The 288,358-nt window shown below is 44.5% G+C and overlaps 2 protein-coding genes and 1 pseudogene across 3 annotated transcripts; 1 reads left to right on the plus strand and 2 right to left on the minus strand.

Moving 5' to 3' along the window:
• Positions 1 to 10,735: 10,735 nt before the first annotated feature.
• Positions 10,736 to 203,831, plus strand: LOC147612182 (Thioredoxin superfamily protein). Of its 2 annotated transcripts, XM_086784060.1 has the most exons (10): positions 10,738 to 10,965; positions 37,299 to 37,343; positions 77,335 to 77,391; positions 77,559 to 77,628; positions 100,779 to 100,820; positions 117,858 to 117,931; positions 199,820 to 199,890; positions 199,983 to 200,068; positions 203,103 to 203,212; positions 203,328 to 203,831. In XM_086784060.1, the coding sequence occupies exons 1-10, from the start codon at positions 10,834 to 10,836 to the stop codon at positions 203,400 to 203,402; spliced, it is 762 nt and encodes a 253-aa protein (XP_086640186.1). In that variant the 5' UTR covers positions 10,738 to 10,833; the 3' UTR covers positions 203,403 to 203,831. The 2 variants fall into 2 exon arrangements, with proteins under 2 accessions (XP_086640187.1, XP_086640186.1); XM_086784061.1 differs by lacking the exon at positions 37,299 to 37,343 and having other exon boundaries at positions 10,736 to 10,965.
• On the minus strand, positions 148,732 to 168,415 carry LOC147612183 (uncharacterized; annotated as a pseudogene).
• Positions 203,832 to 238,687: 34,856 nt separating the features above from the next.
• On the minus strand, positions 238,688 to 241,641 carry LOC147612184 (uncharacterized). The gene has a single exon (XM_086784062.1). The coding sequence runs from the start codon at positions 241,098 to 241,100 to the stop codon at positions 239,193 to 239,195; it is 1,908 nt and encodes a 635-aa protein (XP_086640188.1). The 5' UTR covers positions 241,101 to 241,641; the 3' UTR covers positions 238,688 to 239,192.
• Between the last annotated feature and the right edge of the window lie 46,717 nt (positions 241,642 to 288,358).

A 288,358-nucleotide genomic window follows, 5' to 3' on the forward strand; every position in this document is an offset into this window, starting at 1 on the left:
AAATGCATTCGGGGTAATTTAAAATTTTAAAAAATTCTTGAAAATTAGTGGAAAATTAGACAAAGGTTATTTTAAATTTCGAAAAAATGTGGGGTTGGTGTTTGGCATGTGGTGTGTCCATTCGGGCGCCCGTGACCATTCAAATTCCTTTAAAAATATATTTTTTGACCCAAAAAATTAGAAAAATCCATAAAAATGGTAAATTTTCATTGGATTTGAGAATTGTCGGGCGGAATTGAAAATTTCGTGAACGATAGGATTCTCACGAAAATTGGGAATATTCTGAAATTATTTTTAGAAATCCTAAAAATTGATATTTTTTAAATATCAATGGTATTTTGGCAAATTTAATTGCTAAAAAATTTCTTAAAAAATATAGGTTTGGAATGCCATAGGATAGGTTTGGTGGAATTCAAAATTATTATATTTTGAGGCCCTAGAAAATTAGAAAAAATTAGGAAAAAATCATGATAATTCTTTTTCTCGAGAATTTAATATTTTCGAGGGTTATTTAATGCTGAAGTACGTTTTCGTGTGCTGACATTAGATAGATGCGGGTTATTCGCATATTTGTAATATGATTATATCTCGTATTAGTGGATATTTATGTTTGGATTAATTCTAAATGATGTATTCATAATTTTTTACCATTATTTAGCCATTCTTTTTGGATATGTTCCTTAATTTCTTTTGATGGCTATAATTTACGTTCAAAGTGTGTTTCACCTTTGCACTTTTCCATGATAATTTATTTTGCACTTATTTAAGTGTGGATTGTGCTTAATTTCTTAAGCCTAAGACAAATTCTATCATGGGTTAGTTGATTGGTTTATTTTCGTGGATTTTTATTGGATGTTTTCCAAGTTTTATATGGACTCATCAGGTTCTACCTAGATCACTTGTGTCTAGGGGTTTTTTCTTATTGAGTGCTACACACATGTGTTTCACTTTCTTACTTTGGAGTTTCATTTGAACAACACAACGTCATATACTCCGGATTGATGAGTTGGCCATCAATTTTAATGCTTCTTTTGGCATGATTAATGTCCATTAGATGCTATGCATTGATTTTTATGATCAACTATGGTTTTTATGGATTTAAGGAGCTTCTATGCTTTTATCCATGGTGTTATAAGGATCTTTTGAGCTTTGAAGGTAGCATTTGCCTTCGTTTTTGCACATAATTTTGGAGTATATATTTTTTTACTCTTGTTCATATTCCAACTCGGATACCTAATTGCTTATATATCTAGGTGAGTTATTTTTCTACCCTAACTTTATTGTGTTTTGGGTAGTTATCATTAGAAAGACGCCAATAATTCAATTTCTTTTCTAATGATGTACTCAGAAGGAGTTATTCCTTGATGTAGTCTCAAGTATATAGAGACAGGTTTAGTATGTGAAAGTCTGGATAAGGCCATCTTATTCCTTTTATATAGGATTTTATTCATATTTTCCTAGACAGCATACTAGGGAGTTTCAAATTGTTAAGGTATGTATGGGTGGTATCATGGTGGTATGGGACGCTAGTGATCCCTCACATATATTATCTTATGGGATAATTTGGGCTCAAGATTGTTGCTTTGCTTACATCACTTAGCATGTTAACCTCAACATTCAAAGACAATCTTATTTTCTAAATTCACTAGAAGTTATCGTGTGGGCATTCTTTAGATAAACTTCTTTTGTTTATAGCCTGCATGTTGTGATGAGGGTAATCTCATCGGCATTTTCACTTGTTGAAATCTCTTTCTTTAGAGTTCAAACAAGTTTATCTTGTTGTGTTCGGATAAGGAAATTTGGATTCTTCCTTTGTTGGCATTTCTTTCTCTAGTTCCGTACTTTAGGTGATTTATATAGTCAACCTGATTGTTTAACGGATGGACATATGTAACTCATCGAGACATTGATGACTCTCTATGTTGATATAGGTAACTTGAGACGTCGATTATTCCATATGCAGATGTGGGTATGTCGGGGATGAATCCCTGGTTTCTGCTATTATAATGCCATGCTTTCCTACTTTATTCCGAAAGGTTTACAACAAGGAAGTTACTTTGAATGTGAATTGCTCTGATCATCCGCAGTAGTCTGATGGGCAAACAGAGTGTATGAATTAGATTATAGTGTGTATGCTTCATGCATATGTCTCTAGAAAATCATCATATTGGAAAAAATATCTTCCAATGATGGAATATGCCTATAACAATTCTGAATTTATGACTATTATTTTTTAGTCCGTGCATACTTATGTATGGGTATCAACCCAGGGCACCTATTGATGTCGGTCTTAAGGACATCGAGCTTGATGCATCGAGGGATTTCTTGCGAGATATGTAGGAAATGCTGACCGAAGCTCGGGATTCTATCAGGAGTGCTCATGATAGGGCACAATTTTATGCTGATAGGGGACGCTCATCTCGGTCTTTTGAACGAGGAGCGTTGTTTTATTTTAATGTTCCTAAAGATTTTCAGACTTTGTCAATGGGAAAATGCTCGAATTTATCTCCTAGATATTGTGGTCCATTTCGAGTTATGCATCGGATTGGCACGGTTGCGTAAGAACTAAAACTATCTCCAATAGTTAGAGTTCATCTAGTCTTTCATATCAATAGATTGAAAGGGAAACTGGGAGGTGAGGATAACAGAGTTACTCCCCTCAAGAACTCGTTGAAGTCGAAGATTTATCCTATGTTCCACATGAACCTGATATGGTACATGAATTCAGGGAAAGGAAACTTTGTAGTTGACTTATCCTTGAGGTTAAAATTAGGTGGAAAGATAGGAAAATTGAGGATTTGACTTGGGAGTCAGTTGAGATTGTTCAGTGCAGTTCTCCTTCTTTTCATTGCAAGAGTGCAATGTTTTGAGAGAGGGGAAGTATGTTATATGTACATTATGTGTGCTATGTTATATACACATTATGTGTGCATATACTAGGAGGCTAACCCACATTAGGCTTGTGAGCATGGGAGCATGGGAGCATGGGAGCAAGCTCTAGTGGAGCATGGGTTAGGACTAACCTTAAGGGTTAAGGTTAGGATCAGGCATCCAAGGGTCACACATGAGGAATGGAAAGTCAAGAGTCACTTGAGGACCCTCCTATATAATAGGGACATGGGGCACACTCAAGGGAGCTTGGGGGCTTGGAGGCTTAGGCTTATGAGGCCAAGGCTATGTTATGCTCTCTTGTGTAGAGGTTCATATCTACTCATCTACCATTTCACACTTTAGCTACATGCTATTGGATTGGAGTTATACCTCTTGATGGTATGGGACATCAAGGTAGAGGTATGATGTATTTCAATATTATTCATGTGTGCATCCCTTGGGCTCAGGGGTGGTTGGGTGGTTGAGTTTATGCTTGATTTATGCATGTTTATGCATAACAATTATCTAGAGAGATCTTAGGGTTTTAACAAGATTGGGATGGTCATAGTGATTGCATTCAACACAAGGCATTTCGCTCGTCACTTTTATAGGCATTAAGGATGTTTGGTTTTGAAGGTTTTTATCCTCTCTTAGAGATGTTTGCTGTAAGGTTTTAAATAAGGTTGCATAAAATTTTAGGAATGCCATTGCTTTACTTGGTTTAGATGAGGAACATCTCGTAGAATGATCATCTTCTAGCATGTTGTCATCTAAATGTATTGCTTCTTTACAACATTGATCGAATGTTTCCGGATTGGATACAATGATCAAGTTGTGTAAGTTGTTATTCTTTAAGCCCATCATGAAACATCTCCTCAATTGAACATCGTTTAATTTTTTCCATGACTCACAACGTGAGTCCAAGAGTTTTATCCGAAGGATAAAATCTCTAATGGATTCATTTAGTTGACGCTCAATTAAATGTTCTGTTATTGCACTCCACCGATCACCTTATCTGGAAAAGCCATGTATAAAGACTGATTTCAAGGTTTTGAAGTTGGTCTTGATCACCAACATTAATGCGATGAACCATCGACTAGCTTTTCCCTCTCAGCATAAGTTCAACGCATGTATCTTAGTGGGGCAATTGGGATTTCCAAAGGCTTCATATCTCTATTCAAACATTTGAATGAATTGAATAGGGTTTATTGTTCCGTCATATTTGCCCATAATTTTGGAAATCTGTATGGCCGTATTTCTATATGAATCATTGAGGCCGTATGTGAGTGCTCTTGTTGGAAGAGACTCTAAGCATAAGTTCAACGCATGTATCTTAGTGGGGCAGTTGGGATTTCCAAAGGCTTCATATCTCTATTCAAACATTTGAATGAATTGAACAGGGTTTATTGTTCCGTCATATTTGCCCATAATTTTGGAAATCTGTATGGCCGTATTTCTATATGAATCATTGAGGCCGTATGTGAGTGCTCTTGTTGGAAGAGACTCAGTGAGTCCTTGGGCCACCCCCTTCCTAGACTAGATGTCCAAGGTGTGGGCATCTAGGAAAGGGTTAGTACTTGCAGGATTTGCGGGAATGTTAGGCAAGGGTCCAAATCCCGGTGGAATCGAAGTGACAGGGGGTGTAAAACCCGATCACATGCTTGTTATAGGCATCCAATGGCATTGGGAGGTGAATTTGCAACATAGATCTCAATGGCTCGAAGATGTCAGCCATTGGGTTCAGTCCTTGTGTAATCTCTGGCAATCTCTATTGTGGCCATGTTAGAGTACCTAAATGCTCCTTAATGAGCAATTCCAATTTTTTTTCCTTTTTTTTTTTGCTTTTTATACTTTCCCACCACCCGTTTACAGCCTCAAGAGGCTTGGCGTAATCTTCGTTGGATCAAACAGGTGTCCGTTTGCCCTAATTAGCTTAGGTACACACGTGAACGACCTTTATATTTTTTCAAAAAAAGCATATGCTAGGAACTTCCCAGATGGAAGAGGAGGTCCTAAAACCTATTTTCCATCACTGTCTCAAGATGAAAAATTTTCCCGAGAATTTTTTTCCTATTTCGCAGCATGTTTTTAAGGGTGTCCCAGAAGGAATTTTGAAAAACTCTGTATGGGGGAGTTGTAGTATTTTTGGAGTACTACAACTTTATTTCCCTGAGTCGTCCGTGATTTTGTCGTCTAGACCCTCAAAATGTAGCCCGAATATGGCTCGTCGTCGTTTTCGCACTGTTTTGTGATTTTCGTGGTTTTTGGACTGCTTTTTACCTCGATTTTTGGGTTGAATTTTGAGGCTGCAGGTTGGAGGCTAAAATGATCAATTTTGACTTCGGACGACCGGGTCCAAAGTCGCAGAACTTGATGTCAGCTTTTCAATGAGCCCCCTAGAGCGCTTTCATCGGATATATGGTTTAGGAGATACGAGCCTCCAAATAGGGGGTGTTTTCCAGAGTCCTTTTTTTTTGGCTGCGTGAAACTACCGTTTCACGTCGTGAAATGATTTTCACGCGTGAACCAGACTTCACGTGGAAATTAAATTTTGATTTTAATTAATTTATTATTATTTTTTTTATTACATGAAACTAGTGTTTCACGTCGTGAAATGGTTCACGGTGTTAACCGGACTTCACATGGAAATTAAATTTTGATTTTTTTATTTTTTACTGTGTGAACTGGTGTTTCACGCCATGAATCGGACTTCGCGTGGAAATAAAATTTTAATTTTATTTTGATTTTATATTTTTACCGCGTGAACTAGGTTTTCACGCCGTGAACCGGGCTTCACGTGGAAATAAAATTTTGAATTTTTTTTTTGACTGCGTGAAGTGGTGTTTCACGTTGTGAACCGGACTTCACATGGAAATTAAATTTTGATTTTTTAAGTTTTTTTTTTGTATCTAGTGAGAAATACGAATTTTCTTTTTTTGGGGGGGAATATTTTTTGAATTTAAAATGAGAGGGATATGGGCATTTTTCCAAAAAGGGTAAGTGAAATAAAAAAAGTCAACCTTTTAATGACACCCCTTACACCCTTCATAAATGACCCCCGAAATGGACAAATTGACAAGTCATGAGTATCTTCTCCTTGAATGCTTATTAGCCTTAATGAGTTATGTAAAAAAGTGATTAAAGATTAACCCTTTCACTAATCTTTCCCTCTTTTACACTAATCAAGGACTCTAATTAACCATTAATTCACACAATTGAGCACATCATTGGATAGAGTAAGGGAATGCTAATCTTTGTGTATCAACAATTGTGTAAATTAATCTAAATTAGAAGATTAATTAGACTCTTAATTATAATCTTCTCTTTTAAGGTAAAATTAAGCAGAGAGTCAAATTTCTCCAATTGATTAAAGAATTGATGTGATTAGGTGCTTTGATGCATCTTGATGCATCTAGATGCTCTTAAAACACTCAAAAATCCCAATTTTGACTACTCATATGATCCATTTAGACCCCAATTAACACATTTTCTAATTTTTTGGCCTCTTGGACAAGATTAATCACCCTTAATGACAAAAACCAGTCCATTAAGAGAAATTAGTCAAATTCAAGGATTTTTGGATGGTTTTAAGATTTTTTTTAAAAAGATTAAGCTACTCCTAATGCTTGCTGACACTCTAATCTAAACAATTTCAATAAAAAACACACAATTAAACTAGAATTAATGATCTTAGATCTATATTTAAACTAAAGAGAGCTAACATTCACTAAAAATTACATTCTATTGCATTGTTTGATGCAATGGATGCAAACTAAGCCTAATACAAACTATGTGCAAGCCCTAAGAACATGAAAACCCACAAAAACAACAATAAAAATAGTAAATTAATCTAAAATTAAGCAAAAAGTATTCTTTTCAAAAACAAAAAAGTGAGCTATTCTACACCAAACCTTACACAAATCACCATCAAATCCACATCTTTTTCATGGAAAACCATTAATCAAGATAATGGGCAATGGGTTATGCGTAGATTAAAAGCAAAATGATGGAAAAAGCCAAGGGATGGCTCTCCGACAACAGCGGCGCCAAAAATGTTATGGCTCACCCTAACCCTCCTTGAAACACATCCAAAAAGAGACTACCTGGTGAATCGTAACTGTCATGAGGATCTTTCCAATGGCCGAGCTCGTAACCCTTGAGGTCTCCAAGCTGCTCTATAACTCCTACACTGCGTCTCCCACAAGCGTTGTCACACCGTCGCGTTGCACTACGGGTCCTCGTCCCTCCTCTCACCTCACTTCACTCACACACACTCACTAGCATACATTAGGGAGAGAGATTAGCAAGAGCAAGACTCAATTGCACAATGGGAGAGTATCTTGTATTATGAGAGAAATTCACTTACATACATACATGGCCATAAGTGGCCAATCGGGCACTTTAGGCTCATAAGAGACTTAATGCTATTACAATGACTACTCTCATAATATATCCATGAAGTACATCACTTAGGACTTCATCCTAACTTGCTACCACACGCTCTTGAAGCGGGAATTGCCATAAATACTCCATCACACCATTACGAGTGCCCGTCCAAGTTGTAGCTTTGGATACTATTGCTTCATATCTTGAATGTATGACCCTTTGGTTTATCTACCATGACTCCTTGATGTAAGATAATGGCGGTAGCTCTTGGTAATCCTAGAATTGGATTAATAAACTCTTAATTAACGTCTCTTCTCTTCAAGCAAAAGAGAGGGAAATTCATCTAATTAATGTAATTAGGTGTTTTGATGTATCTAGATGCTCTCTAAACACTCAAAAACACTAATTTTGACCTTTTACATGATCAATTTGGACCCCATAAAAAACACATTTTTTAAAAAATTTACCTCTTGAAATGGATTGATCACTCTTAATGACAAAAACCAATCAATTAAGAAAGATTAATCGATTTCAAGGATTTTTATGGTTTTGAGAAATTTTTTCAATGATTAATCTACTCCTATTGCTTACTAACATTCTAATGCATACAATTCAAACAAAGAATACACAATTTAAGCAAAAATTAATGATTATACCTCTATGTTTAACCCTAAAAATCACTAAAAATTGCATTCTATTGCATTGTTTGATGCAATGGATGCAAACTAAGCCTAACACAATCTATGTAAAAGTCCTAGGAACGTTAAAAACCACATTAACAACAACAAAAAATAACAATTTAGGCTAAAAATCAAATAAAAAGCATTCTTTACAAAACAAAAATGAGAGCTATTCTACTCCAAAAATGAGAGCTATTCTACCCCAAATCACCATCAAATCCACATCTTTTTCATGGGAAACCACTAATCAAGACAATGAGCAATGGGTAATGCATAGATTAAAGAAAAATGATGGAAAAAGCCAAGGGATGGCTCCCCGGCAACTCTGCCAAAAATGTTATGGCTCACCTTAACCCTCCTTGAAACACATCCAACAAGAGATTACCTGGTGAACCGCAACTATAGTGAGGATATTTCCAATGGCCAAGCTCATGACCCTTGAGGTCTCTAAGCTCTACAAGTCCTTGAGAATCATTCCACCGCGTCTCGCACAAGCGTTGTTACACCGCCACGTTGCACTACGTGTGCTCGTCCCTCCTCTCACCTCACATCACTCACACACACTCACTAGAATACATTAGAGAGAGAGATTAGCAAGAGCAAGACTCTATTGCACAATGGGAGAGTATCCTTGTATTATAAGAGATATTCACTTATATACATGGCTAAGTGTTCATACTCAAACTGTGGCCGGTCGAGCACTTTAGGCTCATAAGAGGCCTAATGCTATTACAATATATCCATGAAGTACATCACTTGAGACTTCATCCTAACTCACTACCACACACTCTTAAAGCGGGAATTGCCATAGATATTCCGTCGGACCATTACGGGCGCCCGTCCAAGTTGTAGATTTGGATACCATTGCTTCAAATCTTGAATGTATGCTTCAAATCTAAGTGTTTTGTGATGATGCATATAATAACCTATCACGATAGATAGAAGGTAACAAATTGTAACATCGATATTGTTGTTTTTAAAATTTGAAAGGCATAAAGAGCATAGTTTAGTAGCTAGCCTTTTCGAGTCAACACAACTAAAATGCACGATGTTTTGCGTTATGCAACGGTGAAAGATGGAACCCATTTTCAACACTTTTTTTCTAAATGGGAAAAGGACATGTTTTCCTTGTTTATAGGTTTTGGGGAGACTTGTCCCACCTCCCCTGCCATACCATATTTTTCTTTTTGCACTCACATATATGTGCACTAAATAAATAGAGCCATAGTCAAAATGATCAACTCCACTTATGAGTGATGTTGGTTACCATGTTTATGTGAAAGGAGTCAATGAGAGGAGTCCTTTGTATTTAATAACAAATGGAGCATTACCTTGTTCATGACTCTTGGATTTATGACATGTTCACTTCTGATAATATCCTTGTTACTAGGTTTATTTATTCAATATGTGATTTTATTAACTTCAATAAACACTTAATGCACCATTCACCTACTAGAGAAAGTGTTCAAGTACTGATCCATTATACTGATCATCATCGATTTTGATCTAGCATTGGTGCATTCATGATGACTTAGAAAACACACCCACTAATGTTTGGGCAACTCTAAAAATAGAGCATGGAACTTTTGTATAAAATTTTGTATGTTGGTAATTATTAATGTGTGGTCCAAGGATTTGCTGACATCAAACTCATGGCACTATATATGATTGGAGGACCACCATTATCTTGCAAGGATAATGGTGGGCCTTATATAATCTTTGTAACACACATGCACGTAAACTCTTTCCTTAACTTGCATAAAATTCATCTAAGTGAAAAGATACCTTGCTCTAGTGCTTCCTTTAGGCTTTGAATTCTCATGGAATATATCACATATATTCAATTGAGGAAATAATAACATTTTTAAACAAAAAAAACATAGTAGTATAATCAAAATTCTTTATCATAGTAGCTCGACTAGAATGCTAGTTAGTGGTCTAGTAGATAGTATCCCTAGTTGGCCAATCAAAAATATAGTTAGCAGTCCAATTGCTATCTAGTAATTGGACTATATGTATACTCCTAACTCTCATGTTGAGGATAATTAGTTAGTGGCTATAAATGCTAGCTTAGTCTTTTAATCAAAATGATTATTGCTTGTTGCTACTAGTAATTAGCACTACTACATACATTGCTAGCTAGTGGCAGTTAGCATTGTTGAGTGTAATATCGTGCTTGGTTATAGATACACGTCACTAGGTAAACTAGTTAGCAATAGCACTACCAACTACAATACTTGTAGGTAGCAGTAAATTTGCTAGCTTTTACTATTAATAGCCAATTAAACTATGTTAACCAAGGCCAAACATGCACAAGCCATAGATCAATATCATTGAATGTATTTGACCTCATATTTTTATTATACAAGGAGTATCATGACTTTGTAGTCATGCACCATAGTCAACAAGTAAAAAATGATTATGAGATGCAAACTGTTTCTGATTGACCTCTTCACATGATGCACATTGCACTAGCAACAACTCCATATGTTTTGAACCTTGAGTTTCATGCTCGGATGTGAGAACCTTAGATATATATCTCTCTCTCTTACACACACTCTGTCTCTGTATCTCTCTCTCTCTCTCACACACACACACTTCTTGTTCTATCCCTCTTTCTCTCTCTCTCTCACACTTCTTGTTCTACCCTCTCTCTCTCTCACACACTTCTTGTTCTACCCCTCTCTCTCTCTCTCTCTCTCACACACACACACACACACACTTCTTGTTCTACCCCTCCCTCTCCCTCTCACACTTACACACACTCTTCTTGTTCTCTCTCACACAGCACTTTTCTTGTTCTCCCTCTAGATCAATAAAGTCTACGTTAATCGGCTCTCTCTCTCTCTCACACACACACCCGCTCGCCGACGTGGTGACGGAAAGCAACCAGGCTATGGAGGTGGTGCGTACTCTGTCGGAGCCCTTCTACGCGCTCCACGCCGTCACCTTCTTCTCCTACTTCATCGCTCGCCATGCGGCCACCACCTACTCCTCCGACCTCTTTCGCTACCATCTTCTCCGCCGGGTTCGCATCTCTTACCATGCGTTTTAGTGTGAACAAGCACAGATGATTATTTGATGTTTAATGCTCATCTTTTCTAACCAGCCTTTGAAGACTGACTTCAAGCAACCATGGGGGTCATCTGATACTATACATTGCTCTTATTTAAGTGATGGGTATGGTGTTTGTCTAGATGCAGCTAAGAGTCGGAAGGTTTTGTTGTGAGGACTCTTTGGGGCGTTTTCTCAAGGTGTGCTCTAGTTGGGTCCGTGATGCTAGGTGTATCGATGAAGACAAGCCCAACAATGTGAGCTGTTGTGTCTCCGAGTTGTCATACCCTCTGGTACACGATGATCGGAAACACTGCATCTATGTGTAGTGGTCAGGCTGCAAACTCTTCTAGGCTTGATGTGATGTGGGATGGAGGGTTTACTACAAAGAAGACAAGAAAGCATCATGACTTCTATCAAGCTTCAGTCAAGAGATGCGAGATTAACTGCCCAAAACGGTGATCCCTCTGACAAATGAGTTAAAAGCAAGGGACTGTCTTTACCTGCTGGAAATGTGCATGTAAGCATTGCCTCTCTAGGCATGTCAAAGATGCATTAACCCCTAGCCAATCTTGCCTGTGCTGCTGGTTTCATATGGAATTTTGGCCTTGAGAATACCACCCCCAACTATGCATAATTTCTCACCATCTCCACTGGCTGGCTGGCTGTCAAATGGAAAAGTATCTATATGCAGCCCCCGATAATTCGTGTGGGGAGGACCATAACCTTCGCCTTCTTGTTAGTTCATGTTTTCTATAGAAGTTATATATGCAGCCCCCATAACTCATGTGGAGGACCATAATCTTTGTCTTTTACGGTCCGGTCAGGTTCTTAACAGGAGGAGCGTAGCAGAGCTTTCACAGGGAAAGGTTCGTGTCTCATGGTGGAAAGGAGGAGGCACTAACTTCAGTGCAGAAGGAGGTGCGGAGTCGCTGTTACACTTGTGGCAAGCAAGGTCACTTGGCGAAGGACCACAAATCCGAAGGAAATGATAAGGTCAAGGTCAAGGGCAAGGGAAAGAGGGAGGATGATGATTCTTTGATCAACACTCCAAGTTCTCCAAAGGGTCTTCCAGACATGGAGGACCAACAGGGATTACTCTTATAGTTATAAGGATAGGTTTCCCCCACATGCAGCCAGCAAGAGGAGGCTTGTAGGCGGGAGAGGGGGCTGTTAACAGTTCCAATTTTGGTGCATGGGAATCGTAAGTCGGAGTTCCAAGCATGATAAAAATAAAAATCTGGCAGGACAAGGTCAGCTTTGGTAGCCATGGATTGAATGCGTTTCAAATTCATTGCTTGGTGTAGTAGAGATTATGGATTGGATATCTCCTCAAAATAGAATGCCACCCTAAATAACAAACTAATATGCTTGGCTCCGAATTCCCACACCAATGTGTAGTCAACTCCAAGTAAAGAATGATGAGTTGATGGACATAGCACGTCCATAATCTCCCAACAGTGGACTGTGAACACATCATGTCCCAAAACCTCGGACAATGAACTTGGAACACAGGTTGGCAGGTGCATCTTCCGCAGTGTATCTGGTCTGTGCAGAACTGGGATGTCCATGGTCGCGTCTTCATAAGCTTTTCTTCTTCAGATATTTGCTCACTAATGTGTGCATCGTGTAAACTAAAGATCATAAGTATGGAGAAATGAAATGATATATTAACGTCTTCAAATGGCCAAAATGACCTATGAGACCAAAAAGGTTACAACAATTGGTGGATTTGATACAATGTCTGTGTAAGCAAAGCTAAAAACAACTAAACAACTAACTGAAACTGAAACAACTATGAGGAAAAGTACGGTACTAGGAGCTCCTAATGGATAACATCTGGGAGGAAAACTCCAGCAACAAAGGTAAGCATCATACATATCACTATCCAAAGATGTCTCTCATCGGTCGATGGCGGATATCCTCAATGTCCTCCATGGTGAGTACTCTGACTGGACGTCTCCCATGCTGTGCTAGTATGGTCCTGATCCTCTGTTGTAGTCTCCGCCGGTGTCGAGATGGACCTCTCATCTTGGGGCGCCTGGACCGCCCCAGCTCTATAGCCCGATCAATCAGTGTACCTCTGGTGCGGCTGTACTCTGGGGCTAGCTGCAATGCCTGCTGACGTGACTGCTCAATCTGTGGTCGAAAGAAGTCTGTAATCTGCCTCTGTAGGTGTCTCTCCCTCTCTGATCCCCTCCCTCTCACAGGAGACCCTCTCTATGTCTACGCAGCTCCAGCAACATCTCTGATCCTGGTATCTCATAACTCTAGAAAGTGGTCCAAAGCCCTCTCTGAACAGGCAGTGAAAACGGCCTCGTACCTCATAATATACTGGACAGTGACATATGTAATGTAACTCTGTCTCTGGCTCCATCTGGCACAGCTGACAAATCCTGGCCTCAGTTGGTACTCCTCTGAATCTACCAGTCTCAATCTCTAGCTGGTGTGAGGATGTGCGCATCTGACCAATAGCACACCGTACCCCATGAGAAAGATGAGTATCCATGTAGCTGGGTCTAATCACAAACCCATCCTCCGTGAGCTGGAGAAGATGATCTCTATAGAAAGCCATCTTCGTACCAAGCTCGTGTGTCAGCTGTATCCATGTCCTCCTAGTGTCCAGCTGAGTCAAGTCTTGCCTGATAAGTCTGGTAATCTCTGCCCGTGTGAGAGAGAGGGAGGGTGCATCCAGGGAGTACTGAAATGGAGGTAGCCTGTCCATACTAAAGCCATGCAGCTTGGAACCAAGCTGTCATCTGTGCATACCAACATGATCCGTCTCCCTGTGATGCCAACTGTCGTGAAGACTCCAGGGCTAAGCGAGCATATCTGTCTCTAGGGAGAGCCCAAGTGCTATGTATAAAGGAGACTGATCGAGTGAGTGCCTCTACTACCAATGGGGGGGCAGCCATCTCTGCACGGATAATATTATGTGGTACGGAGGCCTTGGCCCTAATCATCCGGGAAATCATAGAAACCAAGGACCTCTCCATACATCTCCATCCATCAGTGCTACCAGCTCGGCTGTGGTGATCCACTGAGGGTCCCCATATCTCCACTCCATACAGCATGGCTGAAGTGACCAAAGTGTCAAAGAGCCAGAGCTTTGTTCGAGGTTCCTGAAACTGAACCTGCGAACACATCCTCTCTAGTCTCCCCAATGCTGCATAAGCTCAGTCAATCTGGTCTCCGTTGCTCTCCTCAAGGAAAATAGTGGGCCACTAAAAACCACACCAAGGTAAGTATATGCATCTGTATACTCCACTGTCTCCTGACCATATGTAAAGGTGGGCATTGACCTCCTAACCCACTGTGCTGTGGTGTTAAACACCATCACCTTGGTTTTACCAAGGTTAACAGACAATCCACTGTCCTCTACAAACATGTGCAATGCATCCAAATGACGCTGCAGCCCCTCTGGAGAATCTGAGATCAGCACAATATCATCAGCATACAATAACAGCGGAATCCATGTCCCTACTAGCTGTGCTCCTCTGTCACCCTCCTGCTCTACATAGTCCGAAACCTCATCCACACATACATCCCAAATAAGGTGGGGGAAAGGGGGCAGCCCTGTTTCACCCCAATAGTGGAGTGAACCATCTCAGATATACCCTGGGTAGTACGTAATTGCCCCACAACTGTCCTGTATAAAGCCATGATTCCCCAAATCAGCTCTGTGGACACTCCCATCTCCTGTAGTCTGCGCATCAGTCTGGCTCTCGGTACTGTGTCAAAAGCTTTGCGGAAATCCACAAAGCAACAATAAATCCTCATGCCATATAATCTGCCCTCCTCAATAATAGCTCTGAGTGTCAAGATATGGTCAAGAGTGGAGAAACCTCTCCTGAACCCTGCCTCTCTCTCTGCCCATCTACTCAACTCCTGCTCAAGAATAGATGCATATAATCTAGCCAATGTGTGACCAATCATGATGGTACAATAATTCCCAGGAAGCATGGGATCCCCTGACTTGAAGATAGGCACAATCGTGGACATATTCCAAGTCTCAGGAAAACCCTCACACATGGCTCGGTTAAACATCATAGCAATAAGCTCTGCAAGCATATCTCTGGCATGAATAAAGTGCTCTGTTACCAAACCATCATGATCATATGCTCTCCCAGTCCTCATCCTGTCAATAGCTTTCCTTACCATCTCAGCAGTAAAGAAAGCACACGTCTCTGGGCATTGCTCCGATGGGTCTGGTAGGGGCGGCTGTCCTGGTGCTGTGTAGAGGGAGAGAGAGAGAGAGAGAGAGAGAGAGAGAGAGAGAGAGAGAGACGAAGTCATTAGGAGGTTGCTTCTATTTTGCTACATTTATTGATAACTTCTCTCGTATATGTTGGGTCTATCCGTTGACACAGAAATCACAGGTATATGATGCATTTTTGGCCTTTGTAGCACTTGCTGAAACAGAGTCAGGATGCAAGGTCAAGACTCTCCGTTCTGACCGAGGGGGGAATATATGTCACACATGTTGAATTCCTTTCTTGAGAAGAGTAGAGGTATCAAACATCAGTATACTACTCCTTATACTCCACAGCAGAATGGGGTTGCAGAAAGGAAGAATCGGTCACTCATGGAGATGGCCTGATGTATGTTAAAGGCAAAGAAGCTACCACATATCTTTTGGGTGGAAGCTGTTATGTGTGTTTGTCATATTTTGAATCGATGTCCCACAAAGGCATTGGTTTCGATTACTCCTTTTGAGGCTTGGCATGGCCGCAAGCCTTCGGTATCACATTTTCATACTTTTGGGTGTCTTGCATATGCACACATACCCAAAGAGTTGAGGAGGAAGTTGGATGATAAAGCCACAAAATGCATTTTTGTTGGGTATAGCCGTGAGAGCAAGGGCTACTGGTTATATGACCCACTATCCAAGAAGATATTCACTAGTCGGGATGTGATTTTTGATGAAAAATCAGAAATATCCATGGCTGGTTATGATGCAAATCAGGCTGAAAATGATGTGTCTACTACCTATGGAGTTTCATTCCACAGTTGGTGATCCAACCCATGAGGGTACAGGACAGCCAGCCAATCATGAACGTGGTGCAGAAATTCAGCAGCAAATTGAGCCAGAAGTTGAACCAAATATGGGGCAGCGGGCACCACAGGTCAGACACATATACCTAGATGGTATTTGAGGACATTACAGGACAGCCATCTAGAGGGTCCTCTTGCTGGTCGTACTTGTAGGGAGACACGGTCCAATGAACATGCACACATCATGGATTTGAATATGGTTATGGCAGCCAGTTTGCGGAATGATGATGAGCTTGATTCATTTGAGGATGCACGAGACAATGTGCATTGGAACAAAGCCATGCAGGATGAGCTTGATTCTATTAAAAGGAATCAAACATGGGATTTGGTTGATCTGCCCAAAGGCAAGAAAGCAATTGGTACTAAGTGGGTCTATAAGTTGAAAAGACATGCAGATGGATCCATTGACAGGTACAAAGCCCGTATAGTCGCAAAGGGCTATGCACAGAAGAAGGGCATTGATTATGAGGAGACATTTGCTCCTACATCCCGTATGTCGACACTTAGGTGTGTCATTGCATTGGCTGCACATCGTGGTTGGGTTGTTCACCAGTTGGACATCAAGACTGCTTTCCTACATGGGGACCTCGAGGAGGAAGTTTATGTATATCAGCCCATAGGTTTTGCAGAACATGGTCATGAAGGGAAAGTATGCAGGTTGAAAAAGGCCTTGTATGGCTTGAAACAAGCTCCACGAGCTTGGTATGCAAAGATAGATGCTTTCCTACTCACTCAAGGCTTTGTGAACAGTCCATCAGAAGCCACTTTGTATGTAAAGAAAGAAGAGAAAGATCTGCTGGTCATCAGTCTTTATGTAGATGATCTTTTGCTCATGGGATCAAATGATGACAAAATTGCAGCTTTTAAAGAGACTGCAACAGACATTTGACATGTCTGATTTGGGGCTTGTACACTACTATTTGGGCATACAGTTTGTGCAGGATAACAGAGGCATTGGGTTGTTGCAATCTCGGTATGTTGCTAAACTTCTGGAGAAGTTTAAATTTCAGGGTTGCAAGCCTATCCGCACTCCTATGGAGCTTGGGATGAAACTGTCACTACAAGATGACAGTATTTCTTTTGATGCCACTACATATGCTCAGGCTTTTGGGTGTCTTATTTACTTGTGTACTACACGACCAGATATTCAGTATGCCGTATCTCAGTTGAGCAGATTCATGCACAGCCCGCGATTGTCACATTGGCAAGCTGTGAAGCGTGTATTTTAGTATTTGCAGGGTGCCTTGTCTCTTGGATTGCTTTATTTTGAGGGGGGTGACATGCAGTTATATGCTTACAGCGATTTAGATTGGGCTGGTGATTTTGATACCAGACATTCCACTAGTGGAAATTGTTTCTTTCTTGGCTCTTCATGCATGTATTTCTTGGGTAAGCAAGAAACAGACCACAGTGGCCACTTTGTTGGGGTAAAGGCATAATGCCCACCCTTATAGTGTGTACAAGCCCATAAGTTATAGTACATAGTACACTTAGTACTTTTAATGTACTAAGTGCACTATGTGTACTAGTGCAATATACATGTGTGATAGGGGAGTCACACACTCGCATATTATGAGTTGACTTATCCCCACAACTCTCTCTCTCTCTCTCCCTTGCTTCTCTGTGTATGTCTCCCACATGAACTCTAACCTAACCCTAATTAACTCTCCCATTCAACTGGTATCAGAGCTTGCAGGTCGACTAGGGGTTGACGCTGAGTTTCTTCAGAGACGCGTAGCTGAAGCTGAAGCTGGAGCAGGCCCGTCCTCTCTGTTTGATCGAGCAAAGAAAGCCCAAGACTCCCTTTCGTCTGTGTATACTCTGGAAAGGCAAGGTGTGTGAAGCGAAGGCTACAGAGGCGTGGTGCACATGGTAGAAGCGATGACCATAGCCGAATAGAGGCCTGATGGAAAGAGCAGGTGGCGGTGTCCATACGCAGGCGTGTAATCGTGAAGGCAAGCTCGTAGCGAAGCCCAGGCTGCAGCGCAGGTAGCCAGCAGCCAGGCAGACACGGAGTGCAGCGGCGTACAATAATTCGGTTGCTACGTGTAAAGTTGGGTAGCGCCACGCAGGCGAAGGCGGCAGCAACCGGCGTTGGAGTGTTGCGAGACGGCCACTAGGCGGAGGCGGCATTCAACTGCGGCGCTCAGTTCCAACTTCCCGTCACGTGTAACGCTGGCCAAAGCGTAACAACGCTTACACAGCAGGTGGTTGTATGGGCTGCGTAGCTCTCCTCGTGGGCAACAACGGGGACATGTTCTCTGCACGACTGTACCCGTCAACTGCAAGTACAGTCGCCCAGCCCGTACAGTACCTGCAGGTGACCTAAATCTGCAGCGCAGCCAGCTCCCAGCCTGCACACCTGAATCCGTACCTGCACAGTGACAGAAGCATCATCTCCTTCACGTGTAAATACGACTCCCCTCTTTCCTGCAACAGAAATCAAAAATCAGAGGTATTTTGCTTCAATTTTTTTGGAATTTGCATGTCCAATCATCAATTAAGCAGGTCAGGTGCCGAATTGCTCAATTTTTGAGCAAAATTGGCAAAATTGGGTGACACTGGTCACAATCAGGATTAATTTGCAGGAAATTGGATGTCGAAATTTGGGGCTTTTGATGTAATTGTGCAATTAAGCACTCATACATGCTGTATGATGTGAGAAATCGCACATTTGGGCAAAATTGCAGCAAATTGCAGTGCAAATCAAGGGGCTTTTGTGCCGATTGTATTGATTTGCAAAAATTGCAGCAAATTGCAGTGCAAATCAAGGGGCTTTTGTGCCGATTTGGTTGATTTGCATGCAGGCACTCGCAGTTGATGCTTTGGGCAATGTGTTGATGCCTGACAAGCACTCAATGTGCCTGTAAATCAAGGGGCTTTCATGTATTGGATGTATATGTGGCCAGGGGGAAGCACTGTGAACACTCTGGATGCCTTCATGTGCGTCAATGTACCATGTGTGATCAGAAATTGATCTCAAATCAAGGGGCTTTTCAAGATTTTATGCTTGTTGAGCTTGGCAAAGCAGCAGGCAAGACATTTATGCCTTGAATCCTCAGAAATCAGCTTGTAGTCAAGGGGCTTTTGCCCAATTTCTGTTCATAACTGTTGTATGCAGTGTTCGGGACTGTAAAAGTCTGATTTTCACTCATTTGGATAGCCAGGAGAGCATTTGTTGCTACTGTACCTGCTGGTACAGATTTGGCACAGCTTTGTGCAAGTTTTGGCATGGCTGTACACTGATTTGAGTGAGGAAAAGGTTCAATTTCAGCTGCTGTACTTGCTGGTACAGGCTTGGTACATCATTGGTGAGCACTTAGTACTGCTGTACAGTACTTTGGAAGGGCAACAGAGCACATTTAAGGTGCTGTCCTAAATCTGCAGCAACCAGATTTTGGTGATTTCATCACATAAAGTGGGAGAAAAGTTGCATTCTTGCTTCCGCAGTGGGAGATAAAGCTTGGGAGAACAACTGTGAGCACTTTGTGTGCTTTTGGTGCAGTGTTTGCACATTTTGCAGGGAGTCAGGCATTGACAGGTTGCATATTGCTATGGCAACCACAGGTGAGAGCTCTTCATTGCTTCACATCAAGAAGCTTGAAGGCTCACATAACTATGATATTTGGCAAACCCAGTGCTATAATGTGTTGCTCCAGAAAAAGCAGCACAAGCCTATCAAAGAAAGGGGTGTAATGCCCGCTTCTCTTACTGCTGAAGAGTGGGAAGATATGGATGAGCTGGCAAGATCTACTATCATGTTATCTGTGTTAGACTCTTTACTTTTCAGCATTCGTGAAGAGAAGACAGCTTGGGGAATGTGGCAGAGATTGCAGGACTTGTATGCCCAGCAAAGTGCCTCAAGCAAAGTGTATTGGTTGAAGAAACTCATAGGTCTTCAGATGAAGGAAGGGGCGTCTATGACAACCCATCTAAATGAGTTTAATGGTATAGTCAGCCAAGTTATAAATCAAAAATTGGCAATGGACGATGAGTTCAAAGCCACTTTTCTGTTATGCACTTTGCCAGAGAGTTGGGACACATTCAGGATAGCCACTAGCAATTCGAATACTATGCTGTCATATGCAGATGTTGAGGGTGCTCTTCTTCAAGAAGAGATGAACAGGAAAAACAACTCTGTTGGAAAGTCCAATGCAATGAATGCACGTGGGAGATCCCAGCAAAGGGGAAAAAGCCAAGAACGGGGAAGGAGCAAGTCTCGCTCCAAAAAGGACTTGGAATGCCATTATTGTGGCAAGAAGGGACACATTAAAAAGCAATGCTACAAATGGAAAAATGATCAAAAGGAAAAGGGAAAAGGCAAAGACAAAGACAAGGATGAAGCCAAAGATGTAAAGCCAAAGGGCAAAAGTGGAGTCAAGATTGAAGAAATCAATGTGTCACATGGAGGTGACAGTGAGGATGAGATCCTATTTACGTCTTCACTTGATGCCCATTCACTTCTTACAGGTGGTCATGGTATGCACTCATGGATCATTGATTCAGGTGCCTCCTTTCATGTCACAGGTTGCAGAGACTTGTTTGTCAGGTATACTGCTGGCAATGAAGGAGTGGTTTATTTGGGTGATAACCATGCATGCAAGATTCTTGGCAGAGGTGATGTGAGGCTTGTGTTTTCAGATGGCTCACAGCTTATGCTCCATGATGTCAGGCATGTGCCTGAGATCAAGAAGAATCTGCTTTCTACTGGACAGCTTGATGATGTTGATTATGTTACCACATTTGGTAGTGGAAAGTGGAAAATTAGTAAGGGCTCACTGGTTGTTGCCAGAGGCTCTAAGGTGGACACTCTTTACTTCATGCATGCAGGTGTTTGTCACCATGCTAATGTAAATGCAACCGAGCTGCCGGAAATTTCTATGTGGCATAGCCGGTTGGGACACATGAGTGTCAAGGGAATGGAGCAATTGTCTCGTTTGGGTTACTTGCCTTCTCTAAAGTTTTCAAGTTTTCAGTTTTGTGAGCATTGTATATATGGTAGGCAACTACAGTGCCCCCACAAGAAAGCTCTTGGACAGAAAGATGCTCAGTTAGAGCTTGTGCATACAGATGTATGTGAGATGCCTCAGCTTTCTTTGGGAGGGGCAAAATACTTTGTGTCTTTTATTGATGATGCCACACGCAAGGTGTGGGTTTATCCTCTTCGTTTGAAGAGTGATACATTCTCAGTGTTTCAGAAGTTTGTTGCTCATGTTGAGAATCAAACTGGTAAAACACTGAAGGCTTTGCGTTCCGACAATGGGGGAGAGTATATGTCCAAACAGTTTCAGGACTTTTGTGATGCTAAAGACATCAAGAGGGAGCTCACTACTCCTTATGATCCTCCACAAAACGGGACAGCAGAGAGGATGAACAGGACCATTCAGGAGAAGGTCCGTTCTATGTTGTCACATGCTGCGTTACCTCATGGTTTTTGGGCTGAAGCTGTTATGACAGCCGTTGTCATGTGCATCAGCAATGCCATGGACCTTCTCAAGACTAAATCCAGAAGGGGCAAGCAGATAAAGACCATGAACCAGAATGATCAGAGCTTCAGGTGCCTCATCTGAAGTGGACGTGGAGCAGGACAAGTGGGATCCAGATAAGTGCAGTAGGCTGGCTGCAGAATTGAGTCGGCTGCAGGACCAAAGGAGGTGTCGGCTGTCCATAACAGGGTCGGCTGAACCAGCAGATAAGAGGGCAGCAGCATGCGCAGGAGGATATCTAGTCGGCTGGCTTAAAAAAAGCATTTATGAAGTATGAACTGGCCGACCAGCAGTCGGCCAGTTCCCCATGTAGTCCAAGGGGCTATAAATAGCCCCCTTGCTCTTTGTATTGGTCATTCCACCCACTAGGGGTGAGAGTCATTAGGATCCTAGTCTAGGGCAAGATTTAGGTGTGTTATCACCTTTTCAAGAGGACAGCCAAGGGCTGCAAAGATCTGTACCTTTTTTGTACATAGTATATACTGAAATTCCAGCACTTCTCACTCTCTCTCTCTACTCTCTCTCTACCTGCGTTTTTGCATCATGGTGCGTTTTTGCATCAGAAAGTCTTCAAGAGTGTTTAGGGCTGAAAGAAGACTACCCAGAGCTTCCGCGTGTTACATTGGTATCAGAGCATCAGGCTCAGCCAAGCTAAACAATGATTCAGTCCCATATGATGGTGTACAGGTCCAAGGTACAGGAAAGTACACGGATTCGAAGCCCAAGGCAAGAACACAGATCGGGAAGAACTCCCAGGAGGTTTGTTGGTGGTGTTCCACAGTGCCAGATGGGGATGGCAGTTCCGTGAGCCAGATGGGTTCTAAGGGAACGGTCCCAAGGGAGGTTGATCCTCCAAGGGTGATGTGAGAGTGCCAGACTCAGTTCCAGGAACGAAGACCAAGACGGTGTTCAGAGCCAGGGCAGGAATGGATTGTGGACTAGAGGAAGACCAGATGCATAGATCTTCATCAGAGACAGAGTGGTTTGGAGAACAGACCGGATTTTCAGAGAAAAAAGGTTTGCCAGGGATGGATGATGACAGAGGGACTTCGGAACAGGATTGGGATGATGACAGTCATCCAAGAGCAGGTTGGATTCCCGTCATCAAGTTTAGCAGAGGGGGATGTCATGTGCATCAGCAATGCCATGGACCTTCTCAAGACTAAATCCAGAAGGGGCAAGCAGATAAAGACCATGAACCAGAATGATCAGAGCTTCAGGTGCCTCATCTGAAGTGGACGTGGAGCAGGACAAGTGGGATTCAGATAAGTGCAGTAGGCTGGCTGCAGAATTGAGTCGGCTGCAGGACCAAAGGAGGTGTCGGCTGTCCATAACAGGGTCGGCTGAACCAGCAGATAAGAGGGCAGCAGCATGCGCAGGAGGATATCTAGTCGGCTGGCTTAAAAAAAGCATTTATGAAGTATGAACTGGCCGACCAGCAGTCGGCCAGTTCCCCATGTAGTCCAAGGGGCTATAAATAGCCCCCTTGCTCTTTGTATTGGTCATTCCACCCACTAGGGGTGAGAGTCATTAGGATCCTAGTCTAGGGCAAGATTTAGGTGTGTTATCACCTTTTCAAGAGGACAGCCAAGGGCTGCAAAGATCTGTACCTTTTTTGTACATAGTATATACTGAAATTCCAGCACTTCTCACTCTCTCTCTCTACTCTCTCTCTACCTGCGTTTTTGCATCATGGTGCGTTTTTGCATCAGAAAGTCTTCAAGAGTGTTTAGGGCTGAAAGAAGACTACCCAGAGCTTCCGCATGTTACAGCCGTTCACCTTATAAACAGGTCACCTAACACGAGGCTTGGTGGGAAAGTGCCAGAAGAAGTATGGACAGGGAAGCCTCCATCATACAAGCACTTGAGAGTGTTTGGTTGCGTTGCGTACGTGCACATACGCAGGGAAATGCGCACCAAACTTGATCCTAAGTCTCACAAATGCATATTCCTAGGATATGGTGACAGAGGTGAAATGGGGTATAGACTTTGGGATCCCATGAATAGAAAGATCATACGCAGCAATGATGTCATTTTTGATGAAACATGCATGTATAAGGAGCCTGCAAGGCAACAGGAGCCTGGCAGAGTCATCTTTGATGATGATGGACATCATGGACAACAACAAAGGGCTGTAAATCAGCCATTACAGCAGGAAAACCAGCCCTTAAATGGTGCTGAAAATGGTCCAAATGGACAGCCAGAGATAGCAGAAGATATCCCTATGGATATACCACAGTTAGAGGAAATACCGGGCATGATTTTTCAGCCTTATGGCATGGAACAGGAGCCACCAATGGGTGATATGCAGGCTGGACAGCAACCTGCAAATGATGGTCATTGGGTACAGAGGTCCACAAGACCCTCCAGAGCCCCTGACAGGTTTGTTCCAGGGGTTGACTACTTGATGCTTACTGACTGTGGGGAGCCCTCATGTTACAAGGAGGCTTTACAGAGGGCCGACAAGGCTCTATGGGAGCGTGCCATGAAGTCAGAGATGGATTCTCTGCATAAAAATGGAACTTGGAGGTTGGTGCATTTGCCTGCAGGCAAGAAGGTTTTGCCTTGCAAGTGGGTATACAGGCTCAAAGTTACACATGATGCAAAGCCAAGATACAAAGCCAGGTTAGTGGCTAAGGGCTTCAAGCAGGAATATGGTGTGGACTTTGAGGAGATCTTCTCTCCAGTGGTCAAAATGACCACACTTAGAGCTGTGTTAGCTTTGGTTGCACATGATGATCTGGACTTGATTTAGATGGATGTGAAGACTGCTTTTCTTCACGGTGATCTCCATGAGGAGATATATATGCAGCAGCCAGAGGGTTATGCAGTGAGTGGAAAGGAGAAGCTTGTATGCAAGCTGAAAAAGAGTCTTTATGGGCTCAAACAAGCACCAAGGGAATGGTATCACAAATTTGATACATTCATGAAATCCCAGAAATTCAGGAGAAGTGACATAGATCACTGCTTATACACCAAGAAAGCTTTGGATGGCAGTCTATTGATCCTCATCCTGTATGTTGATGATATGTTGATTGCCGGGAAATCTCGTAAAGAGATGGATGCCTTGAAGCAGAGGCTGCATCAAACCTTTGATATGAAGGATTTGGGTGATGCAAATCACATCTTGGGTATGCGGATACTTCGGGACAGAAATCAGCATGTGTTGTATTTGTCTCAGAAGGAATACATTGGCAAAGTCTTGCAGAGGTTCAATATGGACGGGGGGAAGAAGACTAGTACTCCATATGTGAAACTCAGTGCTATGGACAGCCCACAGTCAGATAGAGATAGGGCTGATATGGCCAAGATTCCGTATGCTTCAGCTTGTGGCAGTCTCATGTATGCCATGGTTGCTACTAGGCCGGACATTGCATTTGCAGTGGGAGTGGTTTCTAGATACATGGCCAACCCTGGCAAGAAGCATTGGGAAGCAGTGAAAGGTGTCATGAGATACCTGAAGGGCACCCATGATATGTGCATTTGTTTTGGCAAACAGGATGCATTAGTGCATGGTTACACGGATTCAGATTATGCCGGTCATCCAGATAACCGGAAGTCTACTACCGGTTATGTGTTTACATTCACAGGAGGTGCTATGTCATGGATATCCAGGATGCAGAAGTGCACTGCCTTATCTACTACAGAGGCCGAGTATATTGCAGCCACAAAGGCTTGCAAGGAGGCATTATGGCTATCTCGGTTAGTGGTTGATTTGGGTTATACAGGGGATATTCCATTGTTGCATTGTGACAGTCAGAGTGCCATTCAGTTGGCAAAGAACCCTGTTTTTCATGCAAAGACGAAGCATGTGGATGTGAAGTATCACTTCATCAGAGAGGTGATAGAGAACAAGCAAATTCAGCTTGTTAAGATTCACACGGATGACAACCCGGCTGATCTGTTGACAAAGAGTTTGCCTCCGGAGCGGTTTGCTCATTGCAGACACTTGATGGGCATTGGATGAGGCCAGTTTCAGCCTTGATATGGCCTTGTATATTATCATGTACATGCTGATTTTTTTTTTCCTTTACTTAAGGGCACTTTGCCTTTAAGTGGGAGGTTGTTGGGGTAAAGGCATAATGCCCACCCTTATAGTGTGTACAAGCCCATAAGTTATAGTACATAGTACACTTAGTACTTTTAATGTACTAAGTGCACTATGTGTACTAGTGCAATATACATGTGTGATAGGGGAGTCACACACTCTCATATTATGAGTTGACTTATCCCCACAACTCTCTCTCTCTCTCTCCCTTGCTTCTCTGTGTATGTCTCCCACATGAACTCTAACCTAACCCTAATTAACTCTCCCATTCACACTTCGTCTTGTGAGGTAGAGTACAGAGCAGCTTACACTACTACCGTTGAGTGTGTCTGGCTGCGTCGTCTCATGACTGATATGGATATTTCAGTGGAGGAGCCTACACCTATCTATACTGATAGTCAGAGTGCCATTGCCGTGGCCAGGAATCCTGTGTTTCATGCTTGCACGAAACACATTGAGATTCACTATCATTTTGTTCGGGAGAGACTCCAGGCAGGTGATATCAGTCTGATCTACTGTCCTACAGATCAGAATGTGGCAGACATCTTCACCAAGGCATTACCACGTCCGAAATTCGAAGCATTCCGCACTGCTTTGAATTTGTTTCCTTTTGGTGGATGATGTACAGTGATCACATATCACTCCAGGGGGGTTTGTTGGGTTTTATGCTGTGTATGCACCCAGAGGAGTGCTAGTGATCATCAGTAGATTACTGGGGCACTTTTTACTTCATTTAGTGGAGGTTTTTTCCCCCAGTTTTAGCTTAGTTTCACTTATAATAGTTTATAAGTGATTTGGTCCACTTGGCACACTTTATGGTTGGACCATGTGAACACATCTATTAGGTCACTTCTTTATGTGGCTATTGTACTTCACTTTTATCACTACTGAATACAAGAGCAGTCGTGTTCCTCTCTCTGCCTCTCACGTTTTCTGTTTGAAGTACCTCCAAACCCTAACCCTAACTGCTGAGTTCCTTCAACCTGCCCTCCTCAATAATGGCCCGCAGAGTCAAGATGTGGTCAAGAGTAGAGAAAGCTCTCCTGAACCCTGCATGTCCCTCTGCTCGAATGCCCTCTCTCTCTGCCCATCTACTCAACTGCTGCTCAAGAATGGATGCATACAATCGTGCTACTGTGTGACCAATCATAATAGTGCGATAATTCCCTGGCTCCATAGGGTCCCCTGACTTGAAGATAGGCACGATGGTGGACCTACTCCAAGTCTCGGGTAAGCGTTCACACATAGCACGATTGAACATCACTGCTAGAAGCTCTGCCAGCATGTCTCTCGCATGAATAAAGTGCTCAGCAACCAATCCATCATGATCATATGCTCTCCCAGTCTTCATCCTATCAATGGCCTTCCTTACCATCTCTGCGGTAAAGAAAGTACATGTCTGTGGGCATGGTGCTGGCGGGTCAGGAAAAGGTGTCTGTCCAGGAACTGTATATAGAGATGCTGCATAGCTACCCCAGACCTCTATAGAAGTGATGGCCAAAGCAGGGGAGGACTCATGAAACAAACGCCAAGCCTCCCTCGAATCCTGGCTCAAGAACAGCTGGTATAATTCCTGCCCTAGCTGAGCAAGGAAGGCCCGCTTCTTCCTTCGCACAAGGCGCGAGAAGGCAATACGTGACTGTCGGTGAGTAGGGACTCCCAAAGCAACCTCCCGCTGCAGTCGGGCTCTTGTCTCTCTGCACTCCTCATCATACCAGCTGTTCTCGGGCATACACCGAGAATGCTGTCTCTGGCCAAGCTGAGTATGTGGATATGCCTCTCTCGCTGCATCCTGTAAAGTCTCTGCCAGTATATGGGTCAGCTCCTCCAAATGTCTCCCTGGCTCCTCTGTGTACAGAGTCTATAAATCCCATCTCTGTAGACAGCATCAGTCTTGGAAGTAAAAGTATATCGAGTGTGATCTGCCCCTCGTGTTCTCTGAGCTGTGGTAAAGTGAAAAGAGATGGTCAATGTCAACAATGCATGATCCACTACCCCAATGGGCCGAGATCCAACTGTGAAGTCCTCCTCAATGCATGAAACAAAGCTCAGCATAGCCATAACAGAATCCAGTGTGCTAGCACCATGTCTATGTGGAAAGCAAGTAAATCCAGCTGCTGATGGAAACCTCTGCAAGCCATTAAGTATGGCCAACCCATGTGCAGTCCCCATATCTACCAAATATCTCCCATACTTTGTGCACTCCACATCCTGTGAGCGTCTGTCTAATCCCATATCCAGAGTGTCCAGCTCTCTCAGCATCTCCTCTGAGGTATCATAAAAGGCTATCTGGCGGTTGCCCGTCCGGGCATTAAAGTCCCCTAACAGGATGATGTCTCCATCCCTAGAGAACTCCCATATGTCATCGTCTAGCACAGAGAAAGGAGACTGCCCTCTAGGTGCTGCATATGTCGATGTACTAGGAGCAAAATAGCATATGGCAATATACAGGAATCTGCCTGTGTCGGCCCTCAGTCTCACCCACATATATCTGGCCTGATCATCTCTCCGAACGATGTGTAGAAGTGGTTGCAGCTCCTCCCTGAAAAGAACTGCCACCCCCCTGATCCTGTACTGGTGTGTACCGATCTCGTCCCTACTCTGCGAGCTGTCTCCCATCTGTATCCTGTCACCTGTGGCATCATCTGACCAGGGGCTTGGTGAGTCTCCGAGTAGAAGGCTATATCTCTATCTCTAAAGCTGTCCTCAAAGGCACCTACATCAAGTCTGAGGGATCCATTGCAGTTCCAGGCTGCCAGCTTTAATTTGGTCCCATAGGTCTCGCACCGTCATGTAGAGCGTCGCTCCACGATGACCACCCTCCCTTCTCTATAAAATGCTATCTTTCCCTTTTCTCTTGCCGCCCTAATCTCTGGCATGACTTCCTTCATATGTGCAAGCTGTGAAAGAGTAAGATCGTCACCAAGAAAAATGCCTGTATTCTTTAAAGTGGGTCGCCTCTTCAAGAACTCATTCTTCCCCTCAATAGAGGGGAAGCGAAGTATGAGAGCTCTTTCCTTTGATGTTTCCCCGTTGCCTCCGCTTTTTTTGCCCACTCTCCAGGCTTTTGCATGTGCCGGATTGTCAATCCCCATCAACACCATAAGCTCTTTCACCTCCTCTTCAACTTTATCCCCGCCTTTAAGGCCGGTAATCCTCACATGCAAAGCACGTGTACGTCTTCGTTGTTCCTCTTCCAAAGTCATGTTAATGATTGTAGGTGTAGGGGTTGTTATCTCCTTACCTTTACCCTTCTTGGCGACCTCTATCCACTTCTCCGCTTCCTCCATCTTCCTTTGAGTCTTGGTGATGACTTCCACCCATGAGGAAGTCTTTGCTTCGTGTTGCTTCTCTTCTTCCTTAATTGCCCGTACTTGTTCCTTGATAACCTTGAGCTCTTCTATCATGGATGGCTGAATTTCACCTTCTTCAAGTCCACCATTTGCCTTAGCCTTTGCAAGCTCCCTCTGAAGAGCTGAAATTATGCCTTTGAGCGTGTTGACTTCCCCGTGAAGGTCTTTGACTTCTGCTATGAGGTCCTCCTCCTCCTCTTTCCACCGCTTACCCTCATTGAATACCATTTGGAGAAAGTTGGCTTTCTCCTTACACCATCCCTCCATCTCCATCTCCGCCTTCCATTCCTTCATCTCCTTTTCCACATTTGTTATCCTCTTGTTTGTGACCATAAAGGTCGCCTTCGTCGGGTCGCGCAAGGGGGAAGCCATGAAAGAAGAGAGAGAGAGAGTTATATTGCTGCCTTGGGGCCCCTAGTGGAGAGAGGCGGGCCAACATATTTGAGAAAGGGTGGGTGCCAGCAGAGAGGACGGCTACGAGAGAGAAAGCAGCGAACAGGGCAGCCGGCGGGAGGGAGGGCAGCAGGTTCGAAGAGAGATAAAGTTGGGAGGGAGACGGCAGGTTCGAAGAGAGAGAGGGAGGCGACAGGTCAGCAGGCTGGAGGGAGGACGGCCGAAGCGAACAGTGAGGGGGCGGCGAGCAGCGTGAACAGCAGGCGGGAGGGCGGCGGAAGCGAACAGGGAGGGAGGGCGGCGGAAGCGAAGAGAGAGAGAGAGAGAGAGAGAGAGAGAGAGAGAGAGAGAGAGAGAGAGAGAAAGAGTAATATTATGCACAGGTAATGTACACATGCCTCATTGCGAACAGCTAGGCTAGAACACAAACAAACTTGGAAAAAGGGGGGAGGAGGAACATAAATAGTAGACAGTCCAGACAACTGATACATTTTCCCGAGCCGTGACGATTAAAAAAGAAAAAAAGAAAAAGAGAGATGTCCTCAAAAAACCCAATGGTTCAATGAAACCAAAGGTACTGAGACAAATCCTTGAAAAATGCCAAGCCATGGAAAAGATTAGCTATCTATTTCTCAGCATCATAGTGATCATGTGGATATGTGAGAATACAATACAAGTTAGAGCTGATGTGAGTATGGGTACAAGAGACAAGATGATCTCAGACCGATGTCAGATAACAGTAGCATTAGGGGGGAAGGTATCCTTCTCAACCATTCAGAATATCCAAATTAGGGGACTCTACTAAAGACCCAATGTCTCTATGAGACCAAAAAGTGTTACAGAAGTTGCATGTGTAAACTAGAGATCATAAGTATGGAGAGAGAGAGAGAGAGAGAGAGAGAGAGAGAGAGAGAGAGCAAGATAAGCCCTCTTCTGCCGTCGCACTAGGCGTCGGAAGGTAATCCGTGAGTGTCTGTGAGTGGTAACACCCATGAGCACCTCTCTTTGTAATCTGATCCTCATCTCTCTGCACTCCTCATCATACCAGCTGTTCTGGGGCATGTTCCCAGATCATCTCCGTGTAGGCTGACTATGGGGATATGCCTCTGATGCTGCAGCATGAAGCGTCTCTATCAATATCTGAGTGAGCTCATCTAATGGCCGTCCCGGCTCCTCGGCACATAAGCGTCTGTATATCTCATCCGTGTACACGGTGTTAGTCTCCCTCGTAAAGGTATAACGAGTGTGTGTGGAGACCTGTCCCAATGGAGCTGTGCTGAACTGAAATGTGAGAGTGAAGGACAAGATAGCATGATCCACTGCTACTCCAACCGGCCTAGTGCCTACCATAAAATCATGAAAAGAGGGAATGAGACTGGGCTGAGCCATAACATAGTCCACTGTACTAGCACCATGCCGATGTGGAAAGCTAGTGAAACCGCCCGTTGTCGGGAATCTCTATAGGCCATTTAGGATGGCCAATCCATGTGCAGTCCCCATGTCTATCAAATACCGCCCATACTCAGTGTGTTCCTCATCCTGTGATAGTCTAGATAGGTCCATATCCCTAACATCAAGCTCCCTCAATATCTCATCTGAGGTATCATAAAATATTGTATGGTTATGGGCGGTCCTGGCATTGAAGTCCCCCAAGAGAATGATGTCACCATCCCTGGAGAACTCTCCATTTGTCATCGTCCAAAATAGAAAAGGGAGACTGCCCGCTAGGTGATGCATACACTGATGTACTAGGAGCAAAATAGCATATAGCAATGTAGAGATATTTGCCCGTCCTGCCCTTCTAACCCACATGTACCTAGCCTGCTCATCTCTGCGGACTATATGTATCAGTGGCTGCAGCTCCTCTCTAAACAATACTGCCACTCCTCCTTAGCCCTGTCCTCTATGCTCTGAACGAGTCTCCTGTCTACAAGCTGTCTCCCATCGGTATCCACTAACATGTGGCATGGACGGTCTAGGAGCCTGATGCGTCTCACAGTAGAAGATGATGTCCCTCCCAGTGAAACTATCCTCAAAAGCCCTACATCAAGGCGTAGAGAGCCATTACAATTCCAAGTAGCAACTTTGAGTGTAGTCCCATAGGTCTCGCGTCGTCATGAAGAGCACCTCTCCATAATCACCACTCTACCATCTCTATAGAAGGCCACTTTCCCTTTCTCTCGGGCTGCCCTTATCTCGGGCATAACTTCTTTCATGTGGGCAAAAGAGCCAGTGGAGGTTACAGTTTGCAGTGAGGGTTTCTGATACTGCCTTGGTTTCAGTTGTACAGAGGAAGAAAGTCCTCTTTGAGGTGCTGATTTAGGGTTTGCAGCTGCTGAATTAGGGTTTTCAGGTGCTGAATCAGTGTTTTCAGGTGCTGAATTAGGGTTTGAGAGAACGGGTTTTCTTTGCTTTTGTACATGGATTTGGATGACCCGGCTGCTGCTGTTGGTGGCATGGCTGCCAATAGCCTTAACATGGATCTTATTGAGGAGATGATTGAAAAGGATGTGGGTTATGCTTCAGATGCCTCGGAGCAACAAAAACGTCAAAGGCTTGATGTTGATGCAAGCTACACTCCGGTGAATGTTGGAGAGAATGCAGAGAAAAGTTCTCAGGTACCTTCTCTGGAGTTTGCACGTTTGCTGCAGATCACTGGTGAGCTTCTGCAAGAATATGTGAAGGCAAATAGCATGCAAATGGCTGCAGTAGATAATGGTGGTGTGGCTGATGTATGCATGGAGACTCCTTTGTTGCTACAACAGCTAGCAGATTTTCATGATCGTGCTGCTATCTTCTTCTTTACTGGGCGTATTCCGTTGTTGCCTCGTCTTAGAGCATGGTTGGGACGCTTGGTGTCGCTTGAGGCACTTGAGGAGATTTATGATGGTCCGAGAGGCTTTTATGAAATACTTTTTCGCACTTCAGAAGCCCGTAGGGCAGTCTTGGAGCAGGTGCCACTCTTTTTGGATGGGCAGTTGGTTCATGTGGTTCCGTGGAAGCCTATGGCATAGTACCAAGATATGTTGCGCCAGGCTTGCCCAGTTTGGGTTGAAGTGAAACAATTCCCACCAATGTTTTGGCGTGTTTTACCAGGTCTCATGCGAGGTATCGGTGATGTCTTGGTGGTGCCTTAAATGACATCTAGAGACCGAAATCGTCTATGCATGTTGTGGGATACTGGGAGACCTAGGCCGACACATTTGCGTGTCAATATGGCTGGGCTGCAACCTTTAATGTATGAATTGAGGTGGGATACATTTGTTGGCCAGTGTTTCAAATGTGGTGAGATGGGCCACTTTGTCTCCGAATGTTCTAAGAAAGAACAAGTTGTTGCTACCAAGGATATCGTTGATGGGCAGTTGCCCGTGGAAGATGAGCATGATGCTCCTTTACATGATGCCCAGCACATGGATGTACATGTGGATGTTCAGAATGAGGTTGAGCAGCCATGGGTGGAAGTATGTGGTAAAAAGACACGATTTGTTGCCCCGCGGGGGGATTTCTCAAATGCTGTTTGGCGGGGGCCTTTGCGTACTCATGAGGGGCCCTTACATACCTATGCTCGTCACCCTTTGGGTTCAGGTGCCCAGCAAAACAACAGACCAGGATTGAGAGGCCGGGAGGCCAACTTTCTCAGGGTACAGGGGCTCTTGGGGTGGATAGAGTAGAACGCTATCCTATTAGAAGTCGCCTAACAAAAGAAGCACAATAACAATTGCCTCTTGTGTTTGGTTCGAAGGGTGAGGTCATCTCGCCATGGGATGGTCATTACCCTTCGGCACGTACTCGGGAACTCCAAGGGCAGTCTGAGATCACAAATACCATGTCTAAAAATGCAATGCTTCAAAAGGTTCATGATTTGGCAGATTGTCCTGGGCCTAGTACACGGCCTTGTTGATTCCTTTTCTGGGAAGGCTTATGAAAATTGTACAATGGAATATAAAGGGTATTTCTTCGCGCCAAAAGCAGTTCAGGCTTTGGCGTACAACTTTTTGTCATGGTTGGGATGTTTTGTGTGCAGTTGAACATAAGCAGCATAAGTTGGCTGGCAAAGCCTATGTATATAAGGGGTTTCATGTTTTCTACAGCGGACATCCTGCTTCGCAGTCAGGTGTTATGTTTGCTGTTTGTTCGCAGTTTCAGCCTTCTCTTGTGATTCAAGATGTTCATGGAAGATTTCTAGTGATACAGATTGTTTGGGATGATACGCCTTTATGGTTGTTAGGGGTGTATGCTCCAAATAATGCTCGTGCACGCCGTTTGCTGTGGAATGACTTGTGTGCTCTTTCAATCTCTCATCCTGGCTTTGTGATGGGAGACTTTAATATGTGTGTCTCCAGGGAGCAAGCCACGTCGCCTCATTCTGTAATGGATGGCCCGGAGAGAATGGCGTGGGAAGCTTTTGCAGCAAGGTCGCTAAAACAAGACATGTGGTCTTGGTTGCATCCAGATGAAAGGGGTTACACTTATGCTCACAACAGTTTCGGGGCACTTATGCTAGATTGGATAGGATGTCTATTTTACATCAAGATCTCTTTTTGCTAGAGGTTCTTACTATGATAGTTGATCAGCAACAAGTTTTCTCGGATCATTGGCTGCTTGTGTTTGAAATGGTCTATCATCCTGTGGATGCATATAAAGGCTTGTTGGGACGTTTGCCTTTGCCCTTAAATCACACTTTTTTGGAGCATGAAGTTTTTGATGTTTATATGCGTCAGTTGATACGACATTTCTCCACAAGAGTGTCCATGGCTGATTATCATGCTTGGCCAGTGTTCTTTACCAACACTCGGAAATTAGCGCGGCATGATGGTCTTGCTAATGCCTTTATACAAAAACAGCATGTGGCTCTTCTTGAGTCGCTTTTAAAGGGCTTGCAGGCGTTCATGTTTATTGACTCTATGGATGCTAAAGTTGTGGATGCCATAGAATGGCTGAAAAAGGAGCTATCTAGGGTGCAAGAAGCACGATATGTTCGCTTTAAACTACTTGCACGTCTTGATGCTTTGCGGAATGCTATCTGTCAATCTCATCGCTTCTATGATAAGTTGCATCAAAAACATATGCGTGAGAATATTGTTAGGCTGATGGATGCTTAAGGCAACCTTGTTACTCAACCTTCTGAGGTTATTCAGCATTGCATAAGGTTTTATGAAGATTTGCTTGCCCCTCGAGAGGATGTCTCGTTGGCTGTCCTGGCTGCAAGGGAGTCATTGTTTGTTGAAGTACGATATCAAGTTGACCCTGATGTGGCGGTTCAGCTTGATGCTCCTGTTACTCAAGGGGAAGTGGAAGCTGTTCCCATGGGAAAGAGCCCTGGTTGGGATGGTTTGACAAATGAGTTTTTCCGAAAATATGCTGATCAGCTTGCAGATTCTTTGACGCTTATTTGTCAAAGGGTTTGGGATGAGGGACATATGCCTGCCGATTGGAAGTTAGGCATACTTCGTTTGTTGCCCAAAGTCCCTTCGCCTACTTCTTTGGCTCAATGGCGCCCGATCTCACTTATGGGTATTATGTATAAAATCTTTACAAAGATTTTTGCCAATCGCTTGCAGAAGGTGCTTCCTACTCTTATTCATCCATATCAATATGGATTTGTGCATGGCAGGAATATTTTGCATAATATTCTTAATGTTCAAATTGGAGTGGATTATGCCAAGGCAAAGAAGCAAGGGATTGTGATGGTGCAACTGGATCTTGAAAAAGCTTTTGATCATGTCAGCTGGTCTTTCCTTTCTCAGTTAATGACAGCCATGGGCTTTGGTCCCAAAATGGCTAATTTGGTGCATTTACTTGGCTCTGGCTCTATCACGCGGATTATGCTCAATGGAGGACTTTCGGATGGTATTTCTCTCCCCCGTTCTCTCCGGCAGGGCTGTCCTCTTAGCCCTCTTTTCTTTGCCATTGCCACTCATCCTATGTTCTCTCGCCTAAATGCTATGGCATCGCATGGTGAAGTGGTTGGTTTGCATCTCCCTCATGGCAAGCAATTGGTTGCTCAAGCCCTTGCGGATGACACTTTTATGTTTCTCAGGGCTGAAAAAGCCAATATAGATCGAGCACTGGAAGCTTGGAATAATTTTGCATTGGCTTTTGGGCTAAAAATAAATTCAACAAAATTAGCCCTCATTGTATGCATGGAATTTGGTCTTGAGGCATTAGGGTGGCAAGGCCGTGTGGTGCATACAGGAGACATTGTTCGTCATCTTGGGTATCTGGTGGGTGTGGATGTGGACCCCCAAGCGCTTCTTGCTTGGATTTTTGCTCGTATCTCGGATAAATTTGTGTATTGGAAAGCTCAAGGGTGCCCTATGCACGTGAGGGTTAAGGTAGCTCAGGTTATTATGCTTAGCATGATTTCCTATTTTTTGCGTTTGCTACCTTGGACGCACAAATCTCTTCTCTGTTTGGTTGCTTCCATTCGGTTTATGCTGTGGAAGAGGCAAGGAAATACTATGGGTCAAACATGGATAGCTTGGAATCACATTACGACGCCCAAAAGAATGGGTGGGGCTGCTTTGGATGTCCGCTTGCATATGGTGGCGCGTAGGTGGGCGCTTTTTCAGGATATGTGTTTGCAAGAGCAGCCTTGGGTATTGGCTTGTGACTTGATTGAGTTGGAGGGATTGTCACATGGACGGACACGTGTGCAGGCTTCATGGTGGGACATTGTGAATGCGGCTCATCCTGTCCGTATTCGCTTATCTCACATTTTATCGCATATTCTCCTTTCTTGGCATGAAGTTCTACTATTGGCTCGGTGGGATCCTGGTCATGAAAGACTACTTTTGAACTCTTTGCAGTTCAAAACATTTGTGGAGTTGCGTGTCATTGTTTGGCCAGACAGAGATGCTTCACGCATACGACTCAACCGCATGGTCAGGTTAGGCTTGGTTAGAATCCGAGACGCTGTGATACTTGGTCGTGACAGGCCATATTCGTTTCGTCATATTCGGCAGCACTTTAGGGTTCCTCGGACATTTCAGCCACTATGGGTTGACATCATGCATGCAGTTGAGCCTTTTACTCCATTGCCTCGGCCATTTGCGGATCAGCCTTGGCTTGATTGGGCACTATGTAAATGTGGTGACTTGATATCACTTTCAGCTAACCAGGTCTATCATAAGCTCGTATCAGAGGAAGATTGGGTTTCAGCCAAGGCCAATAAGGTGTGGGGATTGCACAAGTCTAAATCATGGTGGCAGAAAACTCTTATGCGTGGTTGGCAGTCTAAACTCCCTTACCAAGGTAAGGTTTTCATTTGGAGGATGTTGGTGGGAAGGTTACCTACACGGGATTAGCTCAGCCGTCGTAAAATTACATTGGCCTCTTGCTTCTTCCACACGACATGCACTGAAAGAGTTATGCATCTGTTCATGAGTTGTCCAGTGGCCCGTCAGATTTGGTCTTTTGTCTCTCGCGTTTGGGAGGCAGTAGAGAGGTCTACTGTTTTGGCTCATCAGTGGATATTTGGGATTTGTCCTCAAGTCATTACTTCGGACAGTCACCTTGTGATATTCCATTTCCTTAGATGGACAGGACTTTGGCATATTTGGACTACACGGAATGGGTTCATCTTTGATTCCTTGTCTGGAATACATGGGCACATTCTACGTATCCGCGGGTTGCTGCTTTGGTAGTTTTCTTCTCTTCTCTCAGCTCAGCTACTGGATGCAGACGTTATTTCGTTCTGGTCTACGGCGGCTCGGGTGGCTCATCTTTGATGCATTTATCTGGGATGCTTATTTGGCTAGGAGGCTTTCTTATTAGTGTACAGGTTTGCATGGTCATGATCCTTTAGAGGATCTTTTGTGGGGGTTTTTTTGGGGCCATAGGTTCTGTGTGAGCCATGTGGCTGATGTACATTTTTACATATAATATAAAACACCATTTCACGAAAAAGAGAGAGAGAGAAAGAGAGAGAGAGAGAGAGAGAGAGCTGAGGTAGCATTTGTCATTTGTGCAGGAGCTACAGACATGTTTGAGTCTAGGCGTGCTCCTTTGTTTGAAGGTCTTCTTTTATTCTTCTTATCTCAAGTGGACTCTATTGTGCTCGCTTCTTGACTTGTAAATGAATTGGGCTGTTTGGAAATTGCAGTCATTTGTTTTAGATATTCTGCCATGTGTGACTTATTTGTCAAACAAATGCATGTACTGCAATTATCAAGTGGATGTACTAGGTGCATGTGTTTTGAACAATTTTGCTTTTATAGTTGTGTATTAGTGTAGTTCGTGTATGATGGTAAACGGCTTCAGGTAAACAATTCGTGCTTTTCTTTTACAAGCTATATAGTTCCACTAATAGTGTGCAATACTGTATTTATGTTTACGTATATGTTGCAAATAGTTCTTATTCTGTACTGGACGTATCTACTGTACCTGCTGTACCTGTTTTTGGTGAAGCTTTGGATATTTTCTTGGGTTCTTATCTCTTGGTTTCCGTGCCCGTACCTCGACAACACCACATGAGAGAATTGGAGATATATTGGCTGCCTATCTCTTGGCCACCACTTCTATCTCGGCATTACCATGAGCTCCCATATTGGAGATTGAAGACAGGATCCTATGTTTTATGGATTACATGGGTTTACATGAGACCTGGATAAATTGGCCTGTCCCAAGTGTGGGAATTGAAGAGGCCCCCGAATCTTGTAATAGATAAATGCTCCTCGGTAATATGACATAAATTTGGGTGTGGGGGGTGGGGGGGCATTTCGGTCTCAGTGTCGTGTCCGGTATTTAAGTTGTGCCCTATTGGACACCACACTGAGACCGAAATGGCCCATCCCCCCTTGGAATTTATGTCATATAACCAAGGAGTATTTATCTATTACAAGCTTTGGGGGCCTCTTCAATTCCCACACTTGGCTGCCTATCTCTTGGCCACCACTCATACCTCCCATATTGCAGATTGAAGACAGGATCCTATGTTTTATGGATTACATGGGTTTACATGAGACGTGGATAATCTGGCCTGTCCAGAGTGTGGGAATTGAAGAGGCCCCCAAAACTTGTAATAGATAAATACTCCTTGGTAATATGACAAATTCCATAGAGTGGGGGGGGAATCTTGATCAAGTGTGGTGTCCTTTTAAGTTCTGCCCTAGGTTTTAAGTGGATAAGATGAGTGCCTTCATTTTAAGTGTTTAACCCTTGAATTATTTACAAACAACTTGGAAGTTCGGGTAGTGAATATTTATGAATGGCATACAACCAAACGGAGGAAAAAGCTGTGGGAATGGGCTGATAAGGTTGGGTCTCATCATCCTTATTAACAGCCATGGTTAACATTACCTACTCTTGGATGTAAGGCCATATTTTTGTAACTGCGGTGGCACAAATTTTGTGAATTCCCGCACCAAGTGCTTCATGACCAACTGATAATGGAGATTCAGACTCTATTGCATAAATCTATGAGCCGAAAAGGCCTTGTATATATTAGTTATGGACTACGGGCATCCTAGACACAGTCTTGGGCCACTTGTAAAAAAGTGGTTATGTATATAAGATATTTTTTGCTAATGAGGAAGACACAATCCCATTATTCAAAACTTGAGATCTCCCTTGCTTTCTTATGTGTGCTAAGTCTGGTTAAGTGCATAAAAGAGGGATTGTTTACATGCTTATGCCCGTAGGGTGCTTCTCTATCTCTTTTCTATCACGACATTGTGTGAGGTTAGCATGTTGTGTGATTGGAGGCACCCGCATAGCCCTTCATTCAAGCATTGCTTTCATACTGCTACGGCGTGGCAATGGAGTGGAGTGCAAGTATGTATAGCTTCCAGCACTAGGAGGTTGTGCAATCGGCACTAGAATAAGTCCACTAATGATCTGTATATCAATAAGGCTAGACATTTTTTGGTGCCATTGCCGGGGACTAGCTATATGCTTATGTTGTGCACTTGCATTATATCTTAATTCGTTTGAAATCAACGGTGTGGAGTTTTGAAACTCGCGGTTGATGGTGTTGTGTGGTGTTGAATTTGTGTGAGGAGTGCAAGGGAGGGACGCGTGCAAGGATTGGGAGTTGAAAATAACGTTAGACCCACAGGAGGAGCGCAAGAGAGGGATTTAGACCCAATCTAGTTAGACCCCAAGTGCCTATAGCTTGGGAGGAGCTCAAGGAGTGCCTCAAGTCTTATTGCTAGTGCCCAATGCTGCGGTCCATGGAATTCCAAGCCCAGTGAATCCACACTTGATCGCATACTACCCTAACTCATATGCTTATGCCCCACCATCACTAGCGTATATAACTGATATGCTAAGGATGGCACAAGCAATGGCAAGGGGGGTTGCTATACAAGTAGGAAGATCAGATTTGTGAGGCTCCATTTCTCTCAATGAAATATATTGCATTTTAATGCCACAGCTGAAAGTTGAGGAGGATCCAAGCAATGGGGTCAAACCATGGGCCAGGCTTTCCATGGCCCCCCCATCCAAAAATGTACCTAGACGGTTGTTGGTGATGAGGCTTAACGCTGGTTAAAGAGTTCTTGAAAGGGTGGTGCTTATGTGTCTATTACATGTAGAGCCGGTGTATATATTGCAGGTGTCGTGCTGAGGCTAAAGGTATGCCCGTGTAATAGTTCCTTGTGGTGAAAACTCCAACACATTGCTCTCTTAATTCTACTTTCTTCGACTCGCAACTAGAACTTCCGTAGAAATAACACATCGTAGTGACATGCTAGTAGGTCCCGCAGTCCTGGCGGTGTCTTCAGCTAGAGTCAGGATATGTCCCACTTGCACAGAGGTTGGACATGCTATAGTCAGGATACGTCCCACTTGCACAGAGGTTGGATTATTGCTAGCACTGTAGCCTGGCACATCTGGAAGGCTAGATGCAATGAGTCCATCGAGGCCACTTTAGTTTATGAGTCACTGCATTTGAAGATTTTGGCATCTTCTTTGTCACCATCCACTCCACTCTACCTTACTCTCCTACCCCATGATCAAGCTCTTTGGTCTCTAGATTCAGGGACCTAGGTGGCATGCTACAAGCCCTATACTTGAAGATGTTCGCCATGAACAACTTCATCATATGATCCACTTTGATCGTCTTACGCACGGGAATGAAATGAGCCTGCTTACTGAACCTGCATATGAGTCCAAATGCCATCATTGCCCGTTTGTGTCCGTGGAAGATCAAATATAAAATCCATGGCAAGGCTCTCCCAAGGTCTATCTGGAATAGGTAAAGGCTGTAATAACCCTGGTGTCTTTTGACGGTCAAACTTTACCTTCTGACATATGATGCATTGCCTCACAAAGGCATCAACATCTCTTCTCAAGGTTGGCCAATAAAAGAAAGTCTCCACTGCTTTTACTGTGGCGTCAATACGTCTATGACCTCCATACGGTGGAGCATGACTTTCAATCATAACCTTGAGGCGCAATGGCCTGGTAACACACAGTCTGCCATGCATCAATAAAAATCCATCTCTGAGAGTATAGTGCTCATGCCGCTGACCCTCAGACATCTGATCATATAATTTTTCAAAGTCCTCATCATGGGCATACTGCTCTTTCATTTCATCAAGCTCATGATGATAAACAAGTGAAACTGTAGAGACCTGTGGCTTGCGTGACAAAGCATCTGCCACTACATTCTTTTTGCCTTCCACATGCACAATCTGGAAGTGAAACATAGACAAAAAGTTTGCCCAACGCATATGCTTCTCTGAAAGCTTAGTCTGCGTGAGGACATATCGCAAGGTCTGATGATCTGTCTGCACAGTGAAATCAGTCCCAAGCAAGTAGTGTTTCCATGTAGAAAGAGCGTGAATTACAGCCAACATCTCTTTCTCATAAACTTGTAAATGCTTCTCGGCATCTTGCAATATTCTACTCTCATAGGCTATGACATGTCCCTCTTGCATGAGAACTACACCAATGCTACTTCCACCTGCATCACACTGGACAATAAAAGCCTTTCGGAGGTCCGGTAACACCAATACTGGATCCAAAGTAAGCTTTTGTTTGAGCTTTTTGAATGCTGTAATTTCTCGATCAGCCCATCTAAACGGAGTTGCCTTCTTTGTCAAGGCATGAAGAGGCGAAGCAATTTCAGGAAAGTACCGTATGTAACGCTTGTAATAGGAACAGCGTACATCATGCACGGTCCTTAAATCTGGCCAATTAAGAATCGCTTCCACCTTTGCTGGATCCATACGGACTCCTTGCTTAGACACAATATGCCCCACGAAATGTATCTCTTGCAAAAAGAACTCACTCTTCTTGCCATTAACAACCAGCCTATGGTTCCTGAGTTCTGCAAACACAATGGCCAAATGCCTTCTATGCTCTTCCTCAGTTTGTGAATGCACAATCATATCATCAAAGAATGTGCCCACAAACTCTCTATAAGGCCTGAAAATCCTGTCCATCATTCTGTTAAATGTGGCAGGTGCATTTGTTAAACCAAAGGGCATAACCAAAAACTCATACAACCCAAACGTGGTTCGGAATGTTGTCTTATGCACATCCTCGGGTCTAATTCGTATCTGATGATACTCGCTTTTCAAGTCAATACGACTAAAGACTGTGGAGCCTTGTAAGTGATCCAAAATGTCATCGATCCTCGGTATGGGGAATCGATTCTTGATGGTATTCTTGTTCAGCGCCCTGTAGTCAATACACATGCGCCAAGAACCATCCTTCTTTTGCACCAAGAGTACAGGTGAGCAAAAGGGTGATGAGCTAGGCTGTATCAACCCTTTATTCAAAAGCTCCTGCACCTGACTCATAATCTCTTCCTGTTGGGCTGCACTAACACGGTACGGCGGTCTATTCGGTGGAGTGCTACCAGGAATTAGATCAATGGCATGATCTTCTGGCCTCTCAGGAGGAAGTTCTCATGGCAATGACTCGGAAAAACAATCTTGAAACCCACATAAGAAATCAGTCTTGTCCTTATCTAACATAGACAAATTAGACTTAGACTCATCATCTTGTGCATCCTTTACATAAATCAAGTACGCGGAAAGATACTTTTTCATTACTGATGAAATCGCCGAAGCGGATACAATAGGAACAGATTCCCCTTTGAGTTTTACATCCAATACATGTTCTTTCCCTCTATGAGTCAGAGTGATTTTCCTATTGTAAGTATCCACCACCGCATGTACTCTGTGGCACCATGGCATCCCCAACAAAACATCACAGCCATCAAGTGGCATGATGAAGAACTCTTCGCTGTCCACATAACCCTGCAAATGAAGCCAAAGCTTCCCAATGATAGGAGTAACGGGTTCTGCATACCCTGGACAAGCCATATTAGCCTCATGTAACGGCCCCATCTCCTCTGCACGAATCCCCAATCGGCCAGCCAAATCTGGTGAAATGAAGTTGGCTCTAGCACCTGTGTCAAAGAATATCAAGGCATTTTGATCTCTTACTTTGCCCCATGCCCTGCACAACTCTGTCTCTTCACCACCTGGCTGTTCCCCCACAAGATCAGGAACTAACCCCACAGAAGGTTTTGGTTTCTTTGACTTGGGCTCTCCTTTATTGTCAGAGTCCTTTTGGGACTTTTCTTTTGGGACAATTAAATGACATATGTCCCTCTTCAGTACAGTAAAAACATTTCCGAGCATCTCTCAAAGCCTATCTTTCCTCAGAAGTCCTCTTGGGCATTGGCAACTTCTTATACTTCGTCTCTGAAGACCCTTTAGCATCACGAGAAGCATGCCCAGATTTTTCAGCTTTCTTGCTCATGTTCTTACTTCCTTTAAACCCAGATGATCCTCCAGTGAGTAATGCATTAGCTGTCATAGCATTTTCAATCATCTGTGACATGTTCGTTACTCTTGTCTTGATACAATAATCTCGCACCTCTTTGGGCAGCCCACAACAATACTTCTCTACCTGCAAAGGCACTGCACAGTAAGAAGTCACTAGGAGTAAAGCTTCCCAAAACTTCTTGTTATAATCCTCCAAATTCTCACACTTTGAAGCATCCAACTTGTGCCATGCGGTCATAACATCCACCTCAAATGTAGATGTGAGCCATAGGGAAGAGAAAACCTGTTTAAATTGTACCTTAGTAGTGGGTGCTATGCCCTGCAAAAGAAGAGTAGACCACCACTGCAAAGCATTGCCCTTGAGAAAAGTGGCAGCTTTCCTCACCTTAGAGGACTCTGTGTAATTCCCACCAGGAAAAGCAGCATCAAACTGCTGTAAAAAGGTGAGTGCTTTAAGTTTATCTTTGGCCCCACTGAATGTATCAAACTTCACTGCAGCTCCCCCTTCCTTGTAATCCTTCGCCTTTCCCATAGGCGTTAGATTATCATATGGAAGTGGCTTTGCAAGATTGCTGCCCCCAACATTCATGCCCACCATTGGGTCAACATTACCCATTCCCACACCTGGCATACCATACATTCCAGCCATGTTTCCAAACATTCCATTATGCATACCTGGCTGCATGCCACCATACATATTGCCTTGCATTCCAGGTTGCATGCCCCCAAACTTATTTCCTTGCATACCGGACTGCATACCACCATACATATTCCCCAGCATACCAGGCTGAAAATTTGCTCCAAAAGGCCCGTGCATACCCATGCCTCCCTGAGGGTAACCCCTAGTCATGGATTGGAACACCGAGCCACCACCAAAATAACCTGGATGCATATTCTGCTGAGGAATGGATGGCTGTCCAAAGAAGGAACTCTGAGAGTTTGCACCATAAGCATGCTGCATGTTCGGAAACTGGCCAAAAGATGGATCCTGTGGGAGGGCACCACTATGACCCTGTGGAAGATTCTTAGAACGAACCTTCTTCTTCTTCTTTTCGGGCTCTGTACGGGATCTCATAAATTCAGCAAATCTCTCACTCTGAGTGAGCTGCATAAATACATCCATAACACTAGCCAAACGATCTTTGAACCGAGCATCATCATCCTCTTTACCAAGTACATCTTCTGGCTGTGTTACATCCTCATAATGCTCAACATCTGCAGCCTGGTCTCCTGCAAGATTATCCTCAGATACATCTCTCTCAGGAGAAGTCTCTTGCTCTTCCTCTTCATGATAGAAGTACTCATCCTCTGTATCAGACATGTTTGCTGAATTTTTCAACGATAGCTTTCTTCGAGGCAACCACGAGCTCACCCCCTTCAGAAAATTGATGATTGGTCTCGGCAACGGAACCTTGAAACCGGCCTCTGATAGAAACCAGAGTGCAGTGGACTAGCAGTCACCCTTCCACTTGTAGTCTAGATATGAAAACAAAATAGATTGGAGCTAGAGTGCCCAAATCTGAAAACAAAGCGACACCTATTGGCTCCAAAGCTTGGCGTCCCTTGCGGTATTTCTTTATTCAATTTCAAAAGTATGAAAGGCTGAGTACAACAAAAATCAGCCAAGAGATTACACCTGTATGTCCAATCTGACAGCCCACAATACCTCTTAGCACAGAGGATTCACACACACAGATCTGTGTCTCAAAGCAACACACTGTGCCTCCCTCTGATCAGCCAAGACCACTAAGCAGGGCAGCCATGAGCATACATCTGGCATATCTCAAGCACATGATTCAACATCTCAGCTCATACATACATTCACTGTTCAACCTCTGTCTCCACCCTTTTCAATCTACCATACCCCTCCTCTCACAAGGGGTCAGATAGCTCAAATCTGCTACAGACATAAAGCAATAGAGAGAGAGATAGATGAACAAACTCAGAGCTTACCCAAAATCAGCTCATGGATCTGCACCGGAGGAAGTAACGGTACCAATCTGTACTTGCAGGCACTTGTTTCAACAACCCTGCTTCACACGTGTGAGTGTACTTGTCTGTACCTCCCTCTCTGCATCCACTACAATTCTGAACCTGACTGTTCAGACCATAGAAGCTGCACAGAACCAATCCGTATTGCCTCTGCACACGTGTCAGAATCTGTCCGTACAGAACTGTACGGCTAGTTCTGCTGTCGCCTGAGGATACTGGTGCGCCTGCTCCCAGTTGTACCCGACAGTACTTGCTGTACAGTCAGTCAACGCCGCCTGTACCAGGTCTATCCAGCACCTGCCCTGACCGTACAGTGTATCTGCAGAAGTACAGGACTGTACTTGCAATCTTACCTGCCTGTACTGCCTGAATTCTGCAGCTGCAGCCGCTTGTTGCAATCTGTAGCTGTTCCATAGCCGCCGCCTTTGCCTGCAGCAGTACCTGCTGTTGTACAGGACTGTACGGATGCTGTACGGCCTGTTCCAGCACACAGAAAATCAGCAGCAGCACACTATTCAGCAGTAGACTTCTTCCCTCTTGCTTTCCACGCTTCCCAATAGCACATATGCTTCACGTTTTCCAAAAAGAAGAGAGAGAGAAGAGAGAGAGGCATACACTCCAAAAGTGGAGGTACCCCCTCCCCATAATAATCCTAGGGCCCCAACTTTAATAAATATTAAAGTTCCCTAGGGGCCACTAAGGCCTAGGGGAAACCATTCATTAAACATTAAAATATTAATGTTCTAGTTCCCCCCTTCACACCTAGGGATGTCCACACATCATTAACTCTGTCCGGGCACCCCACATGTGAATCATTTGATATTTTGACTCAGCAACCACCATGCCCACACTTGTGCTGTTCCATTTTCACAAGGTCATGACAAGCTAGACCAACATCAGCACCACCACTACGTGTTGTACTCCTTGAACCACCTGTACGTGACGAGCCATGTGTATGAGAAGAACCAGTTGTTTCACCTAGACCTTGGTTTTCATCACCTATAACCTCATCTGGGTCAGTTGCTTGATCGCGACTAGGAGCTAGTTGCCCCTCTCGTCGAGCTTCACGGCCGCTAACTACATCCCATAAGCCTTTGGCAGCCAAAAAATGATGCATCATGTATGACCAAAGAGGGTATTTGGAACCATCTAACTTGTCCGGTGCTCCCAACCAATTCAATAACTTTGAGAGATGCCAAGTGACCCACTCATGGCAAAGACCTACAAATGTACTGAAATGACAAAGTGCAAGGATAGAAAAGTTATCTAAATAGAGGCTTGCAGTCAGGGTTGAAAGTTGTCCGGATGCCAAAGGTCGATGCCGATACCACCGAATGAGAGCTCAAAGAATGCTAGATACGCCTCTATGCTTGGTTCAACTCTGTTTTTGAGAAAGCTGAAAATTTGCATAGAGGTTTTGGAGGACTAAATGAGCTCCGATTTTGATGATCTTCGACTTGGGAGACTCGGGAGATGGTGAGGAACACAACAGTGTAAAAATTTTCAAGTTGAAAATCTGGCTTTGCAATGGTTGCGCCACCGGCTCAGCTAGGTGGCGGCAATGGAAGTGGGCTGAGCCACCACATCTCGGCGATAGTGGGTGGCTAATTGGATGCTAGGCGAGTTGTTTTGTGTACGTGGCTTGGTGGAGTGGTCCCAAAAACAGGTAAAAATCTGCTTCTGAAAATATAGCACACTGCCAATAGTGCCAATAGCCCGGCGTGTTCCACACGGCTATTGCCGAGGTAGGAGCTAGGCCTGCAACCGGGCCATAAGCCGGTCAATCATGGCTTGCCTACGTCTATCATTAGTGACCGTGATCCACGGATGACGAGTTTGTTCTGGAGAGGGTTGTTTGACAACATGGGTATAACTCTCAAGTTTTCATCGTCATTTCATCCGCAAACAGATGGTCAGTCAGAAGAGGCTAACTCTACAGTGTTGGATGTTCTTAAGTGTTATGTGTCAGAGCACAAGCAACAATGGGAAAAGTATCTTCCTTTGGTGGAGTTTGCATATAACAACACTGTTCATACCTCGACAGGCAAGGTGCCTTTTGAGATTGTGGAAGGAGGGAAGAAGGTACCACCCATTTTGCATACAAAGGATAAGATCTTTGAGGCTGATCAGTATGTGGAGAGTATGGATAAAGCTTATCGGAGAGTTAAGTTGGCAGTCCAGAAAACCCAGCAGAAGCAAAAGAAAGCCGCAAACCGACACAGACGTGCTTTGGAGTTTGCATTGGGTGATTGGGTTCTTTTGCGCTTTGAAAAGACTAGACTCAAGAAGATGAAGGGTAAAGAGCGCTTATTTCCTAAGTTGAGCATGCGTTATTATGGGCCTTTTCAGGTATTGGAAAAGATTGGTGAGGTAGCCTATCGCTTGAAGCTACTAGATCACTGGAGGATTCACAATGCTTTTCACGTGAGTCTCCTTAGACCTTTCCGTGGGGATGTGCCTGAGGATGTATCAGATGAGGCTCAGCCGGAAGTTGAGGAACTTGATGAGGTTCTGATTCCAGAGCAGATACTGGCACATAAGGAAAGAAAGGTACGAGGTAAAGTTTCCCGTCGCTATCTTGTGAAGTTCAAGAACTATTCACCGATGGATGTGAAGCGGATGGAGGAAGGTGACTTAACAAATTCACCTCAGGTTTTGCAGCTTTATCTCGATGCCTTTGAGTTAGAGCCGACTCTTGTTGTGGCTCATTCAGGTTCAGCAGAGCATGGGTCTGGAGCATTACCTGATGCTCAAGAGGGCGGTAGCACCTCCACTCCCTTGATATAGACAGGCTCAGATGACATCTAGAGGTCGCTTGGTGCAGTTTTTATCTCACCCGAAGGTACTGAGGCTGACAGTACATCTGTTGATAGGACTTCTATGATATATGTGTACTAGTCACATGGGATTTTCTGGATATGTATGGTTCACAGTGGTATACAACTTGGACTATTACTACGCCATTGGATAGCAGTGAATGTTGATACATGTGCATGGCTTAGAGAGATTGGGACGCTGATCTTGTCCTATTGTATATTTCACTTTGGATATTTTGCTGTATCACCAGAATGCAATCGAGGACGCTTGCCATCTTTCAAGAGGGGGGTATGTCATGGCCCTGTGAAAATGGAACAGCACAAGTGTGGGCATGGTGGTTGCTGAGTCAAAATATCAAATGATTCACATGTGGGGTGCCCGGACAGAGTTAATGATGTGTGGACATCCCTAGGTGTGAAGGGGGGAACTAGAACATTAATATTTTAATGTTTAATGAATGGTTTCCCCTAGGCCTTAGTGGCCCCTAGGGAACTTTAATATTTATTAAAGTTGGGACCCTAGGATTATTATGGGGAGGGGGCAACTCCACTTTTGGAGTGTATGCCTCTCTCTCTTCTCTCTCTCTCTCTCTCTTCTTTTTGGAAAACGTGAAGCATACGTGTTGTTGGGAAGCGTGGAAAGCAAGAGGGAAGAAGTCTACTGCTGAATAGTGTGCTGCTGCTGATTTTTTGTGTGCTGGAACAGGCCGTACAGCATCCGTACAGTCCTGTACGATAGCAGGTACTGCTGTAGGCAAAGGCGGCGGTTGTGGAACAGCTACAGATTGCAACAGGCGGCTGCAGTTGCAGAATTCAGGCAGTACAGGCTGGTACGACTGCAAGTACAGTCCTGTACTTTTGTAGGTACACTGTACGCTCAGGGCAGGTGCTGGACAGACCTGGTACAGGCGGCGTTGACTGACTGTACAACAGGTACAATCGGGTACAGCTGGGAGCAGGCGCACCAGTATCCTCAGGCGACAGCAGAACTGGCCGTACAGTTCTGTACGGACAGATTCTGACACGTGTGCAGAGGCAGTACGGACTGGTTCTGTGTAGCTTCTATGGTCTGAACAGTCAGGTTCAGAATTGTAGTGGATGTAGAGAGGAAGGTACAGACAAGTACACTCACACGTGTGAAGTAGGGTTGTTGAAACAAGTGCCTGCAAGTATAGATTGGTACCATTACTTCCTCCGGTGCAGATCCATGAGCTGATTTTGGGTAAGCTCTGAGTTTGTTCATCTATCTCTCTCTCTATTGCTTTATGTCTGTTGCAGATTTGAGCTATCTGACCCCTTGTGAGAGGAGGGGTATGGCAGATTGAAAAGGGTGGAGACAGAGGTTGAACAGTGAATGTATGTATGAGCTGAGATGTTGAATCATGTGCTTGAGATATGCCAGATGTATGCTCATGGCTGCCCTGCTTAGTGGTCTTGGCTAATCAGAGGGAGGCACAATGTGTTGCTTTGAGACACAGATCTGTGTGTGTGAATCCTCTGTGCTAAGAGGTATTGTGGGCTGTCAGATTGGACATACATGTGTAATCTCTTGGCTGATTTTTGTCGTACTCAGCCTTTCATACTTTCGAAATTGAATAAAGAAATACCGCAAGGGGCACCAAGCTTTGGGGCCAACAGGTGTCGCTTTGTTTTCAGATTTGGGCACTCTAGCTCCAATCTATTTTGTTTTCATATATAGACTACAAGTGGAAGGGTGACTGCTAGTCCACCACACTCTGGTTTCTATCAGAGGCCGGTTTCATAGCTCCTACTCTGGACCAAGCTAGATGGGATGGAAGAGATGCACAAGCACATGTAGTGATTGCTGTTTGTGTGAAGAAGTCCATTATCCCACATATTTGCTAGTGTGAGATTGCCAAGTAGGCATGATTTGCATCTTTGTACCATGTACGCAATGAGGCTAAGGTAGCCTATTTGAGAAGGCAACTAGAGTCGGAGCATATGAATGAGGGAGATTCAGTGGATGCTTACTTGACAAAGATCAAGTATTTAAGAGAGTAATTGGCCAGCCTTGATGAGGCTTATCTAGACAGTTCACTTGTGCCCACAGTCCTAAATGCATTGCTTGATTCCTATCAGAGTTAAGCCTCGACCATAAGGCTCTTGCAAGAAGAGCTATCAAGGCTGAATAGGAATGTCACGCGTATTGGGGATCAAGCTTATATCACGAATCAATGAGGTAAGGGTAAAGCCTCCTCATAGGAGGGAGGTTCTAAGCCCAAGGTTGATTCTACCCAATCCTTTGGCAAGGATTCCGCGAAGTGGGGCGAAAAGAAGAAGGGTAAGTGCAACTATTGTAGGAAGCCTGGGCACTACATCAATGAGTGCCAAAAGAGGCTGAAAAAGGAAAAGAAGAAGGATGCCGGAATGTCAGTGGGCTAATGCTTATGCAGCAGGTGCTGAAAGAAAGATGCTGCAAATTATGCACATGATGAGTGTTCTTTTGTGGTGTAGTGCAGCTATGATCCATCAGTGGATGTATGCACGTCAGTATCAGACTCTGATATCTGTTTTTTCGATAGTGGTGCTAGCAAGCACATCACGTCACAACATAAGCTGTTCAGTACACTTGGGATTGGTCCCCGAGGTGGTAGTGTGACATATGCGAATAACTCTTCATATCTAGTAAAAGGTGTTGGTTAGGTTGTACTTATTGCTGCCAACGGTGGTACAATTACACTCAAGGATGTACTTAATGTACCAGTTATCAAGAAGAACTTCTTGTCAGTTTTGGCCATTACTAAGGTAGGCCTAATGGTCGGATTTATTTATGACAGGTGCTCTGCATGACAGGAGTGATGGTGATGTTATTGTTGCTTTTGGCACACTATGCCATGGTTTGTACGGGCTTGATTCTTATGAAAGAGTTATGCATAATGCATATTCGGTGGTTGCTACTAAACCATGAGTGACAAGGAGTTTTGGCATGCCCACTTTGGTCTTAAATTTCAGCAGTTTGTATTGGCATATATGCTCACATATGCTATGAGTAGTGCCACATGTGAACATGGGCTAACCAAGGGCACTTTTCTCCCTTTGGGTTTTTCTCCTTGGACATTAGGTGTGAAAGGACACCACATATTTTGTATTTTGATATTGTGGAGTCAACTCAGTCACTCCACACATTGTATATCTTCATCTTTCTTTGAGCATCAATCACTCTCTCTCTCTCCACTATCTTGAGAGAGCTTGCTGTTGTGTACTTTGTGTGTGCATCATTCTGTGCAACCCTAACCCAATAGAGGTATCAGATTAGGGCAGGGTTCCCTCTTCCGTTGCCGGCGCTTCTTCCGTCCATTGCAGTTTTCGTCGACTACGCTGTTCCGCCCATTGGCCATTCCGCCGCCCATTTCAGCCACCACTTCGGGCGGCACTAGTGGGGAGGTCTCCTCCACCACCCCGCCCACGAGCTGAGCTCGCACCACAGTGGGCGGCACTCGGTTGAGCTCCGCCGCACTTGTGGCTGACATGGCACAGGCCACAATTTAGGACAAGCTTCCGTCAACGTCTTGCTCTTCGTCGCCGTTAATATTCACGCTGTTGCCATCTTCCACGCCGTCGCCGCCTCATGCAACTCTTGCAGCAGTCCGCTTGAGACGCCCACCTGAGGCACCGTCTGCAGCTCCTACATTAGCCCACCTGAGTCTTCTGGAGCTCGCCTGAGACGTCGTCTGCAGCTCCTACATGCGCCCACGTCACCCCTATTAGTGGCACGTCGACTCTTGTCGTCCACCACTGTGCCGTCTACACAGTCACCGGCAGTTCAACCCTTTTGCACAGTCCAACTTTGGAGTCATTTGAAACTCACTGTTTCGCTGGCAACAGCAGAAGCTCATGCCAGTTCTGTCTGCAGTGTCACAATACTAGGTAACTGATTTTTGGTTTGAATCATGGGGCTTTTTTGAATTTATTGCTTCATTGCAAAAATCAAGTGCAGGCAGCAGTGCACGGCAGCATTAAGGTGCGGGATTCAGGGAAAATTTGGGGATTTTTCAGATTTTGGGAAATATTTAGAACTTGCACAATTGCAATTACAGGACAGAGAATTTTGGGGCTTTTCTAAAATTAGTGCTTAATCGCACAATTAAAGCTCATCGGTACACATATTTTTGGGACTTTTGTCAATTATGTGCAATTGACACACAAATCAGCCCATTGGTGCTCAAAAATTTACGGATTTTCAGCATTGCTTATCTGCAGCCTTGTATTCGGGCAAAACATTTGCACAGGACTTTGTGGTTGCTTGGCATTGCACTCCGATGCGTTTGGGGTTTGGGATTTCGTCTGCAGGTGCTTTTTACAGCATATTTGGTTGCACGTGTTTACATCTGTCTTGCAAGAGATTTTAGCACATGGCTGGAAATACGACCGATATATTCGGGGTTTTGTCCCAAGAGGACAAATTGGATGGCAATTACTCCCTATGGAGGTTCATGGTCCAAAATCTTCTTGTGGCCAAAGGATTATGGGGTTATGTGTCAGGTGAAGATGTACGCCTGTTGACATAGCACCTAACACGCATGGCCGTGGTTCTCAACAAGCTACAACACCCACTCCTCCATCACAGGAGCATAAGAGATGGGATACTCGTGATGCCCAAGCGATGGCTTTGATTGCTTTGTCAGTAAAGCGATCAATAATATCGCATATTAAGTCCTTGCAGGACCTCACGACGAGCTTGGATGTACTTGAAACCATGTATCAGGCAAAGAATGAGGCTAGGGTTGCATTTGTCAAGAAAGAGTTTGAGAACTTGGACATGAATGAAGGTGATAGTAAGGCTGATCATCTTATGAAGATCCAAGATCTTCGGGAGCAGTTGCTTAATATTGATGAGGTCATTTCCGAAAATAGAGCTTGGAGCTGTGAGGAGAGCCTCCACGCACAGAGGCAACTGTTGCCTATAGAGGAGGTGCCGGGGGGTTTATATAGGGGCTGGTACAAGTACGGGTATGGGTAAGGAGAGAGCAAAGAGGAGTGGAAAGGACGGTGTACATGAAAAGCATGCCGGCTTGTGGCATGGGCCTGTAGAAAGAGTGGTGCCTGTAAGCGGGCCAAAGGTGGGATACGTATATAGCTTCTAGGGAAGTGGTCGCATGGGTGTCCACATGACGGCCAGTGGAGACCATATGCTAGGGCGGCCGGTTCTTGGTTTGTGTATGGACACCTTGGTATATGTACAGTCCAAGGTAAGGTCCTTTTGATGCACGTTTCACAAGGAGGCATCTTTTGGGGCAAGAATCCCTTGGGTAACCCTGAACCAGTCTTGTTTGAAGAGTTAGTTGGTTTGTTGCTACAAGAGGAGCAGAATTGGAAGAAAAAATCTTCCAACATGCGTGGTGATGGGGCTTTTGTTGCCCAAGACAAGGGCAAGGGAAAAGCCAAACATAGTTTTCAGCCAAAGGCTAATTGGGGACAGCCTTCACAAAAGGCTAAAAATGATGCAGGGCAAGCCCAAAAAGAAGGGCAAATGTCACTACTACAAGAAGCCAGGTCATTACTTGACTGAGTGCAGAAGAAAGAGGCTTGCAAAAAAAGAGAAGAAAAAGGAAAGTGGCATGGCTGTAGATTCTTCTTCATCACCTGCAGGGAAAGATGATGCATCAGTAAATCTTGTGCAGGATGAGTGGACTTTCCTTACTTGTAGTTATGATGCATCATTGGAGCATATGTCTCTTAATGTCAATGAAGACACGACACATGGTACTTTGATAGTGGTGCTTCTAAACACATTACCTCACGGAGGGATTTGTTTAAGAAGCTTATGGCTGCCCCTGAAGGCAAGCGGGTAATATGTGCAAACAATTCTTCTTATCTAGTTCAGGGTGTTGGTGAGGTGCTCTTCATAACAGCAGATGGTGCAGACTTATGTCTTCCAGATGTATTGTATGTGCCATGGATTAAGAAGAACTTGTTGTCCGTCTCCTCTTTTGCTAAAAAGGGATATGCAGTGAAATTTTAGGACGACAAACGCATAGTGAAAGACCGTGAAGGTGGCTATTCACATCTTTTGGAAAGCATCTATACTTTGTAACCTTTATCGATGACTACTACAGATTTGCTTGGGTGTATCCCTTGAAGGCGAAATCTGATATATTTGCATGTCTTCAGCATTTTGTGGCACAAGCTGAAAATCAAACAGGTTGCAAAGTGCAGACCCTCCGTACAGAGTGAGGGAGGGAATACATGTCCATTGCTTTCAAAGCATTTATGGCAGAAAAAGGCATAAAGCATCAATGCATGATGCCATATTCTCCTTACCAAAATGGTGTTGCTGAGAGAAAGAACAGGTCTTTGATGGAAATGGCTAAATGCATGGTTAAAGGCAAAGGCTTGTCTCACAAATTCTGGATGGAGGCAATAATGTGTGCTACATGTGTGTTGAATAGATGCCCTACCAAAGCATTGAAAACCATAATGCCATGTGAGGCCTAGCACGAAAGGAAACCTAAAGTTGATCACTTTAGAGTTTTTGGATGTATAGCATATGGACATGTACCTCAGTAGTTGAGAGGTAAGCTTGATGACAAAGCAACTAAGTGCATATTTGTGGGTTATAGCAGTGGCAGTAAAGACTACCATCTCTTTAATCCTTCCACACAAAGGATTTTGGATAGTAGAGATGTATTTGCTGAAAATTCAAACCAGCCATCGGCTGAATTTTTTGGACAGCCACCTTTGGGCCCACATAACATGTTTGAAGGACTTCTCCCGTTGGGAATTGATGGCTCAACAGATCAGCCATCAACTTTGCCTAATGGACATCGATTGAGTGCTCAAAATCAGCCCATGAATGAGCTCATTACACCTCAAAATGTGGAGGAAGCAGTGCAGCAAGAGCGGACAGCAACGGAAACGGCTAGAGTTGTGCCTCGTTGGCTGCTCCGTACTATACAAGAAAGCAAACTTTCAGCTCCACTTGGTAGTAGGACTCGGGTTGGTTCACGTAATGCAAGAGAACACGCAGATGTTGCTTGCATGAGTACATTTTGTGATGCAGATGAGCCAGATTCAGTTGAAGAGGCTCATGAGGCTGAGCATTGGATGCAAGCCATGCAAAATGAGATGGATTCTATCCATAAAAACAGCACTTGGGATTTGGCAGACTTGCGTGTTGGCAAGAAGTGTCAGAATGCGCAGCGGAGATGATTACCAGATTTGGGAACACAAGCAAAATGCAATGCAGAAAATAATAGCACAAGAGAGAGAGAGATAGAGGCGTGTAACTCTATATACACAAGGAAGATCCCGGAATGATACAATTTGTGGCAAGGCACTGGGGGCCATTTTATATGCCCCCCTACAGCAGTCGGCCTGCTGTAGGGCAGCCGACAGAGCCTGAACCTCCATGACCAGCCATGAGGACCAGTCGGCTAGTAGCAGGGTGTTGGCCAGCTCATCTAGGGGGGGGGTCGTGGACCTGAAGCAACACACACAGCCAGCAGTAGCATGTCCAGAGGCAGTCGGCCAGCGGCCAGCTTCAGAGGTCCTCCTTCCACCATGGGGCTGCCACCCAAGCCACACAAAAATAGGGAAAAAATACGGGGAGTGAGGAAAAATGAGAAAACACCTACAAGGGCGGGCACACCCACAACAAAGGCCCTGGGGTCTACAGAAAGAGAGGAGATGACTTCTAACACCCCCTCTCAGCTCCTGGCTGTGAAACCAACAACAGGGAGCTGGGGTGCCGCCTGAGCAAATCGTGAGATAGCGACTTCGTGAAGAGGTCCACCGTACTGTCCTCCGTCGAACAGAACTGTAGCAAGATGTCATCAGAAATGATCTGTTCACAAACAAAGTGTCTCTGGATGACCATGGGTTCCTCCAGTGGAAGCCCAATCTTGCAATGCAATCTCTGCACCCGCACCACCTTACAAGCAGTATCACAAGAAGCCCAGTACTCTGCCTCTGTCGACGACAAGGCAAAAGATGACTGCCTCTTACTACTCCATAAAACTGCTCTTGGGCCTGAAGTAGATCTCCTCGTGTTCGGATCTCCTCCCCAAACTGAGTCACTCCAACCGTGGAGTCGGACTCCATCAATCAACTCCCCTCCTGTGTAAAAGAGTCCATGATCCTTCGCATGCTGCAGAAACCACAAGATACGCAATCCTGCCTCCCAAAGAGTCATCTGCAACCATGAGCTCAATCGCCTCATCAAGAAGCTCCTGCCCATCAACCAAATCAATGAACCATTCTGCTTCCGAGTCAAAGAGGCATCACACTGCTCACAAGGATCAACACCTGTTACGGTGCAAAGCCTAGTCCTCGAAACCTGTTGAAGACCATGCAAGGCCTTCTGAAACCTATCAACCACCCCCTCTGAATCCGAAACCACAAAGCCTGGAGAATGCACGTCCTTCTGCAAGTAATCAACTGCCACCTGCCTGGCTTTTCGAAAGGTCCCCGTGGAAAGAACATCCTCATCTACAGGAGTTTCTTTGTCCCGAATACTACAAGACATCAGAGCATAAGTTACCTGTTCAGTTTCCTCTGACTGACGAACACAAGAACTACCAACATTAGTACTGGAAAGTTCCTGCCAATTGCTGCCATCAACTGGCAAGCTATCCACCGTTTGGTCCCGGAAAGCCTACACCTGCAGTGTATCCACACTTAAGTGGCCATTACCAGACTGCCACTCATCACAATCCTGAGGACCTGGGAGAGAGAGTGCTGAAAGCTTGTAAACTCCATTCTCCACTCCGCCTTCCCAAACCACCTGGTCTGTTGCTTTGTCCCGGAGAGCAACGAAATGCTCATCAAACTCTACGCATGCGCCAGTCTTGCAAACATGATGCACTGACAACAGATGAAAACCAAGTGACGGAACATACAACACCCGGGAGGAATGCTTCCCCTCTCTGCCATCGGGAACTATCTCCATCCTGCCCTCACTGTGAACTGGGATAGTGGATGTATCCCTAGTAAGAATGTGACCAGAATACCTGCAGAGATCCTGTAAATCTGAAGGGGAAGGAGTCATGTGACTGGAAGCACCACTGTCTAGAATCCACTCCCGAGTATCCGTTGCGGAGAATCCTCCAACCTCCTCCCTGCCTGAAGAAAATGAAACATCGATGTCCATCACCTCCAGGTGCACAAAAGCCGGAGTCTTCATGATTGCTGCTGAGGAATCTTCACCCTTCTCGGTCTTCCGCTTGGGACACTGCCTCCAATAGTGGTCTTTCTCGCCACAATCATTACAGGTCCTCTCTGCCTTTAGTTTCTCGTGGTTAGTGACAGACTTCTTCTCAGAAGACTTCTCCAATGAAGCCTTCCCTTTGCCCGTGTTACGGCCTTTCGACCGTTGGCCAGTTATGGCCTCCGAACCTCCACCCTGAGGAGGGTTTGTGAATTGTGCCTCCTGGTCCAAGACCATGGGCACAAGCTCCTCCCACGTGATGGTGCTGAGCCTGCCCCCCACTGGTAATCAAAGACGAGTAAAATGCGGAGTACTGAGAGGGCAAGTGTGACAGCAACGTTATGGCCATGTCCTCTGACGATATCTCCTTCCCAGCCTGAAGAACTTCCTGCTGAAGAGCCTGCAGCTTGTTAATATGCTCCCGCATCGTCAATGACTTTGCAGGGCTCATAACTTGCATCTGTACTTCCAAGGAAATCCTCTTCATGGGCGATACCCTGTTGTAAAGAGAAGCCAAATGCTGCCATATACCTCTGGCCAGCGTCATATGCTTTGCATGATTGATTATCTGCGGTGTGCAGTTGAGGAAGATAAACGAACGGACCCTGGCGTTGACACGATCCCACATCTGTGCCTGTGCCTCCCGGTCCTTTCGGATCAACGGTAACTCCCCTTCCTCTACTTCCGGCCGTGGAACCCCAACAACGACGAAATCAGCGAGGTCGTAATACTCCTGAACAGATTCCATCATAACCTTCCATATGCCGTAGTTGTTCCCGTCCAATTGACGGTCCACTGGGAACATGGGGAGTGTCGGGATCTTCACATGCCTCTCGGCCATCTCTAATAGATTTGCCATTGCGGGGATGTACTCTGAAAAAGTGTGGGTGGGTGGAACAAAGAAGAACTTACACCTGCAAGTGGCTGTCCAGCAAATCAGCCCGCCGTCCTCTTGCTTCTCCTCTTCCCAAACAGTCCCGAACTGTCCACCAATCAGCAACACAACAGTCCCGCTCTTGCTCACACAAATCCCAAGAACTATCAACAGCCTATGGCTCTGATACCATGTCAGAATGCGCAGCGGAGATGATGACCAGATTTGGGAACACAAGAGCAAAATGCAATGCAGAAAATAACAGCACAAGAGAGAGAGAGATATAGGCGTGTAACTCCGCTTTATATACACAAGGAAGATCCCGGAATGCTACAATATGTGGCAAGGGACTGCCCCCCCCCTCCCTACAGCAGTTGGCCTGCTGTAGGGCAGCCGACAGAGCTTGAACCTCCACGACCAGCCATGAGGACCAGTCGGCCAGCAGCAGGGTGTCGGCCAGCTCATCTGGGGGGGTCGTGAACCTGAAGCAACACACACAGCGAGCAGCAGCATGTCCAGATGCAGTCGGCCAGCTTCAGAGGTCCTCCTTCCACCACGTGGTTGCCACCCAAGCCACAGAAAAATAGGGAAAATATGGGGAAAAAATACGGGGAGTGAGGAAAAATGAGAAAACACCTACAAGGGCGGGCACACCCACAACAAAGGCCCTGGTGTCTACAGAAAGACAGGATATGACTTCTAACAAGAAGCCTACTGGCACAAAGTGGGTTTACAAGTTAAAAAGAAAGTTTGATGGTACCATTGACAGGTACAAGGTGAGGCTAGTGGCCAAAGGATATGGATTATGATGAGACTTTCACACCTACTTCTCGTATGGCCATAGTTAGATGTGTTGTTGCATTGGCTGCCCATCATGGATGGAAAGTGCATTAGTTGGACATAAAATCAGCTTTTCTCAATGGGGATTTGCAGGAAGAAGTGTATGTAAATCAGCCCATTGGTTTTGTGATGCATGGTCATGAAAACAAAGTATGCAAGCTTTGAAAAGCACTTTATGGTCTCAAACAAGCTCCTCGAGCTAGGTATGAGAAGATACATACTTATTTGACCACGCAGGGATTTCGCAATAGTCTAATGGAGAGCACCCTCTATGTGAAAGAGGATCATGGCACTTTGATTATGCTCATTCTTTATGTGGATGACGTGTTGCTAACTGGGAATGACATGGATAAAATTTCAGCATTCAAAGTTGAATTGCAAACGTCATTTGAGATGACAGATTTAGGATTGTTGCATTATTATTTGGGCATACAATTTATGCCGACAGATGAGGGGATTTATGTATACCAATCAAAGTACATTCAAAAGCTGTTGCACAAATTTGGCTTCCAAGGTTGTAAGCCCATCTCTACTTCCATGGAGCTAGGGCTAAAATTGAGCATATATGATGTTGGAGAGCCTTTTGATATGAGTGTTTACAGCCAAGTAGTGGGTTGCCTCATATACTTATGCAACACACGCTTGGATATTCAGTTTGGGGTTTCCTAGTGTAGCAAATTTATGCATAGCCCAAGTACAAAGCATTAGCAAGGAGTGAACCGGATCTTCCGCTATCTTGCGTTGGTATGTCCCAAGGGGTTAGCTTGCTGTTACATGCTTACAGTGATTCCGACTGGGCTTGTGACTATTATACACGGCAATCCACCAGTGGGAATTGTTTCTTTTTGGGGCATTCATGCATATCATGGCTGAGCAAAAAGCAGCCCACTGTTGCCATATCTACTTGTGAGGCTGAGTACAAGGCAACCTTTACAGCCACAGTAGATCGTGTATGGCTGAGGAGATTGATGACTGATCTTCGTGAGTGTCAGCAGACACCCACCACCATACTCGCTGATAGTCAGAGTGCTATAGCCGTGGCACGAAACCCAATGTTTCATGCATGTACTAAGCACATAGAGATTCATTATCACTCTGTCAGGAAGAGGATTCATGCAGGGGAGATCTCATTGTCTTACTGCTCTATAAAATGTTGCAAATCTATTTACGAAGGCGTTGCCTCGAGAGAAGTTTGTAGCTTTCCGCAAAGCTTTAGGCTTACTCTTCCATAGAAAGAAAGAAAGAAAGAAAGATTTTATTAACGTCTTCCAAAAGACCGAACTCGGCCTATGAGACAAATCAATGTACCTGTGTGGGGTATCCTCTGTCATCGCAACAAAATAAAAAAGTACTGAACTAAAAAGCCGACCTTGTACAGGTTCACATTGCCACTATGGGGGGATTTATTGGCATATATGCTCACATAATCTATGAGTAGTGCCACATGTGAGCATGGCCTAACCAAGGGTACTTTTCTCCCTTTGGGTTTTTCCCCTTGGATATTAGGTGTGAAAGGACACCACATATTTTGTATTTTGATATTGTGGAGTCAACTCACTCACTCCACACATTGTATCTCTTCATCTTTCTTTGAGCATCAATCACTCTCTCTCTCTCTCTCTCTCCACCCTCTTGAGAGAGCTTGCTATGTGTACTTCTCTGTGTGCATCATTTTGTGCAAGCGTAAGCCAACAGTTTGTTATGCCTTCAAGACATGATATGGTGTCAAAGTTGCCATAGCTTGAGGCCCCAGTTAAGCATGCATGTTTGGGGTGTATTCTTGGCAAGATACAATGGGCATCATTTCCCAAAGACGGATATGCAAGAGTTATGCATAGTGATATATGTGGTGCGATGAGGACACCGTCTATTGGTGGTTACCTTTACTTTGTTACTTTCATTGATAACTACTCTAGGCATACCTGGGTGTATCCATTGAAGGGTAGAGGTGAGGTATTTATGTGCTTCAGACACTTGTTGTCAATGGCTGAAAATGTGGTTGGTCAGAAGCTTGGTACATTATGTACAGACACAGGTGGAGAGTATATGTCAAAGAATTTTGCAACATTTATGGCTGAAAGAGGCATAAAACATCAATGCACAGTGTCTTCCACACCTCAACAAAACGGTGTGGCTGAGAGGAAGAATAGGACTCTCATGGAGATGGCATGATGCATGGTCAAGGGCCAGGATTTGCCTCATGGTTTTTGGTTGGAGGCTGTTATGTGTGCTACATATGTACTCAATATATGCCCAACAAAAGCCTTGCTGTCTATCGTGCTTTATAAGGCCCGGAATGGCTAGAAGCCCTCAGCGGCTCACATTTGAGTTTTTGGTTGTCTGGCTTATGCTCTTGTGCTTGAGCAAAGACGACATAAGGTCGACGATAAGGCCGTGAAGTGTATTTTAGTGGGATACAGGTGAGAGAGCAAGGGTCATAGACTCTACCATCCGGCGAGCAAGTGGATTTTGGTGAATAGAGATGTGGTTTTTGTGGAAAACTCAGTTCAGCCCATGCTCACATGTAAAAAACAGCAAGATGTAGGCTCACAAGATTTGTTTGATACACTCTTGCCTTAGTTTAGTCCATGACAACCTTTAGTGGAGCAATCAAATGCTCAGCAAAGAGCTGAAAATCAGCCCCCTATGGCTGATTTTCAGCATATGGATCAGCCCACAATGGCTGAAAATCAGAGCCCACAAATCAACCCATAGATGAGGGCATAGTGGATGATGCAATGGATGAGGAACGTACAGCCATACAAGAGTCAAGATGGGTGCCTAGATTGTTGTTGGACACATTACTTGATAGCAAATTGGATATTCCATTGTCTAGTTGGACACATGTAGATTCTCATCATGCATCTAGTTGATCCCTCTTATTGACAATACATGTAATGAAGAGGAACCTATTTCTTTTGAAGAAGCACATGAAAGTGATCATTGGTTGTAGGCTATGCAAGATGAGTATGATTCCATACTCAAGAATGACACTTGGCATTTGGCAGATTTGCCATATGGCAAGAAAGCAATGGGTTTACAAGCTTAAATGGAAAGCCGATGGTAGCATTGATCGCCACAAAGCGAGGCTTGTTGCAAAGGGTTATGCCCAACAGAAGGGGATTGATTTTGATGAGACCTTTGCACCCACGGCTCGTATGACTACCATCAAGTGTATTATTGCTGTTGTTGCACATTAAAAATGCCTTTTTACATGGTGATTTGCTTGAGGAGGTATATGTATCTTAGCCTCATGGTTTTGTAATAAAGGGACAGGAAAGCAAAGTATGCAAGCTTAAGAAATTCTTGTATGGTTTTAAGCAGGATGTCAAGGCATGGTACGAGAAGATATATAGATACTTGGTTGCACATGGATTTTGCAATAGTCCAACTAAGAGTACGCTCTATGTAAAGAGGAGTCGGGATTTACTCGTGGTCATCATCTTGTATGTTGATGACATGCTGCTCATAGGCCTTGATGTGGATCAGATTTCAGCCTTTTAGGCTGAGCTACATGGTACATTTGAGATGTTAAATCTGGGTCCGTTGCACTATTATTTGGCGGTTAGTTTATGTAGCATCATGATGGCATTGTTTTGTTGCAGTCTAAGTATATACAAAAGCTGCTAAGAAGGTTTCAACTTAAAGACTGTAAGCATGTGGCTATACGAGTTGAGACAAGTGCCAGGCTTAGTCTTCAAAAACATGGAGATCATTTGATGCCACATTGTATCACATGGCTGTTGGATGCTTGATTTATTTATGCAATAGGAGACGAGACATTCAGTTTGGGATCTCACAGTTGAGCAGATTTATGCATAGGCCAGGTTTTAGGCATTGGCAAGCTGCTAAGCGGCTTTTCCACCACTTACAACAGGGTACTTAGTCTCTTGGCTTATTCTATCTTTGGGGGGTGATTCACAGCTGCATGTCTTTTGTGATTTGGATTGGGCTGGTTGTTATGGCACTAGAGTGTCCACTAGTGGCTTTTGCTTTCGTCTTGGTGGATCATGTATATCATGGCTTAGGAAGTAGTAGCCAACAGTGGCCATTTCCAGCTGTGAAGCTGAGTACATGGTAGCTTTTACAGCTACAATTGAGTGTGTTTGGCTCTGATGCCTTATGGTTGATTTGGGTGTAGGACAACGATTCTCCACTGTTATCTTTATTGAGAGTCAGAGTGCATTTGCAGTTGTGATGAGGAACCCCGTGTTTCATGCTCGCACTAAGTATATTGAGGTGCATTATCACTGTGTCAGGGAAAGACTCTATGCAGAAGAGATCAGCTTGGTATATGTGCCTACACATGATAACTTGGTAGATTTGTTCACAAAGGCACCTCCTCGTGAAAAGTTCAAAGCTTTCCGCAAAGCTTTGGGCTTGTTGCCTTTCGAGGATTGATGAGCCATCCCTGTACTTGTTCACTTCATCACTTTGTAGCAGACTTTGTTGCTTGGCACAGTAGGGTTTGTGACACTGATTGCATCACGGGTTCACTCTATGGCAATATGCTTCCAGGAGTTGCTACTTGACTAGGGAGACGTGTGGCTACACTTCCTCGCTCCACTACGCACTCACACACACACACTCTGGGAAGACACTATGCTCAATGTGCACCCAGAGATAGTGACAAGAGGCAATTGGCAAGCCGACAAAGGAGAGACACATAGTTAGGGAACAATTGCATTCATTCATTCCATTTCATCCTCCCCCTTGGCAGTCCCAAGGTTTCTCATTTATACAAGTGGTTCAACCATTGTGCAGGTAGGTGCATGTTGGGTAGATGCACCATTTGTGCCAAGAAGTGCCCGCCAATGTGGAGCGGGATCCCTTGTGCAACCTACCAATATTAGAGACACACCGGTGCAGCCTGCCACTTGATTGCCAATATTAGGGATGCGCTGGTTTAACCTGCCACCGATTGCCAATGTTAGGAATACACCGCCCTCCCGTTGATGGTGTGCAAGTGGCAGCCCTCCAAGATAAGAGATGGACCTGGTAAATGCTATGGAGCGCACGTGGTCGATGCAGACATTGGATGTGGGTTGTACTTTCATCAATGAATCACCAGCTTGGAATGCCACTTGTCACTTGTCATGACAGCTGGACGGTTGGCACTTATCAGCTGGCACTTGTCAGTGGACATAGGCTGGGCAATCTCACGGGTTACAGGTCGCCCACCACTAATAGAATGAGCATGAGGACACATAGCTGGCCAACTGCTATCCTCATAGCATGTGACATGTGAACATCGAGGTAGCGTGCTCTTTGTATAAACCCATCACGTGTGAGCCTCAAAAAGTGATCTTTGTAGAACTCCATCTTCGTAGGTAACTCTGAAGGTGCAATCCATGTAGCATGAATGCGCAAACTGAGGATCTCTGTCCCGATCACCCGGTTTGTCTCCTCATGTGTGAGGCGGAATGTCGGTGCATCGAGACTGTACTGCAGTGGTGGGAGGTGCTCCATCTGAAGCCCATGTGCAGAGAACCAAACTCGGCTCTCCCCTGAGCTGCCAACTGCCTAGATGACTCCCATGCGAGTCTCGGTAGCCTGGATAATGGCATGTAGAACAGATGGCTTACTGTGGATCATACGTGAGAACATCACGTGGGGCCTCTCTAGTCCCTGCCAGTCATCTGCTGATAGGTTTGGTCCCCAAAAGGGTGCTCCATACATCTTGGCCGGTGTGACTACGGTGTCAAAAGCCAACCCTTCGACCTTGGCTCCTGGAAGTGAGCCTGGAAGCACTGTCTTTCTAGCATGGCTAAAGCTGCGTACCCCCATGTCAGCACTGTCTCTCTAGCATGGCCTCTGCTGCTGGACGCATGGTGAAGATTGGGCCAGTGAAAATAACCCCTAGGTAAGTGTAGGAAGAGACAATGTCCACTGGATCACCCATGTATGTGAAACTCTCTCTAGCAGCTGCAGGACGCGAGGTATTAAAGATCATGACCTTGGTTTTCCCAAGATTAACTGAGAGGCCTCACTGTAAACAGAACTGCTGTAATGCATTTAAGTGTCTCTGGAGTCCCTCTTCTGAGTCAGAGAGAAGAACACCTATCTATGCAATAAAATCCATGATCTCATCTATGTAAATGCCAAATAGAGTAGGAGAGAGTGGACAGCCCTGCTTCACCTCTAGGGTGCTGTAGGTCTCCTCTGACATACCTCCTGGAGCCCGTACCCGTCCAATGATGGACTTATAAAGAGCCATGATGCCCCAAATCATGTCTGCTGGTACCTCTAGAGTCTGGAGGTGGTGAAGAAGGCGGTCCCGAGGCACCGTGTCGAAGGCTTTCCGGAAGTCCACAAAGCAGCAGTAAACCCGATGGCGCCGTGCCTAAGCCTCCTCAATGATGGCCCGGAGAGTAAAGATGTGGTCAAGGGTGGAGAAAGTCCTCCGAAATCCTGCCTGACCTGGGCCTTTTATCCATGTCTCTCTGCTAATGTACTGAGTTCCATCTCCAATACTGCCTGACCTGGGGCTTTGTATCCATGTCTCTCTACTAATGTACTGAGTTCCATCTCCAATACTGATCCATAAAGCTTGGCCATTGTATGGCCAATCACGACAGTCCTGTAATTCCCTGGATCTAGGGGATCTCCGGCTTTTTTTTTTTTCAGAAAGGAGACTTCTATTAAGTATGAAAAAATTTTACAAAATGGAGATTTCACACCAAAAAAGGTGGTGGGTTAGTGATTCACCGAGAGTTGATTGGGGTGCATCTTCGTAGCCATGAGGAGTTGGTTGACTCTGAGTTAGCTGATGACACAGCCCTGTTTTTGGAGGCTTCACATATATGCTTATGTTCCTTCCGGGTAGCACTAGAGGAGTTCTGTTTGGCAGCAGGGGCACTCATTAATTGGCACAAATCTATTGGTTTTTGGGTTAGTGATTCACCGAGAGTTGATTGGGGTGCAGAGCTTGGTTTTACTTGGATCAACAGAGGATGTACTGCTAGATATTTGGGATGCCAATTTGGGATTGATATTTCTCCTGCACAACAGTTTGCTCCGGTACTTATGAGTATCCGGAAGAAGCTTCTCCATTGGAGCTCCAGGAGATTAGATTTAGTCTCCAGAGCTTTCGTGGCTAATCAGGTTTTGCTTGCCTCAGCTTGGTTTATTGCCTCTTGTTGGTGCTTCTCTCGTGCGTGCATTGGCCAATTGCGGAGATTGATCCGCAATTTTCTCTGGTCGGGCTTGGATGGCACCTCAGATACTCGTGCCAGGGTTGCTTGGCTCACAGTTATTCAGCCCAAAAGAGAGGGGGGCTTGAATATTATCGATCCGGATGTTCAATGCAGGGCGTTGCTTTGCAAACTTGTGGTTAGAGGTTTCCTACCAGGCACTGAGCCGTGGAAGGATTTTTTCTTGTCTCAGATTTCCAGATGTACACCCAGGGTCGGGAGAGACTGGATGCCCAACACACGTTTTTTGTTCACAGAGGCTGATATTAGGGCACCATCCTCCCCTCTTATTGCAACCATTGTCAGAGCATGGAGAAGCATGAGATATTTTTTGCGACAAAGGCTTCCTAGGTCTTTGGACGAGGCTGACCGACAACCTATTATGTGGAACGAGTTCATTAGGGATGAGGCTGGTCGGCCACTTGGTGCATCTCGTTATATGCAATGGTCAGGATGGGAGAGATGCGCATACACAGTTCTTGCTTGGAAGACCTTTAAGAGTCTTCCGGAGGATTGGAGAGTTGCATCCACTCAGCATCTTAGGGGCTCTCGCATTCGTATTGATCAGATTGATGCAGCTATTCCGCATGAGTGGCTTTCTGGGACCTTTCACGGAGACTATCATCCGAGTTGGTTGGGAGTTTTTTCGAGGATAGGCATACCTCTGCAGGTCATTGCTCTGCCAGGCCAGGAGGATACAGATTTCCTCATGTATTCTATCATGCGTGGTGGGAGGAGATCATACCAAACACTAGTAGGCTTAGTCCAGTGAGGATTGTTGGTCGCTCGGGGAAGCACTGGCTCATTGACCCTTCTCCTCAGATAGTGACTCATGGCTCTTGGTGTTTGTGGCTATATGGTGGCAGTCCTATTAGATATCTTCAGTGGGATCCAGAAGAGTGGGAGTGGATTGATGCCTTCGATCCTTTGAAAAGCCTTCCTTTCTTTAGTTTCACTGTTCAGAATGCCAGGCTTCTCCTCACTCGACAGATGCATAGGATCCCTACTCTCAGGCCTCATTGGGAGAGCTATGATATTTCTCCAGTGATACAGCGCAGATATTGGCATAGACTTTGGCACTCGTACAGAAGGAGCCAGATCTCTCATTTCTTTTGGTTATTCTTACATGGTGGTCTCCCCACCAATCAGTGGAGATCAGTTTTCGGTGTAGCACCTTCCTATCCTAGATGTGCGGCAGATTCTGAGTCCGTACAACATTGTCTATGGGGGTGCAGCATTGCACAACAGATTTGGGGTCCTGTAGCCCAACTTATGGGCAAATTGAGTGGCCGAGCCATGCATGTGACTTGGGGGGTAGTTGCTTGGCTCTCCCAGTCCGGTCCGCGACTTTTTTATGAGGGCAGTGGTACAGATTCTGTTTTTTTCATTCGTAGAGGTATTGCCCAGCATGGTTTATTGCAGGATGTTCCTCACTCTAATTATACACCCCCTAGACAGAGGATTGACACGAGTTGGGAGATTATTGCCAGTATTACAGCATGGCAGATTTGGAGAGCTAGATGCACGGAGGCTATTGAGGGTGTCCAGATTTTTGGGTCTCAGTGCATTAGTACTATATGGGGTGATATCATCCACACTCTCATGGCTACTTGGGCTCGCATTCAGGGGCCCTCTCGTTCTGCGCAAGCGAAGCGTGTGATATTTATGCGGGAATGGGACCATGGCATCTTCTTTTCCTCTAGTACCACAGGTCTTACATGGCATCATTATGCTCCTCAGTGGTTGAAATCACCTTACATATTGGGGTGATTCTATTCTATTTTTCCGGCTTATAGCTGTGATTGTTGTATGTTTTTCTCATACTTAATAGAAGTCTCTTTTTGGAAAAAAAAAAAAAGAACAGAAAACTCATGGGCCAACATAAGAGATGGGCTACGCAGTATTCTGGAAGAAATGAAGGCGGCGACGAGTTCAAGAGAAAAAAGAAGAGTTTTTTGAATATATGCAAGTGCGGTGGCTAGAGAGAGTGAAGAGGGACTATAGTAGAGTGGTCTCCTACAGGCTGATTTGTTTTTGCTGAAGGCTACAGGCTGGAGTTCCTGCAGTACTTAAAGGTTTGCAGACAGAAGGTTGAAGCAACGTGAGAAGGTTAGTTTGCGCCAGAGCGGAGGGAGAGATGAAGACCAGAGAATTGGCCAAGAGGTGTGTCCTTGGGTTCTTTGTGTAGCGCCTTCGTTAGAGACTTGGCCCAGACGAAATCTTGCTCAACTGTACCTGTTGTCAGACAATTGAATGTTGGTTTGTCGTGGATGAAGATGATGCAGTGGAGACTTGATGCTGTGGTCTATAAGTGGAAGACCTCGAAAGTTTTTTGTTTCTTCCTCTTTTTTTCTGTGTCCCAAGTCTCAGGGCTGTTGAGACTATGATATGTTTTTGTCTATCTAATGAAATCAGAGTGTTAGGTTCATGTCAGCAGTGAATGATTGCTAAGTCTCGTGTTTTAAGGATTCTGTTGTGGTAAATGAGTTGATTTGATAGAGTTTGAAGAGGTGAACCCTTGTGGGTGCCAGTCTGATGACCAGGGAGTTTCTACTGAGTCAGTGCTGAATCAGTCAGAATTAGTTGAGGAGGTACAGGGTCAGTTCTGTGTCAGCTGAGCATCAGAGTAGTCAACTGTTGGTGTAAGCTGCTTGATCTGACTTGTCTGAGGTTGAAGGAAGTATTTATGGGTCAGGTCTGACAGTCTGGGGATTGTCAGTAGGAGTCAGATTGGTAAGTGATCTAAAGAGTGTTTCAGAGTCAGCTGTGTATCAGCTAAGTGTTTGTAGTGCTCAATCCTGTTGAGCTTTGAATGTTTTGAGAGCTTTAGAGTGTTAGAGGACATAGAGGAGAGCAATTCTGGTTGAGTCAGTTTTGGTCAGTACAGTCAGAATGGAGTCATATGAAGTTAGCTGAGAGTTTAAGTGTGATATCTCCTAGAGTTTGAAGCAGCCTGAAAGCCAGGGAAGGTCAGAGGACACATGGGAAGAAGTTTTTGATTCTGTTGAGGTATCTAAATCAGTTTACTCTGTTTCTGACAGCTGGGTTTGTTTCAGCCAGTTCAGTGAGAAGGGTGTCAGTTGAGAGGTCAGCATAGGATCCAGGGAGGTCGTGGGGTTGTGGCAGTGAGATCAGCTGATGTTGGAGGACAATAGAGGAGCCTGGAGGAAAGGTTTCTGACTGGGAACAAGTGGAGGATTTGGGAGGCAGATTTTTGATAGTTCTGCATCAGCTAGAGAGGTTTCCGGTCAGTTGGGGTTATGAGAGGCTTTTAGGTGAAAGATCTGAGGTGTTGGAGGTGAGTGCTGACTGAGGAGGACAGGTTGAAGGAGGCAGCTAGATCAGATAGGGAGGTTGGGAGGGTGTTGAGGAGAGTTGAGGTGTCCCATTAAGTCAACTGGAGGGTTGGGGAGAGGAGCAGGTCTGAGCTGGGATTTCGGAGTCCCCCAGTTCTGATCCCATCGTGTCTTCTTCTTGTGTGCCTGTGCTGGTGTGGTAGTAGAGGCCATCACCCAGCCACCACACACCGTCTTGGAAGAAGTAGTGGAACCTCCCCCTGATCTCATAGTATAGTGGAGCACATTTGTCGAAGAGAGGGTGCTTGATGTCGAAGTGAGAGAGAGGGAGCAATGTGACAAAGAGAGAGAGAGTGTAGGGAAGCACTATGACGACAAAGAGAGTGGAGACAAAGTTGAAGAGCGAGTGAGGAGCGAAGTTGTGGAAAAGAGAGGGTAGGGAATACTTTTGTTGAGGAAAAGAAAAGATAATATTAATGTCTACGAAAGGCCACATTGGCCTATGAGACAAATCTGTATACAACAAGTCCATGTCCTGAGTATCATGGAAAGAAAAACTGAAATAAAAAGCTAATCCTAGTCATATGCAGCTCACTATGCAGTCACTGTCTAGCATGCTATATATGTATTTAGCATATATGTAGAGGAGAGAGAGACAAGTACACAGTCGTCGAAGAGAGAAAAGTGAGCACTTTTGTCAAAGAGAGAAAAGGGAGCGCTTGTGGTCGAAGAGAGAGAAAAAGGAGGGAACACTTTTGTCGAAGAGAGAGTGTAGCATGTCATGTTGTCGAAGGGAGAGAGTGGCTGTGTCGAGGAGAGAGAGTAGGGAAGCACATGTGTCGAAGAGAGAGGAGGGAACGCTCTTGGCAAAGAGAGTGTAGCAAGAGGCTACTGTTGGCAGAGGACAGCCACACGGTGGGTGTGTTGTGGGACATGGAAGGTGTCACCATTTGGCCAGCCAATTAGTCCACTCGTGCTTTATGTACATTGGACTGGTGTCCATGACAGTTGTATATGCCGGGGATTGATGCCACTCATGTGATACTGTGGACTTGGCTTTCCGTTGGGACTTGTGCCTCCGTGTACATGCATGGAAATGCTTGGTGGATTGGTGTTCCATTGGGTGTGGTATCTCGTGTACTTACCTGGAGCACGTCTATTTTGGTATAGTCTCATGAACGGGGATTGTCCATACCAATGCTGCATTGCATAGCATCTTTATGTACTTGCTTGCAATTGAAATTGCATGCTGTTTTCATGCTTGCTTGACCAATGTGTAGTTTCGGGTAAGGGGACGCCCGCCCGCGAACCGTGCGTGTGAAACTGGCTACTGACATGGTTATGTGGCATGTGACAGGTGGTAAGTATTGGTCATAAACCTAGCCTTAGGAGTTAGCATTAATTTATAAGTGAGTGTTTACACACTTCATTAAGTTTTGGGTGATCAAAACTCATAAATTATGACCAGCCCGGTGTTCACACACACTGAGTCCCGAGGTGGACATAACCCAATGTCCACCGCCCAGACCTTATCCCCTTTGTACAAAGGGGCTCCTCTTAATCAAAGAGGTATTGGGATTGCTAGATGGCTTTTACATTGTGGGTAGTAGATGTAAGAGCTCCGAGGAAAAACGATTCATTTTTAGGAAAATATTGAAGTGCATTTCATTAAGGAAGTTGGTAAAGATAATGTAATAAGCTTTGAGATTATTGATGGATATCTCTTCTCTCTCTCTCTCTTCCCCTCTCTATTTGTTTGTCTTTCTTTCTCTCTTTCTCTCTCTATTTGTTTGTCTTTCTTTCTCTCTTTCTTTCTTTCTCTCTCTATTTGTTTGTCTTTCTTTCTCTCTTTCTCTCTTCCCCTCTCTATTTGTTTGTCTTTCTTTCTCTCTTTCTCTCATATACACACATATAACACACAATCTAGATGACTTGGAAGATGAACCGCCTAGCATTAGGAGCAAGAATCTAAGGATGGATCCCTATACAGTGGTGGACAGTGATAAACTAACAACATATCTTATGGATGCTAGATACTCAGCACAAGAATCTAGTAGGGTGGCAACAAAGAGTCATAAGGTGCTTAATGATTCTTTGTTTCCATCACCTTTTGCACAGGGCACAATAGAAAAGGAAGTGAGTCCATCACCTAGTGCAAATAGTTTCTCTTATCTTTTATTGTGTATTTGTTGCGAAATGTAGCTAGGACTGGGTTAGAAAAATAGAGAGATCATAAGTTTATTATTCACTCCTCCTCTCTCTAGAGATTGGCGCCTCCTTCATGAGGGCTGTTGGGTTGCATTTTCTGCACTTTCTCCTTCCCAACTCCATTTCCAAGCTTGCTAAGGTGTTTCTCAAGCTTCCAAGAGTGATTCTGGATGCTAATCACTCCGACTTTTGTCGCGAAGAAATGCAACAAATCGAAGATCTCTTCAGTCCAAGGACTTCCATTACGAAGACTTCCGCTGTCATCGACTCTACTTGCAACTGGTAAGCTTTAATGCTTAAATATGGAAGCAAGTAGTAGCAGGAGGGAGGAATCGGATTACAAGATCACATACCCTGTGTAGTGTTCTCTTGTCCTACGTGCTCTCTTGCAGATTGTTGCTACCATGTGTTGGTGGAACAATAGAGAGCAGATGGTAGGGAACATGGGCACTTGAGAGGGTAGTGTGGATTGCAAGTCTACATCGACAACCGCTTGTTTGCAATACTGTATTCATATGCATTGGTATGGAAATCTGGTGAGAAATGCCCATGACACTATGTACTTGATTCTCCCAAGATCAATATGCTTTATTTGAGGGAGGGGTCGGCCGTTCCAGCTCATTGTGTGTCTCTTGTCAATTCAGCAATTTACTTCTTGTATTTGAGCAAGTGTCCATCAAATCTTAGTGTATTTAAGTGTATTGAGTAGCATTGTGGTCAACCAAGTTATAGAAGGAGCGCAAGTAGGACGGTTGGTCAGATGGGGCTACGAGAGCGAGGTGATGACGACAATTCGTGGTGCTAACGTCGATGGTGAGGGTACAGATTTAGGCGATGGTGAGGAGGGACAATGAGGGCACAATGAAAATTGATGGAGAGGGGATGGTGTGGTGGTGAACAGCCCAAAGAGGATTCCTATGGGCAGGCCATGGGAGGGCTGATGTCAAGGCTTTCTCTCTCTTCGACAAAAGCTATTGCACTTGTCAATATAGCAGTCCCCCATACTCTCTCTTCGACACCTTCCCTCTCTTCCTTTTCGGCATGGTGCTTCCTTCTCCCTCTTCGCCACAGTTTTGACTCTCTCTCTATGAGACATGCCATATACATCGCCTCTTCCCTCTCTCTTCAACACCCCCATCTTCTCCCTTGACCCTCATCCTCCCCTTCTCCAGCACCTCCAAAATAAGCGACTGCTTTTGCCAGGTGCCCGTGTCAACACAACCAAAACACCCATGTTTTCCTTCCCCAATCCCACGATGCTGTCCAATAGTTGTTGTCCATGAGAGAGAAAGTACATGTATTGACAAAGAGAGAAGGGGCACTTTGTTGGACATTTTTTGTCGAGGAGAAATGAAATGATATATTAATGTCTCTAAGAGGCCATAGTGGCCTATGAGACCAAAACTGAGAGTACATTTGAAGTTGGTGTCTCATCAAAGAGAACAACTAAATGAGACTAAAAAGTACAATAAACTGATTGTCCTACAGTTATAAGAACAGAACTGTAAGACTCCGAGATGATACTGAGTAGAAAATACTGAAAAATATTGAAAAATGTATATCAGGTAGATCCATGTATGGTGATCAGTTGAAGTGTTGCCCTCTCCTTAGATCAAGTATCTCCGCCATGGGGCTGTCTAGAATGGAGAGGTCGTAGAAGCGAGGTAGGCGCCTCGGATGCCGAGCAATAATGGCTCTGATCTAGCGATGGTGAGGATGCCGTGGTCGGGATCCTGGTGGGCGTGGCCGACGAGCACGACATAAGATAACTGCTCTATCAGTGGTGACTCCCTGGGAGCGTGGTCGGTGCCTTGATGGCCCAATGGAGGAGGTATCAAGAGGTGTGTGGGCTGGGTTGCTAGTGCTAGTGCCGAAGAAATCTGTCGAAGAGAGAGAAAGGGAACTTTATGTGTCGAAGAGAGAGAAAAAGGGACGCTATGGGGAGAGAGGAAAGGGGACACTTTTGTCAAAGAGAGAAAAGTGGACGATTATGATGAGGAGAGAGAAAGGGGAACACTGCTGGACACTTAGAGAGAAGGGGAACACCTTCATCGAAGTGAGAGATTGAAGCAGTGCCTTTGTGGAGAGAGAGTGAGGCGGACTTGTCAGCTATGCATGTGTCGAAGGGAACAATTGGTTGTAGAGTGGGAAGGGGAACAAGAGATGGATACCAAGGTGAGAGGTGTGCATATGTTGAAGAAAGAGCAGGAGGTGGCTGGTTATGCTGGGTGCTGAGCGCACCAAAGGGCGGGGAATGGTGTTGCTCTAGTGTGCCTGCCGCCGAGGCGGTTTTTTTTTTCTGACATTCATCAACAGCGTGCACAGAGGTGGTTTTCAGGCCTATGTTGGAGATAGAGCTTAAGGTCGGACCCATTCACCAGAGGAAGGCGTTCATCAGATAGGGTGCACAATTGGACTGCGCCTTGTGGTAGAATTTCTTGAACCTTGTAAGGTCCTGCCCATGCCAGTACCAGCTTCTTAGCGCGTTTAAGGTACCGAGCCTGGTAAAGGAGCACCAAGTCACCTTGAGAAAAACGAGGGCGACGTAAGGGCTGGTTGTGCCATGCCTTGCACCGGTGCTGCTCAGCTTCTAGGGCGAGGTTCGTGAGGGCACGGGTTTCTTCCAAGATAGACGGACGGTTGATGGAGGAGGAAGAGCAGGAGACGCGTGGAGTGCCCACCCAGTAGGAGCCATGCTTGAATTCAAAGGGGGAGATGGCTTCAAGCCCAAACGCAAACTGGAAGGGGCTATTTTGAGTAGTGACTTTGTAGGCAGCGTAATAGACCCAGACTGTGCTGAGAAGAACATCCAGCCATTGCTCGGGATGCTGATGACAAGACTTGCAGAGAAGGTGACATAGCACTTTGTTGGTGCTCTCGGCTTCGCCATTGGCCCAAGGGTTGTAGGCACAAGATTTGTTGTGAAATACTTGGTAATTGGCGAGGAGGTTCGCGATGATTTTATTAACAAAATGGGAGCCCTGATCACTGGTCAGCTCCAAGGAACAACCAAAGTGGGTGAGAATGTGCTCATAAAGGAATCGGGCAACTGTAAAGGCAGTTGTATCTTTGGTGGCTTGGGCCTCTGACCACAAGGTGGCAGAGTCAGTGGTGACAAGGATGTAGCAGCATCTGCGGGGATAAGCCTTGGGATCGGTGGGGCCCACAAAATCAATTCCCCTTCGCTCGAACGGAGACTAACCAAGGGAGACCTGTAGCGGACTGTTGGATTGTTGGGTGGGCTTGGGTCCACATCGCTGGCAAATATTGCAGCGCTGAGCGTGTGCTTTGCCTGTCTTTGAAAATGCCGGGCCACCAAAGTGAAATATGCGATCCGCCATGATGTGCCCTGGGTAGTGACCACGGGAAGGTCCAGCGTGAGCGTCCTCCACCAGGTGTTGGACCTCATGAGGACTGGCACATCGCCAGAGGATGCCATCGTGACCGGCTTTCTGCAAAGAAATGCCACTGGCTTAAGATCCTTAACCCTATGAAGGCAAAAAAATGGATTGCTCAAATAAAGATCTTTATTTCTAGGGACTATGGTGGCTTTCGTATTCTTGACCTGCAGGTACCTGCCAAGGCTAGAGTTGTCTCCTAGTTTGGTCTGGACGGATCTTTCTTAGACGGACAAGTTTTTTTCCGCGACCCCTGGTGTGTAAAGATGCTCCTTTCTATAAGTTTTTACCGAGCACTTGGAAGGCGGTGTCCCATCTGGTTCGTGGAAGCTTCACCTTGCATATATGGTGGTCTATGGTCTTCTCCCCCCTACTTGCTCTAGTTGATCTTAAAAGTGCTAGGAGACTCGACAATGAGCAGGTTGTGCATCTGGTTGACCTATGGAATGGTTCTCTTATGGGGTGGAGAGAGGCTCCGCAGGTCAGGATTATGTTCAACATTGAGAGTAGAGATATAGGGCTGCGGACATTGGTTCTTGAAAAAGCTGATGACTTGGAGGTTAACACAGCCTTGAGGACTGATAGATGGTACAAGAATTGGGTCTAGCTTGGAGATCCTCCCCTAGACAAGCCGAAAACCTCTAATATGTATATTAAGCTGGTTGGTACAGGAAACTTTGAAGTGCACCTAATAAACTATGGAATCTGAAGTGGCCTGTTGAGGTGTGGTCTGCAAGATGTAAAAGTTTGTGGGAGAGCAATTTACCTTTGAGAATGAAACTTTTTTGGGGCCCTTTCCATGGGATCCAAGCTGCTGCAAAGGAACATGGGGTGAGTTAAGTGCATGAGATGCAGGACTAGGTTGAGGATGCTTGGCACCTTGTTTGGACACAGCTAGGCAGATGGATTTTATAGCTGTTTGGAGAGAGAGTATATCTTGGAATCATTGGTTGTTGGGGAAAGATATCAATCCTGCTTGGAGTGTAATCTAATGTTTTGTGTTATCAGATATGCTTTCCTATGGGAAGCATGGTGCTCCAGGAATGAGATCTGTTTTGGTGGTTCTAATACTCCAGGGGTAGATATTAATCAACGAAAGCTGAGTTGTTGTAGATATAATATTCATTTATGAATTCAGGTTAATGGTTGGTATTCTTCTAGTTTTGGGAGGGCTTTGATCTCACTCTAGTTTTGGGAGGTAAACTGGTCTCATGTGTTAGTGTCCTTTTTTGTTGTACAGGTTCAGCCCTTTTAGTATGGAGGGAGAAGGGTTAGACTCTCACAAAATCTAGTCGGGGAAGTGGGTGTAATAGTCAGAGACTTTGCCAGGGGTTTTTTCCACAAGCCTCTGGAGGAAAGATGGATTGCTCACCCATCTTTGGAAGCAGTTTGCAGGATATTGGATCTTGAGATCTCATAGGAATTCTGATTGGTTCCTATGGTGCTGGGTTGATTAGTTACTCTTTCCAGTTAGCTTTCTGTTGGCTTTTCCTTTATTTTGCATTGTGTATATGTATGTGTCAAAGCTGTTAGCTGTGTCTTTGGGACTGCTATATCATCAGTATCTGGTTTCTTTTGTAAAAGATTTTACGCTGCTTCTGGCAGATATTTGACTAATACATTAAAATTCCCCCCCCCTAAAAAAAAAAGACTTGTTTAGGCCAAGCATTGCGAGCTCAGGGGGAGGGATGTAGACGTTTCTAGTCGGACCTTATTGCACTGTGAGTGCCAGCATGTGTAACAAAAGAGGTAACCATGGAGCAGCAAAAGAGCATGAAAGGAGGGCTTAAAAAGGTGGCAAAAGTAGTCACCAAAGGAGGTCCAAAACCCGAGTAAGTGCATGGCACATAGCAACCAACCCGAGGGTCTTTTTATTTATTTATGCTGTTTTGCATTATTCGCATCAATAGTTAACGGGCTACTGGAGGCCCCTTTCTGGCTGTTTGCCCACATGTATGCACGTGAAATGGGAATGTTTCTAGGCATCTTTTTGTTTCAAGCCTGATTGTGGTCTTAGTTTACCTCCCTCTTTACCCAGCCTCAGGGCCCCTCTTCTATTGCCTAAGGATTTTGCACCCTTGTGTAATTTTTGCCTTTTTCATTTCTCTGGCCATCTGTTCTCCCTTCTGTTAGGGCCCACAAATCAGGCCTTTTGATCTTGCCTACCTAGCCATAGCCCATAAATGCCGTCCTACATCTGTTATGTCTGTGGTAGGAATTATGCATGGGACATCTGCTCCTACTTATCTCCAAGCAAGGGTGGGGAACAATCCGATGCACCATATGGATCTAGATTTGGTTCTACTGGAGGAATATATTGGCTGTTCTTTCACATCATTTTCGTGCTTTACAAGGATCGAAACACTTTCTATGGTTGAATATGAGTGTGCTTCTGTGGTCTGTATTTCTTGAGGTAAGGTTAATTATTCAACAATTTTTTCAGATTGGATGATCTCAAGTGATTTTCCTTCTCTCTGCAGTGGAGAAAAAGTCTAAGCTTTGAAGCTTTTTTAAGAGATGTCCTGCTCTATGGAAAGGTATGCTAACAATCTGACCAGGTATACTATGGCTGGAAAGGAAATGCTGATTTTGCAAGAAAAGGAATTTTTTCTATTAGATGTAAAATCCTTTTTAGAAGTAGAGAGAAACTTCTCATGCAAATCAGGCAAGCTGTTCATAAAAGTGTGAACAACCTGATTTACAGGGTGTGCTGATGCTGCTGGCTACTATACTAGATAGACGCTTGGCAGCTTGGTATTTGATGAGTTTTGCAGGTATGGTATTTTCTGTTGTAAAAGATTCTGCTAGCTGAGCATTAGATTTGTTGTAGTTTGTCATAGAGCCTTCACAGAACTTCACAAATACAGGTGCACACACACATGCAATCCTCCTCCTTGGTGAAAGGGGGTCTTATTCTTTTCTTGGTTTCTGTTCAATTGGGTGAAAGCCTTACTGATACTTTGTCCAAGGTTATCATGTAAGTGCTGCCCAAAAATTCAAAATATAAAGTGAATTTCACGCTGAGTGTTGAGGATGGGGGCTACTGATGGGTAAGAACTCTCTATAGCTAAAGTGTTACGGTCGGAAAGACCTCGTCTTGACGGGGGCTACTGATGGGTAAGAACTCTCTAGCTTAAGTGTTACGGTTGGAAAGACCTTGTCTTGATGACATGTCAATTGTGCAGTTACATGTGTTGATTCCTTTTTCAAGGTTTGTTGATAAAGCAACTTTTGTAATGGTTATGGATATGGAAACTACTATGCAAAACATTATTTCAATGTTGTGAACATGTAGCTGGTCAGATTGCCTGGTGTGATGTCCAGCTGACAAGTGCCAACCGTCCAGCTGTCATGACAAGTTTGCATGGTTTATTTGCATCTTCTTCTCGTGCCACCAAGTTTGCATGGTTCTTCTCTTGTTCCTTGGCCATTTTCTTGAAGCACTTGTATTTAGTAAGGCCCATCTTTCTGCAATAGGTGCACTTCACTGCCTTGCCTTTGAATTTTCTTCTTTGTTTTGAGAAGAAGCCTTTCTCCATGTCAAGGATCACTGTATTTTTGTCCTGCTGTGGCCTCTTGTCCTCGTTAAGGACTGCTATCATGCTGTCATAAGTTCTTACTCTAGACACTCTAAGTGTAGAGAGGACTTCCTTGAACGTGTCTATGTCCTTGAGACTTGAGAAGAGGACAGCCTTCTTGTTGTCTTCATCAATGTTGGCAATGAGGGCAGCAACAAGTTGTAATAAAGAACCAATAGTGCTAAAGTGTTCTTGAAGAACAGTGATGCTCCTTTATTTTTAATGTATAGTAATTTTTGTTCAAGAACACTTTTGAATTATTAATCTTATTGCCAAATAGATTTTCCAACTTGTTCCATACCTCCTTTGTAGTTTTGTTGAAGTTGATGTGATGTATTAAATTATTTGCAAGACCCAGGCCAATATGGGCGAGTGCTTTGTCATTGCGGTCCACCCATGCCTTGACTTCCGGAGAGGTGGTAGCTCCCTCGGGCTTCTCATCTGTCCCTTTTACAATTTTCCATAGACCATCTCTCATGAGTATAAGCCTCACTTTGGTTTGCCATGTTGGAAAATTTTGTTAAAGAGAATTTCTCGAAGGTGATGGATGATCTAAGTAGGTCCATGATGATGAGCTTTTGCTCTAGCTGTAAATGCAGGCTTATTGGCAGATATATGTATGATGTGAAGAGTGGATAAGCACAGTAAAGATGACGCATAAGCAATGTATTGCGGGTTAGAGAACTGCCAGCTGGACCCAATTGTCACTGTGGCATAAGTGCTGCATACAAGTGGTTGAGAAGAGGCCTGATAGTAGGTAGCGTCGAGGACAGATGCGTGTAAAGATTTGTTGACGGTCATGAAGGCGATAGACTGTTAAAACAAATACAGCCAATCGTGTGAAGCTACTGTTCTGGTGGAGCAGCGCGCAAAGGCATGCACGCTAGAGCAGTGCACACATGGGTGACAGCACGACACTGTTGTAGCACAGATGGAGGCGACAACAATGATGGTGACAGGCACCAGCTGCAGGTCGTCGTGCAGCAGGTGATGGTGGCGGTAGCAGCAGTAGGCCCACCAAGCAATAGCTGTAGGTTGTCGGACAAGAGTGGCAGTTGTGGTGGTCGACAGTAGGCGGAAGAGATGCTCCGGCAAGTGAGCAGAAGGGACGGCAGGATGTGACGGAGGAACTTGACTTGGCCTTGTAGATCGTTGTAGCAAATCGTGGGACGTTGAAGCAGGCTACCCACGTGCAGCGAAGAAGTGATGCGCAGGTCTACATAGGTGCGAGTGATGGCTCAGCTGGCGAAGACAGAGGGGGATGAGTCACGAGGCTCTGATTCCATGTTAAACATGGTGTAGTTCCAGGCATAAAGCTAAAAGCTAAAAGCTATGGTGGATCAAAGGTATCCATAGCTGTGAGTGTGCAGTAGAGAGAAATGAAATGAAATGATATATTAACGTCTCTAAGAGGCCATAATGGCCTATGAGACCAAAACTGAGAGTACATCTGAAGTTGGTGTCTCATCAAAGAGAACAACTAAATGAGACTAAAAAGTACAATAAACTGATTGTCTTACAGTTATAAGAACAGAATTGTAAGACTCCGAGATGATACTAAGTAGAAAATACTGGAAAATGTATATCAGGTAGATCCATGTATGCTGATCAATTGAAGTGTTGCCCTCTCCCTAGATCAAGTATCTCCGCCATGGGGCTGTCTAGAATGGAGAGGTCGTAGAAGCGAGGTAGGGGTCTCCGATGCCGAGCAATAATTGCTCTGATTTGGCGATGGTGAGGATGCCGTTGTCGGGATCTTGGTGGGCGTGGCCGACGAGCACGACATAAGATGACTGCTCTATCAGTGGTGACTCCTTGGGAGCGTGGTCGGTGCCCTGATGGCCCAATGGAGGAGGTATCAGGAGGTGTGTGGGTTGGGTTGTTGGTGCTGGTGCCAAAGAAATAGGTCAGGGTCCACTGTCTAGGTACATCATGGCGCGGTCTCCTGTCTGCCAAGAGGGAATCTTTGTGTCTCCTGAGCTCAAGTAGGAACAATCCCAGGCATCTTTGATCCTCAAACTCCATGACCCTGCGTAACGGCCCAAAACCCTCTCGGAAGAGGCAGTGATATCTCCCTCGGATCTCATAATAGACCGTGTACATCGGCAAATGTAGTGATCCTCTGTCTCTGCCTCTTGGTAGCATAGCTGACAAATGTGATCATCCAAGATCTGATGCACATATCGCCCTGTCTCAATCCGCAGCTGGTGTGATGAGGTCCGAATCTGTCCAATGGCACAACGTATCCCATGTGATAGGTGTACATCCATGTATGCCGGGTGGGTGATAAAATCATCTAGTGAGAGGTGTAGAAAATGGCTTTTCTTGTAAGGAGCCATTTTCGTGCCTAAGGGCTAAAGGGGGCTAGTCCATGTCATCTCTGTGTCCACTCTGATGATATCCATCCTGATCACGCGGTTTTGCTCTGAGCGGGTGAGATCCAAAAATGGACAATCTAGACTGTATTGAAAGGGTGGTAGTGCCTCTATCCGCAAACCATGTAGGTCAAACCATGATCTCATCTGAGCATACCAGCAATGAGTATCTCCATCCTCTGCCAACTGTATGGATGAGGTCAATGCCAATCGGGAGTACCTCTGCTGAGGGAGCTCCCATAGCCGTTGTAAAAAGGTAACTGCTTGGAATAGGGCCTCGGTTACTATTGGTGCGGCACCCAGCTCAGCCCGAACAATCTCATGTGGTACTGATGATTTGCTCCGAATCATGCGGGCAATCATCATAATCAGTGGTCTCTCCATTTGCCTCCATCCCTCAGCTGTCCCTCTCTGAGATCTGTGATGTATGCTGGGCTCCCAAATTGGAGCTCCGTACAGGAGGGTCGGTGTGACAAGCGTATCAAATAGCCACAATTTGGTGCGCGGCTCCTGAAATTGTATGTGTGCACACTGCCTCTCAAGTGCCCCCAAGGCTGCATGCCCTCGAGCTAATCTAGCTGCTGTTGCCTCCTTCAGGGAGAAACGCGGTCCTGTGAAAGTAACTCCCAAGTAGACATATGACCTGACGTACTCAACCGGCTCCCCTTGGAAAGTGAACCGAGGCTCTGATCTCGTCACCCGTGCCTGTGTGGTGTTAAACACCATAACCTTGGTTTTCCCAAGGTTCACTGTCAGATCCTATCCGCACAGAAAGCCTGTAATGCATCCAGGTGTCTCTGTAATCCCTCCGGAGAGTCTGAGATTAGAACAATACCATCAGCATATAACAAGATGGGTATCAACACCCTTGCCAGGCATGCCCCTGGGCCTCCCAATCTGTCTACATAATTAGAGACTGCATCAATGTACAGTCCAAAGAGGGTGGGCGATAGCGGGCATCCCTGCTTCACCCCTAGCGTGCTGGTCACCATATCGGATAGTCCGCTTGGAGCTCGGACTTTGCCTGTCACAGACTCATACAAAGCATATATCCCCCACTGCATATCCTCGGGCACTTGAATGTCATGCAATTTGTGCATACGCCTGGCACGTGGTACGGTATCGAAGGCTTTGCGGAAGTCCACAAAGCAGCAGTATATCCTTCTCTTCTGTGCCCTGCCCTCTTCAATAAGTGCCCGAAGTGTCAGTATGTGATCCAAGGTAGTAAAACCTCTCCTGAAGCCGGCCTGTCCATGTGCTCGATGACCGTGCCTCTCTGCCCAGTGGCTTAGCTCCGACTCCAATATAGAGCCATATAGTTTGGCCAAGTAATGACAAATCATGATCGTCCTCCCCACTCTTAAAGAGTGGTACAATGATATGCTCTGTCCAGCTTGCCGGGAAACCCTCACAAATGGCACGATTAAACACATTTACGATGAGCAGAGCCAAAGTGTTGCATGCATATGAGAAGTGCTCTCCAACTAGCCCATCATGATTCTGTGCCTTTCCATTTTGTAACCTGTCTATCGCATCTAGTACCATCCGCATAGTAAAAAAGGTGCTGCTAGCCGGTCTAGCTCCCAGTGGAGGGGGGGTGGGGGGTTGTCCTTGTGCATCATATAGCTCTGTAGCATAAGTATGCCATGCCTTAGGTGTAGTAATCGGACTATCGGGCTGTCTCTCCTAAAACATCTTCCATGCCCTCTTGCTGTCCTTCCCTAGGAAGAGTTGGTAGATCTCCTCCTCTAGCTTAGCCAGATAGGCTCGTTTCTTCCTTCGCACAAGGCGCCGAAAGGTCATCCTGGCCTGTCTATGCGTGTGAGTCCCAATGGCAATCTCACGTTGTATAGCTGTGCTCGTGTCTCACGACACTCATCATACCAACTGGGTGGGTGGAAGGGATCATAGTGCAGGGGAACCCGTATGAGGCGGATGCATGTAGTACACCTGCCAATCCTCATGTGATCTCGTCCAGAGGGCTATGCGGGTCTAAAGCAAACAAGCCATCAGATACTGCATCTCGATAAACCCCAACTGTCTCACGTGTAAACTGATATCTCGGGTACCTAGGTTAGATGAGCGGCTGGCCCATCTCTCGGGGATCTACCTACTAGTGTGAAACTCAGGTATGCATGATCAGCTCCTATGCCAATGGGCGGATTGGAAATCGTGAAACCCTGCACATCAGGTATCAATGAAGGAGATCCCATCAACCGCCCAGTGTGTGGTCCACACGTACTGCTACGTGGACACCCATGTTGCCCCCTGACCAGATAAGGTACATGCGTAGTACCACTCCTTTCCTTGTTAACCGACACCGTACCTTTCCCCCTGAGCCATGCAAGCCACTGATCCACAGCCTTTGCTGGTACACCGTCCTTTCATCCTTGCTTTGCGCAGCGCCCATACCCGCACCCCACAGTTATATAAACCCCCGGGGTGCTCAAGTAGTCCACTGTGCTCGCTCCCCTTTAGAGTTCCAGTGTGTGAGAGCATCCGATCCTTGCCATATCGATAAGCCATTGCATATGACCAACCCATGTGAACTCCCAAGTGTGAGAAAATGCCTACCATAATCTGTAATCTCCCCATCATCCTAAGCTGATCTCTGCAACCCTCAATCCTCTGCCGTGATCTCCCGGTACATAGCCTCTTGAGTATCATATAGCTTTGTCTGCTTTGTGCCTGTACGTGCATTAAAGTCTCCCAATAGTAATATGTCTCCCATGCTGGCAAACCTCATGATATCATCATATAGTGGCGTATAGGGCGACTCTCTTGATGGCGCAAACCTGGAGTGGGCTTGGGGAAAGTAGCATACCGCCACATATAGTTCGTGGAGCCCCTCTCTGCATATTCGGACCCACATGTACCTCGCATCTACATCTCTATGTACCACATGTATTTTGTCACGAAGCTCCTCCCTGAAAACTATTGCCACTCCTTCAGATCCTCTGGTACCTCCCACTGTGTGCCTGAGGGCAGAAAACTGATTCCCATCTATAAGCCCGCACGTCAGGAAGCCCCTTGTTTGTGCACTGATGGGTCTCCGTATACATAGCAATATCACTGTGTCTGAAAGTATCCTCAAAGTATCCTACATCTGTTCTAAGTGCTCCTTTGCAATTTCACACCGTGAATCGCAAGGTCTCATAGCCCGCGTACCGTCAAGCGGGCCTCCTCTCCGTAATGATGACTCGGCCATCTCTGTATACCGCCCATTTCCCCTCTTTCCTTGCCTCAAGCACACACGGCATGTGTTCCTTCCGGTGTGCCATCTGTGCCGGTGTAAGGTCCTCATCCAAATAAATCTTTTCCCCCTTAAGGGCCATCCTCTTGGAGAGGAAGGCCTTCTTCTTCTCCAAGTCACCAAACCTGATGATCAATATCTTCGCCCTGGTTTCATCCCTGCCTACTCGCCATGCTCCAGTAATGGGTACATCAGTGGCTCCAATTTTTTTTGCAAGAGCTTTTGCATCCTCTTGGGGATTTCCCTTATCTTCCCACCCAACTACGCGTACATGTAAGGCACGTGCCCATCTCTTGGCTTCCTCTTCCAATGTAGGTTTCATCACCTCTACTTTATTGACTGGTGTATCCTTCTGCTTTTTTACTACTTCAATCCATGGGTTGACTTCCTCAATTTGTTTCTTTGTGGCACTGGCAATTTCAGCCCATGAATGCATTTCCTTCTCACCTGCAACCACTTTTGCCTTACATGATTCCAAAGTGTTTTGCATTTCTGTGATGTCTTTTTCGCGGCCAGCCATACATGTCTTGAAAGTGCCTTCGTACGATGCAATTGTTGTGCCAATCTCTTGGAGCATGTCATCCTTCCATTTTTGCATCTCTTTTTTCATTTCCGTGTGCATCAAGGCTTGGGCTAATTCCATCTCAACCGGTACTTGGGCTTGCATTTCTCTCTTCAATTGGACATATATCTCTTCCTTCAGCGTTTCGTATATCACTTTCTTTTGGGCATGCATCTGCTCCGTCCATTCCTTTTCAAGCTCCTGTCGCATGGTGTTCATCTCTGTCCTTATGTGAAGCTGTATCTCCTCATAAAGGGCCTCATCTCTTCGGGCCATCTTCACAAGCCTTCGTGAGCTAGGGGACATGATCCCTTCCCTCAGTCTTCTGCGGTAGGCATTTGGTGCCTTCGTGGGGGTGTGAAAGGTTGTCTCACCATCCTGTTCTCCCTCCAGGGGTTGAGACATGTTTTCCCCTAGTTGCTGCCTTGGGGGCCTGAGCAAGGGTCGGTGGGAAAAGGCACGGCGATTGCTTGTGCACAAATCAGAGCAGCGAGGTGGGCAGAGGTGTGCACAGAGCAGCGAGGCGGGCGACTGCCTGCGCACAAATCAAAGAGAGAAAGCTTAGAGAGATAAACAGAGCTCGAGTGAGAGAGCAATATTACACGTACAATTGGTTACTTGATTGATTTGAAGTACAACAAGCTTTTTTATAGGTTGCAAACCTTATTTTTTGACTCACACAAATCACACTCACATATGGGGACATGCCACATGGAACACACTTATCTTATCCAGATAAGAGGGTGTTCAAACACATGTAGGCACACTTACACATATATGAGGTGTTCACACCTATACAAACACATTTAGATGGTTACACACATACTGACAAGTACTTCGGGTGGACGTTTAGGACACAAGAGACTCCGAAATACCCAACATTACAGGCACCTGTATCGCCTCCTGTTTAGAAGCATTCAGTGAGCACCTTCTGTAACTGGCCCAAATCTTCGACAAGTGTCGGGCATCTCACCTCCATCTCAACCCGTTCAAATGCCATTTTGTGGTGGTACAAGACACCCTCCTTGGACACATCATCTCTACAGAGGGTCTTGCTCCGGATCCGGACAAAATCATCATCATTCTATACCTTCCTCCTGCCATGAGCTCCAAGGGCACCTGAATCTCCGTTGGCCACACTGGCTATCACAGGCGCTTCATCAGAATGTACGCCGATGTCACCTTGCCCCTCAGTCGCCTAGTAAGCCCATCTACCCCATTCCAGTGGTCCAATGTTGAGGCCACCACCTTTACTTATCTATGGCAGCGACTTACATAAGCACCCATCCTCATTCCCCAGATTGGTCTGTCACATTCCATGTCCACACTGATGCCAATCAAATTGTAGTTGGTGGTGTGCTTACCCAACCTAACACCAAATTCTAACAGCTGGACAGATCCATCTACTACGCCAACCGCCTACTCAATCCAGCTAAGAGAAACTACAACACCACTGAGCGTGAAGGCTTGGCTATTGTCTATGCACTCCAAACGATTTGTGACTACCTCTTGGGTGTTCACTTCATTGTCATCACCGACATCATGCCTTGAAATATCTTCTCAACAAACCGCAAGTGGCCAGCCGAGTCTGGAGATGGCTCCTTCTCTTCCAAGAATTTGATTTCGACATCCTGCTTCCACCAGGCAAACATCATGTCATGGCGGATCACCTTTCCTGCATAGACAATGGTGAACATGCCACCCCTGGAGGTATCGATGATTCACAAATTTCTGCCTCAAAATCCCACTCTCGGGACACCTGGTTGGGCTAATTGTTGCCAGATGGTTAAGAGACAGCTTAGGTAGGTTTGGCATCATGCTAAATAGGCTTTATGTAAGTGCGGGTTGCTATATCATATCATACTGTACTTTAGGGTAGTTGGAGATCTTCTCGGGAACACCCTGTCCTGGGGTTGCAGGGCCCAAACGGGCACCTAGACAAGTCCGGATGAGCTTGAGAGCTGTGCTAAGTTTGTTGGACTTAGTTGTTGTCTAATATTACCCTTGTCGGGCGATGTGGTTGGTTGAGTACATTTGGACTCAACGTCAGGTGGCCGACAACACGCCGCCGACCTATCATACGACCACCTCTCGGTGCTATATATAGACAGGTTGCAGCAGCCTCCATCACAGATCATCATCATTCAATTCTACCCTTACTTCACCGTGCATACAACCTCTGTCTCAGAGTTTTCCAGATCGCCATCTAAGGACCTCCACTGACAATGTGCTTTTTAAAGTACATGTTGCTCCTCCTTGGTATGGTGATGTGCTTGTTTTGCTCTGTACAGGTTCCTTTCCCACCGGCATGTCCCCTGAACAAAAAGGTTTTATTAAAGAACCAATAGTGCTCAAGTGTTCTTGAAGTAGGTGATGCTCCTTCATTTTTCAATTTATAGTATTTTTGTTTCAAGAATGCTTTTGAATTATTAATCTTATTGGCCAAATAGATTTTTCAACTTGTTCCATACCCCTTTGCAGTTTTGGTAAGGTCGATGTGATGTATTAAATTATCTGCAAAACCAAGGGCAATATGGGCAAGTGCTTTGTCATTGCGGTCCACACATGCCTTGACTTCTAGAGAGGTGGCAGCTGCCTCGGGCTGCTCATCTGTCCCTTTTACAATGTTCCATAGACCATCTCTCATGCGTATAACCCTCAATTGGTTTGCCATATTGGAAAATTTGCTAAAGAGAATTTCTCGAAGGTGATGGCTGATCTAGGTAGGTTCATGATGAGTGAGCTTTTTCTTTAGCTATAAATGCAGGCTTATATGCAAATATATGTATGTTGTGAACAGTGTCTAAGCATATTAAAGATGAGGCATAAGCAATGTATTGCAGGGTAGAGAACTGTTGGCTGGACACAATTGTCACTGTGGCATAAGTGCTGCATACAAGAAGAGGCCTGACAGTAGGTAACGTTGAGGACAGATGCGTGTGAAGATTTGTTCACGGTCGTGAAGCCGACAGACTGTTAAAACAAGTACAGCCAGTCGTGCAATGCTCCTGTTCTGGTGGAGCAGTGTGCACAGGCATGCAACGCTAGAGTGGTGCACACATGGGTGACAGCGCGGCACTTCTGTAGCACAGGTGGAGGCGACAACAATGATGGTGACGGGTGCTGGCTGCAGGGGCAGCGGCAGCAGGCACAAGTAACAGCTGCAGGTTGTCGGGCAAGAGTGGTAGTGATTGTGGTTGGCAGCAGGCGGAAGAGAAGCTCTGGCCAGGGAGCAGAAGCAAGTCAGGAGGAGTAGGCGATCCCTGCAGCAGATCGGGGGAGATTGAAGCAGGTTACCCACGTCTAGCCAAGAAGTGATGCGTAGGTCTACATAGGTGTGAATGATGGCTCAGCTGGTGAAGAGGGAGAGGAACGAGTGATGAGGCTTTCATACCATGTTAAACATGGTGTAGCTGCAGGCATAAAGCTGAAAGCTATGGTGGATCAAAGGTATCCATAGCTGTGAGTGTGCAGTAGAGAGAGAAACAAAGCTCGAGGGAGAGAGAGAGAGCAAGATTACACGTACAATTGATTACTTGATTGATTTGAAGTACAACAAGTACATGCTTTTTGATAGGTTGCAAACCTTATCTTTTGACCCACACAAATCACACACACATATGGGGACATGACACATGGTGCACACTTATCTTATGCAGATAAGAGGGTGTTGACGCACATGTAGGCACACTTACATATGAATGAGGTGTTCACAGCTATACAAACACATAGATGGTTATATACATACTGACAAGTACACCGGGTTGACATACAGGACACAAGAGACTACAAAATATCCAACATTACAGGCACCCGTATCTCCTGTCTAGAAGCATTCAAAGAGAACCTTCTCAAACTGGTCCAAATCTTCGACAATTGTCGGGCATGTCACCTTTGTGTCAACCCCTTCAAATGCCAATTTCTGGTGGTACAAGGCACCCTTGGCACATCATCTCTCTAGAGGGTCTTGCCCCAAATCCAGACAAAATCATCGACATTGCATGTCCACACTGATGCCAGTCAAACTGGAGTTGGTGCTGTCCTTACCCAACCTAGCACCGAATTCCAGTTGGACAGACCCATCTACTACGCCAACAACCGCCTACTCAATCCAGTTGAGAACTTACTGTTAGCACATTCATCCCCAGATTCTGCGCATATTTGGTGTCCCTTTTGGTCCCTTTTCATGGCCCTTGATTGTGGGCTGGCCACCCCTTTTATTATATATTTTTCTGGGATTTTTCCCAGGCTGGATGTATTTTTCCAGTCGGTCAGTTGCACTGTACCTAGTCGGCCAATTCATCATGTCCAGTCGGCCAGCCCCTCTTACCTATAAATAGGTCGGCTGGCCTCTCACTTTTTCATCTTGCCTCTTTTGCTCCCTCACTTATGAGACACTTTCTGTCTCTTGCTTGGGACTGTATCATTTCAGTATATTCGGCATGGTTGCTCCATATCTCTCTCTCTTACACTCTCTACTCAGCACACTCTAGTGCTTATTTGCTTCCGCTATGTGCACTCATTCATGGTATCATCGCTTCCGGTTCAACGATTCTCTCTGCTGCCCCAGATTGTGCCCCTTCACCTCTGCGTTTTTCTTAGATTTGCAGCCCTCTGGATGCTGCGTTTTCTGGACAATTGCTGCTGATTGCTTTCCCTTCACTTTGGCTTCATCGCTTACAGCCTGAAGGTATTTTTTTTATCAGCATTTTTCTCTACTTGGATTCTGGAACCAGTCGGCTTGTATTTTCAGGAATGCAGCCCCTCTTTGGCTGCGTTTTCCTCTCCAGTGGACATTCCCTTTTTGCAGAGGGGGTCTTGTGGTGGTTCTGGCTTTGGTGGCAACCTTGGTGCTTTCCCTTCGCTTTGGCTTCATCGCTTACAGCCTGAAGGTATTTTTTTAATTAGCGTTTTTCTCTACTTGGATTCTGGAACTAGTCGGCCTGTATTATCAGGAATGCAGCCCCTCTTTGGCTGTGTTTTCCTCTCCAGTGGACATTCCCTTTTGCAGATGGGGTCTTGTGGTGGTTCTGGCTTTGGTGGCAACCTTGGTACCTGTGTGTCTTCCGCATTGTGCACTCATTCACTTACAACACCAGTGAGCCCGAAGGGTTGGCAATTGTCTATGCACTCCAAACGTTTCGTCACTACCTCCTGGGTGATCACTTCATTGTCATCACCAACCATCATGCCCTGAAATATCTTCTCGACAAACCCCGGGCGGCTAGCTGGGTGTGGAGATGGCTCCTTATCTTCCAAGAATTTGATTTTGACATCCTGTTTCAACGAGGCAAACATCATGTCAGTGCGGATCACGTTTCCTGCATACACAGTTGTGACCTTGCCACCCCTACATGTATTGATGATGACCTCCGCTTACAATGTGCTTTTTAAAGTACATGCTGCTCCTACTTGGTATGGTGACGTGCTTGCTCTGCTCTCTACAGGTTCCTTTCCCATGGCATGTCCCCTAAGGACAAAAGCTGCTCCTCAAGAGCCGGGCATACCAACTCATGGGTGGGCAACTCTACAAAGCTGGTCACGACGGCATCCGCCGGTGATGTGCCAGCGCTCATTAGGTCCAACACTTGGTGGAGGAAACTAGCGTTGGACCTTCCGCTGGTCACTACCCATGGCACATCACACAGAGCGCATATTTCACTTTGGTATTTGGTGACCCAGCATGTTCAAATATAACAAAGCACATGGTCAATGCTGCAACAGTTGCCAGCAATGTAGACCCAAGCCCACCCGACAATCCAACCGTCTGCTACAGGTCTCCCTTGCTTGGTCTCCGTTCGAGTGATGGGGAATCGACTTTGTGGGCCTCATTGATCCCATGGCTTATCCCAGCAGATGCCACTACATCCTTGTCACCTATAACTATGCCATCAAATGGTGAGAGGCCCAAGCCACTGAGGATGCCACTGCCTCTACAGTTGCCCGATTCCTTTATGAGCACATTCTCACCTGCTTTGGTTGTCCCTTAGAGCTAAGCAATGATCAGGGCTCCCATTTTGTCAATGAAGTCATCACTGATCTCCTCACCAATTACCAAGTATTTCACCGCAACTCTTGCGCCTACTACCCTTAGGCCAATGGCCAGGCTGAGAGCACCAACAAGGTGCTGTGTCAACTTCTCCGCAAGGCTTGTCATCGGCATCCCAAGCGATGGCCGGATGCTCTTCTTGGCACACTCTGGGCCTATCACACTGCCTACATAGCCACTACTCAACACAACCCCTTCCAATTGGCCTTTGGGCTTGAAGCCCTCTCTCCCTTTGAATTCAACCACGGCTACTACTGGTTGGGCACTCCCTGTGTTTTGGTGTCTCTCATTACTCCTCCATCAACCATTCCTCCATCTTGGAAGAAACCTGTGCCCTGGCAGCTGAGCAGCACCCACGAAAGGCTTGGGACGACCGACACCTATGTCGCCCTCACTTTTCTCAAGTTGACCTAATACTCTTTATCAGGCTCGCTACCTCAAATGTGCCAAAAGGCTGGTACCTACATGGGTAGGCTCCTACAAGGCTCAAGACATCTGCCACAAGGGGCAGTGCAATTGTGCACCTTGTCCAATAAGCGCCTTTCTTTAGTCGATGGGTCCGGGCTTAAGCTCTACGTCCAACATCGGCCTGAAAACCATCACTCAGCAGGCCCAAATGTTCAATGACAAACCCAAAAAGAAAGAAAAAAAAAGAAAAAAAAAGAAAGGGAAAAAAGGAGCCCCACACCTTGCATGAAAACTGCTTCAGGAGGTAGGGCACAATCGCCTTCCGTCCCCATCCATTAACTCTGTTAACCTTTTCTCTCTCCTCGCCAATTCCCCCTTCTCTCTCCTTCACACCATCATCCTCGCCCACTTCCTGAACCGGCCCCTTGGTGCTACCTCATCCGCACCTTCCTCCTCTCTCTCTCTCTCCTCGCTAGCCGCCCTTTCTCTCTTCGACGCTTGCATGCCTTCCCTCATCTCGCCTCTTTAACACAAAACATTCAAGTGTTCCTTATCTCTTCGACAAAAGATAAAAAAGGAGTGGCTCTCTTCCTTCTCCCTCTTTGCCAAAAAGTGTTCCCCTTTCTCTCTCCTCGTCATCATTGTTCCCTTTTCTCTATCTTTGACAAAAAAAAGGGTCACCTTTCTTCTCTCCCCATAAGGGCCCTATTTCTTTCTCTTCGACAGAAGGTGTCCGACAGAGTGTCCCTTCTCTCTCTTCGTCAAACCCACCAACCATTTCCCTTTCTCTCTTCGACAAAAGCTGTGACAGTTGTCAACATAACATTCCTCCATACTCTATCTCTTTGGCACCTGGCATGGCGACCAACCAGTGTGGCTACTATGGTGCAGTTCACCTTCCCTTTCTTTGACACGGTGCTTCCCCACCTTCTCTCTTCGACAATTTTCTGGCCGAGGTGGGTATCGACATTAGCTGATCACAGCATATCTCACTCTACATAGGATCATCTGTTGATCACATGTACTGTCAGATGTTTTCATTTTACTTTTTCTTTCAGTTTTCCATGGCTTAGTATATCCAAGGTACCATTGTATTATTTTTGGTCTCATAGGCTCTTGGGGTCTTCCATAGACGTTAATATAACTTTCTTTCTTTCTCTCTTCACCATGTGCCCACTCTCTCTTCAACAAGTGCTCTCTTTGCACAACCACTCACTCTGTTTGACAATCGGCACCCGCTTCGCCGCTCTCAAAAGTGCCACCATCTGTCAACGCACCCCCACTGTCTCTCTCTTGGCACTTGGCATGGTGACCAACCAGTGCGGCTGCGTATGGTGCGGTTCATGTTCCCTCTCTTTGACATGGTGCTTTCCCACCTTCTCTCTTCGGCAATTTTCTGCCCACACTCTTCACCATCTGCCCACTCTCTCTTCAACAAGTGCTCCCCTTGCACAACTACTCACTCTGTTTGACAATCGGCACCCACTTAGCCGCTCTCAAAATCGCCACCATTTGTCAACACACCCCCACCGTCTCTCCTCGATAAAAAACGCGTCTCTCCTCAGCTCATCCACTTTTCCACCTTGCTGCCAATTCTCTCGCTTCAATCAACTTGCCCACAAGTGTACTTTTCTCTCTTTGACACAAACGTTCCCCACTTCTCTCGCCTCCCTGCTCTTCCTTCGACGTTTTTTCTTTGTCTCTCTCTTGGCAATCACCATCCTTCTCTCTCCCCACCAAACAACATCACCATCTCTTTGCCAATTCTGTTATTCCCTTCTATCTTTAACCAATGCGACTAGCCGCCTTCATACCCTCTCTCTCTTTGTCAAATGTGCCTTTTCTCTTTCTTCGACAATGTGATTTCCTCTTTCTTATTGACCTCCATCTTCCACACTCTTTCTTTTCGACAATATGCTCCCTCTCTCTTTGACTTCTCAGACTAGCGTTGTAGGGCTCTTTCTACTTAAGCTCCGCACACACAGGGACACTTTCTTGAGAGAGCTTCCGCCCTAGCCACCCGGACCTCTCCCTCGCCAACCTGTCTATGTCCTCGAGATCGGAGAAGAGGACATCCTTTCATCAATGTTGATAGTGAGGGCAGCAACAAATTGTAATAAAGAACCAATAGTGCTCAAGTGTTCTTGAAGTGAGTGATGCTCCTTTAATTTTAACGTATAGACTCAAAAACTGTCATCAATATCCCAAGCCCAGAATCGGTAGCGGAAAGGACATGCGAGCTTCCCGAACCTCCCTCTGTCGATTGTGTCGCCCCCCATCCTTCCTCCGCCCCCCCCTCCTTCCTCCCCTGCTGTCCGCCCTTGCTTTTGTCCGCCCCTCTTCCTCCCGTTGCTGTCTCCAGACTGCGCCCCTTCCCCTCTTGCTTTCCTTGCTCGCCTCCCCTCCTCTCTCCGCCTCCTCCTTTCTGCGCAGCCCTTCTTGCGTCCTTTTTTGCCCGTTTTTTTGTTTTTAGTTTTTAGTTTTGTTTTTTAGTTTTTTTTTGGTGGGTTGTTTTTGTTGTTTTTTTGGTTTTTTTGTTTTTTGTTTTAAATTTTTTTAAATTTTAAGTTTTATTTATTTATTTATTTGTGTGTGTGTGTGTGTGTGTGTGTTTGCCTCTTTGCCACCCTCCCTTCCTTTCCTCCGCCTCCTTGCCTGCCTCTTCCCCTTGGTTCGGATTGCTCCTCATTCGGGTTCACGTCGGCCTTTTTCTTCGATTAGCATCATGGCTAATCAATCACCCTCGGCTGGGCGAACCATTGCTTTTTCCGAAGCCGAGCTCGCGGTCCTCTACGCCGAAATTGAGAAAGACTCCAAAACGACCCTCATTGCCAGAATCTTTGGATCTCACCCTTCCCGTCTCCAGGCTTGGGATTGGGTCCTGGCGGCTTTGCCCTCCGACCTCACCTCACACTTTCAAGATGTCAGGTTGCTTGGAAGAGGTTTCTTCCAAGTGGATTTTGATTCTGAGGACGCAGCCTTAGAGGTTTTGAAGGGCAGCCCTTTGCCATTGGGCCCGAGGAAGATATTCTTTCCTCCCTACTCCTGCTATTTTGACCTGTTGAGGAAGACCGAAACAGTTGCCCAATTACTCTCAGATTCCCAAGTCTTCCTCGCGCATATTGGCCTTGCTAGAGGCCATCGGGTCCGTTTGGTTCTTGAAGTGCCCCCCCTCCACGCCTTGCCGACATCTTCTGCCCAGGTGGTCACTGCCTCGGCAGATGCTGTGCTCGGGGTCATGGTTCTTGCCCGTGACATTGAGCTCTTTGAGGACTAAGTTTTGCTTCCGGGCCCTAGTGGTCTGTTGAAGCAACGTATGGAGATTGCAGGTAAACCCGATCATTGCTGGGGTTGTCACCAATAGGGTCACTTTACTCGAGATTGCCCTCAGGCTCGGGGTCGCAGGAGGCCTTGCAAGCGTGCTTCTCACGCGCCACCTCCCTTGGATCCTTCCCGTCCTACAGTCCGCCAAGTGTGGCGAGTTGTCTCTCACGCGCGCCCCCTTGTGCGATTGATGGGAAGACCTTCTCGGATCTTGTACCTCAGATAGATGATGTTTCTGGGCAGAAGGATGTATCAACTCATGCATCTTTGCAAGGAGATGATATATCAGATCAGGTAATTTTGTTGAGTCCTCTCTACTTGGAGGGGGCGATGTGCAAGATGTTCACGCAGTGGGGATCATGTATTGTAGGATTTTCAGCATGATGCCCCGCAGGGCGTATAGGTTTCTTGTACATATGCAGGTACTGTGCAGAGCCTCGGACAAGGGCATGTCAGTGGACTTTGCCCCGTGGATTATCCCGTCCTCCAGCATTATGCGAGGCTTGTCAGGTTGCCCATCGTCTTCTTAGATCGGGGGTCAAACCCTCTTCTCTTCCATGAGAATCTTCTCATGGAATGTTCAGGGCCTTGGAGGGCTTCCCACCCGTGGTAGGAAGCGCCTTCTGAAGGACTAGCTTCACCCTGCTGTTACAGGAGGTCTATGGATGTACTTTTGTTGCAGGAACACAAATTGGATAGTTCTCAGTGTGGCCAAACTGGTAAGATACTTTCTGGCCACACCTTCTGGTCCTCGGCAGTTGGGACTAGAGGGGGTGTTTGCATTTGAGTGGCAGCATCTGTTATGCCTCATGTTATTGGGCACGGTGTTATCATCCCTGCTAGAGTGCAGTGGATCTTGATCTATGAGGGTCAGAAATTGGGAATCTTGAATATCTATGCACCTAACGTGAGAGGTGAAAGGGTGGCCTTTTGGGACACCATTACAAATATCATTCCCGAGGTTGATCATTGGATAGTGGGAGGAGATTTTAATATGGTTGAGCAACCTTCTGACAAGAAGGGTGGACGCGAAGGGGGTATACACCCTTTGGAGCGAACCTCATGGGAGAGGTTCATGCTTTCCTTTTTTGGCAGGGATTGCTGGACTGAGGATGACTTCCAGAGAAGGCCAAACTCCTTATCTTTCTCTTGGCATAACCGCAGGAGTGGGGATGACAGCATCTTTGCACGTCTGGACAGGTTTTATGTGGATGATTGGTCCTTGGACAGAGGAGGCACCATTGCTATTATGCCTGGCACCACCAAATCCGATCATTGCCCCGTCGTTTTGTTTCTCAGGGAGCCTAGGGCTCGCTCGGCCTCTCCCTGTGTCCGTATCCTTGACTCTATTTATCTAGATGCTGACATCTCCCTTGAGATTTGGTGGCTGCCCTATCAGACGTTTGCATTGGGACCTTGGTGAGTGGGAGTGGAAGGATGCTTGTAACCCTTTGAAAAGCATGCCTTTTTTCAGTTATACGGTGCGGAATGCCAGACATCTTATCTTGGGACACAATCAGAGTGTCCCTACTCTTAAACCCCATTGGGAATCTTATGGCATTTCGACTGACATTCAGAGGGTATTTTGGCGGAGATTGTGGCATTCTTATAGGAAGCCACAGATTTCCTCCTTTATCTGGGTTTCTCAGTTTATTGTACTTTTTAGTCTCGTTTAGTTGTTTTCTTTGATGAGACACCAACTTCAGATGTACTCTCAGTTTTGGTCTCATAGGCCATTATGGCCTCTTAGAGGCGTTAATATATCATATCATTTCATTTCATTTCTTCATGGTGATCTGGCCACCAATCAGTGGAGGTTTGTTACTGGTGCTTGCCCTGCATGCCCTAGATGTGTAGGAGTTTCAAAGTCAGTTTATCATTGTTTATGGGAATGCAGGGAAGCACATAGGGTGTGGTCTGCGACGATTGCACACCTCTTTGGTAGGATTAAGAGGGATACTATCATTTCTTTTGGTTCTATTATTTGGTTGACACAATTTGGGCCTCAGCTGAGGTTCGAGGGGTAGGAGCTTGGCCATTATGGTTAGGCAAGGAGTTGCTTGGCAGTGTTGTCTTCAGGATTTGCCACTTTCACACTTTGTCCCTCCGGCACAGAGGTTAGACAGCTCTTGGGAGATTATTGCTAGCATCTCAGCCTGGAGTATCTGGAAGGCTAGATGCACTGAGGCCATTGAGGGTACTCCCGTTCTTGTTTCTCTGTGTCTTTGTAGGATTTGGAGTGATATTATTTACACCATTACGGCTACCTGGGCCAGAATCCAGGGATCTTCGAGGCTTGCAAAGAGGAAGTGCGGCCAGTTTATGAGAGAGTGGGACATTGGTATCTTTTTCACATCCTCTCATTCGGAACCCTATTGGCAGCACATGGCTCCTGATTGGTTGAGATCTCCACCTTGCTTGGTGTGAAATCTCCATTTTGTAAATTTTTTCATACTTAATAGAAGTCTCCTTTTCAGAAAAATAATTTTAATGTATAGTATTTTTGTTTCAAGAACACTTTTGAATTATTACTCTTATTGCCAAATAGATGTTCCAACTTGTTCCATACCTCCTTTGTTGTTTTCTCGAAGTCAATGTAATGTATTAAATTATCTGCAAGACCTAGGCTAGGCCGATATAGGAAAGTGCTTGGTCATTGCGGTCCCCCCATGCCTTGACTCTTGGAGAGGTGGTAGCTCCCTTGGGCTTCTCATTTGTCCCTTTTATAATGTTCCATAGACCATCTATCATGCGTATAAGCCTCACTTTGGTTTGCCATGTCGGATAATTTGCTCAAGAGAATTTCTTGAAGGTGATGGCTGATCTAGGTAGGTCCTTGATGAGTGAGTTTTGTTTTAGCTATAAATGCAGCCTTATCAGCAGATATATGTATGTTGTGAAGAGTGGATAGCACTAGTAAAGATGAGGCATAAGCAATGTATTGTGGGCTAGAGAAGTGCTGGCTGGACAGTAGGTAATAATGTTGAGGACAGATGTGTGTGAAGATTTGTTGATAGTTGTGAATATGACATACTATTAAAACAAGTACAACCAATTGTGCGATGCTGCTGTTCTGGTGCAATAGTGCGCACGAGTGTGCAATAGAGAGAGAAAGGTTAGAGAGAGAAACAAAGCTTGAGTGAGAGCACAAATCACCACATATGGGGACATGACACATGGCACACACTTATCTTATCCAGAGAAGAGGGTGTTCCCACACATGTAGGCACATTTACATGTATATGAGGTGCTCACACGTTCACACCTATACAAACACAAATAGGTGTTATGTCCCGGTCACCACCTCTCGGGCCACCAACCGCTCCGCACCATCCTCTCGGTATTCCATCCCTTGCAAGTTTGCTCCATCTCCGAGGTCCAATCACTATAGCTTTCTCATATAGCTCCAAGAGCCCTGCTTTTATTCATAGACCTCCCTTTCCACCTCCTTCACTCCCACGGACCTCTCCACCTTTGGTCTCACCAACCTTGCTTCTTTGGCTGCCGTGACTACCCCTGACACCGACCTCTGTTCCTGTCTCCTCCACCACTTTCCCTTTTTTGGACCCCATCTCCGCTTCCGTATTTCCACCCCCGAACTCTCCATCATCATGGGCCCAGCACACCCATCCACCCTTGGTGTTCACTCTTCCACCCTCCATACATGGCTGCCACTTAACCAAATGAGCTGTCACATCCCTTTGCACATCTTCTCCATGACACCATCCACACCAAGTGCAGGCGCTTCCAGGCTCAGTACTGGAATCCCAACAGTTCTCAGTTCTGTGTTCCCAGCACAGGCTTACTTACCTGCCTTTTCCAACAGTTCCTCAATATTCCCCGTGCAGATTCCGTCGGTCCCTTCACGCCCTAGTGACGCCATCCGCAGGTGCTCCAAAACCCCTATCCTCCTTGGTCCCATCCTCACCCCACCACAGCTGGCGGACTGTCACCTCCCAACAACTGCAGGTACTGCCCTTCTCCCACAGGGACTCCTCCAGTTACCTTTAGTGTCTTCTCCACTTCTGACACCACCTCCACTGCCTTTGTTGCTTGGCTTTCCAGCCCGCCGACACTACCCTTCCACCGGATTGACTGCCACTTCTATTATTCCACCTCCACCATATTCTCCCACCACATCCCCTAGCCCACCCCCACCACCCTCCACCACCCCCGCTTGCTTCTCACCCACCACCACATCTCCCAACCTTCCTGCCACGCTTCCCACCCCCACCGTGTGGATTCCGTCATCTCCGCCATCTCCCAACCCATCAGCTCACTCATGGCCTCTCAGGTGTCTGCAAGCTCCCATACTGTATCTCTCCTCTCCCCTACTCTCTAGGATCCCCATCTTGTGGATGTCACCGGAGTGCATCTCTGTTCACTGACGCAGGGATTACCCTTTGCTGAGCACTCCGGTTCCTGCACACCCCCTCCATCTACAAGGCCCTAGGCAGTCATCTCCTCACTCCTGCAGTGTTTAGTTTTGTTTCATGGGACAATTTCATCATTGTACATACCATCATTATATGCAGATTTCTTTTCATATTTAGTTCTTATTTCTTTTTACATTATGTACCACATGATATGCTCCTCGACCATGTCTTCTCGGTTGCATTCACAAGGATGGTGAATCCATTAGTGGTGGGCAACCTGTAGCCGGTCAGATTTCCTGACAAATGACAAGTGGCACTCCAAGTTGGTGATTCATGGATGGAAGTACCCACCCACAACCAATGTCTTCATCAGCCATGTGCGCTCCATGGCATTTACCAGGTCCATCTTATCTTGGAGGGCCGCCACTTGCACACCATCAACGAGTGGGTGTGACACATTCTTAACATTGGCAAGGCATGTTCCTGACATTGGCAATCAGTGGTAGGTTGCACTGGCACATCTCTAATATTGGTAGGTTGCACAAGGAATCCCACTCCACGTTCAGCGGCGGCAGGCACTTCATCGCACAAACGGTGCACCTACCCAACATGCAATTACTTGCACGGTGGCTCAACCACTTGTATAAATGAGCAAGCTTGGGACTGCCAGAGGGACAAAATGAATGACTGAATGCAATTGTTCTTGATCTTCATTGTCTCTGTAACTGTGAGTGTCTCTCTCCTCTGCTTTTTGCCAACTGCCTGTTGTCACTGTCTCTTGGGTGTACATTGAATGTAGTGTCTTCCCAGTGTGTGTGTGTGAGTGCGGGCAGTGTAGCTGCATGTCTCACTAGCAAAGTAGCAACTTCTGGAGGCATATTGCCATAGAGTGAACCCGTGACGCAATCAGTGTTACAAACCCTAGTGTGCCGGGCAGCAAGGTCTGCTACAGAGCATAAAGTTCCGCATGTATGTTGCCTTTGGCCGAGGTGGAGACTTAATTTGGAGAGCGTTAAAAATGGTGATGCCATAGCAGCAGTTATGTTTAGATTAGGAATGCATTATGACGCATTTGGAAAGAAGAGGGGAATGGCATGTCACCCCCCATTCCTGCCCCAATGGGTGACCCGCATCCAGGAATGGGGTTGACTTGCTGTTCCCAGTCGTCATGCATGGCAAACTTAATCAACGGTGGGTAAATAAAATCAACTGTTTGGCAAACAAAGTAGCACACTAAATTCCAAACAACTGATTCCCCAAGTGTTCAGGCTTGATATTCTCGGCTTGTGATTGGTAGAGCCATTTGCATGCCAGCTGTCCAAGGATTCTTGGGAGGAACTCAGATGCGATTGACCTCGCAGATCTCATTGCAGCGGGAATCACGAAGTCCCCGTGCATGACAATGTGGTCACTTTTACTCTATTCTAACATAGTGAAGTGATGCTTTTGTGACTACATATGGTTGGCTGTGCACTTTAATGCTATAGCCTTCATCATGGCTGAGTATATCCTTCACCCCATGAGAGAAGTGATAGAAACTCAGTACAATGGTTTATGGATGAAAGATAGTCCGGTGTAGGTGGTCATATCTCTTATATGTGAACCTGCACTGACTTGAGTGGGGATGCCATAGCAAGTAGTCTACGTTATGACGTGAGTGGGGTTGTCATAGCAAGCAGCCTATGCTATGCATGATGGAGTTGATGGTTTGACACTTTGTGAGTAGACTCTTATGAAGTTAATATTGCACTACCTTTCCTGTAGGCTGTTACGTTTGGGAAATTACCTGAACTTTTCATTGATTCATAGTCTAACTTAATGTCTTACCAGGACGATTAGAGATTTTTGGTTTGTATTTCTGCTGCTGATTTGCAGATCAAACCTTGGCCTTGTGTGTCCATCCATTTTGATATTTGTCTGTGAGAATTGGTTCTCAAGAATAATGTGATTATATTGATTTGGGTGCTGCAGTTTGAACCCTAATGTTTTTGTTTTGCAGTTATCTTTCTTCTCTATCAACAGCCTCCCTTCAAAGGCTTAGGTGCGTTTGTTATTTCACTTTATGTTTTGATTCGTTTGTTCTTTGTGTGGTCTTGCTTAAACTGGTTTTTGCTGTGCTGAATGATCCTACTTTGGTTTCTGCAAGATTTTTCTGAAAAATGCAAAAAAAGAACCTGATTACCCAGATGGAACCACAAGAAATTAGAAACCCTGTTGGAAATCATTGCTCCACGATCAGTCATTGTCATTGTGTGGGTGATGGGTTGCTCTATTTTGTAAGGCCCCATGTATGAGGAGTAGCCGATGTTTTGAGCACTCCGGCACCCGTGAGTCCCCAATTTAGGCACTAAATGTTAGCCATGTGTGGTCGGATAGCTTATGTAGATTTGGCACCATACCAAGCAGGGTGCATGTTAGTGCTGGCTGATTGGCTGCACTCATGGGTAAAAGGAGATTTTCCATGGACACCTTGTTCTCGGGTTGTAGGGCCCAAAGAGATTCCGAGATGACCTCAAATGGGTCTGGAAGCTACGCCACAGACCATAGGGCTTAGTTGTAGTCTAATATGGTTCCAATTGGGTGATATGATACGGATTGGTCCATATGGTAAGGTGGTCGACATTTGCCGAGCTACGATATGACTAACCTTGGATACTATATATAGACTAGTTTGGCAGTCTTCATTTCATATTGAGATCAACATCTTTAGATTATCTTTACTGTGCTATGCACCCTTGTATGTGCATGACATCGTTTGTCCATGCTCTACCTAGATCGCCATCAAAGCTCTTTGCTGGGAGTGATGCACGAGTGGGCAAAAGCCTTCTGTTTGTAACTATGGTTTGTAACAGTAAATCAACATTTATTCTCTATATCTCTTCCTTCAAGTTCTTTTGTTGTGATCAAGTTCCGCTTAGCGTATGCTTAGTTTGTCACACCCAATTTGTGGTTTGCCTAGCACCATTACATCAGACAGAGATTCCAAGTTTAACTCGCATTTCTGGAGGGCATTATTCAAAAACTGTGGAACTAAGTTACAATTGTCTAGTGCATTCCATCCAGAGACAGACGGCCAGACAGAAATCTATAACCAGTTGGCCTTTGATGCTCTCAAGTCATATTGCCATGACCAGCAGTCCAAATGCGAACATTATCTTCCATTGGTCCAAGCCATCTTGAACGATACTCATTCATCTAGTGTCGGACGGACTCCGTATGAAGCAGCCTTTGGTCACCGTTTCTCTTCTCTTTTAACGAGATTGGTGTCTCAATCTCTTGAGGCTGATAAAACGACGGAAACATTTTCCGAAATCATTGAGTCAGTCAAGGACCCCTTGACCAAAGCACAGGAAGCTTATAGCAGACATGCAAATATGTCTAGACGAGATGTGGGACATTGGTATCTTTTTCACATCGTCTCATTCGGGACCTTATTGGCAGCACAGGGCTCCTGATTGGTTGAGATCTTCACCTTGCTTTTTATGAAATCTCCATTTTGTAAATTTTTTCATACTTAATAGAAGTCTCCTTTCTGGAAAAAAAAAAAAGAAGTCCCACGGCATGGAGTGTAGATTTAGGCATCAAGTTGACACCAGATCCACCATCTACTATTGCACCAGGCAGAGGTGTGCCATTAATTTGCACAGTGAGTCCAGGACTCTGGTAATCTGTGAGAGAGGTACCGGATGAACCAACTCCCATGCACCTTGCGATCTGCTTACCTTTGTCTTGCCTATGCCCACCACTATGAGATTCCATTTGGTGGAGAAGTGATCCCAGTTGCTGTCTAGTAATATGGTTAATGCCCAGCAATTGTTACGTGTACACTCCAGTTGGGGTTTTTTGAAGGAGAGTCCTCGTGGAGAAAGGTGATGTAGTGGTGCCGGGCAAAAGTGGGACTCTTGGCGTAGGTGTATCTTCCATTGGGGAAGCCTCTTGTAACTCCTTAAAGGCTTCCAAAAATGCGTGATCCACCAAGTGACAATTGTTGTAAAAATGGGGGAGAGACAAAGATAAACTGAAACTGAAATGAGAGCAAGACTAGAGGAAAACACAAAGCATAGACATACCTTGAGATGAGTGTAGACAAGACACAAGATTGATACATTCATTGATGTGACACCTACAATTTATAGGTGAGAAGTACAAGATTGAGTAGACTCACTTATGGGATAAATGTAGAGGTGCCACATGGCACTAGACTCAAGACACAAAGACTGAAACTAGACTAGAGAAATAGTACACCTAGTGTGCACTTATTTCCAACACCCTCCTTAAGTGGACACTAGGAGGAAGACAAAAGACAAGACTATAACATGACAAAAGATAAGACCAAGACAGAGAGACTAGACAAGGATTGAGAGACAAGCTAGAAGACAAGATGGACAAGACTAGAAGACAGACATAAAGACTGATAGACTGAGAGACAAGACATGAGAGACAAAAGATCCTGAGACACCCCTCCTCAAGTGATATCCTCATATGGGTCCACAAGGGTAGGGACAAGAGTGGATCATAGACAGACAGAGAGAGAGACAATCAGCCAGTAGAGTGGTCCCACAGAGAGAGAGACTTTCAGATGGACATGAGAGAGACTGACAAAAATGGGGACATAGACAAAATGCCAAAGAGAATGTGGGTAGCTAATCCACAAAAGAGAGGCATATAGACTGATAGACAGAGTGTCAGAGACATATGACTGTAAGATCACACAAGATAGACACATAGACAGAGAGACTGACTGATTGTAGATAGACAGAGAGACTGACTGATTGTAGATAGACAGAGAGATGGACCTTGATAGATAATCCCTCCTCAAGGTCAATCCTCCTGCCAGAGTGAGTAATGCAGGGGTGCCTCTTGGATAGGGACAAAGATAAGTCCATGTAGACAAATAGACACGACATTACCCCATGATCTACATCATTGGTGATCAATGGTGGTAGATAGCATGAAAGCATAGACAAATATGAGAGAGATGGGAAGGTCTTACCATATTTGGGAGTGTCTAATCCCGTACATGAGAGACAGATAGATGAAGGGAAGGTCTTACCACTTGCTGAAATGCAAGGGCAGTGTCTAACACTGCCCTTGCTGAAATGCAAGGGCAGTGTCTAATCCCATGAAAACTGAAAATTAAATTTTTTATATTTTGAGTATTTTTCGAAAGTAGAAGACTGAAAATTACATCTAGATATCCTGATTTGATTACTCCAGCTTGAGCAGGTCTTCCCTCTTTCAAAACCATATCTTTGACAGTCTATCCAGAGGGATAAACCATGAATGCTGAAAGTAATCATGAAGCATGAAGAACTTGCTAGAGTCGTGAAAGTGAGTGGGCATTAGGGTCAGGCTGAGGATTGTTAAACGAAGAGCATCCATACCTCGAAATTTGCAGAGCCAAGAGCAGCCTTTATGCTTGGAACAGATCAGCAGGAGAACAAGAGTAGAACAAGACTTTGACGATGTAGCTTAAGGTACAGCTCAAAAGTGAATGCTGAGTGATAGTGATCTTCAGTTGATGCACAGGACCAGTCTACACGAGTGGCAAGGAACAAGATCCACAAACTGGTAGAGGCTAGTGGTTGCAACCATAAACAAGGACTGAAGCATCAAGACAGGACCGGATTCTTCCAGCAAATGATCAAGGCTGTAACTGAACTGGATAGCTGAAACAAGGCTGCTGAATATTTTCAACTGCAGGGTGGGGAAGATATTTGAACATGATGATGCCTTCGATGAAGGTTGCCCAGAGTGATGTGCCCCAAACCGTAGAAAAGCTGAGGAGGTAGGTCAGGCGGAGAGGCACCATAGTGCTGCTGTTGGTAGAGGTGCTGCCCACATCCTCGAATCCAGAGGTGAGGGGATCCAGGGAGGAAACCACCACAACAAAGTGTGAGATCCGCTCCGGCCAAGCCGAAAGCCAAGCCAAGCGGATGCACGCTGAAGCTGGGCCAGAAGTTATTGACAAGAAAGAGGGCCGAAATATTGGACTCCCTAGGTAAGAGCTTGTAGGGCGGATCTCAGCCAAAACTGCCACAGTGCCCAAGGAGTGCTGCGCAGATAGAACAAGAGCTCATAGGCAGGTTTTGAGCGCACACAAAGCTGAGTCGACTGCACTAGGCCAGCACAGGAGAGTGGCAACGGTTGGTGAGGTCGAGACTCGATATGCAGCACGAACAGGCTGGAGTCATGGACGTCACAGCAGAGGAAGGCTCTGATACCATGTTGTAAAAATGGGGGAGAGACAAAGATAAACTGAAACTGAAATGAGAGCAAGACTAGAGGAAAACACAAAGCATAGACATACCTTGAGATGAGTGTAGACAAGACACAAGATTGATACATTCATTGATGTGACACCTACAATTTATAGGTGAGAAGTACAAGATTGAGTAGACTCACTTATGGGATAAATGTAGAGGTGCCACATGGCACTAGACTCAAGACACAAAGACTGAAACTAGACTAGAGAAATAGTACACCTAGTGTGCACTTATTTCCAACACAATGAATAGCGAAGAGGTTTCTTCTTGTTCTTCGAGGAATGGTTCTATGCTCCCCATGGCCTTGGATTGAGCACGGGTGACTGCCCCAGTGGTGAGGTGCAGAGTTGGTGTTGAGGAGGGTGGTGAAGGGGTTATACCCAAGGAAAAAGGTGGGATGGGGAGGGTTTGTGGTGCTTCATTTTCTACTGGGATTAGATGGACAGAAGGCGTGAAGTCGGTGGAGGAGGATGCCCATTGTTTTGGACAGTCGTGGGTATAGTGATTCTTGTTCTCTGGACAGTGTCGGCAAGGAGGTGTACTTTCTGGAAGGGAACAACGGCTTTGGTTATGGCCGTACTCCGCACACGTGTAACAGAGGATTGAATGATTACGGGTAGCTGGTGGACGACGCGTTCGTGGAGGAGCAGCTGGGGTAGAGGTGGCAGCGAAAGCAGTGGGAATAGCAGGTGGGATAGGGATGAGAGGTGGAAGGTATGATGGTGGTGGGGCAGGGTTGTGTGGATAGGAAGGAGTGGCAAGTGCATAGGCTTGTGTGGAAGGAGTAGGAGATTGGTGGTACACTGGTGAGGGAGAAAGGGCATAAGTTGTAGTGTGGTGAACAGTGGCTTGGGCAGGTGCAAGTTGCTGTTGTTGTTGGTAAAGTTGGCGGACACCTTTGAGATATTAGCAATCCTTGTCTTCATGGCCACTTTTGGCACAACAGGTGCAATATCTTCTTTTGGAACATTCTTGTGGAGTATGGCATGCCGTTTGGCAAATGGCACACCAAAACACTTGCTTTGCTTCTTGCTGGCCTTTTAGTGCTTCAATCTCCCTCTTCAGCTGAGCCAAGGTGCCATCCTCTCCTTGTGTCTTTTGAAGCTTCAAAGCTGCCAGCTCCCTTTTGAGGATAGCCACTGGTTCTTCCAGTGAGGTTGAGCCTTCAAACATTTGCCTTGCATTTTCTAGCTGGGAAGCTAGCTCTTGCAACTCTAGCAAGGTGGTGGCTGGCTTACTCTCAGGATCTTTTGTTGTGTGGTCCGAGGCAAGGCTTGCAACACCCATTGTCGCACCATGAAATCACCAGGGTAGGCCAGAAGATGGGCCACCAACACTGTGGTTCTTGTCATGAGTTCAGATATTGTCTCTCATTGATGTAATTGTAGAGTTCCTACTTCTTGGAGAATGCGGTCCTCATAGTTGCCCGGCCTAAAGGTTTGGACAAAGGTGTCCCTCAAAGTGACCCATTCTGCAAAATGATCAGCCGAGAATTGGCTGAACACCTTATCTGCAGAACTTTCAAGTGTGGACGGAAGAGAGCCACATAGGCATCCTCCCTGTCCAAGCCTCTGGTCCTGCACATAGAGAGGAAACGCTGCACATGGTCATCCACATCTTCTGCAGCAGAGCCTTTGAAGATGGGAAGTTTGACATTGACCTGTCCCAGCATTGTGGAGAGAGGTTCCGGTTGGGGGTTCCCTTGGTTGTTACCTTGGTTACCCTGCTTGTTACCAAGATGAGGGTTACCAAGGTTTGCAGTAGCCATGGGTCATAGTCACAAGGGACGGGGGACGGTAACGGGGGACGGGGACGGAGAGACGGGATGGGGGACGGCCATATGTAGGGAACGGGGACGGGGGTAGGAACGGCACTTAAAAATTACTTTGTCAGTACCACCCACTCGCCTACACGGGCAAAGCTTGCATGTCCATGGCTGTGCACCACCTCCATGAGGGGATGGGGTGCGATTGACCTCATCCCACCATGTCCATCCCGTTGTCCTTCTACGGGTAGTTGGAACTTGAAGAGCCACTGCCACGAGGAGGATGCCATGGATGATGGATGCCTCCTTGTCACTTGATAGCTTGAGAGAGAGAGAGAGAGAGAGAGAGAGAGAGAGGCTTGAGCCTTGAAAGTTGAGGGAGAACTTGAGTGTGAGGATAGGTGTGTGTGTGTGTGTGTGTGTGTGTGTGTGAAGCTATGGAGATGTTATGGAAGACAAAAACTGCTGTGAAAGCATTGAGACTGATGAAGATGGAAATGGTGTGCTCCCCAAGGATGCATGGTGGACTTAATGTCCTTAATATAAGATATCATGTACTTGCAAGGAAGGCTACAATGTTGCATACTTTCTTCCGTCAACAGCAGCCATGGACTTGTATGTTAGCATCCATGTGTGTCAACATGAGGACTTGTGGGATTACGGATCATTGGGAGGTTGTTATTGGGAGATTTGTAGGGAGGATACCTGGTTGTCCTTTCTCTATTGCCCTCATACTTGACTGGAAACAAGTTCTCTCTAAGGTCAAATGGGCTCCTGATAATTGCTTGAGGACAAACTCGATGAGGAAAGAAAGTATTCATTGGAGTGCCATCTTTGACACTCCACGTGCTTTACAGGAACCTGTTCGGGCATACAATCTTATGAAATTGGGAATTAGGTACATACATGATGTGGTAGATGATCGGGGATATGTCTTATGAAATTGGGAATTAGGTACATACATGATGTGGTAGATGATTGGGGATATGTCTTATCCTTTCCCCGGGCCACTGCTTCCTATGCATTGGGAATGCATCATAGGTCGATATGGAAGAAAATTGCTGATTTATTGCATCCCTTTTTACCTATTCCACCTGTGGCTGACACAGACAGGCTTATGGATTGGCAATTGCAGCCATCTACTACATGCATTCATCCTATTCCCCTTCCTGCCTTAACCTCCATAAAAGCCTATAGGTTTCTTCAGTCTCCCCCATGGATTCACCAACATGCTAATTCTCTGTGGCATATAAGGAAGCCCCTCTCATGGTGGTGGAAGAATCTCCGGATGTTGTGGAAGTGTAAAATGCCATTGAAACAAAGACTTTTTCTTTGGAGATGTTTGATAGGCACATTGTCAGTGGGGGTCACACTTGCTAAACGTCACATTGCACCTTCCACATGTCTAAGATGTCAGGCTCCCTCAGAAACTGTTCTTCTGCTTTGCACTGCCCTTGTTCCAAGATCCTCCTCAGGAGAATTTCAGATTTTCTTCGGCTCCGTTTCCCGAGTCATAGATTTGGGAAACATATCTGGCTTTTTGGCAGATTTATGCGGTCCTTGTCCCAATACTCACTGTTTCTCTCTTGGGTGAGATATTGGGCTCTTTGGACAATTTGGAGTGAGCATAATTTGGCATACTTGGGTCGGCAGAATCACCAGTCATATGAATCCTTCGGAGCCTCATTGCGGCAATCCTTATATGATGCCTGCCATGAGGGTGATATGGATGCTTCTTGCTTAGAGCTTTTCTCTTTATGTTTCTGACATTTGGGATACTCTCCATTTCGGAGACTTTCCATCTTGTAAATTTATGAGTATATAAATAAACTGCACTGGATATTACCAAAAAAAAAAAAAAGTGTGTGTGTGTGTTTGTGAAGCTTGAGAGAGAGTGTGAGGGAGAGTGTGTTGCTTGAGAGGCTACAGCTTGCTTGTGTGAGAGCTTGAAACTTGAGACCTTGGCCCTTGAGGCTTGCCGCTTGAGGGAGAGAGCGTGTGTGTGTGTGAAGATAAAGCTTGAAGTGTGAGAGAGAGTGTGTGTGTGTGTGTCTTCTTATAGGGAGGGCTCAGGGAGGCAAGAGAGAGGCCAAGGCCCAAAGCCTCAAAGGCTCAAGGCCTATGGGCCAAGGCTAAAGGCCCATGACTAGAATGGCTCCCTGCCGTCCCCGTTCCTACTGCCGTCCCCCACAGCCGTCCCCGTTTCTATTGCCGTCCCCTTCACCGTCCCTTGTGAGGGACGCCTCCAGGGGGACGTCCGACCGTCCCCTGCCATCCCCGTTCCTGAACCGTTCCGACTCGGCGTCCCTCCGTTCCAACAGTCCGTCCCTTCCGTCCCCTGTGACTATGCCATGGGTAGAGGTGGAGGAGGGGTTCTGGATGGTACGAAATTGACCTTCCTACGACTGTAGCAACGTATAGATAGAGGACTCTTGATTGGACTGGCCGTACTAGAACGAGAACGTGTATTGGGCATGCAGACGCTGCACTATCATGGACTCAATGACAACTCGTGTAACATCAAAGTCCCGAGCAGGATCGTGAAATTTTTAGCATACCTGTAGCACTCCTCTTTACCCGGCACGCCTAAGATAGTGTACACCACAGTGAACACGGGGTCCCCTCCAGGACAATATGCCCTTAGGAGTCGTCACAAGCTAAGAGAGACGTGAGCTATGGGACGCACGCATAGCTCACTAGCACAGAGAACACACACATGAGCAAAAACAGAAATGAACACGAACATTGATGAGCAAGAGCAAAGCAGTGAGAGTGGCGAGAACACCAGAACACGAAAATAGATGAGACTAGTATTGCTAGAATGATCCCCATCACACAATCCCATATCCCTTTGTACAATGCGGCTTGGCCTTTGGACTGGTCCAAGGGTGACCATCAAGTGGCACTGCCATCACTGCGGAGCGTGGTGTTCATCAAGTTAGCACAGAGACAAGCAATGCATCGTTGTAGTGTCAGTGCAAGTGGTGCGCTGGCCCAGGTGGTCATCAAGTGAGCACAGAGACAAGCGGTGCATCGTTGTAGTGTCAGTGCAAGTGGTGCGCTGGCCCAGGTGTCAATGCAATGAGCTGGACCGGTCCAAGGTAGGTGGCACTTTTGTCCAGTCCAAAGTGAAGGACCAAGGTGGCCACAGAAGTGGGCAACCAGGGTGGCTACAATGATGAGATATGCCATGGACATTATTGTATCACCTGAGTCTCATAGGCCCATTGGGTCTTTAGTAGACGCTTAATATATCTTTCGTTCTTTCTTTCTCTTTAGCTCTACCGCTTGCATATAAAAGATTTCTGTGGATTGCCTCATGCTCACTACATAAAGTTATAAAGGACTTCTTGTGCGTTACACGATCTAGGCAATTCCATGTTACATTGATATCAAAGCTTTTGGTTGTGACCCAGCTTTAATACCGAAGTGAGAGCAAATCCATGAATGGTAAAGCTGAGGTCAGGAAAAACTACTCAACCATTTAAGCAATTACCAAGAAGGCATCACTACAGAAGAAAGTATCCACGAAGACACCATTGTAAAAGAATGTGTCCTTGAAGACACAAGAAAATAAGAAATGTGTCCGGGAAGCGCAAATATACTCCTTCAAAAGCTAATGGAGCAAAAGAGGTTACTCAGGCTACAACTACAACACGCAAAAGAAGTAGACGAGAAAAATAAATCATCCAAAAGAGTAACCTACAGAGCAGGGTTCCCAAATTTTTGAGCACATGCTTCCTCTCATGGAGCAACAAAGAAGACGGGAACTTGATGAGACATGACTGATAGAGGAAACCGAACGCAAGGAGGCTGAAGACCGACCGCCAGGTAGAACACGTTGTTGCAGAATACCAACATAAGCTAGATCAGGAAGCCATGCAACTCCAGCATTAGTAGTTGTTAGTAACCCTACGGGCCAATCTTATGGCAACTCTTCCCAAAATGGCACTTGGTCCTAGTACCTCATCTGCTCCATCAACCACAATCCTACGAGCTCAACCAAATTTTAGTAAGTATGATGGTAAGTGTGATCATTTTGTTGTTACACAGTTTATCTATGAAGCTCGCCTTTGAGGATGCCTCGTCTCTGCAAGCATTGAGGGCATAGTCACAAGGGACGGGGGACGGGGACGGGGACGGGGGACGGGGACGGCCATAAGTAGGGAACGAGGATGGGGGAGGGAACGACACTCAAAAAATACTTTTTTTAAAAATTTTTCTACTCTACACTTATTCTACTTTGGAAGTACATCAAAATGAGCACAAATTTACACTATAATGGTAAGCTTTTGAGTCATATTAATAATTAAGTAGATACAAAATGAGTCATGACTCAAGAGTCAGGACTAAGCCTTAAGGAGGCAAAATACATGGATGGACTCAAATGAGTCAATGACAAAAAAGTGCTGAAGACTAGAGGCTAGAGGCTAGAGGCTAGAGGTAAGTAGTAAGGCCCATGAATCATGATCCATGAATGATTATCCACGTGAAGTGCTCGCCTCATGGTCATGGGTAGCTTGTGCCAAAGAAGCATCAAGCTCATCCTCAGTCTCATCCTCACTGGCATGTTGCTCCTGCACCTCATCCTCTTGTTGCTCTTCTTGTTGACTCATCTCCCACTCGGTGAAGAAATCTGCCTTCTTGGTCATGCTCTTGCAAAGCATTCGCAAGTTCGCGCTGACGAAGACAAGGTCATTGGCACGCTCTACCCCAAGTCGGTTCCTCTTCCTAGAGGCAATGTGGCTGTAGGTACTCCAAAGTTGCTCCAAGCAAGAGGAGCTGACGGCTTGGCTAAGTATGCGGATGGCAAGCTGCTGCAGCTCCGGTCCATCTGAACCAAAGTCCTCCCACCATAGAGCAGCTCCGGTGTGCATGATCCCGATCCACCACATGACTCCATTGTAGAGGCTTGAGTTCCTCTCCCTATCGTCGCGGGATCCACGGCCACTCGTGGTGTCCTTCTTGTCGCTTCGACTGCTTCGTAGACGCTAAGCTTGTCAAGAAGTTCCCATCTCTTCTCGGGCGTGACATTCGTGCAAAACCTCACCTCATGCCCACTCTCATGCAAGAGGTGGGCTCGCACTTTGTCGGCGCCACCCGTTCGCCGGTACGGGCAAAGCTTGCATACCCATGGCCGAGAACCGCCGCCATGAACGGATGTGGTGTAGTTAACCTCCTCCCACCATGTCCATCCCGTTGTCCTTCTACGAGAAGCCCCAGCACGTGAGGAGGATGCCATGGTTGAAGATGGCTTGACTCTTGAGCCTTGAGGAATGAGAAATGAAATGATATATTAACGTCTTCAAAAGGCCAAAATGACCTATGAGACCAAAAAGGTTACAACAATTGGTGGATCTGATACAATGTCTGTGCAAGAAAAGCTAAAAACAACTAATTGAAACTGAAATAACTGTGAGGAAAAGTACGGTACTAGGAGCTCCTAATGGATAACATCTGGGAGGAAAACTCTAGCAACAAAGGTAAGCATCATACACATCACTATCCAAAGATGTCTCTCATCGGTCGATGGCGGATATCCTCAATGTCCTCCATGGTGAGAGAGAGAGAGAGAGAGCCTTGAGGAATGAGAGAGAGAGAGAGAGAGAGAGAGAAAGAAAGAAAGAAAGATTTTATTAACGTCTTCCAAAGGACCGAACTCGGCCTATGAGACAAATCAGAGTACCTGTATGGGGTATCCTCTGTCATCCCAACAAAATGAAAAAGTACTGAACAAAAAAGCTGAATCTGGGTGTGCAGGGGATGGAGCTCTACTACTAGGAGAATGAGAGAGAGAGAGAGAGAGAGCCTAGAGGCTTGGAAGTTGGAAGACTCGAAGAGTCAAGACTCAAGAGGCTTGAGGGAGAGGTGAGAGCCTAGGCCCTAGAGCTTGGAACTTGGAAGTTGGAAGAGAGAAGATTCAAGAAGCTTGAGCAATTTGAGGCCCCCCTAAACCCTGTATGTTCCATGAGACAATCCGCATATCAATCTCTGTGTGATGCAGTGCTAGTGGAACTGCCCTCCACTCGAAGAGTCTTGGGCAAGGGTTCAGACGGGGAATAGTCACAATCCGTTTGGGGACGAAGGCGCGCCAGGTGGGCATTGATCCTGTCCTCCATGTGTCGCCACTCTTTCCGAGCGCGAGCGTTTGCATACTCCGGACTTCATCAATCCCAATGGAGGTATCTGTAAGAAGGGATAAGAGGTACTACCGGTAGAAGTATGCATGAATACAAAAAGCAACACCTCCTCCAGGTTGGAGGCCACCATCTCCCCGTCCTGGTCTCGATGGACTGAGCCTCCAAGCTCCATCCTAGCCAAAGGCCAAAAATGAGTGAGAATGTCGGTGATGCAAAAATTGTGGAGATGGTGGGAGAGCTCAATTGCCTGTCCCTGGATGGTGGCTGCCACCAACTCTGGGTTCCACTCCGTCCCTAGGATTGCACTCAATGGGAAAGAGAAGATCATCGTGCCATTATTTGGCGTAGAGGGTCTGAAGTGGTGAAAAACCACACATACCTGAATGGGGGCTATTGTCTCCTTAAACATATTAGTCCCTTCCGTCGGCAGATATCGGAAGAAACTATAATCCACAGGCTGGCCCAATATCCTAGGGGCCCTACTTGGAGACTTTGGGGCGGGAGAGCCTTCATCGGGGAGGCGGCAATGGTCATCTCAACCGACTCAGAAAAGCGGCGAATCAAGTGGCGGACGAAACTCGCCGACTGCCTCCTCTCTGGGTGGGGGGCTGTTGGGGGGTTACGGGAGTGCTCTGGAGAGAAGAGGGGGGGGGGGGGGGGGGGGGGTTGCTCGGAGGAGGAGGAGGGGGCAGAGTGGACTGCTGCGGGTAGAGTCGGTGTCGAGGATGGAGGAGGAGGAAGGGGAGGCGGCGAGGGAGGGTGCAGGGGCCGGAGAGGGGTGCTGCTCTGAGAAATCCATCGGAGAGGTAGGATGCTGGGAGGGGCCCGCGGGGGGCTTAGAGAGACCATCTGGCCTCATAGGGCACTGAGGCCCGGGGGGGGGAGGGGGTGTGCGGTCTCGACGAGAGTCTGGCCACCAAACGGTGGGGCCGGAGGGGCCCGCTCCGTGACTAGAGGGGGCACGCCACCAACGGGAAGATGCTGAGATAAATGCTCAAAACGGTTCTTTGATAGAACCAAATCCTCGTGAGCTCTGCTAGCCTGGCGTGCATAGCGGTGCCAGCGCTTGGCTCTAATGGTCGGCTGGCGGCCCGGGCGTGGGCCAACCGTCAGCCACTCGCCAAGGTAGTTGGGTCATCCGTAGTCGAGGCCTGATGCTCCATTGCCTGAGAACTTGCCTCTCTCTCTCTTCCCCCTGGTGAGGATCTGAATGAGGAATGGGGGGAAGATTGCCGCCAAGGGCAAGCTCTGGCTAAATGACCCATCTGCCTGCAAATGAAGCATTGACCTGGAAGGCCTGAATACTCCACGCGCTGCTGGATGGGGTTGCCCTAGAGGCTAGGAATAGATATACAATGCGGCACAAAATCCGACGAGGCAACACAGACGCGGAGAGATGGAATCCGAGCTGCCCGTGCGAGGGTCGAGGTAGTAGTTGGGGGGGGGGGTGGGACTCCATCACTCTCTTGATGGCACCACCAATCATCGGGAGAAGAGGAAGGTACTCCTTCCTATGGCCTTGGAAACAAACTGTCATTGGGAAGCCCGACACGCCAGCCAAAGGATCAGACGCAGGGTCGAAGCCGTGCTGGTACCCTGCAAATAAGGCCTGTGCGGTACGCAATGCAAGGGGGCTCAGCTGCATGCTTGGTCTGACGCCGTTGGCGAGTCGAACTCCACCTAGTAGTATCCATGTCCTGGAGGGTGAATATCTGTGATCTTTGCAGGCTCACCAAGGAGGCTCGCTTGTAAAAGATCCTTGAGTTGTCCCCGCGTAGGGCGGTTACCAACGATTTTGCAAACTAGGGTGGAGGCCTCTAATGTGGCAACAGTCGCGTGGCGAGAATTGGAAGATCGGCTTCGAAAAAAGAAAAGCAAGCAATGGCCGGCTCGGTTGGGGATGTGGGAGCGGCTACTATTGAGTCCTCTCGAGGGTGAAGACCAAAATAGGCCGAAACTTGCCGAAATGAGCGAAAACCCCTGAAGAAACTGAGAGCTCAACCTGCATAGGAGGGGAAAAAAGGGAGGAGGCTGAAAACTGACAAGAGGTGGGGGGGGGGAGTGTGCACGGACAAGAGGTGGAGCAGGAAGAAGACACGGAGGGGAAAGGGGAGGCGGGCAGGGCTGGGCAGCAAGAGCAAAGGGCGAAAGGGGGGGCGGCGCAGAAAAATAGAAGGGGGGGGGCGGGGGAGGCTCAGTTGCCGCTAGATTAATGCATTGAATTATACGAGCTCTTGTTGAGCGAGGACGACTAAGAAGCTTGGTGCATTCTTGAAGAAAAAAGAGCATCTACACCTATCATAGATTCTAGCCTTTGGGAAGCCTATGCACGACAACTGTATGATGTGCCATACCAACCTATACCACAAATGTCACCCATCTCTCGACCTACATCATCTTATCTCTTTGATTTTCCCAATGTTAGCAGGGCTCTTAAAAAGCTGCATAATGGGAGAGAAAAAGATCATGAGGATCTACACGCAGAATATTTTGCCCACGGGCACCACGTATTGGCTCCCATTTTTGCTTGTCTTTTTAACAGAGCACTTTGTGAAGGCTTCCCACCCTCTTGGACTACCAACACCATTGTCCCCATCCACAAAGCAGAAGACCCCACGGACCTAGGTAGCTACACGACTATCAATATTGGTCACACAATGGCCAAAATCTATGGGGCAGTACTAGAGGGCATGATGAGCTCTATGGGCACAGAGGATGGGAAACAGAGCATCAAGCTAGGCTGGCTTCAGGAGAAACTTCTCCACACTGGACCATATCTTTGCTTTATGGGCTATCATAGAGGAGGTGAGGTCCTCAAAGAGACATGTGTACTGCTGCTTTGTGGATTTCTGCAAAGCCTTTGACTCCGTCTCACGATCCTATCTGATAGGACGCTTGCAGGAGCTCCAGTTCTCACATGAGATGATATGGGGTGTGACGGCACTATATGAGGCAGTACTCGGGCGAGTATGTTCATCTGGTGGGACCTCCGGAGATATATGTAGCACTATTGGGTTAAGCAAGGCTGCCCACTCTCACCTACACTATTTGGTCTATACATTGATGAGATCGCAGTATTTGTGGATAGTTTCGGAGGTAGAGGTTCACCATTGGCTCTGACAGGAGTGCCCATATTGCCATATGCTGACAACATTTTCTTGATCTCGGATTCAGCCGAGGATTTACAGAAACACTTAAATGCATTGGACAGATTTTGCAGGGAGAGACCTTACGGTCAATTTGGGCTAAACCAAGGTTATGGTCTTCAACACATCTTCTACAGACGCCTCACAATTCTCTTTCATATACAGAGATGCCCTAGTGGAGATTGTGCAGAAGTATGTGTATCTAGGAGTCACTTTTACAAGCCCTTTGTTCAGCATGACCACAACTGCCACCACTAACCAACTTGCGAGGGGGCATGCGTCCCTAGCCCGTATGGATAGAGGACTCCAGCTCCCTCTCCCTCTCACAGGATCATGTGCTGATCACATGTATTGTCAGATGTTTTGATTTTACTTTTTCTTTTAGTTTTCCATGGCTCAGTATATCCATGGTACCATTGTATTACTTTTGGTCTCATAGGCCCTTGGGGTCTTCCGTAGACGTTAATATAACTTTCTTTCTTTCTTTGTCTTCAGCTCTACCTCCTGCGTATGAAAGATTTAAGTGGATAACTTCATGCGCAATACATTAAGGTATAAAGAACATCTTGCTATGCTTGACACGATCTAGCCGGTTGCATGTTACATTGGTATAAGAGCTTCTGGTTGTGACCCAGCTTGACGACCTAAGTGAGAAAATCCGTGAATGGATGGTAAAACTGAGGTCAAGAAAAACCACTCAGCCACTCACCATGTCAAGAGAAGAAGAAAGAAGTTACCAAGAAGGCATTGCTGCAGAAGAAAGTGTCCACGAAGACACCACTGTAGAAGAAAGTGTACACGAAGACACAAGAAAAGAAGAAACGCTTCCGCAAAGGGCAAATCTACTCCTTCAAGAGCTAATGAAGCAAAAATAGGTTACTCAAGCTACAGCAGCAACAAGCAAAAGAAATAGAAGAAAAAAAGAACAGTCTAAAAGCAGTTTACAGAGCACGGTTCCCAAAATTTTCATCACATGCTTCTCATGGAGCAACAAAGAAGACGGGAACTTGATGAGGCACCCCGGATAGGGGAAGCCAAACGCATGGAGGTTGAAGACCGACGCGAGGTAGAACATGCGGCGGCAAAATACCAACATAAGCTAGATCGGGAAGCCATGCAACTCCATCATCAGTAGTTGCTAGCAATCCTATAGGCCAATCTTATGGCAACTCTTCCCAAAATGGCACCCGGTCCTAGTACGTCATCCCCTCCATCAACCACTTCACATGAGCTCAACCAAATTTCACTAAGTATGATGGTAAGTGTGATCATTCTGCAGTTATACACTTTATTCACCAATTTGTTGCGTACAAGCCAAGGGCATGTAGCTCCACCCGACAGCCCTATTAAAAAAACATTACCATGTATTATAAGAATGGACAAGGTTTAAGAGTATTTGGCAAAGCCAATTTGGAATCAAAGTAATGATGATTAGGGTCTTAATAAAGCAGGTTAACTGCAAATTATATTTCTTTCTTTTTTGCCTATATTCATGATGTTGTGATCTATATGCACATACATTTTACTTCTAGAACGTGCATTTCAAATATGTATGGTGTGTATGTTAGAGTAACATTCTCATGAACTGATACCATGTTTACAAAAGTTGTATTTGTGGACTCCTCCCTTGACGATTCCAAGGAAACCTGCATTCAAGGAATGATTTGATAGCTTGGCCCTTGGGTTAACACATGATTTGTGTCACTATGTGGGGTCCCTGGAGTGTCTCTTCACTTTATTTGTTGTGTTTGTGACTGTCAGGCAACGTTGTTCAAATGACCCCTCTACAACTAGAAAACTTCCTATCAGAAGGAAACTCGGCAAAATGCTGGCTGGTAATTTAATAAAGTGATTAAACAGGTTCAACTAGTCTAACGTGATGACTTTTTCTTACTACCTAGGAATTTTTTTCAGCATGTTATATGGCTATGTCTGTACTGCTAGAGACGAGTGTTTCTGAAGTTATGTAGTATGTAAGACCTTCATCACAGAGAGTGGTTCCTTATTCTGTCTGTTACCACACCCGTCCACCTTCTTTCTAGCTAGGTGGCCCACGGCCCCAAAACACCACAACTTATGTTTCATCTGACAAAGGACACCTGTCACTAAGGGATAGATGTTGAAGGCAGTAATATATCTGTTTCAACCACCAGTGTCATCAGATGTGTCCACTCTCAGCTCTGGAAGCTTGTCTCTAACCTGACCTTGATTTAAACGTATCTTGATTTAGATAAAGAACATCTTTACAGGTTCTGAGACTCCTCTTGTGCAATCATTTGTTTCTGGGTTTTTGAACTCTTATGTTTAGCCGATATTGATCTAATTATCAATCCTTTTGAAGCAAAAAAATTCCACAAAGGTCACTGGCTTTGAGATTTAATAAGCCCAAGACACCTGGCACCCTGATGTGGAATGCTGACAGGACCGTTCTCCCTTAAACAGAGCAACTCGACTCAGCCTAGGAAGATCACCATCGGTAGCACACAAGCGCTTGGTAGTATGCCGTAGCCAACCTCATTGTGTGATTATACCATGTGTTACTAAGTGCACAATTATCCCGGCATTAAGGCCTATCATAGCACATGACACGAATGATGACAAGACAAAGATGTGTGGGAGATTTACTCTGCCTAGGGCCTTCAAATTGAGAAATTTTCCCAAGAGTAGCTTGGTAGCATGCTGTCACATTATGGTTATTTTAAGAACAAGTTATACATCAATTGTTTGACATGGAGTTGCTGTTGGAAGTTCTAACCTAAGGTGCCCATGCACACTTGGATGGCCATGGGGAAAACCCAGTGGGACAAAAGTGCCCATGGCATAAGTGCATCACCTCACATGATGAAGTCAAATATCCTCCATGAGCAAGTCAATGCAATGGGAGGCACAAGGCGTCCATACTATGGAGGGATAGTCCTCCTTGAGCAATTTCCCCATCCGACGGCAATTTGAAGCGTTGTCGGTGATGACTTGCACCATGTTCTCTGATCCGACCTGCATGTCACAACGCACATGAATGGATGCATTGAGTGTATGTGGTATGAGACTTGAGTCATGACATAGCCACATATCACATATACTAAAGCCTAAACATTAAACTTTAAAGACTTGAGTGCAATTTGAAACTTACCTCCATGATGGCTTGCTTAATATGGCGATATATGAATGCGCCCGATGTTTTCCTCCCCACCTTTCCAGAATCCACGCCCCGCACAAAGTATGTGCCAAGAGGGCAAGAGACAAGTATGTTGATGATGCCTCTCTTCTTCTGGTCACTTCATCCATAGGAGAGGATGCTACACCCATACTTGGACCATGCCGCCCGCACCGGATTGAGAGATCTATCGATTCTCTCCCTCTCATCCACAAGCTCTTCGTGCACATGTCATGGTAGGAGACGCCGGTCCATCCTTCACATGGGCCCACATTTGCAATAGCTTTCACCATTGACTTCCATTGATCTACCTTGAGCACATGGAATGAAAGATTGCACTCAATAATGGTGTGTGCAATCTCTATATCCGCTAACCGTTGCCGTTCTTGGAGATGTGATAGAGAAGAAGAGAACCCCCCGTGGCTTGGGCTAGAGTGGCTTGCCTCATGGGAGACCCAAGCCTTTGTCTGTTTGAGGAGGCGGACGCGGCGGGGGAGGATGTATCACAAGGCGGGAAATGACCTCATCATCCGCCTTTGAGCTTCTACCACTATCATGGTGAGCACCCAATCCACCCTTGATATTGTTGAAGATCTCATCGGATATAGCAAGGGGACTTCCTTGCATGGCGCAACTTGCCCCCCATCTTTCCGAGATGTTGGAGAAGCCTAGTAACTCCACTTGTGTATTGTTTGCCACAATACTTACAAGTCCACCTATATGACTTGGACTTTCCATCGGCTTTCTCTACATGGATAGCATGTGCGTTGAAGGCTTCATTCGTCTCCCTCATCATTGTAATAGAGAGAGGAGAGCTTAGAAGTTAGAAGAGATGGATAGGCTTGAGAAAGAAATAAAGAAAGAAAGAAAGATATATTAACGTCTGCGAAAGGCCAAAGTGGCCTGTGAGACCAAAACATAGTACACAGCTGATGGTGTCTCATCAAAAGTAAGACAAAAAGGACTAAAAAAGTCCTAAACAGCTATGAAAGGAAAATACTCCTATTGAGGTACAACAAAAGTGTATAATATCTACAACTAGCATAAGACTGGTGTAATTTGCTCATCTCAGTATCTCTCTCATGGGGTGCTGTAAGATAGAGAGACTAAAGTGGCGGGCTAGTCGTCTCCTGTGATGATGGCTCTAATCCACTGGTGATGAAGAGGCCGTGGACGAGGTCCTAGTAACCGTGGGCGTCTCGCTCGACAAAGTGCTATGGCTGTGTCAAGGGTGACTCTTCGTGAAGGACGTCTTATGGGATGTGTGGCTCTCCGAGGGGGTAGTGGAGGTGTTGGTCGTATCTGCTGGGGTGGTCTTGGCCCTAAAAAAATCTGTCATGGCTCGTTGGCGGGGTGGATCTTGGTGTGTTGTCTTGGCTCGTAGGAGAGCCTCTCGATGGCGTCTGAGCTCCAATAAGAAAAGCCCCAAACACCTCTGATCCTCAAACTCCATCACATGTCGTAATGGTCCAAAACCCTCTCGGAAGAGACACCAGTATCTCCCTTGTATCTCATGGTACACAGTACATCGGCATATGTACTGCTCCTCTAACTTCACTTCCTGGTGACATAGCTGAAAAATGCAGTCTTCTAGCTTCATCCCCTCATATCTGCCAGTCTCTACCCTCAGCTGATGTGATGAAGTGCGGATCCGTCCAAAGAGAGAGAGAGAGAGAGAGAGAGAGAGAGAGAGAGAGAGAGAGAGAAATGAAATGAAATGATATATTAACGTCCTCAAAAGGCCAAAATGACCTATGAGAACAAAAAGGTTACAACAATTGGTGGATCTGATACAATGTCTGTGTAAAACACCTAAAGAACTAACTGAAACTCAAACCACAACTATAAGGAAAAGTAAGGTACTAGGAGCTCCTAATGGATAACATCTGGGAAGGAAAACTCCAGCAACAAAGGTAAGCATCATATACATCACTATCCAAAGATGTCTCTCATCAGTCGATGGCGGATATCCTGAATGTCCTCCGTGGTGAGTACTCTGACTGGACGTCTCCCATGCCGTGCTAGTATGGTCCTGATCCTCTGTTGTAGTCTCCGCCGGTGTCAGGATGGGCCTCTCATCTTGGGGCGCATGGACCGCCCGAGCTCTATAGCCCGATCAATCAGTGTACCTCTGGTGCGGCTATACTCTGGGGCTAGTTGCAATGCCTGTTGGCTTGACTGCTCAATCTCTAGTCGAAAGAAGTCTGTAATTTGCCTTTGTAGGTGTCTCTCCCTCTCTGATCCCCTCCCTCTCAAGAGACCTCTGTATGTCTACGCAGCTCCAGCAAGTATAATCCCAGGCATCTCTGCTCCTGGTATCTCATGAATCTGAAAAAGTGGTCCGAAACCCTCTTTGAACAGGGAATGAAAACGGCCTCGTATCTCATAATATACTGGACAGTGACATTTGTAATGTAACTCTGTCTCTTGCTCCATCTGGCACAACTGACAAATCCTGGCCTCAGCTCGTACTTCTCTGAACCTGCCAGTCTCAATCTCTAGCTGGTGTGAGGATGTGTGCATCTGACCAATAGCACACCGTACCCCATGAGAAAGATGAGTATCCATGTAGCTGGGTCTAATCACAAACCCATCCTCCGTGAGCTGGAGCAGATGATCTCTATAGAAAGCCATCTTCATACCAAGCTCATGTGTCAGCTGTATCCATGTTCTACTAGTGTCCAGCTGAGACAAGTCCTGCCTGATAAGTGTGGTAATCTCTGCCCTTGTGAGAGAGAGGAGGGTGCATCCAAGGAGTACTGAAATGGAGGTAGCCTGTCCATACTAAAGCCATGAAGTTGGAACCAAGCTGCAATCTGTGCATACCAACATGATCCGTCTCCCTGTGATGCCAACTGTCGTGAAGACTCCATGGCTAAGCAAGCATATCTGTCTCTAGGGAGAGCCCAAGTGCTATGTATAAAGGAGACTGATCGAGTGAGTGCCTCTACTACCAATGGGGGGCCAGCCATCTGTGCACGGATAATATCATGTGATACGGAGGCCTTGGCCCTAATCATCCGGGAAATCATAGAAACCAGGGGCCTCTCCGTACATCTCCATCCATCAGTGCTAGCAGCTCGGCTCTGCTGATCCACTGAGGGTCCCCATATCTCCACTCCATACAGCATGGCTGAAGTGACCAAAGTGTCAACGAGCCAGAGCTTTGTTCGAGGTTCCTGAAACTGAACCTGCGAACACATCCTCTCTAGTCTCCCCAATGCTGCATAAGCTCTGGTCAATTTGCTCTCCGCTGCTCTCCTCAAGGAAAATAGTGGGCCACTAAAAACCACACCAAGGTAAGTATATGCATTTGTATACTCCACTGTCTCCTGACCATATGTAAAGGTCGGTACTGACCTCCTAACCCATTGTGCTGTGGTGTTAAACACCATCACCTTGGTTTTACCAAGGTTAACAGACAATCCACTGTCCTGTGCAAACGTGTGCAATGCATCCAAATGACGCTGCATCCTCTCTGGAGAATTTGAGATCAGCAGAATATCATCAGCATACAATAACAGCGGAATCCATGTCCCTGCTAGCTGTGCTCCTCTGTCACCCTCCTGCTCTACATAGTCCGAAACCTCATCCACATACATCCCAAATAAGGTGGGAGAAAGGGGGCAGCCCTGTTTCACCCCAATAGTGGAGTGAACCATCTCAGATATACCCTGAGTAGTACGTACCTGCCCCACAACTGTCCTGTATAAAGCCATGATTCCCCAAATCAGCTCTGTGGGCACTCCCATCTCCTGTAGTTTGCGCATCAATCTGGCTCTCGGTACTGTGTCAAAAGCTTTGCGGAAATCCACAAAGCAACGATAAATCCTCCTGCCATATAATCTGTCCTACTCAATAGTAGCTCTGAGTGTCAAGATATGGTCAAGAGTGGAGAAACCTCTCTTGAACCCTGCCTGCCTGATGCACGTATGCCCTCTCTCTTTGCCCATCTACTCAACTCCTGCTCAAGAATAGATGCATATAATCTAGCCAATATGTGACCAATCATGATGGTACGATAATTCCCCGGAAGCATGGGATCCCCTGACTTGAAGATAGGCACAATCGTGGACATATTCCAAGTCTCAGGAAAACCCTCACACATGGCTCGGTTAAACACCATAGCAATAAGCTCTGCAAGCATATCTCTGGCATGAATAAAGTGCTCTACTACCAAACCATCATGATCATATGCTCTCCCAGTCCTCATCCTTCAATATCTCAGTGAGCTCATCTAATGGCCGTCCCGGCTCCTCGGCACATAAGCGTCTGTGTATCTCATCTGTGCACACAGTGTCAGTCTCCCTCGTAAGAGAGAGAGAGAGAGAGAGAGAGAGAGAGAGAGAGAGAGGAGAGAGAGAGAGAGAGAGAGAGAGAGAGAGAGAGAGAGAGAGAGAGAGAGAGAGAGAGAGAGAGAGAGAGAGAGAGAGAGAGAGAGAGAGAGAGAGAGAGAGAGAGAGAGAGAGAGAGAGAGAGAGAGAGAGAGAGAGAGAGAGAGGGAGGGGGGGAGGGGGAGGGGGAGTGAGAGAGAGAGAGAGGGATGGAGGGAGGAAGGGAGGGAGAGATGAAATGATATATTAACGTCCTCAAAAGGCCAAAATGACCTATGAGACCAAAAAGGTTACAACAATTGGTGGATCTGATACAATGTCTATGGAAGAAAAGCTAAAACAACTAAACAACTAACTGAAACTGAAACAATAACTATGAGGAAAAGTAAGGTACTAGGAGCTCCTAATGGATAACATCTGTGGAGGAAAACTCCAGCAACAAAGGTAAGCATCATATACATCACTATCTAAAGATGTCTCTCATCGGTCGATGGCGGATATCCTCAATTGTCCTCCATGGTGAGTACTCTAACTGCACGTCTCCCATGCTGTGCTAGTATCGTCCTGATCCTGTGTTGTAGTCCTCGCCAGTGTCGAGATGGGCCTCTCATCTTGGGGCGCCTGGACCGCCCGAGCTCTATAGCCCGATTAATCAGTGTACCTCTGGTGCGGCTATACTCTGGGGCTAGCTGCAATGCCTGCTGGCCTGATTGCTCAATCTCTGGTCGAAAGAAGTCTGTAATCTGCCTCTGTAGGTGTCTCTCCCTCTCTGATCCCCTCTCTCTCAAGAGACCCTCTCTATGTCTACGCAGCACCAGCAAGTATAATCCGAGGCATCTCTGATCTTGGTATCTCATGACTCTGGAAAGTGGTCCGAAACCCTCTCTGAACAGGCAGTGAAAACGGCCTCGTATCTCATAATATACTGGACAGTGACATATGTAATGTGACTCTGTCTCTAGCTCCATCTGGCACAACTGACAAATCCTAGCCTCAGCTGGTACTCTTCTGAATCTGCCAATCTCAATCTCTAGCTGGTGTGAGGATGTGCGCATCTGACCAATAGAACAAAGTGGTCCGAAACCCTCTCTGAACAGGCAGTGAAAACGGCCTCGTATATCATCATATACTGGACAGTGATATATGTAATGTAACTCTGTCTCTGGCTCCATCTAGCACAACTGACAAATCCTGGCCTGAGCTGGTACTTCTCTGAATCTGGCAATCTCAATCTCTAGCTTGTGTGAGGATGTGCGCATCTGACCAATAGCACACCGTACCCCATGAAAAAGATGAGTATCCATTCAGCTGGGTCTAATCACAAACCCATCATCCGTACCTAGCTCGTGTGTCCGCTGTATCCATGTCCTCCTAGTGTCCAGCTGAGTCAAGTCCTGCCTGATAAGTCTGGTAATCTCTGCCCGTTTGAGAGAGAGGGAGGGTGCATCCAGGGAGTACTGAAATGGAGGTAGCCTGTCCAAACTAAAGCCATGCAGTTGGAACCAAGCCGTCATCTGTGCATACCAACATGATCCGTCTCCCTTTGATGCCAATTGTCATGAAGACTCCAGGGCTAAGCGAGCATATCTGTCTCTAGGGAGAGCCCAAGTGCTATGTATAAAGGAGACTGATCGAGTGAGTGCCTCTACTACCAATGGGGGGGCAGGCATCTTTGCACGGATAATATCATGTGGTACGGAGGCCTTGGCCCTAATCACCCGGGAAATCATAGAAACCAAGCGCCTCTCCATACATCTCCATCCATCAGTGCTACCAGCTCGGCTCTCGTGATCCATTGAGGGTCCCCATATCTCCACTCCTTACAGCATGGCTGAAGTGACCAAAGTGTCAAAGAGCCTGAGCTTTTTTCGAGGTTCCTGAAACTGAAACTGCGAACACATCCTTTCAAGTCTCCCCAATGCTGCATAAGCTCTGTCAATCTGGTCTTCGCTGCTCTCCTCAAGAAAAATAGTGGGCTACTAAAAACCACACCAAGGTAAGTATATGCATCTGTATACTCCACTGTCTCCTGACCATATGTAAAGGTGGGTACTGACCTCCTAACCCACTGTGCTGTGGTGTTAAACACCATCAGCTTGGTTTTACCAAGGTTAACAGACAATCCATCGTCCTGTGCAAACGTGTGCAATGCATCCAAATGACGCTGCATCCCCTCTGGAGATTTGGGATCAGCAGAATATCAGCAGCATACAATAACAGCGGAATCCATGTCCCTGCTAGCTGTGATCCTCTGTCACCCTCCTGCACTACATAGTCTAAAACCTCATCCACATACATCCCAAATAAGGTGGGAGAAAGGGGGCAGCCTTGTTTCACCCCAATAGTGGAGTGAACCATCTTAGATATACCCTGAGTACGTACCTGCCCACAACTGTCCTGTATAAAGCCATGATTCCCCAAATCAGCTCTGTGGGCACTCCCATCTCCTGTAGTCTGTGCATCAGTCTGGCACTCGGTACTCTGCCAAAAGCAATGCGGAAATCCACAAAGCAACAATAAATCCGCCTGCCATATAATCCTGCCCTCCTCAATAATAGCTCTGAGTGTCAAGATATGGTCAAGAGTGGAGAAACCTCTCCTGAACCCTGCTTGCCCTGATGCACGTATGCCCTCTCTCTCTGCCCATCTACTTAACTCCTGCTCAAGAATAGATGCATATAATCTAGCCAATGTGTGACCAATCATGATGGTACGATAATTCCCAGGAAGCATGGGATCCCCTGACTTGAAGATAGGCACAAGCGTGGACATATTCCAAGTCTCAGGAAAACCCTCACACATGGCTCGGTTAAACATCATAGCAATAAGCTCTGCAAGCAAATCTCTGGCATGAATAGGAGTGTTCTGCTACCAAACCATCATGATCATATGCTCTCCCAGTCCTCATCCTGTCAATAGCTTTCCTTACCATCTCAGCAGTAAAGAAAGCACATGTCTCTGGGCATGGCTCTGATGGGTGTGGCAGGGGCAGCTGTCCTGCGGCTGTGTACAGGGATGCTGCATACTCACCCCAAATTTCTATGGAGGTAATGGCTGGTGATGGTGAATGCTCATGGAATAGTCTCCATGCCTCGCCTGAGTCGTGACTCATAAATAACTGATACAAATCCCTCTCTAACTGAGCAAGATAAGCCCTCTTCTTCCGTCATACTAGGCGCCGGAAGGTAATCCGTGACTGTCTGTAAGTGGTAACACCCATGAGCAGCTCTCTTTGTAATTTGATCCTCATCTATTTGCACTCCTGATCATACCAGCTGTTATGGGGCATGTTCCCAGATCGTCTCCGTGTAGGCTGACTATGGGGATATGCCTCTGATGCTGCAACATGAAGCATCTCTATCAATATCTGAGTGAGCTCATCTAATGGCCGTCCCGGCTCCTCAACACATAAGCGTCTGTATATCTCATCCATGTACACGGTGTTAGTCTCCCTTGTAAAGGTATAAAGAGAGTGTGTGGAGACCTGTCCCAATGGAGCTGTGCTGAACTGAAATGTGAGAGTTAAGGACAAGATAGCATGATCCACTGCTACTCCAACCGGCCTAGTGCCTACCATAAAATCCTGAAAAGAGGCAATGAGACTGGGGCTGAGCCATATCATAGTCCACTGTACTAGGACCATGCCGATGTGGAAAGCTATTGAAACCGCCTGCTGTAGGGAATCTCTGTAAGCCATTTAGATGGCCAATCCATGTTGCAGTCCACGTGTCTATCAAATACCGCCCATACACTGTATGTTCCTCATGCTGTGAGAGTCTAGATAGGCCCATATCCCTAACATCAAGCTCCCTCAACATCTTCTCTGAGGTATCATAAAATACTGTCTGGTTATGGCGGTCCTGGCATTGAAGTCCCCTAGGAGAATGATGTCACCATCCCTGGAGAACTCCCAAATGTCATCATGCAAAATAGAAAAGGGAGACTGCCCGCTAGGTGATGCATACAGTGATGTACTAGGAGCAAAATAGCATATAGCAATGTAGAGATATCTGCCCGTCTCTGCCCTCAGTCTAACCCACATGTACCTAGCCTGCTCATCTTTGCGGACTATATGTATCAGTTGCTGCAGCTCCTCTCTAAACAATATTGCCACTCCTCCTGAGCCCCGTCCTCTATGCTCTGAACAAGTCTCTTGTCTACAAGCTTTCTCCTATCGGGTATCCACTAACATGTGGCATGGATTGTCTAGTAGCCTCATGCGTCTCATAGTAGAAGATGATGTCCCTCCCAGCGAAACTATCCTCAAAAGCCCCTACATCAAGGCGTAGAGATCCATTACAATTCCAAGTAGCAACTTTGAGTGTAGTCCCATAGGTCGCGCGCCGTCATGAAGAGTGCCTCTCCATAATCGCCACTCTACCATCTCTGTAGAAGGCCACTTTCCCTTTCTCTCGGGCTGCCCTTATCTCGGGCATAACTTCTTTCATCTCGGCAAGTTGCGAGAGTGTGAGGTCATCTCCAAAAAATATTTCGTCTTCTTGAGTGTAGGACGTCTCTTCAAGAAGTCCTCCTTCGCTTCCATGGAGGGGAAAGGAATGATAAGTGCTCTCTCCTTAGAAGATTCGCCACTACCTTCTCTCTTCTTTCCCGCTCTCCATGCCTTTGTGTACGTGGCTTCAATGCCCATCATAGAGAAGAGCTCCTTGGTTTCCCCTTCCGCATCATCACGGTCTTTTAGACCAGACAATTGTACATGTAAGGCCCTGGTCTTCCTCCTATGCTCCTCTTCAAGGGTCATGTTGATGATTGTGGGAGTGGGGATGGGTGGCGATTCTTTACCTTTTCCTTTCTTGGTGACCTTGATCCATTTCTCCGCCTCGCCATCTTCTTTTGTGTCTCTGTGATCACCTCCACCCATGAAGATGTCTTCTCTTTATGTTGCTCCTTCTCCTCTCAAATGATCCTCATTTGTTCCTTGATGGTATTTAGCTCTTCAATAAAGGAGGGCTGAAAGTTTCCATCCTCAAGCTTGCCTTGTGAAGTGGCTTCCAACTCCTTTTTGAGGGCTGAGATTTCAGCAGCTTGACTTTTAGCATGCAATTTGGCCTCCACTAGTTCCTCCTTTAAGGCTGAAATCTCAGCCTCTTGCTTGGATGTTCTCTCTTCGAGCTCTTGGATTTTTTCAAATCCCTTCTCGAGTTTGGAGAGGCGTTTTATGATTGCAGTAACGGAAGAGTCGACCATCTGCTTGTTTTCATTGATAATTGTGCTTGTGCTGAGCTTGTCCTCCACCTTCACGAGGTCCTCTTTAACTCCGGTCTTGGCCATGAACTTTTGCAGTACTTCCCACAGCCAATGGACTGGAAATTAATCCATGACACTTGTGCGCAGCAGGAAACAGCAGCAGCAGCAGGGGGGGGGTCAAGCCATGTAGAGAAAAGAGAAGAGAGTCAGTAGAGAGAGAGTTTATGTTGCTGCCTTGGGGGCCTCAGGAAGGGTGGGCGCGAAGAGAGAGAGAGAGAGAGAGAGAGAGAGAGAGAGAGAGAGAGAGAGAGAGAGAGAAATGAAATGATATATTAACGTCTTCAAAAGGCCAAAATGACCTATGAGACCAAAAAGGTTACAACAATTGGTGGATTTGATACAATGTCTGTGTAAGAAAAGCTAAAAACAACTAACTGAAACTGAAATAACTGTGAGGAAAAGTACGGTACTAGGAGCTCCTAATGAATAACATCTGGGAGGAAAACTCTAGCAACAAAGGTAAGCATCATACACATCACTATCCAAAGATGTCTCTCATCGGTCGAAGGGTGGGCGCGAAGAGAGAGAGAGAGGGCAAGGGGGCTGGCGGGAGGGAGGGCTGGCGCAGAGGGGGGCGAACAACGGAGAGAGAGAGAGAGAGAGACAGAGAGAGGGCGGCGCAAGGGAATAGAGGGAGGGAGAGAGAGAGAAGAGAGAGAGAGAGTGAGAGAGAGAGAGAGGAGAGAGAGAGGGGCGCCAGAGCTCTAGTAGCGTTTCGAACTGCTGTTTTCTGTTGTTTTAGGGTTTCGAATTGCTCTCTTACTGCTGTTTTAGGGTTTCGAATTGCTGTCTGCTGCTGTTTTAGGGTTTTGAATTTCTGTTTCCTGCTGTTTTAGTTTTCCGAGTTGCTCTCTTACCGCTGATTTTCGCTGTTTTAGGGTTTTGGTCTGCTGTTTTAGGGTTTTAGGCTGCTGTTTTAGGGTTTCTATCTACTATTTTAGGGTTTCAAGCTGCTGTCTCAGGGTTTTGAACTGTTGTTTTAGGGTTTGGGGCTGCTGTGTTAGGGTTTTGTACAGCTGTATTCCGCTGTTTTAGGCTTTTGGCACAAAGAGAGAGAGAGGGAGAGACAAGGAAAGTGGGAGAGATGTCGACTCTAAGTCTTTGCAGACTGCTGAATTAGGGTTTGCAGGTGCTGAATTAGGGTTTGCAGGTGCTGAATTAGGGCTTGAGAGAACGGGTTTTCTTTGCTTTTGTACATGGATTTGGATGACCCGGCTACTGCTGTTGGTGGCATGGCTGCCAATAGCCTTAACATGGATCTTATTGAGGAGATGATCGAGAAGGATGTGGGTTATGCTTCAGATGCCTCGGAGCAACAAAAACGTCAAAGGCTTGATGTTGATGCAAGCAACACTCCGGTGAATGTTGGAGAGAATGCAGAGGAAAGTTCTCAGGTACCTTCTCCGGAGTTTGCACGTTTGCCGCAGATCACTGGTGAGCTTCTGCAAGAATATGTGAAGGCAAATAGTGTGCAAATGGCTGCAGTAGATAATGGTGGTGTGGCTGATGTATGCATGGAGACTCCTTTGTTGCTACAACAGCTAGCAGATTTTCATGATCGTGCTGCTATCTTCTTCTTTATTGGGCGTATTCCATTGTTGCCTCGTCTTAGAGCATGGTTGGTCCGCTTGGTGTCGCGTGAGGCACTTGAGGGGATTTATGATGGTCCGAGAGGCTTTTATGAAATACTTTTTCACACTTCGGAAGCCCGTAGGGCAGTCTTGGAGCAGGTGCCACTCTTTTTGGATGGGCGGTTGGTTCTTGTGGTTCCGTGGAAGCCTATGGCATAGTACCAAGATATGTTGCGCCAGGCTTGCCCAGTTTGGGTTGAAGTGAAACAATTCCCACCAATGTTTTGGCGTGTTTTACCAGGTCTCATGCGAGGTATCGGTGATGCCTTGGTGGTGCCTTAAATGACATCTAGAGACCGAAATCGTCTATGCATGTTGTGGGATACTGGGAGACCTAGGCCGACACATTTGCGTGTCAATATGGCTGGGCTGCAACCTTTAATGTATGAATTGAGGTGGGATACATTTGTTGGCCAGTGTTTCAAATGTGGTGAGATGGGCCACTTTGTCTCCGAATGTTCTAAGAAAGAACAAGTTGTTGCTACCAAGGATATCGTTGATGGGCAGTTGCCCGTGGAAGATGAGCATGATGCTCCTTTACATGATGCCCAGCACATGGATGTACATGTGGATGTTCAGAATGAGGTTGAGCAGCCATGGGTGGAAGTATGTGGTAAAAAGACACGATTTGTTGCCCCGCGGGGGGATTTCTCAAATGCTGTTTGGCGGGGGCCTTTGCGTACTCATGAGGGGCCCTTACATACCTATGCTCGTCACCCTTTGGGTTCAGGTGCCCAGCAAAACAACAGACCAGGATTGAGAGGCCGGGAGGCCAACTTTCTCAGGGTACAGGGGCTCTTGGGGTGGATAGAGTAGAATGCTATCCTATTAGAAGTCGCCTAACAAAAGAAGCACAATAACAATTGCCTCTTGTGTTTGGTTCGAAGGGTGAGGTCATCTCGCCATGGGGTGGTCATTACCCTTCGGCACGTGCTCGGGAACTCCAAGGGCAGTCTGAGATCACAAATACCATGTCTAAAAATGCAATGCTTCAAAAGGTTCGTGATTTGGCAGATTGTCCTGGGCCTAGTACACGGCCTTGTTGATTCCTTTTCTGGGAAGGCTTATGAAAATTGTACAATGGAACGTAAAGGGTATTTCTTCGGGCCAAAAGCAGTTCAGGCTTTGGCGTACAACTTTTTGTCATGGTTGGGATGTTTTGTGTGCAGTTGAACATAAGCAGCATAAGTTGGCTGGCAAAGCCTATGTATATAAGGGGTTTCATGTTTTCTACAGCGGACACCCTGCTTCGCAGTCAGGTGTTATGTTTGCTGTTCATTCGCAGTTTCAGCCTTCTCTTGTAATTCAAGATGTTCATGGAAGATTTCTAGTGATACAGATTGTTTGGGATGATACGCCTTTATGGTTGTTAGGGGTGTATGCTCCACATAATGCTCGTGCACGCCGTTTGCTGTGGAATGATTTGTGTGCTCTTTCAATCTCTCATCCTGGCTTTGTGATGGGAGACTTTAATATGTGTGTCTCAAGGGAGCAAGCCACGTCGCCTCATTCTGTAATGGATGGCCGAGAGAGAATGGCGTGGGAAGCTTTTGCAGCAAGGTCGCTAAAACAAGACATGTGGTCTTGGTTGCATCCAGATGAAAGGGGTTACACTTTTGCCTCACAACAGTTTCGGGGCACTTATGCTAGATTGGATAGGATGTCTATTTTACATCAAGATCTCTTTTTGCCAAAGGTTCTTACTATGATGGTTGATCAGCAACAGGTTTTGTCGAATCATTGGCCGCTTGTGTTTGAAATGGTCTATAAAGGCTTGTTGGAACGTTTGCCTTTGCCCTTAAATCACACTTTTTTGGAGCATGAAGTTTTTGATGTTTATATGCGTCAGTTGATATGACATTTCTCCACAAGAGTGTCCATGGCTGATTATCATGCTTGGCCGGTGTTCTTTAACAACACTCGGAAATTAGCGCGGCATTATGGTCTTGCTAATGCCTCTATACAAAAACAGCATGTGGCTCTTCTTGAGTCGCTTGTAAAGGGCTTGCAGGCGTTCGTGTTTACTGACTCTATGGATGCTGAAGTTGTGGATGCCATAGAATGGCTGAAAAAGGAGCTATCTAGGGTGCAGGAAGCACGATATGTTCGCTTTAAACTACTTGCACGTCTTGATGCTTTGCGAGATGCTAACTGTCAATCTCATCGCTTCTATGATAAGTTGCATCAAAAACATATGCATGAGAATATTGTTAGGCTGATGGATGCCCAAGGCAACCTTGTTACTCAACCTTCTGAGGTTATTTAGCATTGCATCAAGTTTTATGAAGATTTGCTTGCCCCTCGAGAGGATGTCTCGCCGGCTGTCTTGGCTACAAGGGAGTCATTGTTTGCTGAAGTACGATATCAAGTTGACCCTGATGTGGCGGTTCAGCTTGATGCTCCTGTTACTCAAGGGGAAGTGGAAGTTGTTCTCTCCAAACTTTCCATGGGAAAGAGCCCTGGTTGGGATGGTTTGACAAATGAGTTTTTCCGAAAATATGCTGATCAGCTTGCAGAGCCTTTGATGCTTATTTGTGAAAGGGTTTGGGATGAGGGATATATGCCTGCCGATTGGAAGTTGGGCATACTTCGTTTGTTGCCCAAAGTCCCTTCGCCTACTTCTTTGGCTCAAGGGCGTCCGATCTCACTTATGGGTATTATGTATAAAATCTTTACAAAGATTTTTGCCAATCGCTTGCAGAAGGTGCTTCCTACTCTTATTCATCCATATCAATATGGATTTGTGCATGGCAGGAATATTTTACATAATATTCTTAATGTTCAAATTGGAGTGGATTATGCCAAGGCAAAGAAGCAAGAGATTGTGATGGTGCAGCTGGATCTTGAAAAAGCTTTTGATCATGTCAGCTGGTCTTTCCTTTCTCAGTTAATGACAGCCATGGGCTTTGGTCCCAAAATTTCTAATTTGGTGTATTTACTTGGCTCTGGCTCTATCACGCGGATTATGCTCAATGGAGGACTTTCGGATGGTATTTCTCTCACCCGTTCTCTCCGGCAGGGCTGTCCTCTTAGCCCTCTTTTCTTTGCCATTGCCACTCATCCTATGTTATCTCGGCTAGATGCTATGGCATGGCATGGTGAAGTGGTTGGTTTGCATCTCCCTCATGGCAAGCAATTGGTTGCTCAAGTCCTTGCGGATGACACTTTTATGTTTCTCAGGGCCGAAAAAGCCAATATAGATCGAGCAATGGAAGCTTGGAATAATTTTGCATTGGCTTCTGGGCTGAAAATAAATTCAACAAAATCATCCCTCATTTTATGTACGGAATTCGATCTTGAGGCATTAGGGTGGCAAGGCCGTGTGGTGCATACAGGAGACATTGTTCGTCATCTTGGGTATCCGGTGGTTGTGGATGTGGACCCCCAAGCGCTTCTTGCTTGGATTTCTGCTCGGATCTCGCATAAATTTGTGTATTGGAAAGCTCAAGGGTGGCCTATGCACGTGAGGGTTAAGGTAGCTCAGGTTCTTATGCTTAGCATGATTTCCTATTTTTTGCGTTTGCTACCTTGGACGCACAAATCTCTTCTCCGTTTGGTTGCTCCCATTCGGTTTATGCTGTGGAAGAGGCAAGGAAATATTATGGGTCAAACATGGATAGCTTGGAATCACATTACGACGCCCAAAAGAATGGGTGGGGCTGCTTTACTGGATGTCCGCTTGCATATCGTGGCCCGTAGGTGGGCGCTTTTTCAGGATATGTGTTTGCAGGAGCAGCCTTGGGTATTCATGGCTCGTGACTTGATTGAGTTGGAGGGATTGTCACATGGATGGACACGTGTGCAGGCTTCATGGTGGGACATTGTGAATGCGGCTCATCCTGTCATTATTCGCTCATCTCACATTTTATCGCATATTCTCATTTCTTGGCATGAAGTTCTACTATTGGCTCGATGGGATCCTTGTCATAAAAGACTACTTTTGAACTCTTTGCAGTTCGAAACATTTGTGGAGTCCCGTGTCCGTGTCATTGTTTGGCCAGACAGAGATGCTCCACGCATACGACTCAACCGCATGGTCAGGTTAGGCTTGGTTAGAATCCGAGATGCTGTGATATCTGGTCGTGACAGGCCATATTCGTTTCGTCGTATTCGGCAGCACTTTAGGGTTCCTCGGACATTTCAGCCACTATGGGTTGACATCATGCATGCAGTTGAGCCTTTTACTCGATTGCCTCGGCCATCTGCTGATCAGCCTTGGCTTGATTGGGCACTATGTAAATGTGGTGACTTGATATCACTTTCAGCTAACCAGGTCTATCATAAGCTCGTATCAGAGGAAGATTGGGTTTCAGCCAAGGCCAATAAGGTGTGGGGATTGCACAAGTCTAAATCATGGTGGCAAAAAACTCTTATGCATGGTTGGCAGTCTAAACTCGCTTACCAAGGTAAGGTTTTCATTTGGAGGATGTTGGTGGGAGGGTTACCTACACGGGATCAGCTCAGCCGTCATAAAATTACATTGGCCTCTTGCTTCTTCTGCACGACATGCACTGAAAAAGTTATGCATCTGTTCATGAGTTGTCTAGTGGCCCGTCAGATTTGGTCTTTTGTCTCTCGCGGTTGGGAGGCAGTAGAGAGGTCTACTATTTCGGCTCATCAGTGGATATTTGGGATTTGTCCTCAGGTCATTACTTCAGACAGTCACCTTGTGATATTCCATTTCCTTAGATGGACAAGACTTTGGCATATTTGGACTACACGGAATGGGTTCATCTTTGATTCCTTTTCTGGAATACATGGGCACATTCTACGTATCCGTGGTTTGCTGCTTTGGCAATTTTCTTCTCTTCTCTCAGCTCAGCTACTGGATGTAGATGTTATTTCGTTATGGTCTACGGCGGCTCGGGTGGCTCATCTTTGATGCTTTTATCTGGGATGCTTATTTGGCTAGGAGGCTTTCTTATTAGTGTACAGGTTTGCATGGTCATGATCCTTAGGATCTTTTGTGGGGGTTTTTTTGGGGCCATAGGTTCTGTGTGAGCCATGTGGCTGATGTACATTTTTTACATATAGTATAAAACACCATTTCACGAAAAAGAGAGAGAGAGAGAGAGAGAGAGAGAGAGAGAGAGAGAGAGAGAGAGAGAGAGAGAGAGAGAGAGAGAGCGTTAGCAAGCGGGGTAGTAGGCGGGTCCGCTGCGCCAGCCCTCCCTCGCGCCACCCCCTGCCCTCTCTCTCTCTTTTTGGCCTTCTGAAGACGTTAATATATCATTTCATTTCATTTCTCTCTCTCTCTCTCTCTCTCTCTCTCTCTCTCTCTCTCTCTTCGTTGTTCGCGCCTGGGCTGACCCCGTCCCTCTGCCTCCCTATTCCCACCCTCCCTTCCTTTCTCTCTCTCTTCGCTGTTCGGTATCAAATGCTTTGTGGAAGTCCACAAGGCTACAATAAATCCGTCGCCCATGCGACCTGCCCTCCTCAATAATGGCCCGCCGAGTCAAGATGTGGACAAGAGTAGAGAAACCTCTCCTGAATCCTGCCTGTCCCTCTGCTCGAGCCTCGAATGCCCTCTCTCTCTGCCCATCTACTCAACTGCTACTCAAGAATGGATGCATACGATCGTGCTAGTGTGTGACCAATCATAATAGTGCGATAATTCCCTGGCTCCATAAGGTCCCCTGACTTGAAGATAGGCACGATGGTGGACATACTCCAAGTCTCGGGTAAGCCTTCACACATAGCACGATTGAACATCACTGCTAGAAGCTCTGCTAGCATGTCTCTTGCATGAATAAAGTGCTCAGCGTGACCAATCCATCATGATCATATGCTTTCCCAGTCTTCATCCTATCAATGGCCTTCCTTACCATCTCTGCGGTAAAGAAAGTACATGTCTGTGGGCATGGTGCTGGCGGGTCAGGAAAAGGTGTATGTCCAGGAACTGTATATAGAGATGCTGCATAACTACCCCAGACCTCTGTAGAAGTGATGGCCAAAGCAGGGGAGGACTCATGAAACAAACGCCAAGCCTCCCTCGAATCCTGGCTCAAGAACAGCTGGTATAATTCCTGCTCTAGCTGAGCAAGGAAGGCCCGCTTCTTCCTTCGCACAAGGCGCCTGAAGGCAATACGTGACTGTCGGTGATGAGTAGTGACTCCCAAAGCAACCTCCCGCTGTAGTCGGGCTCTTGTCTCTCTGCACTCCTCATCATACCAGCTGTTCTGGGGCATACACCCAGAACGCTGTCTCTGTCTAGGCTGAGTATGTGGATATGCCTCTCTCGCTGCATCCTATAAAGTCTCTGTCAGTATATGGGTCAGCTCCTCCAAAGGTCTCCCTGGCTCCTCTGTGTACAGACGTCTATAAATCCCATCTCTGTAGACAGCATCAGTCTCTGAAGTAAAAGTATATCGAGTGTGATCTGCCCCTTGTTCTCTCTGAGCTGTGGTAAAGTGAAAAGAGACGGTCAATGTCAACAGTGCATGATCCACTACTACCCCAATGGGCCGAGATCCAATTGTGAAGTCCTCAATGCATAAAACAAAGCTCGGCATAGCCATAACATATTCCACTGTGCTAGCACCATGTCTGTGTGGAAAGCAAGTAAATCCAGCTGCTGACGGAAACCTCTGCAAGCCATTAAGTATGGCCAACCCATATGCAGTCCCCATATCTACCAAATATCTCCCATACTCTGTGCACTCCACATCCTGTGAGCGTCTGTCTAATCCCATATCCAGAGTGTCCAGCTCTCTCAGCATCTCCTTTGAGGTATCATAAAAGGCTATTTGGCGGTTGCCCGTCCGGGTATTAAAGTCCCCTAACAGGATGATGTCTCCATCCCTAGAGAACTCCCATATGTCATCATCTAGCACAGAGAAAGGAGACTGCCCTCTAGGTGCTGCATATGTCGATGTACTAGGAGCAAAATAGCATATGGCAATATACAAGAATCTGCTTGTGTCCTCCCTCAGTGTCACCCACATATATCTGGCCTGATCATCCTGTTATAAGTAACGAGATGGTGTCGGGCCCCAAGCTCTAGCAAATGTTGCCCATATCCAGTGCTGTCAGCTCCTCTGTCAGCGGAGATCCGAGTGGTCCTTGTATCCTCTGTAGCTAGCGGCTCTAGTCTCAAGGGATCCTCAAAGTCATAGATCTCGCACTGTCTGCTCTAAGTCTGTGAATTGAAGTCCCCCATCAAGAAGACTTCTCCCAGTGTCGAATAGTGTGAGATCTCCTCAGATAAGACAAAGTATGGAGACTCACTGGCCTCTCCTCCACCCGGCTCCTCGGTGGTGGCAAACCGCGACCCCTTCGGAGGAAAGTAGCAAAGGGCGATATAAATCCATCTGGTCTCTGAGAGGCGTAAGCTAATCCACATGTATCTCGCCTCCGAGTCTCGTGCTACGACTAGAACATGCTCATGTAACCCATGTCTGAAAAGCACTGCAATACCTTCTGAACCTCGGGAGGTGGGCTGTCTTATCCCCTGTCGGTGAGCTGACTCCCACTGATAACCCTCAACCCGTGGTAAGCCCCTCTCCGGGCTCTCATGTGTCTCTGTCATCAAGATGATATCCCGGCCCTCCATCACCTCCTCAAGTCTCCCTGGATGTGTCCACACAGGACTCCATTACAGTTCCGGACTGCTATGTGTATCTCTTGGTCTTCATGTTGTTTCCTCCGTGTCTCATAGGCCAGATGGCGCTATTCGACCCTCTTCCCATCAATGTAGATGTGACCATCCCTATAATGTGCCTTCTTCCCTTCTTTGCGTGCCGCCTTGATCTTCGGCATGCATAATCTTCTGTGCTCCAGCTGCATCCATGTGAGGTCATCATCCAAGTAGATGGGATCCCCTGGCAAGCTCCTCAAGATAGCCCGTCTTCTCATAAAGCTCATCCTACTCTCCTCGTCCGGGAACTGTAGCACTAAGGCCTTGCCTTTGGTGGAGTCCTTTGGGGTTGTCCTCCATACTCTAGTGAATGGGAGCAGCTCATCCTCCTTTAGTCCCAGCTTGGTACTACATAGGTTCCGCCCGTCAATCTCGGGCGTGGAGGCAGTGCTCTCTGGTATCCCTGTGACTCCGATGTTGTGGCGCCGGATCCGTCGCATCTTCTCTTCATCAAGAGTAGACTGCATCATGTGTACATCTTCTTGTACCTCCTTGATGTTCTTCTTCATCACTTGTACATCTTCTTGCACCTCCTTTTTTATGTTCTTCTTCATCACTTGTACCCATCCTTCGCGGGCCACCTCCATTTTCCCCTCGATTGTGTGAGTGAGGGTTTTGGTGATCTCCTGTTTGATTGCCTCTTTGTCCACCTCAAGAGTCTCTCCTTCCTTCCGTGGACGATCGCGTAAGGATGCCACTTCGCCCTTCAAAAGGTTGATTTCCTCCTGCATGGCGAGCTTTTCCTTCTCCCACTCCTCTTGCATGGTAAGCTTCTCTTCCTTCCATATTTCCGCTTCGGCCTCCAGCTTCCCCATGCGCGTCAATAAGTCCTTCTTGATGGCGGTGATGGTGCTGTCCAATGTCTTCTTCTAGTCCTTGATAAGATCTCTAAGGATATGATCAAGCTGGCTGATTTTGTCATCTACAGACCCTCCCATTGTAGAGGGAGGGAATGTTTGAAAGGAGCAGGTAGATATGTGGGAAAGAAAGAGAAGAAATGGATGAAATGGATGAAATAGGGTGGGGGGTTCAAGTCCCCATTAGGGCCCAGGGATGGTGATTGGAGTTCACAGGCAGGGAAAGGGGGAGGATGAAGGAAGAGAGAGAGAGAGAGAGAGAGAGAGAGAGAGAGAGACGGGAGGGAGAGAGAGAGAGAGAGAGAGAGAGATGAAATGAAATGAAATGTTATATTAACGTCTTCAAAAGGCCATAATGACCTATGAGACCAAAAGTTACATCATGGTGGATCTGATACAATGTCTGGATTTAAAAAAAAAAAACCCAGAAAATGAAAAATAAAGATGATACTACTGGCACCTAGAAAATGAAACTGGAACTGGAATATAGCGAGGGGGGGGGGGGGTACGCTATGGAGGTGAGTGGAATATAGTGAGGGGATACAGTATCATGTGGGACGGAGGAATACACTACGGAGGTGCCTCCATCTCATAATATGTGCCGCATCGGACACTAGTGGATCTCCTCAATATCCTCTGTGGTCAGCACCCTGACTGGGTGTCCCGCATGCCTCGCAAGAATAATCCGAATCTGCCGCTGCAACCTCCGTCTATGCTGGGATGCCCCCCTCCGTAGTCGTGGGCGTCTGGACCACCCAAGCTCAATCGCACGATCAATCAGTGTACCCTTGGTGTGGGCGGTATCCATGTCCTGCTGCTGCTGTGGTCCATCTGGTGCAGTGATGGCTGGACTAAAGAAATCTGTAATGTGCCTCTGAGTCTGGCTCTCTGTGCGCCTAAGCAGGCTATCTCTATGTCTCCGCAGCTCAAGCAAGAACAATCCCAAACACCTCTGGTCCTGGTACCCCATGACTCTGGAAAGTGGTCCAAAACCCTCTCTGAATAAATAGTGGAAACGACCACGTATCTCATAGTATGCAGTACAATGGCATATATAATGCAGCTCTGTCTCTGGCTCCCCATGGCATACTCGGCATATCCTGGCCTCAGCTGGTATACCTCTATATCGGCCAATCTCAATCTCAAGCTGGTGTGAGGATGTGCGAATCTGACCAATAGCACATCGCACTGCATGAGACAAGTGTACATCCATGTAACTGGGTCTGATCACAAGACCATCTGCTGTGAGCTGAAGAAAATGCTCTCTGTAGAAAGCCATCTTCGTGCCCAGCTCCTCAGTCGGCTGTATCCATGTCCTCCTAATGTCCAGCTGAACTAAATCTTGACGGATGAGTCTGGTAATCTCTGTCCGTGTGAGAGTGAGAGAGGGTGCCTCCAGAGAATACTGGAGGGGAGGCAATCTGTCCATGCTAAAACCATGTGCCTGGAACCAAGATGTCATCTGTCCATACCAACAAGCCGTGTCTCCCTGTAAAGCTAACTGTCGGGAGGACTCCAGGGCGAGGCGTGCATATCTGTCTCGGGGGAGATCCCACAAGCCATGTATGTAGGAGACTAATCTCGCAAGAGCCTCAATCACCGGAGGGGCAGCCGCCAGCTCTGCTCGAATAATCTCATGAGGTACCACGGCCTTGGCTCTAATTATCCTAGCAATCATAGATACCAAAGGCCTCTCCATACCTCTCCACCCGCTTGCGCTGTGATGGCCCACTGAAGGTCCCCATATCTGCACTCCATAAAGCATAGCTGATGTCACTAGAGTGTCAAAAAGCCAAAGTTTCGTTCGAGGTTCCTGAAACTGAGCCTGCGAACACATCCTCTCCAAACCACCCAGGGCTGCATGTGCTCTAGTCAATCTAGTCTCTGCTGCTCTCCTCATCGAAAACACTGGCCCACTGAATACTACCCCAAGATATGTATATGCATCTGTATACTCCACAATCTCTTGCCCATATGTAAATGTGGAAGCTGATCGCCTAACCCACTGTGGTGTGGTGTTAAACACCATAACCTTGGTTTTGCCAAGGTTGACAGACAATCCACTATCATGTGCAAACTCATGTAAAGCATCCAGATGACGCTGCATACCCTCAGGGGAATCAGAGATCAACACAATATCATCAGCATATAACAATAGTGGGATCCATGTACCTGCTAGCTGGGCTCCTCTGTCCCCCAATCTCTCAATGTAGTCAGAAGCCTCATCCACATACATACCAAACAATGAAGGAGATAACGGGCAACCTTGCTTCACTCCTATAGTGGAGTGAACCAAAGTAGAGACCCCCTCTGGGGTGCGTACCTGTCCTGCAACTGATCTATATAAAGCCATAATCCCCCATATGAGCTCTGTGGGTACCCCCATCTCCTGTAATCGCCTCATCAATCTGGCTCTGGGCACTGCATCAAATGCTTTGCGGAAGTCCACAAAGCTACAATAAATCCGTCGCCCATGCGACCTGCCCTCCTCAATAATGGCCCGCAGAGTCAAGATGTGGTCAAGAGTAGAGAAACCTCTCCTGAACCCTGCTTGTCCCTCTGCTCGAATGCCAACTCTCTCTACCCATCTACTCAACTGCTGCTCAAGAATGGATGCATATAATCGTGCTAGTGTGTGACCAATCATAATAGTGCGATAATTCCCTGGCTCCATAGGGTCCCCTGACTTGAAGATAGGCATGATGGTGGACCTACTCCAAGTCTCGGGTAAGCCTTCGCACATAGCACGATTGAACATCACTGCTAGAAGCTCTGCCAGCATGTCTCTCGCATGAATAAAGTGCTCAGCGACCAATCCATCATGATCATATGCTCTCCCAGTCTTCATCCTATCAATGGCCTTCCTTACCATCTCTGCGGTAAAGAAAGTACATGTCTGTGGGCATGGTGCTGGCGGGTCAGGAAAAGGTGTCTGTCCAGGAACTGTATATAGAGATGCTGCATAACTACCCCAAACCTCTGTAGAAGTGATGGCCAAAGCAGGGGAGGACTCATGAAACAGACGCCAAGCCTCCCTCGAATCCTGGCTCAAGAACAGCTGGTATAATTCCTGCTCTAGCTGAGCAAGGAAGGCCCGCTTCTTCCTTCGCACAAGACGTCGGAAGGCAATACGTGACTGTCGGTGAGTAGTGACTCCCAAAGCAACCTCCCGCTGCAGTCGGGCTCTGGTCTCTCTGCACTCCTCATCATACCAGCTGTTCTGGGGCATACATCTAGAACGCTGTCTCTCTCCAGGCTGAGTATGTGGATATGCCTCTCTCGCTGCATCATGTAAAGTCTCTGTCAGTATATGGGTCAACTCCTCCAAAGGTCTCCCTGGCTCCTCTGTGTACAGACGTTTATAAATCCCATCTGTGTAGACAGCATCAGTCTCTGAGGTAAAAGTATATCGAGTGTGATTTGCCCCTCGTGTCCTCTGAGCTGTGGTAAAGTGAAAAGAGATAGTCAATGTCAACAATGCATGATCCACTACTACCCCAATGGGCCGAGATCCAATGTGAAGTCCTCAATGCATGAAACAAAGCTGGGCATAGCCATAACATAATCCAGTGTGCTAGCACCATGTCTATGTGGAAAGCAAGTAAATCCAGCTGCTGACGGAAACCTCTGCAAGCCATTAAGTATGGCCAACCCATGTGCAGTCCCCATATCTACCAAATATCTCCCATACTCTGTGCACTCCACATCCTGTGAGCGTCTGTCTAATCCCATATCCAGAGTGTCCAGCTCTCTCAGCATCTCCTCCGAGGTATCATAAAAGGCTGTCTGGCGGTTGCCCGTCCGGGCATTAAAGTCCCCTAACAGGATGATGTCTCCATCCCTAGAGAACTCCCATACGTCATCAGCTAGCATAGAGAAAGGAGACTGCCCTCTAGGTGCTGCATATGTCGATGTACTAGGAGCAAAATAGCATATGGCAATATACAGGAATCTGCCTGTGTCGGCCCTCAGTCTCACCCACATATATCTGGCCTGATCATCTCTCTGAACGATGTGTAGAAGCGGTTGCAGCTCCTCCCTGAAAAGAACTGCCACCCCTCTTGATCCTCTACTACTGTGTACGATCTCGTCCCTACTCTGCAAGCTGTCTCCCATCTGTATCCTGTCACTTGTGGCATCATCTGACCAGGAGCCTGGTGAGTCTCCGAGTAGAAGACTATATCTCTATCTCTAAAGCTGTCCTCAAAGGCAGCTACATCAAGTCTGAGGGATCCATTGCAGTTCCAGGCTGCCAGCTTTAATTTGGTCCCATAGGTCTCGCACCGTCATGTAGAGCGTCGCTCCACGATGACCACCCTCCCTTCTCTATAAAATGCTATCTTTCTTCCAGTAATACAGAAGCAAACTACACAGACCTGGGCAAGAAAAAGTCTGGCTGGAGTGTTCTCTGTGCAAGATGCTATTGAAAGTTTGGTGGATCTGAGCAGATTTATCAACAACCAAGAAGCAATGATTGCAACTTTGGAGGCTAGGAAGATTGATCCGGAGACCATATCAAGGCTGAAACTAGCCTCATCCAATGCCCATCAAGTGTCTGCAATGAGCAAACCGCTCCGGAGGCAAACTCTTTGTCAACAGATCAGCCGGGTTGTCATCCGTATGAATCTTAACAAGCTGAATTTGCTTGTTCTCTATCACCTCTCTGATGAAGTGATACTTCACATCCACATGCTTCGTCTTTGCATGAAAGACAGGGTTCTTTGCCAACTGGATGGCACTCTGACTGTCACAATGCAACAATGGAATATCCCCTGTATAACCCAAATCAACCACTAACCGAGATAGCCATAATGCCTCCTTGCAAGCCTCTGTGGCTGCAATATACTTGGCCTCTGTAGTAGATAAGGCAGTGCACTTCTGCATCCTGGATATCCATGACACAGCACCTCCTGTGAATGTAAATACATAACCGGTAGTAGACTTTCGGTTATCTGGATGACCGGCATAATCCGAATCTGTGTAACCATGCACTAATGCATCCTGTTTGCCAATGCAAATTCACAAATCCTGTGTGCCCTTCAGGTATCTCATGACACCTTTCACTGCTTCCCAATGCTTCTTGCCAGGGTTGGCCATGTATCTAGAAACCACTCCCACTGCAAATGCAATGTCCGGCCTAGTAGCAACCATGGCATACATGAGACTGCCACAAGCTGAAGCATACGGAATCTTGGCCATATCAGCCCTGTCTCTATCTGACTGTGGGCTGTCCATAGCACTGAGTTTCACATATGGAGGCAAAGGAGTACTAGTCTTCTTCCCCCCGTCCATATTGAACCTCTGCAAGACTTTGCCAATGTATTCCTTCTGAGACAAATACAACACATGCTGATTTCTGTCCCGAAGTATCCGCATACCCAAGATGTGATTTGCATCACCCAAATCCTTCATATCAAAGGTTTGATGCAGCCTCTGCTTCAAGGCATCCATCTCTTTACGAGATTTCTCGGCAATCAACATATCATCAACATACAAGATGAGGATCAATAGACTGCCATCCAAAGCTTTCTTGGTGTATAAGCAGTGATCTATGTCACTTCTCCTGAATTTCTGGGATTTCATGAATGTATCAAATTTGTGATACCATTCCCTTGGTGCCTGTTTGAGCCCATAAAGACTCTTTTTCAGCTTGCATACAAGCTTCTCCTTTCCACTCACTGCATAACCCTCTGGCTGCTGCATATATATCTCCTCATGGAGATCACCGTGAAGAAAAGCAGTCTTCACATCCATCTAAATCAAGTCCAGATCATCATGTGCAACCAAAGCTAACACAGCTCTAAGTGTGGTCATTTTGACCACTGGAGAGAAGATCTCCTCAAAGTCCACACCATATTCCTGCTTGAAGCCCTTAGCCACTAACCTGGCTTTGTATCTTGGCTTTGCATCATGTGTAACTTTGAGCCTGTATACCCACTTGCAAGGCAAAACCTTCTTGCCTGCAGGCAAATGCACCAACCTCCAAGTTCCATTTTTATGCAGAGAATCCATCTCTGACTTCATGGCACGCTCCCATAGAGCCTTGTCGGCCCTCTGTAAAGCCTCCTTGTAACATGAGGGCTCCCCACAGTCAGTAAGCATCAAGTAGTCAACCCCTGGAACAAACCTGTCAGGGGCTCTGGAGGGTCTTGTGGACCTCCGTACCCAATGACCATCATTTGCAGGTTGCTGTCCAGCCTGCAAATCACCCATTGGTGGCTCCTGTTCCATGCCATAAGGCTGAAAAATCATGCCCGGTATTTCCTCTAACTGTGGTATATCCATAGGGATATCTTTTGCCATCTCTGGCTGTCCATTTGGACCATTTTCAGCACCATTTAAGGGCTGGTTTTCCTGCTGTAATGGCTGATTTACAGCCCTTTGTTGTTGTCCATGATGTCCATCATCATCAAAGATGACTCTGCCAGGCTCCTGTTGCCTTGCAGGCTCCTTATACATGCATGTTTCATCAAAAATGACATCATTGCTGCGTATGATCTTTCTATTCATGGGATCCCAAAGTCTATACCCCATTTCACCTCTGTCACCATATCCTAGGAATATGCATTTGTGAGACTTAGGATCAAGTTTGGTGCGCATTTCCCTGCGTATGTGCACGTACGCAACGCAACCAAACACTCTCAAGTGCTTGTATGACGGAGGCTTCCCTGTCCATACTTCTTCTGGCACTTTCCCACCAAGCCTCGTGTTAGGTGACCTGTTTATAAGGTGAACGGCTGTCATAACAGCTTCAGCCCAAAAACCATGAGGTAATGCAGCATGTGACAACATAGAACGGACCTTCTCCTGAATGGTCCTGTTCATCCTCTCTGCTGTTCCGTTTTGTGGAGGATCATAAGGAGTAGAGAGCTCCCTCTTGATGCCTTTCGCATCACAAAAGTCCTAAAACTGTTTGGACATGTACTCTCCACCATTGTCGGAACGCAAAGCCTTCAGTGTTTTGCCAGTTTGATTCTCAACATGAGCAACAAACTTCTGAAACACTGAGAATGTATCACTCTTCAAACGAAGAGGATAGACCCACACCTTGCGTGTGGCATCATCAATAAAAGACACAAAATATTTTGCCCCTCCCAAAGAAAGCTGAGGCATCTCACATACATCTGTATGCACAAGCTCTAACTGAGCATCTTTCTGTCCAAGAGCTTTCTTGTGGGGGCACTGTAGTTGCCTACCATATATACAATGCTCACAAAACTGAAAACTTGAAAACTTTAGAGAAGGCAAGTAAACCCAAACGAGACAATTGCTCCATTCCTTTGACACTCATGTGTCCCAACCGGCTATGCCACATAGAAATTTCCGGCAGCTCGGTTGCATTTACATTAGCATGGTGACAAACACCTGCATGCATGAAATAAAGAGTGTCCACCTTAGAGCCTCTGGCAACAACCAGTGAGCCCTTACTAATTTTCCACTTTCCACTACCAAATGTGGTAACATAATCAGCATCATCAAGCTGTCCAGTAGAAAGCAGATTCTTCTTGATCTCAGGCACATGCCTGACATCATGGAGCATAAGCTGTGAGCCATCTGAAAATACAAGCCTCACATCACCTCTGCCAAGAATCTTGCATGCATGGTTATCACCCAAATAAACCACTCCTTCATTGCCAGCAGTATACCTGACAAACAAGTCTCTGCAACCTGTGACATGAAAGGAGGCACCTGAATCAATGATCCATGAGTGCATACCATGACCACCTGTAAGAAGTGAATGGGCATCAAGTGAAGACGTAAAGAGGACCTCATCCTCACTGCCACCTGCATGTGACACATTGATTTCTTCAATCTTGACTCCACTTTTGCCCTTTGGCTTTACATCTTTGGCTTCATCTTTCTCTTTGTCTTTGCCTTTTCCCTTTTCCTTTTGATCATTTTTCCATTTGTAGCATTGCTTTTTAATGTGTCCCTTCTTGCCACAATAATGGCATTTCAAATCCTTTTTGGAGCGAGACTTGCTCCTTCCCCGTTCTTGGCTTTTACCCCTTTGTTGGGATCTCCCACGTGCATTCATTGCATTGGACTTTCCAACAGAGTTGTTTTTCCTGTTCATCTCTTCTTGAAGAAGAGCACCCTCAACATCTGCATATGACAGCATAGCATTCGAATTGCTAGTGGCTGTCTTGAATGTGTCCCAACTCTCTGGCAAAGTGCATAACAAAAAAGTGGCTTTGAACTCATCGTCCATTGCCAACTTTTGATTAATAACCTGGCTGACAATACCATTAAACTCATTTAGATGGGCTGTCATAGACGCCCCTTCCTTCATCTGAAGACCTATGAGTTTCTTCAACCAATACACTTTGCTTGAGGCACTTTGTTGGGCATACAAGTCCTGCAATCTCTGCCACATTCCCCAAGCTGTCTTCTCTTCACGAATGCTGAAAAGTAATGAGTCTGACACAGACAACATGATAGTAGATCTTGCCAGCTCATCCATATCTTCCCATTCTTCAGCAGTAAGAGAAGCGGGCATCACACCCCTTTCTTTGATAGGCTTGTGTTGCTTTTTCTCGAGCAACACATTGTAGCACTGGGTTTGCCAAATATCATAATTATGCGAGCCTTCAAGCTTCTTGATGTGAAGCAATGAAGAGCTCTCACCTGTGGTTGCCATAGCAAAATGCAACCTGTAAATGCCTGACTCCCTGCAAAATGTGCAAACACTGCACCAAAAGCACACAAAGTGCTCACAGTTTTTCTCCCAAGCTTTATCTCCCACTGCGGAAGCAAGAATGCAACTTTTCTCCCACTTTATGTGATGAAAACACCAAAATCTGGTGGCTGCAGATTTTGGACAGCACCTTAAATGTGCTCTTTTGCCCTTCCAAAGTACTGTACAGCAGTACCAAGTGCTCACCAATGATGTACCAAACCTGTACCGGCAAGTACAGCAGCTGAAATTGAACCTTTTGGTCACTCAAAACAGTGTACAGCCATGCCAAAACATGCACAAAGCTGTGCCAAATCTGTACCAGCAGGTACAGTAGCAATAAATGCTCTCCTGGCTGTCCAAATGAGTGAAAATCAGATTTTTACAGTCCCGTACACTGCATACAACAGTCCCGAATAGAAATTGGGCAAAAGCCCCTTGACTGCAAGCTGATTTTGAGGATTCAAGGCATAAATGTCTTGCCTGCTGCTTTGCCAAGCTCAACAAGCATACGAACTTGAAAAGCCCCTTGATTTAAGATCAATTTCTGATCATACATGGTACATTGACGCACATGAAGGCATTCAGAGTGTTCACGATGCTTCCCCTGGCCACATATACATCAAATACATGAAAGCCCCTTGATTTACAGGCACATTGAGTGCTTGTAAGGCATCAACACATTATCCACAGCATCAAATGCAATTGCTCGCATGCAAATCAACCAAATCGGCACAAAAGCCCTTGATTTGCACTGCAATTTGCTGCAATTTTGCCCAAATGTGCGATTTTTCACATCATACAGCATGAATGAGTGCTTAATTGTACAATTACATCAAAATCCCCAAATTTCGACATCCAATTTCCTGCAAATTGATCCTGATTGTGACCAATGTCCTGCAAATTGATCCTGATTGTGACCAATGTCACCCAATTTTGCCAATTTTGCTCAAAAATTGAGCAATTCGACACCTGTACCTGCTCAATTGTTGATTGTACTTGCTTAATTGCAAATCCCAAAAAAAAATTGAGGCAAATACCTTGTAATTTTCTGATTTTTCTTCAATTTGCTGGATGAATTTTAGTTGTTGCAGGAGAAAGGGGGGGGCATGTCTGATGCTGCTGCTCCTGAAGCTGTAGCTGATGCACGGGCTTGTGAATTGTAGACACGTTGAATGTTTGATTGCAGGTAGCCATGTTTCAGAAGCGAGAAGAAGCTTACGCCTCCCACCACTAAAGCCAAATCCAATCTCCAGCAATTCGATTTCAACCTAGCGCGTACCTCCTCCTCCTTGAAAAAATCGCTATCGCACAAGCTCGGCTTGAAAGGGTCTCGACAGCCTTGGTTCTGGTACGCAGCCTTCTCCGCCTGCGTGTACACACCCGCCTACGAGCTCGCCTCCAGCTTCGCCTACTTTACGGCTGGCATTTGTTCGCCAACGATCACTTCGCCGTCTCCGCCAGCAGTGCTTTGTGGACCAGCCGACGACCGTGTAGCGCTATAGTAGCCAACGCCGCCTTCGCTTAGTGCTCGCTACACGTGTTTTGTTACCACACTCGCCTTTTCGCTCACGCCCAGCAGCCAGCTTGTATGTTCGCCTTCATTGGACGCCTGGCTCTGGTTCGCAGCCTGCTTCTTCGCTTGATTGGCTGCGCCTGACTCCTTGTCCGCCTGGCTGCTGTGACCCTGATGCAAGCTGCTCAGCGCTCTCTGCCACAGCTGTAGTATGACAGCAGCAAAGCAAGCAGCTCGTTCAGCTATCAAGGAGAAGAGGGAAGAGGGAGGGATCACTAAGCTCTGATACCAGTTGTGTGGGAGAAGGAAGAATTAGGGTTAGGTTAAGAGTTCATGTGGGAGACATACACAGAGAAGCAAGGGAGAGAGAGAGAGAGAGTTGTGGGGATAAGTCAACTCATGAGGCATGAGTGTGTGACTCCCCTATCACACATGTATATTGCACTAGTACACATAGTGCACTTAGTACATTAAAAGTACTAAGTGTACTATGTACTATAACTTATGGGCTTGTACACACTATAAGGGTGGGCATTATGCCTTTACCCCAACACTTCCTTCATATGTGCAAGCTGTGAAAGAGTAAGATCATCACCAAGAAAAATGCCTGTATTCTTTAAAGTGGGTCGTCTCTTCAAGAACTCCTTCTTCGCCTCAATAGAGGGGAAGCGAAGTATGAGAGCTCTTTCCTTTGATGTTTCCCCGTTGCCTCCGCTTTTTTTGCCCACTCTCCAGGCTTTTGCGTGTGCCGGACTATCAATCCCCATCAACACCATAAGCTCTTTCACCTCCTCTTCAACTTTATCCCTGTCTTTAAGGCCGGTAATCCTCACATGCAAAGCACGTGTACGTCTTCGTTGTTCCTCTTCCAAAGTCATGTTAATGATTGTAGGTGTATGGGTTGTTAACTCCTTACCTTTACCCTTCTTGGCGACCTCTATCCACTTCTCCGCTTCATCCATCTTCTTTTGCGTCTTGGTGATGACTTCCACCCATGAGGAAGTCTTTGCTTCATGTTGCTTCTCTTCTTCCTTAATTGCCCGTACTTGTTCCTTGATAACCTTGAGCTCTTCTATCATGGATGGCTGAATTTCACCTTCTTCAAGTCCACCATTTGCCTTGGCCTCTGCAAGCTCCCTCTGAAGAGCTGAAATTACGCCTTTGAGCGTGTTGACTTCCCCGTGAAGGTCTTTGACTTCCGCTATGAGGTCCTCCTTCTCCTCTTTCCACCGCTTACCCTCATTGAATACCATTTGGAGAAAGTTGGCTTTCTCCTTCCACCATCCCTCCATCTCTGCCTTCCATTCCTTCATTTCCTTTTCCACATTTGTTATCCTCTTGTTCGTGACCATAAAGGTCGTCTTCATCGGGTTGCCATGGAAGAAGCGAGAGAGAGAGAGAGTTATGCTGCTGCCTTGGGGGCTTGAGCAAGGGTGGGTGGGCAACGTGATGGGGGGCACAGGCAGGCAGCGGGAGGGGAGAGCGAAGAGCGAAGGGAGCAGCGGGAGGGGTGGGCGCAGAGCGAAGCGGGAGGGGGGGGCGCAGCGGGAGAGGGGGGCGCAGCGGGAGAGAGAGAGAGGGGGGGGTGTAGGCAGGCAGCGAAGCGGGCAGCGGGAGGGGAGAGTGAAGAGCGAAGGGGGCAGCGGGAGGTGGGGGGGGCAGCGGGAGAGCGAAGAGCGAAGAGCGAAGGGGGCAGCGGGAGAGCGAAGAGCGAAGGGGGCAGCGGGAGGGGGGGGGGGCGCAGCGGGGGAGCGAAGAGCGAAGGGGGCAGCGGGAGGGGTGGGCGCAGAGCGAAGCGGGAGGGGTGGGCGCCGGAAGGGGGCAGCGGGAGGGGTGGGTGCAGCTGGAGAGGGGGCGCAGTGAGAGAGAGAGAGAGAGAGAGAGAGAGAGAGAGAGAGGACAAAGGGCGGGGTGCAGGCGGGCAAGAGGGCGCACAGCCGGGGAGGAGGGGAGTGAGATATGCGCAGGAGAGAGAGACGGGGGAAGGGCAGAGAGAGAGCGCGAAGGGCAGGCAACGTGAGGGGGGGGCGAAGGGCAGGCAGCGGGAGAGAGCGAAGGGGGGCGCAGGCAGCCAGCGGGAGAGAGAGCGAAGGGGGGCGCAGGTAGACAGGCAGCCGGAGAGAGAGCGAAGGGGGGCGCAGGCAGCGGGAGGGGGGGAGAGAGAGAGAGAGAGAGAGAGAGGGGACAAAGGAGGGGTGCAGGCGGGCAAGAGGGCGCACAGGCGGGGAGGAGGGGAGTGAGAGATGCGCAGGAGAGAGAGACGGGGGGAGGGCAGAGAGAGAGAGCGAAGGGCAGGCAATGTGAGGGGGGGGCGAAGGGCAGGCAGTGGGAGAGCGAAGGGGGGCGCAGGCAGGCAGCGGGAAGGGGGGGCACAGGTAGACAGGCAGCAAAGGGGGGGGCAAACTGCAGGCAGCGGGAGAGAGAGTGAAGGGGGGCGCAGGTAGACAGGCAGCGGGCAGGCCGCGGGAGGGGGGGGGCAGGCAAGCAGCGGGAGAGAGAGCGAGAGAGAGAGAGAGAGAGGGCAGGCAGCGGGAGGGGGAGAAATGAAATGATATATTAACGTCTTCAGAAGGCCAAAATGACCTATGAGACCAAAAAGGTTACAACAATTGGTGGATCTGATACAATGTCTGTGTAAGAAAAGCTAAAAACAACTAAACAACTAACTGAAACTGAAACAACTATGAGGAAAAGTACGGTACTAGGAGCTCCTAATGGATAACATCTGGGAGGAAAACTCCAGTAACAAAGGTAAGCATCATACACATCACTATCCAAAGATGTCTCTCATCGGTCGATGGTGGATATCCTCAATGTCCTCCATGGTGAGTACTCTGAGTGGACGTCTCCCATGCCGTGCTACTATGGTCGTGATCCTCTGTTGTTGTCTCCGCCGATGTCGAGATGGGCCTCTCATCTTGGGGCGCCTGGACCGCCCCAGCTCTATAGCCCGATCAATCAGTGTACCTCTGGTGCGACTATACTCTGGGGCTATCTGCAATGCCTGTTGGCCTGACTGCTCAATCTCTGGTCGAAAGCATAAACTGACTCACCAACCCAATAGTTGTTGAAATTTGAGCATAATGATGAGCTATGGTGGATCAAACACTAGAATCAACATCATTAACAAAGTGATTACGTAATTACTGAATAATTAGCAAATAGATTAATGTAGGCATGGATACTCAAAAACCAGCAAATTCTCATTAGTGCTATGCCTCAATTTATAGAGTTTACATCAAGCATCTAATCCCACTGATTTCTCCATGATTCACTCCATCTCTTTTCCCTGATTCTCTCCACCTCTTCACTTTTCCCAGAATATCTCCGAGAATATCTCCTCACTTCCCAGAATATCTCCACACTTCCTAAATCTTCTCATGCTACCCTTTATTCTCTTCCAGTAGATTCTTCTCACCTTTTCACAGGTTCTTTCACATTTACACATCCTCTTTTACAGCCTCTAACCAAGGGCTTGTTCCCGCACACACCCTATTCACTTGTATTTTCAACACCTCCCCTCAAGTGAATAATCCTAGCACACCTAGACCCTATACCAAGTTTGCCTCCCCTTACTTGGTAGCCCGCGACTAGTATCTATTCCTCCCCTCAAGTTATCTTAGCACACCTGGACCCTGTATCAAGTTTCTCTCTTACTTGACAGTCTGCGACCAGTGCCTCAAGTCCCTAAACTCCATAGTCCTTGACACTTTCTCTCTCTATGTGTCCAAGGCTACTATAAGTGCCCGCGACCTTGACTAAAGTTCTCACACATACATCTACCACGTGGCCTACATCATCGGTGGCTCAGAGGTGGTTTTACTTTGTTGGGGCAGGTTACATTGGATTGTGGGGTCTCTCCCTCTCTGATACCCTCCCTCTCAAGAGACCCTCTCTATGTCTACGAAGCTCCAGTAAGTATAATCCGAGGCATCTCTGATCCTGGTATCTCATGACTCTAGAAAGTGGTCCGAAACCCTCTCTAAACAGGCGGTGAAAACGGTCTCGTATCTCATAATATACTGGACAGTGACATATGTAATGTAACTCTGTCTCTGGCTCCATTTGGCACAGCTGACAAATCCTGGCCTCAGTTGGTACTCCTCTGAATCTGCCAGTCTCAATCTCTAGCTGGTGTGAGGATGTGCGCATCTCACTAATAGCACACCGTACCCCATGAGAAAGATGAGTATCCATGTAGCTGGGTCTAATCTTAAACCCATCCTGCGTGAGCTGGAGAAGATGGTCTCTATAGAAAACCATCTTCGTACCAAGCTCGTGTGTCGGCTGTATCCATGTCCTCCTAGTGTCCAGCTGAATCAAGTCCTGCGTGATAAGTCTGGTAATCTTTGCCCGTGTGAGAGAGAGGGAGGGTGCATCTAGGGAGTACTGAATGGAGGTAGCCTGTCCATACTAAAGCCATGCAGCTGGAACCAAGCTGTCATCTGTGCATACCAACATGATCCGTCTCCATGTGATGCCAACTGTCGTGAAGACTCCAGGGCTAAGCGAACATATCTGTCTCTAGGGAGAGCCCAAGTGCTATGTATAAAGGAGACTGATCGAGTGAGTGCCTCTACTACCAATGGGGGGGCAGCCATCTCTGCACGGATAATATCATGTGGTATGGAGGCCTTGGCCCTAATCATCCGGGAAATCACAGAAACCAAGGGCCTCTCCATACGTCTCCATCCATCAGTGCTACCAGCTCGGCTGTGGTGATCCACTGAGGGTCCCCATATCTCCACTCCATACAGCATGGCTGAAGTGACCAAAGTGTCAAAGAGCCAGAGCTTTGTTCGAGGTTCCTGAAACTTAACCTGCGAACTCATCCTCTCTAGTCTCCCCAATGCTGCATAAGCTCTGGTCAATCTGGTCTCCGCTGCTCTCCTCAAGGAAAATAGTGGGCCACTGAAAACCACACCAAGGTAAGTATATGCATCTGTATACTCCACTGTCTCCTGACCATATGTAAGGGTGGGTACTGACCTCCTAACCCACTGTGCTGTGGTGTTAAACACCATCACCTTGGTTTTACCAAGGCTAACAGACAATCCACTGTCCTGTGCAAACGTGTGCAATGCATCCAAATGAGGCTGCATCCCCTGTGGAGAATTTGAGATCATCAGCACAATATCATCAGCATACAATAACAGCGGAATCCATGTCCCTGCTAGCTGTGCTCCTCTGTCACCCTCCCGCTCTAAATAGTCTGAAACCTCATCCACGTACATCCCAAATAAGGTGGGAGAAAGGGGGCAGCCCTGTTTCACCCCAATAGTGGAGTGAACCATCTCAGATATACCCTGAGTAGGACGTACCTGCCCCACAACTGTCCTGTATAAAGCCATGATTCCCCAAATCAGCTCTGTGGCCGCTCCCATCTCTTGTAGTCTGCGCATCAGTCTGGCTCTCGGTACTGTGTCAAAAGCTTTGCGGAAATCCACAAAGCAACGATAAATCCTCCTGCCATATAATCTGCCCTCCTCAATAATAGCTCTGAGTGTCAAGATATGGTCAAGAGTGGAGAAACCTCTCCTGAACCCTGCTTGCCCTGATGCACGTATGCCCTCTGTCTTTGCCCATCTACTCAACTCTTGCTCAAGAATAGATGCATATAATCTAGCCAATGTGTAACCAATCATGATGGTACAATAATTCCCAGGAAGCATGGGATCCCCTGACTTGAAGATAGGCACAATCGTGGACATATTCCAAGTCTCAGGAAAACCCTCACACATGGCTCGGTTAAACATCATAGCAATAAGCTGTGCAAGCAAATCTCTGGCATGAATAGAGTGTTTTGCTACCAAACCATCATGATCATATGCTCTCCCAGTCCTTGTCCTGTCAATAGCTTTCCTTACCATCTCAGCAGTAAAGAAAGCACAGGTCTCTCTACATGGCTCCGATGGGTGTGGCAGGGGCAGCTGTCCTGCTGCTGTATAGAGGGATGCTGCATACTCACCCCAAATTTCTGTGGAGGTAATTGCTGGTGATGGTGAATGCTCATGGAATAGTCTCCATGCCTCGCTTGAGTCCTGACTCATAAATAACTGATACAAATCCCTCTCTAACTGAGCAAGATAAGCCCTGTTCTTCCGTCACACTAGGTGCCGGAAGGTAATCCGTGACTCTCTGTGAGTGGTAACACCCATAAGCACCTCTCTCTGTAATGTGATCCTCATCTCTCTGCACTCCTCATCATACCAACTGTTCTGGGGCATGTTCCCAGATCGTCTCCGTGTAGGTTGACTATGGGGATATGCCTCTGATGCTGTAGCATGAAGCGTCTCTATCAATATCTGAGTGAGCTCATCTAATGGCTGTCCCGGCTCCTCGGCACATAACGGTCTGTATATCTCATCCGTGTACACGGTGTCAGTCTCCCTCGTAAAGTTATAACGAGTATGTGTGGAGACCTGTCCCAATGGAGCTGTGCTGAACTGAAATGTGAGAGTGAAGGACAAGATAGCATGATCCACTGCTATTCCAACCAGCCTAGTGCCTACCATAAAATCCTGAAAAGAGGGAATGAGATTGGGCTGAGCCATAACATAGTCCACTGTAGTAGCACCATGCCTATGTGGAAAGCTAGTGAAACCGCCCGATGTCGGGAATCTCTGTAGGCCATTCGGGATGGCCAATCCATGTGCAGTCCCCATGTCTATCAAATACCGCCCATACACTCTATGTTCCTCATCCTGTGAGGGTCTAGATAGGCCCATATCCCTAACATCAAGCTTCCTCAACATCTCCTCTGAGGTATCATAAAATACTGTCTGGTTATGGGCGGTCCTAGCAAGGAGAATGATGTCACCATCCTTGAAGAACTCCAAAATGTCATCATCCAAAATAGAAAAGGGAGACTGCCCGCTAGGTGATGCATACATTGATGTACTAGGAGCAAAATAGCATATAGCAATGTAGAGATATCTACCCGTCTCTGCCCTCAATCTAACCCACATGTACCTAGCCTGCTCATCTCTGCGGACTATATGTATGAGTGGCTGTAGCTCCTCTCTAAACAATACTGCCACTCCTGCTGAGCCCCGTCCTCTATGCTCTGAACGAGTCTCCTGTCTACAAGCTGTCTCCCATCGGTATCCACTAACATGTGGCATGGACTGTCCAGGAGCCTGATGCGTCTCAAGGTAGAAGATGATGTTCCTCCCAGTGAAACTATCCTCAAAAGCCCCTACATCAAGGCATAGAGATCCATTTGTTGAAATTTGAGCATTGTGATGAGCTATGGTGGATCAAACACTAGAATCAACATCATTAACAAAGTGATTAGCAAATAATTAAGACGTAATCAGTGGGTAATTAGCAAATAGATTAATGTAGGCATGGAAACTCAAAAACCAGCAAATTCTCATTAGGGCTATGCCTCAATTTATAGAGTTTACATCAAGCATCAAATCCCATTGATTTCTCCATGATTCACTCCTAGAATATCTCCACCTCTTGCTTGATTCTCTCCACCTTAGAATATCTCCACACTTCCTAAATCTTCTCATGCTACTCTTTATTCTCTCCCAGTAGATTCTTCTCACCTTTTCACAGGTTCTTTCACATTTACTCATTCTCTTTTATAGCCTCTAACCAAGGGCTTGTTCCTGCACACATCCTATTCACTTGTATTTTCAACACCTCCCCTCAAGTGAATAATCTCTAGCACTCCTGGACCCTATACCAAGTTTCTCTCTTACTTGATAGCCCGCGACCAGTGCCTCAAGTCCCTAAACTCCATAGTCCTTGACACTCTCTCTCTCTATGTGTCCAAGGCTACTATAAGTGCCTGCGACCTTGACTAAAGTGCTCACACATACATCTACCACGTGGCCTACATCATCGGTGGCTCAGAGGTGGTTTTACTTCGTTGGGGCAGGTTACATTGGGTTGTGGGGTCTCTCTCTCGCTCTCTCTCTCTCTCAGAAAAGATGATCCGACTCCACTTCCTTTGGAGCCTCCATGAAGTTTGCCGATGTCGTTCCTTCTCCACTGGGTTTGCTGTAGCAGTCTCTCGCCATGTGTCCTGGCTTTCCACATTTGTGGCAAGTGAAGGTCCTTCCTCCTTCTCTGCCTCTTCCTCGTCCTCGTCCTCGAGAGAATCCTCCTCGGGTGAAGAATGCTTTTTCCTCTCCTGCTGTTGAGTCGAGCCCTTTCTTCTCTTTGCCTCTGCTCTCTTGCTCTAGTAGAGCTGCTTGAAGCACTACTAGTGTCTCATCATCTTCGACCTTTTTGCCAATGGCTGTCAGCTGTTGCTTAATGCTTTTATATTTGTTCAAGTGTGTGATTAAAGGTTCACTTTCCTTCATGTCCAATTTGTAGAATTGCATTAACAGATTTATCTTTGAATTTTTTGCTTGTGTACCAAATAATTTATTGAGTTCATCCCATGCATCTTTTGCCCATTGTATCCCTGTCATGTGATGAATGATTTCATCATTTAAACTGAGTGCAATAAGTCCCAATGCTTTTTCATTCCCGCTCTTCCACTCATTTTCTCCTCTCTCTGGGCATTTATCTCTCCCTTCAACTAATCCCCACAGATTTTTCCTTATCAGCAAATACATGGTTTTTGTCTGCCATGTATAAAACTGTTTCCCATTAAATTTGGCTATTTTCTGTGCTGAACTCATGGTGATGTGAAGGGGGTCTTACCTCTTGATCCAATTTCAAGATTCAAGGGCAGTGTCTACCCTTTTACAACTCAATCTGGTGTTTAATAGATGATTACAACAAATTTATCAGCATAAAATCACCAAAAATTACACTAAATCAAGGGTAACCAATTTGTACGGGATGGTTGGAGTATCAAACCAACTCCGATTTACAATCTGAAGCTATAGGGATCTGTATCAGATACCTAATGGTTAATTTGAACCCTCAATTGTACCAAAATACAGTGATTAGCATTGATTAATCATTGATTAATCATTGATTAATCACTGATTAGCATTGATTAATCACTGATTAGCAAATTAATGCTCTGTTTTGTGTGCAAAAAATAGAGTATGCGGGGAGTCCAGATCTGGTGCCTTCCACTTTAAATGAGCTCAAATGCTTTCAAAGGCATCAATAGCAATGAGTCTAGTAGAGGATTAAGCCAAGAAACACAAGATTTGACCAAATATTGAAAGCTTAATCTCTGTTTTACCAAAGTCACCTGTAGATTTGATGAAGAGCTTGGATCTCAATGTAGACTTGATGAAACTGAATTCTGTCTTCACCAGCTTGTAGAGAATGCTTGAATACACCTTGGGCTAAGAGGAATTAGAGACCTTTGATCTGTGGAAGTAGAAATCACCAAATCAGCTCAGAAAAACGGCGCCCAGTAAATCTGCGATTTCTCCCTCATCGCTTGACGGTTTGCGCTTTTGTTTGGATAGGCTTGAAGAGCATTGAAGTGGCTACCATGTGCTAGAAGGGTTTGTCCTAATTTTATGTGTGCAAGATGAATGAGATCCTCCACTGGCTGGGGGTGAAGGGATGAAGTGAAAAATAACTAAAATTTGGATTATTTTCTAATTATCTACTAATCTTGATTAATTAACTAATGGGCTTATAAACCTGATGGATTCTAGGCATGGCTTTGATACCATGTTGAAATTTGAGCATTGTGATGAGCTATGGTGGATCAAACACTAGAATTAACATCATTAACAAAGTGATTAGCAAATAATTAAGACGTAATTAGTGGGTAATTAGCAAATAGATTAATGTAGGCATGGATACTCAAAAACCAGCAAATTCTCATTAGGGCTATGTCTCAATTTATGGAGTTTACATCAAGCATCAAATCCCATTGATTTCTCCATGATTCACTCCCAGAATATCTCCACCTCGTGCTTGATTCTCTCCACCTCTTCTCTTTTCCCAGAATATCTCCTTGAATAACTCCACACTTCCCAGAATATCTCCACACTTCCTAAATCTTCTCATGCTACCCTTTATTCTCTCCGAGTAGATTCTTCTCACCTTTTCACAGGTTCTTTCACATTTACTCATTCTCTTTTACAGCCTCTAACCAAGGGCTTGTTCCCGCACACACCCTATTCACTTGTATTTTCAACACCATTACAGTTCCAAGTAGCAACTTTGAGTGTAGTTCTATAGGTCTCGCGCCGTCATGAAGAGCGCCTCTCCATAATCACCACTCTACCATCTCTATAGAAGGCCACTTTCCCTTTCTCTCGGGCTGCCCTTATCTCTGGCATAACTTCTTTCATGTGGGCAAGTTGCGAGAGTGTGAGGTCATCTCCAAGAAATATTTCCGTCTTCTTGAGTGTAGGACGTCTCTTCAAGAAGTCCTTCGCTTCCATGGAGGGGAAACGAATGATAAGTGCTCTCTCCTTAGAAGATTCGCCACTACCTTCTCTCATCTTTTCCACTCTCCATGCCTTTGTGTGTGTGGCTTTAATGCCCATCATAGAGAAGAGCTCCTTGGTTTCCCCTTCCGCATCATCACGGTCTTTTAGACCGGACACTCGTACATGTAAGGCCCGGGTCTTCCTCTTTTGCTTCTCTTCAAGGGTCATGTTGATGATTGTGGGAGTGGGGATGGGTGGCGATTCTTTACCTTTCCCTTTCTTGGCGACCTCGATCCATTTCTCCGCCTCGTCCATCTTCTTTTGTGTGTTTGTGATCACCTCCACCCATGAAGATGTCTTCTCTTTATGTTGCTCCTCCTCCTCTCGAATGATCCTCATTTGTTCCTTGATGGTATTTAGCTCTTCAATAAAGGAGGGCTGAAATTTTCCATCCTCAAGCTTGCTTTTTGAAGTGGCTTCCAACTCCTTTTTGAGGGCTGAGATTTCAGCCGCTTGACTCTTAGCATGCAAAGTGGCCTCCACGAGTTTCTCCTTTAAGGCTGAAATCTCAGCCTCTTGCTTGGAAGATCTCTCATCGAGTTCTTGGATTTTGTCAAATCCCTTCTCGAGTTTGGAGAGGCGGTTTATGATTGCGGTAGCGGGAGAGTCGACCATCTTCTTGTTTTCTTTGATAATTGTGCCGAGCTTGTCCTCCACCTTCATGAGCTCCTCTTTAAACCCGGTCTTGGCCATGACTTTTTGCAGAACTTCCCACAGCCAATGGATTGAAAATTAATCCATGACACCAGCGCGAAACAGCAGCAACAGGGAGGGGGGGGGGTTCAAGTCATGTAGGGGAAAGGGAAAAAGAGGAGATTCAGCAGAGAGAGAGAGAGTTATGTTGGTGCCTTGGGGGCCTGAGGAAGGGGGTGTGGGAAAACAAGCGCAAACGGACGGGCCAGCCCATGTGGGAAAGAGAGGCGGCCGAACAGCGAAAAGGAGAGAGAGAGAGAGAGAGAGAGAGAGAGAGAGAGAGAGAGAGAGAGCAGGGAAGGGCGGGGCGGCGCAGAAAGCGAAGAGACGGGCCAGCCTAGGTGGGAAAGAGAGGCGGCCGAACAGCGAAAAGGGAGAGGGGGAGAGAGAGAGCAGGGAAGGGCGGGGCGGCGCAGAAAGCGAAGGGGGGGGGCAAGGCAGCGCAGAAGCGAAGGGGGGCAGGGCGGCAGAAGGCGAAGAGAGAGAGAGAGATGCGGCGCAGGGGCGAAGGGGGGCAGGGCAGAGAGAGGGGGGGGGGCTAGCGCAGAGGGGGGCGAGGGGCTGGCGGGAGGGGCGCCACAGAGGGGGCTGGCGCAGGGAGAGAGAGAGAGAGAAAGAAAGAAAGATATATTAACGTCTACGAGAGGCCAAAGTCGGCCTATGAGACAAAAAATAATACAACTGTGTTCTTCCGGTCATTGGAAGAAAAGAAAGAAAAGAAAAAGTGTGCCCATATAGAAACAATATAAGGGGGGGTGGGGATGTGGATGGAGTGCTAAGGCAAGATGCATCTCTATATGCTGAAGGGGTAGTACAAGCATGCTATGCAGATCTATGTCTAACTCCATCCAGTGCCATAAGAGGGATATAAGATATCATACATCGCCGATGCTGAGGCTGTGAATGGCGTGAACATGTACCCTGAGTCTGAATGAAAGGGAGCTAGCCTCTCCTGTGTCTCCATCTAGTGTCTCATTCGGATAGCTGCTATCTCTCGGTGACGGAGTCGGGGTGCTCTATGTCCAGTCTGTCTAGGTCTCCTCCTGGCTCTCAATTCCTCTACTCTCTGTGCGGTCACCCCACGTGGTACATCAGCTGGCACTGGCATAGCTCTCTGGAAGAAATCTGTGAGCTAGGACTGTCTCCCACCCCTAGTGGGAGCGGGTGTCTGGAGAAGTCTCTCTCGAGAACTATGAAGCTCTAGTAGTAGTCTGCCAAGCTGTCGCTGGTCCGAGGCCTCCATCAAACTGATGTAGTGAAGAGTGCTCTGACCCCCTGGTGGGCTCTACATCTACATACAAAGTGATCCTCAGTCTCCACCTCCTCGTGGCACAATCTGCATATCCGCTCAGCTCTGGGAACCCGTGCCGCTCTCCAAGCCTCTATCTCTAGCTGATGTGATGAGACTCGTAGCTGTCCAATAGCAACGCGAGAGCTGTGTGGCATGTATACATCCATGTACCGCGGTCGATGTATAAACCCATCACCTGAGATGCTCATAAAGTGGTCTCTGTAATACAGCATCTTCGGTGGTAGTGGGCTCTCTGGTGCTGTCCATGTCTCCTATATGTAGTGCTGCCATACGTCCTGTCTCATCACTCTGTTCCTCTCATTGAGAGAGAGGTAACCCCGTGGAGCAGACTGATCATACTGAAAAGGTGGCAACCGCTCAATGTCTATTCCATGATGTGAGAACCACTGTAGCATGTGTGCATACCAAGATCCAGTGTGTCCAGCCTCGGTTAGCTGTCTGGATGCCTCAAAAGCTTGGCGGGATAATCTCTCCGTGGGCATCTCCCGTCTGGAACAATGCCTCCATTGTCATAGGTGGTGCAGCAAACTCAGCTTGAACAATGTCGTGCGGGACGAATGGTTTGCTGTGTATCATCCTCGAGAGCATCAAGATCTGTGGTCTCTCCAGTTGTACCCATGTGGAGGCTGCAAGCCCTGGTGCCCAAACCGCTGCTGCATACATCAAGGCTGGTGTCACTAACGTATCAAAGAGCCACCCCTTTGTGTGGGGTTCCTGAAAATGTGCGTGATGACACTAACGCTCAAGGCCAGCAAGAGCTGCATACCCCCGGGTCACTCTGTCTCAGATTGCCTGAGCCATGGAGAAGCATCCAGCTGAGCTAGTAAATGTGATGCCAAGGTAAACATAAGAGCTCACCACCTCGACCCGCCCTCCTGCTAATGTGAGAGTAGTGTGGCTCCTGACTGCGGGTGAAGTGTGGAAGATCATAACCTTGGTTTTCCCAAGGTTCACTGTGAGCCCTTGCTGTGCGCAGAAGTCATCAAGACCCACAAGGTCTCTTTGAAGCCCAACCTGCGTGTCGGATACCAAGACGATGTCATCAGCATAAAGCATAACATGGACAGTAATACCTGATAGCTCAACCCCAGAGCCTCCTCCCTGTGTGATGTAATCGACCACCTCATCAATATAGAGCCCAAAGAGTGTGGGGGAGAGCGGGCACCCCTGCTTCACAACCAATGGTGCTAGCAATAGTGTCGGACAAGCCTCCTGGGCATCGGACTCTCCCAGAGACCTGCTCATACAGCCTATATATGTCCCACATCATGTCTGAAGGTATGCCTAGTGTCTGTAGTCGCCGAAAGAGGCGCTCTCTGGGCACAGTATCAAATGCCTTGCGGAAATCCACAGAGCAACAATAGAGCGGTTGCCTCCGTGCCTTGGCCTGATCAATGAGGTACCTCAATGTAAAAATGTGGTCGATGGTCGAGAAGGCTCGACAGAAGCTTGCCTGGCCTGCTGCTCTCAATCCCCCAACCTCTGCATGAGTGCTCAGCGCTGCCTCCAAAACTGCCCCGTATAGTTTGGCCAATATATGGCCAATCATGATGGTCCTGTAGTTCCCGGGGTCTAGTACATCTCCCGCTTTATGGATCGGCACAATAGTGTGCATCGTCCACTCAGCCGGAAACCCCTCTGCATATCCTGTGCCTTTCCATTCTGTAACCTGTCTATCACATCTAGCACCATCCGCATAGTAAAAAAGGTGCTGCTAGTTGGTCTAGCTCCCAGTGGAGGGGGGGTGGGGGGCTGTCTTGGTGCATCATATAGCTCTCTAGCATAAGTATGCCATTCCTCAGGTGTAGTAATCGGAGTACCAGGCTGTCTCTCTTGAAACATCTTCTGTCACTAGCCTGGACATTTCCTAGTATGAAAGGAGTCTGGTGGACTCTAGGATGTCTAAATATTTGGAGAGTACAAGCTTTGGGAATGCGGGATTATCCTAGAATACAAAGGACCACACTCCTAAAATTTAGGAGAGTTGCTATTTTTGGCCCGACTCCGATGGAAATTCTGTTCGCGTCATTACATCTGGAATTGAGGAGATACCAAGAGTTGGCAAAGTGCCTATGACAGAATGTCTACCAGTTGGGATATTTTTAGAGATAAAGTTTATGGAAGGACCCAGCTCTTAGATTGGGACATGTGGCAAGGAGGTGGACCAAAGTGAGACAAGTGGCCTGACCAAAGTGAGACAAGTGACCTGACCCAGCTCTTAGATTGGGACATGTGGCAAGGAGGTGGACCAAAGTGAGACAAGTGGCCTGACATTTGTTAGAAAGTGGATCAAAGTGAGACAAGTGGCCTCACACTCGTCACTTCAGCTTGTGGCTCTCCACTTGTCATCGTAGCCTTCTCTTGCCATTTTAGCTCATGGGAGGCCCAAATCTATAAATTGGAGCCCTCTCTCTTCATTAATGGAGGCTCTCTTGCTGCACACTAGCCTCTACCACCGTTGAAGGCTGCCCTAATGATGGCTACTCTCTTTCTCTCTCTCTTGAAGGTTGCCCATGAAGAATATCGGTTGTTGGGGACTGTTTTGGAGGCTTCCGTTGCGAAGAAATACTGAAGGCAAGGGTATTTAATCATTTATTATGATTTCTAGCCATTGTACTTTTTTTTTTCCGAGAAAAGATCCTTTCATTAGTTTAAAAAAAAACCGCCCAGTGGGGTACAAAAAACCTCTCTTGCTCATAATAAGGCAGAGCAGAGATCCAATCAAGGCAGCTAGGGAGACTCTCCCTAGGTGCAAAAAGGGTACAAAGATCTGTACAAAAAACTTAGAGCTATATCATACAATAGGAGGGGGGAAAAGCCAAACAGGTGGCCTGTAATGCCAGCGGGGGGCTCCCGCATGTAGTGTATAGAAGGGGCTGCTGCGCCAAGTGGTGTGGAAGGCCTGGCGCCGCAAGATCGCCGCATCCGAGTTGCCCCGAATGCGGTCATACTGTCTGCCCACGGTGTGGATTAGCTCCTGCCAAATCCCCCGAACAGTCTCTGCTGGTGGCTCCAGTCTCCCCTCAAAGGCCCTGAAACACCGGGCTCTCTAGGTGAACCAGATGGTGAGGCTGCTGAGGAGCTTCCATCGTAGATCCCTCTCCTGTGTCGAGACGGCGGACGAGAAGTCCGGTGAAGGAACAAGGCGAGGCTGGCCCCTAATGAATCTGATAGCCTGGCTGTCCTGCTCCGTCTCGTATCCTAGAGCAGGCCCTGACGATGTCGACCAAGCAGCGGCACCCCACGTATACATGCCCTCTGGAGAGGGGGGGGACCAAAATGCGCAGCATCCTCAGCCAAATCTGCTGCGCCTGTGGACAGTCCCATAGATAGTGTCTCTGTGTCTCCAAAGGGTGGCCGCATCGGACACAGGCCGCCGGAAGACTACTGTAGACAAGCCAGGTGCCAACTGCAGAGCCCCTGTGGGCAGCCAGCCACTGAAAAGTCGAGATCCTGCGTGCCTGTCGACTAGCCCAGAGCTTGGCCCAAAAATCCTCCAGGAACTCCTGTGAGAGTCCCTGTAGCCGCCAATGCTCCGCTGCGGCTGGAGAGACCATCCTCCTCGCAGTTAGAATATGCCTCCCCAACCCAACAGTGTACTGGAAAAAGGAAATATCTGTGGCCTCGGGGGACGCATAAGGATCATGCCACTCGTACTCGCCAGCGTCCCACTGGAGCCGGGCCAAAGGGCGCGCATCATATGCCCAAATGCGCCAATCAGAATCCACATCTGCAGGGTCTGGGCCAATATGCCACTTCCGAGAAGCGGCGGCCACTACCTGTATCGTCTGAAAGATGCACTCTGCAACCAAAGGCGACTCCGCCTCCACTCTCTGAAGTCTGTCCTCATCCTGGATCTCATAGTAGAGGCATCTACCATCCTCAGTGCAAGCTCTGACAGCAATCAGGATCTCCAACTGTGTAAAGGCTCCCATCCATCGTGGGGCCGCTGGCTCGAAAGGCGTGAACCACTCCTCAGTGAGTGCCTCCTGAATGTCATCCTGCATAATCAGCCCCCCTCTGAAGTGACTCAGCCTCTCCACCTGGACCTCCTCTGGGAGACTGCAAAAGGCCTGCCAGTCTCCAAAACAACGTGCTAGGCCTGCCGCCAATGGTCCCCAGGCTAGACGAGGCCGAGAGCCCAGCATATGACCCTGCTCAGTGCGTACCGCGGGGCTCCATATGAGCGGCTGCCTGGCCCGCTCCTCATCACAAGTAGGTGGTCCTTGAGAAAGCCCCGGTCTCAGCAGCTCCCAAGCTCGCAGGATGCTCAAGGCAAATCTGTCCTCCCATCCTCTACTGAGGCTTGTCCTCCTCATCTCTATGAAGATCCATCGTATCTCTGGTGCCCAAGTGCCCACTGCTGGAGGAGCCCTAGCCTGCAGTCACTAAAAAAGAAGCTCCTTCCAAGGCTCAGCGCCTGGAAGCAGCCCCCGAACAATAAGCTTCCCCAATAAGGCTCTACTCTGATCAACTGGATCTAGAATGCCCAAGCCTCCCTGGGCTCAGCCTCTGTACCTGGCTGATGCAAGAGCTCGAGAAGATCCAGCAAGACGTGATGTACCACATGGTCGCTAAAAGCACCTGATTTGTCACCACCCCCCTCCCAGCCAAGGATAGCCGAGCTGTACTCCAATACAAAAGCTTCTTCCGAATACTCAGAAGAAGCGAGGCGATCTGCTGCTCAGGTGACAAATCAAGTCCAATTTGGCATCCCAAATACCGCACTGCTGTGCCAGGAGGAATCCATCTGAAACCCGGGGAGCGCTACTGATCCAAAAGGCCACTGTCTTGCGCCAATTGATCAATGCTCCCGAAGCTGTCCCAAAAACCTGAAGCGACTGCTCTGCCCTCTGAAGATTGGTCTCCTGGCCATGCAAAAATAATCCCGTGTCATCAGCAAACTCAGAATCGAGCAGGTCCTCTCCTCGGACTGGGAGCTGGAGTCCTCTCAAACCAACCTCCTCTACTGTCAGATACATACTCATGGCCTCAGCAAAGAAGAGAAAAAGAAACGGGGCGAGAGGGCATCCCTGACGGACTGATCTGGTCAACTCAAAACTCGACCCGTCCTCCTGCAATCAGCACACCTGGCTACGAGCTGTGGAATATAGAGCCGCCACCCCTCGAATCTAGATTGGCTCAAAACCTAGGCGAAGCATAGTGCCCTCTAGGAAACCCCAATCGGCTCTATCGTATGCCTTCTCAAAGTCAAGAAGCATAATGAGCGACCAGGTCCTCGTCGAGAAATCTAGCTCGGGCCGTCGCCTCCCAGAAGGTGAAAATGTTGTCAAGGATACTGCGCTCCTTGACGAATCCTGTCTGGGTAGCATGAATCAACTCCCCAAGGGCTGGATCCTCAAACTCAAGGCCTTGGCCAGGACCTTGTAGACAGTATTGAGGATCGTAATAGGTGTCCACTACCGAATATCATCAGACACTCCCTCCCCCTTGGGGATAAGAAAGATCAAGCCCTCTGAAAAGCTCTGTGGCATCACCCTAGTGTCCAAAACATACTGAAAGCCCCTGCGGAGGCCTCGCCCCAAAATGTCCCAATAACGCATAAAAAAGGCTGGCGTCAAACCGTCCTCCCCAGGGCAACTATGGCGCGGAAGGACCCTCAAAGCCTCAACCAGCTCATCCTCTGAAAGAGGCTCACCTAGAACTGTGCGCATACGATCTGTGACCCTCCTCTGTACATGGGCCCACACAGTCTGCCTGCAAGCGTCACGTGCCTCCGTGGCTGGCTCCACTAAGAGCAGGTCTCTATAGAACTCAGTGGCAATGGCTCTAATCTCCTCGGGCTCAGTGGCTAACGAGCCGTCCTGTCTCCTGAGCTGGCGTACACCTGCTCGAGCATGGCAGGGTCCGGTAATCTCAAAAAACTCCCCAGTCACTCTATCACCAAGCTGCGTCCACTGTGAGGCCTGGCAATGATAGTAGAACTCATGTCTCTGCTCCTCTGCCTCTCTAACTTCCTGGCATGCCTGGCTCAGCTGGGACGCCACCCACTCACATGTAGGCTGCTGCTCCTGAAGGCGCTGGAGTGAAGCAAGGCTACGCCTCAAGCGGCGCTCCCGCTCTCGTGTTTCTCCTAGCCGTGTCAAGGCTACAGCGTGCAAAAAAGAGCTGAGCTCAATGAGTCCCTGGGCACACTGGCCTGCTGCATCCAGGTCAGAGCTGTGGCTATCATGCCATATCCTCTCAATGTCCTCAGAAAGACTGGAATCTGTGAGTATCCTCTCTGGGATCCTCAACTTCAAGCTGGTCTCCCTAGCCCCCTCCGCAAGTGTCAAAATAATTGGCGCATGGTCGGAAAAAGAAGTGCCAGCGAGAATGCCAACGGAGCCCCCACGCTCCACGAACCTGTCGCCCACATAGAAGCGATCAATCCGTGATAGATTAGTCCCTCCCTGTCGGCGATCCGACCGAGAAAACCTAAGACTATCCTGAGAGCGAGAGAAAGCCTCATGCTGCCATGCATCAGTAATCCGCAGTGTCATGCAAAATCGCTCCCAAGCTGCAAGCTCCGTGCCGTGCACGGTAACATGACTGCCTCCCACCCTATCTGCCGGGTCCTCAAGCATGTTGAAGCCTCCTCCGACACACCAATGTGCGGCCTCGGGCATTGCATCTGTAACAAGGGTCCAGAACTCTGCTCTGGCACTAGCACGGTTAGGCGCATAGACATTGAGCACGCCAAAGAGCTCATCATGCATCCTCAGAATAACATACTGTGCTCTACCTGGCACAATGACCCCGCGATCCACAATGGCCTGCCGCCATGCATCTGCAATGACCATACATACTCCTCCCTGCCCACCCAAGGGGCCAAACCCTGCAGACCAAAATGTGTCCCATCTGCCAAGCATCACGGAACCATATCTCCGAATGCTGCTCTCACTCAAATGGTGCTCCTGCATCATCAGAATATCAGTACTGCCCCCAACCAAGCATCTCTGAAGCTCCTGCCTCAAGCATCGACGATAGCGTACATAGTGTGTGCCGCCAAAGCCCTGTACATTCCATGAGATGATCCTCATGGATGACCTGCTGAGGTGGAGGCTGTCTCAGCCATACGGCGGGCCTTCGCAAAGCGACTTGGATGGAGAATAGTCCCCATCCGAGCGGCTACGAATCTGCCCACCTGGTGTGCTGCAAGAATCTCGGATCAGGCGCCAGTGGCTGTGTCCCATGGCGACTGCCTCCCGCTCAGAGAGAGCAACCTCGTGTATACATACATATCCAGGGTCGCGTGCTAGGTCTGCCACTATGCGAACCGCTAAGTGGCGAACCCTGGAGGCATCTGCACTCCCGGAATCAAAGAAGTGAGCCAGCTCCCAGAGTTGGCCTATGACGTCTGTCACCTCTAGATCGCTCACATGGTGAGAAAACTCAACTGCCTGAGTCTTCAGAATGCTAAGAGCGAGATCCAGAGTCCACTCCCGGTCACTAGTGCTGCAAAGAGGGAAGGAGAAGGCCATCGCTGAATCAAGTGCCTCCTTCCCTCGGGCTGGAGGTATCACCACATGCACTCTGATGGGTGCTGGCTCATGGGGGCCCTCCGCTCCAAAAAGCGGTGTGAAGGAGTAGTCAAAAGCCTCCAAGCGCTGTCGAGCGTCGAGCCTACTCAGCCGACTGCGTATAGAAGATATCCGTGAAGCCCGAATCGGCATGGTAGGTCTCCTCTGCGGAGCTTGAGCAAGATCGGTGCTCAGTGCCCGCCGGACAGCAGGTGAGCCCCAGGGTACTGCCAGGGCCTCCCGGGGAGCTGAGGCGAGCGGAGGGGGAGGGGGGGGGGAGAAGGGGGCGGGGAAGGAGCCGCTGACAAAACCGGAGTGGGAACGGGGGGAGGCGAAGGCGGAAGCGAGGCGGGAGGGGGGGACGGGGGAGGGGGGGTGGGGGCGAAGGAGGGGGTGCTGGCATCTCGAGATCCTCACGCTGCGCTGGGGTCTCCTCCTGGAGGGGAGCAAATCTGTTCCTCACTGGAACCCAGTGATGCTGAGACTGTGACTGCTGCTGCATCGGCCTCTGGGCCTGCTGCTGTGGCTGTCTTCCTCTATGGCGCCCCTGTCTAGGCTGCCATTCTGAAGTCTCCGTGGGCTGAGCAGGTGTCCCGGAGGCTGCCTGCCGAGCCGCATCTGTGGGCGGGCCATCGCGGGCCTGCTGCTGTGGTGAAGGTCGGGGTCTCCTGCGAGGGCAAGCCTTGGCTAGGTGACCAACCTGCCTGCATATAAAGCACTGGTTCGGGAGCCCCGAGAACTCCACTCTCCGATCAATCCATCCCCCCCCTATCCTAGGTAGCTGAATGACCTTCGGAAGGGAGGAGATGTCAGGAACCAAAACCATGACTGAAGGCAGGCCAGCTGCTCTAGCCACCACTGAAGTTGCTGTAGGGCCAGTCTCAAGCACCGAGCCCACCAATGCCCCTATCCTAGAAAGGAGCGGAAGGTACTCGCGGCAGAGTCCAGGGAAGCAAACTGTGACATGAAAAAGGCGCTCTCCCTGCTCGGCCACGCTACTGGGTCGAAGCCATGCCGCCAAGGTCTGAAGAAGGCCCGAGCGTCCCTGATGTCCAGGGGACTCATGCGCTCTGGGCTCTCTCGAACTCGATCTGGTAGTATCCGCGGCCCAGTAGAAGCTGAACGTCCAGGATCTTGCCCACATCTGCGAGAAGGCGGGCGTGGAGAAGATCCCGGATCTCCCCTGTGCTGGGGCGAGTGTCGACTATACGGCAGATGGTGGAATGTGCCTGGAGGCGTTCCACCTCTGCGGCGAGGCTCGCTTCCTCTTCCGGCGAAAGAGAAAGCCTGATGGGGGTATCCTCAGGGGCAGGCGAGGGGGCTGCGGAAGAGTCCCTCTGAGGTGGGGCGGGAGGAGCCTCCATCAGTGTCTGAAGCTTTGTCGAAGGCGAAGCGTAAACGGAAAACCTTGCAGGAACCGAGATGCACAAACGGCGGAGCGAGGAACGGCGGAGGAGGGGGAGAACAAAGGGGGGCGGAAAGAAAGTGATGTGAGGGGATTACAAACACAGGCGGCAAGGGCAAGGGGGGGGGGGTGGCGCGAAGAAAGAGAGCAGTGGAGGGGGGGGGGGCTGGCGCGAGAGAGCACAGGCGAAGGGGGGGGGGTGCGAAAGAGCACAGGCGGGGGGGGGGGGGGGGGGGGGGGGGGGGGGGCTAGCGCGAATGAGTACGGGTGGGGGGGGCACAGGCGGCAGAGAACAGATGTGGGGGGGCGCTAAAGAGCAGAGGCGGGGGAGAGGCGAGGGCAGAAAGGAGACGGGGAAGGGGTGAGCATGCAGGCTGCAGCGCGAGCAGGGGGGGAGCGGAAGCTTCAGCGAGCGCTATTCTAGCCACTATACTTGTTGCACCAGCATTTGTACTTGCAGTACCTACTATACCAGCCACTGTATCGGTTGTACCAGCTATTGTACTTGCTGTACTAGCCATTGTACCTACTGTACCGACTGAATGGAGAGTTGTACTTGCTGTACCAGCTCTTGCATGAAGACCCATGGTTTTTGGGTAAGAATCAGTACCCACACGGAGGTATATGGATTATATTGTTGGCTCGGCATTTCTACAACCTATGTTCCGGCTTGGTAGCCTTGTGTTGGGCTGTGTTATGGCATTTGTATAGGGATAATCCGGCATCTCCCGTGGGGAGAGTAAGGCCCTCAAAGCTTGTACATGATATTATTCTCCTTGGGTAATAAAATACTCCAAGGGGGGGGTCGGCCCATTCCGGCCTCTATGCGGTGTCACGCGTGCAAGCTCCATTTTCAGCATTTGTGGATGTTTTGTCTAGCTTTATGTTTTATGCAAAGTGATGATGGATATGTGTTAAGGCTGTGGCCATGTTTAAATGTTTAAATAAATATTGATGGTATCAACAAGTGTGTCAAAGGCCCTAGTCCCCCGGGCACCTGCCCGCGAGTTTCCATGCCCTCTTGCTGTCCTTCCTCAGGAAGAGTTGGTAGATCTCCTCCTGTAGCTTAGCCAGATAGGCTCGTTTCTTCCTCCGCACAAGGCGCGAAAAGATCATCCTGGCTTGTCTATGCGTGTGAGACCCAATGGCAATCTCATGCTGTAGCTGTGCTCGTGTGTCACGACACTCGTCATCACACCAATTGTTCTGTGGGGCACTGCTGCGGGGGTGGGTGGAAGGGATCATAGTGCAGGGAAATGCATATGAGGCGGATGCATGTAGTACACCTGCCAATCCTCTCGTGATCTCGTCCAGAGGGCTATGCGGGTCTAAAGCGAACAAGCCATCAGATACTACATCTCGATAAACCGCAACTGTCTCACGTGTAAACTGATATCTCGGGTACCCAGGTAGATGAGTGGCTGGCCCATCTCTCAGGGATCTACCTACTAGTGTGAAACTTAGGTATGCATGATCGGCTGCTATGCCAATGGGCCTACTGGAAGTCGTGAAACCCCGCACATTAGGTATCAATGAAGGAGATCCCATCAAGTAGTCCACTGTGCTCGCTCCCCCTTTAGAGTTCCAGTGTGTGAGAGCATGTGATCCTTGCCATCTCGATAAGCCATTGTATATGACCAGCCCATATACACTCCCGAGTGTGAGAAAATGCCTGCCATAATCTGTAATCTCCCCCTCATCCTGTGCTGATCTCCGCAACCCTACATCCTCTGCCGTGATCTCCCGGTACATAGCCTCTTGAGTATCATACAACTCTGTCTGCTCTGTGGCTGTACGTGCATTAAAGTCTCCCAATAGTAGTATGTCTCCCATGCTGGCAAACCTCATGATATCATCATATAGTGGTATATAGGGCGACTCTCCTGATGGTGCAAACCTAGAGTGGGCTGGGGGAAGTAGCATACCGCCACATATAGCTCGCGGAGCCCCTCTCTGCATATTTGGATCTACATGTACCTCGCATCTGCATCTCTATGTACCATATGTATTTTGTCACGAAGCTCCTCCCTGTAAAGTATTGCCACTCCTCCAGATCCTCTGGTACCTCCCACTGTGCGTGGCTGAGGGCGGAAAATTGATTCCCATCTATAACCCCGGACATCAGGAAGCCTCTTGTTTGTGCATTGATGGGTCTCCGTATACATAGCAATATCATTGTGTCTGAAAGTATCCTCAAAGTATCCTGCATCTGTTCTAAGTGCTCTGTTGCAATTCCACACCGTGAATCGCAAGGTCTTATAGGCCGCGCACCGTCAAGTGGGCCTCCTCTCCGTAATGATGACTCGGCCATCTCTGTATACCGCCCATTTCCCCTCTTTCCTTGCCTCAAGCACACGCGGCATGTGTTCCTGCCGGTGTGCTATCTGTGCCAATGTAAGGTCCTCATCCCAATAAATCTTTTCCCCCTTAAGGGCCTTCCTTTTGGAGAGGAAGGCCTTGATAGTTGAGACTTGAGCAATGAGAGCCTTGAGGGAAGCTTAGGGGGTGGGCATTTTATAAGTATGGGCCGTGGTCTATGGCCCATGGCATAGGCAAGTGCCAAGTGCCAAAGACTTGGCCCAACACATGTCACAAGGCAAGCCAAAACGGCCAGAAAACAACCACAAAAACTGTCATAAAATGGCCATAAAACGGCGCAGAAAACGGTCGTAAACGGGCAGCTCCAACGGTCGTAAACGGGCATATCGTACTGTGCAAACCTATTCGTACCGGTACGAGAAACAACTATGGTTGGAACACCTGCAATCTAACCCTAAATTGCGTTCCTCTGGACTCAAGTGGTTCGTTCTGCCTCATACTTTGGAGTGGACATCTATTGGGATTGCATGTTGGCATATAGCTATTGTAGATGGTAGTACACGATTGCTTTCAACCTAGAGATTCAGTTAATGAGTAGAACACTCATGATCTGATTTCTAGGTTGAGATTGATGGCTTAGTTCTGGGGAAGGATTTTGATGGGCTTTTATAAGGGACATAGATGAACCTGAACCTGTATTCTTTGTCTTAATGCTGACTTAAGAGACCTCCCACAAAATGTGTTCTTCATGAGCTCCTCACATATAAAGGCCAAGCAAAGGGTGAAAAGCCAGCGCGACGTCTCCTACTTTCCCTCATACTCTTTCAACTCCTTGCCACATCACCCTATCTTGTCGAGCTTACCACATTGCCCCATCTCCCAAGGCCAGCTCACCACCACATCATTCCATCTCTTAAGGCTGGCCTCAATACATTTTTCAAAGAGTCGCCATGTGCACAGGCTGTTATTTGTACAACTCAGCACCAAATCTGCAGGCAGCACCTGGCTTCCTCACCCTACACATGGCATGCATTATCTCTACATGGCATGGAATACTGCAGGTATTAAACTTATCCACCTTATTATCGCCCACACTCCCCCCCCTCCCTCTTCTTTATCTTTCTCCTCCAACAACAACAAATCCCCTCTTCCTTCCTTTTTTTCTTCTGAACAATGGGATCATTTTTGAGTTGGGGAAATTACACCCTAGTTTAGAAGGGAAATTTTCTATTGGGTTAAAGGCGAAAACATTTGTACCATATGGGGAAATATTATTCATGCTCTTATGGCCACATGGGCTCGTACGTAGGGACCATCCGGACCTGTGCAAGCAAAGCACACTTTTTTCATGAGGGAGTGGGATCATGGGATCTTTTCTCATCGACCCCCATAGGACTCTCTTGGTACCTTTGTGCCCCAGATTGGTTGAGATTGCCATACATTTTGGGATGAGGATTCCAGCTTCTAGCCATGATTTTGTATGGTCTATTCATACTTAATAGAAGTCCTTTTCTGCGAAAAAAAAAGGGAAAAGAAAAATTAGAAAACATTGACACCAATCTTGCTTTATTTAGAGAACTTTGTTTTTGGGCACCATTCCACCCCCACACCTTGCCTGAGATGATCTGTTCTGCGAGATGGTATGGCCTGCAAGGCAGATTGAAGGAGGTAATTGGCAAAATGGAAACCTATATCAATGCAAGCATGGTGAAAATAACAGCTCCATGAAATCCTATGCATGAGATGGCTTTGTCATCCTTCGGGACAATCTGATGTTCCAGGTCAAGCAGCATGTCAGATAAGTAGCTGAGTTGAAGAGGCCCATGACCAACAGCTTGCCAAGCTGAAATAGCAACATAAGCAGGACATGGCAGCAATAGAAGCTGAAATGCTAAAAGGGAACGAGAAATCACAGCAGGCAGTCATTATTTTGCAGGTAATTAAGATCAAAGAAGCCACTGCCAAGTTCCAAGAAGATATCCAGACCACCACAATGCCCTTACACAAAACATTGAAACTAGCTCCCAGTGGGTGGAGGTGGCCAAGCAACAAAAGACCCGTGTGAGCACATAGGCTATCATGACCGCCATGCTCAAGGAAGAGAAGGGTAGATAGGGTAGGGCAGTTAACGTTACGACTCACATCACAGGGCTTCCCGCCAGAACTCTCCCAAGGAGGATGGAGTAGCACTATGCCGACAGATGGGTGTGGGGAGGACACCCTTCATTGTTGCATGGAGAGCCACCAAAGATATGATCATAGAAAGACCCTTCTGAAATTTCATGATGCTTAGTCCTGCCAAACCTTCCCACATGAAAAGGTTGCTGTATGGGGCATTAAAATCTTTGTTGGTGATGACCTTACACCACTGCAAGTGGAGCAAAAGAAAGCCTGGTTGATACGGCTCATGGAGGCATAGAAAGCGGGGAAATGGTCCATTTATGGATTATTCCATGTGATCATTACAAAGCACAGCATGAAATAGGGCGTGGGGTCTATGAGACTATGACTAGATTGAGGATAGCCACCTAGAGTTGTAATGGCGCATTGTGGTTGGACCTTGGAGGCTTTTTAGAGACTTTGACAAGGAGAGACATTGTTTTCTGAACGGAGACGCATCAGAGCCCAAAGAGAGGATTGCCACATGTGTCTGGGTACGAGTAGGAGTCTGTATACAGAGGGGAGCGTAGATCATGTAGAGTGCGGGGCTCAAGTGGGGTTGCTGTCCTATTCAGGCCACACCGTCAGAGGATTTTTCAAGTGCTTCTAGTCTGCTGCAAGAGAGCCTCTGTTAATGAAGAGAGAGGGGTGAAGCTCAATCTGGATGCTCAATCTGGATGTGAAGGGGCGAGAGGTATTAAAGATCATTACCTTGGTTTTACCAAGGTTAACACAGAGCTCCCGCTGAGTGCAAGAGTCATGTAAGTCATCCAATTGTCTCTGAAGCCCCTCGGCTAAGTCTGAGAGGAGGACGATGTCTTCTGCATAAAGTAGTATGGGTATCAATATGCTTGCCAATGTGGGACCAGCCCCACGTAATCCGTCAATGAAGCTCGAGATCTCATCAATGTAGAGGCCGAAAAGAGTGGGCGATAGAGGGCAGCCCTGTTTCACCCCAATAGTGCTGGAAATCTCCTCTGATGTATCTCCTGGGGCTCTCACTCGTCTAGTGACGGACTCATAGAGGGCGATGATGCTCGAAACCATGTCAGATGGGACTCCTATCTCCTGTAGACGGTGTAGGAGGCGGGCTCGGGGTACAATATCAAAAGCTTTGCGGAAATCCACAAAGCAACAGTAAATCCTCTGATGTCGTGCTCTACCCTCCTCGATGATGGCATGGAGGGTGAAGATGTGGTCAAGGGTAGAGTAGCTCCTCCGAAAGCCAGCCTGTCCTGAGGCTCTGCATCCCTGGCGCTCTGCAAATGAACTGAGCTCCGCCTCTAGCACTAATCCATAGAGTTTGGCCAATGTGTGGCCAATCATGATCGTCCTGTAATTATTAGGATCAAGTGGATCTCCGGCTTTGAAGATGGGGGTGATGGTGTTGGTGGACCAAGAGGGTGGAAATCCTTCACAAAGGGCTCTATTGAACATTTAGGCTAGTAGGGGCGCCAGGGTGTCATCGGCATGCGAGATGTACTCGGCAGTGAGTCCCTCATGATCCTAGGCTCGCCCATTGCGTAGTCTACTAATGGCCTTGAGGACCATGCATGCCCTTTGTGAAGAAGGCGGAGGTGGTGGGACGGGGATCTGGTGGTGGGGGTAGGGTTGGTGATGGGGGATATGATAGAGGGAGCGTTCATAGGAGTGCCATGTGTCCGGATAGGTGATAGGTGTGGGAAGGTGTTCTCGGAGTTTCTTCCAGGCTTCTTTGCGGCTCGGCCCTAAGAAAAGTCGGTATAACGCATCCTCTTTTCGAGCGTAGACCTCCTGTTTCTTGCGTTGGGTCAGCCGTTGAGAAATCTCTTGCGCTTGGCGCTTCGTGATTTGCCCAATCCGTGCCTCATGCTTAAGACGGGACCGTGTGGCCCGGCATTTGTCATCATACCAACAGTTCTGGGGCATGGAACCGCAAGGTAGCTTGGCGGTAGACCGCCATGTGCAGATGAAAGAAGCGGTGGCAGATGTGTGGAGTATGGTGGTGAGTTGTGATGTGAGGGTCAATTTCACCCAATTTTTGCTAATTTTGCCTGATTTATGAATTTTCCCCAATTTGTAGTAAGCCTGTTTTGCAAAGAAAAAAAACGATGGAATGTTGTAAGTGATACCAGGGCACACATCTATGATAGGAGAGAAACTCGACACTTTTCCACTTTCTTCTAGCCTTCCACGACACCTTTTGGGCTGAATCGTCATCTTCAAAGAGCATGCTGGAGGGTGATGACTGTTCAGAAACATTATAAGTGAATGTTTTAAAAGCCAAACATTGTATTATAAGGTTTTGTAAAACCAGCCAGCCCTAGCGATGAGCAGGTACTTCTATGTAATAACTAATTAAAAAAATTCCATCGCCTCACTTTCTCTGCAACACATTCGCCAGGCACGTCAATAGTGGTATTTCTCATTCTACAAAACCAGAACAATAAAAAACCATATATTAGGTGTGCTCCTTTCAATTTCTCATTTTGTACTTGTATAAATACACACCAAAGAAAAATGTGCTATTTCCATGTTCAAGAAACCCAGCATTTCATTCTTCTTTGGACACAACACTCTTTGGGAGCCAACATTACCTTCTACAGGTTGAAGACACCCACTTGCATTTACTGGACACACATTACCATTTTTCACTAAATCCCATTTTCTTGGGCACCTTCTCCGACAACACCTCTAGTGCCTTCTCCCGTACCTGACTCTCCACCTTGCATCTTTCGAGTATAGGTAGCTACACCTACCTCAGAGCCTCGCCAGTACGACGTGTGGATCTTTGTGGTTACAACTCCCAAGGAATACTTGCACCATTATACCTTTCTTCTGCGGTGGTACCCATACGTCACTACGTGGGCCTCTCCATTCTGGTGTGCCGAATTCTTTTGCACGAGCTTGGTCTCTACCGAGAGGGACCACCTTCCTTCTATACGGTACGTGCTACCTCACCTGACTATTCTCCTTGGACACCCACACCAGTACTCGAGAGTCCTAGCCCGATCACAGTACTTGCTGATCCGCCCTTCCCCCTACACTAGGTGGTCTATTCTTGCTCCCCTCTTGACCACCTCACCCCGATCTTACTCTATAGCATTGACTCGCCCTCCCGGCGATGATTCTCACTAGGGCACAATAGTGCCAACAAGAGCTGCAGTAGCGCAATCCAGTTCCATCCCCTACCATGGCGGATAAACCAATCATTGTAGACGAACCCGTTCTCACCTGATGGCGGCAGGAGATGTAGACCCAGATGGCGGCTATGCAAAGTCAATTCCATAAGATTTTGGACTCTCACGTCACAGATGCAACAGTCGTAATCTCGATATTCTCAACCTGCAAGTTCGACGACTTCAATCGACGTACTAGTTTCAGACATCGACGTGGTACCCCCATAGTTGGAAGCCAATGACCTAAAAGTTATTTATCACTTGTTACAAGTATCAAAAACTAAGAAATTGGACATTAAACCTTCTAAGTCCTTTTCCGGTAACGCAATAAGCGTACACTTAACCAACGGCTGTACAAGCTTCGCTTGTACTTCAATTGCAAGGACCTCACCGATGCAAAAAACATTACCTTCGTCGCATCTTTGTTGAAAGACAATGCATTCTTATGGTGGCAACGGTGATTGTCTAATGGGAAGGCTGTCAGCACGTGGAAAAAATTCGAACGTGGCATCCGTAAGTAGTTCATACATGCCAATGCAGATTTTCAAGCATTTGACCCAAACGAGATCATTGGCCTGTTATATCTCACAGTTTACCAACTTGGTACTGGAGATTTCAACATTGTCCCCAGAAGACAAGCTACATGCTTTTGTCGAGGGACTTACCCCCATGTTGCGTACGGATCTTCACAAATATCGGCCTTGCAACTGCCATTCACTATGCTGAACGCATAGCCGATATCCAAGTCACACAATGGGGATCTTCGTCATCACAAGGTCACCTAGACTCTTCTAATATTAGCAACGGTAATACGTTCATTTGTGCTTTTTGTTGTTCTCAGCCTCGATCAAATTCGTAGCAGCAGTCATTCCGGTAACCTTGCCAATATAGGATATGTCGTCTTTTAATCGTTTTGAGCATCAACAGTCTTATCACCCACGAGGATTAGACCGTGGACGAGACTCTGGACATGACCAATCTTGCACTCTTCGTCCTGCAATAGCTTAGCTTTAATAACAAAAGACAAGATTGTGCAAAATTCGTAATGGCAATCATAGATGGTTTAAATGCCCCAAATGATCCAATGCTCCTCAAAACCGTAATGTGGAATCTTCAACCTCAGAAGATTCCTTCGATAAAGGAAAACATGTAGTAGCTCATGCACTTCATGTTAAGCTTAACCTTGACACATTTATGGCAAATTTTATTGAGTGAGTTGACGACAACATCAAGGATTCTTCCAGCATGGCTTCAGAAGAATAGCAAGATGATATTGAAAAGTCCTTGAATTCTTTATCTTAGTATGATAAATCACCAACGATGGACTTCTTTGAAGACATAGAGATTACCAAAGCGGATATAACACTTGTTTCAATCTTACCCGCATGGGATGACACATGTGATATAAAGCAAGAGGATAAAGTTTTGAACATTGTAGAGAATTTCACACATTCTTCTAATAACTTGGGTGAGTACTTCACTACTATGAAGTAGAACAATTCGACAGATTACTCTCCAGGTATCATTGAGAGAATTCATGGTTGAACCTCTAGATTCTTCTACACCGCAATATAGCTAAGTCAACTTCAAGTCTAACATTTGGAAGTAGACAAAGAAGAAGACATTAAAGAATGATGCTACGACTTGGGATTTAGCATTTAAAGTACGACAACAAGATGCGGTCAGAACCTCCCTGTAACTTCCTCCACTGACCGCAGAGGGTGTGAATGATATCAAGGCATATGCGTGGGTACCCTTGATGGCCTTGTTGCATCTAGCACGCCAAATGTGCCAGGCTGCTATGCTATTGTAAATCTCCCATCTCTGGCATGAGCTTGGGTGACAGTCGCCTGTAGGTGGGGCTGTGATGACTGGTACAGTGTACTGCTGCAATACGATGGTGAGAGACCTGAAGGCCTAGCCCTCCGCCATCCTCCTCATAAGCCCTGACCATTCCAACCTCTGTGGCCCAAGCGACAGTGCCCCATGTAACGATCCAGGTCGGTGCCTTGTCCATAGCGAAGATGCGGAGAATCCGCTACCAAATTTGTTGAGCCTTCGGACAATCCCAAAGGCAATGTCTCTGAGACTTTTGGGGGTGGCCGCACCGCGGGCAAGCTGTTGGCCGACCTCCAACTACCAGCCAAGTACCGACCGCCAAACTCCTATGCGCCATCAACCAAAGAAGGAGGGTGATCTTTCTAGGTTGAAAGCTTTCCCATAGTCTCTTCCAGAAATCTGAAAGGGAGCGCTGTGAGAGGTCCCGAGACTGCCAATGTGCTCCTGTTGTCGGTGTGTCATCTATCTTAGACACCTGTGGCCTAGCCGCGCAATATATGCAAAGAAGGGGGCATCGAGAGTCTCCTCCCGTTGCGCTGGATCATGCCAAGTCCACTCTCTCGGGTCCCACTCAAGGCATGTGAGAGGTCGGCACTCCCATATCCATAGCCGCCATTATCTCTCTCTGGCCACCTTGGCCGGTGTTAAATCTCATGCCCGAAAACCAATCACCCTCACCCTCTGCAAGGTGCAACCACTAAAATTCTCCAAGGGAAGCTTAGATCTCTCTAGTCTGGCATGGGATCCAATAGAAAAAGTGAAAAGACCCTTTCGTCATCTGCTCTGTGGACTGCCACGAGAATATCGTGTTTGGTAAACACGTGTAGCCCCACTGGGGGGTCGGGTTTGGAGGAGTCAGCCACTCCTAAGGGATAGCTGAGTCGATGTCGATGCTGGCCTATCTCTACCCTGGATCCCTGTCAGGCCTCTCCTGCACCTCTGGGGGTAACTACCTATGGGCGATCCAATCTCCAAGACACCTGGCTGGTCCCATGCTCAAGGCACCCCAAGATACATGCGGTCGGGCCCCTAACATGTGGCCATTGGGTAAATGGATCGGGGGGTTCCAGACCAAAGGCTGCTGAAGCCGCTCCTCTGAGGCAACTAGAGCTATCTGTCTAAGGGTTGGCCTAAGATGATCTCAAGCACGAAGTAAACTGGCTGCAAATCTATCCTCAAAAGCCTGGCTAAAACCACGTTCTCGCCGTCCAGTTATAAGTGCCAATGTCGAAACCGTAGCTATAGTCCATGGTAGGCGGTGACTGGAATCCAGCCGGAGGGAAGGCAGGTTGCCGCTCAAGAACTCTTATGCCGATGTAGAGGGGCTTTGCTTGTCGCTGCCTGGCAAAAGTTTTCGCTTGTACAGCTGTTGTTGAGAATGATGTTGTTATTCTCGAGGATCATGTATAATCTGCCGTGGAGTTGGAGGTGAGCGGCGTACTTCTTTTGGTTGAGGGTGAACAATGTAGTGGCGGACTTAGAATTAGTGGTGATCCATCTGGTACCCTGCGGCCAAGGGCCCCCAAGACTCGGAGTGCGGGCTAAAATCCGGGCCAATAGGAAATCCTTCCAGGGCTCACCATCGAGAAGGAGACCTCTAACAATCAGCTTGCCCAGTAGTACGTGGCTCTGGGTAGAAGGGTCGATGAGGCCTAGCCCCCCTCTGCGACGTGGCTGAATGATCAATGTCCATGCCACCTTGGCCCTTGCTGGCCTCCTATTGCTGTCGGCCCATAAGAAGTTCCAGATCGATCATTGTACGTGGCCAATACATGCCCGAGAAAAGGCCCAGTATGAAGTGATGTACCACATGGTGGCAGGAAGTAACTGGTTTGCCACCACCACCCTGCCTTCTATATCTGCTTTGGTAATCTTTTTGTCTTCAAAGAAGTTCATTGTTGGTGACTCATTATATTGAGATAAAGAATCCAAGGACTTTTCAATATCATCTTGTTGTTCTTCTTCTGAAGTCATGGTGGAAGAATCCTCGATGTAGTCATCAACTGACTCAATAAAATTTGCCATAGATGTGTCAAGGTTAAGATTAACATGAAGTACATGAGCTACTGCATGTTTTCCTTTATCGGAGCAGTCTTCTGATGTTGAGGATTCAACATTACAGTTTTGAGGGTGGTTTAGGGCATTCAAACCATCTATGGTTGCCAATACAAATTGCGCACAATCGTGTCTTTTGCTGGTCACGAGAAGACGAAGCTATTGTAAAACGAGTGTTGCGAGATTGGTCACGTCCACAGTCTCGTCCATGGTCTGATCCTCGTGGGTTATAAGACTGCTGACGCTCAGAATGATTAAAAGACGACTTGTCCTGTTGGCGAGGTTGTTGGAACGATTGCTGTTGGTGAGAATTGGGTCGAGGTTGAGAACCACCAAAAGATTTGGAACCACCACGAATGAACGTATTATCGTTGTCGAAATTAGAAGAGCTTGGGCGACCTTGTGACGAAGATCCTCGTTGTGTGATTGGGATATTGGCTATGCATTCAACATAGTGAATGGCAACTACAAGGTCGACTGGGTCATATTTGTGAAGATCCGTGCGTAACGTGGGGGTAAGTCCCTCAACAAAAGCATGTAGCTTGTCATCTGGGGACAATGTTGAAATCTTAAGTACCAAGCTGGTAAACTGCGAGATATAAGAGATCAATGATCCCGTTTGGGTCACGTGGCATAAGAGAGATTGTGCTTGAAAATCCACATTGTTAGGTATGAACTGCTTACGGATGACACGCTTGAATTTTTTCCACGTGTTGGTCTTCCCATTAGACAACAGTTGTTGCCACCGTAAGAATGTATTATCTTTTAGCAAAGCCACGGCGAAGGTTATCTTTCTTGGATTGGTGAAGTCCATGGAATCGAAGTACAAGCGGAGCTTGTACAACCATTGGTCAAGTGTACGCTTATTGCATTGGCCGGAAAAGGGCTCAGGAGGTTTAATGTCCAATTTCTTAGTTTTTGATGCTTGTAACAAGCGATAAATAACTTTGAGGTCATCGACTTCTACCTCTGTGGGTACCATGTCGGTGTATGGAACTGGTACGTCGGTACGTTGGTTGAAGCCGTCGAACTTGCATGTTGAGAATGTCGGGACCGCATCTACTGCATTTGCGACGTGAGAGTCTTCAAAGTCTTATGGAATCGACTTTGCATAGCCGCCATCTGGTTTTGCATCTCTTGCTGCCATTGGGTGAGAACGGTTTCGTCCTCAATGATTGGTTTATCTGCCATGGCAGGTAATGGAACTCGATTGTGTCCTAGTGAGAACCACTGCTAGGAGGGCAAGTTGATGCCATAGAGTAAGATTGGGGCGAGGTTGTCAAGGGGGGATCTGGAATAGACTACCCGGTTTAGCGGAGAATAGTCAAGTGAGGTAGCGCGTACCGATACAAGAAAGGTGATCCCTCTGGGTAGAGACCTAGCTCGTGGAAGAGGATTCGGCACACCGGAATGGACAGGTCCACATATGGGTACCGTTGCAGAAGAAAGGTCTAATGGTGTAGGTATTCCTCGGGAGTTATAATTGCAATGATCCACACGTCATACTGGCGAGGATATGAGGTAGGTGTAGCTACCTGTACTCTAAAGATGCGAGGTGGAGGGTCAAGCAGGGAGAAGGTGCCCGAGGAGGAGCGTCTTGGATGTAATTGAAGTCGTAACTCCCTTCGTCGAGCTACTACAATAAAAGAGGATTTACCGGAAAATGGTAAGGTGTGCCGAGTAAATGCGAATGGGTGTCTTCAGCCCGTAGAAGGTAATGTTGGCTCCTGCTATGCCCGGAGAAGAATGAAACGCCGGGTTTCTTGAACTCGAAAATTCTTTTTTTTTTGGGTGTGTATTAATACAGGCACAAAATGAGAAACTAGAAGGGGCACACTTGATGTATGGTTTTTTTGTTTTGTTTTGTAGAACGAGAAAAACCACCGTTGACATGTCCGCCGACGAATGTGCTGCAAAGAAAGGGAGGCGGCATAATTTTTTTAATTTGTTGTTGCAGAAAGCACTTGCTCATCGTTGGGGTTGGCCGGTTTTTAGAACGTTACAGTGTCTGCTTCTTTTTTTTTTGTTGATGTACTAGTCTGTGGCAATTTTGGTTCTTGCTTTGAATGGTGCACTGGTCGGGCCGGGGCTGATCGTTGCTGGACATGTAGATTAGAATGGGTTTCGTTTTTTTTTTTTTTTTGTATGTGGGCTGGCCGATTTAAAGTTGGGCTCTTGTAATATGGTCAAGGTTTTGAAAACAAAACCTTATAATATAATGTTTGGCTCTTAAAACATTCACTTATAATGTTTGTGAAGCGTCGTGACCCTCTAGCATGCTCTTTGAAAGTGTTGATTGAGCCCAAAAGATGCCTTGGAGGCAAATCGAAGGCTAGAAGAGGGTGGGAAAGTGCCGACTTGCTCTCTTGTCATAGATGTGTGCCCTGTTATCACTTACAACATTCCATTTTTTTTAGAAGAGGCTTACTCCATATTGGGGAAAATCATAAATCAGGATAAATTAGCAAAATTGAATGGGACATTCTCTCTCTCTTTCATACAAACCCTACTATGGCTGATTTTAGGGTTTATTTGCTGATTTAGGGTTTCTGATTTTTAGAGTTAGGGTTAGGGTTTTTTTTGGATGTGGCCATCTTACAGGTTGGAACTTGTTTGCTTTGATACCATTGTGAGGACTTCTTAGCCTATTAATGATTTAAGACATGATCAAAAAGACTTAGCACTATAAAGTAAGATGCTTAGATTTTAGGGTTTATTTGCTGATTTAGGGTTTCTGATTTTTAAGGTTAGGGTTAGGGTTTTTTTTTGGATGTGGGCATCCTATAGGTTAGAACTTGTTTGCTTTGATACCACTGTGAGGAGTTCTCAACCTATTAGTGATTTAAAACATGATCAAAATTTATACACCCCCCAGACAGAGGATTGATGGTGATGACCCATGTGACAGGGTGTGACCCTTCACTGGTGTCTTTTCAATGATTAAGAGTAATTAAGGGTAATTAAGGATAATTAAGAGAGATTAAGTCACAATTGTGACACCATTCTTCCTTCCAAGAAAGCCATTGACTCTGTCATAGGCCTTTATCCAAGATGCTCCTATCCTAGATGAAGCCGGTTTGGGTGCCATGGATCAAGTCGGGGAGATGAGGCTGTAGGCGTTAGTTGCTGGCTTTGGCGAGGATTTTGTAGGCATTCCTAAGAGAGTGATGGGGCGCCACTCTCGAATCTTCAAATGATCACTACCCTCCTTCGGAATCAAGTGAATCAGCCCCTCAAAGAGTCTCTCTGGCATGTGTCTTGAGGGCAGCCATGAAACCACCTTCCGTGAGATCCCAATGGCACAAAAGGAGAGTGACCGGCTCGCCATGCCCTGGATGCTTGCCGTGCAGAAGGGCTCGAAGTGAATCTCGCAGCTCAATGAGAGAGAAACGGGAGCACAAGAGGGCCTGGAAATCTAGGGGCAGCACCTCCCGCGTATGCTGCCAAACTCTGTCCCTCGCCGCCTCCACCTGCGGGGTAAGAGAATCTGCTGAAAGGAGATTTCTGAAGAAGCCTGTGGCTATGGCCCGAACATGGGGAGAATCTACCTGCATGGTATTGTCTGGCCTCTGCAGCCTCTGAATCCCATCCCGTGAGGGCCTGCTATGTCAAAGAAATCCTGGGTGACCCTATCCCTTGCTTGAGTCCAAAAGGAGGCTCGTGCATGATACCGAAATTCCACTCCTCGAATGACTGGATTTGCGTGCGTGTGCTTTTTATGGCACGTGATCATTAAATGACCACCAACCACTCTGTCCATTGGGTGGCGGAGACGTATTTTGAAGCTAAAATTAGAAAAAAGGCTTATTTTGGTAGGATTTTTAGTCATTTGAGGAGTTTTTAAATTAGAGATTTATTTTAGCGATTACACTTATTTTTATGGTGTACAAATCATTTTTGAGCTATTCCGATGTATTTTATAAAAAAAAATCGACGTGTTGTTAAGTCTGACGGGAGTCCATAAAAGTGAGTATATTTAGCAAATATATCAAAGTAGAAGCCATAAATGAGTGAGAAATGAGGTGCCCGGACATTTGAGACATGACGGGGTGCATTTTTAGTGTGAAGTGTCCTTCAAGTTCAAGGGAAGGAGGAGGTTACAAGGAGAAATTATGAATTTGAAGGCAGCACCATTTTGGAGAAGAGGTAGATGGAGTTAGATATGTAAGAATAGTTGATTATAGGGTTCTAGGCCATGCTAGACGCAATGGAAGTATCTATTCTGCGTTTTGAGGCATGTAAGAAAAGTTATTAGCAACATTAATTACGTTTTTTTTAATCATTGATTAGAGCAATTAGAGATGGATTAGTATTGAGAAGCAAGAAATTGGGAGTCTAAAGTATTGAAACGACACATTTCCTAGCTCCGTTCTGTTCAACCAAGCACTTTGTTGAGGTTATTCTCTAATTAAGCAAAAATGATAATACACTCCATGCAGTAGATCTCAAGGTGATGCAGCCAGCCACCAACTTTTGTGTTCGGATGGCCGACCAACGGGAGGTGACCCCTATCGGCCTAGTAGAAGGTGTCACTGTAGTAATCCAGGGGATTCCATTCCTACTTGACTTTGTGGTGATATGACTTCCTGAAGTAAGAGGGGCCTACTCTTTACTCATTGGTCATCCATGGCTTAGGAGTACAGGTGCTCTACATGATTGGGGTTCCAACCGATTGTGGATTCCTCAAGAGCATGGCCCACTGAAACTCAAATTGGAGGAAGGTCTGGATCAAGGCATCCGTAGTGCCACAGTAGGCCCCATTTCTTCTCCCAGCACTCTGATGCCCACTTCTTGGCCGACGACAAGAGGAGGCCTTGTTCCCCATGCTGATGAGTCGAAACTACTTGACTGGCTCCAGGCAGCAGAAAACCTCACATCCTACATGATGGAAGTCAGTGTGGAGAGCCCCCAAAGAGGAGGGTCAAACGAGCCCACCCAAGTCCCCAACTCAGGGGGACCCATCTCGATTCGACCCAAGCATCGCTGTACGAAGAAGAAATTTCCTCTGAACTCCACACCTTTGCCCAACTCCCACTTGCCGACGGTTCCACCACCCTTCCAACCCCCACTTCCTCGCCGAGATCAGTGTTCCTACTGGCACCCTTCGCTTGCAGTCTACTTCACAGCTAAGCTAGCCTAGTTACCCTTATGCTCCGCACCATCGATTCTATTGTCACCTTATTTCATCTCGGTCATCCCCAACCTTACCTCCTCTTCTACCCACACCACAAGGGCCACCCACGAATCTCCTTCCCCTTCTGCACACGCCATCACGGACACCCTTGATCCCTGCCACAAATACACTTACCCATCTCCTGGCTATCTTCCCAACCATCTTCCAACTTTAGCACATTGGCCACTTTGGTAGGCAAGTGCCATCACGGACACCCTTGATCCCTGCCACACATACACTTACCCATCTCCTGGCTATCTTCCCAACCATCTTCCAACCTCTAGCACATTGGCCAGTTTGGTAGGCAAGTGCCACCTCCTATCTCTAACGGCAACGCCTATAACCCTCCTCCCATTCTAGTACCACAAGGCCACCACTGATCACCAGCTCTGCAAGTTGGGCATGCCACTGTGTCCGGACACAGCAACAAGATCAACTCCCGCAGACACCCAACGCAAGCCCCACCCACCTTGGCAGACAAGTTTCCCGCTTAGCCTCTCAATTAAAAATAAAAATAAAAATTCCCCAACTATTCCCTCAACTGTGCTTTGTTTCATCCGCCAACTTCACGCCTTGGTTCGTCCGCCATCCCCCAGTTCATCCTCCAACCCCCCTCTTGGTTCATCCGCCGAATCCTCCTCCTTTGGTTTATCCGCCTTGGTTTGTCCGCCAACCCCTTCTCTCTCCCATTCCAACCTTCTTGCCTCGTCTGACCCCTTCTCATGACTCGGACAATTTCCCTCCTCACGGACTCATCAGACAGCTCCCTCCTTCCCTTGTCGGATCATCTGGACAGCCCCCCCTCTCAGACTCGGACCTCCTCCTTCCCTTGTTGGTCCATCCGCCACTCCTCTCTCCCCTTCGACCTTCCGTCAAACCACCCCATATCTCCACTCGTCTGCCGGCTCTTGCAACCGTAGGCCGTCCGTTGGCTCTCCGCACCATTCGTTAGCTCCTCATCCAGCCGTCCGCTCCAGCCATCTGCCCACATTTCTTCCGGAGCATCCGTCACCTCACTCTCTGCTTGGGGCCATCTGCCAAAATTGCCTTTTGGCTATCCGCCAACTCCCCTCTTCGTCCATCCGTCCCCCCTACCTTTCGGCTGTTCGCCGTCCGCCGCCAGCTCCCCACCCTCTTTGTCGACTTGTTTGGTAACCCTCCCCACCCACCCCCCTCGTCAACTCACCTCACCTCACCCGCCCCACCCTTCCCCTTCGTTAGCTGTGCACCCCCCCCCCCCCCTTCAATCCTTGTCGTCTCCCCACCCAACCAGCCCCCTCGCTGACTCTACCACAGTATTTGCCCCTTGTTGATTCACCTCACCCGCCTTCCCCTTTTTTCAACCTTCGCCGACTTACCCACCTGCCCCACCTTTCTGGTCACCCCTCACAAACCCCGACTCTTCCCCTCTTCGTGGATTAAAACCACGAAGCACCCCCTCTCGTCGGCCACCCGACTCCCCCCCCTCGGCGACTCCATTCACCGCTTCCCCTTCGTCGATTCACTCACCACTCCCCCTCTCGCTGAGATCCCCCCCCCCCCCTTCTTCTCTCGTACAACCCTCAACCCCCCTGTGTCGACTCACCGCCCCCCCCTTACCTTGTCATCTCACCACCACCCCCTCTTCTTGTCGACTCACCCAGCCGAGTTGCCGACCTTACCTTGTCGACTCACCACCACCCCCTCTTCTTGTCGACTCACCCCACAACCAACCCTTTTTTTGGTGACTCACCTCACCCAACCACCACCCCTTTTGTCGACTCACCACTCCCCCTTATGTTGACTCTCCCCAACCCCCCCTTGTCAACTCGCCCACCCGCCCCAACCCCTTCCTCGACTCACCCTCCCTCTCGACCAACCCCTACTCAATCACCCCATGTCAGACACCCCAGCTCCTCTCGACCCCGCACCCGCTGTCACCAACTCTCTCCCACAACTCAACCAACCCCCTACTCGGCCACCCGCCACCTCTCCACGATTGCCCAAACCACTCTCCTCATGACTCAACTACTCCAACCCCCATCCCAACTCGTCTCCCCCCAACTCTCTTGACTTGCCTCGCATCATAATCCCCTCGGCCACTGCAGCAGCACACTATAGCTAGTCTCGTCTGAGGTTTTAGAACATTCTTTTGCAAGATGCGACGTCCATAAACCCCTTCGGTATGTCTACAGAGGGCTACGATCTTCCAGAGGAAGAAGATGATAAAGGGCAGCAGGTTCGGCAAGACGAAGAAGAAAAAGACATGTCCACCATAGCCAGTCAAAACTCAAAAGATGAAGAAAAACAAGGTGAAGATGAAGAAGAAAAGGGGGCATTGTATCATGTATGGCCACGGTTTCCCTATGCCTCGCCCCGAGTCGTCCATGAAGCCCCGGACCCTCCACCAGTGGAACCACCATGTGGGATTTGCCAGAGAGGATGACCCTAGCTATACTGAGGTGTTCCGCCTCCCTGTTGGCTTCCTCACCAACGTATGCAATCTATGTGGAGAGGACATGCACCAAGGGGATGAGGGGTGGAAGTAGAAAAGTCTGCATCAGCCGGTGGTCTCCATGCATGTGGCTAATAGGACGCTTGCTAAACTAGTGGACACATTTCTTCCATGCTATAAATTTCAGCAGTTTGAAGTACTATGCACGACTTGGTGAAGCTGTAGTCAGAGATATGGCTGCTCCCTTTTTGCTGTTTTCTTCCTCCTAGCTATGCTATGCCTCTATTTCTGTAACTCGTTCATTCATGTGTATGAAGTTTGATGGTTGTACGGTGGGGCATAATGCTAGACTTAAACATTGTGTACTGTGAAGTATTAGGAGCCAAAGGGGCAGAGGGATCAACCCACCCTTGGTGCAATAGGGGGGACAGTTTGGTCTGTGTGATGCAAGCCTGACCCCACCTTCTCATGTCTTGGTGGTTGATAATGAAAAAAAAAATGAAAAAAAGAAACTCCCCAATGGGTACTGCTCCAGGCAACATACTTCTATCTTCCTCACCAAGGACGGTGAGCACTCTAGTGGTGGGCGACCTGTAGCCACCAAGGGTGCCCACACGGACTGTCCACCACAGCAGTGTCACAACGTCATAGTGAGTCAACGGAGGCGACAAGCATTGGGATCATCCAAAGTGGAGACGCATCACCACAACCGACACAAGGAGGTGCACGTACGGACTGGACCTTAGGCATATATGGTCCCTCGACTCATCCTAAAGGATATCAAACATCCTTCATTCTTCGTCTCTTACTCATCTTCTTGGAGGACATCCTTCCCAGGAGGACATCGTGATCCCATCTTGGAGGACATCCTATTGATCTGCATCTTGGAGGACATCTTGTTGATCCCATCCAGGAGGACATCCTTATTCCATCTTGGAGGACATCCTTATTTTGCATCCCTCACCATCATCCTGAAGGACATCCTTCATGCTCATCCGTTATACCACTTGTACTCGGTTGTTGTCCTCTTCACTGTGACCTCTGCAGAGTGTGCACGGTACAATGAAGGACATGTATCAGTGTTCTTTGAGTAGTGCAAGTGTTCTCGTTCCTTCTATAGTCTCGCCTCTTCTTGTGTTGTGTTTTGCTACATAGTGTCTTTTGTGTTGTGCTGTGAGCATCTAGGACTCCGGACATACGGTCCATAGAAGTGCCACCACGTAGTGTGCTGGGCAGCCAGCCGTGCTACAGTCGCTGAGACTCCTAAGGGTGGCCGCACCTCGGGCAAGTTGCTGGCCGACCTCCAACTGCTAGCCTAGTGCCGACCGCCAAGCTCCTGCGTGCCATTAGCCAAAGAAAGAGGGTGATCTTTCTAGGCCGAAAACTGTCCCAAAACCTCTTCCAAAAATTTGAGAGGAAATGCTTTGAGAGGCCCTGTGACTGCCAATGTGCTGCAACTGTTGGGGTGCCATCAATCTCTGGCATCTGAATCCTGTGGCCTAGCCGCATTGAATATGCAAAAAAGGGGGAAACACTCCCAAATCCATAGCCGCCAGGATCTCTCCCTAACCACCTTGGCCAGTGGTGGGTCTATGTGCCACTCGCGTGCATGAAATCCAATCACCCTTACCCTTGTAAGATACAGCCACTAAAATCCTCCAAGGGAGGCTCGGATCTCTCTAATCTGCCTTGGGATTCAATAGAAAAGGTGAGCAACCCATTGCCCTCATCTGCTCCATGAATTGCCACAATGATATCATGCTTGGTAAACACTCCTAGCCATGCTAGGGGAGTCGGGTTTGGGATAGGAGCCAACCACTTGTGAGGAATAGCAGAGTCGATGTCGATGCTGAGTCTATCTCTATCCCGGATCCTTGCCAAACCTCTCTCCAAAGTGGAAAGGTACGGTAAGGTAAGGTACGCATTCAGGTACGAGTTGAGATTTTGAGGTACGTTAAATACGTAAGGTCCGTAAAAACAAAAAAAAATATACTATACAGTGTACATATATATATATATATATATATATATATATATAGAAAAATGAATGAAAAAACAAATCATTTCTAAACATTCAACAATACAATTACCAAAATGAGAGCTCCATCCGTCAACATGTTTTCTTCGCTATCATACGCTGAGCTCTAGCTCTGCAATGGTGGTGACCGCAGCGGCTCGCACCGCATCATCATTATCTCTCGCTGCAATGTCTGTATCAATGAGAGGAATGGCTATGTTTGCACTTTGCATAAGTCATCCAAGATCGGAGACGGCGGCCGGCCTAGGGTTTGTTTTGGCCCAAAATGTTTTTAAAAACTGCCACGTACTTGCCAATGAGGTGATAGCTCAAGTGGTGAAGGTGTTTGCCTAGGACCAAGAGGTCTTGGGTTCAAAACCCCCCTTGGTGCTTCCTCGACGGCATTGCCTATGGGTGGATAAATAAGCGGCCTACAGGCAAATGCCTACGGGCGTTGAAAAATCGGTAATTACGAGAAGATCTTGGGCCAAAGGTCAGTCGGGGGAGGGAGGGGGGCACGTACGGATCCATATAGTACGGTGCAGTACCGTACTGCACACTAAAACATACCTTATAATAAGGTACGTGCGTACGGATGCAACCTTGCCTCTCTCCTGAGCCTCTGGGAGTAATTGCCTGTATGCAAGCCAATGTCTAAGGGACCTGGTAGGTCCTAAGCTCAAAGTGCCCCATGATATATGAGGTCGGGCCCCCAGAATGTGGCCATCGGGTAAAAGGATCAAGGGGTTCCAAATCAATGGCTATGGAAGATGCTCCTCTACAGCAATCCCTTGATCCGGAATTTCTTATGAGCCGGCAGTGACGGGAGGCCTGCCAGGGCCAAGGTGGCATGGAGAGTGATCATTCAACCACGACGTAGAGGGCGCCTAGGCATCATTGACCCGGCTATTCAGAGCTGTGCCTTGCTTGGCAAGCTGATTGTTAGAGGACTCCTTCCCGGTGGTGAGCCTTTGGATTTCAGCCCGCACCCTGACTCTAGGGGGCCTTGGCCATAGAGTAACAGATGGATCTTCACAGAGATGCAGGCCTGCGGATTTAGCAATACCTTTGAGGACAGATTTGCGGCGTGTTTACTTCGAGCTTGTCCCTTAGGTGTTGTACCTAACCAATACATGCTTGGGAGAAGGCCGAACAAGAAGTAATGTACCACATGGTGGCAAGGATCTGGTTTGTCGCCACCACTCTACCAGCTAGGGAGAGTCTCGCGGAACCCTAGTACAAAAGCTTCTTCCGAATGCTCAAAAGAAGGGGGGCGAGCTGTTTCTCCATTGCTCCAGAGAGATATCAATGCCCACTTGACATCCAAGATAGCGAATGTGAGTGCCCCTCCGAATCCATTGGAAAGCCTCAATTGGATGCCAAGTCAGGGCGGGTGCAGAGCCTACCCAGAAACCACTGGACTTGTGCCAGTTGATCCACGCTCTTGATGCACGACAAAAGATCTCGATCGGCCCAGCGAATCTCTAAAGATTCCCCACATCTCTAGAAAGGTAAGCTGCTATATCATCTGCAAACTCTGAGTCTAGCAGCTCCTCCTGTGTACGGAGGGGGAGATGCAATCCCTAGAGCCCTGTCTCGTGGGCTGAGAGAAAACTGCTCATGGTCTCGGTGACAAATAAGAAAAGATAAGGTGCTAGAGGGCAGCCCTGTCGGACCAAGCGGGTGAGGGGAAATCTGTCTCCACGTTCTCCCTGAATGAGAACTTGGTTGTGAGAAGCTGAGTGAAGTCCTTAAACATCTCGGATCCACTCCACGGCGAATCCCATCCAACTCATAGTGCCCTCTAGAAAGCTCAAATCCAGAAGAAGTATCGATGCATATCCAACGTCACTGTGAAAGGCATATCAGGAGCCTTGAAATGTGAAACGGGTGAAATGATTCGGAGTTTCAAAGAAACGCCATCTGAAACCTCAAAATTGTAATAGCTAAAGAAAATTTGGAACGTTTCTAATGAAAGTTTTAAATAGAAAAATCTGCCCGTTTCAACAAGTAAAAATTTTTTCGTATTTAAAAATGCTTGGTCTTTGTTCATAAATTATGATGTGAATCATTGTAACAATGTAATGTGAGTCATTTTGACATTTGTATGTTTATAAATTATGATGTGAATCATTGTAACAATGTAATGTGAGTCATTTTGACATTTGTATACTTCTTGCCAACAAATAGTAGACCTAGCACCTATATCTCTTGATTTTATATATATAGACGTTTCGGTCGGACGATGTCCTGAGGTGAAATGTTTCGGGTTGAAACTTCGCATTTCTAGGTGAAACATCTCAGGATTGAAATGTTTCGTGGTGGTGACGTTGTGCATATCTCTCAAGAGATTCGTATCTTCTTAGAAACCTCGATCTAATTATGTGAGTGATTGTGGTATAAAATTTACAAGATTTGAAGTATCGGAAGAGAAGTCCTTGGTGATTGTGTCTTTATTAGTGGAATCTCATTGGGAGAGTCTCCAAAGTGCCTTAGTTAAACACCTAGCTGCGTCTCCATGGACTTAGAAGGACTAAAACGAGAATCATGCCAACATTATACTTCCCTAGAGCCACATGCATGTCTGATCTCTCAACGATAGGATCGAACGAACCTAGTTTATGCAAAGCTTATTAAGATGGAAATTACTAAGTTACTAGATGCAAAAATCCAATGTCTTATAGTGAGTGGGTGTCACCTATTGTGATAGTCTCTTAGAAGAACAAGAAAATTCGGATTTGTGTAGATTATCAGCAATTAATCAATAAGACAAAGAAAGACCTCTTTTCTTTGCCATTCACTGAATCCATCTCGAATATCAAACTAAGACTACATTTACCATAGTCACAATGGGACGGGGAACGGTAACGGGGGACGAGGACGGGGACGGGATGGGGGACGGCCATATGTAGGGAACGGGGACGGGGGTGGGAACGGCGCTTAAAAATTACTTTGTCAGTACCACCCACTCGCCTATACATGCAAAGCTTGCACGTCCATGGCTGTGCACCACCTCCATGAGGGGATGGGGTGTGATTGACCTCATCCCACCATGTCCATCCCGTCGTCCTTCTACGGGTAGCTGGAACTTGAAGAGCCATTGCCACAAGGAGGATGCCATGGATGATGGATGCCTCCTTATCACTTGATAGCTTGAGAGAGAGAGAGAGAGAAATGAAATGAAATGTTATATTAACGTCTTCAAAAGGCCATAATGACCTATGAGACCAAAACGTTACATCATGGTGAATCTGATACAATGTCTAGATAAAAAACCAGAAAATGAAAAAGAAAAATAAAGATGATACTACTGGCACCTAGAAAATGAAACTGGAACTGGAAGGTAAACAGAAACCCTTATAGGGTGTGAATATAGTGAGGGGGGGCTACGCTATGGAGGTGAGTGAGGCTTGAGCCTTGAAAGTTGAGGGAGAACTTGAGTGTGAGGATGGGTGGGTGTGTGTGTGTGTGTGTGTGTGTGAAGCTTGAGAGAGAGTGTGTGAGGAAGAGTGTGTGTCTTGAGAGGCTACAGCTTGCTTGTGTGAGAGCTTGAAACTTGAGACCTTGGCCCTTGAGGCTTGCCGCTTACCTTGTGAGGGACGCCCAGCTGGGGACGTCCGTTCGTCCCCGTCCCACAGTGTTCCCGAGACGGCGTCTCCCTGTTCCAAGGGTCCGTCCCCTCCGTCCCTGTGAGACTGACATTTACCATTGAGTGGGGAACATTTACTTACAGAGTTTGTGCCAGTCTATCATAGTCGTTATCATAAATTTCTTGGTAAATTACGGATTAGATGGTTAGGACTTTTCAATGTTTTAGAAGTGTTTGATAATGATTCTATGAGTCTACCTTGTGTTTCATGCTCAAACGAGCACATTGAGATTCAATGTCATTATGTGCAAGAGCTAATTGAGGATAAGATAGTGGAGCTGGAGTACTGTTCTATGGACCAAAACTGTGCCCACATCTTTACCAAGGCTCTTGTAAGGATCAGCTCACTTGGCATCTTCATCGACTTAGCATTGGGCGGAGAACATAATCTGTCTTGGAGCAGACATTGAGGAGGGGTGTCAGCATGTATCTCACATTTATGTTTGGTGCACATTTGTAAAGGATCCCATTATGAGGGGAAGCCATTGGTGCACATGTCTTTGGTGGGAACCTTGGCTTAGACACCGATGGGGTCGTTATTGTGACCATTGATAGTTAGGAGATGGTCAGGGATGCAAGCGTTAACTGGGGGGTTCCAGGGAGGCGAGTAGCCCCTTCGCTAGTCCCCTTGTCAAGGATCTGGGGACGCGAGTCCCCGGCGAAGAATATTCTTGGAATATTCCTACGATACCTATGTTCATTATTAGTGCGCGGTGGATGGTTGGCCGGGTTCTTGATACGCTAGCGGTGACCACGTCCATACCGCGTAACCGTCTGCATTGTATACGCGTCTACCACACCACCTGTAACACTATATATGGACACAATTATCACAAGCTAAGATATGCAATGCTTGTGAGTATCCACACCCTCCACACTTAGTACTTCCTCCATCCAGAGTCTGTCTAGATCGCCATCTAAGCTCTACTTGAGAGCGCATGGGTGGAGAACACCATCACATTGTACCTGTCTCAAAAGAATTTAAATTCTATCTATTGCATTGTGTATTGCACTTTGTTTTGCTATCTATTTTTCCGTTCTGCTATATTCCTATATGGTATCAGAGCTTAGGTTCTCTTAACAGAAATAGTGCTTAAAGTCTAGTCCTTCTTTGCATAGAATACTAGTGGTGATGACTTCTACCTCTGCTACTTCGGCACCAGTCTTGTGCATTCGTCCACCAGCCTTCATAAAAGGCAAGCTTGATGGGACAAACTACACTCTCTGGAAATTCAAAATCAATGCCATTGTGGATTCTTATGAGTTTCTAGAAACTGTTCTCGGAACGGACACAAATCCAGGGGCAACCCCCGACCCCAATAACAGTGCAAACACACTTTCACTAGATGCTACAGTTATTCGCGCATGGAAGAGGTGCAATGTTGATGCACTTTGTGCCATCGTCACTAGCGTAAGTGATTCTCTTCTTACTCTGATTCAACACACAACTAAGGCATTGGAGACTTGGATCATACTGAGGAATAATATGGGACTCCGAATCAGACTAGGATTCAAAACTTGGAGAATCAGCTTACCGTTGAGATGTTTGCTGAAGGAGAGACTTTTGAAGCATTTATAACGCGGATCAAAAATATGCGGGATCAAATGACTGATGTGGGGATTACAAAGACTAGTGAAGAACTAGCTTAAAGGTGCATTCGTATTCTTCCACAAAAGTATGATGGCTTGGTTATAGCGTAAAACACTAAGGTTAGAGTTCCACCTCTATCATTTGAAGAATTTAGTGCTAAGTTGCTTGAGGAGGAGATGTAGCTGAAGACCAAGACCCATGATGACAGTGATGCTGCATTTTGACCAATGCTAAAGGCAAGGACGCGGCATCTTTTGATGACAAGAAGAAGAAAATAATCCACCATGAGCCCAACCCTCTAGCTAGATTTCCAGTTAAGGAGGAGGGAATGAAGACTCTTACAAATCACACAAGCCTGCTGCTACACCACACGGAAAGCCACTTCCAAAGTGGGCACAAGGGTCTATGAGACCATAAGGAATACAATGGTGCCATGGATATATTGAGCCATGGAAGAACTAAAAATAAGTGGCAACGGAGAAACCCCACCATTGTCTGAAGGCCCTTGGCATCCCCTTCCTCCAGTACGGCCCCGCTAGGCCATCGTAGTCACATTCTGCAGCAGGAGATCGACGGTAGGCCCGAAACCACCACGCATTAGCAGACCTAGGGCCTCTCTCCCTTGTTCCCCACTAATTTTTGGCACCAGACTTAGGAGACCTACCATCTTCCATAGCTCACGCCTAGCAATGGGTTCGTGGTTGACCATTGCAGGTCGGTCAGCTTCTTGTGGTCGATGTGGAGCCCCCTATGAGAGAGAGTGCCATTTCTTTTGGGACCTCCCAAAAAACAAGTAGGTTTGGTAAAAGATTCTCTGCCTGTTCACCTTTGAGCCGAGCACACTTCGAACCATCACCTCGGCGTCGATTGCTTGGTCCACTGAGGTGGGGTCAACTCTATTCTACAATGATGATGATGGCATGGGCCTAGCACTGCGGCAGTCAGTTCGTCGATTAGGTCATCCTAGTTTAGGAGCATATAACAAATCATTTAGAGACATAGGGCTGAAGGCATTGGCCAAGTCTTGGGCTTAACCATGGGTCACTAGGCATCAAAGCCCTTTGATGCCTAGTCAACCAGCTCTAGGAAGGCCAGACCCAGTCGGTCAGCATTGGCAGCTCTTAAGATAGCCAGTTGGTGATGGTAAATAGCAGTCGGCCTGCAGATTGATAGTCAGTCGTTTCACACGTGTGAAGGTGGATGTCATTGAGTGACCATATTCAGGAATCTGTGAGTATTTTATTTGCCGACAGCATCATATCTCCACTGACCAGCAGCACAGATGCATATATAAGCAGCCCCTCAGTTCATTGCTAAAATCATCTCATTCTTCATCCAATTCAGTCATAGAAAAGTGCAGAATATGTGTGCTTAAGACCTCTGTCTTTTGCATACATCATTCTCAGCCAAGAACCTTAGTACTTCAGTCCCAAAGCAGCCCAAAGCTTGTTTCAGCATTCAGCCTTCAGTATTGCATTGCCCTTAGCAAATCTGGGTGTGCATAACATAGTCACAAGAAACGGCCGTTTCAGTCCCTAGAAACGCGTTTCTCTATTTCAGGACCCCATCCGTTTCTGTGGCCGTTTCTCGCTTCCCAAGTGATATTGTCACAGGAAACAGTGGTTTCCACCCCTAAGAACTCAATTCCCCATTTCCGTTCCCGTTTCTCGTTTCTAGTGACTATTGTGCATAAGGCTCTCCGAAGTGGCTTCAAAGTTGTCTTCAACTGGTTTGATGGTTCAGCAGGCTTTTGCTCTACATCGTCCTTGCGTTTGGCATTCTCCGTCATCATTCTTAGTAAGTTTTCTGCATTGTAATAGAAGTTCTCCAAAGTAATAAAGCAAATACTTGCTTGCGGGAGGGGGCCCTTAAGTGGGTGGATTGGGACCCAATCTGGTGTTGTCTTTGCATTCTCTCTCTCTTCAATACTAACTCCTGTGAATAAAGATAAAAGTAGATTGTTTCATGCTCACTAACATAAAGGTATACAGAAGGTCTTACTGTGCGTTACACGATCATGCCAGTTGCATGGTTACAATCTGCCTGTAAAGTTCTAAGCTCGTCTTCAGAAAAAAGGATTGTTCTCCCGGCTGGTGGGGGTGGAGGATGCTTGGCTTGGGCAGAGCCATAATGCCAATCAACAGTGGCCGACCTGAACATGGTAAAAACTTTTTCTGTATGTTGACGCCCACAGACAAAGAAGTGGGAGAGGCAGGAGAGGAAAGAAGCTTTATTCAAGACCACTGATGAGAAAGATCTGGAAAAATCTGAAGGGTGCACTTCAGGCCTTTTGTTTGCAGGTTACAGCAGCAACTCTCACACACAGGTGTAGCACACGACACCCATCAGCTCTGAGTGAATTCGAAAGGCTGTCAGCAGCTTGGGCACCACAGAGGGGCAGCAGCCCTAGATGGAGGTGTGGCGAATGGCGATGGTGGGGCAGATGGTGAAGGTGAGCAAGAGGGTGCATAGGCGGATATCGTTTTCTATATTGGGCATTTGACTGTTCACCAGTACACTTGCAACAGGCTTCCCAGCTCACCATTTGAGCTCCACTTCTTTGGGCCATACTGCTCAACAAAGACCACAACTGCGCTAGCCTGAAGCACACGAGCAGTCCCCACTCAGTCATGCAATATTGAAGTGTTGAAGTCAACCTCATAAGGATTTCATGCCGATGCCAAAGTTCTGGCTATTGAGGTCTTTCAACCCATCTCCAGTCAGTGTTTGCACTGTCAGGTTCATAGGTATCTGGCAAACCTTTTTGGAGGTAGCTTGCATGGCATGAGTCATATTCTTGTCCTCCATGTAGGACCACTGTGCTACAGCTCACCAGTTTGGTCATAATGAAACATACAAGTTGTGTCCATCGGGAGATACAAGTTTTTTCGAAAGTTCTTGATCCAATGATTTTTCTCATGTTTGACCCGTGCACAGTTTGGATAGCAGATTGAGTTTCGAGCAGTTTGGTCTCCCCGATGTATTGAAGCAAGTCGAGTATTTACTAATCTCTCAGCAAGGTGATGTGACTTTCTTTCTAATATTTTTCATAAACATCAGTTAACCGTCTCTGAAAGAGGCTTATATGTGCAAACCATCTGATTGTACGCAGGTACTCAACTGAAGACCTTTACTTTGGTTCTGTTGACATAGGGCGTTTTCCTAAGGCTGGTGAAGCATATGGTATTTCTTTAGGAGGTAATTTCTTCTAGTTGTAAATTGAGCTCAGTTTTACTGAACGAAAAGGAGTTTTGCAATTTGAGTGTTTTCTTTCTGCTCTTCTGGGGTAGGGACCATATGGAAGCTTGGGCTACAAAGGGGTGAAAGTAGGAAACTGAGGCCCTTACGTGAGCATCAAAGTGAGGAAAGATGTCTACATGGATTCCTCATAAATGTGGCCTTACAAACACCAGCTAGCTAGAGCCTAGGCATTACATCAGGGTCGGGCAAATGATTTACACAATCACTGTAGATCACATGAAATTGCACAATGAAAGTCAACTCTTAGCCAGGTTTAGTTGATTTGGGGCCAATCTAGGAGCCCTATAGGTGCCGAGAAGTGCCCAGGCAAGGCACCCATAGATGGGACACCCTTAGTAGGTCAAAAAAGTGTTGGCGAACCTGAACCCAACCTGGAGTGGTTTTGCTATATAAAGAGGGATTTGTCATTTGTTCATCTCATCTCAGGGTTTCTGGGCATAGAGTCAAGAACAACCACTTGAGGGCTGATGGAGCATACATCAAGGCGTTGGGCTGAGTGCTAGCATCTAACAGTAGCGTTAGGGCTGAAGATTAGAGATCTACATTTTCCATATCATTTTGTACCCTTCTTTTTTTTGCGAGAAACACACTAGATAGACAGAGTACAGACGCCTCTTCTTTATGGCAGCAGGCTTGCCCCCTTGTAATGTGCAAGTCAATGTTGCTCTCTTACTAGAAGTAGATTCATAACATCTTGCCGTACAAAAACATAAACATTAATAAATCATCAAACATTTGTTGAGCTAAAATTTATGTCAGCAATGCTGTCCCACTATTGGGCTTAATCTTGCATGATAGCTCTCTGTGAAGAGAAGATTTCTGTAATTGGAATCGTGCAAATGCGAGTGACCTCTTGCTATTAGATCAGCACCCTAACATCACTAATCCCTCACCGTTGAACACAGTCAGTGGAGAAGTCATGTCTAGCTATGAGATTTGCATGATTAATCCCTCACCATTGAGCATGCTCAATCTCGCTCTTAGTGTCCTTAACATTAGAGGTCTTGAGAGTTGCAACACTGTTCCTTGGAAGATTCAGCTGTTGCAAGTCCAGATCTCAGCACTCACTGGGAGCCATGTCGAATCTCTGGGCCAAGCCTCATCAACCATTGTAATGGCTTTGAGTATATGCTTTAAGAGATGGAATATATAAGGTGAACACTTGGGTTTCTGCCCAACCGATCATATTTGTGTTCAGTGATAAATCTAAATATATCTTAGCAAACAATCATATCTGCTGATATAGAAACCTGTATGCAATAAACCATGACCATTTCTATGTAAGAGTATATGCATGCTGAGGATAACCATATCCATTGCTACGAGTATATAAATTCAATGTTAGGAAACATACTCTTGATATATCCATTGACACAAAAGCATACTCTTTGATACAACCTATCTCTGGCACCCCATATTTGTAAATTCAATGTCAGGAAACATACTCTTGATATATCCATTGACACAAAAGCATACTCTTTGATACAACCTATCTCTGGCACCCCATATTTGTAAATTCAATGTTAGGAAACATACTCTTGAAATATCCATTAACACAAGTATGCCAGGCTGAGTCATAGAAGACCTTAATGGTCAAGCATGCGGACGTAGAGTAGGTAAAGAGAACTTGAAGAGAGCTCTTACTGTTGAATTTTTTGATTGAGAAAGAAGAAATCAACTTTTGATCAAATTTTCGTGATCAAATTTTCGGCGATAGAAATGCTCCAAAGCATTTTCAGGAGGTTACATATCCAAGAGATAGCAGCTGAAAAGGACTCCCAAGGGCTGGACAGCAGTGTAGCACTTATTTACTGGCTGATCCAAGAGTTTTAGAAGTAAGAAACCATGCCAAAAAGTACTCTCTGATACAACCTATCAGTGGCTCCCTATAATTTACCCTTGTCCTCCCATATTGTCACACCTGCTTATATGAAGATACGCAAAGACCATGTGGTATAAACGCTTTAATTGCTTGTAAATATAACTTTGCATGTTGTGAAGAAATATATTCACTGATATAAATAAAGCATGTATGTAGTTATTATTTATTTATGTGGTGATTTTTTGGTGCATATAGATGTCCCTATGGTGCCTCAAAACTCTAGACGATGGAGGCTAAAGCATAGAGAATATGCATTCACCAAGTATGCTGCCCTAGGAGTGGCAATTACAAAACCGGTTGTGTAAGAGACCCATGTGTCCTAATTGGGCTCGGACAATATAGCATCATGGCAATGAGGAAACCAAATGCAATCTAAAAAATTATTATGACATGGTTAAGCATGAACCATTTACACCTTTGTTGGATGCTAATTGGCCATATCCTCATTTCATGGTCTCTGGTCATTTGAGATTTGAAAGGTTTTCTTATAAGGTGACTTTGGGCATGTTCCTCGATTCTGTATTAGTGGGTGGACATGCAAATTTCACATTGTGAAGTTTTCGTCCAAGTTGCATCCAGTTGATAGTCTTAATTATTTCTATCTTTACTGGTGCATATGCCGTATCAACTACCTTTATGTTGTTATAATTCTTTCTATTTGTTATGATCCTTAGTGCTAGGCTTCATTATGGCTGAGTCTGCCATGTTTCTTCAGAGCTCTGATAGAAACTCAATACATGGACCTTTGTATGAATGTATGCTCTTATGTGTGTGTGTGTGTGTGGGAGCATATATTGATACCAAGTTCTACACCCACTATTGGGCAGTGATGACGTTAGTGGGGATGTCGTAGTATCTAGTCCATACTACGCATTATGGAGTAAATGGTTTATTGTCTTGTGGATGATTACCATGAGGTTATAAATTGCACTTTCTTATGAGGTGACTTTGGGTATGTTCTTATTTTCAACAAATTAAAAAAACAACAAAATTGGGTTTTCTTCTTCTATTTTACTCTCAACAATGAAGAAAACAACAAAATTTCTTTGAGTGATACTTTTTTATGTTTGTTTGTTTGTTTACCAACAGTTAACATGGGAGACCTACCGACATATGTAATGTTTCAAGGTGGCAATGAAGTTTCACGCCTTCCAAACACCAACTGTGATGGAAAGACCATGGCTAAACCCCTCTCTGAGGCAATTTTTTGCTTTTTATTTTTATTTTGTTTTTTGGGTTATTGGAGGTGTGCTGCAGTATGTTCCATATGTGATCTTTTTTGCTGAAGTTTTCTTTTGGTACTGGACATTGTAGTGTGTAATCGCGACATATTTTGAACTCGACCGGCGCCTCATATTTGATCTCGAGAAGAACTACTCAAAAAAGTAACAAGAAAAAGAACTGCTGTGACTGGATGTTTCCTCCACCTCAACTTACAGGCTGTTGATCTTTGAGTTCTTTGAGTTCTTACACAGGCTTGTTGAAGACCCATCTCTGTGTCGAAACGTAGGAAAGAAAGAAAGTGTGTGTGTGTCTGTGTGTGTGTGTTTTGGGGCTTGAGGAAACCCCTCACCACCAACCTACATGCCTGACTGTCGGTAGAAAAGGGACAGCTTTATGTGAAAACAATGAAGAGAAATAATTATCAAGTTATATTTCAATGTTGTTATGTGGTAGTCATCTATACTCAAACTTCGAAGATTCACTTTGTACATGGTTGGAATCACTGTTATAGATGAGTACAGTGATTGCAAAAAGGTTAAGAGAATGTTGTTGAAAACACAAAATAGTGAAGGGTTGCCATGTTTGCCATCTTTATTAGAGGTTGAGTACTTGGTAGAATATCTGTATTTTACCATCTTTATTAGAGGTTGAGTACTTGGTAGAATATCTGTATTTCTACAGCTCCTCTTACACATATGCGAGGGCATGATGCTCTCAACTAGGTAATCATTATGACTCGTCTTTTCTAAACACATCATTTGTGTGCAATGGTACAATGCGGTTAGATGGAGGCAACTTTAATGAGATTACATAAGCAGATATGGAATCTTTACACATAGATACAGTAAAGTCCAAAGAGGGGATTATCAGTAGTGATTGGATATCACCTTAAATTGAATGGAAGGTACGAGTTATACATAATAAAAAAAGTCTTGTACTGTATTTGTTGTGTTTAGATAACCTTGGAGGTTTTCTCCGAAAAGTGTTTAGATAACCTTTTGATACTTTATATTTTTCCAACTACTGTCTTATGTTGAGTGTATATTCTCTACCTCTCTTGGATATTTACGAGTTAAGAGAACAAACAAGCTCCAGGAGATGCATCCCATAGGTGAGCAACATGTGTGCATGGCAGACCTTGAATATTGGAGTACAGTTGCAATCTTTCCTATGTATGGCAACTAATGTATGTGAACAAGTCAAGTCATTCATGACATCCAACATGTTGTCATGGTAACGGTCATTCTCACATGCATGGGTGAGTTATTAGCATATAAACTCCTCCCAGCTTGCACAATTAGGAGAACCATCCATCGAGTAGAGTCACAATCTTTGCTATGAGTAGCCAGATTGCATATTCTTATCATCACAAGAGCATGGTTCATAAAGGAGAATCTAAAATGTTGAATGTCCTCCCACATGTGAGTGTGGTAAAACCACCATGCTCATACACATAAAACACATTAGCACATGAACCCCCTCTTATGAGGACTGGAGTGCCCTTTATAGATTTTATACCCACAACCTCTCCACTTGAAGTCATATGAGCTTTTATTATTAGTCTATTGATTTGAGGACTAAACATATTTACTCTATAAACATATCTACTCAAGGGAATGCTTGCATACAAATGTACATTTGTATGATCAAATAAATTCTCTTTTGCGTTTTGGCAACACTAAAAGCTCCTCCACCCTAATTTTATCCTCGTTTTCCCTCGCCAATTTGCCGCGTGTGGACGATTGTGTTGCTCATTTCGAATTGAATTCCTCTTACATGGGGGAACTTTTTCTTCTTAATTTAATGTGGCTCATTTTGAACTGAATGCCTCTTACGCGGTAGAACTTTATCTTTTTAATTTAATACTATTCTTTTAAGAAAAAGATTAATTTATGGCTTTTAACTACTTCAACTTCAAAGAAAAAGTGTCATCTCCTACATAGTTAATGCTTATTGTAACAAGGTTTTATTCTCCTAAGAATAAATTGTTTTATCATATTTTTTAGAAAAGTTTGAATTTGTTTATCTTTTGTGTCTACATTTTACTCATCAATCTCTTGTTCATTCCTCTATATAGAGTTTGTGATAGGATCCCTTTCCTTATTAATATATCCCTCCTCTCCTCCTCTTGATACCAACTGTTAAGCACTCTCTAAGTTGACATGGTTTTAGTTGTCAGACGTATTGTAGGGCGCTTTGCAGTCTTACCCACTCAAACAAGCACTTCCTTTTTGTAAGACGATGTTGGAACATATAAAGTGGCCTTACCTTATGCTTAATGTTAAATAGGGAAAGTCTAAGGACTTCGTGTACATACTTACGTAATACTAGTAATAGAGATTGGACCATTTTTAAGTTTGGTATCGGAGTGAGGATGTGACGGATGAACTAGCGCATCCATATCAAAAAGTTGCATTTTTGGCTCCGAGGTGAGGCCCAATGACACATACTTCGACAAGGTTGAGATAAGATCTTAAACATATTTGGTATGTCAGAGACTAGCTTCATTTTATTATCCATTTCAAGCTTATTAGGATCACCCAATAATGTGTGGTGCTGATTAGGAGATCATACTCCAAAAAATATATGGTTTTGGAGTCATTGTGTTTAGTTGTTGCTTTTGATTTCGATTTGAAGTTTATTTGTATTAGAGTATTCTATTTTCATATCATAGAGAAGAACTTGGGTTTCTTGGTGATTTGCATGATTTTAGAGCTCACAAGGCTTAGATTTTATAACATTAAAATCCAAGGAATAGCTTAGCAATTATCATTAGGAGTGGAATCAATCCTAAAAACATGAGTTAAGCTCCAAAACGTGTGGATACGAGTGGCATAATTAATTTTTATTCATGTATTCTATTTTTTTGAATGCAATGTTTGAATTTGGATCTTAGAAGCATGCAAAACCAACAAAACTTAATTACTTGTATAACAACTATGAAGTAGGATTATGCTCCTTAATCATCTTTCGTCAAGTCTAAAACCTCAAAAAACGTAAAAGTCAAGTCAAACGAGCTCTCGGGTTGGAAGAGGACTCACAGTCTTGTAAAAAAAGACTCGAGTCAATACACACGAGCCTCGAGATGTGAGTCATGAGTCTAGCACGTGAGCCGTGAGTCTGCGGTCGTGATTCAACTAGACGCGAGTCTAGAGGTAGGTATGCCTTTTATTGTGTCACCCAATTATTAATGCATTAAAGAATTGTAAGAATATGCCTACAAATGAGTCATACAATATGTACCAATTGTAATTTTCAAGGATTTTTTTTTTCGATTGGCCTTGGACCCAAGATCTCCTCGTAGTTGCAATTTTTCATGGCTAATAGGTACTTTTCTATAAGTACTTTTTTTATCCGGACATTAGTCGATGCCATTCAAGAAAGCATTTGGTGGATTTTTGAACCCAAGACCACCTTCACTACGAGCTAGAACCTCATTAGCTGAAAATTCTTGTCCTTTGTAATTATTCGAACATTTAAGTATAGTTATTGTCCAATAATGACACACCAATCTTGCCATAGGCATAGTGCATAAAATTTCGTATCTCAGGTAGGTCTATTTCATAAAAATAAAGTATGCGAGCTTAGTTCATACAAAAAAAGGTGTGAGTTTATAGACATGAGTCAATATGCGAGTCAACACACGTAAGCCTAACCTAGAGACACTTTTTTGTAGTTTGAGCAAAACTAAGGCGTCTGAAATTAGTTTTAGACCTACTTTAAGAAGCACTAGAGATCTGTTTTATCGGAGTGAAACCCTTGATACAAACCCAATCTAGAGTAAATGTTGGAACAATCGACTATAGTGCATCCAAATACATTGCCTCAAATCCCCCAACCTTCGGCCCCAACAAATGACCACCAACATTCAATAGAGCGCTCCCTTGTTAAGAAGTAAAAACTCCTTTGGATCCACCCCAAGCGAGGAGCTGATGAGTCAACTAAACGAAGACATGGTAGAGGAACATCAAAACACTTGGAAATAGGTGTCGTCAAGGTGACCATGAACAAGTAGTAGTCCAACAACCATAGTTACGGTAATCAAAACATGTCTCTTTTGTTGTACCATTAGGGATGAGTGTTCCCAATACTCCCAACAATAAGCACACATAGTGTAAACAAGAGTTCTACTCTCCATCAGAGCTCATTATAGAAGCGTCTTTAACTATGGGACCAAGTTCTATTTCTTCTCTGTTTGGGCGAGAAACATGGAATACGAGGAAGGGTAAAGAGTCAATGCCAAAGACTACCTCAAACCAAAGGAATCCATAAGGGCATCCACATAATGTATCCTTGGTTACAAACCTACACATTGGCAAGTCCAAAGTACAAGCCAAGTGAGCATGGACATTGCAAGAGGGACATCATAGGCCTCACAACCTTCTTATCCTCGGAAGTCCAAGTCTTGATAAGTTCTTGTTTACAAGGAAGTTATCTACTTTGCAGAGACTTATCCAGGGAAGTTATCTACTTTGCAGAGACTTATCCAACTGGATGATAGGGAACTAAAGAGGTCACACTCTAGAACTTGAAGAGGAGGAGGATGCTGTTCCACACTTAGTGCTTTTCTTTCATACCCAAGACAAAAGGACATCCAAAAAAGTGTCCAAGAACAAGCTAGGACACTATTTTGAAATCGATGAAATGAGTGCATGTTACTTGTCGTTTATAAAGGCACGATGCTCTCTATAATCTTGGATGGTGGTGCTGGTGTTAGTAGTATAATCAAGGATTACTGAGAGGCTTGGGGAAGTCCACTCACGAGTCTCGTGGTCAAGCTTACCGATGGGAACATAGCTAAGTCTTTGGTCCTTCCTCACGATGCAAAGATTAAGACTTTTGGGTAAACTTTCACCACACATTTGTGGCGATGGATTTTGAGCGAAGATCATACATCATGATTCTCGGAAGGCAACTTGAAAAGAGAGGACTCGTCCCTTTGGGTTAAGGCACTCTTGTCAATGAATCTAACACAGTTGCTTAGACTACGTCAAATTGATGTCTTTAGAGCTTGTAACAATGTGGAATGGTAAAGAAGAAGACATAATATGAGTATTATAGGATCTTTTCTCCAAGTACAATATTTCAAAAATTTTTATAAATTACTTTAAATAAGTTAACTACAAGTTAATACGTCAACCTTAGAAGAAGAATTAAACGAAAAACTTAAACAGAAAAATATTTATGAACACAAGACAAAAGCATTGGGTCTAATCTGTCCCCCCATATGTAAGACCCGCAGTCTCATATATGAGTATTTCAATGATTTATTAAGGTATGAAGTAATTTGATATAATCATACATCTTCTCATCAGAGAAGGAAAGAGAAGATAGAAAGAAAAGAGAGCTTCATCCAAGGAACTTGCAATTCTTATAAACCATGTTCTCTCTCTCTCTCTCTCTCTCTCTCTCTCTCTCTCTCTCTCTCTCTCTCATGAAATAATCAAACCATATAAGGAAAATAATAAGAGAACTAATACTCCCTGTAAACGTTTGCCTATCTCAGCTTGTCTTGGCTCCCTGTATTCAAGTACAAGCCCGCAACTTGCAACCGCTGTAGCTCTCTGGTTTTTCGTCAGAATATAGTTGAGTTGGTCCTTAAAATTACGGGAATAAGCTTGGTCTACAATCTTAGCATGGGCCGTTTCGCTAAATTCAACCATATGGAAAAATCGACCTATTTTTTGGAGATCTTTATCAACATAAATATGCTATTTTTATCATAAATTTATTTTCTTTATATTTCTCTAATTGTTTAGAGATATTCATGTACTCTCATCTCTAACTATAATTTTTATTGAATAAATATAATTAAATTCTCAAGAAAGTTCACTCACATAATAGTCCTCTCGGTTAAGAAAGTAATTGTCCTCCTCAGTTGCGTAGCTTGCAAAACCTTGCCTAGAAATTTGACAAAAGAAAAGTCCAACAAACTAGAAGGGTTGTACACATGGTACATTAGATGATACATTACCAATAAAATGTGTTTGGCAAAAGTACTACTACCAAAACTATCAACAGCAAAGTATGCATGTTGTTAAATTTTTTTTTCTTCAAAAAATAATAACAGTTGATAAGAAGCATACCCATTATACCAAAAGCCCAATATTATTGTTAAGATATTAACCATCTCGATCGATAGTCTTATATTCATGCCATATTCACCATGGCTAATGAACAACACATGCTCACACTCTCTCCAACTATACTAGTTGTCCACCATCACACAATGTTAGCAGCTCACAACTACTAACACCGATAGCAATCATGAGTATTAACCCGTACTCAAGTCCAGTTTACTCTAAGCCATGGGCATTCTCAATGACCCTAGAGTGTGATTATTAATCCCATTTTGGATAAACAAACATGATCCTTAATTGAGAACATTAATAAGTGTCATGAAATGGCACTATAAAAGTTGTATATTATGACATATTGGCCATCCAAGGCCTCGTATAACTAAGTGAGTTTTGGATGCCCAAGTGTGAATAAGGGCCAAATGTATATAAGGCATTTTCTCATAATAAAAAGACACAATCTCCTTTGTGCTATTGAGAGATCTTCCTTTGTATGTCTTGAGTGAGATTGAAGGAGTGAGAGCATTCTAGCATTGTGCCTATTTTATGCTTGTGTGGTTCATGCTTGTGTGAGAGTGAGAGAGAGAGAGTGATTTCCCTATGTGAAGGTGTGAGCGACTCCACAGTGACAGTGTGGAGATGGAGCTTGGAGCTTAACGAGCGAGCTTGGAGGCCTCAAGGGACTCAAGATCGAAGCATTGGTAAGTACCCTACGACAGTTGATCTATTGCTCATCCATTAGGTGAATGTGTAGAGTTCCCTCTTGGAGGTGTGGTAGCCTATAACATTTTTGGCACCGTTACCGGGGAAACACCTTTGTTTCTTTCACATCCTCTTGGAGTTTCAATTCCCATTGCATAGGATTCATTATTGCCCTTGCATTCTGGTAGTGCATTGTGTGGAAAATGAATGGATAAGATGTGTGTGGTAGGAAAAAATTGTGGGAAATTGGTTGTGATGTTGTGTGTGTTTGTGGTGGAGTGGTTTTAAGATAAGGCTTCACTGTTTGTGCTTGTTAATTTTGATATTCCCATCATTAAAACCACCAGCGTGAATGAGTGGGTTGGTGTGTTGTTTTCTTTCTTTTTAAAAAAATCATAAAAATCAAAAACACAAGGGACCATTGACTATGCCAAGAACTTGCATTTCATTCCTTAGGAGTGGCACAATTGATTTGGTATCGATTGGATAAGTATTACGCATCCAAAATCATAAAATTTGACGTGGGAAGCTCCACGTGAAAGTGCAGAAAAGTCATTCACGCCATGAACCATTTTCTACAGTTTCACACCGCGAATCGTTCACGAAATTAGTGTCGTATTTAATGCTGAAAATCACGAAATTAGTATCATAATTAATGCTAAAAATCACGAAATTGCCTTTCCAAAAATAGAAAAACTTATCTTGACACTTCTGAAACCGCGCAATCAGCCGAAATATTTTGAGCGCGTGCAAGTTCAAGAAAGCGTTCACGACGTGAAACATTCTGAAGTAGTTCACAGCGTGAAATCCTTACTATTTCACGACGTGAAACATTCTCTGTAGTTTGACGGGTTAGCTAAATCTAACGATTAGACAAACCAAGGCTACAAGGGTCAGTTAAGGAGAGCGTCCTATACCAAAAAGAGGGAATCTAACCTAAAAGATTAAAAAAATTGAGCACATGAAAGTGCAAGATACCGTTCACGTTGTGAACCATTTCTTGCAGTTTCAGACATGAAACATTCTCTGCAGTCTCACGGCTTGTGAAACAGAGCGATAGAATCAAAAGCAAAATTAAATTGGGTTGACAAATAGCTTATCAAATTGTACATACATGCACTTAAGATCCGAAAAACTCATCGGAGACGATCTTACGCCTGATGATAGTGCATCGAATCATCAAGGATCTTCCTACCAAAGAAGTGTGGGATCGGGACATTCCGCAAGCACACACTTGAGTGTTTTAAGAAACCTGACCATTGCTGAAACTAGTAGCGAAGAGTCCATGGAAGAAGGGCTGAGGTACGCTGGGTTTGGGGAAGAGGATAAACCACCCTCCCCAACCAGGTCCAATGGTATCACATCGATATTGCCCGAGGATGTTTTGGTCTCCAAACCAACCATGATGAAGAAGTGCAATCTGTCAGGTCCACCATCAACAAGCGCTAGACTCGGTCCACGACAAGAAGTGCCATTCCAAACGTCGAATTCTAGGCTATCGAATACCGGTGCCCCTCGAATAAGACGAGACATAGAAAGTGCAGCTAGGAAGGATTAAATATTCTTTCCCACCACCGAGGAAGTAGAGTTAGACCTCAAACGGAGTGAGGTGGAACGATAACTACGAGAATTGAACCTAAGGAAACAAGAGCTCGATACTCGTAGGACAAGAGCTAAGAAGAAGGAAACAAGAAATTTTAACCAACTCCAGTCTCACAAGGGAAGGAACCAAAAATAGTTATGGGTAGAAGTGAGGGAGAAATCCTAAACTTGGAACCCATAAACAAGGAATCTAGAACGGAGGAAGGGTATCCAACCATCCATAGAAGAAGAGGGTAACCTGGCTAGCATGCCAGGTGAAGTGGAGGACCGTCTCTACACCAAAAAGGATATTTGAGCAGATGATCAATAATCCTACGTTCTTACAAGACATGGAGCTCCTGACTCTGCAAAGACGGACGAAGACGACTAATGGGGAGTCACTCCAAGGTACCACAGCTGGACCATCCCATGGACCCGAAATACCTAGAAGAGCCAACATAGGTAGGGGACGAGGTCTAGGAAGGGGGGAAAATTTCCCAAAGGACTAGGATAGACCCAACCATGGACCTTAATGTAGCCACAAGGGCAGAGCTGCTAAATATGGTAGCAGAGATAGGCCAAGAGATGGTCAGAGAAATAGGCACTACTCTAGAATCTCGACCTTCCCAGATGAAACCCCATATCATTTCAAAACTTGTCCAAAAGTTCTCTAGGGACGGGGATCCTATCCAATATATATAACTGATGTGCAATGATATATGCCTTCTCATTCACTGACCTTGGAGGGAAAAGCTCATCAGTGGTTCCGAACCCTTAAGCCTGAGGATAAGGTTAACTTCACTAGGCTAAAGAATGTTTTTTTGCCCAGTTTTTCTCGAAGTGGTGACAGATGGAGCCCTGTTAAACAAAAGGAAGAAGAGTCGATGAGAGACTATGTTTCTCGTCTAAAGCACTTAAATTCGAGGTGCAAACTTTGGGAAAGGTTAACTGATCAGTTGTTGCCTTGTTTCTGGAGGGGAGTTAGGGACCATAAAATGCATGATTACCCTGGTACTAGCCCGACCTGCTACTCTTGATGCATGCTACAAACTAGCAATCGAATATGAAGACAATATGTTAGAATTGCCACAACCAGAAGATGTTAAAACATCTTCAGCAACTTTGTGTGTCTTGAGGCACTAGGAAATTGGAACCCGAAGAGCAAGCAAGTCGGAACATGACGGTGGATGAGCTCAGTAGTGCCATATTAGAAAAATTGAAAGTCAAGGAGGGAAGAGAAACATCTGGGTATAGGCATAATCACCTTTACCCCCGCAAGGAATTGGTGTGGTGCTCTATGTGTAGATTAAATCACACCACCACTGAGTGTCCACAGTTAAGAGAGCGAGGCCATTACTCTATTGTGCTCACTATGTAAAATTAGGAAATCGTGACACTTCAATGTGTAGATACCCAAGGTTTCAAAATATTACACAGCTACCAGCACTTAGAGCCCCATTGGCTTTACCGGTGCCACCTATACAGATCACTACCACTGCGGGACAACCCAACTCTTCCTACTTACCTAGGAGGATGTTTCGAATACAAGACGCTTCACCCTTGCCGCCACCAGTTCTACCACCACAACCACCACAGGCTAAGATCAATTAAGTATTGATTGAGGAGTCATCAGAAGATGTTGAAATCGTGTGGGAAATAGAACTTAGTGGAGAGTACTACGAGGAAACGGTTGAGGTTACGTCAGAATACTACGTCCTATAGAGTAACATGCCAGTACCTGTGTTTCAATCCATGGTACAATGGAAGGGCGAGGACATGAACTCAAATTTGAGGAGAGGATCGCTACAATGCTTTGGCTGCGGAGGGCCACATCGAGTAGCTGATTGCCCAAACAAGAATATGAGTCATACACATCAACCACAACAAGTGGCACTTTGCCCAATGACATGCCAGTGCTCACCTGTACTAAATGTGGAATTGATCATTTCTTCAAGGATTGTCCATACCGAGCAAGTAGCTCTGCTTCTACTACCAATCACACCACCATATCCGAACCATTAGTCTACAACTTGGGAAAATCACACCGCTCAAGCTCAACTAGGAGACAAGGGAAGAAATCGAGCGGATGCAACAATTTCCAAAATGGTGGGGCAAGGGTTAGCATCATTACAAAACGTTGTTGGGAGAACTAGGGGAAACCCGATCTAAAAAAAGCAAATCTAATCGTTAAAATGGCTGATGGAACATCTTCAAGGCCCATTAGGCTTTTGGAGAATGTTAAATTCAGACTTTTAACGTTTTCTCAACACCAAAACTAGAACATAACATATACTTGCACAAATTGAAAGCATAAACCTAAATAAACCAAATAAAATAAACAAGAGAGAGATAGAGTAGAGGTCATCGTTTTGACATAAGAGTGGTTTGAATCTCCCCTATAGGTAGAGTAGAGATTGCTGTCGACACAAGAGTGGGTTGAATCTCCCCTATAGGTAGAGTAGAGATTGCTGTCGACACAAGAGTGGGTTGAATCTCCCTGGGTAGAGTGTGACCCTTATACCACGCTCCCATATTTTTATGTATTAGAAAAAGCACTTACTTTCTAAAAAGATTAAAAACAAAGCACAAGTGGTTTTGAGTTTATGAGCATGCAAGCTCTACAAAAATATAGAAAGCAAACATAAAGTCTTGGGCCTACCAAAAGTGTAAAATACTATTTGGTATGTACAAAGATATGAGGCCTTAGCCTTACAAAAATATAAATATCTAAAAATGAAACCATAAAATGTGTTCACATGTCTTCTAAAATATCCCATAGTGGTCAAATGTTCCACCCGTGATTAACACATAATCCGCTACTCATTCTTTGCCTGCATCCAAAATAATAATAGTTAGTGCACACAACTGATTAAACACATTAATCTTGATTATATCATACCAGCACAAACAACTTGATTAAACATATTAATCCTCATAAATAATATAGATAAAAGGTGCATCCAAAATAAAATATTTTGAAATAAAATAATTGGCATCCCCATCATAGAGGTTACGACTATTATTTCCTCTTTCTTCGGTTGTAATCGACCTCAATTGTGTGGATGAGATTTTCGTAAGAACTGAAATAGCTTTCTGGTATCCATTTAGCATCTTCAAATAGAATGGTTCTTGAAAGTCACAAGATAATTAACATAAGTGTTACCCGTGCGTGTAGTGGTGGTTTTATGGTTGATAATAGACTCAGGCACAAGATGTTCTTCTTCATCTATGAATTCAGGAGGTTGTTCTAATGAAGGATGAGATTATAGAGGTCCTCTAAAAGGTCTCAAAAGACTAATATGAAAAGAGTTATGAATATGCCAAATAGAAGGTAACTCCAACTTATATGTATTATCATTGATCTTTCCTATTATCTTGAGAGGTTTATAAAATCTAGGAGCAAACTTAACTATAGGATTGGTGTCTATGGATTTAACTCTCCTTTTATCAATACAAAGAAGAACATAATTGCCTTCATTGAAGATGATATGTTTCCATTTACGATTAGCGTACTTCATGTATTTCTCTTGAGCTTTTTGAATGTTCAATTTTACTACATAAATTTGGTCAAAGTCTCTAACAAAGGAATCTACAGCCTTTATAGAATGTGAAAGTCTAGTCATAGAAGTAGGCAAAGTCTTACCGTAGACTATCTCCAGTGGTACTTTCTTAGTAGTAGCTTGTGGACAGTTATTATATGCAAATACTTATCCCACTAGGGAGACGAGACATAAGTTCTAAGCAAATCAAGTATTGTGCTATTTGCTACTTAAGTTTGTCCATTAGATTCAGGATGAATCTAATGGACATAAGATCGAAGCAAATCAAGTATTGTGCTATTTGTTACTTTAGTTTGTCCATTAGATTTAGGATGAAAAGCAATAGAGAAATCAAGTTTTGTTCCAAGATTCTCAAACAATGTAGTCTAAAAATCACTACAAAACTTTCTATCTCTATCTGAAATAATAATCTATAGTAAACCATGATGTATAAACACTTGTTTAATGGACACATATGTATCTTAATATGCAGTTGCAAGAAATAAAGTAAGCATGTTTGCTAAATATATCAACTATAGTCCAAATCATATCATTTTTGTTAGAAGTGAAAGGAAATCCAATAATAAAATCCATACTTATTTATTCACATGGTTTGTTTAGGAATAGGCAAAGGCATAAGAACGTCAAACTTCTTTCCTTTATGACTTTTAATCTTTTGACAAACAACATATTTAGAAATAAACTTAGCAACATTTTTGCACATAGTAGGCCAAAAGAAATCTCTAGTAACTATTTGCAAAATAGATGATGTTTCTCTATGACCTATGAAAGGAGGCTGATGAGATTATTTAATAATTTCTTGCCTAAATGGTTTAGTAATGCATAATATCTTTTGGAAGAATAGAAAACTATCATCAAAAGAATAATCTGAATGTGGTAACCAATCATTATCTTTCAACTTGTTGTATGCATCAAAAAAATCAGAATCATTATCATATGTTTCTTTCATGTTATCAAAAGAGATACCTTTAATAAAGCAGATATATTATTAATGGTAGGTCTCCCACTAAAAGCATCAGTCACAACATTTTCACATCCAGGTGTGTGTTGGATAGCAAGCTAAAAACTTTGAATTTATAAAGATGTCTATCTGATATTAAAGGCTGTGAAAGCAAGTGTTTAGTACTTCGTTGGTCAGTTTTAATGATTAACTCGGAACCCATAAGATAATGTTTCCAAATTTTTAATTCATGAACAACGTCAATTAACTCTTTATCATAGGTACTATATTTAAGTTCGTATGATTTTAATTTTCTACTTTCAAAAGAAATTGAGTGATTATCTTTAATTAGCACCACACCAATACTATATCCACCACTAGTATTAGCATAACATCAATACTATGACCACTAGCATCAATCAACTACCATAAAGAATGGCCTAAAAAAATCTAGTAGTGTTAATACAAGTGCATGGGTAAGTGCGTAATTAAGTACGTTGAATTTTCATGCATGTTAGTCCAAAGAAAAACTTTAGTCTTTTTCAACAATTCAGTCAAACAATGTGCTTTATAAGGAAATTTTTTCACAAATCTCCTATATTAAAACATAATCCAAGAAAAGATCTCAACTCATGAATATCCTCATGGCTCGCTTGGGTATGGCTAAGGAGTGCACATTCACTAGATTCTCTTAATCCTTTTAAGCATACATTCTCACCATTGAATACAAAAGATATGGCATGTGAATCATAATAATCATGTGAGGGTTATGCTCATATTTCCATTGCATTCCAAGAATAACATCGTACAAATGCAAGGGTGCAAATAGAAAAGTGTGGTTGAGAATATGGTGCAATGGATAAAATAATATCTTTCACTTCCCTTGTGCAATTATACTTTGTTCATTGAAAATCAGTTTTGATTTTATACTTTGAACGAGTAGCATTAAATTTAAGAGCATGTACAAGCTTTTCAGAAATAAAATAATGCATACTATCATCATCATGCAATATATTTATTTCCTTGCCTTTAATTTATCCTTTAGTTTTTAAAAGCATTTGAGGTGAAACTTGCTTTTTTTCAATAGGTTTAGGCATACTTGGATCATGTGAGAGATCTTCGTTTTTGGAATTACCTTCTTTCTTGGGAGATAAGTCGTTGCTCGTTCTCTGCATCTTCTTCACCATCAATCATGTTGACATGTGCGGTTGCTAACTTCTTCTTCTTCTTCTTCGAGTAATTGGGTGCAATGTGTCCTTTTTGTCGACAATTGTAACATGCTACCACTCGAGGTACAAAATCTTATTTCTTCTTTGTGTCATCATTCTTCTTCTTCTTCTTCTTGTTAGAACCACGATTGTTATTATTTCTTGAAGAAACACCCTGGTGTCATTTGTGTACTTGTCAAACTTACGAAAAGGAAAAAACCTTCTAAATTTGTTAGCATGAGAATCCTATAGTGGTTTGTTGTCTTTTGGTACTCCATTCTCTCTCACAATTGTAAGCCAAAGAAATCACTGTTGGAGAGAGAATGAGGTTAGAACACGTTGATCTGTACTCGAAGAGTAGGCTTTAATCTAGCAGAATTTGCATTTTTGCTCCTTTTTTCTCACTCATCCAATGGCTTGGGGTTAAATAAGAACTTACCAATATTTGTCCACATAAAGTTGTAGAGTTTCTTTTGTCAAGTTGACGAAGCATATCCCACATGCACTTGCTTTATATTCAAGTGGAAATTATTTTTGATGGGATTTTGAAATTATTTCCAAGTCCTAGGTCTTTCACGTCATTGCTTGATTGTATTCCACCATAATGATGCAATTTCAACCAAATAATTTAAAAAACTCTTTCCCAGAAAAATAATTAGAAAGTTGCTAATCCATCACAACACCATTTTTTTGTATCCTTTTTACCATCAAAATTTTGAAATGTGAAATATTTACAACTACTTTTCTTTCCTTTTTTTTTCTCTTGTTCACGAAAAGTTTCTTTAAAAATGGTGCATCTAATGTCAAAATTAGATTCAACACTTCTTGACCTTTTCCTATTAGAAAGCAGTTCCTCCAATTCTATCCTCTTAGCTTGTTCCTCATTTAATTGAGCTTGAAGAGATAAAAGTTTCTTAGAAATAGGAGGAGATTGTGGGTTTCACATGATGGGAGATACAAAGAAAAAAATAAAATTGTAAAAAATTGATAATAGTTAAGATATGTGAAGAGTAGTACTTACAGTCCTTGCTTCAAATTTGTTAAAGTAGTATGTTGTCCCAATTTTGTGGAGTAAGAATTCCCAACTTTAAGTGTCACAAAGCCCGTAAGTGGTATTTGAAGCTTTCGAGATCAATTTGTTGAAGTCGCCCAATCTCGCATTTGAGATGATTGCCTTTGTCCCAAAAATCAAATTTAGGAGGAAATTATTGTTGATGAGATGATTCAAAACCTTTAAACTTTCTCTCTTAAAAAAAAAACAAAAAACTTTTACAAAGAGTTTTTCAAATACCAAGGTTTTTGTAGCAAAGTGTGAGGGGGAGGTAGAAGCTTGTAATTTTTTTGAAAAAAAAATTGATTTGTGAGCTTTTGATGGAGGCTTATAAGCTTTCTGAGAACACAAAGATTTGATAGTAAGCTTTATAGCTTTATAGCTTTAAAGCTTGAATACCTAGGCTTTAAAAGCTTTAAATCAAAAAGCTTAAAGCTTTATAATATGAAAGGCCTACAATGCTAAGGCCAACGAACAGAATCCGTGATGGCAAGGAGAGGTAGTGCAAACTGTTGAAAGGTAGCCAATGGAGTGGAAATTCAACACCAATCGAATAGGTGGAAGGTGGGCTATGGCGCACGGGGAGATGAGGTGGCCAACACAACTAAATTTTTTTTAAAGCACTATTTTGAAAATTAATGCCGGCGGAGTGCAAGAGGAAAAGGTTTATTACTCTTCTTCTTGAAAAGTCAATGGAGTGGGATTATGGGTCCTTGATTATGGAATTAGTATGTGTGAGATGAGCTTAGCAAATCCAAGATTATGAGGTTGAAGCTCTTGCCATGCTAATCATATCCATAAGGCTTGATTCTTGTGGGATTGAAAATTGAAGAACGTGGTTTTGCAAAAAGAGCGGTGGTTTTTGTTTTTGTAGCGGTGGCTTTGAGAAGTTGATATTGGAATCTAGTCCTTGATTTTAATCTTGATCCAATGGCATATAAGGTTTCCATAAACCATCCAACCTTTGCCCAAAGGCTTTTATGGCCTTCTTTTAATCCTTTGGATCTTTGATCATATCTTCCAAGCACTTGTATCCTTGTTGTAGCTTTTATAGGTCTTTATTTTTCTCGTGATATTTCACCTTCATTCATTTGTTGAAGCGTTAGTAATTCCTTAAAATTAAAACTTTTGCCTTCTTTGCACACCAAATAGATTGCGTAAACCTTGATTTTTAAATTTTTCTTCAAAATCATTCTTCTTGAGTGGTGATTTCTCTAATTAATAAGGCTTGTATTTTTTAATTACAGATTACATTTGTTGTCCATTTTCTTTCACTCTAATTCTTATCCGGTGCTATGTCATAAAAGAGATAGAGGTGTTATATAGAGAAAAAACATGAAAGTAGATCCTCATAATGGTGACTCTTATTGTCATGCTTTTCTCTCTCTGTCATGGCATGAGCCAAACATACACATCACCATAGAGGAGAAATTGAAAAAGATTGGTGCTGCTTGCATTAAAGATGAAGATATTGGCATGCTTTTCTCTCTCTATCGTGGCATGAGCCAGACAAACACATGGCCACAAAGAAGAAAGTGAACATGTTACTACTTATTATATTAAAGATGAAGATAAAGCTTGTCTTGTGGTGATGCTCGACAATTCCCAATTTCTTATATATGCACCTTGAGTACTTACCTAATGAAAAAATGAAGATAAGAGATTGGCTACAAATGTTTATTTATTGGATTCAAATCTCTCAATTGGGGATCATATTATTATGCGACATACATAATGTAGACAGAGTGATGCTTTTTAATCACAATGTGTACACATAGTATGCCATGACCAATCAAAGAAGTAATTTAAAAAGGCTTTCAAGACTCATCAAAGAAGCATAAGATTCAACAATGACATTGAGCATCAGCTTGGTCTTCACAAGTCTACATAATGCTATTTACAGGTTACCTTCTTTCTATTTATAAGTTACCTTCTTTCTATTTATAGGTTACCTTATTTCTATTTTCTTCTTGGCTTATTAAATTTATCATTATAGGTTCATTTCAAAAAATCAGCTTATGTAATAAAAGCAGGTGTCTTCTAAAGCTTGTGAGCATGGGTTCAACTGTCAAGAGTGTGCCTCCTCTTTCAACCTTATAGGACTTGTAATGGCACAGCCTTATATATGCATGAAGACTTACAGTTGGGAAGAGTAAGCATGGGACCTTTGAGTTCTTATTATACCAGAGTCTACTATTTATTCTTATGCTTGTGAGCATGGGTTCAATTGAGCGTGTGCCTCTTCTTGCAACCTTATGGCCTTGTAATGACACACCCTTATATATGTATGAAGACTTACACTTAGGGAAGAGTAGGTGTGTGACCTTTGAGTTCTTATTATACCAGACTACTATTTATTCTTATGCTTGTTAAGTCTATGTACAAGCTATTTCTAGTATTGAGAGGAATCATTTCCCATGGTGGTTGGACATGGAAAAATTTTTATCTCTAGATGAAGAGATGGATCTTTATCAACGTAAGTCTGTATTACTTTTGCAAGCATAACCTGAAACTATAGATGAGGTAACTGAGAGTCAAAAATATTTCATGAGTTTTAATATAGTTAAATTATGTAACATGTGTTTTTTATATGTGTCTTTTGTTTACAATACTCCCATTGCATCTCATGCTTTCTCTATTGCATCGGTAGCAGCCACACTACTCACACTATCTATGAACCTAGGACGACAGCTTGTAGAATGGACTTTGCACGCAAGCAAGAGGCAAGCGATACAAGAAGGGAGTAGTAGCATCAGTAGAGAGGAGACTCAGAACATTGGAGATCCTATAAATAGACATTTTACGACCAAACGAGGTGAGTAGACTCTCCACATATATCACAATGGATATCCCCACAAGATGAATCCATCCTAACATTTTGCAACCAAAAGGTGAGTAGACTCCCCACATATATCACAATGGATATCCCCACAATATGAAGCCATCCTAACATTTAAAATTGTGAGGGTGACAGGAACTATATTTGGCTTTATTGTAAGCATTGTAGATCTTGCATTTGATATTTAGAGGTGGAAACAATCGTCTACCATCATGAATGGAGTTATGGAAGTCTTAAACATAATTTTTACTAAAGGCAAGGTGAAAGGGAAGATGGTGGATCATTGTGTTGAGCTAATTTTTGGCGACTTCCCATCTGACATTATAGGGTTGTTTCATAAATAAGATTCCATACTGGAATAAAGTTGATAATAATCTATATGCCTTAGCCTTTAAATTTTCCAACTTTTGTCTCTCCGATGTTGGCTTCTTTACATACCTATATAGGATGGAGGAGGCTACAAAGGTTGAGCATTGCGCCTTAATTCAAGTTTTTGTGGTGGTGCATGGTCAAGTTGTGGAGTGTACACCACCGATGGGGGAAGGAAAAAGAGACTAATGTCAACAAAGGTATAAACATTTTTACAAAATTTTTTATTACATATAATGGTAATAAAACTTTATTTTTTTAATTGTAAACAAATGTATAACACAAGTGACATGTCTTATCCTAGCTACATTTGTATGCTCTTCTTTACCGAAAAATGTAAAGTTTCAATTCATATAGTAAAGAGTTGAACCTTGGATAGGAACTTGATGTGGAGCATGAACTCATTCATGTTATAAATGTATTTACTTTCAATTAACTTGATATTCATTAAGTTATCATTATATTTATGGTCGTCGTGTAGTTCTATTTTGAATGATATTTTTTTGAATCATCAGAGTTCCTCCTAAAGAATTGGTTTAAAAAAAGGGCTCTACTTGGAGAGGTGGTTGCCAGAGAGGCTTGAAGTTATGCAGCTATATTCAGTAAGCCTAGGAATACTATTGTGGATTTGTTCTCAATGCGATTGGGACACTTGGTCTTCCAATAGCACATATGGATTGCAATGTGATATTGTTAGAGAATGATGAGTGCATTTATAAGCACTTACTCGAACCCTACTCTACCAAGGTTATAAGTATTTTCAAGCTTAAGTAATTACCATTAATGTGTATCCAAATATATATATTTTTAACATATATATTTGTGTTTATATGTTTCTTAAATAGATTTAGAACAAAGTCAACAATCTTGAATGCTAATGATGTTTGGAACATCTTTACATGCTTTGGTTCTTGTAATTGTTTATTTATATTTAGAAATTACTCTTACACTTAGAGCTTTGAACATTATAGACATTATTTGTGCTTTGTTATTATATAAACATTATAGACATTATTTGTGCTTTGTTGTTATTACACTTAGAGCTTTGTTGTTATTACACTTAGAGCTTTGTTATTATATAAATTATTAGTGCTTTGTTATTATATAAACATTTTCTTTGCTTAGTCTTGGTGGTACCTCGTGGGGTCACTTAACGTAAGTCTACTATGTGTGATCATTAGGAGGGGTTTTTAAAACCATGATTTTGAGAAAAATTTAAAAAACTCTACTTAAGGGGGTTTTAAATGGAATTTTGAAAAAAGAACCTATAAGTTTATAAAAAAGGGGTCATTTTATTAAGTTAAATTTCATAGAAAAGAGTGTTTCTTTGAACATATGTTGTATGTAGGTATTTCTAAAAGTACACCCCCTCGAGAGAGTGGTATAACTTCAAACATTATAGACATTATCTCAAATCTTTAATACCCTTTAAATGCATGTTGTATGTAGGTCTTCCTAAAAGTACACCTCCTCGAGGGTGGTAGAGCTTCAAACATTATAGACATTATCTCAATTTTGCTAATGTAGCGTATTAAAAGGGTGTTTCCTATGTATGCTACTCTGCATGTTAGTGTTATTGTTGAAATGACTTTAAATAAATTGGTGCTAGTATAGATTTGTAACCTTAACCTATTTTTTGCTTTAGATATTGTCAATGACTTTAAATAAATCGTTGCCGGTGAGATATGAAGGGGTTACATACATGTATAAGTGGAATTGAGATATGAAGGGGTATGGTAATTGGACATTATATTTCACGTGTATAAGTGGTAATTGATATAATTTCACATGTCTAGGCACTTCTTTCAAAAAGAATGTAATCATAAAACTCAGATCTGCCTGCTTATCACATGATTGTAGAGACAAACATAATTAAAAAACCAAAATATGCTCGCTCTCACATGTGCTCGCTTTATAGCCATCCCCTCAAGGAAGTACATTCGTTGATGTGTTGTTTAACCAGAGAAGCACGATACTATGTAGATGGCTACTACTACCATCCACACTATTGTTAAATGATGAAGCTCAAAAGCTCAATGGCATCAAGGTCAAAGAGCTCCTCCTTTGGGTCCCAATCACTGAGATCTACACTAATGATGATCTCCTCTCTAGAATCTCTAATTTGGGTTTACATTTGGATCCTCTACTCTGATCTGTGATTTTCTTCTGAAGTCTCTACTTTGCCACCCTTACATCATCTCAAATCATGAGATCCATGTACATATTGCAGAGATGAAAAAAATTGACGATTAGATTTGGCCCTATGTTGCATTTCCACTTTACTGTGTATCACCATTGCATGCTAGCATTTTGCTTGCTTCTTACCTGAGTTAACCAATTTGTTGATTTCTTGTATATAACACAATATGTCTGTTTGTTGACATGGCTTAGCTTCTTTGAAGTTGTTTATGAATAGTGAACTCCTTGAACTACACATTTCCTTCACTCTTAGCCTGTTTGGAAATCCTTTTGCATACACATTTCCTAACCACTTAGCTTGCTGTAAACCCCTTTTGCATACACATCAATTAATGAAATGTATTGCATCTCCAAAATCTCAACACTCCTAATATTGTGGTGTAGGGAGCACATTGGTTTACACTAGCAGACTAGTTTCCCAGTAAGGTTACTAGTTGGTTGTACAAGTCAGGCTGTAACTTAGGGCAAGAAACATGCATTGCATGTTACACATGATATTTACAATCTTAATAAAATTATTATCATCAATAGTTCTTTTCCAGTGTTAATGATTTATCACATTGATTAAAACTAATTCTTAATGTTGATCACTTTCTTGATCAAGAACTTTCAAGATGGCACCAAGTGATGCAACATGTGTTATAAAATATTGCACGAATTCAATCAATCTCGCATGACTTTCACAAGATTCACTAATCTTACTTTTTTTGCATCAAATTTAGTGAGAATCCAATAGTTGTGCTTGTTGAGGTTTGAAGAACATTCATAGTTTGTAGCAATTTCTCTTAAAGAAATACAATTGCTTGTAAGATATGATCTAGATTAGGAAAGATTTGATGAAGAATCACTCACTATTTTAATTCTACTCCAAGATTTGTTGATTTTTGCACTCTTATCTTGTAAACTTCACATTTTGCACCAAGTTCCTATGACTGCACTTTGCACAGTAAACTGTGCACAAATATGCAACATAACTATAATCTACACACACATTTGTTCACATCTACTAAAAATACAATTTATATATAAAACTATTAGAATCTACAATAGACTTTAATATGTACACTTTCTTGATAAAATCTATACCAAGATTTGCACAACCTCCAATATCTTCCAAACTACCTAGATCCTATGGAAAGTAGGCAAATGTTAAAGGAAACTAGGGTTTATTAACATATTTGATGAAAAATTATGTAAAATCTAATTTAAAAATGATTAAGCACCAAGCCCTCCTTTAGCAAGATCTTAGGAATGCTCTTATACCACTGTAAAAAATAATTATAGTGAGAGATAGAAAGATGTACACAATGGCTGGAGTACACTTAGCTTGCACTCATTATCAGCACGGAGTACACACCTGTGTTGCTCTTGGGAGTAGCCATAATGGAAGCTTAGGCCATAAGATACAAGAAAGGTAAATAAGTATAATATGATCAAAAGGTACCTAGTACATAGGCCATGTGCCTTTTATAGTTCCCAGGTGTAAGAAGCCCATATATACAAGATATTGACCACTCGTGATATCCTCTTATTAAAGCTCTTTTACACCAATGTTTTCTTGCTAAAGGCTAGGGTATTTGTGAACCACATGGAAAGAAGAAAGCTAGATGGGATGTTGAATTGCTGAGGGTGGCAGCTCTGTCTCTTTCCATATTCCGCCCTTCATAGTAGAGAGGTTGCAGTCGCCGAGTGGCTATATCAATGCCACAGTTGAGGAAAAGCATAGTTGTTGGTGCTAATTCTAGCAAAATCTTAAAGAAGGCATTGGCCTGGCTATACATGTGAAGAAATGCAATAAAAAAGGGAGGGCAAAGTTGATGATACTCGGAAGGGCTGCTACAATGAGTGAGCAACTAAGAATTGTGACAATGGTGATGCTTGTTATGGTACTTGAAACTTGCAAGTTGGGAGCACATGGTCTGGCTTTATCATTGTGCCCAAGAAAAATGGAAAACCTAAGGTTTTTATAGACTTAAATATGGATAATGCCATAACTCCCAAATACCAATGTCGTTAATGCCATGTTGGGTATTAACAAAGGTTTATTGTAATCTATACAGAGAGATTGCTAGATGAGTGGACCATTGTATAGATAGCTTATAGTCTTTGAGTGGACTTAGAAGTGTCAAAAGAGTATACGATGAACTTAAAAGAGCACTAGCCAAGGCGCCAATCTTGAAATCATCGAATTTGGACTTGATTTTTCATGTACATGTTGATACATCCAATTTTTGTATTAGATATCATTAACCACTTTGTAGGTTTTATTCACCTGACCTACCGTGGGCGTTTTGTCATCTTACTTGCATGTAAAGGAAGCCTAATTCTTTGAAGATGACACTAGAATTTATAAATCAGCCTTACTTTGTGCTTAATGCTAAATGGGAAGGAACAAACTTCATGTGGTACATAGTTGCTTAAGACCAGAGCTAGTGCCAATGGGCTATTTTTAAGTTTTGTCATACCTAGTGTGAAAGCTGTTCATTTGTATATAAGTCAATTTCGATATTAAGAAATACACGTAACACATTCATTCCAGAATACTTTTTGTGAGAGCTTCCTTTTCATTAACCACTTCATAGGTTTTATTCACCTACCTACCGTAGGCATTTTGTCATCTTACTTACATGTAAAGGAAGCCTAATTCTTTGAAGATGACACTAGACTTTATAAATCAGCCTTACTTTGTGCTTAATGCTAAATGGGAAGGAACAAACTTCATGTGGTACATAGTTGCTTAAGACTAGAGCTAGTGCCAAAGGGCTATTTTTAAGTTTTGTCATACCTAGTGTGAAAGCTGTTCATTTGTATATAAGTCAATTTTGATATTAAGAAATACACGTAACACATTCATTCCAGAATACTTGTGAGAGCTTCCTTTTCTCTACTCTTACTTGTGTTGTGTCGGATTCTTACATGTTCGATGTGGTTGCTTGCTTAAATAGTTTTTGTGACAGGCTTCTTTCTTGTTGCATACTCAGAAAAGGAAAACCTTGATTCCTTGGTGATTTGCATGGTATTTTAACAAACCCCTACTTACAAATTTTTGAATTTTAAAAATACCCCTTCTATAACAATTTTTATAATAAAAGTATCCCTTCTGTATGAAAATTTTCACCATTTCAATTAAAAATCTCCTAATGTATGCAAATTTTATGTAACTCCACAAGAGAAAAAAATCCATTCTGTTGAACTCACATGCTACCTTACATATAATTAAGTGACCCCCCAAGCACTCAGTTAATAAATACCTTAGGACTTGTGATTAGAAGTGTAATCCACGCTAGAAAAAAAATCTTTGGGCTCCATTTGGTGTGAATTATAGTGAGATTATGCATGCATTTCATAATTATTTATGTATTGTTGAAATTGGTAGCTTAGAAGCATCTAAAATAAACTAAAATAAATTTAAAAAATACTTAATCACTTGCATAAACGCTATAAACTAGGATTAAAAACCTTATTCACCTCCTATCAAGTCTAAAAAATCTCAAAAACTCCAAAAACTAGACCAAACCATCTCTTGGGTTGGGAGATATGAGCCCACAGTCCCATGCAAAATAGATGTAAGTGTAGGAGCTGTGAGCCTAGAGATATGAGCTGTGAGTCTAGAGATGTGACTCTAGAGGTAGATAATTCTAATGTTATACCAAGCAATTAAAACTACCTTAAAAACTTATAAGGACATACCTACTCATGTCCTATAAAGTTTTTCTTTCCTCACTAACCCCGTCATAGGCCCAAATCCCTATGCACTACCTGGAATCCATACCTAGGTAGCCATATTTTATAAAAATCAAAAACCATGAGCCTATTTCATAAAATTTCCGTAAGCCCAACTAGACATTGAGGCATAAGCCCACAAGATATGAGCCTACATGCATGAGCCCAACCAAACAAGAGACATGAGCCCACAAGATGTGAGCCTATAGCCATGAGCCTAGAGATGTGAGTCCACAAGTAAGCCTACCATGCTGGTGAGTATAGCTCATCAAATATGCATGAGCCTATTTCATACAAAAAAGACATGTGCCTACTAGATATTAGTCTAGAGGTATAAGCCTATAGAGTTAAGACATGTAATGAAGTTGTTTGTTCTCATGGGCCTCTTTGCCATAGGCATCATCTAGACTTGGATTCCATTAGCATGGGTTTCTTCGAGTGCTTCAACAGGTTCTTTGATGAGACCATCATCAAATTGTGTGATGACTTTGTTATCAAGATGTGCATTCACATGTGGTTTATCATCACGTTTTCCTTTTAATTTGTTATGTAACCCTTTACAAGCATAAACGACCACATGACCTGCCGTGTATATCGAGGTCCCACACTCGACCGCCTACTAACCACTTGAGTAGAGGCTCCCTAAAACATGCACAAGGATAACCTCTACCCTCTACTGACTCTTCTTTTTATACCCTTTTTCACTGTTGTGCCACCAAACTATGTGGGATTACTCCACCATACAATTGCCATGTGTCACACACCAAGGAGGGTGTTTCAATTGCACTTCATGACCCCCAATAAATTGAACCATTATCAATGACCATTACTCAATAACGACACCACTGCCACACACCTCTAGCATTTTTGTGATACTCGAAATTCAGGCAACATGACTCCAAGGCCACACATAGGCACATATGTATATCTGATGTGGATACAATTGAATTATAGATATAAAATAGCAGAGACCCATTTCCAAAACAAAGACATGAAGGCATACATACACTTACATTTAAATATGAATGCAAGGTGTAATGCAGCCAAGAAAGCAATACTCAAGGTGGTTCTTTGGGGTTCCAATTTCTCTTATAGCACTTTTGTGACTTTCCTTCACTTTTTAGTTATTAGTATGTTTTTGGCACCCTTCTGTGGCTATTTTACAAGTTCTTTAGAGACGTGTGTTGTCAAAATTGCACTACAAACATATTATGTAATTTCTATTGGGTGAGAGCATGATAAGGTGGACTGAAAACCTATGTCCCTAGACAATGGTTTACAACTAGTTGTGAAACACTTTTATGCAAAGTTAGAGAATTAAAACATGGTTGTTTATTCTTGTTTTACATTTAGTATATCTAAAAGGCACTAGATAAATCGCTAAAATGATGATATTAAATCCACTAATATTGGTTGTCTTCAAGTGTGGTAGCAACCAATGCAACTGGTAGAAAGTGTACCACCTTATCTTGCTTTCACCCTATTATTTAAGCCTCGTGCACTCTGTGGAATAGTATGCATGATGGTATAGTTGATTAAGCACATTTAGACTATCCTTCCAAAACTTATTTAAGGATAATCTACATGTGAATGCTGTGAGATAGAACTCTCTTCCTCATCTCGCCAAAGATGTGTTTATAGTTGTCTACTAAAATCCAAGGACTCTTGGGCTATAGTCAAGTCAAGACTTTCATCTCATCGATCAAAGTATGTCTCCAAAATTTAGCATTACTATCCTCTATAAAAAGGTGCCTAAACTTTAAAGTCATGCATAAATCTCTAGGATTAGATTCTCTATAAGAAGGTGTATAAATCTTAAATTTGAGGTATTTCCCTTCCTTTCTTAATTTATAAGCAATACATGAATGGTTGGATGATAGTGTGTCTATTTCAATGATCATATCTTCTAACTTGAAACAATTATCAATTCTCTATACTTTACTATGGTGAGTTACTTAGAAAATTCTCCCACTAAAAAATACTAATAGGTGTGTCTCCCAAAAGGCCAAGCAAATACTTAATTCAATTAGTAAGTGCATTCATGCATGCCTCAAATATTACACTATTTTTTAAGGCAAAGAAGAAGCAAACACATGCCCACAATGCATTTCACCATCATATATAATATTTGCAAGACAACACTATGCTCATGGTATTTTTAGGTGCACGCACGCACACACACACACACACATGCTAATGGTACACACACATACATACATATATACATATATATATCTCTAGCACACACATGCACACACACACAGACACACATACATATATACATATATATATATATCTGGCACACATACACACACACACACACACACACACCTCGGGGGGTGCACTACTAAGAAAGCCTATGTATCATGTGTGTTCAAGGGGTATTTTAATAATCCCTTACTTGTGAATTTTTCATCAATAAAATGACCCCTTTTTCTTTGTGGACTTATAGGTTTTTTTTTTCAAAATCGATTAAAAAACCCCTTTTGTAAATATATTTCTATAAATTTACCTTAAATTTTTGAATTAAAAAACCCCTTATTTGAACTCACATGGTATACTTATATATTTTTAGGTGAACTTGCCAAGACACACACACACACACACACACATATACATATATATATGTGTGTGTGTGTGTGTGTATGTAATGTATCTTATGAATGGATTTCTCACACTTCTTTGAATGTTCTCTATAAATTTTATCAATGGATCAAATTTGTCAATTAGAAATATCTTTAATAGCTATTACGAGTTTTGGTGTTTTTTTAATTTTTTGTCCTTGTAGTGTTTAGGTCCCACCACTATAATGGGTTTTACTAGGTGATTAAAGTGGGTTTGACTAGGTGATCAAAGTGGGTTTGACTAGGTGGTTGATTATTATTGTAGTCATCCATATTAATTTTTATTTTTTCCTTTTATTTTCTCTCCTCGAGTGTATACATTATTACCAATGTAAGATATATCTTTCTTGATTTTGAAAATCTTTTATAATTTGGATACTCCTTTTTTTTCATTATTTTATGCTTTATACCTTTCACGATTTCAAAGAAGAGTGGAGGGAAGATGCACATAACTATTTTTTAAATAATAATGAGGGGTAGACCTAAAGTGAAAATCTCACTTTTCTTTTATAAAGAAAAATACCTTAGGATGTAATGTCCATTACTTCTTTAAACCAAATACAACACAACAACAACTGAAAAACTTAAGGCTTTGTTAATGGTAGACCTAAAGTGAAAATCTCACTTCTTTTTTATTAAGAAAAATACCTTAGGATGTAATGTCCATTACTTCTTCCATTACTTCTTTAAACCAAATACAACACAACAACAACTAAAAAATTTAAGGCTTTGTTAATGGTGGAATATGACATTTCAAGGCTTCTAATAAGCATTTTAAGTGTGCATGAGTACTTCATCACTAGTGTAATTAATCCATAGAAACGCCTTCATTCATTAAAGTGGCTCAAGGTTTATTCATGATGTTTTATGAGGTAGAAGGAAAATTGAACTGAAAAAATGCTGCAAAACTAATCAAGTGTGCATGTTGACCATGTCACTCATACATGATAGGAAATCTTAAAACCATGGACCTTATATATTTTTACCGTTTTACCATTTCATGTACCTTGTATTTTTACCATTTTACCATTTCATGATAGGATAGTTGAAAAGTTTTCATGTACCTTGTAGTTCTACCATTTTCAAAAATACTAAAAGTGGATAAAAAGTGTTGCAATAGTCTTTCTTGTAAACTTAATTATGTAAAGAACATATTTTACTCTCTCTCATTGAAAGCTCAAGAGTCCCTCAGGGGGGTGCTCAGGGGGGTGCACTACTAAGAAACCATATGTATCACATGTGTTCAAGGGGTATTTAAAAAACCCCTTACCTGTGAAATTTTAATGAATAAAATGACCCATTTTTCTTTATGGACTTACAGGTTTTTTTCTAAAATCTAGTAAAAAACCCCCTTTTGTAAATGTAATTCTATAAATTTACCTTAAATTTTGAATTAAAAAACCCCTTCATTTGAACTCATGTGCTATACTTACATATTTTTAGGTTAAATCCCAAGAAGAGTCCCCTAGGGTGGTCATTAGCAAGTGATCACAATAATTCACATTGTTTAGTGTGGTTAGGTGAGTGTTTAGTATTTCAAAAGGTCTTCTTTTGTAATTAGGATTTAGTCTTGGGTTAGGTGACTATTTAGTGTGATTAGATGAGTGTTTATTGTTACAAAAGGTCTTATTTTATAATCAGGATTTAGTCTTGGGTTATTGAATTCGCCCTCTCTCCACCTTACATTCAAGAAACAAGATTGTCATCCTCATTTAAATGAGAGAGAGAGAGAGAGAGAGAGAGAGAGAGAGAGAGAGAGAGAGAGAGAGAGAGAGAGAGAGAGAGAAACACCAAGACAAAGAGAAAGATGCAAGTAGCTTAAACTAGTTGTGTGTGAAAACCTACAGCAACAACAGTTGCAAAAGAGCTATTGGGAGGGAAGTGGTCAATATAGCTTCATTAAAAGGTGGAAAGAAGACTAGGTGACCATCATGCATGATAAAGAGCCAGCATGTCAGTAGGTGTCATCCAGTACTACTCGACAACACTACTAGACACATCAACAAGGTTTAGAGAAAGGAGCAACGATGTAGCAAGAGCTCGCATGCTTAGCATAGATAAAACAATAGGTGGCCTTCTTGAAAGAGATAGAGGCAACACCCTAAGTGCATTACCCTAATGATCTAGCCTAAAACATTGGTGTAAAAGGACTTTAATAAGGGGAGTTCAGATGGGTGATGAAAGTTTTGTACATATGGGCTTAATGAATAAGTTTTCATGGGCTTCTTTGCATTTTCACATAGTTCGTCACATCAAGTTTTCCTTTTATTTGTGATTAGTATAAAAAAAAACAGGGCCTTTAGTGTATTTTTCATGAGCATGAAAGTGTGTGTAGAGAGCGTATAGGTATTGAATGACCACACAACAAGCCATGTATGGCCCCCACCTACCTATCCACCCAACCACTGGGGTAGAGGCTCCCCAAAATGGGATAATGTCTACCCTCCACCAATTCTTCTATTTATACCCTTTTTCACCAAGGTACCACCAAAACCGATGTGGGATTACTCCACCACATGATTGCCATGTGTCACACACCAAGGAGGGGGGTTTAATTGCACTTTCAATGACAGCACTCACTTGGACCATTATCAATGACCTACAGTGACTTGCAGTTACTAACACTCAATGACTACACCCCTACCAACACAACTCTAGCCTTTTTGTGTTGCTCCAAATGCCACCACCTATAATGGTGACACACACAACCCAAAATGGAATTGAATTGCAAACCAAACACGAGGAGATCAAACAAGCTTTGATACCAAGTTGAAATTATAGGTCCTAAGGTGGCTCATAGTAAGTGCTAAACTTCATCATCGTTAAAGATTACAAAAACTTAATTAACAAGGATTATTCTTATTCAATAACTCTCCATGCATCCAAAAAACATGTCCACTCAAAGATTTAGAGCATCACACAAGGAGTTAAAATATTAAAAGACTAAGGTCATGTAAAAGGCTAGGAGAAGGGTGTGTGTGTGAATGGACTTATGGTCCACTAGCTCACCTATTTAAAGGCAAAGCTAGAAGGCACTTGGTATGGTGCAAAGGCCAAGTTGTATGCATAAGGAACTTAATAAACAAGTTCATTTCTTGTTATTTTGGGTCTCTCTCCTCCACATCTTTTTGATCTAGCATAAGCACCACATTTTCTCAACATGGTATCTAGAGCTTGGGTAGGTTAGGTCTCATATTGTGTGGTGTAGACTAGGTCATCTTCTATCCCTTTTTTGTGGAGCTAAACCCCCTGCCAATGGAGGAGCTCTAGCATCCTATGGAGGCCGAATCGTGGCAAGCCTTCAACAGAGGAAGTGTCAAGGACATTATGGCAGTCTAATTCGTACCACTAATTAGTGGGTTTCGTTACTTAGAGCTACGCCATTGCGACTAGTTCCAACCGCATAGGTTTCAGGCTACCGTCGATTTCGTACCGCCATTCGTCTTGTGCGTGGAATCACAAACCCTAAGACCTTAGGGCTTTTGAAGCCCATGGTCTGAAGGCCCTTCTACTCAATTTTCAACCCTAATGATCCATCGATGCGAGTGGTAGAGCCAAAAGACCAGGCCTGGGTCTGTGCTTTCCATGGCAGCTTTTATATAAGCTTCCAAATTAGTGTTTTTTAGGCACTAAAGTGTTATTAAACACTACCTCTATGCATTAATCTTCAAATGCATTCTTTTTGAGGTTGAGGAGCAGAAATTCTTCAAGCAAAGAAGAAGTGGATCAAACAAATCCCGGTGTGTACGCTATTGAAGCCATTTGTAAGCTTCAAAATAGTGTTGTTTAACACTAATCTTCTTCTTAATCAGCATTAATCATCAATAAATTTTTTTCTCAAGCCTTTCTAAGCTTTTGGTTAGTGTTTTGAAGTGATGGGGCATTCACCATTGATTGGTTCATAAGCCTTGACATCAACAAGCTAATCACCAATGAAAGTGTCATTTGACACTAAAAAAGGTGCTCTTAAGCACTAATAGTGTTTCTTAAACACTAATGGTGATCATAATCACCAAAGAAAGTGTTCTTTGACACTAATGAAGCACATCGTCATTAGAATTTGAGAATGGGCACACACTATAAGTGCCACATCATAAGCTTCACCAACATAATCATCTTTTATGCAACATCCTTGACTTGATTAAGGGTTAGTGCACTCTCATAAGACATTCCTTTTCTACTTAAGCCAAAATCTCAGAAAGTTTCTGGATTTCTTCTTCGTAAATCAGCCCATTAATAATCCTGTAATCCCTCTTCAATACCCAATGTCAAAGGAAAACACCCAAATTAAGAAGTTCTCACGAGAGGGCTTTCACACTTGGCAAGTTCTTGTCAAGTATAAGATGATGTCCAAAGGTTTTTGGCCATTCATTTTTAGCACTAAGGTTAATGATCGAACTGAGGCTGAAGATATTGAAGATGATGAGAGGGCACAAGCCATCATCATGCTCCATCTTGATGATGAGAGGGCACAAGCCATCATCATGCTCCATCTTGATGAGGCTCTTATTCATCATGCGGACCAGCTTCCGACTGCAAAGGAGAAATGGGACAAGCTTGACAAGCTCTATGGAGCTCGTGGTGGTAAGAATTCCAAGATCTCACTTAAAATTGAATTTTTCAGCTTGGAGCTCAAAGAGGGAGAGGGACTTGGAGCCTTTATCTCTCATTTGAAGGGCCTTATGGCTCAACTTGCATCAGTGAATGCGAGAATGGATGAAGATGATGCAGTGGCTGTTTTGTTAAAAGCAGTCAAGAAGGTGTACCCCACCTTAGTCACCACCCTAAAGAACATACCTAATCCCACCCTTGAAGTGTTGATAAAACGTGGTTCTCATGCTACATCAAGATATGTGGAGGAGAGAGACTCACAAAATACAAGAACACATCTTGTTTATTAAGTTGCTTATAAATACAACTTGGCCTTTTCTCTCCCACAAATGCCTTCTAGCTTCACCTTTAAATAGGTGAGCTAGTGGACCATAAGTCCATTCACACACACACCCTTCTCCTACCCTTTTATATGACCTTAGTCTTTTAATACCCTCCCTCAATACCAACTATGAAAGACTTGGAATAGGTGGTATTGGACATAGGTTGCCTTTATAACATTAGGTGTACAAGGTTAGGAATATACGTGTTGTTACATTGAGATTTAAAATAACTTCTCAGAGAAGTTAGAGGTTGATACAAAGTTAGCCTCTGACTCTTTGTTAGGACATTTAGAAGTGATATGTCAGAGAAGTTAGAGGTTGATACAAAGTTAGCCTCTGACTCTTTGTTAGGACATTTAGAAGTGATATGTCCCATTTGTTTACACTTGTTACATTTCATTTTGTTGGGATATTTGATCCAACAATTATTTGCAAATGACCTACCTTTTTGCAAATGGTACACCTTACTTTGCTTACTTGATGTGACAAAGCTTGTTCGATATTCAATGGAGTCGATGCATTTGAAGATTCAGCTCCTCCCTTTGGCCTCTTTTCTTCATCTCAAGACAAGATTGAATGACTCCTTCAAGGGTGGGAATAGGTATGTTCTTCAGGGTGGTGACTAAGGTGGGGTACACCTTCTTGACTGCTTTTAATAAAACAACCACTGCATCATTTTCATCCATTCTCGCATTCACTGATGCAAGTTGAGCCATAAGGCCCTTCAAGTGAGAGATAAAGGCTCCAATGTCGTCTCCCTCTTTGAGCTCCAAGCTGAAAAATTCAATTTTAAGTGAGATCTTGGAATTCTTACCACCACGAGCTCCATAGAGCTTGTCAAGCTCATCCCATTTCTCCTTTGCAGTCGGAAGCTGGTCCACATGGTGAATGAGAGCCTCATCAAGATGGAGCATGATGATGGCTTGTGCCCTCTCATCATCTTCAACATCTTCAGCCTTAGTTTGATCAATAATCTTAGTGCCGGAGATGAATGGCCAAAAACCTTTGGACATCATCTTATACTTGACAAGAACTTGCCAAGTGTGGAAGCCCTCTCCTGAGAACTTCTTAATTTGGGTGTTTTCATTTGACATTGGGTATTGAAGGGAGATTACAAGAGTGTAATGGGCTGATTTATGAAGAAGAAAACCAGAAAATTTGTGATGTTTTGGCTTAAGTAGAAAGAGAATGGCTTATGAGAGTGCAACAATCCTTAATCAAGCCAAGGATGTTGCATAAAAAAGAGATAAAGATAATGAATCTTATGGTTTAGCACTTAGGGTTTATACCCAACCACTAATTCTGATGGAGATGAGCTTCGTTAGTGTCAAGGAACACTTTCTTTGGTGATTAAGATCACCCCATTAGTGTTTAGCAACACTATTAGTGCTTAAGAGCACATTTTTAGCATTAATGACACTTGTATTGGTGATTAGATTCACCATTAGTGTTTAACAATAGACTTAGTGTTTAGAAACACTCTATAATGGCTCCCCTTTGCTGGATTTGAGGTTTTCCCTTTGCTAAGAAGCACTCATCTCCAAGCTTATGCAATGTGTGTGAATGGAGATGTTAAATATCACTTGATTACGAGGACTTAATGATGTTCCTCTCAATATAGAAACTCTGAGATACAGGCTTCTAGATCTGCAGGCTCTAGGGAAGATCAATAAGTGATTAGACTCATCCTTAATGAAGATTAGTGAGATTAAAAACCAAAAAACCAAGCTTTACACTTCTTGGCTATGGCTGCCAGATAGATGACTGTTAGGGTTTGTAGTAGATCTCTCTCCACAGGTAGAATTTCCAAGAGCCCTCTTAGCCAAGGTCGCTCACTTAGGGGGCTAATAAAGCCCTATGGTGGCTGAGGTTAAGGCGCCTTCTGTTGAGAGATCTGACCACGTAATCAGCACGTTGTTCAGAAATAGTGTCTTTCTAGAAAATGCTCAATGCTGGGCTGTACAACGCGAATGTCGGGGCTATGAGTTGCTAGGCTGCTGCGCCTTATGCTGGGGATGAGATCTCCAAAAGAAATCAGGGGGGGTTGAAATGCCTTCTACTGTCCTCCCCCCAGGTCCTCCACTGATGGCAGGAATGGCTATGGAGGTTGAGAAGATAAGACTTCAAAAAGGAGATATGCAAGCACTCAAAGACTTCCACCACACAACCAAGCTCTAGATACCATGTTGATAAAACGTGATGCTCATGCTACATCAAGATATATGGAGGAGAGAGACTCACAAAATACAAGAACACATCTTGTTTATTAAGTTGCTTATGAATACAACTTGGCCTTTGCTCTCCCACAAATGCCTTCTAGCTTCCACCACACAACCAAGCTCTAGATACCATGTTGATAAAATGTGGTGCTCATGCTACATCAAGATATGTGGAGGAGAGAGACTCACAAAATACAAGAACACATCTTGTTTATTAAGTTGCTTATGAATACAACTTGGCCTTTGCTCTCCCACAAATGCCTTCTAGCTTCACCTTTAAATAGGTGAGCTAGTGGACGATAAGTCCATCCACACACACACCCTTCTCCTACCCTTTTACATGACCTTAGTCTTTTATTATGAAGGAGTCATTCAATCTTGTCTTGATGAAGAAAAGAGGCGAGAGGGAGGAGTTGAATCTTCAAGTGTAGCCACTTCATTGAATATCGAACAAGCTTTGTCACATCAAGTGAGCAAAGTAAGGTGTGCCCATTGCAAAAAGGAAGGTCATTTTGTAAATAATTGTTGGATCAAATATCCCAACAAGATGAAATGTAACAAGTGTAAACAAACGGGACATATCACTTCTAAATATTCGAACAAAGAGTCAGAGGCTAACTTTGCATTAGCCTCTAACTCCGTTGAGCACTTGTTTTAAATCTCAATGTAACAACACCTATATTCCTAACCTTGTACGCCTAATGTTATAAAGGCAAACTATGTCCAATACCACCTATTCCAATTCTTTCATAGTTGGTATTGAGGGGGGTATTAAAAGACTAAGGTCATGTAAAAGGGTAGGAGAAGGGTGTGTGTGTGAATGGACTTATGGTCCACTAGCTCACCTATTTAAAGGCAAAGCTAGAAGGCATTTGGTATGGTGCAAAGGCCAAGTTGTATGCATAAGAAACTTTATAAACAAGTTCATTTCTTGTATTTTTGGGTCTCTCTCCTCCACTCATTTTGAATCTAGCATAAGCACCATGTTTTCTCAACATGAAAAGGGGAGAGAGAGAGAGAGAGGGAGAGAGGAGGAGAGAGAGAGAGAGAGGGAGGGAGGGAGAGATGAGCTTACCCATCTTTTACATTTTATGGCAAGGTGAGTAGAGAGATGAGAAGGGCATAGGTGAGTGGAGAGGGAGAGAGGCATAGCTTCTTTCAATCTTCTTAGGTTGAAAGTTATCGTCCCCGGACCATAGGAAGAACCACCCACATTACTAAATCTATAAGAATCCATTACAAGGTCAATAAAAAGAAATCTCAAATCGCAAATAGAGAGTATGAGGAAACAAGTGTAGGAGTAATAGAAGCTAATAAACATCTTATCTATGTTTGCAAGCTTATAGAAGATTAAGTCATCAAGACATAATGAACTCAAACCATGTTGTGCAATTAGAAACACATGCACATAGGACATGGAGATGTTGCCAAACACCAATAACATTTCATTACAACATATATTTGATGATAAAAAAGGGAGTTCCTTGTGCAGTTTCAACCAAGGAGTTGCAAGGCACATTAGAGATGGCACATTTGCGCATTACTGAGTTTTTTTTTTGAAGTAAAAAAGGGTGCAATCTAGCCCCTTTACCCAAATTGCATAGGGTACTTTGTAAAAATGCAAGGATTCTAGACATATGGTTTACTTACCAAGCAAAAGTGAACTATGTAAAGTATTGACCTTGATAAGCAAGGAATCTAGTCATATGTGTTTAGCCACTAAGCAAAAGTGAACCATGTAAAGGATTGACCTTGATAAAGGGGCCATGGAGTATACAAAGAGGGGATGTCAGATACAATGTGTGTGTGTGTGTGTGTGTGTGAGAGAGAGAGAGAGTGAGTGAGTGTGAGAGAGAGAGAGAGAGAGAGAGAGAGAGAGAGAGTGCGTGTGTGAGAGAGAGAGAGAGAGGGAGAGGGAGGAGGAGGGGTTTACGAGGAGAGCATTTGTAGAGTGTCTTGGTCGCTCCATCCTGCTTGTTTGAGCCAAGATTGAAGCCCAGCTTGATCGACTTTATTGTTAAATGCAAAATTAGATGACTCCCCTCGCAGCATCTCTGTGATATCGGCTTCGCTCCATCTACCTCTTCTGAGGGCGTCCGCGAGGCCGTCCAAATACAGGGATAACCAGCTTAAACTACTATTAGCAGCTCTGCCAACAATATCAATATAATCACAGGGTTGTTGCAAATCCTTGTTATTATGCGCTGCTGTTGTATTATAATAGTGATCAGTGGAGTGATCTGCAGGTACGTGTGGTGGGGTGGCGGTGGTGGTGGTGGTGGGTATCTTATAGCCTGCTGCCACGTCGCCTGCAGGTACGCTCGGTGGGGTGGCGGCAGAGGTGGTGGGTGTCCTGTAGGCTTCTGCCACGTCGCTCCAGAACTCTATCTTCCTAGCTTGCTTGGCAGCCCATGGGGGCGCTGCCATGGTGAACTTTGTGAGCATTCTGCTTGGCAATGGCTTCTCGTGGAAATACAGGTACTTCTTGGAGATGGCCTGCGCCACCCGTTGATGTATCATGCCATCATCCTTCATTTTTGGTGTCAATTTACCATCTGCATGCAGCTCCGGCGTGCGTGGAGACTCGTCTGCCCACCTCCACATTGCCATCAAATCCTTTGCATCGCCCCTAATCACCTTAATATTCCCATCTGCCATTACCCCTTGATTATGTGCCTTAATCCCTCCATCACTACATGTACTCTTTACCTTAATCCCTTGCTTGCCTGCTCCTAAAAACTCCTCATTGCTTGCAATATTGCCCACCTTTCTCATATAATCCTTTTCTCTGCTTTTCTGACTCTCTCCCCCTTTGCTCCTATTTTTCCAATGGTTATCATCTCCACTAATGCTGTCATCAACCCCTTGATTATCTCCATAATTTGAGACTCTCCTTTTGTGACTCTCTCCACCCTTGCTTCTAAATTTCCAATGGGCACCTCCACTAACGTTTTCAACAACCCCTTCATTATCTCCAGAATTTGACTTAACCCCTTGATAATTAATGGATTTGCAGGCAGTCATGATTACCCCTTGATTATCTCCATAATTTGACTTAGCCTCTTGATCATTCAATGATCCGCATGCAGTCACTACCCCTTGATTACTTATTGATCCGCATGCACCCAGAATTACCCCTTTATTATCCCATGTCTTTCTCCTAATCCAGTGATTAACTGCACTCTCAGTGTCACCACCTTCTCTCAATCGTTGAGGTTGACGACCATATAATTCTTCACTAGATTGGCGAGGCACAAAAGCTTGCCTTTTGAAGAAATCAGAAATGTCATAACCACAGTAAAGGATGGTAGTCTCTTGAACAAGGAAGATAGGGTTACCAGCTTGGACAGGAAAGCAAGAGATGTAGCAATTACCGTAGATGGGGACCAAGGTGGGCACTCTCCTGAGGGCATGGGCGGCCACTCGGAGAGCTTCATCAAGCTGGGCAGGCTGTGTGCCCCATTCTGGGGACCAAAATCGCCCACGGCCTACTTCACGGCAAAGAGCTGCGATAGGCAATTCCAACAGGGACCTGATTTCTGCATGGGAACCCACCCTCCATTGGGGAAAACCTTCCCCACTAGGAAGCCCTTCTTGCAAAATGGACCTCAAATCAGGAGGAAATGTGAACCCAAAAGCCCTCTCTATCTTTGAAAACTCCTCATCAGATAAACCCTCAGATATAGGGATATGGCACATCCTCATGTGGCTGATCACATTCTTAGCATAGGCTGCAAATGAGAAGCAAACCCTTCTGCATGAGCTTGGGATTTGCCTCATCTTCTCCTGAAGCTGGCTTGAGGATGAAGATGATGATGATGAATCTACTACCAACATCTTCCTTGGCTTGATGATGCAAACAACCAATTATGGATCAATTAATGGCTAATTAGGCAAAATTTTGTTGCTAAGACTGATGCAAAAAACCAATTATGGATCAATTAATGGCTAATTAGGTAAAATTTTGTTGCTAAGACTCACTAAGCTTGGTTGCTACCCCAACAAGGGACATGACATGAAACAGAGAGGAGAGCTGATCAGCGGTTGAAACAAGCAACTAGAATTGAAGTTCACCAATTGATGTTGATGATGGAAGCACACCCAAGCAAGAGCTCAGAGAAGGCTAACCAATTTATTGCCCGCTAAAAGGCAACATGTACAAGGACTGACCAATTTATTGCTGACTATGCAAGGCACACTAGCTGTAATAAAGAGGGCACCATGCGCAAGGACTCAAAGAAGACGTTGAGCCGTGTAGATATATAACCACAGATGGCTTCTTTTGAGAAATGTAGGCTGTAGCCTGGGTACAGGACATTGCCCAGATGATATAAGTGGACAAATAAGGTGGGCCGCCCACAAATCATTTGGTTTAAGTAGGGGCACGCAATTGTTGCGCCCACTAAATCAATTGGATTAAGGTGCACGCAGCACCGCTTAAATATTAATGCCCAGGTACAAGTAGCTTGCTATTATCTTAAACCTTAATGCCCAACCTTCATATCCTTGATGGGCAATCATAGAATTTTGAGCTCCACGCGGTTGGATGCCAACCTGTTAACCTCCACGTTGACGGGACGACTCGGGATCAATAAGAGGCAAATTATTTGTTTTCTTGTTTTGGATCTTCAAAATCAAGAGGAATAACCAGATTTGGAGCACATGTTGTTGGCCATGGTGTGACTTTTCCCAAAGTGCATTTACATCATAATGACGGTGGGATACCTACATACTCAAGCTCATTAGTTAATGCCTTTCACGAATTTAAGAGTACAAGTATACCTTGTCATCTCCCTTTGGATGCACATGCAAGCAATATGGGAGTTAGAAGTGCATGGTCATCCCCTCTTGATCAACCAAATGCAAGCAATATGGGAGTTAGAAGTGCATGGTCACCCCTTCATGATCAACCAAATGCAAGCAATATGGGAGTTAGAAGTGCAAGGTCATCCCCTCATGATCAACCAAATGCTTCAAGTCTTTTCTTCAAGCAACATGGGAGCTAGAAGTGCAAGGAACATGGGAGTTAGAAGTGCATGGTCATCCCCTCATGATCAACCAAATCCTTCAAGTCTCTCCACCTTTCTTCAAGCAACATGGGAGTTCGAAGCGCAAGTAATATGGGAGTTGGAAGTGCATGGTCCTCCCCTCATCAACCAAATGCTTCAAGTCTCTCCACGTTTCTTCAGTCTCTATTGCGGGCCCCAGGGAGGTGATTTTGTCTTGACTATCTTGCTTCTAAGCATTCACTAAGGAGGGGGCCTTTTATGGCATTTCGACTTATGAAATATGAAAGGTGCCATGGTTAATATCTACTAGAAGTTTTCCATAGATCACTCATCCTAACTACCCTTAAAGGCTCCAAACAAAAAGCATTTGCCACCACATCAACCAACAACTTATAGCTCAACAAATGATGGTTATTGCACATCAACCACGATGACTTAGAACTTAACTTCACGACACCCTAATGTTCATCAACAAACAAAGGCTTCCTTTAACCCCATGATATACCATAACACAACTTACAATAAACAAATGATGGCTCTTCCACATTAATATAGTAGTGATGGTTCTTGCACATCAATAGTAAAGAAATGATGGTCCTTGCACATCAATTGTAAACAAATGATGGTTCTTGCACATCAACCAACACCTTATAACTCAATCAACACCCTAATGTTAAATAAACAAAGGTCATATAACCCCATGATCTACTACTTCTTCATAACTTGTAGTAAACTTATAAAAACCTCTTAGCCAAGAAATAAAACATAGTTAACAAATGATTTAAAAAACACCTTTATCAATTCGGGATGCGAGACAATAGATGTAGCATTTCTTAAATCATTTTATTTTATGATTATAGGTTGTATCCCTTATTTTTTCTTAAAAAGAGACTTTGCTCTTATGTACAAACTTAAATAGTTGGTAAGTTATTTTTGTGGCACAATGGAATTTGTAGGTTTTTCTTATAATTTTCCCATCACAACCTAGTCTAAAAAATATGTCTCCTTGATTTAGAAGAAGTTGACTAGAAAAAAAGTACACAACTCTCCTTTTTTAAAACAATATGGATAAGCTACATCACATCTTGAAGCATATAGCCAAAATATTATTTTGAACATAAGGTGGATAGCTTGCAATCGCATCTTAAAAGATGTGCCAAGTTCAAAAGTAATGAGTAAGTGACATATTTGATATTAATTTGAACGTACATCCAAACCCTCCTTAATGATGACAAGTAAGTAACTTTTTGAAGGAAAGTTAAACACGGAACTCAAGAAACCTATACTATTGCTAAAGTCTTATAATCATGACTTTTTTGAAATTTTTCTCCATAATGTTGTATTTTTTAGTGCACAAAATAAAAAATCAAGCAAGGAATAATCTTCTGAACTTTTAATTTTTATAATAAACACATCAAATTTTGTGTTGGTAGAATCAACTTGACAACAAGGCAAAAAAGAAAGACCATGTTAAAATAGAGTGTTAAGAGTTTGAAAAGGTGCTTCACCTTTTGGTACCAATGTAATGGATTGTCACTTAGATATCATTTGAAAATGTAAAGATTCTAGATTTCAGTGCTAAGAATCAATTATAACACAATTTTCTTAAAAACGTGTCTACTTGTTTCTCAGTTGTTTATTTATTTGACAGGCATAAAATAGCTTGTATAATCTAAAGAAATCCAAAGGTTTTTGGGGTAGTTTATATCTTGATTCATTAACCACCTAGTGTCATCATTATGCTATTTAGAAAACCGATCCTCTTGTAGAAAATGGGGCATCAAAGAAATAATTAAATTAGAAGAAGGTTTGTAGAGTCAATGAGGAGGTACTTAGTATGCTTGTGTGTTAAATTTAAGGCAAAAGAGAACAAGAAAGAGAAAAGTGGAGCCTTTTTCATCACAATATACGTTATATAATTTAAGGCTTCATTTAAACTATAAACACTACAAGATGGAATAAATAGAATATGATTTTGGGATCCCTTTGCTTATTATGGCCATGCATATAAAGCTTAGCATGATTGACTATGACATATGATCTTGCATTTCTAGGTTATACGGATGTATCAATGGATGTCTTGAAAAAGATAGACGCAAGAAAAATTATGATCTTATCATTGTGAATCTATGTATCCCCTACATACATCATATGTCACTTTAAAATTCTATTATTGCTTGGAAATGGAGAGTTGTAGACTGTTGATTCCTCTTCCTCTTGTAAATGGCGTCTTCATATGCATCCATGTCCATGCTTTTCAAGATTCTCTGGTGATGATCTCTTGTCCTCTACCATATGGTGTGGTTTATTTGTGATCCCTCATCCTTTATAATTATAAATTGTATGTCATTTCCATATCGAGTCTCAAAGTTCATGTTGCTTTGAATTATCCACACACAATGATTGTCAATACAAAACAACTCACTTTAACACATTTCACACTACGTCTAAGCATTAAAAAGTGTGTGTGTGTGTGTGTGTGTGCATGTGTGAGTAATCTCCTTAAAAGCTAAAGATCCATAAGAAGATTTACTTTGTCAAAATATAAATCATTTTTCTTTTTCATGCATAACCCTCTATTAGAAATACCACTTGCATGCATTGCTAACAACCACAATTTGCTTGACTCACATTTGTAAAGCCACTTTGAGGTCACGCTAAGAAATCAGACCTCTTATGTAGGTAGCAACAAGGACAAGAGAGGTTTCTCTTCATGGGCTAATTTTGAGCTCTTGTTGTTGAGCTTTGTATTCTTGTGTTTCTCGAGAGGCTAGTCTTAATGAGGGGTGAGATGTCTGGGGTTGATCATGAGTTACTAAGATGAAGTACTAGCCATGTTGGTCTTCTATCTCTTTTTACAGGGTGATTCTTGAGAATAAGGATGACGTAGAGGGAAATGCTTACTTTACCCTTGCCAAATCATGTGTCATTGGGTCCTTCATTCAAGTTGCAATCATAACTCCCTGATGTAGGTGCCCTAACTCGTCCCTTGCATCTTCACTTTATGGTCACACCAAAATGCTCCCTTTCTAAGGGGTGAAGGTAGAGCTCTCTTTGCATAGATGGAGGCAAAAAGAGATTGTCCTTTGTGATGGTTCTCTCATAAAAGGAAAATGTAGAAGAAGCCAATGGAAGGGAGCAACCCATAAGCAATCCTATTCAAGTAGGCAAACCATCCTACCATGCAAGAATCCAATAGAAAATATGCAAGAAAAAGAGTAAAGAAGAAGGGGACTCACAAGTATTTTGTTGTAAGGAAATGGATTTGAATTGCAAGGGAATGAATATGTATGCTCCTTTTCCAAGGGGTGAAGGTAGAGCTCTCTCTTCATAGATGGAGGTGGCTGCGTCATAATACCAGTCTTAGAAATGAGAAAGTGGTTGAGTCCCTTGGTATGCCTGATATTTCTGTAGGGCATTCTCTTATTGATGGAGAGTCTCGTGGCTCAGACATGAGCCTTGATGAGGAGCTTGGGATTCTAGCAATGAGGACACCTGGTGTGAAGAAGGCTATGGAAGCCATGAATACAAAGTAAGATCTGGAAGAGTCAAAAACCCTATGCAGAGGTTGACTTATGATGGTTATGTGGCACATCACTATGCTTATATGGAAAACTTTGTGCATGTTGTAGAACCTATATGTTTTGATGAGGCTATTGTAAATGTGTGTTGGGAGAAAGCTATGGATGAGGAGATGGATGCATTGCCTGAAGACAAGAAAGCTATTAGCTGCAAGTGGGTGTATACGGTGGAACATAATAGTGATGGTAGCATAAGTAGGTACAAGATTAGATTGGTAGCCAAAGGATATGCGCATACACATGGGATTGATTATGAGGAGACATTTTTCCCATGCAAAGATGGAAACTATGAGATTTGTGATTGCGGTGGCTATAGCTAAAGGCTGGTTTTTAAATAGATGGATGTAAAAAATGTGTTCTTGCATGGCGACTTGCAAGAAGAAGTGTATATAGATTAGCCACCTGGTTTTGAGGATATAGGTCACCCACAGTATGTATGTAAGCTTCGTAAGGCTTTGTATGGGCTGAAGCAAGCTCCACAAGCATGGCATGACAAGATTGCTGAGTATCTTGTCACTATTGGTTTTCACGTGGCAAATGCAGATCACTCTTTGTATGTGCACAAAAGTGATAAGGGTATTGTGATCATCACCATATATGTCGATGATCTTATTGTTGGGAGTGACAACTTGGATGAGATTGAGCATGTGAAAAGTCTTCTCAGAAGGAAGTTTGAGATGAAGGATTTGAGAGATCTGTACTATTTTTTGGGAATTGAGGTCATTCGCACACCTGAGGGTCTTTGGTTGTCATAGAGACAGTATGTATTGGACATGCTATCCAAGTATGGGATGGCTGATTGTAAGTTAATCTCGATGCCATTAGATCAAAATGGCAAGCTTAGTGCGGATGCAAGTTATGTGCTGGAGGATCCTATTGAAATGTGCAATGTAAAATGAATGGGTTATTTGGTTGAGTGTGTGAACGCATCCTAGAGGTGCAAGATATTGTGGCAAGATAAGAATGCCACGCGTAATATTGAATGGTGTGTGAGTGTTGACCAAAAGAGTAGAAAAGGAGTTGCCACATGGATGATGATGTGTAAAGTGGGATAAGGCTAGAAAGCCTATATCATTGTATGGTTCATTGTGAATGCAATAGTGCAATAGAATTGAGTGTTGAGTGTGCATTCTCTCTCTCTCTCTCTCTCTCTCTCTCTCTCTCTCTCTCTCTCTTATGGAGTTCTTAGTGTGGTTTAATTCACATTAATTATGCTGCTTAATCTATGTCTATCACAATGATCAATCCCATTTTAGGATTATTTAACATGGTATCAGAGCTTGGGTGGACTCTTGGTCATGGTGGTGAATATTTATGTATAGTTTTTCTTGGTTATGAGTTCTTTGATTAAACATTATTTTCAGTTATTATGAGGAAAAAAATTATGCACACTCATATTATCATTTGGATTTACATTTGTGAGGATTTGAGAGAGATTTGGAGCTGCCATTCTCAAGTTTGAGAGGAGATTTGCAATAAGAAGGTTGAATAGAAGCTACCTAAGAGAGTTGCATATGGGAGTTTTGCAACATGGAGAGCCTGCTCATCATCAAAGAAGCTGAAAATGGAGATTTCAACAAGTATGAAGACTATGGAGTCTTCAGTGTCATCAAGGAAGCTGCCAAGGAGATTTGTGAAGGTATTTTGGTGAATTTTTGCCTCAGTGTTTTGGTGTTGAGCATGAGATATTGCTCATGTTGAGAAGGGTTGCTAATTTATGGGATGAGAAGATCCCATGGATTCTTTACAAATGGGCAAAGACTATGAAGGTGTAGCTTATCCAAATAAGGGATTAAGTGGTGGGCTGAGAATGGAGCCCATGTTTGTGCACACCAAAGAGAGGGTTGTGTTGGTTGAGTTTGCTTAAGGAATATGAGCAAATCTGTGTGGAAGCCAATGATAGCTTTCATGATTAGTTGCACCTTTGGTTTCAAGAGAAACCATGTTGAAAGCACCCTTGTTGAATGTGCATGCATGGTTGGAACATGTAAATCATGGAGCTCAATTTTAGAGCTCATAGAGGCCATGTAAATGGCTATGTGGAGAACCTCAAGATAAGAGGTTAAAGATGCAAATGTATGCAGCATGTTGGAGCTACAATCGAAGCTCAATGAGGAGCTCACAAAAGGCAAACAAGGGTCATTAGGGCACAGGTGTGCCTATGAATATAGCTTTGTGAAAGCCAAGTAGCAGCTGCAGGAGTTCACAAGTGTCATGACGGCAGCAAGAGCTCTGTGTTCAGAGAAGAAACGAGCTCTTGAAAGCATTGCATGAAAGCTGTTAAAGTTCAGCTTTGGTGGTAATGTTAAGCAGTAGCAGAAAAATGGTGGTAGGTTATAGGGTATGAAGACAAACCTTGAAGAGATTGAAGGTCAATTTCAAAGAGAGTAGTCAAAGCATACAAGCTTGTTGAGGCAGCGCAGACAAGCAATGTGCAGCCGTTGTGGTAGATGTTAACGATCTAGCAGCACAAGAAAGAAAGAAACTCAGGAGCTCGTGTGAAGACGTGGCCCATGAGAGTAGTTATGGCCATAGTAGAATGAAGGGAGGCCAAGCGAAGGAAGCTGATGAGAAACAGGTCAAGAAAAGGCTAGTTGAAATGGCCTGGATGGAAGCTGCTGAAGCTGCAGCAAAGGCCCCAGACGGCGCTGAAGGTGGCAGTGTTGAACGTGCAGCAACAAAGAATGCAGGAGCGATAGAAGCAAGGTGATGACGGATGTAATGCAGGCATGTTGCGCAAAGCGCTATGAGGAGAAGTACAAGGAAGCGCTGCCTGCGAACTTCAAGAAGCAGCTTTGCGTCCAACTTAAGAAGCTAAGCCAGAAGGGGAAGCTGAGCTGGTGCAGGTTAAAGCAAGCAAGCCCCAGCATGGCGATGGTCGCAGAGCAGAAAGCAACAGAATCATGGACAAAGATTTCGTGCTTCTTGAAACCCTCATATGTTTTTTTTTAAAACACACAAATAACCCTTAGTCCATATAAGGTTGGTTTATCACGTGGTGTAGAGCCCGAGTTATATTTTTTTCACAAGATGTTCACACACGGTTCCTTGTCCAACTTTGGCCAAAACGGTTGTATTTTTTTCTTACCCAAAATTATGAGGGTCCCCTGCCCTAGCCCATGGGTGCTTGAAATGGTTTGTAATGTGGTGTGCGTTGAGTTGTGCACGCATAGGCGATGAACTTTATGGGTTGGTTCCCACCCGAACTTCTATGTTCAAATTGGACTCAGTGGTTCCGTTGTGAGTGAGTCAGCTAAAAATGGACTTCATGTCTAGGATAGTAGACACATGCACACGCACTTGTTGAACACTCCAATTTGCATTGAGGGGGAGTGTTGAGATTGGCAATGCCAAATTGGTTGGAGGTGAGAGGTGAGTGATCAAATTGATTGGAGAGATTTTATACACACACCCAAGTTTACATTGAGGAGGGGTGTTGAAATGTGCAATGTAAAATGAATGGGATATTTGGCTGAGTGTGTGAACGCACCCTAGAGGTGTAAGATATTGTGACAAGATAAGAATGTCACATGTAATATTGAATGGTGTGTGAGTGTTGACCAAAAGAGTGGAAAAGGAGTTGCCACATGGATTATGATGTGTAAAGTGAGATAAGGCTAGAAAGCCTATATCATTGTATGGTTCATTGTTGTGAATGCAATAGTGCAATAGAATTGAGTGTTGAGTGTGCATTCTCTCTCTCTCTCTCTCTCTCTCTCTTATGGAGTTCTTAGTGTGCATTCTCTCTCTTTTATGGAGTTCTTAGTGTGGTTTAATCTACCCTAATTATGCTGCTTAATCTATGTCTATCACAATGATCAATCCTATTTTAGGATTGTTAACAGATCTCACTATGTATAGGAAGATTGTGGGGGGTTTGATCTATGTCACGATCAGCAGGTCAGATTTGAGTTACATTGTTGGCTTAGAGAGCCAGTTTATGCAGGTTCCATGCAAACCACATCTTGACAGTGTGCGACGCACACTTTAGTATTTGAGGGCCACTGTTGATTATGCATTGTTTTATGCAGTAGGTATACCATTAGAGCTATATGGGTACATAGATGTAGATTGGGCAGGTAGCATCTTAGACATGAGATCTACCAGTGGATTTATGTGTTCATTGGGGAGTGTTGCTGTGACATGGAGCAGCAAGAAGCAGCCCACAGCTACCTTATCGAGTACAGAGGAGTTGCGGTGGCAGCGTGTAAGGTAGCTTGGTTACGCAAGCTACTTTTGTTGATTTAGGGTTGCATGTGGAGAGAAAGGTTGTCATATATTGTGACAATCTTAGCAGTATACAGTTGGCCCTAGGAACCCAGTTTTCCATGCGTAGACAAAACACATTGAGGTACATTACCATTTTATCAGGGAGAGAGTCTTGGCACAGGCGACATTGACTTGGCCTACAACAAAGAGTTGGTCCAAAAGTAGAATAAAGCGAAAGCTCAGCTATGATGAAAATCAAGAGCCAACACCTAACTTACACCCTGCCCCAGAGCACTGTAAATCTACAAAGGAAGTGAAAGTTATAGCTAAGACAACCGCAATGACAAAAAATCAAGAGCTAACACCTAACTTGCGCCCTACCCTAGAGCATTATAAAGCTTTTACAAATAGGGACCACAAGTTAGTGTTTGATAATGCCACACAAAATTCAAAGAGTGAGGCAGAAGGAGTCTATGATCATGGTCTGACTGAGGTAAAGGAAGTAGCCTTGGCTGAACTTAGGGAAGCCCCTAAGCCAGTCTTTATAGAAAAATACCTCACTCCGATTCAGGAAGGTGAACTCATTCACCTTTTCAAGGAATATAAGGATTGCTTCTCATAGACTTATTATAATATGAAAGGAGTACTTGCTGAGGTTGCACAGCACACAATCCCCATGGTATCAAATACTAAACGTGATCATCCAATGAATCCAAAGTATACTAAAATTGTTAAAGAAGAGATAGGTAAACTCATCGAATATGGATTTATCTATGAGATTGAACATTTGGACTGGGTGTCACCCATTGTGTTTTTCTTGAAAAAAAATGAAAAATTGCGAGTATGTGTCGATCTCAAAAAGTCAATGTAGTAACAAGATAAGATCGTTACCCCTTGCCGTATTCTAAAAAAACTAATTACATGAGTAGTTGGCAAGGAAGTATATAGCTTTTGTTCATCTAAATGAGCATTCTCCTTGTATGAGAGGGGAAGAAGACAAGGGAAGAGAGATTATGCAAGGGCTAGTTCGGGAACATGCACTTAGTTAACACTAATTACATGAGTAGTTGGCAAGGAAGTATATAGCTTTTGTTCACCTAAATGAGCATTCTCCTTGTATGAGAGATTATGCAAGGGCTAGTTCGGGAACATGCACTTAGTTAACACTAAAGAGGGTTAACTCCTTGATATGAAGCTTCTAGGGGCTCACTCCACCACCACTTGTGTCACTCAAGTGGAGCTTTCCTTAAGCTAGGTAGGGAGCAATGAGAGAAGAAGCTATGGAGAGATCAATATCTATCTCAATGCCTAGGTATGTGCAAGAGTGAGAGAGAGAGAGAGAGAGACAGAGTCCAAGAAGAAGAAGAAGAGGCAAGGAAGGGAGCATCACCTACAGTCATGCAAGTAAGCATGCATCAACAAACAAGCTCACCACCATAGCCACAATAGAGTAAGATGGAAGAAGAAGAAGATTCAATTATGATACTGGGATTGTATATCCTTTTCATATTTCATAAGCCATCGTTACACATATCGATCATCCCATATCGTTTTACATGAAGAACTTAGTGTGGATTTGCATAAAAATAAATTACATGAAGCGTAACTATGCTTTAAACAATGTTAACCATTGTGGTTAACATACCCCTCTCCCTAATTCAGGTCCGTTCCTCGGAACATGTAAGAAATCTCAGCGGGGGTAGTAGAGGGAGTATGTGCGGACAAAATTATACCACGATTTGGGGTACTAGGGGGATTGATGGAAAGATTTGTAGAGTGCGGTTTTGCAGAAAAATGAATTAGATGAAGCATAACCATGCTTTGAATAATGTTAATAATTGTGGTTAACATAACCCCATCCCTAATTTAGGTCCGTCCTTAGAACTGGCAAGAAAGCTTAGTGGTAGTAGTTTAGGGAGTATGTGTGGACAAAATCATACCATGATTTGGGGTACGAGGGGGATTGATGGAAAGCTTTGTAGCGTGTCTAGAAGGTAGTCTCCATTATATCTTCAAAGTTTTGGAGATGTCAGCGAGCATTCACTGGATGTATTTGTAGCAGCCAAAGAGATGCTTGAGTGTGGGACATTTATTGATGTCAAAGACAAGGCCTTAGGCTCCTTCATGGTAGTGGTGCCACGTGGGGAACTCCACCAAGAGGGTGGTGATGAGGTTAAAAAAGTAGATGGTGGTGATGATGGAGGGGTTCAGTACCTGATCATACTTGGCCGGTGAAGGCAATTTGTGCAAGCATGCTTTCTTCTATGCATGGCCTTCGGGATGTAGGATGCGTGAACCAGCAAAAGTTGAATCGTAACTTTAGTTTATGCTTTTGTTCAGTGTGGAATAGGTCTCACACAGTGACGAAGGATAGGGAGGTAGGCTGGGTTGATGCGGAGATGGCGTGGCACTTTGTAGTACTCCAACCCGATTTGAATCTTGAGGAGGAAGGGGTGCTACCAAATCGGGGCTTCTTGCCCATAAGATGGAATATGAGAAGCTGAGCATTGGAGTTGGGTCACATGTAGTCGCCTTGTCGGTGTGCATGCTGTTTGCTTCTAGGCATCTTGTTTGGCGTCATGTAGAGCTGGAGGACATGAATGTCCATGTAGTTTGTGATCTTTGTTGTTTTAATGGTGTTTGTTGGAGCTGTTGGCCCAACATGATGCATATGTCTTGGGTAGAGTTGGTGCCAAGAGGATTGTGCAAGTTGAGGGGATTAAGAGAAGGATCCACCTCATCTTGCTCCTATGGGAGTTGTTGAGGAATTTCACCTTCATCCACGGCGGTGGGTGAAAGTATGTCGGAGGGTTGGGGTTGGTGAGGTAGAGGAGTTTTGAAGGTAGAGTGGGTGGTGCCAAGCGAGGCATTGAGGAGATGATGTGGGCACATCAATGAAGATGGGAGGTCCTTAGGGAGCAGTGGGCAGGCCCAATCCCAGATGGAGGGAGGAAGGTGGTGGGGGAAGAGGTTGGAGCGGGGAAGCTGGTGCTTGAGAGAATTTTGGCATGGAGGGTGGGGGGTTCAAGGGGGCATTTGGTGAGCACCAGCAGTGGGGGGTGGGTTGGGTGGCGGTTGAGATGAAGAACCTATGTGGTGGTGGGAGTGGGGGCTACAAGGAGGTGGCTAGTGTCAAGGTTGGGGACAAAGGGTCTCCATTGGGGGGGAATCATGGCCCTCATTTGTTAGCACCTGTCACTCATGTCAGTAGGGGCAGTTTCCAGGTGGTTGGAGAAAAGGAAGGCCTTTGCCTCGTGCACCTTGTCAAGGGTGAAGTCTTGGGGAAAAGAATTGTGGAAATCATCAAACTGGAGGATGGCAGTGGGGTGGTGGTGACCCCTAGTTGGTAGATGTAGGTGTAGACAAGGAGGCCATACAGAGAATAGGGTGCGAGGCATGGTGGGCGACAGAGGGCCTTATAGGTAGAGTAGAAAGTTATCCATCCATGCTAGTCTAGGTAGGCAAGAGAAGTACCATGAGGCGTAGGGGTATGGATAGAGGCCAGTGCATATGAAAAGTTTGATGGAGGCATCTGTGTCAGTGGAGTGTCCATACCATAGAAGGTTTGCCCAATTAGAGAGGTTGGCTTCTGTAAGAGGATGAATCGGAAGGGTGAAGAGGATCGTGGTGGGGTCATTGAAGGAAAGCTGGGTTTGGAAGAAGAGGGTGACCCCAGGAGGTTTTAATGGAGGAGGGAGGGATTTTGGTGATGAGATAGGAGAGGGTGGAGGCAGAGTGAGGGCCATTCGAGGAAGATATGCTATAGAAGGTTGAGCTAGAGTGCACAAAAGTGGAGCTCCAGAAGCTAGGCGAGGTTTTGGGTGGGAGGGAGAGGTTGGGCAGCTCGGTGGTATAGCATCCATCAAAGAATCAACTTTGCATTCAGTGGTGCTGGTGGATGTCTACCCCGAGCAGTGTGCGGTGCCTGAGTTGTGCATTCCTTGGTCGCCCAACTGCGCATCATTTTTGCACAAGGTTTGCTCGCAGTGACTGCCTTGTATGATTTGAAGGAGGTGTGGATTTTGTTGCAGCCATCCTAGGTGTTTTGGGCTAAGCAGTGCATATCCTGGGCTTCTCTTTGGGCTAGGGAGTAGGCATTGTGGGCTATTTGGGCATCCTCTTGGGTCGTGTGCAGTTGCTCCTGAGTTGGGTGATGGTGTGTAGCACTTCGGCAAAGGGTATACTCCCAGTCCTCCAAGGAGGCCTGCAATTGGGTGTTGGTGGCGAGGAGGGTGGCTTGGAGATCTTGTTAACTTTGGATTAAATCAGCTATAGCCAAGAGCATGGCTGATTGAGAGGGTGTGACCTGCTCATGCTTCCGCCATTGCATGTAGTCTGTCATGGAGGTGAGGAGCTCCTTGGTGGCGAGGTTAGAGAATCCTTTGGCAAAATAGGGGAGGGCATCATGGGATTATTGGATTCCTTCAGAGAAAGCCTATTGGGAACATAAGCAATCGGCCCACACCTAGTAGAGGGTATCCAATGTGTGGCACTGAGAGGTGGATGGTGAGGCTGACGGCCCCTTGTTGGGTCAAGCTAGTGAGGGAGATGGGAGAGGTTGACCACTGGGGCTGGTTGTGGAATGAAGTAGGATCTCCTCGAGGAACTGGAAAGTTTGATTAGACAGGAGCCTCAAAGGCCTATGCAGGTGCAAAGGGGGATATTCTATGCGCCTTCTGATTTTTTCCAAAGTCTTTAAAGCATGTGAAGGTGGATGAAAAGCAGGTGAAGGAGCAAAGTGAAGATGTGTGTTTGATGAATGATGTGGATGTAGCTAAGGTTTTCCCTATTGATGTTGCGATTGAAACTAAGGATGTGCATGTTGAAAAGCAGGATGAGGAATCTGGGTCAAGGTTTGAGACTTTTGCAGATGAGGAGTTGCCAATGAATTCTTCTTTGGATTGGGACGTCATGGCTGTGCATGACAGTGATTTGGAATGCTCTATTGAAGATCATTTACATTCGGATCTGGATGACATGCATGCACATGGAAGCAAAGAGGATGATGCCTTGGGATTGGCTGATGATGATAAGAAGGAAGAGGAGTTGGATACAGAATACTTTGAGGATGATTCTTTGCCAGATTCTACAAGGGAGGAGGATGGGGTAGAGACTTGTGATGAAGTGAAGACGGTTTGCAACGCGGATGTGGAGAGCATGGAGGAAGATCCTATTGTTATGGATTTTCTTGGACAGCTTGATGGTGGTATGGTACCTGCAATGAATGATGTGGATGTTTTTCCATTTGATGCATTATGTGTTGGGGAGTCTTTGGACGATGATACCGGGGGGTTTGCAACACTCAAGAAGATATGCATGTAGATTGGGCTGATGAAGAGCGTTGTGATGTGAGTATTGTGCTTGAGGATGATATGTGGGCAGTTGCTAGCCTTGATGAACAGGAGCCAGAAATAGACATGGATGCAAATATGGTTGAGAGTGTAACTAAGGCTTCTTTGCATATTGCTGAAATGCTAAAGACAAAGTCCATGGATGACAAGGATTGTGAACCAATTGAGTTGTATGGTTGTGAAGAGATGCCTATTTTACAAGAGTTGGAAGTGCTTGTGGACACTGCTATTGGAAAGGATGTGGATTTTTGTGTGCATAAAGGTCAAAATGTTGGAACTTGGCCTTCACTACTGGTATTGATGAATTGGATGCTAGATGTTGCAATGCCACAGATTTTGAAGACAAGGAGGTTTGTTGTGGGTGAAGTGTTCTTTCATGGTTTATTTGAAGTGTTCTTTCATGGTTTATTTGAAGAGCGAATGCTTGAGGGTGATGCTGCGTGGTCAGAGTCTGTGAATGCTTATCAAATGATGGACAAAAATGATTTTGTGGCAAATATTGTTGACGTTTGGTATGTAGTGATGTAGCCATTGTTTTTCACAAATGTTGGGAAATGGGATGGTAAGTTACAGCAGATTCCTTTTGATCCTGGTGGATAGCTATTGGACTTTATCTTTTTGCTGCTGAGCATAAATGCTCTAGCAGGCTAGGGGTTGGGCAAAGTATGTCAGGCAAAATTTTGTAAAGTGTTTTGGGCTTGTGTACATATGGGATGCATGGCATGCAAAAAAGCTTTGCCCTGAATGCCTTGGCAGGTGTACAGAGTGGATGGTTTTGTAGTACGCTAGTACATGCATGGTTTTTTTTGGGAATAGGTGCTTGAGGTTTGAAGTTTTTTTTCATTACAGCAGTGTGTATGGCTACTAGTGGAAAACGGCCTTATGATAGGCGGTGCTCTTGGTAGGCTAAAATTAGGAAGCACGTGGTTACTCAGGCCGGCTGGTAAAAGGACGAGCGTGCATGATCATAAAAGAATGGAAGCACAGAGAGAGAGGAGAAGTTCTGCAGGGCGAGCTGCTTTGAGAAGATGTAGTGTGAGGGTATCCCACCATGGTCATGGCCATTGCAACTTAAATACGTGGTCGCTACAGTAGTGGATGATCGTTGTTTTGTTGTGACGGGATGGGCTACAAAGGTACTCCTCTCCTACAAAGGGAGTCCTCTCCTACAAAGGGAGTGATGGCGATGGAAATAGGGTTGGCTGCAGCAGCGGGCGGGTCTGAGCGCAAGGGCGTGTTTCTTTGTTTGTATCTACTGCTACGGCTGGTGTCTGAGCCCAGCTCATGGAATGAGGTGATGATGTTCTGAGAAGAGGTGAGAGAGGGATTAGTCATCATGTTTGTGGGCAGCTTGTAGCCAAAGGGTGTATTGTCTTTTACTAGTATTGCTGCAGAGCTGATGGCGAGCAGAGATGTGTTGTTTTGTTGGGATGCTGCTCTCAGCCATGGCCCAAGTATATGTTGCCAAGATGAATGGGGGACAGCCTTGTGAGTATACATCTTGTGTGTTGATTTGAAGTTGTCATGTATGTGAGATGGTGTGAAGCAAAAGCTTCTCGTGTGTGTTGATTGAAGCTATATGGAAGTGTTGATTGGGAATTCAAAGATGGATGATATTGGTGATGTATTTGGCTATGGTTTGTGCGTTTGTATCTTGTGTGTGTTGATTTGAAGGAGAAGGCGTGATTGACATGTTTGGTGGTACAGTCCACGGGTTTACCCTCTCACAGCGCACCTTGTGCTTGCCAGCCTTCGATTACCTCGTCATGCACACAGTGAGAGCATATGTGTTTGCTGGGTGTTTACTTTGACTATGGTGCCCTTGTTTTGTGCTAGTGATTCCAAGGTTGGGGGAGTGGGAAGCTATAGAGGCCTGTTTTCTTGTTTTTTTTCCACTCCACAGCTTTTTGGTGCCCCCCACTGAGGAGAGCCAAGTGTTTTTCTTTGCCTACAAGGGTGTATACCCCATAGGAGAGAGACTTGTACCGCTTCTTTTGGCAGGGATTGTTGCAGATTTTCATGATGTGGTCTTATCCAGAATTTCATGGCAGGAAGGGTGAAGATGTGTTTGACTTTTTGGAGAAAATGGAGTTGGCATGCATTAGCAATCATGTTACAGATGAAGAGCAGGTTTTGAGGCTAGTAAAGATTTTCTTGAAGGAAGATGCCCGAAGCTGGCTTAAAGATTTTGAAGCACAGGATGCGGCATATGAGCTACAGGGTGTTTTGACCTTAGACAGGTTGAAAGAAGGCCTTTTGGAGCATTTTCAGCAAAAGCAGAGGAGCCTAGTGTGTCTTGGCAGGAGTTGAGCATCTTGAAGCAGGTCCATGGGCAATCACTAGATGATTTTGTGAAGGTATTTACATGTCTATGGGGTAACTGGTGTACGACATTGAAGCAGGAAGTTCCTCCTATGTTTCTGAAGAAGAGCTTGTTTATTGATGGTTTGCTACCCCATTTGAAGGTTAGGGTTGAGTTGAAGAATCCCAAGTCATTTGATGATGCAGCTAGGGTTGCTAGGGAAAAGGAAGGCAAGATTTTGAAGCAGATGGAGATCCGCATGAAGGTGTTGTGTCTGCAAGGGATATGCATGTAAATTTGGTTGAGGTGGATTAGAGTCCTATGCAAAGTTTGATTAGACAGGAGCCTCAAAGGCCTATGCAGGTGCAAAGGGGGATGTTCTATGTGCCTTCTGATTTTTTTCCAAAGTCTTTAAAGCATGTGAAGGTGGATGAAAAGCAGGTGACGGAGCAAAGTGAAGATGTGTGTTTGATGAATGATGTGGATGTAGCTAAGGTTTTCCCTATTGATGTTGCGATTGAAACTAAGGATGTGCATGTTGAAAAGTAGGATGAGGAATCTGGGTCAAGGTTTGAGACTTTTGCAGATGAGGAGTTGCCAGTGAATTCTTCTTTGGATTGGGACGTCATGGCTGTGCATGACAGTGATTTGGAATGCTCTATTGAAGATCATTTGCATTCGGATCTGGATGACATGCATGCACATGGAAGCAAAGAGGATGATGCCTTGGGATTGGCTGATGATAAGAAGGAAGAGGAGTTGGATACAGAATACTTTGAGGATGATTCTTTGCCAGATTCTACAAGGGAGGAGGATGGGGTAGAGACTTGACGGTTTGCAATGCGGGATGTGGAGAGCATGGAGGAAGATCCTATTGTTATGGATTTTGTTGTGGACAGCTTGATGGTAGTATGGTACCTACAATGAATGATGTGGATGTTTTTCCATTTGATGCATTATGTGCTAGGGAGTCTTTGGACGATGATTCCAGGGGGGTTGGCAACACTCAAGAAGATATGCATGTAGATTGGGATGATGAAGAGCGTTGTGATGTGAGTATTGTGCTTGAGGATGATATGTGGGCAGTTGCTAGCCTTGATGAACAGGAGCCAGAAATAGACATGGATGCAAATATTGTTGAGAGTGTAACTAAGGCTTCTTTGCATATTGCTGAAATGCTAAAGACAAAAGCCATGGATAACAAGGATTCTGAACCAGTTGAGTTGTATGGTTGTGAAGAGATGCCTATTTTACAAGAGTTGGAAGTGCTTGTGGACACTGCTGTTGGAAAGGATGTGGATTTTTGTGTGCATAAAGGTCAAAATGTTGGAACTTGGCCTTCACTGGTATTGATGAATTGGATGCTAGATGTTGCAATGCCACAGATTTTGAAGACAAGGAGGTTTGTTGTGGGTGAAGTGTTCTTTCATGGTTTATTTGAAGAGCGAATGCTTGAGGGTGATGCTGCGTGGTCAGAGTCTGTGAATGCTTATCAAATGATGGACGAAAATGATTTTGTGGCACATATTGTTGACGTTTGGTATGTAGTGATGCAGCCATTGTTTTTCACAGATGTTTGGGAAATGGGATGGTAAGTTACAGCAGATTCCTTTTGATCCTGGTGGTGGATAGCTATTGGACTTTATCTGTTTGCTGCTGAGCATAAATGCTCTAGCAGGCTAGGGGTTGGGCAAAGTATGTCAGGCAAAATTTTGTAAAGTGTTTTGGGCTTGTGTACATATGGGATGCATGGCATGAAAAAAAGCTTTGCCCTGAATGCCCTGGCAGGTGTATAGAGAGTGGATGGTTTTGTAGTAGGCTAGTACATGCATGGTTTTTTTTGGGAGCAGGTGCTTGAGGTTTGAAGTTTTTTCAGAAGTGTGTATGGCTACTAGTGGAAACGACCTTATGATAGGCGGTGCTCTTGGTGGGCTAAAATTAGGAAGCACGTGGTTTCTCAGGCTGGCTGGTAAAAGGACGAGCATGCACGATCATAAAAGAATGGAAGCACAGAGAGAGAGAGGAGAAGTTCTGCAGGGCGAGCTGCTTTGAGAAGATGTAGTGTGAGGGTATCCCACCATATGCAGTAGCCTACGCATACATCTTGAAAGCATAAGCCTCAATTAAAAGTTCCCATGGAAAAAAATCTGTGGCGGCTCTGCAGGGAATGATGGTCGTGGCCATTGCAACTTAAATACGTGGTCGCTACAGTAGTGGATGATCATTGTTTTGTTGTGACGGGATGGGCTACAAAGGTACTCCTCTCCTACAAAGGGAGTGATGGCGATGGCAATAGGGTTGGCTGTAGCAGCCGGCGGGTCTGAGCGCAAGGGGGTGTTTCTTTGTTTGTATCTACTGCTGCGGGCTGGTGTATGAGCCCAGCTCATGGGATGAGGTGATGATGTTCTGAGAAGAGGTGAGAGAGGGATTAGTCATCATGTTTGTGGTGGGCAGCTTGTAGCCAAAGAGTGTATTGTCTTTTACTAGTATTGCTGCAGCTGATGGCAAGCAGAGATGTGTTGTTTTGTTGGGCTGCTGCTCTCAGCCATGGCCCAGGGATATGTTGCCAAGATGAATGGGGGGATAGCCTTGTGAGTATACATCTTGTGTGTTGATTTGAAGGTGTCATGTATGTGAGATGGTGTGAAGCAAAAGCTTCTCGTGTGTGTTGATTTGAAGCTGTATGGAAGTGTTGATTGGGAATTCAAAGATGGATGATATTGGTGATGTATTTGGCTATGGTTTGTGCGTTTGTATCTTGTGTGTGTTGATTTGAAGGAGAAGGCGTGATTGACGTGTTTGGTGGTGTAGTCCACGGGTTTACACTCTCACAGCGCACCTTGTGCCAGCCTTTGATTACCTCGTCATATGCACACAGTGAGAGCATATGTGTTTGCTGGGTGTTTACTTTGACTATGGTGCCCCTGTTTTGTGCTAGTGATTACCTTGACCTATATGCCTACATAGGCATAGACACAACACATTCAGGTGCATTATCATTATATTAGGAAAGGCTCCATGTAGGAGAGATTGCCGTGACCTATATGCCTACACAAGCCAATATAGTAGATGGGATTACTAAAACTCTTTCCAGACGGGCACTTTTTACCCTATGCTGTGGACAATGGTTTTTTCCCCATGTGAACACACTCTTGTGTGTTAGCCACATCAACCCCCCTAGGGCTAGGGATTCTGTTAGTACTCTATTTAAAAAGTTGAGGATCCCATTGACATGGATCCAAAGATGATTTGTGATTATGTTATTACACATGGTAATATGATTTGTTGATAATACTCATGATGCAATGATTTCTCATAAGGACCATGTGTTGTGTAATGATGATACCCATGAGGTTATGGTATCTTAAATAATGCTGCTCATAATGATGCTTTGTTTGAAGTCATGCCACACAAGAAGATGGTCTTTCCTCTGAAGACACTACCTAATTCGACTTTTGGGCTCTGATTTGAGAGGTCACTTCTTCATATACATGTTCCACATGCTATGGATAGGGATCTTCTCTAACATGTTGGCTTTGATGATCCACTCATCTATGCCTACTACATGGAGTACATGGAATGAATCCCTCACCTCTGTGTGGGAAAATCGGGATGGACAACATAATGGAAATAGATGGTGAGTAATTGGCCAATTCCAAATACATCATTTGTGTTATGTTGCCTTGAAAGATTGTTTTTAACCAAGAAAAATTTGTATTAACTAAAGCATTAAAAAGAATACAACATGAGGGCTAGAGAAGACCTAGAGAGGTCCCTACAGAGTTGCATATAAGTCCAAAAATATGGCATGAGGGCCGGAGGAGAGGCCCAAAGAGGTCCCTACTACCAAGTCACCTCTAAGTCCAAGAATAAAGCATGAGGGTCGGAGGAGAGGCCCAATGAGGTCCCTACTACTGAGACACCTGTAAGTCTAGGAGGCATGAGGGTTGAAGGAGAGACCCAAAGAGGTCCCTAATGAGTTGCCTATAAGTCCAGGAAAAATAGAAATAAAACCAAAATTAAAATGTTAAAAGCATAAGAAAATTATAGAGGAAAATCATGTAATGATTTCTAGAATGCAGTTACTTGTTTTGGGTGTTGTAATTTAAGTACAGGGAGGACTCACTTTGTGTGGAAACCGGTAGTGAAAGCATAACTAAAGGTGGCATGGAGTGGCACAACATCACATGGAAAGAATTGGTGATGCCCACCCACACCCTATACTTCCTCCTCAATAGGTGTAACCTATCGAGGAGGAAGGCCGACCGCCGTGCCCTATCCTTCCTCGACATGCTAGGCCGACTGCTTCAACATGTGTAACCTCTCCACCCTCCCATTCACCCATCAAGGTGTGCCTATCAAAACTGGGCCAAATACCTCCACAAAGAACTCTACACCATCGATTCTAACCCACAAGGTAGGCTGGCGACCTCGTCCCTCCCCACCAAGGTCCTCTACCATGCAACCAACTGGGAGGAGCTTCCCCCACCTATCTGCTTATAGGGCAGTGCCACCATCCCTCCCCCCATCCCAGATGATCCATAGCCTTCACCTACCATGCCCACCCTCCATGCCACCATTTTGATCTTCAAGAGAAGGAGGCACACCCCGCAAAGTGGCCAAGGAAGAGGAGCTTCATCAAACTTTGCATAGGACTCTTATCCACCTCAACCAAATTTACATGCATATCCCTTGCAGACACAACACCTTCATGCGGATCTCCATCTACTTCAAAATCTTGCCTTCCTTTTCCCTAGCAACCCTAACTGCATCATCAAATGACTTGGGATTCTTCAACTCAACCCTGACCTTCAAATGGGGTAGCAAACCATCAATAAACAAGCTCTTCTTCAGAAACATAGGAGGAACTTCCTGCTTCAATGTTGTAGACCACTTACCCCATAGACATGTAAATACCTTCACAAAATCATCCAGTGATTGCCCATGGACCTGCTTCAAGATGCTCAACTCATGCCAAGGCACACTAGGCTCCTCTGCTTTTGCTGAAAATGCTCCAAAAGGCCTTCTTTCAACCTGTCTAAGGTCAAAACACCATGTAGCTCATATGCCGCATCTTGTGCTTCAAAATCTTTAAGCCAGCTTCGGGCATCTTCCTTTTCAAGAAAATCTTTACTAGCCTCAAAACCTTCTCTTCATCTGTAACATGATTGCTAATGCATGCCAACTCCATTTTCTCCAAAAAGTCAAACACATCTTCACCCTTCCTGCCATGAAATTCTGGATAAGACCACATCATGAAAATTTGCAATAATCCCTGCCAAATGAAGCGGTACGAGTCTCTCTCCTATGGGGCATACACCCTTGTAGGTGAAGAAAAACACTTGGCTCTCCTCAGTGGGGGGCACCAAAAAGCTGTGGAGTGGAAAAAAAACAAGAAAACAGGCCTCTATAGCTTCCCACTCCCCCAACCTTGGAATCACTAGCACAAAACAGGGGCACCATAGTTAAAGTAAACACCCAGCAAACACATATGCTCTCACTGTGTGCATGACGAGGTAATCGAAGGCTGGCACAAGGTGCGCTGTGAGAGTGTAAACCCGTGGACTACACCACCAAACATGTCAATCACGCCTTCTCCTTCAAATAAACACACACAAGATACAAACGCACAAACCATAGCCAAATACATCACCAATATCATCCATCTTTGAATTCCCAATCAACACTTCCATACAGCTTCAATCAACACACACGAGAAGCTTTTGCTTCACACCACCATCTCACATACATGACACCTTCAAATCAACACACAAGATGTATACTCACAAGGCTATCCCCCATTCATCTTGGCAACATATACCTGGGCCACGGCTGAGAGCAGCAGCCCAACAAAACAACACATCTCTGCTCGCCATCAGCTGCCTGCAGCAATACTAGTAAAAGACAATACACCCTTTGGCTACAAGCTGCCCACAAACATGATGACTAATCCCTCTCTCACCTCTTCTTAGAACATCATCACCTCATCCCATTAGCTGGGCTTAGACACCAGTCGTAGCAGCAGATACAAACAAAGAAACACGCCCTTGCGCTCAGACCCGTCAACTGTAGCCAACCCTATTGCCATCGCCACTCCCTTTGTAGGAGAGGAGTACCTTTGTAGCCCATCCCGTCACAACAAAACAACGATCATCCACTACTGTAGCGACCATGTATTTAAGCTGCAATGGCCACGACCATCATTCCCTGCAGAGCCACCACAGATTTTTTTCCATGGGAACTTTTAATTGAGGCTTATGCTTTCAAGATGTATGCATAGGCTACTGCATATGGTGGGATACCCTCACACTACATCTTCTCAAAGCAGCTCGCCCTGCAGAACTTCTCCTCTCTCTCTGTGCTTCCATTCTTTTATGATCGTGCACGCTCGTCCTTTTACCAGCCGGCCTGAGCAACCACGTGCTTCCTAATTTTAGCCCACCAAGAGCACCGCCTATCATAAGGTCGTTTCCCACTAGTAGCCATACACACTGCTGTAATGAAAAAAAATTTCAAACCTCAAGCACCTGCTCCCAAAAAAAACCATGCATGTACTAGCCTACTACAAAACCATCCACTCTGTACACCTGCCAGGGCATTCAGGGCAAAGCTTTTTTGCATGCCATGCATCCCATATGTACACAAGCCCAAAACACTTTACAAAATTTTGCCTGACAACGTGTACTTTAATTTAAGCAAGATAGTGACACAATAGTTTAACCTAATCTCATAAGAAATGAGAAACCACATTATCTTTTCTTGAATCAAAGGAACAAGAACGTAGAAATTCTACAAGAAAATAGTTTTTTATGTTTAGATGAATATGGAAGTCTATATTCTCAAAACAAGGAAAAGTAGCATCCTTTATCTTTCTTAATTAATGTTAAGATTAAGGATTTACCTAACTCCTAATCCAAAAATATCTTTTTAGATGATTTTCAAGCTAACTTGGACATTTGCTCCATGCGGGACTCCCAAAGGAAGAGCTGGGGGGGCCGCGTTCAGAGCATCCTTTCTTGTGTCATTGTCATGTACGCTTCTCGAGGCAGTATTTTGATGTCTTCAAGAAGGATCCATACTATCCACTCTCTCGTAGCTCGCACATTTACGAACTCAACAATCCAGACAGGTCACAATTTGGAGTTTGTTTGCTCACTTTATGAGAAAAAGACTCACCCGTGGAACCACCTCTTAGGGCTAGAGTGTGCTTGCTTAAGTCTTTTTATATGGGGGTAGCAAAAAGTAGTGTCCTTAAGTGGAGAAAAAGGCTGGCTGGAAATAGGACCAGAGGGATGGGAGGAGGAGAAGGGGTCTCCCCTTAAGTCTATTCACATGGGGGGAGAGGTGGACACCCCCTCCACAACATAAGGGAGGGGGTGCTATTGGGAGCTTGGTTGAAGACGGTTGCTAGGAGGTTGGCTACAGAGGGCTGTCAGGGAGAGCCTCCACCTAGAGAGGGGACTATTGGGCACAGAGGGGGGTGTTGGGGCAAGGGGTTTTATATAGGGTCTGATATGGGTATGGGTACAGGTAGTACGGGTAAGGAGGGAGCGAAGTCGGGTGGAAAGGATGGTGTATGTGAAAGTACGCCAGTTTGTGGTTGCATGAACCTGTGGAAAGGGTGGTGCTTATAACCGGCTAAAGGTGGGGTATGCATGGGCTTTCCAGGGCAATGGTCGCATGGGTATCCACGTGGCGGTGGCCAAGGGAGACCTTACGTTAGGGTGGCTAGTTGTTGGTTTGTGTCTGGCCATTAGTGGGGGCGACCTAGTATGTGTACGGTCCATGGTAGGGTCCTTTGATGCACGCTTCCTAAGGAGGCATCTTTTGGAGGCGAGGATCCCTTTTTTGAGACGCGGGCCTGGATATGCATGTTGATGCGTTTAACAACTGCTAAAATTGTTTTTGGTGAAATTATCCAGGGTTTTTTCTTGGTCAGGGGTGCAATCCAATTGTCAATCGGACACCCGGCTAGGCATTTATTAAGGTTGGAAGTTTACCGTAATTTAACAAAAAAAAATTCATAGAGGCTTATTTCGGTGTCCATTTTGAGTTCTGTAAAATCCTATATTATGTTAAAATCACGTGAAAATTTTAAATTTGGACTCAATTTTACGAGTCTAAGCAGAAATAGGTCAATTATTAAAATGATGATTTTTACAATATATAAAGAACCATAATTTCATCTATCAAATGGACATATATTATTATTTAAGATGGGTATGTTACATCCTTCCCCCCTTAAAGAAATCGAGATGTCCTCATCTCATCACGAACTCGGGGTAATCTCTTAAGAGTGTAGCTTCATCTCTCCAATTTGTATCCTCTTCAGGGATAGTCTTTCCATTGCATTAGATGTTCTAGGAGGGTTCAAAACGGAGCTGCCTTTCTCTAGAATTTATGATTCTACTAGGTTATCCTTGAGTTGGGATTACAACTTTCTCATCACATCAAGAATATGATTGAGACTGGGTACATAAGGCTTCAACAAGCTTACATAAAATACATTGTGGACCTTAACATGGGCTGGGAGCTGTAGCTTATAGGCACTTCTTCCCAAACATTTGATTATTGTATAGGGTCCATAATATCTTGGGCTGAGTTTCTTAAATTTCCCAAGTGATAAAGATCTATGCTTGGGTAGAACTTTGTCTCCTTCCTTGAAGATCCTTTCAGACCTCCTTGTGTTGGTGTAATGTTTTTGTTGATCTTGAGCAGCTTTAATATCTTTTTGGATAGCCTTGGTCTTCTCTTCCATCTCGTCGAGCATTTTTCTGGAGGCTTCAACTCTTAAGGTTGGATGAGAGAAATTTAGAGGAGATAAGCATTCTTGCCCATAGAGTTCCTTAAATGGTGACATCCCTACGCTCTCGTGATAAGATATATTATAAGAAAACTCCACTAGCGAAAGGTATTGAATCCATCTTATTGGCTCCCGCGCGTAATATTTTCTGAGAATGTCTTCAATTACTTGGTTGACTCTCTCAGTCTAGCCATCAGTCTCTCTAGATGGTAAGTTGTACTAAAGAAAAGTTGAGTTCCCAAGGCCTGAAATAAGGACTTCCAGAACTTTGAAGCGAAGTCGGAGTCTTGATCGTTGACTATCCTTTTCGGTAAACCATGAAGCTTGAAGAACTCCTTGATGAATAATCGAGCAACATTAGAAGCTTCCTTTTCCAGTATAAGATGAGCTACTTTGGTGAGCAAGTCCACCACTACAAAAATGGAATCATATCCTCCTTGTACAGTGGGGAGACTTGTGACCAAATCCATACTAATGCATTCCCACTTCATTTGAGGAATATCAAGGGGTTGAAGCTTTCTAGGCATCTTGACTCTTTAAGATTTGATCCTTTGACATGAGAGACATTGCTTCAAGTATCAAAGGACATCATTTTTCAAGCCTACCCAATGATAGCTCCTCCTTAGAGCATTCAAGGTCTTTGCATAGCCTGGGTGCGCCTGTGGTGGCGGGGGGGCTATAATAAGCTTCATGGAGGATTAGCTTTTTTAGGGAAGGGTCCTTAGGAATACATAGCCTCTAATTGAACTAGAGACACCCATCATGGGTGAAGTAACCCTTGATTATATTTTTCTCCTTCTCTAAGGTTCCCCCTTCTTCGACTAGGTTCGCCATCCTTTGGTAGTCAGGATCATGAAATGAGACTTCTTTCACCTTGACTAGTATGAGGTCATTTGGCATCAAAATTGCAATCAAGAAAGATTTGTGGCTAAGTACATCTGCTACCATATTATCCTTCCCAGGGTAGAATTTGATGTTAAATTCATATTGTTGTGGGATTTCAACCCATCTTCTCTGCTTCATATTGAGGTTAGGCTGGGTGAAGATCCACTTTACACTCTTGTGGTTGGTTAGAAGCTGCTGGAACTTCTACCCCATGAGGTAATGTCTCCATAACTTGAGGCAATGAAAAACTAATAAGAGTTCCAAAGCATGGGTGGCATATTGGCCTCATATTTCTTGCGAGAAGTATAAGCTAGCAATCTTCCTTCTTGGGAAAATACACCACCAAGTGCTAGACTATCGACATTAGTAATAACCACCTCAAATTACCTGGTAAAATTAGGAAGTTTTAGGACTCTAGTGCTAGAGAAGTAAGGATGCCTTTGAGCTGATCAAAGCTGACTTGATAGATTGGTAATCATAATATTTTGCAATCCTTATTAAGAAGACTGGTCAAGGGTGCAACTACCACTGGGAGTAATCTTTGATGAAAATCATGTACCATCTTGTGATTCCCAAAAATCCACGAACTTTGTGGACTGAATTAGGGGATGGCCATTCCAGTATATCTTTGACCTTGACAGGATATACTTAGATATCATCTTGGGAGACAATGAATCCAAGATAATCAATTTGGTAAGTAAAGAAGGTACATTTACTTTTCTTAGCATAGAGTTTATGTCTACACAGCAATTGTAGCACTCTACGCACATGCTCCTCATGTTCTTCCACACTGACTTGGAGTAGACTAGAATGTCATAAAAAAAGACAAGAACAAATTCATCCAAGTAGGGACGGAATATATCTTTCATTAGGCGTTTTAAATTTGTAGGAGCATTGGTTAACCTAAATGACATCACAGTAAACTCATAGTGGCTATAACGGGTATTGAAAGTTGTCTTGGGTATATCTGCTTCCTTAACTCTAATATGATAGTAGCCAGATCTTAAATCTATCTTAGAGAAAAACTTGGTCCCATGAAGCCTATCAAGAAGCTCGTCAATACGAGGGATAGCGTACTTGTTCTTGACAGTGACTTGATTTAACCCTCGATAATCTATGCAGAGATGAAGAGTGCCATCCTTCTTCTTTTGGAAAAGAACAAGTGCTCCCCAAGGAGAGCTTCTTGGGTGTACAAATTCTTGCTCAATGAGTTTGCAACATCGCACCTTGAGTTCAACGGCTTCTTGGAGAAACATCTTATAGGTTCCTTTGGAGACAGGTTGAGCACAAGGAATTAGCTCGATCTCATGGTGGGTGACTTCTCAAGGGGGTGGTAGTCTTGTAAGTTCATCAGGAAAGATGTTAGAGAATTCTTGGAGCCAAGAGGGTTCTGATTTTGTACTTGGTTCAACAGCTTTGTTGAGATTGACAAGTGTTATCCCTTACGTGCTCCCTTGAGAAGATGTGTTGCTTTGACTACCCTAGACTTGGGTTTACCTATCTTCCCCTAAACTTGTTATCCCTTACGTGCTCCCTTAAGAAGATGTTTTGCTTTGACTACCCTAGACTTGGGTTTACCTATCTTCCCCTAAACTAGTACTACTTGGCCGTGCTCATTTTTAAAAGTGATACTCTCTTGGTTATAGTGAATACTAGCATTGTTTGTACGACTAAGAAGTTCATCCCAAGGATCCCATCATAAATGCCTAATGGGAGGACTCTAAAATGGCCATGCGTTTGTTCACTACCCAATTCAAAATCAAGGTTTCCTATAAGGTGGTGGGATACTACTTGCTTCCCATTAGCTAGCTCTCTCGGGGGGGTCACCAACAAAAAATTGTGAATATCACGTGCGTTCAACAGAAGCATAATTTTAATTTATGAAACTTACAGAAATATATTTACATAAGGGTATGATTTAAATTTTTTTCAAAAAAATTTACAGATTCATAAAGAAAAGGGGGTATTATATAGATTAAAAAATTCACAAATAAGGGATTTAAAATATAGGCCTTGAACGCACGCGATAGGGATATTTTACATATTGTGACCTCCCCGAGCTAGCTCTACAACCATTTTCCTAGTTGTTTTTTGATCCAGGTTTAATTTTCGTAAACACCTTGGAGAAAGAAATAAATGCATACTACTACAATTAATCAAAAGCTGGAATGGCTTACCATGATGAACAGCTAGGGTTTGAATAACACCAAATTGCTCGTTAGGACCTTGATGCTCTACCGTCGCATGGATGGTGGCACGCTCTTCTTCGGCCATTTCCAACGTTGGTTCTTCATTTATAGCACATGCGTGGGCAACTGCTCCATGACCTCTACCACTCCACCACCTCTTGTACCTTGTTGGATGGGGGTTCCATGACCCTGATTTGCTCGACCACTTTGTCGGGCCTTTCCACCACGCAATGGGACTCTTCTCTCATGCCTCGGGGAGCCTAAACTCCAACCCAAACCCAATATTACATGGGAAACATGCAATGCATTAGTGAGGAAACTCTCACTTACCTCTAGCTCGTTTGCTTGAATCAGGCACTCCTCGTGGTGGTAGCTACATTGTGATAGGTTTTTGTGCTTCATACAAATGATCCCTCAAGCATTCTAGAAATTTGGGGATGCATGTATAGAACTTTAGAGGTGATCTGGTATAGGTTGAGTTATGTTTACTTTTTATGTTATGTGAACTAGTATTGTTAGCTTGAAATGGGATATGGTATTTGATGCATATCATTGCACATATATTACACATCATTGTGCAAATATAGCATGATTTCCAATATGTTGGGTATGGTTTGAATGTGCCCAGAGAATAAAGATAGAAGGTTTATCTCTTGCCTAGCTTTGTCTAAATTAAAAGAAATAAATAGTTAAGGCTAAAGAGACACGACCCTAGAAGAATGCAGTATGGAAGTGGTAATTGATGCCCTTGGGCACACATGTGTGGGATTACAACATCTTGTAGAGGCTCTTAGTCTGGATAGGTGTTGAGCATCTTTTTCAATAGCTAGGCTAAATATAAAGGCACATAAAACCCTTAATGGCACATATAATACAAGATCAATTAAGAGAACGTAAAAACATATGAATATGGCTCTTTATCTGTTATTTCCAAGGAGCTTTTTCAAAACTCTAGATGTGGAGGACAAATATTAAACCTTCAATATCTAGGACCTAAGATTTGTGCAACACATGTTAATGGTGATAGGGCTAGTTGCATCCTTGTAAGATGGTAAAATTAGGATCCAATATGCATTTGGTCATGATAAAGGTTGTTTGCTATCACGAGCACAAAGGATGTTAGACAAGCTTTCTAGTTCGTAGTGTGATTCAGCCTTGGATTCTGTTGCGAGGTTTAATCTGAAGCAAGTACAAGTTATTTCTCTAGGAACAATGAGCGTTATAGCATATGAGTTATACACTTCGCCAGTCAACCTATTAGCCGTTAAGCATCAGTACAACCTGGCTGCTCTGATCATGGCAAGGGTATCCTGAGTATAATAGCCAAAGAGTTCCTAGTCTTAATTAAAGTTGCACCACTATCACTGCTTAATCTCTTGCAAGTTGATATCAAAGTGCATGAGGTCTTCACTACTTCAAGAGAGAATAGGACTGCAATGTTTCTGTATTGGTTCGGTTTTTCAGCTCTTCTTTCTATTGTTTTTTTAGAAATTCCATCTCTCTCACACCTTCACGCTCATTCTTGATATCATGGTTTTTGTCACACAAAGGGATGGATTAAGGCACCTTTAAAAACAAAAGGTTCCAGAAAAAATAAAAGATCTCAAAGAAATAATATTTGTTTCTTATATGTGAAAGGGTCTCCTTCCTCTTTATCCATCACCTAAAAGCACCCAAATAGAATAGGAAAGATGTTGCAAGTAGACCTAAGTACCAACCCTATGTCAGCTCCTTTGTGGTGAGAATGTTTGTGATAAGGTCTTGTCATTTGAGTTTTATAAAAGTTGGAGTTGACATATAACAATCATTGATATAGAAGTAGGTTGTCTTGAAAGTAGGCAGGTGTTGCCTCCCCCCCCCCCAAGTTTGAGTGGTTTCCAAGGTTTACTTTGATTGTTTGGTCGAGCTTCTTCAAATAACATCACAAACTTCTTCTTGTTCTAGCCCCTTCCACTGTTTCTTCTCCTATTAGTAGGTCTGCAACTTCTTCTCCTTCCATAGGTAGCAACAATAGGTCTGAGAAGGCTCTTGATAAAGGCAAGAAAAAAATGAGGTGCAACTATTATAAGGCAACTGATCATGTCATTAAGAATTGCCCTAAGCTAAAGGCTAAATTGTATATTACCAATAAATATTATGTTTCCTTCAATTGACTTTATTTTGTAGCACAATATGACACATGAAAAATAAGAAAAAAGGAGATGGTCTAGTCTACACTCTCTTCTTTTGGATTAAGAAGAAGACATTAAATGGTACGAGGAGACTAGTTAGAAAAGAATCAAGGCATTTAATTAAAAGCTGGGTAATAAGGATCTAAATAAGGGTATGCTAGTTTTAAGATACAACAATGCTCTTGACACAACGTTCTAGACCAAGTTTAGGATACGGTGGGAAGTTCCTTTCAACCTTGACCATGACATTGATGGAGTTATATTGCATGAAAAACATGAGATCAAGCAAGGAAACATGAGTAAGTATCAACCTCTTATCTCCAGATGTTGTCAAAAATTCTACTGTCTCCTTGATAGATTCTCCAAAACATGATACCTTAAGGTATTAAGGCATCTTTTAAAAAAATGGTTCTAGACAAAAGAAAAGATCTCAAAGAAATAACATTTATTTCTTATATGTGAAAGGGGCTCCTTCCTCTTTATCCATCACCTAAAAGCACCCAAATAGAATACGAAAGATGTTGCAAGTTTAAGCACTAGCCCTATGTCAACCTCCTTTGTGTTGAGAATGTTTGTGATAAGGTCTTGTCATCATTTGAGTTTGATGAAAGTTGGAGTTGACATATAACAATAATTATACACTCTATAAAACCTTTTGCCCTTGTGAGTGAGTGAAGGGATATATAAGTAGGTTGTATTGAAAATAGGCAAGTGTTGTCCCTAAGTTTGGGTGGTTTCCAAGGTTTACTTTAATTGTCTGGTTGAGCTTCTTCAAATAACATCATAAACATCACAAACGTCTTCTTGTTCCAAGTGCTAGAGTTTAAATTTGCAACAATGATATTATCATTGGTCCTTGAGTCTCATGTCAGAAATGTTCTATGTCTTGCGTTCACTGTGGAGGTGCTCAACTCCCTTAGAATGGAGTATGAATGGTTCCTACTATTGAGGCTTCCCGAATGGATGGAAGATGTGCACCTATCTCCACATCTTACAGAAGAAATCCTATGTGCAGAAGTGTGTGATGAAGAGGATCTCTATTGATCCAAGATGTAAATCACTAGCTTGGGTTTGTCAGTTTACTGTAGATGATGTTAATTTTTGCTTTGCTATCAATATTACTATGGAGGTGTTCAACTCCCTTAGAATGGAGTATGAATGGTTCCTACTACTGAGGCTTCCCAAATGGATGGGAGATGTCCACCTATCTCCACATCTTCCAAAATAAATCCTATATGCAAAAGTGTGTGATGAAGAGGATCTCAATTGATCCAAGATGTAAATCACTAGTTTGGGTTTATCAATTTACTCTATAAATGATGCCAATTTTTGCTTTGCTAGTTGGCTATCAATATTATACTCAATGTCAATAAGAACTTTTTTGTTATCTACCATCATTTCAAAGTTTCATTTAAATGTCTTTTACTACACAACAAGGGAAGCTTTTCTAGACTAAGGAAATAGGACTTGTGCTGGTGTGTGATGAGAGTTGTTTAGTATAACTTCACTACGGATTTACTATGCAACTTGGTCAGCCATTTGGGTTCAAAGGCCAAGTCTCTCACAATGTCAATGGAAGGATATCGAAGTAGCTCAACAAAGCCGCCACCATGCCTCAAGTGTAGCCACTACTTTCTCTCACTCCCTCCCTCTTTCACATACTCACACAAGCATTGAAGGTAAGAGATAGGCAAGGTTTGAGAGAAGAATAGAGCACTATCTTCACTTGAGAGCATACAAGAATGAGGATTTATAGTTACAATTTTACTTTTATACTTGGCTCATAGTGTTCACACTTGGCTGGTCAATGTTAAAAATTAGGTCCTAGTGCATCCAAGACTGCCTACACTATTGCAAACACCTTGACCTAGCTAGTAACTCTAACCTTATTATCCCATGGCATACCTTTCACATACAAGTAGCGATCAGACATGTAAAATAATCCATTATAAGAGAAATATGAATTCTCCAGTGCCTAGGCCAATGAATGTGAAAAATATGTGGTGGGCCGACCGCGGTGCCATAGAAGACAACACTTAACATGCCACCCTTCTTGATGAAGATTCCGTCCTCCAAAAGATGTCGTTGAAGAAGATTTGAGGTCATAGGATGAAAGAAATGCAAGGATTGGCATCATTTGCATGGCAACAATTATAACAAGTAATATATTCTTGGAGCAATAAGAAGAAGTTGACAGGGAAATAGTTGAACGACCAGTTATGAAATCAGGGATAAGACTGGTTAAGCTTCCCAAAGATGCTACAAAGATGAATATTAATGTGGATCTAACTTAGAAATAGCTACAAGTCTACGATTCATGAAGTGAGTTCAAAAAATATGCCTATGGTTATGACCACAATCTTAAACACAATGACGCACATACAAACCATCTAAAACTATATGTTAGCTCTGAAAGTAAAACTACATTACCTAGAGAGCTAGAATATAGCTAAAAATGGTTTAATAAATGTAAAATGGAGTAGTTAGCATACTCCTTTGGCATACTTCATCTTTTAATATAGAATCACAAGACTAGGACGATTTAAAAGAAAATATGCTAGCATTAATATTCATCTTGGAAGCTACTAAGAGAAAGGAAAACCAATCAAGTGCAATGTAAATATGCTCTCCAAGGGAATAATTGAAGTATAGACTTACAAAAGAGATGTATGAAGAGCCAATTTCAAATACATCTATTTAATTTGAAGCTCGTGAATTCATTGCTTATACTTTTTCTCTTGATCAAGATTTTGTAGCTACTTTTTGGAGAATGAAGATTTTGTGTAGGTGTCTGCTGGTTGTAGAAGACTTTATTGTTACATCATGATAAACCTATAAATATCCTTAAGAAAAGCTCTGCACATGTTGATTAGCCAAGACTATGAAGTACATGCTTGCTTGTCACTAGTGCTCTCTTCTCTTACTTTTTTTTTTGTTTTTTACTTTTTTTTTGTATTTTTATGATTATGAAAGAAATAAAAAGCTCTGTACAAAGTATTAATGCTATACATGCTGATCGAATACCAGTTTTTATGGTATAAAAATTTTCCAACAAACTCCCTCTTGAACATGGTGAAATGTCTAGGAGTATGGTGTCTTAGAGGGTAGATGAGACTATCTCCTTGGGTCACCACCTCAAGTTTTTCCTTTATCACTTTGGTATAAGCTTGATGAAACCATCCTTTCCAAGTGCTATGTTAAAAAGGCCTAGGTGATGGTACACATGTGAGTGCTTGAGAAGTGCTTACATCCAACTGAAGAGGTGGCAATGTGCTTTCATAAGAGTGAATTTTGCTTAGGTACACTCTTCATGATATATTGGCATGTCTATTTCCTCTTGAGGGGGTGTTGCACTAAAAAGTTGGAGTTCATTAGCATGAGTTGATTCTTTGATGGGTAAAGAAGTGTCTTGGCAAGGAGGTCTATGGTTTTTTGATATTGAAGCATGGTTTGACTCCTCCCTTCCTAAGCTATGTCGTACCCTCAAAATCTTTTTAGGTAGCCAAGTTTGGAGAGGTGGGGATCCATAAGTGCCTTGCTCTTGTCTACACTCAATGAAGCAGTTGATGCTGGTGGTGGAGTTGTCACAGTCTCTGTTTAGATAGGTTTCCTCTTCCAAGTATGATTTGGACATTGTGGGGGCACATTGGTCATGGTCATTGTGAAGAAACCTTGATGTACTTGAGCTGGGGTAAGATGGTAGTTTGTTTTTTCTTAGGGACCCAAATCCAAGAATTTTCTTTTTAATGGACTTGTGCTTGTAAAAGCTCTTTTTGGATACACCAAGGAGTAGTTTGTCCCTCCTCCATTTGTTATTGTTTCTCCTACTTCTTGTAAGCTTTGATTTTGGTGGAGAGGAGTCAATGGTTGCACAAACTATTGAAACTTCTTGGGAAGTCTGCTCCCTAGTAAATTCATATGTGGACTCTATAGCACGTTTTGGTTTTCATTTATGAGCTCTTTGATTCTTCTTTTTTTGAGTAGTCGATGGGAGTCAAAGAATATTCCATTGGCAATGGTGTAGATGGGTTTGAGAAACTAGCTTCAAATCCATTTGATGGCAAAGCTCCCTCCTTGTTTGTGATCATCCTTGAGAGCTATCAACTTCATTGAAGGTTACATAAAGACCAGAGTTTTGCAGTTAGAATGTTCTACCATATGTTTAATAGTTTTGTAGAAGAGATTAAGTTATGCATGGCTTCCCCATCAATTAAAGCACTAAATAGCACTTTCCCATAGGGACAGCTAGTTTAATGCATTTTCTTTTTGGTTTTAGAGCTGTTGTAGCTAAAACCACAGCTGCTTCAGCACATGAAGTAGCAGATTTTGGAATAATCTCACCCGTGTGATTAGAGTACCAAGATGTGGCAACATTGCAGTAGTTTTCCAAAGATGTGGTCATGGCCATGGTTTCACAAGAGCTAGAGGGACATATGGGTCACTAGCTAGAATTTCCTCTAGAGATCTATTCATGCTTGTGTTAGATGGTTCTTGGACCTTTTGTTGTTTTTGTGGATCAGTTGATGGCTTTGTCAAAAATCCTAGGGATGTCATGCTAGATGAAATTCGAGAATTGGCTAATGGATTGTCCCCTTGCTTAGAGGCTTGAGAAACTATAGGTGCATCTGCTTTTGATAACTCTCTTGAGATTTCTTGGCATAAGTAACAATGTTTTGCTCTTTTCTCATTTCTTTCACAAAGTGATCCAGTCCTAGCATCATTAAATTAAGACCCAGTTCGATTCTAAGGTCCTCGATGGCTACTTGCATAAGTGCTTGCCAAACCAAAGGATATCATTTCTCGGTGACAAGATCCATAAGCATGTTTGTTATTATGTTATACTCCCAATCTTGTCCCTTTATAATTCCTTCCATCCATGTGCTTAAGGGTTCTTGAGAAGTATGCTCAGGGTCATTTCTATGTTACCAATGGTCTCTTTTTGAATAACCCTACAGTTTAAAGTAGGTGACTGAGGAGACCTTGGGCTATCTTTAGGGGAAGTTGTTTGTTATGTCCACTAAAGGGTCTAAATAACTAATAGGAGTAGTATTTGAGCACCTAACACTAGCAATCGGTCCTCCTCGTGGGTCCATGGTGGAGTTTTAGTTGAGCTAGGCATATCATTCATTTTCATAGCTTGTGAGCTTGAGTTAGGAAACTCAAATCACCATAGCCACATTGGTAGTGAGCATGTTGTTGCCATCCCCCTCATGTGGAGGCATATTTAGAGCTTGTTTTTCTGGAAAGCCTGGTGGTGGCATGATAGAAGTAGCACATGATGGGCTTTGAGGTGATGTTCCCACCAGTTTCAGCACCCCAATTTCTACCTTATTTTCTTGAGCTTGTGGCCTAGGCGCATTTGTAGGTAGGATGGTTTTAAGCAAGTGTCACTCATTTTGAACTACCTTAGCAATGCAATTGGTAACCTCTTGAACATGCTTAGCTCGTCTCATGGTACCAAATATAGCTTGCATAATTTCTTGATAAAGGACTTCATATACTTGGTGCATGGACAAGTCCTTGAGTAGTTGGGTCTCAATGTTGTATTCCCAATCTACACTTTTGAGTACCCCATTCGTCCATGTGCTCAGATATCCTCTAAACAATGGAGCAACATTTTTCAAGTTCTTTGGAGCTTTTGAGGTTGGTTGTATTGGAATTGCTTGAGTAATGGACACTAACGGCTCTATTTGGTCATTACGTGCCTCTTAAGGTTTTATATTCATTATAGAGTTTGGCACTATGACATGCATTTGTTTTTCAAGTGCTACTTTTGAGGGTTGTGTAGACTAGGTGTTCTTTGACTCTTGATTTGTAAAGTCTAATGGGATTTGGCTTGGTTCAGCTAGCTGGGGTGCTAGATCCACTAGGGATAGGGTAGAGTTGGTTGGTGTAGTTTCTTGAGCAGGCATAAGGCATGTCAATCATTGCCGCTCACTTTGTACTATGCTCATGAGGTAATTGGAAACCTCTGGCAAGTTCTCAACATCTTTTTCGAAGAAGACACCAATAAACAATAAGTTTTTTTGACAATTAATACTATATAGCTGTTGGGTAGCTAAATCCATAAGAACTTGCTTCTTAACATTGTACTACCAGTCTTGGGCCTTGATCAATCCATTTGTCCAGGTGCTTAAAGGTCCTCTAGAAGTTTGGGCTAGCATTGGAGGACATGGTTGAATGCTCGGGGGGGTTGGGGGGGAGGGGGAGGGGGTCACTCATAAATATGTAAGCGTAGCACGTGGGTTCAACAGAAGGAAAGTCTCAACCATTCAAAGCCTTTGGTATCTATTCTAATGATTAGTGCAATCGATTCTAGGATTTTTTGGGTGCTCGAGAGTGACGGGGTTAAGCCACAAATGTACTATCAGGTCAGAGTATTTATCTCTAAGCACTAGTCTTGTTAAATGACCTCCAAAGGGGTAGCAAAACAAGCTCAAGTGGAGGACTCCACCTTAAGCTAGGTGTTATTAAGAGGAGTAGAATCGTGAAACCAGCTAGGACCACTTATATAATTATGTGACAATAATTATGTGACAAGGTCACAAAAACAAGCATCTGTGAGCTCAAGTTTCCACTGTAACAAGACGCCGATCAGATTGAAGAAAGGCTGCCGAATACGAGTGCATTAATAATCAGGATGAAAACCAGGTCGGCCTTCACTGGTGTTTAGATGTGGTGGTGGTTTGTTATGTGGGTGTCGCTCTTATGAGGTAGAGGATGATCTTTTTAATCTTTCCTCTTTTATCTAAAGTAACTGCTTTAGATCGTAGATGTTCCCATGACATGATGTGGATTGTCGGGTCATTAGCCACACAATGCTCTCGGATGAGTTTCCACAAAGTTTCTATTAGACCATTCAAGATTGTGGAGCACTTAGCTCGTACCTGGCTACTAGTGGCCAAAAGTGTCATTGCCTAACCAAGAAATGGGAAGAATGCAGCTGGAAAATTTCTAGCCTGGTTGAAAATGTCCATGATGTCAACCTTGCACCGTGTGATATTTTGCTCACAACTTCATGCATTACTGAGAGGGAGGGAGGGAGGGAGAGAGAAAGAGAGAGAGAGAGAGGAGGGAGGGGGAGAGAGAGAGAGAGAGAAATGTGTAGGGTTTTATGGGTGAGAGAGATTGTATGTGTGTTAGTGTAGGCATGGGGCCATGGCACAAACGCGCAATAGGTGTGGGGCCATGCCACAAACGTGCAGTAGGTGTGGGGTTGTTTAGCCGGTGGAGTTGCAGTCAAGGCAACGTGGAGTTTCATTGTTGTAGTCGCCTAGCGCGCAGGCGTGGCCTAATGTAGGCGTGGGTCCATGGCACAAACGCACACCAGGTGTGGGGCCATGGAATTTAAAATAATAATAATAATAACAAAAAAAAGCCACAATCCTCTTTGATCCATGCACCAAAATCAAGCATAATTCTTACCACTTTGCATGTACACATAGCCACACAAACTAATTGACATACTTCGGACATGATGACAATGTTCGTCCGACTCCTCGTGATAGACGAGCTCCTGTGGCATGGGTGAGCGTAGCCTCGCCCAGTGGTTACACGAGTACAGGCCGATGCGCCTGCGGGGCCGTCCGTAGAGACAGCTCCGTCGTTATTGAAAGACTTGAAGCTGCCTAGTTTTGGTGGTGAGGAGAAGGAGAGAAACAAGGACTCGGTCAACATGTTTCTAGCGAAGTGGTCAGACTTGCACGCGCTTCGAGACAGCAGCCTGGCAGCCCGTAGAGGCTAGCCTCTCATTAACCAGCAAAGCATACAAATGGTGGATGAGTTTGACAACTCGTCTTGCCACTTGGACGGAGTTTGAAACAATGTTTCGAAAAGAGTTTTTGCCTGTTAATGAGCCGGAGAGAAGCTGGGAGTTATGGGACAAGTGCTCGATGGAGAACAAATCCCTGACTCAGTACATCTCAGACTATAGGGAGATAGTACTCAAGCTAAAGGGGATCAATGCATTCCAGACATTGCGAGGCTTTAAAAGAGGCCTCAAAATGATTACCTTGAGTACGTAGAGCCCTTACAGCCTAAAGACTTAGTAGAGGCAATTAACTATGCGTAGATATTTGTTGACATCAGGCGCCGTAGTGTGCATGGTGGTTCGCAGGGCCGAGGGTAGTGAGAAGAGGAGGTCAGGCCTTAAAAGAAAAGGGTTCCGCAGTGATAAGCAGGGGGATAGGATGGACCAGGAAGGACAGGGTGGTCATTGGTCTAAAAAACCGCGACCATCCAGGAAGAAAAGAGACAGCAAAGTCCAAAAGAAAGAGTAGTATATTAAAGCACGAAAGGAAAATCGCTGCTTTAATTGCAACAATGTAGGGCACACGAAGGCTGAGTGTCCAAAGCCTAAAGCTAGCACGAGTGGCAACGAGCCCAAAAGAGATGGTAAATCCTCTAGGCAGTTGCATACAGTGCAGAGAGGTGACAGTGTGTCATTGTGATGAGCATACGCTTGTTCGGTGACACCAACGATGTGGCAACCTACTATAGGTCCACATGACATGGTGCGCATGTATGGCACCATAGGTGGCCGTAGAGTCACAATTTTTATCGATGATGGAGCTAGCCACAACTTCTTGAACTACTCGTTAGTCAAGAAGTTGGGGTTGACTGAGACCCAGAGCGATCATGAGTATACTGTTGGCCTAGCCAACGGGTATGACAAAACGGTATGGAATACCGTAGTATTGGGGGTCCTATTATCTATGCAGGACTACGAGGCTCCGCTTGACTTTCAGGTCATGCACTTAGCGAGAGCAGACGTATATCTAGGTAGGGAGTGGCTGTATGGCTTGGGCCCTAGTCTAGCTCGGAGTTACCTACATAATACGCTACGTTTTGAGCATGGAGGTAGAGTCATTACCCTGCAGGGCGACCGTACTGTCCCCGCCACACCACTTATTTCCTCCATGGAGCTGTGCACAGAGGTCCGAAGAGGCCAGATAGCAGAGGTATATGCTTGTTACCCTCTTTTAAATTCTGTTTCCGTAGATGAAACTGTAGGGAGTAGCACCTAGAAATGGAAAGACTACCATGAATTAGCCATGAATCTTGGGAATAAGCTCCAAGAAGACAAGATGTTTATAGAGTTAAATATCATCAAAAGGGTACAATGTCCATAAGCCCTATACCTAATATATCCCAAAGCCCCTAAAAGTACACATGTGAATGATCCTAAGTTCAAGTGTCTAAGCCCCATCTCCCATGTGCATGTGCATACTAAATCTAAGTTCAAGTGTCTAAGCCCCATCTCCCATGTGCATGTGCATGTGCATACTAAATCTACTTCATTATAAACCATCCCCTCCTACAATGACTTCTTCCTCAAAATCAAAGGGTGGTCATGCACACATATACAAGGCTATATACAGAACCCAAAAATCATGACATAAGTAACTTCCATGGAAGACCCAAATACCATAACATGTGTAGTATGACTCCTAGGGTCAAATACCATAACATGAGTAGTATGACCCCCAGGGTCAAATAGAAAGTGTGATCCATAACATGAGTAATATGAGAACACTATTGATAATGTAGATAGCCGAATATCCCACAGGGTCAAATGGGAACTGTAGGAAGCCAATGTCAATGATGAGGCTTGAGTCCTCCTGGGTCAAATGGATAAATGTAGTATTCATCATGGACCCTCAAATCCAATGTAACAATAGCTCTTGGGTCAAAAGGGAAGCCCAAGTTTGAGGGATAGCTCATAAGCCCATCCTCGTGACTATAACATGGAACTGACATCCAGGAGATTAGGCTTTATCTACTATTACCTACTAATGACACATGATTAAGCTAATCTAGGATGGATGGTGCCTAAGTAAACTCATGATGATGATTATGTGCAATAGAATCAAGCACAATTAGGTTACAAGATTAAGGCTTGTACTCATAAAGAGGCTTGAGATGTGTGCAAGTGATATGATTTCATTGCTTGAAATAGCCCCCTTTTATATGAGGAGGTACACCCCGATGCCATAAGTACACCGATGTGAATGAATGATTGGAAATATGGATTCAACCAGAGATTTCGAGGATTGTCATCAGTGACATAATGGTTTCATTAAAGGATTGTTTTAAAGTTAGTTGATGCTGAGAAAAAGGCAATTTCATATTGGGTGTGTAAGTGGTGTGACTAGTTTTATGTTTGCATGAACTTTCGGCTAGGGGGCCTGGGAAATCTTTTCCCTGGTACCCGGGACAAAACCTAACCAAATTCCTAATTGGATCCCATCACTACAGTGGTTGGGTGGTTGGCTAACCCATGGGACTGGATGGGGTTAGGCTGGACTGATGGATCCGTAAATCGAGACTCAATTTTTGTTATTACGATAGATAAAGTAAATCCTGGATAGTAATTGTTCTATGGATAGGAATCAACGGTTGTGCCTCTTGATGGGAAAAAAAGTGTTGATCCTAATGATCCAAGTGCAAGTTTCTTCCTTGATCTGACCGAGTATCTTTATAGGTGTAGTCGGATCAGCTTGATCAGTAATGGTCTTGACTACGTTAGAGTAAAAAAGTTATCCTGGTGGAATCGCCCGTGCTTTCCAGGTAAAGGAAGTTTTTTCGGGTTCGGTTTTGGAAAAATCGACGGATTAGTCTCTTGTCCGGATATCCATGGACGAGGCCCCGAGTGTGGGACCCTGCCCCGTGCAAGAAGTGCTACTTTCGCTGCTTGCCCGAATCCATTGCATGGTAGGGGCTGGGATCTCACAGTTGGTATCAGAGCGAATTTGGCTAATAAAGATCAACTGAGAAGCCAAATATGTCAAAAATTTATCAAGAAGCACAAAAAGGTTGTAATTGTGTGATATAATTCATACAATTTGATATTCAAACTGAAAATTCGTAAATTAGTAATTGGGTCTTCAGATGGAAGTACCGCAATTGTATGGAACCCTGACTTGCTTGAGGCCTAGACATGATGGTATTTTCCTTATAGTTCCAAGTATCATGACTACCCATATATACCGAGGGTATAACTGCAGCTCTTTACCGGCAGTATATACGAATAAATCTAAGACTTGAAATTATAAGCATTAATGCTATCCAGTTGATGAATTCGAATGTGGTTGATATGATTTTTAATTCTGTTTGAGAACTGATGAATTGATTTGGATTCTGATTGAAAAATGATGATTTCTAAAATCTAGTTGAAATATAATAGCCTGAGCTAAACCACAATGAGGATGAATGGGACAAGTCCCTGTGATGATATTTATAACTAGAATGATGATAATGATTTCAGCAAATCACTATGAGATTAGTGGATTGTGCTGTCAAATTGCTACTGTTAACACTTGACACGGTAGATTAAGGGATGACAAATTGAGAACTTGCTTGACTGAAATTCCCGTGGAGGAATGTTCAGAAAGAAATTTTTCGGTCCAATGGACCATTATCGTGTTAAAGATATGAATGATATGATCTGAATGAATTGTTATTTAATGATGAGTTCTATATAAGGGATATTTATCCCAGCATTCTGTTGGGTTGACCAGAATATAAGGAACCCCAGAATAAATTAGATCTTAAGAAAAAGAGTTGTCCTCTACTTACGAGATGAGGACATCTCGCATTTTTTTTAAGTGGGGTAGAATGTAAGATTCCTCTCCCAACCTTCGAGGTATACAGGAGTAAGAACCTCCCTTTTTGATCTTATAATTATTCTCTCTCTAAAATAAAAGAAAGATTCTGTTTAAAAAGGAAGACCCTTTCCCCAGAATACTTTCTCAGGAGCCCCACCTGTTTTAAGGATTCAGAATGATGAGTTCAGAAGTGAGAACCGGTGTTTTGGATGCCAAGGTTTTGGTCATCAGTTAAAAGACTACCCGACTCCTGCCATGTCAAGGGCACAGGGAAGCCAAGAACCCCAAATTCAGAGACCAATCCCTTCATACCAGTCTAATCAGGGTCCGTCTCGCCCAAGCCAGGGTAATGTTTGGGACATCATAGCATAGCGGAGGCTACACTCCAACCCACACACTTGTCAATCCGTGAATGCAATCCGGTTAGCGCATAGAGGCTATCCCGAATGGGAGAAGATGAGTTAACCACACACTAATGACTTCTAGTCCTACTCAATCCTTCTTCAACACTCAAGCAATCAATCTTACATAATCAAAGCATCAAGATTAGGCTACACTTAAGCATAAAAATGCAACTTATGCAAAGAATCTAACATGCAAAGAGCTATCACACAAGCCTCAACTACACATCATTTCATGCACAAGCTTCATCACATGCACTCTACAACTCACAAATCAAAACATCATTAAGAAATCTAGATTAGCAAGTGTGTAGACCAAAACCTCATATCATTGAAAATGTAGAGAATAGAGAGTACAAGATTGAAGCATGAATGGAGATGGAGAGCCTTGGGAGAGCACTTGAGAAGGAGCTATGGAGCAAGCTCTCTCTATGAGCCTCTCAACCAAATGACCAAAGAGTGCTGTCTAGCTCTCAAATGGGCCACCTTTTATACAAAAATTCTAGAACTCCCAAAAGTTCCCATGTGGGATTATTGTCAAGCCCTCTCCCACATTCATCTACAACTTGGAACTCTTTTCAAGAGCCCTAAGTGTCTTTTTTGTTACATCCTTGTATTGATCTTCATTCGTCATGCAACAGGTAACCCCAGAAGAACTCCAGCTCATCCATCTGCCTCTGTCCAGAATAACCTCAGAACTCCTTTCCAGAATTGGGGCAACCAAAGAGAAAGAATTCCGCCTCAAACTGCAAACAGCCAGAGCAGTCGCAATTTCAGATGTAGTAGAAGAGGAAAAAGGACAGATCTATGCTACAATTGAAAACCAAGGGCCTAACCGACAATTCTCAGTCATCCATACTCCAGCAAAGTATCAGGTAAACCGAGTAATCGAAGATATACTTCGGTCATGCTGTGGCAGGGAACCCAAGAAGTGGCTAAGCTATCTGCACCTAGTCGAGTTTGCCTACAATGCTTCTTATCACAGAAGTATTGGGATGAGCCCTTTTAAAGCTCTGTATGGACAAGATTGCTTAACTCCAGGTCCGACCCATTGATTAGGGTCGAGATGTCCAGACAAATGCTTGACGACATGGAGTAGCAGATGCAGGCAATTCATAAAGATATAAAAGCTGCCCAGGATCGACAGAAACAGTATGCAGATAAGAAGAGGACAGTCAGAGAATTCAAAGAAGCAGATATGGTCTTCATTCGAGTACGGCGCAAAAGAAGTTCTTTATCTCTTGGGAAGTATAAGAAGTTATCCCCCTGATATTGTGGGCCATATCTGATTTCAAAGAAAGTAGGTGACTTAGCCTACGAGCTTCTTCTACCTCCTCATCTCAAAGTTCATAATGTAATTCATGTAAGCCTTCTAAAGAATTATGTGCCAAGCCCAAATCATGGAAAGATGGTAAAACTTCAGTGGTAAGATACACCATCGGCTTCTAGGTTATGCTAGTTCCTTCTTTTATATAAGTCGTAACTCTTACTTGTCGCTCGCAGTAATCTTACTTCCATCGATCTCCTTTCTTTCTTAATCTCTTTTATGGCTTGGCAGCAGGACTTGGTTTTATCCATGATGATTTCTCACCTTCAAGACGCAAGCGAGTCTGTGAAGAAGGATTTTATAGAACTGTATGAGCGCTTACTTTTCCCTCACTTGGGAACTTCTGTAGCTCAGACCAAATGGCCGACCTATCGAGACATAACTAGGGTAACACCGTTTGGTCAGCATCACTTTCGTAACAATGTCCGCTTGGCTATGGTTATTGAAGCTTTGGGTTTGGGTCCCCGATACTATTGCGTGATGAGATCAAGGCATGGTGGGTTTTCTAAGCGGGTCTTCTTACTTGCGTGTTTTCTTCCTCACCAGAAGATATGCCTTTATCCCATTTTTGGCTTGCCCCTTAGAGGTCCTTTTATTAGGTCATCTCATACCAATGAGGTAGGTGCTGCAATAACCGGCCGAATTATTCCCATAGATGAGTTACCTTATACGTGCTGTGAGGGCTGCTTTTGTGACCATATGATGGACGGGCTTATTGAATTGTAAAAAGTTCTTCTATCTTACTGTATATGTTCCAAGAGTGTATAAAGTTGAAATCTTTGTTCTTGTCTTGAGTCTTGCTTTCTTTGAGACTTTTCTTGGTGGTTACTCTTAATTAAATTTTCTCTTAGTCTCATATTCTTGCATCTTGCGGGATTACCCCAATTTGCGAGATGAGGGCATCTCGCATTTTTCAAGTGGAAGAGAATGTAAGATTCCTCCCCAGCCTCTCAAGATGTCCAGCATCTTTCCCCTGTAATCAATTCTCTCTTCAGAAATATAAAAGACCTTGTCTTTGCCTGTTTTGACATAGAGAGAGAAAATATTCTAGAGAGAGAATATTCAGATTTTGAATATTTTTAGATAGAAAAATTTCTCATATTATTAAAATAAGTTCCCCTAAAACAGAAGTTCAAAAAGATTTTCAGAAGGTACATTAGAAATTAAGTATAATCGGTTCAAAAGGCATTATCCTAGGGGTGAAGATTTTTTTGAAATTTCAAATTAAGGTTCCTATGGGGGGCCAATAAGATCAATCCAAATGTAAGGAAGAGATAAATGAAGAAATAAAAGAAAAATTCCCCAAAAATGAGTAAATACTCACATAAGATGAAGAGTTGACTAAGGACAAGGCTAATAGTTAAAAAGGGGAGATATTTAGAAGTAATGATGCATTTTTGACACCTCTGCATGGGGATTTCTCCCTCATGAATGAGGCGCCTACTTCACATGTGCAATTGAGTTTTAAATCTTTAAAAAATTGAGATATTTCATCTCTCCTCTCTCTTAGATCAATCGAATCTAAACCGAATCAAAAAGGAACCAAACTAGGTCCAAATCTAGTCTAAATTCAACCAAACTAAAATTTGGAAAATTCTAAAAATCAGTTGGTCTTGGTTAGAGCCTCCCTCTCCTATAAATAGAACATGAGTCCTTTGAAAAAAAAATAGGAGAATTTTACTGTACTAGAATTATGCTGAAATAATGCTAATTTTTACTATTCTCTAAAATTCTCTCCAAATTGAAGAAATTGGAGCTTCCCTCTTTCTTCAATCCCCATTGGTGGCTCCATCAACATACTAAACCAATTGATTGGTTGGGGGCCTCTACCGTGAACAAAGAATCAAGCAATTTGTAAGGTAAATGGTAAATTTTGATCTTTTCTATAATTTCTCAATGTTTCTCTCTTCTCAACCCCTCTCAAGCTTGAGAAGCTTAATTGGAATGGTTTTTGAATGCTATTGAAGTTAATTGATGAATGGTAGTAAAGAATTACATAAATTGATGAATGCTATTGAAGTTAATTGATGAATGATAGTAAAGAATTACATAAATTTCTATTTATGCTTAATTCTAATGGTTTTTATGTAATTTCTCTCTCTCACTCAAGAAATGGTCATACTCATGACCTATTCTCAATCCAAATGAAGCTTTTCATAAAGCTTTTTCTTAATCCAAGATTAATCTATGCTTGAGACCAAATTAATGGCTTTCCCCTATGCTTTTAGTTTATGTATTTTATAAATATTGATGATTCAATCCATTATGGGTTAATGATCCAATTAGGGATCATTCTAATCATTCTCTTAATGTTAAGCTTTATCCCTTAAAATAATTGAGATTTTTCAGTCATAGCAACGGAGCTATGGCAAAATTTTTATAAAAATTACACATAAAATAATTTCATTCAAAGTATGAAGAGGACTTCCTACCATATTCTAGGAATTATCATCCTAGATTAATTGAAAGAATTTTATTGTAATCATGGAGAAATTGATTTTTATGTTATGCATAATTGATGAATTAAGAAAAAGAGGATTTCTAGTAATCAAATTTTATGTTAAAAAGAGTAATCCCCATCGTATGAGTATTCTTAAAGGGTTAATTTTCATTCTAGGCATAGAAAAATGTATACTAGAAATACTTTATTATAAAAGTGAGATTTTTATCTCATAAATGATTTTATGCATAAAAGAAATTCTTTTATATTAAAAGAATGATTTTCATCATAAATGAATTGTATGCATAAACCTATGCATAAAGGATATAATTTTTATATTAAAAGTGTGATTTTCATCATAAATGGATTTTATGCATAAATAAGATGCATAAGAGAAATTCTTTTATTCTAAAAGTGTAATTCCTACTAAATTGGATTTATGTATGGATAGATGCATAAAGAATTTAAATTAATCCAAAAAGTGTTATTTTTATTAATTCTTATTTTATGCATAGAAAGATGCATAAAGAATTTTATTTTTAATTCAAAAGAGTGATTTTTATCATAAATAATTTTATGCATAAATTAGATGCATAAGAGAAATTCTTTTATTCTAAAAGTGTAGTTTCTACTAAATTAGAATTATGCATAAAAGATTGATTTTTAATTCAAAAGTGTCATTCTCATTTAAAATGAATTTATGCATAGGAAGATGCATAAAAGATTAATTTTTTTTTCGAAAGTGTTATTGTCCTTAAATGGAATTTATGCATAAATAGATGCGTAAAGAAATCTTATATTAAATATAAGAATTCTCTTGT

Source organism: Cibotium barometz, chromosome 46, assembly GCF_041138505.1.
Source record: "Cibotium barometz isolate CiBa-2024 chromosome 46, ASM4113850v1, whole genome shotgun sequence".
Lineage (NCBI taxonomy): Eukaryota > Viridiplantae > Streptophyta > Polypodiopsida > Cyatheales > Cibotiaceae > Cibotium > Cibotium barometz.

What these genes read in the sequence shown, in the direction of transcription:
- LOC147612182 (XM_086784060.1), top strand. Translation starts at nt 10,834, where the DNA reads ATGGAGGTGGTGCGTACTCTGTCGGAGCCCTTCTACGCGCTCCACGCC. An exon ending in GCGTGCTCCTTTGTTTGAAG is followed by an intron (nt 37,344 to 77,334) that starts GTCTTCTTTTAT and finishes TTCTCTCTGCAG; the next exon opens with TGGAGAAAAAGTCTAAGCTT. An exon ending in TGGCTAAACCCCTCTCTGAG is followed by an intron (nt 203,213 to 203,327) that starts GCAATTTTTTGC and finishes TGGACATTGTAG; the next exon opens with TGTGTAATCGCGACATATTT.
- LOC147612184 (XM_086784062.1), bottom strand. Translation starts at nt 241,100, where the DNA reads ATGTTGGTAGTAGATTCATCATCATCATCTTCATCCTCAAGCCAGCTT.